This window comes from Microcebus murinus, chromosome 20 (assembly GCF_040939455.1).
Source record: "Microcebus murinus isolate Inina chromosome 20, M.murinus_Inina_mat1.0, whole genome shotgun sequence".
NCBI lineage: Eukaryota > Metazoa > Chordata > Mammalia > Primates > Cheirogaleidae > Microcebus > Microcebus murinus.
This window is the reverse complement of record NC_134123.1, coordinates 7854542-8067050: the sequence shown is the minus strand read 5'-3', so window position 1 is coordinate 8067050 and position 212509 is coordinate 7854542. Positions and strand designations below refer to the sequence as shown.

Sequence of the window (212509 nt, the reverse complement as noted above, 5' to 3'; positions counted from 1 at the left end):
TGCCGATCCACGAGCATGGTAGGGATTTCCATCTGTTTACATCCTCTGCTATTTCCTTCCTCAGTGTTTCATAGTTCTCCCTGTAGAGGGCTTTTACCTCCTTGGTTAAGTCTACTCCTAGGTACTTTAATTTCTTTGTTGCTATTGTGAAGGGAATTGAGTCTTTGATTTGGTTCTCAATTAGATTGTTGTTGGCGTATATGAATGCCTCTGATTTCTGTGTATTGATTTTGTATCCTGAAACTTTACTAAATTCATTTATCAGTTCCAGGAGTTTCTTGGTTGAATCTTTGGGGTTTTCTAGATATAATATCATATCATCAGCAAACAGTGAAAGTTTAATCTCTTCTTCCCCTATTTGGATACCTTTAATTCCACTTTCCTCTCTGATTGCTGTAGCCAGGACTTCCAGCACTATGTTGAATAGAAGTGGAGATAGTGGGCAGCCTTGTCTGGTTCCAGTTCTAAGTGGGAATGCTTTCAATTTTTCCCCATTCAGTATGATGTTGGCTATGGGTCTGTCATATATAGCTTGTATCATTTTTAGGTATGTCCCTTCTATGCCTATTATGTTAAGTGTTTGTATCATGAAAGGGTGTTGAATTTTGTCAAAAGCTTTTTCTGCATCTATTGAAAGAATCATGTGCTCTTTGTTTTTGCTTCTGTTTATGTGGTGAATTGTGTTTATAGATTTACATATGTTGAACCATCCCTGGATCCCTGGGATGAAGCCCACGTGGTCGTGGTGGATTATTTTTTTGATAAGCGTCTGGATTCGGTTAGCTAAGATTTGGTTGAAAATTTTTGCATCTATATTCATTAGGGATATTGGTCTGTAGTTTTCTTTTTTTGTTGCATCCTTTCCTGGTTTTAGTATCAGAGTAATATTCGCTTCATAAAAGGTGTCGGGGAAGTTTCCGTTCTTCTCAATGTTGTGGAATTGTTTCTGCAAGATAGCTACTAGTTCTTCTTTGTACGTGTGATAAAATTCAGGTGTGAAACCATCTGGACCAGGACTTTTCTTTTTAGGAAGATTTTTAATTGCTATTTCTATTTCAGCTCTTGAGATTGGTCTGTTCAGGGAATCTATTTCTTCCTCGTTTCATTAGATTATCTATTTGTGATCTTTTTGACTTTTGGTTATAGGCATTTATGGAGATAAACTTTCCTCTCAGAACTGCTTTACTGTGTCCTAGAGGATTTGATAACTTGTCTCTCCATTGTCATTTTCTTCATAGAATTTTTTTATTTCCATCTTGATTTCTTCATTTATGAAGTAATCATTTAGTAGGAGGTTGTTTAATTTCCACGTTTTTGTGGAGAAATGTGAGTTTCTGTTACGGTTGATTTCTACTTTTATTCCACTGTGATCTGAGAAGATACATGGTATGATTTCTATTTTTTTTTAATTTCTTGAGGTTTATTTTGTGTCCTAGGATGTGGTCAATCTTAGAGAATGTCCCATGAGCTGATGAGAAGAACATATATTCAGTGGATTTTGGGTAGAATGTCCTGTAAATGTCAGTCAGACCCAATTGTTCTAGTTTTGTTTAAGTCCATTATTTCTTTATTAATTTTCTGTTTGGAGGATCTGTCTCATGCCATCAGTGGAGTGTTGAAATCTCCGATGATTATGGAGTTGCTATTAATCAATTTGCTTAGATCCAGTAAGGTTTGCTTTATAAATCTGGGTGCACCTAAGTTGGGTGCATATATATTTAAAATTGTTATCTCTTCTTGTAGAACTGTGCCCTTCACCATTATATAATGACCCTCTTTGTCTTTCACTACTTTTGTTGGTTTAGAAACTAAATTGTCTGAAATTAGAACTGCCACGCCAGCCTTCTTTTGGCTTCCACTTGCCTGGAATACTGGTCTCCACACTTTTACTTTTAGTCTATATGCATCCTTGCAGGTTAGATGTGTTTCCTGAAGACAGCATATACTTGGCCTGTATTTTCTTATCCATTCAGCCAGCCTATGTCTCTTGAGTGGAGAGTTTAAGCCATTCACATTTATTGAGAGAACTGATAGGTAAGGTAAATTACTGTTCATTCTGTTGAGTTGGATGTTGTTGCTTTGATTTCTCTCTTGAGCCATTGTAGTATCTGGCCTTTAATCTTTGGGTTTTGGTTGTTTTTATATTCATGAGTTTTTATTATGGTGTTCCGTGCGTAACACTGTTTTGAGTACTTCTTGTAGGGCTGGTCTTGTCTTGGTGAATTCTCTGAGACTTTGCTTATCTGAGAATGTCTTTATTTCTCCTTCATATACGAAGCTTAGATTTGCAGGGAATAAGATTCTAGGCTGGGCTTTGTTTTGTTTCAAAAGAGTGAGAATGGGGCCCCAGTCTCTCCTTGTTTGTAAAGTCTCATTAGAGAAGTCTGGTGTTATTCGAATTGGCTTTCCCTTGTATGTTACTTGCTTCTTTCATCTTAAGCTCTTAGGCCTCTTTATTTGATATTTCGGTCAGTCTGATGACTGCATGTTGTGACGTCTTCCTGTTTGCATTGAATCTCCCAGGGGTCCTCTGAGCTTCTTGAACTTGTATATCGAGATTTTGAGCAAGGCCTGGGAAATTTTCCTCTATTATACCTTCAAATAGCTTGTCCAACCCGTGAGTGTTGTCTTCTTCCCCTACTGGTAACCCTATGACCCTCACATTAGGTTTCTTCACATAATCCCACATCTCTTGTAGGCTTTGCTCTTTTCTCTTGTTTCTCTGCTCTATCTCTGTGACTGTTTCATTTAGTTGGAAGGTGTTATCTTCAATCTCTGAGATTCTTTCTTCTGTTTGATCTACCCTGTTCTTGAGACTTTCCACTGTATTTTGTAGTTCCTTAAATTGATTCTTCATTTCCAGGAGTTCGGTTAAACTTTTCTTCATTGTGTCTATTTCTTTAGTGAACTTTTATTCTAGGTCCTGGAGGCTTTTTGTGGTTTCTTTGTGTTGATTATTGAGTTGTTCTTGCAGGTCAGTGAGTGTTCTTATGATCCACATACGAAATTCTTCTTCTGTCATTTTGGTTGCCTGATTTTGGTTGGTGTCCATTTCTAGGGGGCTGGCGCTCCTCTTTGGGGGGGGGGTGTTTTCCATTTGGTTCTTCATATTTCCTGAGTTCCTTCGCTGATTTCTTCCCATGTCAATCAGTTGTTGTTTCTTTCCTTTAGGTTTTTGTTTGGGTTTTCACACACCTTGTTTAATTTCTGAGCCATTAGGTGGTGTCTGTGGGTGAGATTCGACCACTCCCTGTATAATGAGTCAGTAGGTGCCATGAAAAGGCTGTGCAGGATGTCCTCCCTGTCAGTAGATGGCGCTTGCTTGGAGGAACAGGCTACACTGTTGTTTTTGTGTCCTGTTATCAGCTCTTGTTCCTGTAGAGAGAACTCTAGTGCCTCAGGTGGTGGGTGGGGCCCTGGGACTTCCAGGTGTGTCCTTTTCTCCCCCTCAGTGAGGGCTGGTCTAGGAGAGAGTCTGGGCGGAGCTGGGTTGGGTAAGCCTGCCCTCAGGCACCACCAATGTCGTTAGCAGGGGTCAAAGTTCTGTTCTCTGCTTCCAGGAAAAGCTGTCAGGTACGAGCTGGAATGGCCTCGCTCCGTCAGAGAGTCTGCGTGTGGGGTGGGGCTGTCTGAGACCCGCAGTCTGGAGCGGGCCTCACTTCTTTCCACTGTCCCCAACTCCCCGGCTACTCCTGGGCCTCTGCCAGAAGGCCAGACCACATGCCACCAGGCCTCCCCAGACTGTGATGCCAGCAGGGAGGTTCCCTGCACAGGAACGCCACCTGGGCTAGGGGCACGGCCTCCTTTTGGGAGGAGGGTTGCCCTCTAGGACGCTGATCTGCCCCTGAAGGCACACACACCTCAGTAGGCTGTTCACGTATATCCCTTTTGTGCCCCAGGCAATGAGAGACGTGGGTGCACGGGATCTGGTCTGCAGGTCTGACCTCTGGGCCCCAGAGTTCAAACTATATCCCTACCAGGGAGAGGAGTGCCAGTCCCAATTCACCCACAGGGAGCCCAAGCTGGGTCTATGTCTCTCAGCCCCAGGGTCTGCCCCGTTATCCTTGGATCACCGTGCCAGCAGCACCTGGGAGGGCTGGCAGGTAGGGAGCTCACCGTCTGAGTTCCCCTTAGTCAGCTGTTGGGCCCCAAAAGAGAAGGTCCTTTTCCCTCGAGGTGGCTCCGGCTGGTGGCTATATTGTCTCTCTGGGCAACCGCGGGTTGGGTCAGTGGAGTGGAGGAGGAGGCAATATGACGCCTGCCACGCAGTTCAGGTCTGTACACATGGAGGTGCCCCAAGGGATTTGGGAGCCTGGTGCTGCGTCCGCTACTGGCTTACCACTCACTGGCGGCAGCCGTCTCTGGGCTGGTGTCCGCAGGTCTCTCCACCCGCTGGGGAGCCCACCAGCAGTCTCAGATGCAGGGGAGAAGAAATGTGACTGATCCACCTACCCTTCCCGCTGGTCTCCGGGCTGCTCCGGCGGTCTCAGCTTTCAGTTCTCCTCCGCAACCTCCTCCCGTGGAGTCTCCCATGGTCTCAGGTATCCCTCCTTTCGACCCTCATCCACTGTATGCTCATCTTCTTGCTTCTTTCTTCTAATTTCTGCTAGAATCTGTCTTTTCTGCAGACACTCTGGCGGTGTTTCTCGTCTGCCATCTTGATCAAGCCCCGGGTAACAGTTTTAATATCAGACAAAATAGTGTTCAAGGTCGAAAACAAGGGATGAGAGAGGACTTTTTTTACTGTTAAAGGAAATAAGAAGTCAAAGATATATGAACTTAAACATATATACATCAAACAGTATAGCCACAAAATACGTTAAGCAACAACTGACAGAACTATGGAAAAATATTGTGGCTACGCCAATTTTAGTAGTAGGTTTTAACTGTCAGAAAGTGATAGATCAAAAAATTTAGAAAAAGCCTAGAAATTTGTTTAACATGATTACTAAACTCGAATATAGAATGCACATGGAACATTCAAAGAAAAATCAACTGTGTATTCAGCCACAAAGAAAGTCTCAATTTCCAAAGAATTGAAACTTACAGACTATGTTTCTCTAAGCAAAATACAATTAAATTACAAATAAATAGCAAAAGGATAGCTAAAATAATCCTATCTAAAAGTTTAAAATGTGTTTTTAAATTTTATTTTCCATTGACAAAAATTACATATAATATTTATAGGTGTTTTATTATTGTTCTGCATTCTAATAGGATAAGAAATAACCTACTCCCACAGCATAAAAAGGAAACAAACTTCTACAAACTTTATGTGTAAGTGGGGCAAATAAATAAACATCAACTCAGAAGTCTACAACAATCAAGGAGCAAGGTAGGGGTTGAGCATAAGACAGAAAAGTGTGGCAAGATTCTAATGGTGATAGAACACAGGTAATATCTACATTTCCCACAGAAGGAGAAGGCCCACCCAGAGTGGGGAAATACTGAAAACAGACCTGAGAGCTAGATCCAGTGGATCAGAGCATTAGCTACTGGGTAAGTGAAAGGAAGGCAGTTTGGGAAAAACAGTTCTAGGAGAGGAGGGGGCATTTTAGAGGGGGCAGGTATCCCTTGGAGACACGACAGTGCAATGAAAGAAGGAACCCGCTGAAAGTATAGGCCCAACTGAAACAAGGTAATACCAGGAAATGGTGTCGATCTCAACAAAAAGAGGCTATTCAGTAAAGTAACTGTCCTTCACTGTAGGCTGAGGCAGGAATATAGCTTGAGCCCAGGAGTTCAAGGCTATAAAGTGTGATGATCATGCCTGTGAATAACCACTGCACTCCAGCCTGGGAAACATAGGGAAACCCTATTTCTAATAATAATTTTTTTTAAATAAAAGAAAAAGGTAATACATGACTATATTTTTACTAAAAAATCAGAATAATATAAATGGTTAAAATCCCCCTGTAAGGATGGTATTATACCATCCTTAATCCAGATCCACTTCCCATTTACCATGTTTATGTATACATACACATACCCACAGAATATGTATAGAATTGTGTGGTTTCTTATTTATGTAAATGTCAAGCAGCAGACATTATTTATACAATTTGCCTTTTTTCACTCAATTTTTTAAACAATGTTTTTGAAGTATACCCATTGTTTCCAGTATCTCACAATTGCTACAAAAAATGAGCTCATAATTCTTCTTAAAAAGAAAGAAAAGTAAAGCAAACCTTTTGAGCAGGTTGGCGCTCTACCCCAGTAATGGTGAATTTGATGGTTTGAACCATACTTCCTGTTGAGAACAACTAGAAAAACTGGAATATATATATATATAAAGTATTTGAAATCATCAAAATGCCCACCAGCTACTTAGGCTGTAAGAAACTGCAAGAACAAGATCTGGAAACAAGGAAAGCCCAGAGGGTTATCGAGGCACTAAGGCTGATCTTCTCCTAGAGGAATCTCTGATCTGAAAGCATGAGTGAGAGAGTCTCAACAGAGCTTTCAAAGACTCATGGGGCTTCAAGGGACAAATTTGGAATTCAGGGCCCACCAAAGACTAAAGACCCCAGAAAATCCCCCAGACTTTGAGTTGGGACCTTGAAAAGCTACATCAAGAGAATAATGGTGACTAGGAAACAGGCTTGCACCCACAGGCACTAAAGCCCTGTTTTGAATCATTTCAGCTCGGTGGATTAAAGTGATCTGAGATTGCTAGAGCCACTAGCCTCACCATCTGTCAGAAGCAAAGGCAAATCTACAGAAGAAAGTATCATCCAGACCCTTGAATCATTCCTACATTTATTTATTTACAATGTTTGGTACACATTTAAAAATAACTATGATATATTTAACTAAGGAGGTAAAAGACCTCTACAGGGAGAACTATGAAACACTGAAGAAGGAAATAGCAGAGGACATAAACAGATGGAAGAATATACCATGTTCATGTGTCGGCAGAATCAACATTGTTAAAATGTCTATACTACCCAAAGTGACCTACAGAGTCAATGCAATCCCTATTAAAATACCATCATCATCTTTCACAGATATAGAAAAAATAATTTTACACTTCATATGGAACAAGAGAAGACCCCGTATAGCAAAATCAATCCTAGGCAATAAAACAAAATAGGAGGTATCAATTTACCAGACTTCAAACTATACTACAAGGCTATAGTCATTAAAACAGCTTGGGACTATCACAAGAACAGGGACATTGACCAGTGGAACAGAACAGAGAACCCAGATATAAAACCATCCTCATATAGCCAACTAATCTTCAACAAAGCACACAAAAACATACACTGTGGAAAAGAATCCTTATTCAATAAATGGTGCTGAGAAAACTGGATAACCATATGTAGAAGACTGAAACAAGACCCACACCTTTCACCTCTCACAAAAATCAACTCATGCTAGGTAACAGACTTGAACCTTAGATGTGAAACTATTAGAATTCTAGAGGAAAATGTTGGAAATACTCTTCTAGACATTGGCCTAGGCAAAGAATTTATGAAGAAGACCCCAAATGCAATCACAGCAGCAACAAAAATAAATAAATGGGACCTGATCAAACTAAAAAGCTTCTGCACAGCCAAACTGTCAAGAGAGCAAACAGACAACCCACAGAATGGGAGAAAATTTTTGCAAGCTACACATCTGATAAAAGGCTGATAACTAGAATCTATTTAGAACTCAGGAAAATCAGCAAGAAAAAATCAAATAACCCTATCAAAAATGGGCAAAGGACATGAGCAGAGACTTCTCAAAAGAAGACAGAATAATGGCCAACAAACATATGAAAAAATGTTCAACATCTCTAATCAGGGAAACGCAAATCAAAACCCCAATGAGATATCACTTATCTCCAGTGAGAATGGCCTTTATGAAAAAGTCCCCAAACAATAAATGCCGGCGTGGATGCAGAGAGAGAGGAACACTTCTACACTGCTGGTGGGACTGCAAACTAGTTCAGCCTCTGTGGAAAGCAATATGGAGATACATCAAAGTGATACAAGTGAATCTACCATTTGATCCAGCAATCCCACTACTGGGCATCTACCCAAAAGATCAAAAGTCACTTTATGAAAAAAACACCTGCACTCGAATGTTTATAGCAGCACAATTCACAATTGCAAAGCTGTGGAAACAACCCAAGTGCCCATCAATTCGTGAGTGGATTAATAAAATGTGGTATATGTATACCATGGAATACTACTCAGCTTTAAGAAACAATGGTGATATAGCACCTCTTATATATTCCTGGATAGAGCTGGAACCCATTCTACTAAGTGAAGTGTCTCAAGAATGGAAAAACAAGCACCACATGTACTCACCAGCAAATTGATATTAACAGATCAACACCTACGTGGACATATAGGAGTAACATTTATCGGGTGTTGGTAGGGTGGGAGGGGGGAGGAGGGGATGAGTATATACAACCAAACGAGTAAGATGTGCAACATTTGGGGGATGGACACGCTTGAAGCTCTTACTTGAGGGCGGAGGGGGGCCATGGGTAATATATATATAACCTTAACACTTGTACCCCCATAATACACTAAAATAAAAAAAATTAAAAATAACCATACACAAAAGGAGACTAGACCACATTACTGAAGAGTGAGACAGCAGACAAGTGAAACGCCCATAAGTAATTCAGATAATGGAGTCATCATCTTTGAATTTCAAAATAACAATACTTGATATGTTTATGAAGTTAAAAGACAATCTTGAGAAATTTGGCATAGAATTAGATATTATTTTTTAAAAAAAAATGATCCAGGTGGAAGTTCTACAAATGAAAATTACAATAACCAAAATTAAGAATTCACTGGATGAGTCTAACACCAGATCATGCAACTGAAGAGAGGTTTAGTGAATTGTGGAGAAGTGTGTGCACGTGTGTGTGTGTCTATCAGAAGAAAACATCCATTCTAACGCATGGAAGGAAAAAGGATGGAGGAGTGTGGGATCATGTGGAAAGTTATATACATAATTAAAGGCCCAGAAGAGGATAAAGAGAATTAGGCAGAATCAATATTCCAAGATACAATAGCTAAGAATTTTCCAAAATATACATAGGCACATATTTAAGAATGACTTAATCCTTCATGCTTAAGTGGGATAAACACACACACAAAAAAAAAATCACTTAAGGAACATCATGGAAAAACTGCTAAAAATCAAAGATGAAAACAAAATCTTAAAAGCAGCCAGAGACAAAAGACATATTATCTTCAAAAGAGCAACACTAAGACTGAGAGCTGACTTCTTAACTGAAACAGCGGAAGCCATTAGAAAATGGCATGAAACACCTCTTGGACCCTACCTCACATCCTCCTTCCTCATCTTTTATCCACGCACAAGGAAGAAAACACCCCAGGACACTCTTGACCGATGGGCCCAGGAGCCGGGTTATGTGCTCCTCCTTTGCAACCCTCTGGTGGACAAGTGAGGTGCATTCTATGTATTAATAGCTATTCAGAGGGTCTAGCAGGATCAAGCCACAACCATCCATAGAGGTGATCAACTTGATAATATAAGTTTGTATTGGCTTTTCCATCTATTCTCTTTTATTCTTCCCTGTCTCTCCTCTCTGGGATCATTTCCCAAATAAACTACCTACATATAAGCCTTTGTTTCAGGGCCTGCTTTCAGGGAACCCAGGGTAAGAGTAAATATCAGGAGGAGCCCTAGAAAGCAGAACATCCAAATAGGATTCTGAAATGAGTCACTCACTAGTCAGTTGACAAAAAAAAGTGACACTCCTTATGGTAGGTGGTATTGAGATAAACCATGCCATACAATAGATTCTTAATGGTGGTAGATTGAGATAAATGCAGGGGGGAAAGTGAAGTATTAGCTTATTAGCTGTTTATGTTTTTGAATTTATATTGTACTTCAGTTTTTCTAAGTTTAAGAAAAATTTTTTGGTAGATGAAAAACACCAGAAGAAATAAAACCAGCCCTGATGCAAAAGAAAATGCAATATAAACTAAATAAGAAATTGCAGACATGAGAAAAACACAGACCAGGAATTTTAAAACTCAAAATAGAAATTGACAAACTAGAACTTAGAAAGTGGGAAACTGTGTTTTGGAAAGACATTGAAGAAAAGGAAATAACTTTGAAATGACTAAATTTTAAGGTACATAAGAGAAAAGTATGACTGAAAGTAGACTAAGGAAGATAGTGGATAGAAATGAAAGAGGCCAAGAAAATGAAATTAAAGAGGTAGAATCAGTGAGAAAATGATATTTAATAGATATAGTCAACAGACATAAGAGTAATTGGAGATGTCAAAGTGAAAAACAAAACAATAAAATAAAACTAATATATAAAACTATAATTCCAGAAAGTTTTCCTGAAATAAAAGACCTGAATCTACATATTGAACAGGCTCACCATGCAGGAAAATTACTTTATGTTCTGAAACATAACCTACTTAAACTACTAGACCTTATAGTTAAAGCAAAAAATAATCCTCTGGTACTCTAATCAAGATATTTGTAAAGAAAATAAAATTAGGTTGACATGAGCTTCCCTAAGAGCAACTTACAAAGCAAGACAGTAGTGAAACAATCTTGTCAAAAAATTCAAAGTGTAAACTAAGGATGTTTCATCCAATTCAACTATCCTTTAAATATCAAGGGTATTAAAAAAAGTTTTATTATGAAATTAATATAACATAAAATTAATTGTTTTAAAGCAAACAATTCAGTTGCATTTAGTTCATTCAAAATGTTGTGCAACCACCAACTCTATCTAGTTCCAAAACATTTCCATCACTTCATAATAAAACCCCATGCACATTAAGAATTTACTTCCTATATGGCCTCTCCCCTGGCCCTTGACAACCACCAACCTACTTTCTGTTTCTATGGCTTTAGCTGTTCTAGATATTTCATACGCGTGGACTCATACAATATATGACCTTTTGTGTATGGCTTCTTTCACTTAGCATAATGTTTTCAAGGTTCACCCACATTGTAGCATGTATTAGTACTTCATTCTTTTTTATGACTGAATAATATTTCATTGTATGGATATACCACAATTTGTTTATTCATATGCTGATGGACATTCGGGTTGTTTCTACCTTTGGGCTGTTGTGAATAGTGTTGCTATGAATATTTTGGCACAAGGATTTGTTTGAGTACCTGTTTTCAGTTCTTTTGAGTATGTATCTAGAAGTGGAATTGCTGGGTCATGTGACAATTTTATCTTTAACTTTTTGAGGAACCACAAAACTGTTTTACATAACAGTTGAACCATTTTACATTCCCACATGTATGAGGGCTCTAATTTCTCCACATCCTTGCAACACTTGTTATTGTCTGTTTGTTTGTTTTAAGTAGCCAGTCCCATGAGTGTGAAGTGGTATCACACGTTTGAATCGTATTTTCCTAATGACTAATGATGTTGAACATCTTTTCATGTTTTTGTTAATAGAAAAAGAATTTTTAAAAATCAATTTTAAACATGAAAAGATTCAGGGTATATTATAATAATAAGTCTTTCCTGAAGAATTTGCTAGAAGATAACCTTCATCCAACTAGCAGATGAATGAGGAAACTGTTAAAAGGACTGGTGGTGAGTATTAACTGTATTTAACTATATATATTAAGCAAACCAAAGGTGGAGATAAGGGTGGAAGAAAAGATTGTAGTTCTGTGCTACAACTGCAAAGTAGAAATAACACAAATTTTTATAATGAGAGGAAAAAGAAAAAAGAATTGGGAAAGTAGAATATATTCATTGCTCTTCACATAGATTATAGGTGATAGTCAAAGGTATCATTTAAAGCAGATAAACCATATAGTAAAAGCCTAAGTAAAGAAAATGTGGGCATTATATAAATATATTAGTGGAAAGATAACTACTAAAACAAAAACACAAATCATTCTAATCGACAACTTTTAATTAATCTTTGCTTTGCTTTTTACCAAAGAAAACAGACTGCAGAGTGAAAAACACATGGTAAATATAAGATACACATTAAATATCCTACAAAATAATAGAACAGAGTTAAGACCAAGCATTTAATTTGTAGCAATAAATGTAAATGTTTTTAACTAACTTATGAGAAGATAAAAGATTTTCAGATAGTCCTACAAGGCAAAATTCAACTCTATACTGTAAAAGACACTCCCAAAACAGGAGTGTCCAGGCAAATGCACATAAAGAAAGCAGAGACTGTGAACTTGATATCTGACAAGATGAAATATTCATGGGTGCAAAAAGTGCTTAATGAGACAAAGATGGACTCTTTATACTACTAAAGGCCATAATTCATAATGAAAACATAAAAGCTATGAATAATCATGCATCAAATAACATAGCAGCAACCTTCACAAATCATAAACACAGGTGATAAGAAGAGAAAAATATGGGCCGAGTGCCTATAATCCTAACACTCTGGGAGGCCGCGGCGAGAGGATCATTTGAGCTCAGGAGTTAGAGACCAGTCTGAGCAAGAACGAGACCCCATCTCTACTAAAAATAGAAAGAAATTATCTAGACAGCTAAAAATATATAGAAAAAAGTAGCCAGGCATGGTAGCGCATGCCTATAGTCCCAGCTACTTGGGAGACTGAGGCAGAAGGATTGCTTGAGTCCAGGAGTTTGAGGTTGCTGTGAGCTAGGCTGACACCATGGCACTCTAGCCCAGGAAACAGAGTGGGACTCTGTCTCAAAAAAAAAAGGAGAAACATATGGAGGTGCATTAATTAGAGGAGATGGTAAGATCCAGTCTCAGTTCAAGACAGGAGAAATGGGCAAAAAAAAAAAATATATATATATATATATATATACACATATATATATACATATATATGTATATGAATATAGAAAACATAATCCCAAGGTAAATCTTAGGAATATATATTGAACTCTTCAGTCTTATCAAAGAATATATCTTCTTTTCAAATACATGAAAATTAACCATATGTGAGGTCACCAAGAAAACTGCAGTAAGTTCTATTAAGTAGAAATAAAGCAAAGAAACAACATTGTTTTATCACAATGCAACAAAACTGGAAATAAATAAAATCAAAAGGTAAGAGGTCTTTTTCACCAGGAAATTTAAAAAATTATTAAACAACTCTTTAGACAAAAGGAAAATATAAATTAAAATTATACAATTTCTTTCAAAAATAATGATTATGAAAGCACTATGTATCAAAATCTTTGGCATACAGTTAAGGCAGAGGTTTAAGTCACACGCAGTGGCATGTATCTATAATCCCAGCTACTCAGGAGGCTGAAGTGGAAGGATTGTTTAAGCCCAGGAATTCAAGACCAGCCTGGACAACATGAGCAAGACCTCATCTCAAAAAAAAAACAAAAAAAACAACCAAATAAATAAAAAATAAAAATGAAAAAGCTAAGGTTAAAGAAAAATACATAAATATTTAGAAAAATAAAAATGGAAATGTGACATGAATGAATTAAATATATAATTAAATATCTGAAATAATAATTAAATATCTGAAAAGTTAGAAAAGGAAGAAAAAGTAAATATGATGAAAGTAGAAGGAAGGAAATAATAAAGATAAAAGCAAAAGTTAAGTTAAAACCAAATAGTAGAAGGAGTAGATAAAAAATAGTTCTTTGAAATAACTAACAAAGTAGATCTAATCATTACAAAAGAAACCAAAACACAAATTAAAACATGAGAATGGGAGAGTAACCTCTGACTCAGGGCATTCTGAAATATCATGTGTCTAAGTTGTATTAATACAATCCCATGCAAATACATTTGAATATCTGGATGAAATGGTTAATGTTCTAGAAAATATAGCTTACCAAAACTGACCGCAGTAGAGAAAGAAAATCTAAAAGACCAAATTTCCATAGAGGATAGAAAGTTATAAACTAATCTCAAAAAAGCACCAGGCCCAGATGGTTTTATAGGAAAACTCTAATGGGCCTTTAAAGATTAGATAATTTTAATATAATTCAAATTGCTCCAGAGATATAAAAAGAAGGAACATTTCTATAATCTTTTATAATAATAAAGTGAATATATCATTGATTTATATACCCAATAAATGCTGCATTCACAAACTCAAAAGAAATTTGTAGACTATCTCACTTATAAATAAAAAATCCTAAATAATATACTAGCAAGCAGAATTGAACACCACATTAAAAATATAATACATCATGATTAAGAAGTGTTTCTTTTAGGAATGTGAACAGTGTGGCCCAGAAAGTCTAGAAACAGACCTAAACACATATAAGAAACTGGAAAGGTAGCATATGAAATTAGTAGGCAGAAGTAGACTCCTCATTAATGGTGTGAGAACCACTAAAAAGACACCTAGAAAAAAATTAATTGGATCCCTACCTCATAACTTAAAGCAAAATAAATTTTATAAAAACTGGCATATAAAAAATGAAACATAAAAACACTAAAAGTAAACAAATAATTATTTGCAGTCTCAAGTGGGGATGGTTTAAGTCTGACATAAAATATAGAGGCTATAAAATAAAATAGTAATATTTGACCACACTAAAATGAAAGCTTCTTAATAGCAAATATGTATATATAAAATCAAAAGACAAATTAAAAATTGCTAAAAATGGGACAAAGGCTAATTTTATTAATACATGAAGAGCTCCTAAAGAAAACAACAATTAGAAAAAGAACGACAACCCACCCACAGAAAAATGGGTAAAGGATTTACAAAACAAAAAATTTACAAAAAGTAAAATTCAGATGACTTGAAGTGAATATGACAATAATATTGAATGTTATGATATTGATTGATGATACTAAATATGGAAAAGATGCTTAACATGCTCATAATAAGAAAAACATAGATTAAATCCACAATAATATATAATTTTCATCTACCTGACTAACAAGATCAAAAAATGGCGTTAGCAACAGCTGTGGGGAAGCAGGCATACTCAGACATTACTGGTGAGAGGGTAATTACCTACAAACACTATGGAAATCAATTTGAAAATTCTATTAAAATAAAAAACAAACTTATCTTTCAATCCAACGATGCTACCTCTAAGAATTTATCCCAAAGACATATTTGAAAATGTATGTCTTGAAAATGTATGTAAGAAATGATATTTGGACAAGGTTATTGTTACAGCATCCTTTGAAAAAGCAAAAATTGGTAACACTTAAATGTTCAATAGGGAAATAATAGTCAAATAAATTATGTAACAGTCATGAAATTGAATACTATGTAGCTATTTAAAAGAAGGAGTCAACCTTAAATTTGCTGATATGGAATAATCTCCAAGGTACATTTTGTCTGCTTGCTTTTGGCTTAAAACAACAGAAATTTATTCTCTCACAGTTCTGGAGGCTAGGAGTCCAAAATTGAGCTGTTGGCAGGGCTACGTTTCCTCTGAAGGACTGGGGAAGGATCTGTTCCATGCCTCCCTTTCAGCTTCTGGAAATTGTTGGTAAGTCCTTTGCATTCCTTGGCTTGGAGACTCAGCACTCCAGTCTACCTCTGTCTTCATAGGGCATTCTCCTATCTGTGTCTCTGTGTCTCCAAGATACATTTTTAAGTAAAAAAAGTAAAGAATAGTGTATGGTATATGCAGTAAATTATGTAAAAACACATGTGCATGTGCTTGAATATATTAATAGATAAAATATCTTTGGAAACATACCAAGTTGGTAAGTGTTAGCATCTGGGAAAAGGAACTGGGTAGATAGGGGAAGAAGTGGAAGAAAAACTTACTTTTTCCTGTATTTCCATTTATACCTTTCCTATAGCTTTTTATTGAAATATATTTCACATACCATGAAAATTATCCATTTAAAGCATACAGTTCAGTGGTTTATAATGTATTTACAGACTTCTGTGACCATCACCAAAATCTAATTTTAGAACATTGTCAACATCCCAAAAATAAACCATAAACACATTAGCAGTCATTCTCCATTCCCAGATCCCTAGCCCCAGCCCCAGGTAATCATTAATCTACTTTCTGTTTCTATGAACTTGCCTACTCTGGACATTTCATGTAAGTAGAATCATATAATATGTGGGTTTGTGACAAAATTCTTTCACTTAGCTTAATGATTTCAAGGTTCGTTCGTGTTGTAGCATACATCAGTATTTCATTTATTATGGCTTAATTTTCCATTATAGGAATATGTCACAATCTGCTTATTCATTCATCAGTTGATAGACATTTAGGTTTTTTCTACTTTGGGGGCATTTTCACAAAGCTGATATGAACACTTGTGTACAAATAATGTGTTTTCATTACTATTGGGTACATAGCTAGGAGTGAAATTTCTGGGATATATTGTAGCTATATGTTTGACTTTTGGGGGAGCTGTCAAACAGTTTTCCAAAGTGGCTGTGTCATTTCCAATTATACATGTTGAATTTTAAACCATGTTCTAGTATTACCTATTCAAGAAAATCAATAAAATATTTTAAATAATAAATTAGAACTATACTCGTTGACTAGGAGTGATTTCCATTGTGTATTATGATCTAAAGCAAGTACTATAAAGAGAAATATATGCAATGATATAATCAATAGTATGGCCATACTTTGTAAATTGAACACCAGAAAACTTGTGCACGTGCATGCATATGCATTTTGTATCTGTTGTAAAGGCTTTTGGATACAAGATAGTAGTAAACCACACTGACAGTGGTATAAACAAATTGGGGTTTATTTTTCCTCCTTGACTGGTGGTCTGAAGATAGTTTCTAGCATTGGTGCAGCATCTCAGTAAGGCCCTGAAGGATTCATATTCTTTTCATATTTCTACTCACCAGCCTTTATGTGTTGGTTTGTCATTTCATGGCCACAAGGTGCCTACAGCACCTATAGGCATTATATATACATTCTAAGCAGGAAGAAGTGCAAAGGGCAAAAGACCCTACTAAATGAATCAGCAAAAGTTTTCTTGGAAGTTTCACTCATCTAACTTCCACTAACATCTCATTGGCCAAAACTGGGTCACAGGGCTACCACTAGCTGCAAAGCAGACTAGGAAATATGGGGAAAGGACTATCATTCTTGCCTTGAACCATTCATGACCCATTGCTAGAATTAAGCACATTGCATTGCAAATAAGAATTCTGTGAGCAAGGAGAATGTATAATGGGTGTCACATGGTTTCTCAAGGGCTAACTATCCTCCAAGGTCTCCTGCTTTGCTTTCCCAGTCTGATCATTGTGTTTCCTCCAAAATCTGAGAGCGAATCAGGGGCAGAGAATCTAAATTTGTTTTGGATAATACAACCCGAGCAGATGTGGGATACATGAGGTGTTTCTAGGGGCCCACCTCCCATCCCCTCTGCCACATCTCAGATTCCAGCTGTGGTTCTGATGGCCAATTCTACAAAGGCTTCAACTCACTTCACTCTAACATCATTTTGCTTCAAGTATATACTGTCTTTCGTGCTTTCTGCTCTTAGACTTCCCTGAATCTGTGCACACCAGTAGGAGTTTACTTAGCCCAAACACATGCTACAGCAAGCTATTACATGATGGAAATGGGACATTCAGGATCCGGTCCAACAGCCCAATCCAGAGAGCAATCCAGAGAACACTAGTAGGATCCACAAACAGATGGCTCACCGCCTGACTGTGTTAGACCAATGCTGTTTCCTCTACTCACACCTATGGTCTCATTTGTTCCCTACACCTAAATATCAAAGGAAGAAAAAAATCTTAGGCTTGGTTTATGGATCAGTAGGCTCACTTTGTTGATGTAAGCTGGAAATGGATTGCTGCCATTCTACAGCCCTACTAAAGGATGGCCCCAAAGAACAGTGGGGGGAGGGGGGCAGGGAGTGGAGACCAGTAGGTAGATCTGTGAGCAGCACACTCGATCATTCACTGTGATGGAGGAAGAAGTGGCCTGGGGTACACAGACTCCTAAATAGTGGCAAATGGGTGGCTGATAGGTCAAGGACCTGGAAGAGACAGAATAGGAAACAAACAGGCATATTGGAAACAGAGTTCTGAAGAAACAGCATGGAATGGGCACAAAGAGTATCTATCTTTGTGTCTGGTGTCAATGCACACCAGAAAGTATCTACAAAGTAGGCCCTCAACAACTTGGTACATGGGAGAACTGGTGCTAGCTGGTCTCTTTCTTGGCCACTCTACTGCTAACCAACAAGCCCATGAATGGAGTGCCTGTGGTAGTAGGGATAGAAGCCATAGATGGGCCCAACATAATGGACTCCCTCTCACCAAGGCTGTTCCTAGCTACTACACTGCTAAATTTTCAGCCTGTCAATAGCACAGACTAACATTAAGTCCTCTATATGGTACCACTCCACAAGGAAACCAGCCAGCCATCTGATGACAAATTAGTTACATTGCACTCCTCCTACTCTGGAGAAGGCAGAAATTTGCTCTTACTGGAATCAGTACCTCCTCTGGATATGTGTTTGTCTTCCCAGTTTACAAAGCCTCTACCAATACCACCATCACCACCATCAGAAGGATAGCAGAATGCCTGATTTACAAAATGTGATCCCACATAACATTGCCTCAGAATAAGGTACCCCTTTTATGGAAGAGTGCATGTGATTGGTTCTACATATACTGTCATGCCCAAAAAGCCATTCTAACAGAATGATGGAATGGCCTATTACAGGCTCAGTTGAAATGCCTGCTCAGATACAACTGAGCAAGTTGAGGCACTGACCTCCAGGATGCAAGTTTTATACTAAATCTATAGCTAATAAGGTGCTTTGTCCCCAAGAGCTTAAAATATGTGGGTCCATAAACCAAAATGTAGAAAGAGTGCCCCCTCCACCACAACTCCCAGAGATGTACTTGCAGAATATGTGCTTTCCATCCCCACAATTGTAGGTTCTGTAAGGTCCTGGTTCCCAAGAGGGGAACCAAGAGGATATTTCATTCATGTAAGGGAGCACAATAATCATAACTGGTGCATGATCATTTCAGACTCCTCATGCCAATGGGCCAATAGGCAAAAAAATTAAAAAGTAAAAAGAGAGTTTCTATAGGCAGTGGATTATGGATGGCCACAAATTACAGGTGGTCACTGCCTCCGCCAAGTTTCCTCCACCCTTCAATCGGGGCTGTGCCTGTGACTGCTTTAAATAAGAGAATACATTGGAGATGATGCTATGTCGGTTCCTTATATGGCCTTCAAGAAGTTCCCCATTTCCTTAGAGTTCCTCTTTAGTTACCTGTCCATCTGAGCTTATTGGCTGACAAACACACAGGCTGTGGTATCTCTTAGACAGGATTGTCAGTCCCGTTTCCCAAAGGCCTCCTGAGATATATTTCATTGGCATCCACCTCCCTGGAGTGTGACTGTCTTGTTCCTATCATTATCATTTCTTCGTATGACACAGCAACTCCTAGCACAAACCCTGATGTTCAACATGTCTTCAGAGTATAGTTATTAGCAGAAGAGGTCTCTGCTACTGAGAACAGTGAAGGAAGGCATTCTCCTATGGGACACCATCACTAGCCTCCCAGGGGACAGAAAAACACCTTTGTTGATAATACCTGACTTTGAGTCAAGCAAGATGTCAGGAGCAGCAGCCCGGGGAGTGGTTACTTACTGTCTGCCAGTCCCAAGTCAGGACTGACATAGGCAGCCTGGCCTGTTTCTGTTGCTGACGTGTCACTTGAAATAGCTATGCTGATGAGCAAGGTAGTTGTGAATATTTATGTTTTCATATTACATACCCTGGGAAATGATTTGCATGAAAGGACCCTTAAATACCAAATAAAAAATTACCATCAAGCTCTAGTTGATACCAAATGACTGCTTTTATGGCAATTAATGTCCCACTTTGGAGCAGTCTTGTTATTGTCATTGTTTTTATTATTAAAACAAAATATACAACAGCAAAGCTGCAATTCATGAAAGAATAATTGATAAGCTGGACTTCATTGAAATTAAAAGCTCCTGTTCTGTGAAAGAAACTGTCAAAAGAATGAGAGGACAAGACACAGACTGGGAGAAAACATTGCAAAAGAGATATCTGTTATATTTTGGACTGTTACGCAAAATATAGAAAACACTCTTAAAACTCAGTAGTAAGAAAATTAACAACCTGATTTAAAAAACAGGCAAAAAAGCTTAACAGACACCTCACCGAAGAAGTTATGCTGATGGTAAATAAGCATGTGAAAACATGTTCAACAATCATATGTAATTAGGGAAACTGCAAATTAAAACAACATACTACTACACACCTATTAGAATGACCAAAATCCAAAACAATGATAACACCAAACCCCGGTGAGGATGTGGAGCACCAGGAACTCTCATCCATTGTTGGTGGGAATACAAAATTGTACAGCCACTTTGGGAGAGAGTTGGGCAATTTCTTACTAAACGAGCCATACTCTTATCATGGGATCCAGCAATCATTGTCCTTGGTATGTACCCAAAGAAGTTGAAAACAATGTCTGTACAAAAACCTGCACATGGATGTTTATAGTAGCTTTATCTATAATTGTCAATACTTGGAAGCAACCAAGATGTCCTTTAGTAGGTGAACAGATATACTCTGCTATATCCAGACATTGGCATATTATTCAGCACTAAAAAGAGTTGAGCTCTCAAGCCATGGAAAGACATGAAGAAACCATGAATGCATATTACTAAGTGAAAGAAGCCAATGTGAAAAGGCTACATGTTAGATGGTTCCAATTACATGACATTCTGTAAAAGGCAAAGCAAGAGTGAAAAGACCAGTGGTTGCCAGGAATTGGGGAAAATGAGGCATTTTTAATGCAGTGAAACTATGATGATACTATAATGATGGATACATGTGCAACATGAGGAGTGAACCCCATTGTAAATTAGGGTGATAATGACGTGTCAGTGTATAATAGATTCACCAACTGTAAAAAATGTACCACTCTGGTGTTGGATATTGATAGTGGGGGAAGCTATGCATGAGTAGGGGCAGGAAGTTTATGGGAACTCTCTGTACTTTCTGCTTAATTTTTCTGTGAACCTAAAACTTCTCTAAAAAATAAAATCCACTTTTAAAAAAACTACAGAAGAGCCTTTGCACTTGTCCTCACACATTTCCTTTGAAGCCCCAAAGCTGTTTGGATGTTTAGAAGGTCTTTCATATGAGATTCTCCGATGACAGTAGAAAAATATAACTTCAAACCATATGAAAGAGTTTGAAACAGCTGAGTCTACTGGTTGAGGTTCACTGGTTCTGCTACTAAGTGCATGTCCATAATTAGGCCAACTTCCTTGCGTCTTGCACCTCAACATGAATATGAGAATATTGGACTAGATGGTTCTAAAACCACCTGCACCTTGAAAATATTCTTTTACTTCCATTTTCCATTTTTTAATTTCCATAGTCATAAAGTGTTAAGCTTTCAGAGCCATTGTCACCCTGGACCTAATTATTCTAGAGGGCACACAGCTTTAGAAGTCAGGTAGTGACTTGTTTTGGATAAATAGGAGGAAATATATTACAGGCCCAGAGACTTGTATAAAAAATGTTTTCAGAATCAGGAGACTTCAGCCAGCAAACTTATCAGTGTTCTGTTCTTCACAGAGCAGAGATACAGAGCGGATAGAAGAACCACTGTGATTCACACAGAAATGTTCCCAAGAACAGATTAGTCCCTAGTATGGAAGAATCAAATGAATGATTCGGTATGCATGTTCTGAAGGAACACAGCTAGAACAGAAGACACATGAAGAAGATTTTTATAACATGAAGAAAAAAGATCTGTGAATATTTACCAGATTTTATATTCTTAAATGGTGACAAGAGGATTATGCTTCTGGCAATGGCAGAATAACAGCTAAAACCTCTGTATAGAATAGGAAAAACAAAATCTGAAGGCACTAGAGAAAGCTCCATGATGGGCATACAGACATAACCTACAGAAAAGGTGAGTTTCCCTCTCTCTCTTTCTCTCTCTCTCTCATATATGTGTGTGTGTGTGTGTGTGTGTGTGTGTGTGTGTGTGTGTGTGTGTGTGTGGGTGTACACACACACATACCTATATAGTTTGTTTATCATTGCTATAAAGGAATACCTGAGACTGAGTAATTAATTTATAAAGAAAAGAGTTTTATTTAGTTCACAGTTCTGCTGGCTGGAAGGTTCAAGATTAGGCATCTGGTAAAGGACTCAGGCTGCTTCTACTCACAGCATCTGGTAAAGGACTCAGGCTGCTTCTACTCACAGCATCTGGTAAAGGACTCAGGCTGCTTCCACTCACAGCAGAAAGTGAAAGGGAGTCAGCTTGTGCAGAGATAACATAGTAAGAGAAGAAACAAAAGAGAGAGAGTGGCCAGAGGTGCCAGGCTTTTTGTAAACAGTCAGCTCTGTTAAGAACTAATGAGAGCGAGAACTCACTCACCCTCCCCCAGGGAGGGCATCAACCTGTTCATGAAGGATCTGTCCCCATGACCCATTAGTTCCCATCTCTAACATTGGAGATCAAATTTCAACATGAGGTTTAGGGGCACAAACACCCAAACTATAGCTTCTGTGAAAGAAGCTTGGAAACTTCTATGACAAGGGAAAATTTCCCTTTCACCCTCTGAAGTTTCACTGAAAAAAACTGATTCAAGGAGAGGGGACCAAGAGCAATATACATAACCTTAACATTTGTACCCCCATAATATGCTGAAAAAAATAAATTTAAAAAACTGAAAAAAGGCAAATTAATAGGAGAAAAGGCATATAGATTTATTAATGGGCATGTGGGAGTATCACAGAGTGATAGTTATACATACAGCCTTCTTCTCAGGGGAAAGGGAGATGGGAAAATGTGCATGATGTTAGAGGGGTAGTAAATTATTTTTAGGAGCATTCAGTAGGATTGAAGATCATACAATAGCCTGGGACAAAATGTGTTCGGCCCACAGAGCAGACAATGGAAGTCTGTCAATATGTGTTGACAGACTTCAGCTCAATCTTTCTTCCTATGACATGATTTCAGTTAATGAAAACTCAGGGAAGGGACTAGAGGTAGTTGTTTTCTTCTTTGACAGGTCTGGACTTTAGGCAGAGAAGAGAATTTCAGAGAACAACTTCATCCTGTTGTTCTCTCTCTTTGGGAGAGATGGAGGATTGAGAGACGGGGGCAGGAGAGGAAAGTCAGAGAGACCTTGAGGCTTCTTCAGTTCAGCAGGTCAACGTGCTGTATTTTGGGGTATCGATTTCGGAGCCTCAACTGCATATATATATATAGACACACACACACATACACATACATACACAGCAGCTCCTTTTGGTTCTGTTTCTCTGGAGAACCAATAGTTTATTATTGTATTAACAATAACACAATAGTTGTTAAGGCCAGAGAAAAGAAAGTGAGGCAAATTGCACACTCTGTCTGATAAAGTTTCTGCCATATTTCATTGACTAATGCAAGTCATGTGGCCACACCCAACCCCAATAAGTGGAATTAGCAATTCTACTATATACCTAAAAGGAGAAAAAACAGAAATATTTGGTGGACAGCAATAATGATTACCTCACATTTCATTACCTCCACTTGGGGAGAAATAGGCCTGTGGTCACCTTTGGTCATAACTCTTCTACATTATTAATGGCAGGTTTAGTGAGTGTTTCCATCTAGTGTAGTCTCTCTTCAGCCTAAAAAACTTTCTTTTCTAAAAAAATTTTTTAGAGACAGATCTTGCTGTGTTGCACAGGGTAGAGTGCAGTGGCATCATCACAGCTCACTGCAGCCTAAAACTTGTGGGCTTAAGCAATCCTCCTGCCCCAGCCTCCCGAGTAACTGGAGCCACAGGTGTGCACTGCTATGCCCAGCTAATTTTTGTAATTTCTGTAGAGACAGGGTCTCACTATGTTGCTCATTCTGGTCTCAGACTCCTGACCTCAAGCAATTCCCCCCACCTCAGCATCCCAGAGTGCTAAGACTACAGGTATGAGCCACCACATCCCTGAAGAACTTTCTTTAGAATTCTTTGCAATGCAGCTCTGTAGTGACAAATCTTATCTTTTATTTATGGAAAATATTTTCATTATGCCTCTCATTTGAAGGGTTTGTGTGTGTGTATGTGTATATGGAATTATGAGTTGACAGGTTTTTTTGCCTCTCAGCATTTTAAAGATGTGTCTCATTGCCTCCTTTTTTCCCAAAAAGTTAAGGTCATTTATAGCATTATTCCCCTATATGAATATATCATTTCTCTTTGGCTGCTTAAGATTTTCTCTTTATCTTTCATTTTCAGCAGTTTGACTGTAACATGTCTAACTATGGTTTACTTTGTACTTAGCGTTTTTGGTTTCTTCAGATATTTTTTTTGGCTTCATTTTATCTCCTATCATTTTAGAATTCCAATTATGTGAACATGCAGACCTTGCCATGTTTTCCCACAGGTCACTCAGGCTCTGTTCATTTTCTCTATGCTCTTTAGATTAGGTAGTTTCCACTGATGCGTCTTTAATTTCACTAACTCTTTTGTTATCTGTGATTAGCTGTGCATTTTTCATTTCATACATTTTATTCTCTGGTTCTAAAATTTTCACTTGGTTCTTTTATTATTATTATTATTTTGAAACAGAGTCTCACTCTGTTGCCCAGGTTTGAGCAACCTCAAACTCATAGCAACCTCAAACTCCTGGGCTCAAGCAATCCTTCTGCCTCAGCCTCCCAAGTAGCTGGGACTACAGGCATGCGCCACCATGCCCAGCTAATTTTTTCTATATGTTTTTAGTTGACCAATTAATTTCTTTCTATTTTTAGTAGAGATGGGGGTCTCTCCCTTGCTCAGGCTGGTCTCAAACTCCTGACCTCAAGTGATCCTCCTGCCTCGGCTTCCCAGAGTGCTAGGATTACAGGTGTGAGCCACCACGCCTGGCCTCACTTGGTTCTTTTTAATCATTTCTATTTCTATGCTGAGATTTCCTGTTTGCTCATTCATTATAAGCATATTTTCTTTACATTATTGACCATACTTATATTGGGTCATTAAATAAGAAATGTCTTATTTCAAATCAAAACTGTAGCTTATTATATCTCAAACAAGAAGCTGTACAATTAATCAAAGTAAGTGCCTAAGAGGATGTAAACAGGTGGAAGAACATACCATGCTCATGAGTCGGCAGAATCAACATCGTTAAAATGTCTATACTACCCAAAGTGACCTACAGAGTCAATGAAATCCCTATTAAAATACCATAATTTTTCACAGATACAGAAAAAGTAATTTTACACTTCATATGGAACAAGAGAAGACCCCGTATAGCAAAATCAATCCTAGGCAATAAAACAAAATAGGAGGTATCAATTTACCAGACTTCAAACTATACTACAAGGCTATAGTCATTAAAACAGCTTGGGAGGTCAGGAGTTCAAAACCAGCCTGAGCAAGAGCGAGACCCCGTCTTTACTATAAATAGAAAGAAATTAATTGGCCAACTGATATATATATATATATATATAAAATTAGCCGGGCATGGTGGCGCATGCCTGTAGTCCCAGCTACTCGGGAGGCTGAGGCAGAAGGATCGCTCGAGCCCAGGAGTTTGAGGTTGCTGTGAGCTAGGCTGACGCCACGGCACTCACTCTAGCCTGGACAACAAAGCGAGACTCTGTCTCAAAAAAAAAAAAAAAAAAAAAAAAAACAGCTTGGGACTGTCACAAGAACAGGGACATTGACCAGTGGAACAGAACAGAGAACCCAGATATAAAACCATCCTCATATAGCCAACTAATCTTCGACAAAGCACACAAAAACATACACTGAGGAAAAGAATCCTTATTCAATAAATGATGCTGGGAAAACTGGATAACCACATGTAGAAGACTGAAACAAGACCCACACCTTTCACCTCTCACAAAAATCAACTCATGCTGGGTAACAAACTTGAACCTTAGGTGTGAAACTATTAGAATTCTAGAGGAAAACGTTGGAAATACTCTTCTAGACATTGGCCTAGGCAAAGAATTTATGAAGAAGACCCCAAAGGCAATCACAGCAGCAACAAAATAAACAAATGGGACCTGATCAAATTAAAAAACTTCTGCACAGCCAAAGAAACTGTCAAGAGAGCAAACAGACAACCCACAGAATGGGAAAAAATTTTTGCAAGCTACACATCTGATAAAGGGCTGATAACTAGAATTTATTTAGAACTCAGGAAAATCAGCAAGAAAAAATCAAACAACCCTATCAAAAAGTGGGCAAAGAACATGAACAGAAATTTTTCAAAAGAAGACAGAATAAAGGCCAACAAACATATGAAAAAATGCTCAACATCTCTGTATCACTTATCTCCAGTAAGAATGGCCTTTATCAAAAAGTCCCCAAACAATAAATGTTGGCATGGATGCGGAGAGATAGGAACACTCCTACACTGCTGGTGGGACTACAAACTAGTTCAGCCTCTGTGGAAAGCAATATGGAGATACCTCAAAGTGATACAAGTAGATCTACCATTTGATCCAGCAATTCCACTACTGGGCATCTACCCAAAAGATCAAATGACACTCTACAAATGGGACACCTGCACTTGAATGTTTATAGCAGCAGAGTTCACAATCGCAAAGGTGTGGAAACAACCCAGCTGCCCTTCAATACATGAGTGGATTAATAAAATGTGATATATGTCTACCATGGAGTACTATTCAGCTTTAAGAAACAATGGTGATATAGCATTATACCTGTTGTATATTCCTGGATAGAGCTGGAACCCATTCTACTAAGTGAAGTATCCTCAAGAATGGAAAAACAAGCACCACAGGTACTCACCAGCAAATTGGTATTAACAGATCAACACCTAAGTGGACATATAGGAATAACATTTATCGGGTGTTGGGCGGGTGGGAGGGGGGAAGAGGGGATGGGTATATACAAACATAATGAATGAGATGTGCAACATTTGGGGGATGGTCACGCTTGAAGCTCTGACTCAAGCGTGGGGGGAGGGGGAGCATGGGCAATATACGTAACCTTAACATTTGTACCCCCATAATATGCTGAAATAAAAAAATGGAAAAAAAATAAAGTATAATTGCATCTTAAAAAAATAAAAGAAATAGACCTCATTCAAATAAATAAATCATTCTTCTTGCTAATATATTTCTTGTTGTAGTTTCCCTGGAAGCTTTGTTATTCATTTTTCTCACCATTAACAAATAAGAACTGTTTGTTACATATGTAACAACTTAGTGTTTTTCTTCTAAACTATTGTATACTGTTTGGTAAGGGACACATATTCTTTATTAAAGGGGAAAAAAAGCCCTTCCACTTGGGTTTATTCAGAGAAAGTTAACATGTGATTTTACATGGAACCCTTTAAAAGAAAAAGAATGACATGGCCTGAAGCACTTCTAGCATAGGGTGTGGAAGTATTTGATGTGCTAGTGCTTGTTCATAAAAGGATGTTGTTTTGAAATGTGCAGTGAAGTCAGGGAAAGAGATCCAAAGAAAGTTATCATTGAGACAAAATCAAATCATCTTGCCGCCCCCCAAACATTTCCCTCTTGGACCAGTGGGCACCTTGGCTCTGTGCCCACCATCTGGGTCCAGAGTCCCAGTGAGGCCCCAGAATCGCTGCCTGCAGTGATGTGTGAAGTTGGGGCTTGTCCCCAGCTGGGGGCGCTAATGGGCAGGAGGAGAGACATTTTTTTTTTTTTTTGTCAGTGGTGATGCAGGGTCTCTGAAGGTATTCTGCAAGGGTGTCTATCACCCAGGTATCTGCCCTTCCCCATGAACCACTGGCTCATGGATCACTCTTTTCTTTCCAGCCAAATAAAGGGTCTCGAGACCTCCCTGCTGGGCCAGGATTAGGGTGAGACAAGTAAGGCACAACATTTCAGGGTGTGCCTCAAAACTCAGCAATCAAGATAAGTTATATTGTTTTAATGCAATATTTTAAAAATAAAAATCAATGCAAAAAATACATAATGAATAAAAGATCAAAATTTTAAAGTATAGCATCTATCACATGGCTCAGCCATCATTGAGATGGTGAGTTTTGTAAGCAGAGAAAGGGTTTATTCACGTGGCAGCCAAGCCAGGAGACAGGAGAACAGGTCTCAAATCTGCCTCCCCAAAGATGGGGTTTGGGGATATTTATGGGATAAAGAAGGGTCTGAGGCATGGGGAAAGGTAATTGGAGATGAGAAAAAGTGAGGTACAATCAGTTATTTGTGCAAGCAAAGTCCATCTTCGTGGCTCTTTGCAGGATTCAGGTTCAAAAACTGGTGTTAATCTGCTCTGAGGGAGGAGCTCGCACCTCTGACGTTGAAAGGTTAACCTGGGCAATTGGCGCAGGCCCCGTTGATGGGTCAGTAGTCTCAGCTGGTTTGAACTGGACAAGCAGCTGACTCTAAGCTCCTAAAAAAACAACTTGGGCAACTGTTACCATCATAACCCACAGCCGGAGATGTTATCTACAGGGAAGCTAATGGGAATCGGGTAGTATATTGCTTAGCGGCATGACATTGGGATGGTTAGCTATTTTTAAGGATTGCTAAAAGCAGGTGAGGCAGGTTAAAGTTTGATGAGCTTGGTCAGATTTGCCCTTGGCTTCAGCAGCAACTGCAGCACCTTTTACCCCAACCCTCCTTTCCCTCCCATCACAAGCAGGATTTAATCACCGGTGCACAGGTCTTGGCGTCACCAATAGTCATGGCTGTGTCTTTTTCATCTCTAGGCTCAGCCCTGAGAGCTGGGCCTGGCACAGAGCGAATGCTGGGTGAAGATGCTCAGAGCCACCACGTACGTCATTGCTAGAGGTAGGTCAGTGGCGGGTCCAGGGGGTGTTAACAGTGGGAAATTATGGACAAACGCACAGCTGTGATGTGGCTCGTTCTGAGTTCTTTGGTTCCAGAGCCCCAAGGGCCTTGCAGGCAGAATCTAGTTCTACCCCCCCTCCCCGAGTACCCTTGAGCCCTACACCCCTCCCCATCTGCCCACTGATACCCCTCCCCAGACGACGCTTAGCTTGTGAGTCCACAAAACAAAACCAAAGTTTGCTTAGGTGGGGAGAGAAGCAAGAAAAGCCTAGGTTGGAATCTCTGCTCCCTTGCGGCACAGCCCTGTGTGTGTTACAGTCTCTCTAAGCCTCAGTTTCTTCCTCTGCAGAACAGGAACGTATGTAATAGTACCTCAAGTGGTTATTGCTATGAGGGTTAAGTGAGATATGACATGCTAAGCACTTAGAAGCATGCGTGACGCGTGATGAGCATTGAGTGGAGGTCAGCCACTCTCAGAACTAGTGGGTGTTGATCTCTCAGGGTAGAGAAGGCAGACAGCTGCTGCTTACGCTGGCTGGGGATGCTGTTTGATTCACCGTTGGTTGCCTTAGGTGTTCTCATTCCCGGTAGCATTAGAGGAAGTGGGAGGCCTTTGGGAAAAGATCCCTTTGCTCCAAAGGAGAAGAATCCTCAAGTGCAAATGACCCTTAAGCTCTAAGCAATGGGCATCAAGTGTGCAAAAACATCACAGGAAACAGCTGTGTGTCTTCAGAGGCAAACCCCAAGCTCCTTTCCCAAAAGCCAGGCCTGGAAGGTGTTAAAATGATATTAATGCAAAGAGGCAGAAAGACTGCCTTCTTAAGTGCTTGCATGAAATTTGGGCTTTAGAGCATTTTTTGTTTCCAGAGAAGGAGGCTTTGTAGGGGGTGCTGGGTCATGAATGCCTTTTCAAAGCATGTCTCACACCCCATATGGAAGAGCTCCCCTAGGGAGGGCCTAAGGTTCATGCAGAACATTTCACAGTGGGAGGGAAAGAAGGAACACTCCCTGTCTGTCGTCCAGGTCAGTGAGAATTCTTTCCCGCAAGGGCTGATGACTAGCGTACACCCTGGAGCCCAGCTCTGGCTGTTAAACCCACTCCGCTCTCCATCCCCAGCTCTACCTCTGTCCCGGCTCTTTACTGGCTTGAAAGATCCTATCAGAGTCCAGCACCTCCACAAGGGCCCCCAAGGGTACTGCTGGGACTCAGCCAGCCAGCACTGTCACCTCCCAGGCAGCAAACAAGACCCCAAGACGCAGTCTGACATAAGCTTTACAAAACTTTCTGGAGCCAGCTGGCCTTACCTACTTCAGAACCAAATGCCAGGAAACTCTAGCTGGCCCGCCAAGTCCCCAGGACTGAAGGGATGGAGGACTTGCTGACATGTGCCTTGGTCCCTCATTGCTCTACTCCCACACCTCCCCTTCCTGTCTGCACGGCGCACCATGTCTCAGCATAGCAGGCTCCATCCATGCTACGCTCAACACGGGCTGGGCAAGCCAGCTGCAGAGGATCAGGGGTTCCCTGCAGGGCCCAGTCTCCGTGTTGCTGGGAAGATGCTGGATGATCCTGGATCCAGGTCCAGGAGGTGGATGAGAGGCAGCCGACCCATGCCCCACTCTTCATCAAGAGTCTACTCTTCCAGCCAAAAGCCACAGTTCATTTCTTAGTGAAAATGGTTCCATAGTCTCCCAGGGGACATTTTGCTTTCGTCTCTCTTCTTCGTGAAGGGCAAGCCATCAGAGTGTCTGCAACCCAACTACGTCTCAGGTGTCAGGCTTCCATCAGCATCACAGTCGGTGAGTATCACGGTACAACCCCCAAGAGCAACTGAGGAGGAGTCTCTGGGAAAACACCCAAACAGCCTTCAGTCTCTTCCTTCCCGTCTCTTCACTCTCAAAACCTCTTAGCCCTCCTTGCCAAAGAGTAGGATCCGCTTCCACCGAGCTAGTCTTTCCTTCCACCTGCAGTATCTTTCCTTTCAGATCTCTCCACTGCAGGCTGCTTCTGCAGCTAACCCTCATGCCCAGGTCAAAAGGCACACACATGAGCCTCGAAGGCAGACAGCAAATTGTCCAGCTCCCCACCCTGCGACTCCCCTCTTGTGCAAAGGATCTCATATGTCTTCACTTGTCACCTCTTAACTTGTCATGTGCATGGTTTCTACTGATGCCGACACCTCAATTCTGGACTCTTACGGAAGGTCAAACGTTTACTCAGCCATTAAAGCTGTCTGTGCAAGAGTCATTTACATTTGTATTTGCAAGGAAAACAGAGTCTACCTGGTAGACAGCATTTAATAGCTTTTCTCCATTAACCCAAGGAGGCCACAGGAAGCACCCAGGCCAGATACAACACATACTCATCGTGGTCTTTTCTCTCCCCGCCAAAGAAAACAAGAGGAAAGCACTTGTGCCATCCCTGTCCCCGCCTCCCAAGCTCAGTCCCGATCTCACTTTGTAGGGTTTTGTGAGCACCAGCCTCTGCAAGGAGGAGGAAACCCCAGACCTGAAAGTTCCCATGGCCCAGACCCTTAGTCAAGGTCGCGCTCCTGTGAGTTTTGACTTGTGCTGAGTTCGGAGCAGGACAAGGGCGGGAACTGTGCTTAAATGCCAGCTGCCAGGAAGGTCTTTTCCACTCTGCAGAGATCAGCCGTGAGCCAGACCATCTCCGGGAGTCAGCTGTAAGCCGAGGTGAGCCTTCCGTGTCTTACATGGAAACTGAAATTGATCAACTAATGCAGCCCAGAATTCCTCCAAAACATTTGTATTGTTTCGAGAAAGGAAGGGAACATGTAAGCCCAGTTGAACATCCTGGGGTTTCTAATCCAAATGAACAAGGCAGGAGAAAAATTCATGCCTGAGATGAAGTCAAAGAGAGATCCCAGTAGGCAACAGAAGGTAGGGCTGTGAGTCCAACAGACATTTAATGAGCACAGTTCAGTGAGGGCGATGGCACGCTGTACCCACGGGAATCCTAAAACTTCCCATTGTTTGATTAGGCGAGAGAGGTTGGTGAACTCCTGAGACATAATTCAAAATCATTTCCCCTGTACTTACTAAGGGATTTGGCATACGAGGTTCACTGTATTCCCCAATCCCCTGCCCCCAGGACAGCCCATCTGTGGATATCAGAAATCCCACTGTGAGAGTCTTTCCCTTGGAATAAACATTGTTAACAACCATGGGCAGAGAACACATTTCTTCCAAATCCCCCAAAGAATAACAGTTACATTTTATTTCCAGCCTGTTCTGCTGCTTCTCCTGGACAGTATGGGGTATAGAGTTTCAGAATAAGTCAGGTAATGTTTTTATTTCTAATTATTAATATAAAAGTGATGCATGTTTACTTAATATTTGTGGATGAAATAATGTGATGTCTTGAATTTGCTTTAGAATAACACGGAAGGTGGGGGAGTAGGTGTGGGTACAGATGAACAGGACCGGCTGTGAGCTGATCATTACTGAAGCTGAGTGTTGGGCACTTGGGAGTTCCCTGGCCCATCCTCTCTGCTTTTATATGTGTTTGAAATTTTCCATACTAGAAAGGAGAACATTTGGTCACTTTCCCAGTTCGCGGTCTTTCTATATTGACCAGCGAGAGACATGAAAGTCAAGCCAGAGTACAAGGGTTTCCCCTCCCAGACAAGAAGTAGATTCCATAGAGCTCTGTGATTAAGGCAGGAAACCAGTGCCCACTTCCTCCATTTGGGGGACTGAAAAGTGCTATTTACCCTCATCGTAGAGATCAAAGTGTGGACTCCTATCCCTGCCACAACCCCCAGGACACATATGAACAGCTCCAGTTGGCAGCTATAGCTACCATGAGCTTGAAGTTTATTGAAACATAAAAGTTTAATTGACGAGGAGAAGCAAATTCCAACCCCGAGTTTCAAGTACCCTTTGCTTGGATGAAGAGGAGCAAAAATGCTTTGGTAAACCTGAAGCTAAACCCTGGTGCCCCATCATACCACCTGGACAGAGCAGCGTCAAATATGCTCATGGATGTTGTGTGTGGCCATACAACCTGGCTTCCTGACAGATCCCAGGGTCTCCAACTGCCAACAGCCACAGGGCAGTCAATCAAGGGGGCAAAGAGCCACTCAGCTCTGTGATGCAAAGGCCATCCCAGAGGTCACCTCATCCCCACCTCACCTCCAGATCACGCCAAAGCCACCCTGGCTACATAGCCTTCTACATACTCCCTTAAGATACAAAAGGAATCAGCTTTCTTCATTCATTCACAATTCTTAACAAGTCATCCTAATAGAAAGTTCTCCAAGACTGACTGACATGCCTTGTAGGTGGACAGAAACAGAAAGGTCAATTCTATAGAGCTTACCTTTCAACATTTTAATCAAAGTTGCCACAAACAGTGGCCTCACTGGCCCTTACCACCTATGTATTAGTTTCCTGTTGCTGCTATAACAAATTAATCTGAACTTAGTGGCTTAAAACAGCCCTAATTTATTATCTTACCATTCTGTAGGCCAGTTTTGGGTGGACTTGCCTGGCTCCTCTGCTCAGGGTCTCCCAATGCCAAAAGCAAGGTATTGACTGGCCTGAGTTCTTATCTGAAGACTTTGGGAAAAACCCACTTACAAGCTTATTCAGGTTGTTGGCAGAACTCATTTCTTTGCCATTGCAGGGTGAGGTCCCACTTCCTTGTCAGCTCCTCCATAAGGCCATCAACATCCCTTGTCACATGGCCAGGTGGACTGAATGGCTTAACAAGCCACTCCCTTGGGAGATACTAGTACGTGGAGGCCACAGACTGGACAAGGCCCATTCCCTGTCCTCGAGCAGCTACAAGAGAAAGAGGAGAGGGACATAGATGGAGAACACACCCACAAAATCAGATGAAAAAGGTGAAATCTTTTTCTTTCAACAAATTAATTTAAAGCACAAGTCCCCCCGCTGCCCCCCCCCCGCCCCATTCCCCTTCTCCCTGGTGGTTCTGAAGAACTTTTTGAGGGGAGGGCGGGCTTGTGAGATGCACACTCTGGGAAAGGGAGTGCAGCTGGTCCCGGTCACTATCTGTCTGTGAGGAAACCAGTGGGGAGAGCTCTGCTCCCACCCTGTCGTCAGTCCCCGTGGGTTCCTGCCACGCCATGCTCTGTTCCTTTCCAAGAGTGTCTTTGAATTTGTATTAGTGTTAGAACACAAGCTAGTTTATTTGGAAGTGATCCCCAAACCGGTAGGGTGTGAGACAGACAAGGGAAGCCAACAGTGTGTTATCAAGCACGTTACCTGCGGGCAGCGGGAGCTTCATCTCCCGGGGGAGGCCTGGAAAACAGTGTTGAACATGCGTGCGTCTCAGAGCTATCCCACATGACGGGCCAGGGAGCTGGGGTGTACAGACACCAGTCGAGTCGCTAGGTTAGGGCTGCTGGGGCATCGGTTTCCCGACACTCTGGCCTGCCACGTGCGTGGGCAGCGCTGGCTTTGGCAACCAGAGAAATCCTCTTGACAAAGAGACCTGGGTGCCGGCAGCTGGTCGTAGACAAAGTATAGCCCAAGGGCCATGGCTGGGGGAGGCTACTGCCTCTGCTACAAGGCTGACACTATGTGTCCCTGAGTCCCTCTGTGCCACCAGGGGAGACTGGAAACTCTGCAAAGCAGTCTAAGGCTTCTTCTACCCAGACCCATCCTGTCACTGCGTTGCCTCTAGACTCTGTTCACGTCTCCAAGCTCTTCCCAGGAAGCACATCTCAGGGGCTCTCTGCTTTCAGATCCAACAACGCTGTTTGAGGATCTGTGGTTTCCCAACCCACTGGGTTAGGTCTATGGGGCACAGGACAGAGCACCTTCTCAAAGACCCACCAGCCCTATACTCTCTGCTTTTCTTCACCTCTCCCTCTGCCCTCTCCCCACCCAGCCTGAGGACCTGCCTTCTCACCTCAGGGAGGGGAAGACATCCTCTTTCACAGCGCGTTGTCACCTACAGCTCTTGTTTTTGCCAGGAACTTCCCCACTGCCCAAAGGGCATGAGGACTCACTCTGGCAGCTCCAGTGCCAGGGAGGAGAACTCTTTGTCCCCGACACATACCCCTCCCTTCTCTTGCAATGGTGTACTAGGAAGAGTGTACTGAATGAATGGGGAAGACCTCAGTGTACAAGAAAGTACATGGAAACCCTTCAGATGGTTATCTGATAACAGACATGCACCCAGGAAACCAGAATCCAAGGTGAATATGGAATGTGCCATTGGAACCACCCTTTATAAAATTAATAAAGGGTCATAAAGTGGGAACTGTGGTAGGGGAAATACACACATATATATAAATATATATGACCAGCCATTATTCCCTAGCTTGCTTTCCTATAATTGCTTCCTACTCAGCAGTAACACAGCTGGTGGTCATAAAGATTCTTAGCTTTCTTCTTTGGTCCCCTAGATGACATGACCCTTGTGAAAACTAGGGCTAGTTTTTGAGATATCTTCCAGGCCCTGTGTTCCTGTGAAATGGCTGATCCACCCAGACCAGTGGCCCATACCAAGGAACTGACTCAACTGGTCTTGCAACCCCCACCCAAGAACAGACTCAGTAAAGAAGACAATTTCTGCACCCCTACCGTTCCACCCTGAACACAGCCAATCAGCAGGCCCAATTGCCTAGCCCTTTGCCTGCCAAACTATCTTTAAAAACCCCTTCTCCCAAATTCTTGGAGAGATGGATTTGAGAACTTCTTCCTGTCTCCTCGCATGGTGCCTGCAATATTAAATTCTTTCTCTGCTGTAACCCCTGCTGTCTCAGTGCGTTGGCTTCCTCTCGATCAGTAAGCAATGAACCTAGTTGGGCTGTAGCACCATCATGAAGTCCTTCCACTGCAGGGAGAAAAAAATTCTCAGTGGAGGCAAGGAAAGAAGTCAGCGTGAGGAAGGTGGGAATGTGACTAGAGGCACGAAGCACTGGGGTAGCCTGTGCTTAGGGCATTCGGGCGGGGGAAGGGACAGGGAGATCTATACCCTTGGAATGTCAGCCCAAGGAAGCTGGACTTCCCCATGAGAGCAGGGAGGGAGTCATGGAATATTTTGGAGGAAAGAGTGACAGGATAAGACATCACACACAGGCCAGTGGGAAGACATGGTGAGATGAATATGGAAATGCTTTTGTCTCAAGACTCTGGCCATGAGGACCTGTGTGTGCGGAGAGAGGGGAGGAGGAGGAGAAGGGGGTAGAAAGGACAGGGGCAAGAAGAGAAGAGAGGAGGGGAAGCTAGAGCTGGGACCTCACAGAAAGGGGGAGAAAGAACAGATGTTCGAGCCCTGGCGTGAAAACCCACCCTGAACTTCCCTCTGGCCCAGGAAGTCAGGTGAGTCCCAGGCTCCTGGCCTGTGAGCCGCTCTTGTGAAAAGAAAGCAAAAAAGAATGCAAAGAAGAGTTGGATTGGGGTCTGATTTTCTAAATGAATTCACCGGCTGAGGCAGGACCAGCAGCCTCAGGATGCCCTCCAGCAGAGAGATTGTCAGAGAAGAAGGTGAGAGGAGGTGATTATTGCTGGGAGAATGAACGCTGGAGCCACCCCAGTGAGTCTCTTGGCTTCCACAGTCCCAGTCAATATCGAGAAAAGAAAAAAGTCTGAGCTTTCTGGTTGTTCACACTCAGAAACTAAAGCCGGAAAACTTCCAAACATCTGGCTTTTACAGCACAAAACCCCCAACGCACACACTGGGATGATATTTAGTAATGTTATGGCTCCATCTACAGCCTAAGGAAGGACCATCGCTGCTAGATTTCTCTGCGAGCAACAGTCCCGCCTCTGAGCTGCACAGGCTCATTGCAATTAATGCTAATAAAGCCCTTTCCTCTATCTGTGCTGTTTATTCAATGCAGACTTGGAACTACGCTAGAAGTTATTTATTTCAGACTGTGTCTACAACAGCAGCTGTTCAGAATATACTAGACCCCTTTTAGCCAAAATTGGTTTGGAATTTCTATTTTAAACCACTGTTTGTTACGAATTGAATTAAATGGGTTTTATTGAACCACATTTTTTTCCCTATTTTAACAATGGAACAAATAAAAGCCCTTAAAATACCAAGATTGCATTTTTCATTCATTCAACAAACATTTAATTAGCACCTACTATGTGTCTGGTATTACTGCGTCTGCATTAAACATATTAAGTTAGGTCTGAATACATCCCATAATTTACTCATTAGGGAGTATTTTTGCTACTTCCTCTTGTCGGCTGGAATATTTCCACGTGGGTAGAGAAAGAGAAAGAACGAAAGACCAAGACAAGACCAGTGAATGCACAGTTTGGGACAATTTAGAAACACAGTGAACATAGAATCCTTTGACTCGTGACAAAATGGAAGTTCCATTAAGGCCAGTAAGATTTTTGTCCTGTTATATTTTTTTCTCAAAAGTGTAATTAGCTTGTTCTTAATTTTAAAATAATAACTATTATAATAGTTAATAGTTACTATTAATAAAATTATTAATTGCTTTCTGCAAAAAAACTTGGTAAACAAGACAAAAACAAAAATATCTAAGTCAGACATAATCTTATCAATCAAAAAGGACCACTGTTAACTGTTTAAGGTGGTCTTGCAGTAATTTTGTCTTCATAAACATGGCACTATAATTTTCATAAACATGGCACTATAATTTTCACAAACACATAGGAGAACATTTTTTCATGTCAATGCGTATTCTTCTATGTAATTTTGAATGACTGCAGAGTATTCTTTTATATGAACATACCATAATTTATTTATGCCACACATGACTACTGATTTTTCACAGTTACAAGCTTTGTGCAGATGACATTTCTTAAGGTCAACCCCTACCTGTGGCCATTCTGGGTCAAAGAGGGCGTGCGCCTTCAATGCCTGCCAGACGGTATCAAGTTGCCATCGCAGAGTCAACCTTAGAATTGCACATCACACCTGAAAACCAAGACTAACTTCAGGAGCCCTGGGTGCTCACCCTTCCAGGAGGAACGAGGCGTTCCTTGCCGATGAGAGCGCCTAGGAGCATCACAGCTGGACGTAGCCGGGCTGTTCCGAATGGTTTTTGATAAATTCTTCACCTTGTGGGTGATTTGGATTGGGATACCTCCAGGAAAACAGGCAGCCAAACATGTTTTTGACCTGGTAAGTGTCTAGTCGATAGAGCATTACCAAGGGCTCGGGAGATTAAGAAAAAGGATAATTTGAATCCACCTTCATCAGCCAAACCCCACCACTTGCCGTGATCAATGTCACTCCTGCTTTGTTTTTCCTCCTCCCACGCCCCGTCCACAGTTTGTCCCCGCAGGCACTTCGCCCTGTCCTTTACGTCTTACAAGGCGGAGCTGGGGTCCTCGGAGGTGACCATGCTCAGGAGGGCTTTGAAAACATCCTGGCCCCTCTCAAATATGACGTGTGATCTAAGGACTCAGCACACTGGCTTAGGGGAGGCTCGAGGACATGTCTTTTCTTTGGAACAGAAACTTTGTCCATGTTATCCCTTCAGTCATTAGGTTCATATAGAGTTGTGGAAATAACTCAAGGGAGAGTGAAAAGCAGATCTTACGAGGTAGGATTGCACAGCGAAAGTCATTTTTGGGCTAATTTTGGAAAGAGAAGTGTGGGAAGTAATGGCTTGAGGTGAAAAGGATAAACTGAATTTTGTTTCTTTGATTTTAGTGTGTGCCTAATTGACCCTCTCGTCGGTCTCTCCCCTGCACCCCACCCAGCCCCCACCCAAGGGAAGACTATAGCAGAGACTCCCAGAACGTCAGCACCAGGAGTAACCAACCTGAGTGGAAGCTGAGGCAGAGACAAGGCCTGCCCAAGGTCATGGTCATGGTGGCAGATGAGGGGGAGATGGGGTGAAAACCGACGGGCCAGTGATCATTCCAAAAGAGGGCAACTTGCCTATGGAAGGAAAGCGTGACTGCCTGCTTGTGGGATGGCAGGAAGACACCCAAGAGGGGTGGACAAGAGGGATCCACAGCAGGTCTCCTTCGAGAGGCTGCCGTTTCCTGTGAAGGAACAATTCCCTGACATGTTTTTCCCTGTGCATTGGACCAGAGCAACATGAAACGTGGTGGGTGAAACAAGACCTCATTCTTTTCTCCGATTCCAACTTTTGCAGGTAAACACTTCTTAGGAGAAGGAGATGATTGGTTGGCTTTTTTATTTTTTTTATTTTTTGAAACGGAGTCTCGCTCTGTAGCCCCAGGTAGAGTGCAGTGGCATCTTCATAGCTCACCGCAACCTCAAACTCCTGGGCTCAAGGGATCCTCCAGCCTCAGCCTCCTGAGTAGCAAGGACTATAGGTGAATGCCACCAAGCCCAGCTAATTTGTTCTATATTTTGGTAGAGATGGGGTCTCACTCTTGCGCAGGCCGGTCTCGAACTCTTGACCTCAAGCAATCCTCCCGCCTTGGCCTCCCACAGTGCTAGGATTACAGGCGTGAGCCACCACGCCTGCGCAATGGTTGACTTTAAACCCACAGTTCCTGCCCTGACAGTAACTGCACAGAGCAGGGGAGGATGGGCATCACCCAAGGGCCTCTCTGTTCTTGTTGAATGTTCTCATCACACTGACATCCTTGCAGTTTCCCTTTACTGCACATGTGGCGTGCTGAGAGAGCAAATGACCATCTTTGGGGTTCCGTGTTTTCCTTCCTGTCCCCCATCTTCCACGAGTCTCTGTGGCCTGAAGGGATGTGGAGGGACAAGGGCTAACACGGCAGCTGGGAGACAGAGCTGCCCACCTTCATAGCACCACCCTCCACACACTTGTCCCTGACAGATGGAACTTCTCACAGGCTTTTGGTCCATCTCACTCCTTTTATTTATTTTTTTTTGTCCCAGTGGTAAAAAACATGGAGAAAGCTTGAGGCCGGAGGTTCTCCTTATTGTAGATGAAAAACCCAAGATGGAGATGATCAGTACCCCATTCTTTAATAGCTCACAGCGGGACCCTTGAGCGTGCCAGACAAAACAGCAAAAATGGTAATTACAGTGATAGAAATAACTCACATGGTCAGTTACCTTCCACCTGTCCTTCTCTAAGCCATACAATGTTTTACTCTCCGCAGCAAATTGAGGCTGACATTTCAGTAGGTCCAAGGTCATGAATACGCTGGAGCACTTTGCTAAGCCATGATTTCCCCAAATGGAAATGAAGGTTAGTGATATTGCCTTACCTCCCAAACTGCAGAGCACCTGCTTCTCAGGAAGGTAGTGACAAGATGGGAGATATTAGCAGTGTTTTCCAAACACTTCCAATGCCAAGAGCCACCCAGGAAACTTGTCAAAATACAGACTCCCAGGTAAAATCCTGAGCTTCCTGAATCGGCCATTGTAGGATGGGCCTGGGCATCTGTAGTTTTTAAAAGTTCCAAGATGATTCTTTTCATTTATTTTTATTTATTTATTTATTTATTTTTGAAGACAAAGTCTTGCTCTGTCACTCAGGCTGGAGCACAGTGGCATGATCATAGCTCACTGTAAATTCAAATTCCTGGGCTCAAGTGATCCTTCCCGCCTTGGCCTCCCTTGACCTACAGGTACACACCACCACACTTGGCTAATTATTTTTTTTTTTTTTAATGAAGAGAGGGTCTTTCTCTGTTGCCTGGGATAGAGTTTAGTGGTGTCATCTTAGCTGACTGCAATTTCAAATTCCTTGGCTCAAGGGATCCTCCAACCTCAGCCTCCCAAGTAACTGGGACTACAGTTACGTGCTGCCACCTTTGACTAATTTTTGGTAGAGATAGGGTCTCACTCTTGTTCAGGCTGGTCTCAAACTCCTGACTTCAATTGATCCTCCCACCTAGGCCTTCCAAAGTGCTAGGATTACAGGTGTGAGCTACCACACCTGGCCTACCTGGCTAATTTTTAAAATTTTTTTGTAGAGACAGGTTCTCTGTTTCCCAGGCTGGCCTCAATCATCCTGCCTTGGCCTCCCCAAAGTGCTGGGATTACAGGCCTGAACCACCACACCCAGCCCAGCCTATTCTTATAATTGGGTGATCTGGCAAGTTTGGAAACATTTAGTTAATTACCATGAAAAGCTCTGAACACTCAAAGGAGCATTTATTATCATCATTATTACAGACCAGGGTTGCCAGTTTAGCAAGTAAAAATATAGGATGTCCACTTAAATTTGAATTTCAGATAAACAAGGAAGGATTTTTAGTATAAGTATATCCCATGCAATATTTGGGATATACTTATACTAAAAAATGATATATTTTTTAAATCTGGCAACCCTATCAGATACTCTGCAGCCCATTTATATTATACTATGGAATAACAAAGAAAAGTCTAATCTTTAGAAAAAGAAAGCATGCCAATGACAGAAGAGAGTCCATTTTATTTTGGAGGGACAAAGTCTTGCTCTGTCTCCTGGATTAGAGTATAGTGGTGTCATCATAGCTCACTGCAACCTCGAACTCCCTCAAGCAATCTTCCGGCCTAAGCCTCCCGAGTAGCTTGGACTACAGGCAGTCGACAGCACGCCCAGCTAATTTTTGTATTTTTTGTAGAGACAGGATCTCACTACGCTGCCCAGGCTGGTCTCAAAATCCTGGCCTCAAATGATCATCCTGCCTTGGCCTCTCAAAGTGCTGGGATCACAGGCATGAGCCACCACCTCCAGCCTATTTTAAATTCCTCTCTATGAGCTTCAAAGCTCCTTGCTCTTCTCACTTGGTCTCGGCCCACCTGCTTGCCAGGAAGAGGAAGCCCAGTAGCTGGCTCTTGGTCATTCTAACGAAAATTTCTGCTGTCACTTAAGAAGACAATGAAACCACTTCTAAAGATAAAACTCAGGTTTTAAAGCAGAACTTAGTGTTCTGCTTGTTCATATCTAATGAAACCATGAGGCAAGTATAAGTGTCGATGCCATTCACTTGTCAGTGTATTTGTTGATTTCAGAATAATTTAATTATTTCTAAGTTATCCACATTTTTTTCCTCTGGCAAAATTTTCTGGGCCACTTGGTCTTAGGGTGTGATTTGCTGCCTCTGTCAGATGCCACCTGGCACCAGGTGGAAGGTTCTTCCAAACACAGAGAGACATATATTCGCCTCTCAGTTGGAAGGGTTTACAGTAATGCCAATTTGGAAATCCCATCGTCGGTTCTAAGGCAGACCTCCCCAAGGTGAGAGGAGAAGACAAATGTAGAGCTGAATATGAAAATCCGAAGGACTGTATGATCTAAGAATGAAATGTTTTCTAAATCAAATTAAGCTACACAGTGAAAATTGAGGAGAAAGTCCTTAAGGTGACTTTTAAATGAAAATGAAATGTCTGTTAGCACGTTGCAGAGGTGCGATGGTACCAAGTGGCAGGCTTGTGTCTCATTAATTTCAAACATAGATTTTTATGTGAGGCTCTTTGATTATAATTTGATTATCTGACCCTGTAATTAAAGTTTATTGCCAATTTGGAAGCTTACATGTAAAATGAACTGGTTTTCTTCAAAGCAATATACAATCTTTTGGACTCATTGACTTCTGGTTTTGCATTTAAATGGAAAAGTCAGTTACAACGTGACAAACAGGTTGGGGTTTTGATCATTAATCCTGCTAAAGCAATATTCATAAATTCAATTCTGAATCAGTTGGAATACTTTTCTTTTATTAGTTTCTGTGTTATTAAATGAGATTGTTTCTGACTAATATATTTCTGGACTCAAACTGTAGCTCCGAGCTGTTATTCAAATCAAATAACATGCCCCTTACTTGTGCCTTGCACTAATAAATGCCAACTTGTGATACATTTGCAAGAGACTGTCAGCAATATTAAAGGAGGCAATAATGCCACGGAGGTCTTGAAGTGAGCTGATTTTTCTAAGGGCTGATATTCGTCATTTTTCTTAAAAACACACACATACACACAAAAAACCAGTCAAACCTTTTCATCTTAAAGCCAAAAGTATGCTTTGACTTATATAAACATAATTTGCTAGCACTTCAACGGCCAAGACATTGGAATTAGAAAACTCATAACTTTAGAATCCTGAGAGAAGAAGGAAGCTAATTTCATACCAAAGTTTTAATCAGAAGGAAAAAAGTGCCGCTTCACTTGGAAAAGCGGATGGGTCTGTCTTTCCAATATTCAGGTGGGAAAGAGAGGCTTTTGAAATTAGAAAAACTATTCACAAATCATCATCAGATTCCCAGAGCAGAAAAGGGTCTCGGAGATCCTTTTTCTTGGTCCTATGTTACAGATGAAGAAATTGAGGCCCAGAGAAATGTCAGGTGTTCGGAGTTACACGGTGAGTTGGGAGCAAATCCCAAACAGAATCCTCATTGTTTTCCCCTGATACTTCCCCCTCCTCCAGCCCACAGAAGGCTCACAGATATTTGCAGAAGCTTCACCGGGGCTGGAGTCGGAGGCTCAGCTGCACACTCTGCCTGTTGGGCCTCCAACAATTCACCTGAGCACCAGGAGCCTCCGCCCCTCCGGCGTGGGTTACACCTGCCCTCCCTCCCTGTTCCTTAAGAAGTAAATGAGAACAGACATGTAGATTACAAGGGGCAGGGCTCTAATAATCTTTCTTTTTTTGACACAAGGTCTTGCTCTGTCGCCCAGGCTAGAATGCAGTGGTGTCATCATAGCTCACTGCACCTCCAACTCCTGGGCTCACGCAATCCTTCTGCCTCCGCCTCCCGAGTAGCTGGGACTACAGGGGTGTGCCACCACACCTGGTCACTGTTTCCATTTTTTTGTAGAGAGGGGGTCTTGCTATGTTCCTCAGGCTGGTCCTGAACTCCTGGCCTCAAGTAATCCTCCTACCTCAGCCTCCCAAAGTGCTAGGATTACAGGCATGAGCCATCAAGCCTGCTCCTAATAATATCTTACTTTTTGAATTTCAAGTGCTTTATGGAGGTATGCGTGTCATACAATAAATTGAATTTTTAAAGCATAACATCTTTCCTAAATAATTATAATAGCATTGAAATGTTCATGTTTTGGGCAGTTTTTCCCTGAATACCTCCTATATACTTGAGTCACATAGATTATCTTCCAGACTTAAATGTTGTTCTTTTCTCTTCCTCTTTATTGAGAGCCCACTCATTTTTCATCAACTCTTTTCTTTTTTTTTTTTTTTTTTTTTGAGACAGAGTCTCGCTTTGTTGCCCAGGCTACAGTGAGTGCCGTGGTGTCAGCCTAGCTCACAGCAACCTCAAACTCCTGGGCTCCAGCGATCCTTCTGCCTCAGCCTCCCGAGTAGCTGGGACTACAGGCATGCGCCACCATGCCCGGCTAATTTTTTACATATATATATCAGTTGGCCAATTAATTTCTTTCTATTTATAGTAGAGACGGGGTCTCGCTCTTGCTCAGGCTGGTTTTGAACTCCTGACCTTGAGCAATCCGCCCGCCTCGGCCTCCCAAGAGCTAGGATTACAGGCGTGAGCCACCGCGCCCGGCCTAACTCTTTTCTTGATGGATTCAGGTGGATATTGCTAGATTTCCTCCTTATGACACAATCATTATGGGCAAGAATTGTCTCTCCTTCTTGAGAAGGAAATCGTTCAAATTCGTTAATAGAATTCCAGAGTCTCTGAGTTACAGGAAAACATAGGATCCACCGTCTGCTCACAGCTCCCCTCTTCCCACGATACCTGCCGAGCACCCTGCTCGGCACCCCCCTCCCAGCTCGCCCGATCAGGGCACGTCCTGCCCTCAGCTCAGATCCGAGGCTTGAGTGCCTGCGAGTCACCCGAGCGGGAAGCACTTCCGGGTGCCGTGCCTAGCAGGTGCTGCCCATTCTTGTCAAGATCATGCAGCACGTGCCACTTCTGAGCATTGATTTAAAGACCGCTGAGCCCTTTCCAAGGTGATCTGCATCACCCGGGCACGGCGTCCCAACTATCTGCCGAAGCCAGTGTCATCCCCTGGTTAGACGTGAGGACGCCGAGGCTGGGAGAGCTGGCCAGTGGCCAGGCTCCCTCCATTCCTTCTGCCCCGCAGGCTTATGCGGCAGGCCCAGGGGGAAGAGGCTTCCTGGGAGACAGCAACACAGAAGCCAGAGGGTACGTGCGAAGGCGGGCAGGGAGTGGGGAGACTATGGACTTGGGGGTGCTGGGGATCCTGTGTCCAGTTCAGCAGGCTCCCCCATGCCCCAGGGGCTTTGTGTTGGATTTTGCCACCAGAAGGTCCAGGCTCATTCTTCCCTTTCCATGTGTAAACTGAACAGCCGGCCCGGCTGGCCCCAGAGCTGCGGCGGGGACAGACCCAGGCAGGAGGTGGCTTGTCCCAGGTCTTTGGATTGTGTCCTTGGAAACAAGTCATCTGACCTTCATGGTTGACACGTCTGTGGCTGCTAATGTTGCTGCCTGGTTCGGGGAAGACCTCAGACTCGGGCTGGCCACCCGCCCAGCCAACTGCGTCTGTGGCAGGTATTGGCTCCACGTGTGGCTGACCAGGCGCGATGCCCTTCACGCTGGGATCACAGGTTCAGGGCAGGTTGGCACAGGCGTGGCGAGATGAGGGGTCCGTGCCGCGTCTTCTCATTTCCCTGAGAGGACAGAGGCGGCTGGGGCTCCCGGGCTCTCAGCCCCGGCTGCTCCCTGACGCCACCAGGGGAGCTCCTGAAAATTCTCTGCACTTGCAGCCGGGCCCTTCTCTGCCGTGGTGGAAAATAGGCCTTGAGTGTGGTGGCCATGACGTTGCAGCTTGGCAAATATGTATATCCTACACGCAGTTGTGTGTCTACATTATGGAAAACCTTTTATGACTGTATTCCCTGCCTTTGTTTTTAATGTGCTGTGAAATTCATCTTTCTAAATTGTATAATGAAGTGGTTTTTAGTATATTCAGAGGTTGTGCAACCATCACCACTATCTAATGCCAGAACATTCCATCAGTCTGAAAATATGCCCTGCCCTTCGCATAGACATCAGAGCCAAGGTAGGCATCACTGTGGGCATGGATGATGATGATGGTGAGAACAGTAGCTATCAGTGAGCACGTACTGTATACCAGCCACTGTGCCGAGTGCTTTACATATTTATGTACGAATATTCATGCAGTGCGAATACACATTTCATTCAGTCTTACAACGCACCACACAGGGGACAGTATTGCCATCCTCGACTTACTGAGGGAACAGAGGTACGGACAGATTGAGAGAGCAGCCACCATCCCCAGGATCTGACCCCAGGTGGCACATGCTCTTCCTCCCCACCGAGCCTAATGCATCTGCTCCCTGTGCCTAGAGAGGCCTGTTGTAGCTGACTTTTTTGTCTCAGTTCATTATGTTTTTTTAAAAAAATTGTAATAAAACAAATATAACAAAATGTACCATTTCAGCCATTTTAAGTGTCCATCCAGTGGCATTAAGTGCAGTTACAATTTCATGCAACCGTCACCACTACCCATTTCCAGAACTTTTTCATCACCCCACACCAAACCTCTGTACCCATTAGACACTGACTGCCATCCCCACCCAGCCCCAGCCCTTGTGACCCATTCATTATTCCTCTGTGAATTTGCTTATTCTGGTATTTCATAGACGTGGAACTGCATGCTATTTGTCCTTTTGTGTTTGGCATGTTTCCCTTAGCATCATGTTTTCAAAGTTCACCCATTTCGTAGTATGTGTCAGAATTGCATTTGCTTTTATGGCTGAATAATATTCCGTTTCTTTTTTTGGCCGAATAGCCGTATGTATATACCACATTTTGTTTATCCATTCATTCATTGATGGGCACAAGTTGTTTCCACCTCTTGGCTGTTGCATGCGTACGTGAGCTGGCTTGAGTCTCTGGTTTCAATTGTTTAGACATACATGAAGGAGAGGAGTTGCAGGGTCGAATGGTTGATTCTGTGCCTCACTTTTTGAGGAACCACCGTGTTTTCGGCCCTGGCCACGCCATTTGGCATTCCCACCAGCAATGCATGGGGTTCCGATTTCTTCACGTCCTTGTGGACTCTTGCTACTCTACATTTTTTGAACATAGCCACTCTACAGAGTGTGAAGTGGAATCTCGTGGTGGTTTTGCTTTGCGTTTCTCTAATGACTCGTGACGTTGAGCACAAAGCTGACTTATTTTCAAAAGTTACAAAATAAAGCAGAAGGGTGTGTTTTGGGGGACGAGGAGTGATCCAGTACAAAGGGGGCTGGTGTGGTAACGAGCAAAGGCATCATCTGGGCTGAATTTAATCTTTATTTGCGAACGTTCTTTTTTTTTTTTTTTTTTTTTTTTTGAGACAGAGTCTCACTTTGTTGTCCAGGCTAGAGTGAGTGCCGTGGCGTCAGCCTAGCTCACAGCAACTTCAAACTCCTGGGCTCACGCGATCCTCCTGCCTCAGCCTCCCGGGTAGCTGGGACTACAGGCATGCGCCACCATGCCCGGCTAATTTTTTCTATATATATTAGTTGGCCAATTAATTTCTTCCTATTTATAGTAGAGACGGGGTCTCGCTCTTGCTCAGGTTGGTCTCAAACTCCTGAACTCAAACGATCCGCCCACCTCGGCCTCCCAGACTCCCAGAAAGCTAGGATTACAGGCATGAGCCACCTCGCCTGGCATTGCGAATGTTCTTATCTGGAGTTCTCAGCCTTGGCCCCCTGTCAGAATCACCTGGGAGCTTTTAAAACTACAGAGGCCAGACGCACCCCCAGGCTCCCAGGGGTTTGTCCCATTACAGGGGAGGCTCAGCGATAATTTTTCATGAAAAAATTTTTTAAACTCTAAACCCTGCTTTTTTTTTTCATTTAAAGAAATATTCTCATGCTCAAGGCAAGACAAGTCAAAAAAAAAAAAAAAAAAGAAATATTCTCCAAAACTTTTACAACTTTTAAGCGTTAGTTCTGTAACTATTGTTCTTACACCCACTTGGTGATTCAAAATGTGTCTGAAAATCATCCTAAAACAGTAGCTGAACTCAGGCCCAAGGCCTCTCTGGTGTGCTCCCTTCTCTTTAGAACTTCAGGCAAAGCTCATTAATCTAGTGACAACGGTAACCGGGGCTAGAATACCAGCCCTTGCTGGTGTTGGTGGCTGTCTTGTTTCACCCCCTTGCTCACCCTTGTCACACCTCCTTAAAGTGTGACCTGTTCCAGACACTGCTAATCCCTTTGAGAGGAGGGAAGTAGGGACAGGGAGAAGGACAGAACCCACATGGTCTCTGGAAGCTCAGTCAAAGGGAGCAAGGGAACCAACTCCTAAATAAATGTATGCCAATTCATTTCTCAAAGTGTAGGCGGTGTACTGGCATATAATGAAAAAAATGGTATCATCTAGCACATAGACAAGGCATTGACTAACATGGAACCACCAAAGGACAAAGTTATTCCCTTTTCAATTATCTTTTAAGCCTTCAGATAAGCAAGCAGAAATTCTGTTTGGTGCTAATGGGTCTTTAACGCCTCTCTTCAATCATACCTACTTTAAAAAGAATTTCTTAAAAAGCAGACATAGACTCAAGTCTCTAGCTGCAATAGTAATGAACCAGAAATTGGCAACACTGCTTTGCTTCCATTGTATTTATTTTTCAGTTGGTTTTTTTTTTCTTTTGAGACAGAGTCTCACTCTGTTGCCCTGGCTAAAGTGCCCTGGTACCAGCCTAGCTTACAGCAACCTCAAACTCCTGGGCTCAAGCGACCTTCTTGCCTCAGCCTCCCAAGTAGCTGGGACTACAGGCATGCGCCACCATGCCCAGCTAATTTTTTTCTATATATTTTTAGTTGGCCAATTAATTTCTTTCTATTTTTAGTAGAGACAGAGGTCTTGCTCTTGCTCAGGCTAGTTTCGAACTGCTGACCTTGAGTGATCTGCCCTCCTCAGTCTCCCAGAGTGCTAGGATTACAGGCGTGAGCCACCACGCCTGTCCCCTCAGTTGGCTTTTAATTGGCTAGTCTCGCTGATCTTTTTTCCATATACCATTGTGATATAAAGTTTAATTTGAAAATAAACACATTTATGTTTTTAAGAAGTGAGTTCATTTGAAGGAAAAGATTGAGTAAACAGTAGAGCAGGTGGCCAGCAGATGTGGTGTAAGTCATGCAGGTAGTATCCAAATGACGCTGGGAGATGCACCTAGATGTGCTTCAGGGACAAGAGGGACCCCCAGCTTGTCACACTAGAAGCAGCATGTCATTAAATCACAGAATAACGACTAATAATTTACAGATGGCACAGATGGAACTTAGAAATGAGGTTGTAGCCACAACATTTGCAGGTTAAGGGAAACTGAGGCTGAGAAGTGTCGAGGGTCACAACAACCCCAGGGTTGAAGCCTGGGGTCACATAGGGGTCAGCAGGAGAACTGGGCTCCGTGGCTGTGTGTCCGCCTAGACGGACACCGGTCAGTGCCACCTCTTTGCGTATCCCAGCTTGTGCTACGTTACAGGGCATTTCTCTTTTCCCAGGTAACCTGATAAAATAGCACAGTTTGCTCCCAGTAACGTGAATAACGAGTACTGAGAATGGCATGGTTCTGTCCCTGTCACTTCACACAGCTCCAAGGACGAGGTTCATTTGTGAAAAATTACAGAACTAATTTTCTCTCCAGAAGTCAGTGACGCAGTTGCATATCCTACAACTGGCTGTTGTGCCGCTAATCAAGTTTTCTTTCCAGATACGTGGTAGAATTGTGCTTTTCCACCCCTGTCAAGTTTGGGGATAATTTTGTTATGCAGCAATAGATGACTCGTGCAAAGTCTGGCTTTTGTCACTTGGCATAATGCATTTAAAATTCACCCATCAGTAGTTCCTTTTTATTGCTGAGTGGTACGCCTTTAAATGGATGTACCCCGGTTTGTTTACCCGGTCACCAGCGGAGGAACACTGGAATTTTTCCCTTTTTTTTTTTTTTTTTAAGAGACAGTCTGACTCTGTGGCGTAGGCTTGGAGCACAGTGGTGAGATCACAGCTCACTGTAACCTCGAGCTCCTGGGGGCAAGCGATCCTCACCTTGGCCTCTCCAGTAACTAGGACTACAGGTGTGCACTACAATACCGGGCCAATTTTTATTTTTTATAGAGATGGGGTCTCACTATGTTGCTCAGGTTGGTCTTGAACTCTTGGACTCAAGCGATCCTCCTGCCTTGGCCTCCCAAAGTGCTGGGATTACAGGTGTGAGCCACCACGCCTGGCCTTAGTAGGTATTATTCAGATGGAATGAAAGAGTGAGTGAGTCAATAAGACTGGGGAAGTAGCTTAGGTTCGGCTTCATGTAAGTCTTCAGTGTCGGGTTACCAAGTTTGCATTGTGCGTAGGCAATGGGAAAATAGTGTGTTCATTCAAAACAAAGTTTGGGTTACAGTGGATCATAAAGCAAGGATTAGTATACATATATCTTGTATTAGACATTGAATATCCTATAATCGTAGTTTTCGATTCTGTTAACATTAGAACACAGGGAAATGGCAGTTGGCATTTAAGATATATCTTACTGATTTTTATCCCTTGAAATTTCATAGAATTTATTCAAAAAATATATAGCCTTGTTGATTTTTTTTTTCTCCCTCAGACCAGTATTCAAAATTAAATAGGGAATGATGTTATTGTTGTTGGTATTCTTGAACAGAAGGGCATAAAATATATTGATGGGTGTGTATCTCACCTTTCCTAGCGGTGATGGTATTTATGTAAAGACACGAAGATCATGTAATACTCTGCCATATCACACTGTGAGCGATACATTTGAGTGATGTGCTCTTAAAATACTCTTCTGGAATACCAACAAGCAAAAGCGATAAAGTTTTATTAAAAGATTAACAGACAAACTAGAAGCCACTTATTTTGTCTCTCAGATTTCTGCCTGTTAGCAAATTCATAAAAGAATGCACAAAAGGTGTCTCGGACTTATTTAATATAGTGACGCAGCATGGTTGGGTACCAACTTTAACGATAGTCACTGGAACACATTACAGAGATACTTTCAAGAAATATAGGAAGGTTGGCACTTTTCCCACGTAAGTTTAAACTCATTTATTCCACGCAACGTTACCAAGTGCCTCAGACGCTCTGCTAGGACTGGGTTTGAACCACGAGTGAAGGACACGCGTGCTCCCTCCCCCTCCTGAAGTGGACGGGCTGGAGGGGAGGGCAGGCGGCAAAGTGATTGTGAGGACGGCCCCAGCCTAGTCCTGGTGGAAGGGACCTCCAAGTCCTTTGATTTGGCTTTTTCACGATTCACATAGATTGCTCATCCAAGCCAAGCGTGGCTCACGTAGGTGCTGGCAAAGGGACAGATAGCGGGGGCTTCTCAGAAGCAGGTCAGCTCAGGGTGCCCGTGCACCCCGAGTGAGGGGGGCCAGCAGAGCAGCCTCTGGGACCATTAGCATGTGAAAGGAGACATCCTTGGAAAAAAATTTTTTTTTCCTTTGGCATTCTGAATGTGATGCTCTCCCTAGTTGGCTGGAGGTAGCAATCTTCCTTGGGGAAGTGGGGGGAGGCACAATCGTCTACAGAAGGAATGCAAGAGAGAGAATTATGCTCAGTTCTTGACATTCAAAATTGGCGTTTGCATGGCAAGCCAGACTTGGAGGTTTTTCTCATTTTTGTAAAAAAATTTCCTTAGCAAGTCAAGAGCCAAGCTTGGAAGCCTCAGTGCTTGGAGATGGCCCAGAGTGGAGGAGACGTCCCTGTGTCCCGTGGGATGAGCGGCTTGTTGCTCTGTGACGGGATGTGATGCAGGGACTGGCTTTCAGGCAGGTTTCTCCACGACCCGCAGTGAGACGTGACACAGAACAAAACGCATACACACAGCAAACTTTAGAAAACAATTCTCAGCCTTGGTATGTGTGGTATTTTCTCAGTTTTAAAATTGTTTTGTTTTTTTATTAACACTGGTCATCACCCAGTGACTTTGTGAACTATCTCAAAGACAGGTCATGACTTGCAGTTTGAGAAACTGAGGCAGAGGAGGTGGCCTTGGCAGACGTGGGAGGAGGAAGGAGCAGGTGCGTGTCTGAACTCCTTGCTCCGTGTCTTGGAGGAAGAGGCGTGATGAAAAGGAATGGGGGAGGCTGGGTCACAGGAAGAGAGATTTCTGCCCCAAAGCCCCTGGAAATAGACCCCCTCCCTCCTCATGCCCCTGGGTTGGCAAAGGCAGAGCCGAGCATGGCTTTCCTGAGCTGCTTTCCCTGGAGGTGTGGATGCAATCTGGTCACCTCCCCCTCCAGGAGCAGATGAGGGAGGCTGACCCAGGCCACCAGGCTGGAAGGGGGTCTACCTGCCAAAGGTGAGGCTGAGCCAGTCAGGGAGAGCAACCAGGCCAAGAGCGACATCTCGAGTTCCAAGTCACCCACTAGTTTAGAGTTCCAGCAAGGTGAGCCGCGGCTGGCGGGTAAGGTGTTACCAAACCAAGCCGGGGTCTGCTCACCTGGCGCAGCAAGGCCAGACGTGGAAGCCGAGCGCTGCAGCGGGAAAGGCATTCTTATTGCATGGCAAGGACTGTGGGCAGTTAGTGTTGAAGACCTGAATGCCCCAGTGGCTCACCAGCCCGGGTTTTTAAAGGCCGGGGTGCATTTCAGGCAGGTAAAATTGTAAATCAATACATGGAGGTTAGACGTTGGCCTGGCACAGAAAGGCCAAATAATCAATAATCCTGAAGTGGGGGCCCTGTGGTCAGAGGTGGGTCAAGGACTCTTGGTAAGATGGGTGTGGCTGTCTCCAGGCCCCTTGGGGAAATTTTTTTTTTCTTTATTTTGGCATATTATGGGGGTACCCTTGGGGAAATTTAGAACAAAGATTGGGGTTCAGAGTTCGATTCCTCAGGTCCCCTTTGTCTGTATTTTTCCACCCAGTGGGAGTTTCTGAAAAACAACTCAAGAACACCTGTTAAGATGTCATCTGTTAGTGTCTGTAGGGCACAAAAACACTTGGTGACCCTGTGACATACTTGGAGGGCTATTGTTCTCAGCAGGTTGCCATTCACTTTTCAAGGCCAGCCAGGTGCCTGCAACTTCCCCTGAAGGGACTCAAGCTTTTCCTTTATTTCCATAAAGGAAATGGGGGCCTGGCTGGCCCCTAAGAGGGATCACTGCTCCATCTCAAAAAGGAACACCTTCAGGGAGGCCCAGGCACTTAAGGCGCACTCCGTACCCCACCCCATTTCCTCGGGCACTACCTCCGAGAGGAGCTGGCTCGGGCGAGAAGACTGAGAAATGAGAGCACCTGAATTCTTCTCCAAAAAGAGGTGGAAAGTTACCTGGAGAAGTCGTTAGAATTATTGTATTAGGTTGGACTTATTCTAGCATTTTTCTCCCCTCTTGTTTTGCACCAAATTGGTGCTCGTGAAGACCCGATCAGTTGTAGGTAAAATAAGAAGCCCTGTTTCTATGCCTTTATGAGGTTATGTCGGTACACACAGCAACCCAGCAACTTGGTAGGAGTGAAATCCCCCCACACGTTGTCTGGGTTGAGCAGTGGAGTGCCAGTAAAACGTTTAAAAACCAACTGGTGTGGGGAGTACTGATTTCTAGCATTTGCCAATTTCCATGGTGTAAATCCCCCCACTATGGCCAGTTTCAAGCTTCCAGTGAGGGCACTGGGTGCAGAGTTATCTTAACCCTGTGACCCATGGTGGCCTCTGGTGAGCCCTTAGGAGCTAGCTCTAGCCACCAGGCTCTCTGTCCACCCACTCTTAGGAGACCAGACTTGGGAACCTGCCCATGTCACCCAGGGTCAGATCAACTTTCCAGCAATAAAAATTCCTTTCTCCCAACACGCTTTATCCGACTCCGTGGAAAGTGCTCCCTGCTCCATGCAGTCAGCCCTTCTCTGTTTTCTTTAAGCTTCTCTCCTGGGAAAATTGTCAGCGTCCACCCATCCAGGACAGACTGACAGAATCAGAGCAAACCACCCCCGAGGGGAGCTCCCGAGGTCATGGCGGCCAGCCCCCTGCCTCCAGGCAGGTCTCCCCGCAACGCAAGTGGTGCTAGGCAGAGCCCTCCTGGAGCTGGGCGCTTGCTCGCAGCGCCCCAGCAGCCAGGAAAGTTTTGTGCTGACTCCGCCTGCTCGCCAGGGAGTCATTAGCGGGACGCTGGGTGTACGAGGGCCCGAAGGCCTGTGGCAATTAATCACCTTTCCCGTGGCAGCGCCAGCTGTCTCAGATGCAGCCATCCTCGAGGTAGCCCTTTAATTGTCCCCGGAGAAGGCAGGTGGGTGCGGGGCCATCTGAGCTCACGTTAGCCAGCCATCCTCCCAAATAACAATAATAATAATAATGAAAAAATTCTTTTTCGAGTATTCAAATATTTCTCACTTACTTCCCAGAGTCTGTTATTGGTATAAAGGTTGAAGCTCAGGCAGCTTAACTGTTATGTGGAATGACCTTTAGTTTTAATATTAATATATTATCGTAAAGTCTGTGTGAATCATGAATGCAATTTTGGTATTCATATAAAATGCCACACGCCGAACCCATTGCAACTTTTTTTTTCCCCCTCTCGTCCTCCAGTCGGCTGCAAACGGGGTGAATTAATATGCGTCGCATTCCTCTCCCCTTTATTTACTTAGAGAGGGTGGCCGGGCAACTTTATCAAGAGTAACATTATCAAGAGCTTTCCTGCAAGCTGCTTTATCATATTCACATCTGCGGCTGCTCGACACTTGTCAGTGTCAATCAAATCGCAATAATACGCAGATGATTTGCTCATTTGGTTTAATAAAATCTTTCTGCTTATTTGCGCTGCCTCCATTACACCACATAATTGCCGAGCGGCGGAGGTGAAAGGCAGCCGATTGCCCGGGGGATGAGAGGAGCCGGTTGCTATATGAAGGATTTGTTCCTTTGCCTCTGTCTCTCCCCAGTCACTCATATTCCTAAAATTAATATTGTATTTGAATCCAGCCCTGCTATTCTTATGCAGGCTAACATTGTTATTACTTATTATTTGGATGTGAAGTCATTTATTTTTAGTTTTATGTCCAAGCTGTCAAGCTAAATTTCATTGTGAACTGCCACATACAATTTTTAACTGCCATTTAAAACGAGATTCAAACTCTAAATTATGGAATAAGCGTGTTCAAAGGACCAGCCTGACAGGAAGTGCAGCAGGGAGCCCCAATTTCCCCTGGAAATCAAAGGGGCTCCCGGTGATCGTCCCTGTGGAAAGGGAAGCGCGTGGCCTTCGCGCTTCACAGTCACCTTGATGGCGGCCGGACACGCAGGGTGGTGCGGCGAGGGTGGCCGCGCAGGTGGCCGCGCAGGTGGCCGCGCAGGTGGCCGCGGCGCCTGGGGCTGCGCTCGGAGCCCGCGTGGCACCTGCGCCGCTGCCCGGGCGAGTCGGCCGCCGCGGGCTGGGAGGGGACACGCGCCAGCCGAGGCGGGCTCGCGGGGGAGGCCAGCCAGCTCGAAGCCTTGGGGTGACTTTCTGGGGGCCAGGGCAGCTCTGGAGTCTGCTGCGGGGGCGGGGCCCTGCCAGGGTGTGGCCGGGCAGAAACCAGGGTTAACCGTAAAGTTGTCCCTGGTTACGCTTTGGGGGAGCACGAACGCGCATCCGGAAGCAGGGAGGGTCCCCGAGCTGCCGTCTCGCCGCGTGGGCAGTGGCGAGCCTGGCGCGTGTACTGTGTCCGCCTCTGGTGGAACATTCAGGTGAGACAAACTTCCCACCGACGGCAGCCCCCCCCCCCCCCAGGACAGCCGCTTCTTAAGCCCGCGGCTAGCGCTGTGCGGGAGCCAGCTCATTAACCATCCGAGAAGACGACCACCCCGTCCCGCTGGCGACAACTGGGGGTGCTGAGCCCCAAGGGGGCCAAGATGATGGAGGCTCTGGAAGCAGCTGGTCTGTCACGCAGGGGGACAAGGGGGGGCTTTGCTAGGGGGCGCCCGCCCCCCCACCCCCAGAGCAGGCCAGGGCCAGGAGAAAGGCAGCTGCCACCACCAGCCCTGGGCCTGTCTCGTCACCAGGTTCTTCACTAAAGGCCTAGGCTTCCTTTGTCCTCCAAGAAGGTCTGGTGTTCAAGGAAGCCAGTGACAGACCATCCCCAAGGAAAACTGGTGTCATCACCCCAGTCAGTAGCATTTTAAGATTGGCAGCCAAGCCCTGGGGCTCCAGAAAGCTTTGTGTGCCGTTTGTTAAACGGTTTCCGTGCTCAGAGAGAGACGCAGAGGAGCCCGGAGTGCCACGCCCCTGCGCCCTGAGGTCTCTACTAAGCTGGACTGTCCCAGACAGACCCACGGCTGCTGTGGCCCCTCTGACTCAGGTCTGCGGGTTTCAAGTCACACTGAGAGGCAAGAGGGAACTTTCAAGTCCCTGCTCCTCTTGGTTGACACCCCTGCCCCCACAATCTCTAGTATTAAAAGGGCCTTAATTCTAAAGGCACAAACTTTGTCTTGGGCGCTGACTTGAGTTTGAGCTATAGTGTGTGGGCTGGGGCTGTGGAGGCTGAGATGGGTTGTCCTGGCTGTTTGGCAGGGACAAGGTGCTGGGGACGTCTCAGTTCCTCTGTCCCTTCCTCGCTTTGGCATAGTCTGTCCCCGGACTGCAGATTTCTGGAATTGGGGTAGCGTGGGGGTACATTCAGAGCCCTGGTCAGGTAAGTGTCGGCCCAGTCTCAGGCTGTGTTTTTTGGTGGGTGGGCCATGGCACCTGGTATATTGTGACTTAGCCTTGGGTGTGCCACAACTTTAAATTTTTAAATAGTTTTATTGAGACATAACTCGCATATCATACAGGTCTCCCATTTTAAAGCCTATGATTCAATGGACTTTCATATATGCAGAGTTGTGTAACCCTCATCACAGATGCTATCAGAACATTTTTATTACCTTGAGAAACCTCATACCTTTAGCTGTCACCTCTTAGCCCCCTCCCAGCCATAAGCAACCACTAAGTTACTTTCTGTTTGTACAGACTTGCCAATTCTGGACATGTCAGAGAAATAGAATCATATAACATGTGCTCTTTTGTGACTGGCTTACTTAGCATGATGTTTTTTCAAGCCTCATCCATGGGTGGCATGTATCAGAATCTCATCCCTTTCTATGCCCGAGTGATATTCCATCGTGGGAACAAAGCACACGCTTCGTCTATCCATTCATTCATTCGCTTTGTCTATCCATTCATTCATGGGCGTTTGGGCTATTCCCACCTTGGGCTGATGTGAATGGCACTGCTATCAATATTCGTGGACAAGTTGTTGTTTGAGCATCTGTTGTTGTCATTTGGATATATACCTAGGAGTGGGATCACCGCCAACTTTGCGTCAATATTTAAAACTACTTGTTGCTGCAGTGACTCATACCTGCTGCCACCCTCCCTCCTCCTTCAAGCCCCCTCTCCCCAAAGATGAGTTCCATGGGCCTGAACATCGAGTCAGCTGCACGTTTTACTCAAGATGTTGTATGAAGACCAAGGGGGCATCAACACTGAGCACCCCACAGTTCTTGGAGAATAAAAATCTTGTTCGACCTGCCTCATTCTCACTCTCTCTTTCCGCCCACCTCCCACTCTTCTCCCCCAGCTTTGCTCCTTTCATGTGCACAAAAACTCAGTCCCGGATCCTCCCAGCTCACTCACCCACGTGGACTCGTGAACACTCTTCTTGAAAGAGAAGGCCACACAATGAAGAGGGTGATCCCGAGCTCCGTGGATGAGATTCCTCCGTTCCTGGGATCCACCTCCCTAGGAAACAATGGGAGAAAAACATATTTTTCCTACTCATATGTAATTCCTATCTGCATCCTGGCCTAGGGACATCTCTCCTTTACCCAGTCGGGGGGATTCAGCTTTCTGCACTGTCGAGGCCTATACAGAGGTCACAAACCAGTGACCCTCAGTGTTTGAGGATTTTTAAATTTTTTTTAGTTTTCTGCTTTTAAAAGTTAGGAGGCCTCCTATTTAAAAAAAAAAATCTGGATTCCCAGTTTCCCTTGAAAAACCAAAAGACCTGACGACAGCGAGTCCCACCCGTGCCTGGCACCTGCTGGCCCTCGCTGAGCAGTGGCGGAACCTCGGGCCTTGCCCCGACCTTCCCGTGCCTGGCCCGCCCCCGCCTCCATGCCCTGCCGGGCCTCCGTGGGCATTCAGACTTTGGGCACTGGTCCCGGGTAACGTCAGAGCGACACCAAAGAAAGAGCAGGCATCGGGGACACGCGGGACTTCAACCGCTGAGTTCGGCCGGGACAGTAGCCACAGACGGGTCTGCAGGGGACGTGGGGTGAGCAGCAGGTGGGTGGCCACGGCCCAGAGCCAGCCTCGCAGGTGACTCATCCAAATGGTTTTTGCGTTTTCCTCATATTGTCATCTGATCTTTGACAAAGCAGACAAACACATACACTGGGGAGAAGAATCCCTATTCAGTAGATGGCGCTGGGAAAACTGGACAGCCACATGTAGAAGACTGAAACAGGATCCGAGCCTCTCCCCAGTCACAAAAATCAACTCACAATGGATGACAGACGTGAAACTATAAGAATTCTAGAAGATGAAATCAGTCCCTATGGATGAAGAAAAAAAAAAAAAAAAAAAAGAATTCTAGAAGAAAATGTTGTAAAAAAGTCTTATAGACATGGCCTAGGCAAGGGATTTATGAAGAAGACCTCAAAATCATTCGGATGCTTGGCGAATGTTCCCAGCGTCCGTTCCCCATGCCGGGGACAGCGTGGGCAGCACAGGCCAGCGTCCTGCCCGCGAGCAGTGCACTTCCCAGTGGGGAAAAGAACAATAAAAATAATAAGTTAGCCTCTGGTTTGCTGGTGGCGAGCTGTGCCGCAGGAAAGCAGGGGAGGGCGGCGTGGCGTGGAGGGAGGGAGGACTGCAGCTGCGGCCAAGGCAGACTCGCTGGGCAAAGGCCTGGGGTAAGCCAGCCACGTGGGCGTCTGGGAGAAGAAATTTCCAGACGGGAGTGGCAGGGGCAGAGGCCCTGTGCTTGGCTGGCCGAGCAACAGCAAGGAGGGAGCTGTGGCTGGGACGTGTGAGGGGGGAGGGGGTGGTAGGATATGGGGACAGGGTGGAGGGAGGTCAGGCGGGACCTCACAAGACACCGTGAGGACTCTGGGTTCTACTCTGAGGTGGGAAACCACGGGAGTTTGGACGGAAGAGTGATAAGGTCCGAGTTGGGCTTTGACGGGATCGCGTTGTCTGTTTGCAAGGCGACCGTGCCGAGGCCAGGCAAGAGCATGTGTTAACGACAACGACCCAGGTGAGCGGTGTAGACCTGGACGACTCGGGGCACAGACCCGAGCCACTAGAAGGGCAGCGTTGCCTGCGGGGACCAGGTGTGCTACTACAGGTGGTCGTGTTGGCTTTGAGACGACCGCGTCCGAGTGAAGACGTAGGGGAGCGGGTGGTGACAGGAGCCTGCCGTTCAGGAGTCGGAAGATCAGGAGAGAGGTCCCCGCTGGAGCCCAGCGTGTGTCACCGAGCAAGTGGGGGGAGACAGAGAAGAGACAAGGTCCCAGGCTGAGCCCTGGAGACCCCGGCAACGGAGAGAGCAGCAGGTCAGTCGTCACCTGGGGTTAGAAGTTGTTCCCCATCGAGTTTGTCTTTCATAGGGAGGAAAGTTGGGTTAAGAAAAAGTTCTGCCTACTGCTGACATGACTAGACGAAAATACAGAATTTGCTGTCTCTCAAGTGCTCTGATGCCAAATCTACAGCAAAAAAATTTTTAATTTGATTTTTTAGATAGGAGATAGTAATATACTCATCTTATGGTTTAATTTCAAAAGGCACAGTGAGCAGTTGTCCTCTCATCCTGTCCCTCAGCCACCTGACTCTTCCCAGAGTCAACCAGGTTCCAGTTTCTTACACATCCTTCCAGAGGTGTCAGTATATACTGTTTATGTTGCTTTTTAAGACATAATGCTATTTATTGCACACTTGATAGACTACAGTATAGTGTGAACAATTTCTATATGCTCTTGGGAAACCAAAACACTGTGTGACTTGCTTTATAGCAATGGTCTGGACCCGAACTCGTGGCATCTCTGAAGCATGCCTGTATAAGCTTGGTGTGTGTGTGTGTGTGTGTGTGTGTGTGTGTGTGTGTGTGTGTGTATTTGTCCATTTTTATATAAATGCTAGCAAACATCTGACCATTTAACAGACCATCCCTCAAAGATTACATGCTAATAGATATGTGAATAACTTCCTCCTCCTTTTCTCCCCATATTTCATTTACTGGGTGTTGCTGTAGTTTGCTTAACCGGCCCCCAGCCAAGAGACTTTTACATCATTTCCAATCTTTTATTGCAGTTAAATCACCTGGCATTTTGGTACCTGTGTGAGTATACATCTGTTGGATAAATCCCTGGAAGTGGAATTGTTAGGTCAAGGGGCGTGTGTTTGTATTTCTGGAAGCTACAGCCAAACGTGGTGTGGCGGAAGCCCCCACAAGCCAGGACAAGAGTGCCAGTTTTGACATGTTGTTCCAACCTAGTCTGCTACCAAATTTTGTCTTTTCCATCTGAGAATTTTAAAAAATGGAGTTTTAGTTTGTACCTCTCTTGTAATAGGTGAGGTTGCCTGTGGTTTTTAATACTGTACCCACGAGTGTCACCGAGCAGGAAGGGCATGGAGCAAAGTTTGCATTTGTGCAGACTTTTCTTCACTGAGCCCCTCCTGTACCTCATTTTCTTTTGCCCCCTTTTGCCCGGGAAGAGATAGAGAAATTTATTCTCTTGGGGGTTTTGGTCACTAAAAATGGGATAGTCTCTGAAATTATTTAAGAAGAGAAATGGATGAGCATTACTCACCTAAAAAGGATGCTTCGTCCATGGTAGCATTTGAAGCTCTGGACTATTCATTCGATGCGGCCACTAGTGACTGACAGCCTGGCATGTACCAGGTATCGGGCTGGGCTTGGGGAGATGAGAAATGTTCTATAATGTTCTAGTAGGGGTTCAGCAACAATGAAGCAAACAAATGAGGATTTTAGAGGGGGATGAGCCTTGTGAAGAAAATACAATTAGATGATGGAACAGTGACTGGAGGAGACAGGGTCAGAAGGCCTCTCTGGGGAGGTGACATTTCAGCTGAGGCCTGAACACAAGGGGAGGACAGTCACACAGAGATCTGGGGAAGGAACATTCCAGGCGGAGGGAACAGGCTGCCCAAGGTGGCATCCAGGGAGCAAAAGCGAGGCTGGCTAGTGAGTTGGTGTGGAGCAGAAGAAGGGGGACAGTCCACCTGACCACAGAGAATTGACACTGAAGGCCACAGTGAATAATCAGGTGTCCTTTGCAGTTTAAAACTCGGAGAAGGTTTTATGCAACGGTGCTGGTGGATGTTCAGCCAGCTGGGGGAGGGGGCATGGACTCTGATTGGCAGCGTTTGTCGATTCCTGTGGTGTAAATACTCCCGTTGTGACGGATTTCATACTAAAGTGAGTTCACTGCACTCGGAGTTAGAAAGAGTTGTGCATAGACACATATCAGTGGGTGAAAATGATGTCTTCTTGCTTTGCCAGATTTATTGAAAGTATTCTGCTTTATATACCGTAAAGGGCATTTTACAAAACAGAACATTACAAGCTGGTAAGCAGTGGCTCCAGTGTACCACTGGTTTAACCTGGAGAGGGGTGTGCTTTGATTCATGTTAAAAAGATCATGTGGCTGCTGTTGTGGACATTTTTGAGTTCTTTCCTTTCCTCCCCATATCCTGCCCGCCTTTTCTGCTGAGGCCCATATCGCAGCCTTCAGTCTTCATTTGATTTCAACAATGGACTTGATCTTTTTTTGAGGCTGTTTGGATTCCAGTGCCAAAAGCTACTTCTCTTTACCTTCTCGTGCGATTGCACAGAGAAAGCCCACAGCACAGAAGAAAACCCCTTGGGACTTCCCAGGTGGCTTCCATTCCCTCCTGCCACTTGCACGGATACTGCTTCTGTGTAGCACAGAACAGGACCTGCCCTTGGGCCCCCTCAATTTTGCCCCTGAAGTCGTCAGACGTCCAGGGAAACTGCGCTTCTCTCGTCAGTCAATTTCTGTGCTTGCAATACCACGAGTGGGGACAGGGGACTGTTTCTTTTCTCATTTCCATGTCTAATTTAAGGAGGGGGTGAACAAAGTAAATACTTTTATGATGTCTCGCCATCCTTAAAATTCTGAAATTACTTTGGTCTTTGTTGGTCAGCAAATAAATTAATTTTCACTTGAAGAAACATCATTTTTAATGCCTTTCATTCTGGCCTGGCCTCATCCCACGGTCCAATTACCGAGGTAACTATCGCCAGGGAGGAGGCGGTGGGAGCCGTAGATCAGAAACTGTTTACCAGACTTGCAGGCATCGATTTATTCAAGCTATCTGACACAGGCGATCATATTTTATTTTCCCAAATCTTCTCTCTCAAATTGATTTTTCAGAAATTTTTTAATACAGGTTTATTCACCTGGCTAATCCATTTATCTTCAGTTCCACCTGTAAAGTCAAGAAAATCTCTGGGATGATCTGCAAAAAGAAAGATGTTCTCTCTGCCTTTCTCCCCCGCCCCCAGCCGCCTGTGCTCACACACGGCACACCCGGGCCCGTGCACCCCCAAAGTGCATCTCATTATCCGCGAGAGCCTCAAAACCTCACTTCATCTTCCTAGGCCTCCGTTTCCCCTGCAAAAGTGGAGAATTGCACTGTTTTGTCTTTAAAGTCCTTTCCAACTTGAGATCTTTAGAATCAGGGCTCAGAGCCAGACAGGAAGGGGAATGAGGCCGGGTCCTGGCCTGTCACAGACTGGGAAGAGGAGGCACTTCCTAAAGGGACTGGACCCAAGTCCCAGCTAATAGCAGCAATGACGGCAGCGCAGTGACTGTGACCGAGTTTCTCGACTATGCCTTCCCCTTCCCTCCAGCCTGGATTCCTTTTCTCTCTGTTTCCCAAGGACAGAAAGATTTTAAGTTGTAGGAGCAGAGGCCTTTCTCTGGGCACTTGCAGCAAGGGGCCAGGTGGGACGGCGTCTTCCTGTCGTTGCTGGAGTGACGGGGTGGGTGGAGGGACCCCGAACGAGAAGAATCTCTTGGAAAATAGTATAAATAATACATGGAGGACGTAGGCGGCTGTGCGTGCGCTCACGAAGGGCATTGCCATAGAGACGCGAAGCAGGACTCCAGCTCGTCCCCGCTTCTGGAGGCGTGGGCGTGCGGGGACCGCATCAGGCGCTGAGAAGACACGTGTGATGGAGCCGCGGTGCGGGCTTAACCCAGGTCTGCATCTCAGAGGCAAACGCCTGCCCTAAGTTCCTGGGCTTCTCTAGGTCCAGGCCGCACCGTGAGTGACATGCTGGCCTGGTCTGAATGATGCAGAAATGGCTGATGGTCCTTCTGCGCGCGGTTCTCTGGGGTCCCGGTGCGTGTCGTCTCTCACGGTCTCATCTCAGCTGGGGCTGCCCCTTTACTGTGTGTGTCTGCCTTTTCCTCCACTGTCAGGTGGGCTTCTTGGGTGTGGAGTTTGCAGAAGGGAGGGGACAAGCAGGAGTATCTGCTGTCACCAGAGACCATTCACATTGTCCCCATAGCTACCAAACCAAACCCGGTGTCACCAAGGGGCTTATAGTTTCACAGACTGCCATGAGCCGAAATCCATCTTTTTGGGGGCGCTCTTTTCACAACACGCAGTGAGATGCGCCATGTGACAGCAGAGATAAGGGCTGGCTCACACGCAGAGACACCCTGGCAGTCGGAGGCTCCACGGTTTTCGTGGCAGCACCACCATACTGCCATTAACTCCCTGTGACACTGGCTCTGAGACGTTCCCTAGGATCAGGCCCAGTGGCAGAACTGTAGCAAAGTGACTCTACACACACACACAGGGTCACAGCTCACCAACAAAGCCTCTTATTCCCCAGCAGGCTATTCTCTCATTTTCACAAGTTGTGTTTAGATGCTGAGAATGGCCCCTTTCCCATGAGTTTGCAAAGTGCTAAATAATGGTAAAATGTGATCCTTCTCCTAAATAAATGGAAGATCATAGGTGCCTTTGGGAGCCACTTATCCAGACTAAAAAGGACTGTAGGGGACAAGGTTCATCATAACCGGAGAGACACCGCTCTTTCCTGGCATGGGTTTCCCTCCAGTGCAAGGTTCACGTGTCCAGTTATTAAAGTGGCGGTCGTGGCCACCTGCCCGTGGCACCTCTAGTACCCTTGACAGAGCCCAGCCTGAGCCCATCTGGGAAGGGACTTTCAATTGCACTTGGCACTTCACTTTGTCTAGACTGCAAGCTTTCTGAAGTCAAAGGCAGCTACATCCTCTCTTCATTTATTTATGCCCCTCCTAAACAGGACATGCTTGCTGGGTCTTTTTTCCTTGGTGCTACTGTCCAACTATGTAGGGATCGGATTGCTGGCTGACAAACTGACCGAAGTCTCTCATAGCAACAACACAGCCAGCCCAGGCAGGCGATATTAGCTGCTTTGCAGGATGCTATGGTTTGGATATTTGGTGCCTCCAGATCTCATGTTGAAATTGATTCCCAATTTTGGAGGTGGGCCTGGTGGAGGGGTTTGGGTCCTAGGCAGGGATCCTTCACAAGTGGCCGGATGCCATCCTGGCAGTAATGGGTGAGTTCTCGCTCTCTTCTTTTCTTTTCTTTTTTTTTTTTTTTTTTGAGACAGAGTCTCACTCTATTGCCCAAGCTAGAGTGAGTGCCATGGCGTCAGCCTAGCTCACAGTCAACCTCAATCTCCTGGGCTCAAGCGATCCTCCTGCCTCAGCCCCCCGAGTAGCTGGGACTACAGACATGTGCCACAATGCCCGGCTAATTTTTTGTATATATATTTTTAGTTGGTCAACTAATTTTTCTATTTTTAGTAGAGACAGGGTCTTGCTCAGGCTGGTTTCGAACTCCTGACCTTGAGCAATCCACCCACCTCGGCCTCCCAGAGTGCTAGGATTACAGGCGTGAGCCCCCACGCCCGGCAGTAGCTCTCTTAATAACTGTGAGGGCTGGCTGTGAACAGCCCGGCACCTTCCCACCGCTTGCTTCCTCTCTCGCCATGTGATCTCTGCACATGCTAATGCTCAGTAGCTTCCTGCCAGAAGTGGAAGCTGCCTGTGGCCCTCACCAGCTGCAGGTGCTGGTGCCATGCTGCTTGTATATAGCCTGCAGAACCATGAGCCAAATAATCCTCTTTTCTTTATAAATTACCCAGCCTTGGGTATTCTTTTATAGCAACACAAATGGACTAAGACACAGGAGCTGAAAGCTGGCAGCCTGGGACTATTTTTGGTTGGTTGGTCTTTGGCCTGTGTTGTTTCAGAAGCAACATAACTAGGCGGCGTTCCGGCCTGGCCCCAACACCAGTAGTTTTAGATCTACGGGCTCATTCATGGCTTCATTCACACATTCACATTCCCGGCTGGCTCCTACACCTGAGCCGGAGCCCACTGCTTAGAGAATTCAGTTAACCCGTCGTTGGCAAAGACGGCTCCCAGAATCAATGGAGATGTTGCGGCCAAGCTGTGGGGCCCATTTTGCCCCCTGGAGAGATTGCGACCATCGAGAACTTTGACCTTCATTCTATTATATCCTATCTCGTTTTGCAGCATCTGTGATAGATGCTAAGTGGTGCGCCGTGTCCTGCCTGCCCCCCCCCCCATAGCTACAGACAGCTGATGTGGAACGGAGGCCTGGCCTGTGCCAGACTGTCAGGTTCCCTGCTCAGTTCCCTGAGACTGGCCAATTGAACGACAGGAAGAACTGAGTCTTGCTGAAGGCAGCACCCAGGGCTGACACTCTCTCGGCTTAGTAGCAGGAGTTTCTTGTTCCCAAGTCTTGTGCCAGAGACCACACTCCAGGATGGAGGCCCTGTAGACTCTTGCGTCCCCGACGGTCCTTGAGCCAGTGGGGAGGGGCGAGGAGGGGAGGAATGGATACCTCTCGCCGGGCAGTCCTGGTGCAGGTGGAATGGGGGCGGATCAGTCCCGTCTGAGCAGCTTGAACAAAGAGCCAGTCAGGGAGAGTGGCTCCCCAAGAAACTGGGCAGTGAGGGTGCTGTTACCTGGAGGAGGAGGAACAGAGTTTGTTGAGAAGGGAAAATAAAAACAAATTCCAGTTCTGCTCCTGTAGCTTGTAGCCGCTGCCTCTGAGCCTCAGTTTCCTCATCTGTATGGTGGTGACAGTGAGCGCTCCTGTCTTGAGGGTCATATTGCAGGGATTCTGCGAGCTAAGATTTATAAAGTGCTTACCACGCTCGACCAGACTAAGAGCGTGATGACTGTTAGCTCCGATAATTGTCATTGCCACTGCTGTGGTTACTGCTGCTGCCACCACCACTGTGACAGTCACCTTTATGGGCCCTTCTGGTTATGGGTTTTCTGACTCAGTGTAGTCAGAGGTGTAGGCAATGGCCGACTCCACTGAAGCCCGTTGGTACAGCCATCCCCCGAGAGCCTGAGAAGTGGCCCTTCTATATTGTGACACAGAGCATGGGGACACCTTCTTAATCACAGGCCGCCTTTTTCTGGGGTCAACAGACTCCTCCAGGAGTGAGGGCTGCACGGTGGGTGCCCATCTTAACACGGGAAGGGGGGAAATGATGAGGCCTGCCACAGCTGCAGAGGAAGCAGCCATTGCCAACCTTCTGAGGTCATTTAGTCAGTCAACAAATATTTACAGGCTGGTTGGGCATGGCGGCATGCACTTGCAGTCCCAGCCACTTGGGAGGCTGAGGTGGGAGGACCTCTTGGAAGTCAAGTTCAGCTTGGGCACCATAGCTAGACCCCATCTCTTAATAAGTAAATAAAAACAAATACCACAGACTGGGTGGCTCACACAACTTAACCTTCATGATCTCTTTAAAGGCCCCATTTCCAAACACAGTCACATTCAGAAGGACAAGGACTTAGGGCTTTCACGTACATATTTGTTAGGGGGAAACACCGTTAACCCATAACATGTGCCTGTGATGTGTCACACCTTCTTTTTCTTAGGTGTTAGGGGCTAAAGAAGTGACCAAAGCAGGTAAAAATATAGATCCCTGCCTTCTCTGGCTTTGTGCGGGTCAGTGGCCGGGCAGATGGGGGAGGTAGACCATAAACAGACACGTGACCATCTAGCAGCCTCAACGGTGATAAACGCTACGGAGTGAAACGGAGCAGGTGCCAGAGGGTGGGGAAGGAATTTCTGTTCTAAATAAGGTGGCCAGGGAAGGCCTCCCTGAGAAGGGGGCATTCGAGCAGAAAACTGAAGGGGTGGAGAGAGTGAGCGCACTGCTATTTGGGTAGAAGTGCAGTCTAGGCAGAAGAAACAGCAAGTGCAAAGGCCCTGAGGCACGAGTATGCCTGGGAAGTTCCAGGAATGGCAGAGCCCATGGAGGCTGGAAAGGAGTGAGGCGGAGAAGTGTGGCAGGTGATGAGGTCAGACAGGGAGCTGGGGCCAGGCGAGCAGGTGCCGGAGCTGGATTACCTGGGACCTCTAAGCCTCTAGTCTGTGTGGAATGGGAAGCCACAGAGGAGAGGTCTGAGCAGACAGTGACATGACCTGGCTGAGGACAGACTGAGAGGAGGAGGAGGAGGAGGCCCCTCCCAGGCCAGAGGGCAGAAGGCGTGGTGGCTTCAACCAGGGTAGGAGCAGTGGAGGCGTAGGAGTGATTTGGGGGTTAGCTGTTTTGCAGGGTGATCCCTTGCCCACCCCGCAATTTGTGGGTGACCTTTCATTTTATTTGCAATAGCGACACACCCTCTAATCAGCCTACATTTCCAGAAGGGCTGCGTCTACACAGGTAGATCAAAGTTTAAGGGACCGTGGTTGATCCAGAAGGGAAGATGAGCTGAGGCCAAACAGGGCCTCCTGCCGCACTGGGCGCCCTGTGACTTAAGGGAGAAAGGTCCAGGAAACGGCAGCACCCATTGTAAAGCTGTGGACGGATGATGGGTTGGGACTGAGGGGTTTCTCCCCAGCCCTCCTGGTAGCTGGGATTGGCCTGCTGGCCCGGAGCCATCGTCACCTGGTTGACACGTTTCCCTGCCTGAGTGTGCTGGGACCTTCCCAGAGCAGCTCTGCTGACCAGAGAGGAAGTGTTTGCCTAGAGAATCTGGGTCACGTGAGCCTTGGGTGCCAGCCTGACTCTTAAATGGCTCGTGTCACCAGGAGTGTCACACCTCCCCGGCAACACCTCCACCTGGCATTTCCACCTAAACACAACCTTGGTCAGAGACACCGAGCCCCAGTTTATAACCCTCATCTTCAGTCACCTTAGTCATCCTTAGGCGGCGGCGACAGGCTCGGGCAGGTGACGCCGCCTCTGTCCCCGCTGCGACCTCTCCCTGTCCCCTCCCGCCCCAGCCCAGCCGTCTGCTCGGAGGAGAGAGTTCCTCACTGTGCTCTGGGCCGGGGCTGGAAGCCGTGAGCGCTTGTCTCTTTGCCTTAGATGTCGTGGAAGGGTTGACGCGTTAGTCACTTACGTTTTAGGGAACGAAGAATCCAAGGTTGGTTTCCAACCGTGGTTGGATGGGGCAGGAAGAGTGTAGTTGTAGATGGGGAGATTCTGGGGGTTCAGGGGTGAAGGGTTCAGGTGGGGCAGCCCTGGGGAATGGCTTCTGAGGCGACGCTTATGGGGCACGTAAGGCATCTTAGGTGACTTAGGGCTCAGTAAAAACGGTTTCCTCAGATCTGCCTCATCTCGGTACTGGGACTTCTGGTGGGCATGCCACCCTGCTTGGACTGTTAAGCACTTTTTTAAAAATAAAATATAAAACTCTCTTGGGCATGAGTGTTTTAGAAATGCCATGTAGACTGAGGATTTTTTTAAGAGCACAGGTTTGTTTAAAACACACTTGGGGAAATGAGTTTCGGCGTTGCTGCCTGCATTCTTCCCGCCGCCCACCAGAGGGCACGCGAGCGCCCGCCGAGGCGGCAGGGCTCCCCTCGGGTCCCCCGTGCCCGCCGCCACCTTCCCGCGCTCCAGCTGGCCTGTTCGGCGTCGCCCGAAAGGGGCCGGCCACGTAAATGGTGCCGAGAAGCCGCTGCCCGTGCGTGCCGGGGAAAGAGCAGGCTATGTTCTCGTGAGCCCAATGGACGTACGCCTGTGAGCGGGTCCCTCCGCCGCCGCCTGTGAGCGGGCCCCTCCGCCGCCGCCTGTGAGCGGGTCCCATCCTCAGAGGAAGCCACTGTGTTCCCGGTTTAATGTCCCTTCAGACGGTCTTTATTTCCTCCTCTTGTCACGTCAGAGAGAGAAAAGCGGCATTCTGAAGGAGTTCGTGGAGTAGCTGGTACCAGGGCCCGAGGGCGCGACGCCGCAGGCGGGAAGCGGCGCCCGCCTGAGTGTGGAGCCGGCTGCCGCCGCCTCGCGCCGCCTCGGTCACCGGCGGGCCGAGCCTCGCCCCGTCCAACTTGGGCGGCACCAAGTGTCCACAGCGGCCGTGGGGACGAGCTACGGACTCGTTGACGGCTCTGGTTACAGCGTCACCCACAGTCGGCCTTGGCCACGACTCCGAAAGCTTCCAGGTTTCCTAATCTGGACGGTTCCAGATCTACTCAAGCAGCTTTCATTAGCACAGAGCATATTTCTGTTTTTGACTATTAATGCATAACTACTGGGATGCAGTTCTACTCCACCAACAGCTCAGAGTCATGGTAAGCTTCTCACCCGCGAAGCGCCACTGCCCCAGTGCCAAGGCCAGCCACACCTTCAGACCCCCCAGTTTACAGGAAGTACAGGGACAGAGGACCGAGCTGAACATCACGAGAAAACTCCCAGCCAAATCCCAAAGGCAGACATCCTGGTCTGTCCAAATCGTTGTGGGGAGAAGGTGAGAGGACTGTTCTAGAACAAAAAGACTAAAGAGACATAACATCCAAATGACAGAATCGTGACTGGATCCCAGTTTAGAAAAACAGTAACTTAGTTCATATCGCTATAGCCAAACACCATAAACTAGGCAGCTTATAAAAAATAAACATTTCTCTCAGTTTTGGCGGCTGAGAAGTGTAAGATCAAGGTGTAGCGGTTGAGGTGCCTGGTGAGGGCTGGCTTCCTCAGACGGCACCGTGTCCTTGCGTGGCAGAGGACAGAAGGCAGCGCTCTCTCTGGGGACCCTTTTGTAAGGACACTGGTCCCATTCACAAGGGCTCCCCTCTTGTGACTGATCCTCACCCAAAGGCTCCACCTCCCAGTACCATGACATTATTAAGTTTTCAACATATGAATCTGGGGGGCCACACGTTCAGTCCGTAACAATAATCATAAAAGCTTTTTTCTTGGTGTGCGACAACTAGGTCAATTTAAGTAGGTCTGGGCATGCAACAAAACTAGGAATTTAGAGTGAAGTTTCTTAGGTGTGACTGTGGCCCTGTAGTTCTGTAAGGGCATGTCCTTGCTCTTAGGAGATACTGATGATTCCAACTTGTTTTTAAATGACTCAGGAAGAAAAATCATAGGAAAAAGGAAATATAGCAAAATGTTAACCATTGTTTAAACTAGGTGGTGAGTATAAGGGGGTTCATTGTACTCTACTTTTCCGTATGACTGACAATTTTCATAATAAAATGTTGGCATAAATGATGGTGACAGTGTCATTTGCTTTGGGTAGGTGACTCTCAAAATCACCGAGACTCCCTATCTTTCAGCAAATCACCATTTACCTATTGCAAGAAAAAAAGGTGTCTATACCTGTAATAGTGCTCTTCCCAAGAATTATTTATCACTGAATATTGCTTTCTCCCTACCTTTGGTTTGGTTTTCTTTTTCTGAGTGTGCCACTCCAGCTAAAACTGACTCTAAGCCTTTATCATCTTTCCAAATGCTTTGAAACCACAGAGTATGGTGGTTTTTTATAGATAATGTCAATCAAAGACAGATTGCTCTTGCGGGTGGTGGTATAGTCATCAGCATGCTAAGAGAGTGGGTGGTTATTTGTAGTGTCATGCCTGTTCAAGATGCTGTTTGATTATAAAAGGAAATCAATTTTCTTCAGCCCCGTTTGAGCAGCAACATTGTATATTGGTTGCCTTTCCTTAAGGCATAAATATTCACAGTGGTCCATCAGCTACTCTGATTTCATTTTGAAATGTTGTCGTCTGTCTGTAAAATTCATGCCTTCATCCATCTCTCCATCTCTCCACCTACTTACTCAAGGGCTGGGAGTTTGGGTGACAGGGCAGGGAGGAAAAAGTGATGCAACTGAGCAGTGGCAGCACACTTTTGATGCACAAGCAAGAGCTGCACTGCTCAGGAAGGATGTGGAAAGCATAATGCATTCTTCTACAGCAGGCTTTCTGAACCTTCAATAGTTGCCCCCAAATTGTGATTTCTGCCATATCTTAGGATGATTATTAACTATAGGACTATTTCTTATTTAATGTCCTACCTTAAATCCATTTACTTATGCCCACTTTGGTCTCATCCTAAACATTACTATCTATAAAATCATGGTTTTAATGTGTTAATTGTATTTTTGCTAAGACATTAATACACATAGCTAGATAATCATTTCATGTCTTGAACAGTATGTGTAATCAGTGATATGCGTATGGGAATGTACCTTTCAGAAAAGGATTTAAGGGCAAATGGATTGAGTTAAAAATACATATTTCAACTCACCTTCATCATTTTGTCCCTTTCCTTCTTTCCGTTTAAGCCTTTGGTAATAAGTCAGTGGTAGAAACTGTTTTGTATAATTAATTTTTCAGAGACCAAAAGAATGGACACAGTGAATATTTCACTGATTAGAACATGACAAGGAGCCCTGAATATTCTTAGAGATCACATATCAAGTCCTAATGCAAAAAGAACCTTTTGATACAAATATAACATCAAATATGCTCCCCAAATTTAGAATAGCCACTGTAATATGAAGTAATTGAAAATGTTTTATAGGTAAGGTTTAGGTTCAGTTGGGATTTTTTCCCAGCACTTTATATTTTAATCTTAAAGAAATGATACTTGAACCTGATTTTCATAAGGAGCTATTTTCTTGGTGCAGAGCTGTGGCAGTGCAGGTTCGTTTTTTCAAGTGTCCTTTCCTTGCTTCTGCCCTTCATTTGCCAAATACTCATTGCATACCTAGTATATCCAGGAGGGGGGCTGGAGAGACAGTGGGGAACAAACCAGACACAGTTCCCGCCTCATGAAGGACAGCGTGGGAGACAGACGCTAATTAAGTCATCTCCCAAGCACACAGGAAATTGCCCTAAGGAGGTGGTGCTGGAGCTGAGTTCTGTGTGGGGGAAAGGAGGGGGGCTGAGCCACACAAAGGAGATGTCCAAGACAAAGGGCCCCTCTTGTGCTAGGGCAGGATGGGCGAGCATCACCCCCCAGGAATTGGAAGAAGGCCAGAGTGGCTGGAACCTGGGGCCAACTGGGGCTAAGGAGTTTGCTCTTTGCCCAATGGGGAACCACTGAAGGGACTGAACTCAACAGAATTGAGGGTCTGTCAGCAAAGAAAAAGGGGGAAATGGGTATCAGGTCCATGAGCAACAGTGCTTACAGAAACACCCCAAACATACCTACCCCAAAAAGAACTCATATTTTCCCCATTTCCCACCCTCTCACCCCAACCTGCTTATGAATGGTCCACTGTTCCTCACTGCAGTGAATGCCCTCATCTAGCTGCCAGCCAGTTCTGTCTGTACTACCTCTTTTTTTGTTGTTTTGTTTTTTCGAGACAGAGTTTCACTCTGTCATCCCGGTAGAGTGCAGTGGTGTCATCATAGCACTGCGACCTCAAACTCCTGGGCTCAAGTGATCCTCCTGGCTCAGCCTCCCAAGTAGCTGGGACTATAAGTGCCAGCTATGATGCCCAGCTAATTTTTTTTTCTACTTTTAGTAGGGACGAAGTCTGTTCTTCAGGCTGGTCTCAAACTCCTGAGCTCAAGCAATCCTCCTACCTCCGCCTCCCAAAGTGCTAGGATTATAGGCATGAGCCACCTCACCTAGCCCATACCACCTCTTAAATCTCTGGAACTCATTCAATTCTCCATCTCCACCATCAAATTCATTCAATCATCTCTTGCCTGAACTACTGCCAGAGTTTCCCAACTGCTGTCTGACTCTTGTGTTCCTTCAATCTGTTCTCCACATAGTGATGTTTTCCAAATGCAAATCTGATCATGTCTCTCTACTGTCTAAAGTCTAGGCATTCAAGGACAATTTCAGTTAGCCCAAGTCAATTATGGCAGACTAGTTTCACTTTACTTTGATTGGCTTTTATGTTGTCGTTTGGGTTTTTTGTAGGGGAGGATTCGGTCTTGCTATATTGCTTAGGCTGGAGTGCAATGGCATCATCATAACTCGCTGAACCTCAAATTCCTGGACTCAAGCAATCCTCCTGCCTTAGCCTCTCAAGTAGCTGGGAGTACAAGCACGTGCCACCACACCAGGCTGATTTTTGTATTTTTTGTAGAGATGGGGTTTTGGGCTATGTTGCTCAGGCTGGTCTCAAACTCTGTCTCAGTCATCCTTCTGCCTTGGCCTCCAAAAGTGTTATGATTACAGGTGCAAGCAGGCATATCCGGCCCTTTGACTGGTTTTGTTGTGGGCAGAGACTCAGTGACTCATAAAATGTGTGTGCATTTCTTCTTGGGAGCTTTTGGGAAAGGTATTCTTGCACTTCGAAAGAGATCACTGGAAGAAAGGGATACTTCTTGCTTTGTTAAGACACTGAATGTGCCTAGATGGCAGTGGCCATCCTGCTACCATCTTGAAAGTGCAAATTCCAGAGGCAGTGAGGAAAGCATGCTGTACCATGTCAAAGAGATTCTTTTGCTATGTGAGTCAGTTTGCGCTGGGTTCTCCAGCGTCTGCAGCTATAAGCACTGGCATTGGTATGGCTCTAGGGCATTCAGTGCCAGGTGGGCAGTTGGATCTGCACATCTGAACCTCAGTGCAGAGACCTGAGCTGCAGAATTACATATGTGAGTCCGTGGTGACAACTGAAGCTAGGGGAGAGGATGCCATCAGAAAAAAGCTTGGGAGAGGATGATGAGCTTGAAAGAAGACTGGGGGAAACTGGGCCAGGGAGGTGCGGAGGGAGACCGCCTGTGGTTTGCCTTCCTTTTTGTATTAAGACTCACATTAAGGGCAGTATAACATTACTAAGTATATCCTAAAGGGACAAAAGGAAGTGGCTTAGGAATGTTTTCAGCTGGGGGAGGAAGTGGGGTTTCAGAACCAACTCTTGGGATTAACATCGGGAGAATTTTTCTTCCTGTTTATTATAATAAGTAAGTCATTTACCAGAATCTCAGAAGCAACCAAACAACCTGGTCAGACTATTTCTCTTGCCAGTGGAAGATATTAAGTTATGTAGTGTCACAGACACGAGTCAGGGCCACTGGTGTCTAGAGAAGGGTAGCAACTTGGTGGGGAAGGGTTATCACGGGTGTTTAGAATTGGGCTGGCAAGACTGGAAGGACATCCCACGGGGAGGCACCATTGTAAGAAAAGGCTTTGGAAAGCCAATGGTAGCGTCCTCGGAATTAGGCTGGAGACAAACCTCCAAGGGAAAAGGAGATGCGAGGTCAAAGGGAGGGCTTGTGGATTAAAACAAAAAAAACAGGAGCTACGCTGCCATGGGAGGCTCTCAAACTTCAGGGTGCACCAGAATCACCGGGGGAACTCGTGACAAACGTAGATTCCCGGTCCCCCCTCGGATCCCACGGGTTGGGGCCGACGTGCATTTTTAAAAAGCTGCTCTGGCTGCGCTAGCGCCAAGGCGTGACTTGGAGTTTAGCTCCCTCCGGCCCTGGCCTTTAGCTCCTCCACTCTTCGAGGCAGAAAACAACGGGCGTTTCTCGGTGCCGCAAAGCGCTCTTCCCACCCGACAGCTGCTGCAGCCCCTCCCGCGCCGGTCGCGGGACCCGAGTGGGCCCGACGTGGCGGCCTCGGGCCGGCCATGCAGCCGACCGGCCCCATCCCCCACGCGAGCCTCCGCTCGGGACACCGGCCCAGAGAACTGGCCCGAGAAGACCCACAGTGCCCGCCTCCCTGACCCGCGGCCGCGGCGGCCTGCCCGCGTAAGCCTCTGGGCGGGTCTCTATGGTGACTGACGGATGCCGTGGCCAATTATGCCCCGGCGCTTGTTTGTTTCCGCCCATCCCTCCCTCCAGGCCCATGCTTCTGTGACTGACAGTTCGTCCCAAGCGATGTTACGTAAGGGGAGGGTCAAGTGCGGCCCCACCCGAAAGGAGATGATTTGATTGGCAGAACGGAGTGTGGCTGTCCCATCGTCCCCGGAAGAACGTCCTTGACAGGCAGGTGTAGGAGCCAGTTGGCGCCGGGAGGCTGAGCGGAAGCGTCCGGGATCAGGGGCGTGGGGCAGGGGGCGGAGCCTGACGCCGAGGGCAGGGCAGGGCAGGGCGGGGCGGGGAGCGGTCAGGGGCCGGGCTGGCGCAGCGGCAGGAGATGCTGTCCGGCTGCGGCGGCGCTCGGCAGCCGGGGGCTCCCTGTTGAAGGCACCGGGCTGAGGCGCACTGCCCGGCAGGCTGGTAGGTACTCGAGGTCTGAGGAGTCCATAAATCCGGGCCGCCAGCCTCTTCGTGCTCAGCATTTGTCTGCCCTGCCAGGCGCTCTCGACTCTGTGCGACGGCGGCCGCGCTGGGACATGGCCAGGCTGGGCCGGGCACCTGTGCGCGTTTGCAGGCACCTGCTGCGCCGGCCGCCTCGGAGCCGCTGTGGAGGCTGCGGTGCTTGCTGGGCCGGGCCGGCCTGAGGCAGGGAGGCGGGCCCGGCTGGCTCCCCGGTCTGGGGCCCGCCCTCCCCGGCTCTGGTCCCCCGCTTCCCGCACAGGCTGAGGGGGGCGTCGCCGAGCCCGAGGCTCTCAGCCCCCCACTCAAGGGGCTCGTGGGGCCGGACCAGTCTTGAGCTACCTCCGAGGCCAAGACATGGCCCCCTCCTTGCATCACCTCGAGACAGGTTTGTCCAGATTACTTGCGTGTTCGGAGACGGGTTTCCGCCCCGGGCGGGGGTGCCAGTCCGAGGCCGGCTGCTGGTCCTGGCTGTCCCCAGCTAGCTGGCCGGAGACTGTTTTCATCTTTTCTCCAGGCCCTGCCCTGTCTCTTCTTAACGTGGAATTTCTTAAGCCTGTGTTCGGGGTGATGTGTTAAGTAGAGGCACCGTGGCACAGAGGGACAGCAGCATCCACGTCTAGTTTTAGCTCTGCCATGTATGGATCCTTTGCACAGGCCAAAGATCAGACTTCTCAGCTGCATGTTATATAGAGGAATGCCATCATGTTTTGTTCTTGGGGCCAAACCGGCAGAAATTCTAAAATTGTTTCCCAGTTACAAGGATGTAGCCTATGCCTTCCTTCCATGTGTGTCATTCTTATTGGAACATGTCATGCTGTGCCTGCCATAGACTGGATGTAATAAATAGTGTAGTTAATGCTTGAAAAGTGTGCTATGGTTTCTCGTGGTTATGTTACTGCTAGGAACATTGGATTAAAAGATCAATCGCAAAGTGAGGCAACAACAGATGATACATCCTGCTTAAATGCAGGAAGAACTGGGGGCAAGTTTTTGTGGATTCCTAAAGGCGAAGACGTAGGATCATAAGGTATTATAGACTTGAAAGGAGGTTACAGGTTTGCTCCACCCCAGTAAATTTCTGTGGTGGTGAGCACCACTGTGTCCCAAGGGGTTGGGGTACCCTGTTATATCAGGTCTGCCATAGAGGACAGTGGGGTGCTGCATATTGCTGCTAGATCCGAAAATCAAAGTTTTCATTTGGGCCAAACAGGAATGTGCGCGCCCCCCCCCCCCCCCCAGTTATTGATGTCCTATTTTCAATGTGTCATAGTCACCTTTAAAGGCAGATTTGCACAGAGCTGTTGCTACTTATTGGTTGTAAGTCAACAGTGTTAGTGGAAGAACCAGGATCCTCATTCCTGTGATTTAATTACTGGGTGGCATTATCTCTCAGAAAGCAAAACAGCAATAATAGGGATGGAAGTCCTAGTACGCACTCATGAGTGTGATAGGCTCCTGAGAGAAAACAAATTATTGCTGATTAGGGCCATCTAGAACATGGTCTGCTAAAGATTTGCTTCTTAAGAATTAAGGAAAATGTTACTAAGTTTTGACCTTTTTCACCTTCAACCTTTTGATTGGTTCAAGTCAGCAGAAGGAGCTCTGCTTTAAAGGTAACAGAGCCTGGGGAACAGAGCAGACACATTGCTGTTCTTACAGCCCAGCTGGGCTGGTTTTCTTTTGCTTCTTCATATTTTTAGTAAATGACCCACTGACTTTGTGACCTTTAAGACATGCTTTCTTAATCCACTACTTGGAGCTCGGGGTGAAAGATGTGTGTTTGTGAAATGTCTCTTTTGCGCTACTCTGTGGCATTTCTATTGCTTGGCAGTTCCCTTAATGCCTAATTTCTGTAATCTTAGTTGAAAAAGGCAGTTTCTTGGGATGGTACTGACAGGACTCACATAACCCCCCATCCCTTTTCTTACTGATGTACATATGCTCTACCTTCTCTGTTTACTCTTATTTCTTTGGTTAATAGCTTTGCTGGAGGAATCATTTTGTTCCTAAATGAATGGAGACAACTCTTGAATCAGCCACGGTGGATCTTTATCATTTGTTCCCATGACCCTGGGAGCAGTGATACAACGTCTGTGTATGTGGGTACAGGGCATTCTGAATCTGGCTTTCCCATTAGTTAAATGCCTAGATACGCTAGTGGCAACTGTTGTCTGTGTCTTCTGAATTGCTGGCACCAAAGCTGATCTGCATGATTGATTATTCTGAATCCTGGCGAGGGACCTGGTGCACAGATTCTTGTAGACTTGCTAAAGGTGTGAAAGAAACTGCAGTTAGAAGGGAGTATAGAAGGAAACTATTTCTGAAGATGCCTGAAGACATTTTCCTAGGTTTTTATAACTATATGTTATATAATATTGTACCTCTCTAGGGTATCAGATTTAGTTATTAACAACTTCAGAAGTCTTATTAAACGGTTGGCGTTGGTATATTTCTGTGTTTTCTCATCTTGTTTGAAGGTAAAGTGAATGGTGAGGACAGAAGAGTTTGATGACACAGACCGCTGAATTTCTTTGTTTGGAGTACAAGTTATGAACCCTTTCTGGAGCATGTCTACAACCTCTGTACGCAAAGTAGGTACAGTCAATAAACTTAGTAAGGAAACCCATTTATTTGCTTCTCAGAAAAGAGGATCAGAATACAGGCCAAAATAATCCATACCTATACCTGTAATCTTATCAAAATTATCTGTATTTCTAGTTGAGGTTTTACTTGAGAGAAATATTTTGTTGGTTAAAGTCAGTTTCTGAGACTATGATTGCATCTCAACTAGAAATTATTCTGGTAATCACAGTTCTTTACATTTATACATGATGAAATTTGTGACATAGTATTATAGTATAGTTTACTATATATAAACTATATTATATATAAAACTATACTATATATAAACTATATTATATATAATAGTTTTATATATAATATAGTTTTTCTATTAAACGTCAAGATTCAATGGTTAGAACAGCTTTGGGAAATGCCAATCTAATATGATCAAGTCAGACTTGGGCACTAATTTAATGTTTCTAAATAAAATGTTATTTAAAAAATATATCTTCAACAGGCCGGGCGTGGTGGCTCACGCTTGTAATCCTAGCACTCTGGGAGGCCAAGGCGGGCGGATTGCTCAAGGTCAGGAGTTCAAAACCAACCTGAGCAAGACCCCGTCTCTACTATAAAAATAGAAAGAAATTAATTGGCCAACTAATATATATATATATATATATATAAAAAAAAATTAGCCGGGCATGGTGGCTCGTGCCTGTAGTCCCAGCTACTTGGGAGGCTGAGGCAGGAGGATCACTTGAGCCCAGGAGTTTGAGGTTGCTGTGAGCTAGGCTGACGCCATGGCACTCACTCTAGCCTAGGCAAGAAAGCGAGACTCTGTCTCAAAAAAAAAAAAATATATTTTCATTTTAGGAAAGCTTAAAATAAACAATAATAAAACAAAAATAACCCATAATCCCACATCTAAGAGAACATCACTTACTTTTTTCTATGCACATGATATACATTTTTTAAATATAGCTAATTAAACAGCCTTTGGTTGTACTTAAGGCAAGGAAGTACCCACAAGGTGGTAGTTTAGTCTGACTCACGTCAACCTTTGTCTTTGACTAAGGATGGCAGTTTATGCTAGTGATATTTCAAATGTGGAAACATATCCATCAGGGACAGGATCAAAATCATACGTGAGAAAACAGCTTCATTCTGTTTCTAACCCAAGTACTAACATCAGGTCGTGACTAATTTGTCATCTATATATATGTTTTTTCTTTATCTTCTTAGCACCTGACCCTTCTATAGCATCTAAGTGCAAGGGAATTTTTCTAGTCTTATATATAATGTATATGTATAATCGCGTAGTAACCCCTTGTCCTCTTTTGGGAGCCACTAGGAGAAACCATTGCTTTCTCTGTTTCAATTAATCCTATGAATATTGACGGTATTGTCCTTATAGGGTATACCTAATTAAAGGGTTTCCCTAATGCTTTAGTCTTGCTTCAGCTTTGTCTGCTCTTTATATGACCAGCCTGCTCAAAGGACTTTCAGGTCATCTTGAACTCAGTGTTGGAATGTCCTTGTAAAAAAGTAACTCCAGCTTTTACATCATGGAGCTAATACTATACTCTTGTGATTTAAGAATCATCATAACAAATATTCTCACAACTCCATCTTGAATAGCGATCTGATGGTGAAGAGAAGACATTGACAGGGGACGTGAAAACCAGTCCTCCACGAACTGCGCCAAAGAAACAGCTGCCTTCTATTCCCAAAAATGCTTTGCCCATAACTAAGCCTACGTCTCCTGCCCCAGCAGCACAGTCAACAAATGGCACGCATGCTTCCTACGGACCCTTCTACCTGGAATACTCTCTTCTTGCAGAATTGTAAGTTCTTGAACTATTTGGTTAAATTATGAATGATCCTTGAAGTGAAGAATCAAATGTATTCTGATGGATTCAGTCATTAATCTTAAAGGTCAAACCCATCCCCCTCCAATATCAGCCTGAACAAATATAGAACTATGGAGGCTACTGCTGGTGATAAAATCTTTCCTGGCCAGGCGTGGTTGCTCACACCTGTAATCCTAGCACTTTGGGAGGCCGAGGTTGGAAGACTGCTTGAGGCCTAGAGTTCGAGACCAGCCTGAGCAAGAGTGTGACCCCATCTCTACAGAAAAGTTAACCGGGCATTGTGGAATGCACCTGTAGTCCCAGCTACTCAGGAGGCTGAGGCAGGATTGCTTGGGCCCAGGAGTTTGGGGTTACAGTGAGCTATCTATGATGACGCCACTGCAGTGTAGCCTGAGCAAAAGAGCAAGACTCTGTCTCAAAAAAAAAACCCAAAACTTTCTTAACCAAGATGTAGGTGATGTTATATAAATATCCTCTCTTATATATGATTCTTATTTGGAGCTTGGGTTAAATAAGGTTTAAAGGCAGATGTGTGCTTCAATTTCCATGTCTGTTTTGGAGTGTAAGAAGATGAAGAAACTGAGATTTGTTAAGAACCTGCAGTAGACCAGGAACTTACTAACTTAAAATTTGGTCTTCCTTTATATGAAGTGAGGCATCTGCCTCCTAAACAGGTTTTAGAGGATATGCCAGTGGGAGGGTGGCAGTCTATCCTTTCTGGGGTCAAACAACTCACTGCCCAACTATAAACACATCTGGATGATTATGCTCGATTTTGGTTATCACCCTATAGGAAGAGAATCCTAGTAGGGAGAGATCAGGAGATCAATAATTGAAGGAAATGGAATGCCATCTTGGAGAAGAGAAATCTTACGTACTTATTAAAGCTGTCTTCATATATTTGAAGGGCTGTCATTAGAAGGGAGTTGACTTATTATGTATGACCCCAAAGGCAGGACTTGGCAATTATAGGGAAGTTACAAAGATTTGGGTTCCATGTAAGAACCTGCCTAATCACAGAAGTCTGCAGTTAAACTGAGGTTGCAGCTATCTATAGAGTGCAAGGAACTGAGCACTTGAGCAGAGATGGTTGTGATGACACAGCCTCTGGCACACACGTAGGAGCTGGGCTCAAATAGCACAGTCAGATGGCATCTGATATGATAATTTATTAAAAGGACAGAAAGTTTGGAGAATTCTCCAAATTTCTATCATTTTAAAATTCCTTTGTATATGAAGTTATTTTAAAAAGCATCCTTGACCCCTCCCTCAGCATACTAATGATGTAATGGTCAGAGGGTCAGAGGCCTCAGTGTAATTGGCTGGGTGTGATTTGGTAGCAATGGTCCCTTTAGCTTTATAATGGAGGGCTTGTGTTTGTAGATGGGCAGTGTGTTGGACAGGCTTCTATTGTAGTGATCAAATCTGCTGTATTAGATCACAGAATTGCCTTTTCTGACAAAACTCACTATAATAGATACATCTGGCAGCCATGCTGCTGTTGACATGCTAAATTTCAGTGACTTAAAAATGGAATTGACAAAATAGAAAATGATTAAGTACCGTGTTTCCCCGAAAATAAGACCTACCCATAAAATAAGCCTTAGCAGGATTTCTAAGCATTTGCACAATAATAAGCCCTACCCCGAAAATAAGACCTAGTGATGGGCGTGGCTACACAGCGTAGCCAACCCTTTCCTCGCAGAGCAGCCCTTCTCCTCTGCCCCAACCCCAACACCCCCCCCCACCTCGTGAGAGCTCTAGTGCTTGACATGAGAGATGGGGGCCAATGGTTCTAAAGGAAATAGAGTCGCCAGAAATTCATGATGGAATTCAGGGTTTGGAGAGTTATGATGATGTTCCAGAAAAAGAGACTTAACTACATTTGAATAAATGTAGATTGTTGTACCGTACTTAAAAAAAAATAACACATCCCTTGAAAATAAGCCCTAGGGTATCTTCTTGAGGAAAAATAAATATAAGACCCTGTCTTATTTTCGGGGAAACATGGTATGATGGCAAATAGATAATAAAAATAATAAACTGAGGCCCAGTAAACTAGTTCTTGATAGAATTCAGGATTGGCAGGTTAGTGTGTTTTTAGGTCCTAGGTAAACGTTTTGTTTCAAGGTCTGGTCACAGCCTGTCTTTTTAGGCTCATAGCTGCAGTTGCAAGGGACACAGCAGAATGGCTATTGGTGGGTAACTAGGTCCCAGAAAAACCAGTTGAGACCTTTGTGTCAGTAGGCTAGGCTTCTTGTTTTTAGCACTCAGTTTCATACTCCCTCACAAGCCCCACAGAGTTGCGGTGTCTGCACTGGGGAGTCACTGAGAGCAGGTTGTGTGAGTGCCTCACTTTGATGCTGCATTCACCAAGAACACTGAACACTGCCCTCTGCTGCGGGATCTGGAGATTCAGACTTAAAATGGTGAAAGATTTATATGATCTGAGGAGAAACCAGAGTATTGGTGATTCACACTTAAGATGGCAACTGAGTGACACCAATTTCATGGAATCTTCATTTATTTGTAATTACGTAAAAATGTGCTGAAAAGCAGTTTTTCAATATGTGTGTAAGACCTATCATCTCTGGTCACAAAAGGAATTAATTTTATAAATACTCTCATTGACCTAAAATTGAATGTCCAGAGCTTACCTCAGGTTGCATTGTACAGAATTACCTACGAGCTGGTTTCCAGGATGATGATTTGGAAGAAAACTTGATTATTTGTATATCCCTGTTTGGTTTTAGTTTCTTAATACAGGGCTTTTTGTTGGCTCACACATCTCTGTGAGCTTCTGTCATGAAGCCAGTCAGTAGGCAGCAGTCGAGGCCGCTGCTCAGAGCTGTGTCAAGAGAGACTGTGGTAACTCGGCTAGTGTGGTTTGAGCGTCAGCTGCACCTTGAGGGACCATTCCTTGTCTCAAACTGAATGTGAGGTGATTTGATCTGTATGTGTCATTTATATCCATACAATTACTCTGCTTTTGTTTTAGTACCTTGGTTGTGAAGCAGAAATTACCAGGCGTCTATGTGCAGCCCTCTTACCGCTCTGCATTAAGTAAGCCAAGGATTCACTCTTAATTTTTAGCATATTGGGTTCCTCTCACACAAATTTAGGCCTTACCTGTTTTTATTTTTTCCTGTAGTGTGGTTTGGAGTGATATTTATACGGCATGGACTTTATCAAGATGGTGTGTTTAAGTTTACAGTTTACATCCCTGATAACTACCCAGACGGCGACTGTCCAGTAAGTTGGAGAGTCCGGCTTGGTTTGTGGGTCAGCAGAGGGGAGGTTAAGGGGCTTAAAAGTTTCTTAGGGTTTTTCCTAATACATTTATGATTTCATTTTCCCCAAATGTTTGTCTACCCACTGTTCTTCCAAGGGCATGCCTGTGCTCTGTTGCAGCTCAGGCATCCCTGCTTTAGCTTTGTTTCTCTGCTCAGGGTGTGCAAGTGAGGCCACAGGCTGCACTGCAGCACGTGCTATGTGAACAGTGATCACTGTGCTGCAATTGAGAATGACTTTTTCCCCTTCATTGAAAAATTTAGCTTTACAGGAAAGTGGTAAAAGTAGTTAAGCATCCCTCTTAAGGCAGATTTTTGACTTTAAACGTGATTGCCTTGTTGTCTGACAACTCCTTTGACTACTGTCTCTATGGGACTCATCTCCACTGCTTCCATTAAAGGCTGTGTCTCTTTAAATACAGCGCTTGGTGTTTGATATTCCCGTCTTTCACCCGCTAGTTGATCCCACGTCAGGTGAACTGGATGTGAAGAGAGCATTTGCAAAGTGGAGGTAAGTAAATAACTGTTTCTTCCAGTGACATAATACAGCAGGAGGAAGCCCCACTAATTATACCATTTCCCTTTAGGCGGAACCATAATCATATTTGGCAAGTATTAATGTATGCAAGGAGAGTTTTCTACAAGATTGATACAGCAAGCCCCCTAAACCCAGAGGCTGCAGTACTGTATGTTACTTTTGCTTTGTTATTTAAGATAAATTTGAAGATGCAACTAAGTAGATTAAGTTGGTAACTTTTTGATTTAAACATTTAACACAGGTATGAAAAAGACATTCAGCTTTTTAAAAGCAAAGTGGTTGACAGTGTTAAGGCATGCACTGCTCGTTTGTTTGACCAACCTAAAATAGAAGACCCCTATGCAATTAGGTAAGTGGTAAATCATCTACATGAACTGTCTCCCCTTCCATTTTCTAGGTGATCTTAGAATGGGAATTAAAAAGGCATGTGCACATGTGCATAAGCTGTTAGCTTATATCCTTTATAACTTGGTGTCAACTCAGTTTCTGATACCATTTAGGCTCTTTGCTTAAACAAAAAACTATACATCTGGCATGCTGTGTCAATAGCAAGTTGCTGTGACTTTGGTTTCCCTAAGGATCTTTGTAATGTGCTCGTTTATTGATGTGTCAGGACTTTTCAGTTTTAGCTGGAGCCCCTCTTAAACTGCCATATCCCCATCAACATTCAGATTTGGTAAAAGGAGGGAAACTGAGTGGTGTGAAAGTGGTAAGCTATTATAGCACTGTGATATTTGATCTTGGGGACCAGTGTCTGGAGGACTATTGACTACTGAAGAATTGGTGATTTTGTCCTTTGGCAACATTGGTACTGCTTGGGGAGGCAGAGGAGGATAGTTGTTAAGAGCTGAGACTCAACAGATGGACTGGTTGACTTTTGTACTTGTTAGATATACTGTGCCTTGATTTCTTAATTTTTAAATAATACTTTAGGAGTGAGGCTTAAATGAGATAATCCACATATGTAGGATAATTATGTGAGAAAATCAATGAGATAATATCTAAGACATACACGTTGACAACTGATTTAAAGATTACGCCTTAAAAGTACCATTCCTTGTTAATCATTGAAAAACAGATGTTATATACATTTAGTAAGCCAAAACAGTTTTTTAAATATTTTTCTCTCCCTTAAGCTTTTCTCCATGGAATCCTTCTGTACATGACGAAGCCAGAGAGAAGATGCTGACTCAGAAAGTAAGTAGGTAACCATTTTGAAATGGCTAACTCACTGTTTCTTTTCTATAATGTCTTTATTGAGAATGCTCATCACAGAATAACTTTTTGGGAAACAAGTTTGTACAGTACTGAAATCTCCTCATCAGTCATTTTTGTTTTTTTTTAATGTCTGTTTTTGATTGTGCCTAGAAGAAGCCTGAAGAACAGCACAATAAAAGTGTTCATGTTGCTGGCCTGTCATGGGTAAAGCCTGGCTCAGTACAGCCTTTCAGTAAAGAAGAGAAAACAGTAGCAACTTAAGAGATGGTGAATCTGGTGCACCGTGCACTTTCCTGCTGGACTCTGGCCTAGTTCAAGTTGACCAATGGCAAAGGACTGCCGGAAGAGTAAAACTGTGTGAAGAGTGACTGATGATCAGTGTTTTCCATGTATGCATAGGTTCTAACAGCAGGTTTTGGAAACCTCTTTCTAAGTAATACATTACTTCTGTCAGAAGTGTCTTAGGGTGGTTATCTAGTTCAGTACTCCAAATTATTGGGGACCTTGAGGCTTAAGTATTTTTCTGAATATAATGCTAAAGGTAAGTGGCAGTCATTTAAACTAATAGAGCAGACAGACTTCAACACTATTTAATAGTTTTTAAATCAGTGATTTCACTTGTACATACATATGTTAGGAAGCGGAGAAGAGAGGTATGGAGAAAGCAGGTTCCATAACTCAGCACTTTTAAGTGGAAGATGTTTGAATCTCAGTCTTCAGCCTGCTGTCTTACTGATTTATAAACTGTTATCACCGAGAAAGACATTAGTCAAGTGAGAAGAAACCAGATCGCTTGTTCATAGTTTTTTTTTTTTTAAGCAAATTACTTACTGTATTTTTATGTCAGGAGGGAGAAAAAGTGTTAAAACGGTTTCTAATGAAGTCAGATATTTAAATGATGAATGACTAATGTGTTTAGTAGAGACAAAATAAACCAATAAATGATTGTTCTTTGTCATTTATACAGGAAATTAAATGCCCTTTTCTCGATATAACTAAACAAAGACTACTTTATAAATGCTTTATTGAAAAATACACTTATCTTCATATAAAATTACAGTAGCAGTAAGTATTTTGAGAGGTTTTATAAATATTTTTGCAGAACACTATTCCAATTGAACAGTGTAAGTTCCATATTTCTTTCAGAGCAATATGAAGTTACCCAGTAACTTTGTTTATACTGATTCAATTTATAATTGAATTTTCTCCCTAATAAGATTATTTATTCAACTTTAAAACTGCTGGAGCAATAGTGATTAATAAAGGTATATAGATATTTCAATGACTGTTAAATAACATCTTCTAATTGTATAAATGGTACTATGTACTAATAAAAACCTAAATTCTCCAACCTATTTTTTAAACTGCCAGGAATACATCCAAAAATATATATCACCTTAATAGACTCATGTCTTTTAGATAACTGCCTCCTAAAGGAAGAAGTCATAATTTTTCATATTAATCCCCTCAATTCAACTTGATTGAAATCTTTACTTAGCCAGCTGATTCCTATATAACAAAAAACTGGAGAATTTAAAACACATACCCCAAAGATGGCTATGGGGACTTTAACAGTTTAAAAAAAGTACAAAAGCATTAAATAAAATATTGGATGTTTAGCCTGGAAGTTTTGTACTTAATAAAATTCACATTGTAGAAAGTGCTATCACAAATATACAACAAAATCTGGGTTACAAAATCATGCGTTTTACAGCCCTAAAGTGCCACCACTTATACAGGTTCATTCAGACATTGCACAACCAAACAATCAAGCACTGCATCACACCTAATGGGGAAAGGGAAGAAGTGAACAAAGAGAACAGGAGACCTGGGACATCCAAATCTGGGTATGCTCTCCTTTGTTCCGTTTTAGGACAAAATACCTAATTTTTGTTTTGCTTTTCATGAGGACTGGAGCTGACCAGAAAACAGGTAGGAATGAATTTGAAATATAGTCCCTCTGTTGGAGCATGTCAGCAGAGACTTCTGACACTCATATTTGAGAACACTTTATCCTCTGTAGTACTTGTAAAAGCTTTGCCAAAGAGATAAAAATCCACGTTTGGATTCTAAGCAGCCTTGATGGTAAGCACTGAATTGGCAGGGAAAAAGGCAGTTGGGATGAATGATGATATCCTATGGATACTGGAAGGAGTCAATCCAATTTCTCATAAAAATGTCCCTTCATGTTACTAACAGGCTGTAATTGCTGGATTAAGGAAAAGAGCTCCATAATCTAGATGCATTAAGTGATGCTGCTAAACAGTTTGTAGAAAGACAGTTTCAACACAAGAGACTAACCTCAGTGGGAACCTCGGTCATTAGCTACATCTTGGAGACGGCGTAATAAGGCAGAATGATTTTCCGGGCAAATTCTTTTTGCAGGTGATTCACTTCCATCTTCCAAAAGAATCCCTCTCTTTTTAGTTGGAGTTTCTCCTGTCCGTATCATACTGTTAATTTCTCTCAGTCTCTGTGGTGGGGGAAAAAATAGATAATATAAAAACTTGAAAATGCTAATGCACATAGCTCAGTATTAAGTCAAAAAATCTCAAATGAGTTAAGCAGTTTATCTGGAAGTATTTGAACAACACTTTTAAAAGAGAAAAGAAACTATATATCTTGCCAATTTCACTTAGCTGGCTGAGACTGATGACTATATGGGTAAGAGCTGAGTATTTCTATTTTTAACAAGCTCCTCCAATAGGTGTTTTGCTATATACATTTCTATAATGTATGAGTTCACAAATCTGATTTTTTGTAGAATATTACATTGCTATGTCACATTTAGTCACACATCCATTTTTCTTTTTAAAAAACTATGATTTTGGCTGGATGCAGTGGCTCACACCTGTAATCCTAGCACTTTGGGAGGCCAGGAATTTGAGATCAGCCTGAGCAAGATCCCATCTCCACAAAAAAATAGAAACATTAATCAGATGTGGTGGCATATGCTTGTAGTCTCAGCTACTTGGGAGGCTTAAGGCAGGAGGATCGCTAGAGCCCAGAAGTTTAAGGTGACAGTGAGCTATGATTATACCACTGCACTCTAGCCCAGATGACAGAGCAAGCCTCTGTCTGAAAACAGGAATTTTACATAATATTCCCTCTTTTTCAATCTAATGTTACTCAGTTTTTAGTAGACATTCTCAATCAGGATTTAACTAGAGAAGTAAGCCTTAATTTCCTAAAGTACCCATTGTAGGTTATAAATTAGTAAGATCTAGAATGGTAATAGTTATATATGAATGTTACCCTTGAGAGAACTGGGAAAAGTTATTCAAATTATTTTCTATGCAGTGGCTCAGATGAGGACCCATGACTGAGAATGGCGTTGTCAGAAAGACTGGATCTCTTTACAGTGCCCTTAGTACTGAGTTTCCTCAAAGCCCCTAAAAGTCTTTTATCACAATATTTTCTGATAGTTTGTTGGTTAAAATTTTTTTCATATGCTGCTTCATTATCCATGTTTCCTTATAGAAAGCATACTGAACAAATTCACATACGTTTATTTATTTTTTTTTTTTTGAGACAGGGCTTTGTTGCCCAGGCTAGAGTGAGTGCTGTGGCGTCAGCCTAGCTTACAGCAACCTCAAACTCCTGGGCTCAAGTAATCCTGCTGCCTTAGCCTCCCGAGTAGCTGGGACTACAGGCATGCGCCACCATGCCCAGCTAATTTTTTATATATATATATATTAGTTGGCCAATTTCTTTCTATTTTTATAGTAGAGATGGGGGTCTCTCTCTTGCTCAGGCTGGTTTCGAACTACTGACCTCGGGCAATCCACCCACCTCGGCCTCCCAGAGTGCTAGGATTACAGGCGTGAGCCACCACGCCCGGCCCACATACGTTTATTATAGGAAATTGCAAACATCCAAAAGTAGAGAAAAAAGTATTATGAATCCTCACGTGCCCATCACCTACCTAAACAATTTCAGCCAGTCTTATTAGATGTTGTCCCCATCATCCAGATTATTTTTAAGCAAATCCTAGATATATTTTATTTATAACATTTGTTACTTTTTATTCTTTGAAATAATAAACTTTTTTGAGGTAAATAAAATCACCCATGTTCGTTATCAGCATATACACTGTCACAAACCTTAACTGTCTTAAGAAAACTTTCCTTCGACCCCTTCTCTACCCATTTGCCTTCCTAAAAGTCTGGTCTGCTATCTCTACAGTTTCCCATTTACTTGAATAGTTCTCATATTGTTCATTGTATACATTGTTAGCTATATATCAAATATACATTATACACTGTATATATTATGTATAATTGTATAACTTAACATACATAGCACATGCATATACATTCTATTATGTACATAAAATTTATTAATATAAAATCTTATACACCATTATTTATACAAATATACACAATAGTTTAAACACAAATTCTTATTCCAAAAAAATTCATATAAAATATACCTAGATTCCTTATCTTCACCCAATCCACAGAGTTACCTATTACTATTCATCCACTGAACAAATCAGGCTGATATACTCTTTTTCTAGGAATCACTTATACTTAGAAATATAATACTGTGTTATTAGTAGGGTTTTTTTTTAATAAATGATATATTGTATGCTGTTTGGAATATTTTTACCATCAACACTGTCTTATGTCATCCTGTATGAGTAGATATAAATCCATCACATCTCTTTAACTGCTATCTAGTATTCTACAGCACATCTTTATCACAGGCTATTCCCCTATTGATTGTTACTATAGCAATGCTACTGTAAATTATTCAAGCTGTACCAATGCACTGAAATTACCCTGACAAGTGTCACTAATGATCAATCGTCATCTTAAGTGAGCTTGTGTAATATTTGATCATTCTTTTCTCCTGGTAGTGTAAATGTTAATATAGTACAGTTTGGTTCTTTGTAATAGTCACCGTTGGTCTCAGTTATCATCTATTAAGTCATGATGACAAAGCTGTCTCCAACCAACCATCTAATAACTGCTGTCATTTACTGGAGAAGCTCCCAATTCTGTGCTAGAATTTGTTTTGAAACCTCCCCAAATGGTGATAATGTAGAGGCAGGATCCAAACCCACTGATCTGGATGCTTAACCTTTTTTTTTTTTAAAAAAAAAACACAAAATATCTTTTTCCCCTTTTGTAAAAGTAAAATTCACTCTTTCAAGGGTGTACTTCTGCATGTTTTGACAAATACTAAAAGTCATATAAAACAGTTCCTTAACTCCAAAAGATTCCCACATGCCCCCTTGTAGTCATCCTGCCTACAAACCACCACTGATATTTCCTGTCCCTATGATTTTGCCTTTTCCCAGAATGTCACAGAAGTAGAATATAAAGTAAGTAGCCTACTGAATCTAGTGTCTTTCACTTAAGCATTAATACAGTCACATGCATCTACATGAGTGGATCAGTAGTTCTTTTTATTGCAAAGTAGCAGCCTGGATATACATTATAGGTTTGTTTATCCATTAACCAGCTGAAGGACATTTAGATTGTTTCTAACTTTTTGGCAGTTAGGAATAAAGTCACTGTAAATGTTCATGTACGTGTTTTTGTATAAACATAGGTTTTCATTTCACTTGCATAAATACCTAGGAAAGGCGCTGCTGGTTACATGGTAAGGCTACACCATTTTACAGTCTCACCAGCAATAGACAAATGTTCCAGTTGCTCCACATTGTTGCCAGAACTTGTCAATGTCATTATCCAGATTCCAGCCTTTCTAACAGGCATGTGATGGGTGTGTTCAAATAGTGCCCACTCTGACACTGGTGGTTTTCCTACTGAATTTTGAGAATTCTTTGTATGTTGTAGATATACAAAATCCTTTATCAGATATGGAACTTGTAAAGATTTTCACAGTCTGGCTGTTTTTTTGATTTCCTTAAAGTGTCTTTCAAAGAGCAGAAATTCTTAATTTTGAGGAAATCCATTTTATCAATGTTTTATAGATTTTGCTTTTGACGTATCTAAAATTGTTCCATAATACATGTTCGCCAAGATTTTCTATGTTTTCTTCTAGAAGTTTTGTAGTTTTAGGCTTTATGTCTATGGTTAATTTGGGGTTAGTTTTTGTCCATGATTCAGGGTATGGATGCAACTTCTATTTGGTATATGGATATCCAATTGTTCCAGGACCATCTGTTGAAAAGACTATCCTTTCTTCACCAAACTGCCTTTGCATTTTTGTTGAAAATCAGTTGACTATCTACACATGGTCTATTTCTAGACTGTTCTGTTCTATTGATCTGTTTCTACACATGCTTTTTTTTTTTAATTGCAATAGATCTAGGGGGCACAAGGGGTATTTGTTACATGGATGTATTGTGGTGAAATCTGGGCTTTTAAGTGTACCCATCACCAGAAAAGTGTATGTTATACCCAATAGGTAATTTTTCATCCCTCATTCTCCTCTCCCCTCCCCCCTTCAGTCTGCAATGTCCTTTATATCCCTCTGACCACGCATACCTATAGCTTAGCTCCCACTTATAAGTGAGAACATGCAGTATTTGGTTTTCCATTCAGAGTTACTTAAGATAATAGCCTCCAATTCCACTCAAGTTGCTGCAAATGACATTATTTCATTCTTTTTGTATGGCTGGGTACTATTCCATGGTGTGTGTGTGTATATATATATATATATACACACCAAATTTTCTTTTTCCATTCATCAGTTGACAGTGACTTAGGTTGATTCTGTATCATTGCAATTGTGAATTGTGCTGCAGTAAACATATGAGTGTAGGTGTCTTTAATAATGTTCTCACTGGGATAAGGTGGTATCATTGTGGTTTTGATTTGTATTTCCCTGATGATTAGTGATGTTGGGCATTTTTTCATGTTTATTGGCTGTTTGTGTATCTTCTTTTGAAAAATGTCTGTTCATGTTGTTTGCCCACTTTTTAATGGAGTTGTTTTGTTGATTTGAGTTCCTTGTAGATTCTGGATATTAGCCCTTTGTTGGATGCATAGTTTGCAAATATTTTCTCCCATTCTGTAGGTTGTTTACCCTGTTGATGTGCTGTGCAGAAGCCTTTTAGTTTAATTAAGCCCCATTTATTTTAGTTTTTGTTGCATTTGCTTTTGGGGTCTTAAGTCATAAATTCATTGCCTAAGCCAATGTCCAGAAGAGTTTTTCCTAAATTTTCTTCCAGAGTTTTTATGGTTTCAAGTCTTACATTTATGTCTTTAATCCATCTTGAGATAATTTTTGTGTGTAGTGAGAGATAGGGATCCAGCCTTATTCTTCTGCATACAGTTATACAATTTTCCCAGCACCATTTACTGAAAAGGGTGTCCTTTCTCCAGTGTATGTTTTTATCTGCTTTGTCAAAGATCTGTTGATTGTAGGTGTATGGCTTTTTTTCTGGGTTCTCTATTCTGTTCCATTGATCTATGTGTCTACTTTTATATCATGCTCTTTTGGTCACTGTAGCGGGGTAGTATAATTTGTAGTCAGGTAATCTGCTGCCTCCAGATTTTTTCTTTTTGCTTAGGATTGCTTTGGCTATCTGCACTCTTTTGGTTCCGTATGAATTTTAGGATTATTTTTTCTAATTCTGTGAAAAATGACATTGGTATTTTGATAGGAATTGTGTGGAATCTGTAGATTGCTTTGGGCAGTATGGTCATTTTAACCATATTGATTTCTGTCAATCCATAAGCATGGGATGTTTTCCCATTTGTTTGTGTCATCTATGATTTCTTTCATTGGTATTTTGTAGTTTTCCTTGCAGAGAGCTTTTACCTCCTTAGCTAAATATATTCCTAGGTATTGTGTATATTTTGCAGCTATTGTAAATGAGATTGAGTTCTTGATTTGATTATTAGCTTGTTATTGGTGTACAGAAATGCTAATTTGCCTATGTTGATTTTGTAACCTGAGACTTTACAAATTCCTTTGTCTAGTCACCAATGCTATACTATCTTGATTACGCAGCTTTATAAGTCCTGAAATCAGATAGTGTGGGTCCCCCAACTTTTCCAGAATTGTTTTAGCTATTTAGTTCCTTTGCCTTTTGATAAAAATTTTACAATCAGTTTTTTTTTTTTTTTTTGAGACAATGTCTCGCTTTGTTGCCTGGGTTAGAGTACAGTGGCAGTGGCATCATCATAGCTCAGTGCAACCTCAATTTCCTAGGCTCAAGTGTTTCTCCTGCCTTGGCCTTCCAAGTAGTTAGGACTACAGGCACACCCATGGCCAGCTTGTTTTTTTATTTTTTGTAGAGATAGGATCTTGCTCTCTTCTGTTGCCCAGGCTGATCTTGAACTTCTGGCCTCAAGTGATGCTTCCATCTTGGCTCCACAGTGCTGAGATTACAGGCGGGAGCCACTGTGTCCGGCCCAATTTGTTAATTTATATAAAGAATTCTGCTTGGATTTTGATTGAAATTGGATTGAATTTATAGATCAGTTGGGAGAAAATTGATATCTTGTTTTCCAGTTCATGAATATGGTATTTCTTTATTTTCTTAGGCTTTAGTTTCTCTTTTTTTGTTTTTTAGAGATAGAGTCTCAACTCTGTCACCCAGGCTGGAGTGCCGTGGCACAATCATAGCTCACTGCAGCCTTGAAATTCTGGGCTCAAGCGATCCTCCTGCCTCAGCCTCCTAAGTAGCTGGAACTATAGGCCCATGCTACCACGGCTAATTTTTTTCTTTCTTGTAGAAATGGAGTCTCACTATGTTGCCTAGGCTGGTCTCAAACTCCTGGCCTCAAGTGATCCTCCTTCAACCTCCCAAGGTACTAGGATTACAGGTGTAAGCCACTACATCTGGCCTTGCACATCTTTTATGTATCCCTACATATTTAATTTTTTAATGCTATTTATGGTGTTTTTTAAATGTTTTACTTCTCGTTCATTGCTAGAATATAGAAATGTGTTTGAATTTTATACATTGAGCATGTAACCTTTCTTATATTGGTTTCAGTAACTTTTTGTAGATTGTGATTTTTCTGTGTAGACTATCAAATCTGTATACCTTCTTTTTCTTGACATTCTTGGTAGAATTTACCAGAGAAGTCATCTGAGTCTATGGTTTTATTTACATGGCAGTTTTTAAACTGTAAATTCAATTTCTTTAATAGATATCAGGCTATTGAGATTACTACTTCTTGAGTTTTATTAATGTCTTTCAAGGAATTTGTCCATTTGATCTGCATTGTCTCATTTATTGGCATTAAGCTCTTTATCCCTCAATGATACTTTTAATGTATATTGGTAATGTGTCATTTCTTCTTTTTCCTGATTAGTCTGCACAGAGATATATTTTCTTTTTAATATTCTTCAAAAAACTAGCCTTGTGATTGCCTTGATTTTTCTCTATTTTTCAGTTCTCTATTTCAGTGGGTCCTGTTCTTTTTCTAATTTGAGACTTTTCTTTTCTAATATAGATGTTTAGTACTATAAAATTCCCCCTGAGCACTGTTTTAACTGCATCCCACAGAGTTTAATATTTCGGTTTTCAGTTTTTTTTTAATTCAAAATACTTTCCGGTTTCTCTTGTGATTTCTTCTCGAGCCACTGAAATATGTGATTTCATTTCCAAAAATTGGGGGATTTTCTAGATACCTTTTCTGTTATTGATGTCTGATTTAATGCCATTAGCATCAGTGAACGTACATTTTTTGAACCCTCTAAAATTTATTGAGACTTGTTTATGATCCAGAATGTGGTCTATCTTGGTAAATATTCTGTCTGCACTTGATACTGTTGGAGTCTTTTTAAAATGTCAATTAGTTTGTCAATGTCAATGTTTATGTCTTCTGTGTCCTTACCAATTTTCTCTCTATGTTCTATCAATTATGTTGAAATCTGACTCTAATTTTTTTTTCTATTAAGATTGTGTCCCCTCTATCATTAGGAAATGATCTTCTTTATCACTGGTAATAATTTTTGCTCTGAAATCTACTTTGTTTGATATTAATACGCTTCAGCTTTTGATTAGTGATAGCATGTATAACTTTTCCCATCCTTTCAGCTTGATTGAGAAAAAATTCACACACCATATAATTCACCCAGTTAAAGGACAGAACTCCATGAGTTGTGCAACCATCACCACACCACATTCAATTTTAGAACTGTTTCATCACCCAGGAAAGAAACTTCTTGCCAATTAGCAAGAAATTCTATATTCCCCCAAACCCTAGGCAACCATTAATCTACTTTCTGCCTCTATATATTTGCACATTTGGGACATTTCATATAAATGGAATCATATAATGTATAGTCTTATGACTGGGTTCTTTCACTTAACATTTTCAAGGTCTATCCATATTGTAGCCTGTATCAGTACTTTAGTCCTTTTTATTGCCAAGTAATTTTCCATTTATCAGTAAATGGACAGGACATCGCCATCCTTTTTAAACTTATTTATATATAAAGTAGGTTACTTATAAGCTGCATATAGTTTGGTCTCACCTTTTTGTCCAGTTAGACAATTTCTGCTTTTTAATTGGTATATTTAACCATTTAAATTTAATTGCTCTTTGTCTACTATTTTCTCATATGTTCTTCCTTTTTTCACCTTTTCAACTGAGCATGATGATTCTAATTCATCTTCTTTGTCTATTACCTATATATTATTCTATTTAGAAAGTCTTAACTGTATGATCAGACAAGCTACAGTGTATATTTACCTAATACTTTTATGATTTTTTTTTCCATTTAACTCTTTAATCCATTTAGAATTTATTTGGTTATAGGATGAGAGTCTAATTTTAGAGAACTTGTCAGAATCATTTCCTCCAACTCAAATTGCCTTTTGGGGCTACCTTTGCTAATTTGTTTCTAGGTTTCACAAACAATCCTACTAGAACTATCATTGAAATTAGGCTAAACTTAAACTATGTAGCAGTTGGAAGAAATTATATCTTTTTAAGATTTGGTCTTCCAATTCAGAAAGATTAGTATATCTTCATTTATTCCAAATTCCAGTAACTTTTCAAACAAGTTATAAATTTATTCCAAGGCATATGATACCTTTTTTTACTATGATAGGAAAAGTTTCCCCATTATTACATTTTCTAATAGATTTTTGCTGCTCTTTTTTGTTTTCCTCAACTTTTTAAAAGATGTCAAGCCCACAGAAGCATTGAAAGAATAGTACATTGAACACCCATTTATCAGTCATTAACATTTCACCATATTTTACTCTGTCATATCTATCCACTGTAATGGACCTATTTGAAAGTAAGTTGCTAACACTGGGACATTTCACTCTGAATACTTTAAGCATAGTCTCTTACATGATGTAGCATCAATACCAGAGAAATAAAAAAACAAATAATACATCAGAGGACACATTAAAATTTTTCTAATTGTCCCTTATAGCACTTTTTCTATGCAGGATCCAATCAAAAGTTAGACATTGCATTTGGTTGTCATGTCTTTAGTTGCCTTTAGTAATACTCTCCTCACCCTCTACCATTTTTTTCATGATACTGACTTTTGTTTTTAAGAGTCCAGGCCATTTGTCATGTATATGTGTTTATTTCTAAGCACTCTATATAAATATGAAAGAGTATTTCGTATTTAGGCCTTCCAGATCCAGTTTCCCTCCCTAACAACATGATGCCCAGTGATCTGGCTGTGGGTCACTTCATCTGCCTCAAGAACATTGTTTCCTTCCCTTATCTGCTTCTTCCTGAATGCCCTGCCACACCTCTCAGCAGCTTTCTAATGTCTCAAACTGAGGCAGATGCTACCACATAAACCTGTGCTAATAAGACTATCACACTGCACTGTCCAAAATGTCCATTTCTCCCCTTAGTCAGAAAGTCCAGAGGACAGAAATAGACCCTTGGCAAGGAGTTCAAGACCAGCCTGGGCAACATCATGGGACACCCCCCCCCCCCCAAATCTCTACAAAACTTTTTAAAAGATTGGACAAAGGGTATGAACTCCTCAGAAATAGGCCCTTGGTAATCAGTTTAGGGATCCAAAGTTTCTTTCCCTAACAGATTTCAGAAATTAAAACTTCACAAATGGAATAAACACAAACTTCCGGCAGAATGTACAAAAAGGAAAGAAGGAATAAAAATAAATCCAAGTCCCTTACCTATTTCTAATCCTAATATTCTTGGGGGGGAAAAAAAAAAAAAAAAAACCAAAAACCAAAACAAACCTTGGGTTTTGCTCCTTTGGGACTTACTGGTCACTGTTCCCTGGCAGTTCCCATCACTCTAGTGAATGCCTAGGCTTGACATTAACCCTGGTTCTAATATCCTAAGTATTTAGCGTTTAGTAAAGGCCAAGATTTATGTTAGGCTCACCTTTGAAGGGCTATTGCTGAAATAGTAGAAAATCTTTTCTCGAGGAGAAAGCATTGTTTCATTTTTATGTGGGGAAATGTAGACAGGATGATTTTGAGACAACTGTATTCGGCGAGGGGAGCCCGTTCTTACAAATGGGTACGGAGAGAGTGGAGGAGCATCCATCTGTTTAAAAAACAAAAAATTAGTACTTCTAAGAAAAAAAATTTCTAAACAGGTATTCTTGAGTAAAGAGGTACAATGTAAACCTATAGTTTTATGAATGATAAACAGTGATGTATTAGCAACAATTAAACCTAAAGAAAATCATTCTAGTAAACATTTTTAAGTGCTTAGTTTGTGCCAGTCACTGTTACAAGCATTTTTTATACATTATGTCATTTCATCTTCACAAGAACCCTATAAGCTGAGAACTACTTTTGTTCTCATTTTGCATGAAGAAACAAGAGACAGAAAGTCAAATGACTTGCAAGGTCACCACCACTGTTAAATTTTGGACAATTTGAACATATGTAGCCTGTCTCTTATGCTACTATACTTTGCGGGGAATCTAAATACCATCTTTCCCTTGTTTAATGCTTAACAACATAGAAATTATTGGTTAGGCAAATTACTTCTGTTAGAGACTTCCTCAGTTTTACTTCGATGGATTATTTGCAAAACTAGTTTATATATGGAACAGGTAACATAAATGATTCCCCATCCCTCACAAATGAAAAAAGAATGAAGTAATCCCTGTCAGACTTACCATGTTTGCCTGTGAGTACTTCATGGCAAACGTTTTAATTTGTTTTATGTAGATGTTGTTGTAGAACTGAATGAGGTCTCCCCTCTCTTCTTCTTCCATGTCACTGTTGGCACCTGTGAGGCGAGTAGGTGTAGGAGGAGCACTGCTAGGTTGGGGCACTGGCAAGGTGCTGTTTGACCTCATGACAGGACTGGAGTCTCTACTTGCTGCACAAGGTAGAACAAAGGCTGTTAACCACAAAGGCTGCTAGTAGTGCAGATAGCTATTCATTTTTCCTACTAGATTTTCTTTAAAACAAGCTCTATTTGTTAATGACAGTAAATGAGAACTCTATACTAACGAACAAAGCTTCGATAGGATATTAATAACTTTACCCCTATACTGAGTAGTTTCCATTAATTAGTTACACTAAGTTTTCTAGGAACTGAGCCCTACAGTAAGCAGCACAAACCAACGATTAGGGATGGCATTTCCTTAGCATGGCTCCAATTGACAATAATGGAACTCAGGCAAGCAGATTCTACCTGAAACATTATGCACTGACAACTTTGCCACTAAATTTAGAACTGGTATATTGTTCCAACAAACACTTTGCCAATAAAACACTTTGATAGTTTCTATAGTATTTATTTCATTTAGTAATCCTTAGTCTTCTAGGACTAAAAAATAAAAGCTCCTAATTTTATTTTGTAGAGTACATAAAGATAGATCCAACTTACTTCTATCTTTGTTTAGTTCTGTTGGAGAATTCTGATGGCTTCTGCTATCACTGCTGCCAGAATTTCTTCTTTTTCTTTTCCCTTTTATCAAAACACTTCTATACACCTTTACAGAGATAGTGAAAAGGGGACATAAAACTAGTATTTGAGTGTACCCTAGATGATAGGACCTTGACATATGTTCCTTGCTTCTCGCAACAACCCCATGTAGTAAGTTATCTTCTTCAGAAGAGGTTAAGAAATACAGCCAAGGTCATGTAGTTATTAAATAACTGATCCAAGATTTATATTGGAGCCTGTCTTCAAATTCCAAGTACTGCCTACTGTACTACACAGCAATAGTACCCAACTATAAAATAAAGTCATTTTAAGTCAAATACTATGATCTGACATACTTGCCTCTCAGAGACGAACAAATGGTATTAAAGGTAAAGTGAGTTTTAAATTTTCTAATCTAGACTGAAAGGTGATATAGAAACCAAATAACTTAATTCACATCTATTAATATCTTGTTATACTCTGAATTAAGAAAGCAATCAGATTTCATGTTGTTGCCTTCTGAGGAAAAGAGGACTTAAAATAATCAACATGTGAAGTTGTCTGTCAATGACAAGATTAAAGCAGACTCTTAGTTGTTTATCTTGGAAAAAAGGCCACAGAATCAATTATGGTTAATTTTTTATATTTATCACAGATTTTAAGCTTTACTTTCAGCCCTGAAAGAAAATGTAGTTACCTGGCTCCGGGCTTGTGGCTGAGTCCTATAACAACGCATAATATTCTGGAAGGACTTGTCTTCTTTTGTGACCTGGCAAAGAATAAGAGTGCTCTGAGAGAGAGATCAACTTCTGGCATGACAGTGTAAGGAGTTCCATGAACACAATCCCTAATGAAAAGTGGTGAAAATGATATAAAAATAGCCATTAAAATCTCTGGAAGTGGTCCTAAGGACATATAGCAAATGAGATATCTAATCAAGGAAATCTCCTAAAATTAAGAATAGTGGGAGTCCAGTATGTGAACCAAGACCTGGAGCAGAAAACTTACAATAACCGAAATGAAGAATTTACTGGAAGCTAGGAAAACAGATTTGATAACTAGCAAAGAAAAAAGAATTAGCAAACATGAAGGACATTGTGTGATCTGTGGAACAAAGAGAAAAAAGAAGAAAAATAAAGCCTCAGAGAAACGTAGCACACCGTTAAGCACACATATGTGTAAATGGGAGAACCAGAAGGAGACGTGAGAAAGAGAGATGCAGAAAAAAATGTTCAAAGAAATAAAGACTGAAAGCTTCCCGAATGTATTCAAAAACATTATACATCCGGGAAGTTCAATGAACTCCAATAGGATAAACTTAGAGATCCATGTCCAGACATATCATAGAGAAAATACTGAAAGTATCAAGAGAAAAATAACTTCATTTACAAGGAAACCCCAATAAAATAACATCTGACTTCTCAATCAGAAACTAGAGGCCAAGAAACAGTGGGATAACATACACAAAGTGGTCAATATGTACAAAAAAGTTACACAGGATCTGTAAAATACCAATTTTCAAAATTGAGTTATCTTTCAAAAAAGAAGGTGAAATAAATACATTCTCAAATGAACAAACGCAGAATTTACTGCTTGCAGATCACTTACAAGGATTCTACAGAAATTTCTTCAAGCTACAAACAAATGCCTCTACACAGTAATTTAAATATACATGAAAAAAGCCAAGAACACTGGTAAAGATAATTGTGGTAATTGAAAATACAGTATAAATGCATATTCCTTCTCAATTAAAAAATAACTGTATTAAACAATAGGTATTGTTGGACCAATAACATACAGAAATGTAATGTATTTGCCAAAAAGAGTACAAAACAAAGGAGGTGGGCAGGAGCAAAGCTGTACTGGGCAACGGAAATGACTCCAGATGGCAACTCAAATACACAGGAATGAGTAAGAGAACCAGAAATGATAAATAATGTTAATATAACAAAAGCTTTAACTAAATACTTACACTCCTTCTCTCAGCTTCTTTAAAAGTCATAAAATCATATTAAGTAATAATAATGGACTGTTGGATTTGTAACATTTATGGATGGGGGAGGGGAGGCATGGGCACTATATGTAACCTTACATTTGTACTCCCATAATATGCTGAAATAAAAAAAAAAATTTATGGATGTAATATGTATAACACAAAGGATTAAAAGGAAAACAGAGGGAAAAAGTATACTTCTATATCCCACTGGAATTTAGTATGAATATGAAGTTGATTTTTGATGAATTAAGATATATATGTAAGCCCAAGAACAACCACTATACACACACTCACACAGTGAAAAAAAATCATCACTGAAATTAAAATGCTACACTGGAGGCCGGGCGCTGTGGCTCACGCCTGTAATCCTAGCTCTTGGGAGGCCGAGGTGGGCGGATTGCTCAAGGTCAGGAGTTCAAAACCAGCCTGAGCAAGAGCGAGACGCCGTCTCTACTATAAACAGAAAGAAATTAAGGCCGGGCGCTGTGGCTCACGCCTGTAATCCTAGCTCTTGGGAGGCCGAGGCGGGCGGATTGCTCAAGGTCAGGAGTTCAAAACCAGCCTGAGCAAGAGCGAGACCCCGTCTCTACTATAAATAGAAAGAAATTAATTGGCCAACTGATATATATATAAAAAAAAAATTAGCCGGGCATGGTGGCGCATGCCTGTAGTCCCAGCTACTCGGGAGGCTGAGGCAGAAGGATCACTCGAGCCCAGGAGTTTGAGGTTGCTGTGAGCTAGGCTGACGCCACGGCACTCACTCTAGCCTGTGCGACAAAGCGAGACTCTGTCTCAAAAAAAAAAAAAAAAAAAAAAAAAAGAAAGAAATTAATTGGCCAACTGATATATATATATATATATATATATATAAAATTAGCCGGGCATAGTGGCACATGCCTGTAGTCCCAGCTACTCGGGAGGCTGAGGCAGAAGGATCACTCGAGCCCAGGAGTTTGAGGTTGCTGTGAGCTAGGCTGACGCCACGGCACTCACTCTAGCCTGGACACAACAAAGTGAGACTCTGTCTCCAAAAAAAAAAAAAAAATGCTACACTGGAAAATATTCACCTAATACAAAAGGAAAGCAATAAAGGCAAAACAAAGGAACAAAAACGCATTAGAGGCCGGGCGCGGTGGCTCACGCCTGTAATCCTAGCTCTCTGGGAGGCCGAGGCGGGCGGATTGCTCGAGGTCAGGAGTTCAAAACCAGCCTGAGCAAGAGCGAGACCCCGTCTCTACTATAAATAGAAAAAAACTAATTGGCCAACTAATATATAGGGAAAAAATTAGCCGGGCATGGTGGCACATGCCTGTAGTTCCAGCTACTCGGGAGGCTGAGACAGAAGGATCGCTTGAGCCCAGGAGATTGAGGTTGCTGTGAGCTAGGCTGACGCCACGGCACTCACTCTAGCCTGGGCAACAAAGCGAGACTCTGTCTCAAAAAAAAAAAAAAAAAAAAAAAAAACGCATTAGATATACAGAAAAAAAGTAAAATGGTAGATATGAATACCATTATAAAGAGATCCAACTATATTGTATCTACAGGAGACACTTTAGATTGAAAACTAAAAATACTTTATAAAGTAAAAGTATGGAAAGAAATACATTATGTAGACAGCAACCACAAGAAAGCTGGGTGATTATATAAATATCACACTATAAAATAGATTTTAAAACCAAAAAAGTTATTAAAGAGGAACATTTCATATCGATTAAAGGGTCAATCCCTCAAGAAGCTGTCACAGTTATAAACATGCATGTCCCTAATAACAGAGCACCAAAATATATGAAGCAAAACTGAAAGAAAGGAAAAACTGACACTTGATACATGGAGATTTCAATATCTCACTTTCAGTAATGGATAGAAAATGTAGGCAGAAGATCAAGGAAACAAGACTTTAACAGTACTATAAAACAAGTAGGCCTAATGGACATTTATAGAACACTCTACCCAAGAGCAACAGCATACATAGTCTCCTCAAATGTACTTCGAAATTCTTCAGGACAGACCATATACTAGAGTATAAAGCAATCCTTGATAAATTTAAAAGAACTGAAATAATACAAAGTGTTTTCAACCACAATGAAATGAAACTAGAAATCAATAGAAAGAAAATATGGAAAACACAAATATGTAGAAAATTAACAATATACTGCTAAATAACCAATGAATCAAATCAAAATCAAAAGACAAATCAGAAAATACTTTGGGATGAAGACACAACATACCAACACTTATAATATGCAGCTAAATCAGTGCCTAGAGGAAATTTATAGTTGTTAATAATGCTTATATTTAAAAAGAAAGACATTAAGATATTAGATATCTTTTAAAAGATATAGATATCAAATCAATTACCTAACCATCCATATTAATAGAAAATAACCAAAAACTAAGCCTAAATACACAGAAAGAAAATAAAGATTAAAATATATATTATTGAAATAGAGAATAGAAAAATAGAGAAATAAACCCAAAATACTGATTCTTTGAAAAAAATCAGCAAAATTACCAAACCTTCAGGTAGACTGACCAAGAAGAAAGGGAGAAGACTCAAAAATGAAAGAGGAAATTACTAGTGACCTTACAGAATATAAGGAAATATTATAAACAATTATATGCCAACAAATTAGCCCAGAGGAAACAAATTCTTAGAAAGGCATACACTACAAAAACTAGTTCTAGAAGAAATAGACGATCTGAATAGACTTACAACAAGACACTGAATTATTCATCAATTAACTGCCCACAAGGAAAAGCCCAGGCACCAGTGGCTTTACCAAACTTTTAAAGAATTAATACTGGCCAGGCACGGTGGCTCACGCCTGTAATCCTAGCACTCTGAGAGGTTAAGGCGGGCAGATAGCTCAAGATCAGGAGTTCGAAACCAGTCTAAGCCCAAGAGTGAGACCCTGTCTCTATATAGAAAAAATCAGCCCGGCATGGTGGTGCATGCCTATAGTCCCAGCTACTCCAGAGGCTGAGGCAGGAAGACTGCTTGAGCCCAGGAGTTTGAGGTTGCTGTGACCTAGACTGACGCCACAGCACTCTACCCGGGGCAACAGAGTGAGACTCTGTCTCAAAAAAAACAACAAAAAAACCCCACCAAAATATAGAAGAGGAGGTAAATTTCCCTACTCATTCTATGAGGCATGAATAATGAATAATAAAACCAGACAATGAATAATAAAACCAGACAAAGCTGTAACAAGAAAATTACAGACCAACCTCTCTTTTGAATAAGGCCAACATTCCTCAACAAACTACTAGCAAACCAAACCCAGCAACATATAAAAAGAATTATACACCATGACGAAAAGGGATTTACACTAGGAATGCAAAGTTGGTTTACCATATGAACATCAATTTGTGTAATATACTATATTAGTAGAAAACAACCCATGATCTCAATGGACACAGAAAAAAGCATTTGACAAAATCTAAAATCCTTTCATGATAAAAGCACTCAACAAATTAGAGAAGGGAGGCCAGGTGTGGCAACTCACACCTGTAATCCTAGCACTCTGGGAGGCCAAGGCAGGAGGATCACTTGAGGCCAGTACTTCAAGACCAGCCTGGACAAAAGCAAGATCCTGTCTCTACAAAAAAATAGAAAAATAAGCCAGACATGGTGGCGCATGCCTGTAGTCCCAACTACTTGGGAGGCTGAGGCAGAGGATCGCTTAAGCCCAGGAGTTTGAGGTTATACTGAGCTTAATAAAAGCAAGATCCTGTCTCTACAAAAAAATAGAAAAATAAGCCAGACATGGTGGTGCATGCCTGTAGTCCCAACTACTTGGGAGGCTGAGGCAGAGGATCGCTTAAGCCCAGGAGTTTGAGGTTATAGTGAGCTTAATAAAAGCAAGATCCTATGTCAAAAAAGAAGGGAACTTCCTCAACCTAATAAAGGGCATCCATGGAAAAAACCATAGCTAATATCATACTTTAATGGTGAAAGACTAGATGCCTTCCCCCTAAGATTAGGAACATAACAAGGATTTCTGTTTTCAATACTTCTACTATTCAATATTTTTCTGGAGGTTCTAGCCAGGGTAATTGGAAAGGAAAAGGGGGAAAAAAGGCATCCAGTTTGGACCAGAAGAAGTAAAATTACAAGCAGATTACATAATATTGTATATAAATATCCTAAGAAATCCACTAAAAAACTATTAGGACTAATAAATAATTTCAGCCACAAAAAACAATGGTGATCGAGCACCTCTTGTATTATCCTGGATAGAGCTGGAACCCATTCTACTAAGTGAAGTATCTCAAGAAAGGAAAAACAAGCACCACATGTACTCATTATAGAATTGGTTTTAACTGGCCAACAACTTAAATGCACATATAGTAATAACATTCATCAGGTGTTGGGCAGATGGGGGGGGGATGGGGATATTCACACCTAATGGGTGCGGTGTGCACTGCCAGGGGGATGGACATACTTGAAGCTCTGACTCGGGTGGGGCAAAGGCAATATATGTAACCTAAACATTTGTACCCCCATAATATGCTGAAATTTAAAAAAAAATTTGTTTTAAATCTTATGGCTAACACCATAATTAATGGTGAGCAACTAGAAGCTTTCTTACTAATATCAGGAACAAGGCAAGTTTCTCTTCTTTCACCACTCCTTTTCACCATCATACTGGAAGCCCTAGCTAATGCGATAAGAGAAAGAAATAAAAGTTATACAGATTATGAAGAAAGAAAGAAAACTGTCTTTGTTTGCAAATGATATGATCTATATGGAAAATCCATAAGAATTTACCAAAGAACTCCTGGACTTCATAAGTAATTACAGCAACATTGCAGCATTCAAAGTAACATATAAAAGTCAAACACTTTCCTCTATATCTGCAATAAACAAATGGAATGTTAAAAATTAAAAACACATTATCGGCTGGGCATGGTGGCTCACACCTGTAATCCTAACGCTCTGGGAAGCCGAGGGAGGCATATTGCTCAAGGTCAGGAGTTCAAAACCAGCCTGAGCAAGAGCGAGACCCCATCTCTACTAAAAATAGAAAGAAATTATTTGGCCAACTAAAAACATATAAAAAAAATTAGCCAGGCATGGTGGCACATGCCAGTAGTCCCAGCTACTTGGGAGGCTAAGACAGAAGGATCGCATGAGCTCAGGAGTTTGAGGTTGCTGTGAGCTAGGCTGACACCATGGCACTCTAGCCCAGGCAACAGAGCAACAGAGTGAGACTGTCTTAAAAAACAAAAACAAAACCCACATCATCATTTATAATAGCATCTTCCCCTAGTGAAATATTTAAATATAAACCTAACTAAATATATACAAGATCTATCTAAGAAAAATGACATTTTGATGAAAATATCAAAGAATAAATAAATGGAGAGATATTACATGTTCATAGATAGGAAGACTCATTATTATTGGGATGTCAGTTCTTCCTAAATTGATCTATAAATACAATATAATCCCAATAAAAATCCCAGAAAGTTATCTTGTGGATATTGACAAACTGATTCTAAAGTTTATGTGGGGAAGCAAAAGATTCAGAATAGCCATTTCTATACTGCAGAGGAAGAACAAAGTTGGAGGACTCTATCCTATTTCAAGACTTATTATAAAATGACAGTACTCAAGGCAGTGTGGTATTGGCAAATGAAGGACAAATAGATCTCTTCTTTTAGATAGATTTATGGATAGAGAGCCCAGAAATTGACCCACATAAATAAAGTCAACTAATTTTTGACAAAGGAGCAATGGCAATACAATGGAGCAAAGACAGTCTTTTCAACAAGTGGTTGTAGAACAACTGAGTATCACAGACAAAAAAAAAAAATTAACCTAGATACAGATCTTACACTTTTAATAAAAATTAATTCAAAATAGAATATAGACATAAAATGTAAAATTATAAAAGTCCTAAATAACAACATAGTAGAAACTCTAGATGACCTTGAGTGTGGCAATGATTTTTTAGATACAATGCCAAGGGCATGACCCATGAAAGAAATAATTGATATTCTGAACTTCAATAAAACCAAAACTTCTACTCCACAAAAGACACTGTCAAGAGAATGGGAAAACAAATCCCAGACTGGGAGAAAATATTTGCAAAACATATATCAGATAAAGGACTGTTATCCAAAATATACAAAGAACTCTTAAAACTCAAAAATAAGAAAGCAAACAACACAGTTAAAAAATGAGTCAGGCTGGGCACAGTGGCTCACGCCTGTAACCCTAACACTCTGGGAGACGGAGGTGGGTGGATCGTTTGAGCTCAGAAGTTGTAGACCAGCCTGAGCAAGAGTGAGACCCTGTCTCTACTAAAAATAGAAAAAAATTAATTGGCCAACTAAAAATAGAAATAAATAAATATTTTTTTAAAAAAAGAGTCAAAGACCTGGGTAGATACATCTTCAAAGATGATATAAGATGGCAAATAAACACATGACAAAATTCTCCACAACTTATGTCATCCAGAGAAATGCAAATTAAAACAAAAATGAAGCTGGGCGTGGTGGCTCACACCTATAATCCCAAAACTTTGGGAGGCCAAGGCAGGAGGATTGCTTGAGGCCAGCCTGGGCAACATAGTAAGACCCTATTTCTACAAAAATTTTTTTTAAAAAATTAGCCAGGCATGGTGGCACATGCGTGTAGTCCTAGTTGCTTCAAGGCTGATGTGGGAGAATTGCTTGAGCCCAGGAGGTCAAGGTTACAGTGAGCTATAATTGCAATACTGCACTCCAGCCTAGGTAACAGAGTGAGACTCTATCTCTTAAAAAAATATGCACTACTATATACCTATTAATATACTATATACCAAAATCCAGAACACTGTCAACACCAAATGCTGGTGAGGAGGTAGAACAACAGGAACTTTCATTCACTGCTGGCGATAATGCAAAAATGGTACAGCCACAGTGGAGGATAGCTTGGCAGTTTCTTACAAAAGTAAATACACTCCAGCAGCCGTGCACCTTGGTATTTGCCAAAGTGAGTGGAAAATATAAGTCCACACAAAAGCTGCCTACAGATGTTTTCAGCAACTTTATTGTTAATTTCAAAAACTTGGAAGTAACCAAAATGTACTTCAGAAGGTGAATAGATAAATCATGGTATATCCAGTCAAGGGAGTATTATTCATAGGTATAAGAGAATGAGGCACCATCTATGAAAATACATGGAGGAATTTTAAATGCATATTAATAAGTGAAAGAAGCATATCTGAAAAGACTACATATTGTAGAATTCCGAAAATATGGCATTCTGGAAAAGGCAAAACTATGGAGACAGTAAAAGTAGTAGTGGTCGCCAGGGGTTGAGGAGTGTGGATGAAAAAACCAAGCACAGAGGATCTTTAGGGCAGTGAAATTATTCTGTATGATACCACAACAGTGGATACAGGTCATCATACATTTTTCAAAACCCATCGAATGTGCAACACCAAGAATGAACTCTAATGGAAGCTATGGACTTTGAGTAATAATGATGTGTAATTGCAGGTTTGTTGATTGTAACAACTGTACCACTCTGGTGGGGGATGCCCATAGTAAAGGAGGTACATGAGGTTGCACATGTGTAGGTACAGGAGGTATATGCACTTTCTGCTCAGTTTTGCTGTGACCCTACAGTGTTCTAAAAACAAACTTTATTCACATAAAAAATAAATTAATTATTTAATAATAAGTTCAGCAAGGTTACTAGACATTAGATCAATATACAAAAATGAATTGTATTTCTATACACTTGGAATGAACATATCAACAAAGAAACAACTGCATTTATAATAGCATCAAAAGGAATGTGCAGGCTGGGCATAATGGCACATGCCTGTAGTCCCAGCTACTTGGAAGGCTGAAGTGGGAGGCTCACTTGAGCCCAGAAATTTGAAGTCAGCCTGGGCAACATAGCAAGACTCTGTCTCTAAAAACAAAAAAAAAAGTAGGAATAAATTTAACAAAAAATGCAAAATGTATACTCTGAAAAGCACGAAATAATCTATTTCTTTGTTGAAAGAAATAGAAGCGCTAAATAAATGGAAAAACATTCTATGTTCATGGATCAGAAAAGTTAAAAATTTTAAGATGGCAATAGTCCCCAAATTGATCTATAGATTCAATGCCAACCTATCAGAATCCCAGCTGACTCCTTAGTGAAACTGACAATCTGATTCTAAAATTCATTTCTCAAGGGACTTACAATAGCCAAAATAATATTAAAGGAAAAAGTAGGAGGCCTCACATTTCGCAGTTTCAAAACTTACAAAACAGTAGACATATAGTCCAATGGAATAGAATTTAGAGTCCAGAAATAAACTCAAGTGTCTATGATCACCAGATTTTTGACGAAAATGCCAAGACCATTCAGTGGGGGAAAAACAGTCTTTTCAACAATAGTGCTGGGACAACTGCACAGCCACATATGAAAGAATAAAGTTGTACTTCTACCTCATACAAAAATTATTCAAGGCCGGGCGCTGTGGCTCACGCCTGTAATCCTAGCTCTTGGGAGGCCGAGGCGGGTGGATTGCTCAAGGTCAGGAGTTCGAAACCAGCCTGAGCAAGAGCGAGACCCCGTCTCTACTATAAATAGAAAGAAATTAATTGGCCAACTGATATATATATAAAAAAAAAATTAGCCGGGCATGGTGGCACATGCCTGTAGTCCCAGCTACCTGGGAGGCTGAGGCAGAAGGATCACTCGAGCCCAGGAGTTTGAGGTTGCTGTGAGCTAGGCTGACGCCAGGGCACTCACTCTAGCCTGGGCAACAAAGCGAGACTCTGTCTCAAAAAAAAAAAAAATTATTCAAAATGGATGAAAGACCTAACTTGTAACTATAAACCTCAAAAGAAAACATACGGATAAATCTTCATGATCTTGGATTTGGTAATGGATTCTTAGACATGACACCCAAAGCACAAGCAACAAACTAAAACATAGGTTATTAGGCTTCACCAAAATTTAAAACTTTTATGCTTCAAACAATACTGTCAAGTAAGTGGGAGAAAATACTTGCAAATCACATACTGACAAGGTAGATGTACCCAGCATATATAAAGAATCCCTCCGGGCGCGGTGGCTCACGCCTGTAATCCTAGCACTTTGGGAGGCCGAGGCGGGCGGATTGCTCAAGGTCAGGAGTTCGAAACCAGCCTGAGCGAGACCCCGTCTCTACCAAAAATAGAAAGAAATTAATTGGCCAACTAAAAATATATATATACAAAAAATTAGCCGGGCATGGTGGCGCATGCCTGTAGTCCCAGCTACTCGGGAGGCTGAGGCAGTAGGATTGCTGAGCCCAGGAGTTTGAGGTTACTGTGAGCCAGGCTGATGCCACGGCACTCACTCTAGCCTGGGCAACAAAGTAAGACTCTGTCTCAATCAATCAATCAATCAATCAATCAATAAATAAATAAATAAGAATCCCAACAACTCAATAATAAATAACCCAATTAAAAAATGGGGAAAATATTTAAACAGATAATTCTCCAAAGAAGATATAATAATACAAATGACTAGTAAGTACATGAAAAGATGCTTGACATCATTAGTCATCAGGCAAATGGAAACAAAACCACAATGAGATAGCATTTCACACCCACTAGAATGGCTAGAATCAAGAACTCAGATAATAATGGCCAACAAAGTACAATAAAAGATGCTCAGCATCATTAGTCATTTGGGAAATACAAATCAAAACCACAATGAGATACCATTCAATAACCACTGGGATGGCTATAATTTTAAAAACTTAAAATAACAAAGTTGGCAAGGATGTAGAGAAATTAGAACTCTCGTATATTACAGGTAGCAATGTAAAATGATGCAGCTACTCTGGAAAACAGTATAATGATTCCTCAAATGACCCTGCAATTCCACTCCTAGGTATAAACCTAAAAGAATTGAAAACAGGCACTGAAACAAGTGCATGTGTATACACATTCACCACAGCACTGCTGCCCTATAGCCAAAGGGTAGAAACAGCCCAAATATCCATCAAGGGATGAATGGATAAACAAATTGTGGTACATCCATACAGCAGAATATCATTCAGCCATAGAAAAGAATGAAGTATATATACATACTATGACATGGATAAACCTCAAAAACATTATTCCAAGAAGCCATACACAAAAGTCGCATATTATATCATTCCATTTATATAAACTATCAAGAACAGATGAATCCAGAGCCAGAATGCAAATTGCTAGTTGCCAGGTGCTGTGCAAAGGAGAAACTACTTAACAGGTAAGGAGTTGTAGTTTGCAGGCCTGGAAACGTTCTGAAACCAGACAGAGGTGGTAAGTATGCAACATGGTGAATGTACTAGATGCCACTGAATTGTTCACTTTAAAATGGTTAATTTTGTACTATGTAAATTTCACCTCAATAAGTTATTTAAACAAAGTAATTTAATGAAAGGTGCTGAAATTAAAACCTTTATATATTGCTGATGGGAATGTAAATTGTATAGTGCTCTGGAAATCAGTCTGGCAGTTCCTCAAATCGTTAAAACATAGAGTTAATATATGACCCAGCAATCCATTCCTAAGTATACACCCTAGAGAAATGAAAACATATGTCTACACAAAAAGTTGCACACAAATGCTAACAGCAGTGTTATGCATAATAGCCACAAAGTAGAAACAACCTAGATGTCCATCAACTGATAACTGGATAATACTGCCAAATATCTATACAATGGAATAGTATGTTCTAAAATTGTGATGATGATTGCACATATCTGTGAATATACTAAGACCTGTTAAGTTGTACATTTCAAATGGGTGAATGATATGATATATAAATTGTCTCAATAAAGCTGTTAAAAATGTTCTGAGTAATGAAGCAGTATCTTTGCTTTTTCAGTTCCAAATGGCACTCACCTTTGCCATCACATAAATGGCACACATTAATAACTGGTCCAGATGTCTGTCCATCATAAGTTCAGGACACTGAATTATGGAGAATTCAAAGCAAGTCCAGATTTTTTTCCGCAGTTCATCTGAAATATCTAGTTTAGCACAAAGATCCCGAAGGCGGACACCTGCTAAGTGGTAAACCTAGTAGATAAACAAAACCATTTCAAACTTTGTTTAATACTTTTATTTCCCAAGCTCATGCTCTGGGTAAGGATACATGAAAAATTACCTTTCTAAAGAAAAGCGATAAAGAGCTGGTCTTCCTGGGTCTAATATTGCTGCTGGTTAAAGGTTGGCCTTGTTTCTGCTGTGGGCCACCTGGGGAAATCTGTTGAATGGCCACTTGACCAGGGACTTGCAAAGTTGTTCCTGCCACCTGTTGAGAGCTCAGACTTCCAGCCAGGGCCTGCGCACTGAGGGGCTGGATGGAGCCAGTCACAGCTTGTGCCTGTCCCCCAACATTGACTTGGACTGGGAAGAATGTAATCCCTCCATTTTCATTGGCAATACCTGCAGTTTGTTATAGAGGAAAAAGCATGAATAAAATATTGATAGTACAAGGTTCTCCAGGCAGAGGTTTCCAGTTTCTTGCCTCCCAATCTCCCTCTCCCCATCACTCTTCTGTCCCATATGGTGTCACTCCAGCCAAATCTCAGGTAACTTTGCAATAAATGCCACCGGGAAAGAACTTAATATCCATCTCTGCTTTCCTTACCTTGTACAGGAATGGTTACTGTTTGTCCATTGTTGGCTGTGACAGTGGCAGTTGCCATGGTGACCAAAGTCTGTCCAGGAACTGGTGTGACAGAAACGGCTTCCCCAGATACATTCTGCACAGGGACAGCATTGACTAGGGGCTGTGGGGGAATGCGCCCAGGTGTCCCTCCATCAGAGGGGCTATCATTCTCAACAAAGAGCCGCCTTCTGGTGGTGCTGGCTGTTGGGGAGCTGTACCTGTCATATAGTGTGGTTGGAGAGGTTATGCCTAGGGTTAAAACAAATCAAACAAATCATTTAACTCAAGGAGACTGAGATATGGCTTCCACTCAAGCTGTTACATTAAAAAAATAACTACAGCGTTTGAAATATTTCATAATTTAAAAGGAAATAAAAATTACAGCAGTGATATCATACCTACATTCCACTAATGAAAATTTAACACTATAGAGAGTAAAATTTTAAAAAGGAATTTTCTATCTTGCAGTACTCCCATTTCCACGAATCTCCCTTCCCCTAAATCAAATTAGACTCTGTCCTCCACTATTACAGGGCCTTCATGATTTAGGGGCAATTTAAGGGCTTATTCTAATTTTCAATAATATTTTTGACCATATTTAATTTCTACCTAACACTCATGTAAGATGTGATGTCACTATAAGCCACTACTTGATAAGGGGATATGACGGTAGTATGTTATGTCATCTAGCAGCATCCCCACCTCCAGTTTTGTAAATTTTCATCTTTTTCCACATGCAGAAAATTATTAAAACTCAGTAATATTCTTCAGCAAGGTGAACATAACATGGTTTAGACTTTTTTTTTTAAATAGTGCTATTGAGATATAATTCACATACTATACATTTTGCCCATTTAAACTATAGAATTCAATGGCTTTGGCATGTTATCAATTTTTTAAATTATAGTAAAATACATAACAAAATTTGCCATTTTAACCATTTTAAAGTGTACCATTCTGTGGCATTAAACACATTCACAATGTTGGGCAACAGTCACCAGTATTTCTAAAATTTTTTCATCACCCCAAACAGAAACTCTGTAACAATTATGAATCAGTCTGTTTTAAAGTATTCACACCAATGTCTGAATTTGTGATAAGCACTCATTTCTCTCTTCTATGTCTAACTATGAAAACGACATCTGTGTGTTTTAAAATTTAAAAATCTATGTAGGGAAGTCATAAGAGGCACTGACAGAAGTACATCCTAATAGCCATACATCCTATGGCTTAGCATTTCTTAATTATACAAAAGAAAATAAACTTACTAGATTTGTATTTGGTACAAAGCTGCAGAATCAGAAAGAATACATTAAGATCATTTTCTTATAAAATACCAAGAGACCTCAGGAAAATGGAAAAGTGGTAATTACAGATTAAAGTCCTAATCTGTAGATTAGGAAAGGTTAAAACGCCATAGAAATAGACCGAGAAAAACCACACAATACATCTGTGAATGGGTCTAAGTGGATAATAAGCAGAAAATAGTTAAGCCATTATGACACCTCTCTCAAAAATGAGGACATTTTCATCTATATCATTCATATTTATGGAGTATACACTGACTGAGAGTGATTCTTGACTTTAAAACTGATCTTCTATCATCAGTGCCTATCAATTACATTATAAAAATTGATCTAGAAACAATGTTTTAATGGCATCCAAAGATTCAGAACTCTCTGGATTTACAGAATCGCTCTTTTAAAAAAGTTATATCTCACATATGTAAACTTAAACCTTTCACCTGGCAGATGCAAGGAGCTGCCTAAAATGTAAACCAGATGCAGAGCAAAACTGTGCTTTTCTATACTTCTTGGGCCAGCAACAGTGTCACATGAGCCAGCGTAGCACATCTCAACTGAGAGAGTCACAGCTGAACATGCTCAGTCCTCTTAACTCACCGGCTTGTCTGTACCTAACTGGATCATGCAGCTCTATCTTTAAGAAGACTTTTCTACTTCTGCTGATTTTAAAAGTAATAACATACTTGCCTAAAAAAATTGACAGAAATTACTGGGAATTCTATCACCCAACAATAATCATTCCTAATAGTTTAATTTTTCCATTTCTACCCGTTTGTGTGCTTATAGATAAACATATACTTTAAAATAAATTTATGGTATTCTACCCATTTCTTTGAGACAGGGTCTCACTCTGTCTCCCGGGCTAGAGTGCAGTGGCATCATCATAGCTCACCACAACCTTAAACTCCTAGGCTCAAGCAATCCTCCCGCTTCAGCTTCCCAAGTAGTTGGGACTACAGGTGTGCCACCACGCCTGGCTAATTGTTCTAGTTTTTGTAGAGATCAGGTCTCGCTCTTGCGCAGGCTGGTCTTGAACTCCTGGCCTCAAGGGATCCAGCTCAGCTTCCCAGAGTGCTAGGATTACATGCATGAACCACTGAGCCCAGCCTGCAATCTATCCTTTTTAAAAGATACTTGTTACATCATGTATTTTCCTGTGTTCTTAAATATGCTTTGAAATCATTTCTTTTAGGTGACCCATGTGGTGCTAAAATGCATACTGTATTTTCTTCTATCTATACCCTATTAACTACACTTGTAGGTTTACATGAAATTTAAATCTCCAGATATTAGGCCCCAAAATATTCCCTTTATTATTTTAAACTTACTCCTTCCAAGTCCACCAGCATCAGCACGAACTTCACTCACCCTTCTGGGAGTCAAAGGGGAGCCACCAATACAAATTTCATCTGTTCTTTCCAGGTTCTGAGGTGGCATGACCTACAAAGAATTGTTTACCCAGAATGGTAATATCCAAAAAAACATTTTGATTAAAAATAGAATCATCATCTAAGACAAAAGAAAAAAACTATCTTGACTCATCAATTATTCCACTAAATAAAATCAGCTGTCTTTCCCATTTTCATACTAAAGTTAAAAAAAAAATGTGGCAGTCTTTAAAAATTCAAAACCTGGTAATTGGATATTAAATATGGATCAACCTTCATTGCTGATTTGGACAGATAGAATATCAACCATTCTAAGGGACAGAAACTTGATCACAAAATCAAGAAAGAACACTGAAATTTAACTCTGTCACTGAAATCCTGGGGCAATTACAAATTATTTCGATTGTTTCTTCTTTGATATGAGGTCATTTTTGTTTTGTTTTGTTTTGTTTTGTTTTGAGACAGAGTCTCATTTTGTTGCCCAGGCTAGAGTGAGTGGTGTGGCGTCAGCCTAGCTCAACAGCAACCTCAAACTCCTGGGCTCAAGTGATCCTACTGCCTCAGCCTCCCGAGTAGCTGGGACTACAAGCATGCACCACCATGTCCAGCTAATTTTTTCTATATATATTAGTTGGCCAATTAATTTCTTTCTATTTATAGTAGAGACGGGATGTCGCTCTTGCTCAGGCTGATTTCGAACTCCTGACCTCGAGCAATCCTCCCGCCTCAGCCTCCCAGAGTGCTAGGATTACAGGTGTGAGCCACCGCGCCCAGCCTGATATGAGGTCATTGTACCACTTTAAACCCAACTGCGACCCTTCCACCTCCCAATAGGAAGACACTACATTTACTTGCTCTCTATGAAAGGATATTATACATAGACTAGATATTGATGTACTTTTCTTATAAAAAGACGTTAAGATACTTTCACAAACCTCTTCACATGTAGGAACTCTGTTTTCATTGTCTCTAATTCTTTCCCAGAGTGGGGACTCTGGTTTCCATGCCAAATGATCTAAGATCTGTTCTTCAATCTGATTAAGGTGTTTTACTACCTCTCTACAAAGGCCATCTTCTGCTCTAATAAATACTTCTATCACCTGAAATAAAGAAAAATGCCCTGGTTCATTTAATAATTAGTAAATATTTAGACAAATAATTATCAAAAATTACAAGCTGAAGTATTATTTTGAAACAGCCACTCTTCCTTCACTGTCTTTGTAAATAATTATTATTTAAACTACATGTATGAATTATATAAAATCTTTTTTATAGTGATACATTTCAAAAATTTTAAATGAAAAAACATACCTTTTTCTGTTGGTTAAAAAACATCATTCTTTTTTTTTTTGAGACAGAGTCTCGCTTTGTTGCCCAGGCTAGAGTGAGTGCCATGGCATCAGCCTAGCTCACAGCAACCTCAAACTCCTGGGCTCAAGTGATCCTTCTGCCTTAGCCTCCCAAGTAGCTGGGACTACAGGCATGTGCTACCATGCCCGGCTAATTTTTTCTATATATATTAGTTGGCCAATTAATTTCTTTCTATTTATAGTAGAGACGGGGTCTCGCTGTTGCTCAGGCTGGTTTTGAACTCCTGACCTTGAGCAATCCGCCCGCCTTGGCCTCCCAGAGTGCTAGGATTACAGGCTTGAGCCACCGCGCCCGGCCTAAAAAACATCATTCTTAAAATATCAAATAAAAAATCTGTAAACATTCAACCTATGCCACTCTAAAAATTAGTTTTGATTATCATATGAAAGTTAAGATAAACTCATAAGCTAAGTCAATATCAAGAAGGAAACAGCTACCAAATCAATGATTTAACTTTGTGCCTCTATGAAACATGTGAAATAGAACTTTTATTTTTTTATGGAAGACTCTTTCAATGTTATTTAATTTTTATAAATTAAAAAAAGAAGGCTGCTATATAAGATTAGCTAGTGATATGTGCTACTTTTTTTTTTTTTAACACCTTTTGTACCGCTCACGAGTTTTCTCGTGTTTCGCGTGCCATCTGTTATGGACCTTAGATGTCAACACACTGTCTTGTCCATTAGGGAGAGTAGAGGTTTATCACCAAATTTGAAAATGAAAACATCAAGAATGAAGAAAGGTGACATAATATTTTCCAGAAAAGGCGATATTCTTCTCCTAGCATGGAGAGACAAGCAGGTTGTCCAAATGATATCAATGACCCATGACACTTCTGTCTTGACAATAGGAAAAAAAAATAGAAAACGGGAGAGAATACTGTAAAACCTGCCTGCACCAAGGAATACAATGCCCACAGGAAAGGCGTTGACTGTGAGGATCAATTCCTTTTGTGTTGTTCCATTCTAAGGAAAATAATGAAATGGACAAAAAAAGGAGTGCTGTACCTTATAAACTGTGGACTTTTCAATTCATTGAGAGTGTACAACGTCCTCAATCCACAAGCAAAAATAAGTATAAACAGTTTCTGCTATAGGTGGCGAGAGACTGGATAACGGATGACAATAACGAAGGCTCTCCAGAACCAGAGACAAATCTGTGCAGCCCTTCCCTGGGGTGCAAGGAGAGCACCTCGCAAAGATCCACCCAAAAGGTTGTCAGGTGATATGAAACAGCATGAGCCTACATGTATTCCAGCAAGTGGAAAGAAAAAATTTCCTACGAGAGCCTGCAGAGTTTGTGCCACCCATGGAAAAAGGTGCGAATCTAGATATTTATGTAAATTTTGTTTGGTCCCTCTTCATAGAGGAAAATGTTTTCCACAGTACCATGAGTTAAAAAAGTACTAGGAACTTTAATTGTCTAATTAGTTGTTTAATTGTTTACTTGTTTTGGTAAATAAAAATGTTATAATTATTGAAAAACAACACCTAAAGTGCATTATGATCTGTAGTTATGATGATTTAAATAACGTGCAGTTTGCCCAAAAACGTGCGGTCCCTGGCGTATGTCTTAGAGATTTCTATGCGGTATGAAATGTGTTAAGCCTTCTTAGCTCATAAAATCACAGTATTTTAAAAGCCTTTATTAGATAAAGGTGGGATTCAAATGAAACTTTTACCCAAAATAGAGCTTTCACATAATATGAAAATAATTTACGTGTCTAATATTCTATTTCTTCTCTGCTCCCCAAATAGAAATTATTAAATATGTAATTAAAAATGATAAATGTATTTAGATGTTAACTTGAACTAAATGACTAACAACAGGAAGTTGGTGACATCTATAGTTTCCTCATTATATTTTTTAAAATACCTTATAAAAATGATAAAGTGGCACATCAAATATTTCAGTAATAAATGGAAAATTCCCAGGAGGCTTATAAGAAAAAGAGACGACCTCAAGGCAGCAGGCCAAGAGTGATCTGTGGAATGCATCTTGTTCCAGAATACCCTGTAAAATAAAGTTATTAGCATTTAGAAACATTAGCCTATTCTTAAAAAACATTTCATATCCAGTCAAGTTAAATGAAAATACCAAAGAAAATCTTATTTTCTGAGTGAAATGTGCTTATTTTCTTAACAAAACTTCTCTTACTGTATAAATAAGCCCATTTTCTCGTAAATAAAAAATATTTTTAAAAAGTATAAAACTTAAAAACCTTACATATTATGAAATATATCTAATAAAAGAAATTACATCCCTAATCAAAACAAACACAACACCCTGATGCTTAAAGAATAATGATGTGGAAAGATGTTTCAAAACAGTATTTACAGTAAGAGCCCACTGTCGTAAAAAGATAGATTAAAGGGATGCAGGCAGGTGGCTGATTAGATGACCACGTACCCAAAGTCAACATGTTTATCACAGGGTGACATAATCACAGATCATTTTTATTTTCTTCTTTTTGCTTATAATTTTCCAAAGTTATATATAAACATTAATTATTCTTTAATTAAAAAGTTAATGAGGTACCAAAAGCATAGGCTCAAAAGAAAAGAAAGATAAATTGGATTTCATAAAAATTTAGAAATTTTGTGCATGAAAGGAGACTGAACAGAGTAAAATGATAACCCACTGAATGGAGAATACATTGTCAAATAGTATATCTGATAAAAGATTAGCATCCAAATGCATAAAGAACTCCTACAACTTGTCAACAAAAAAAGCAAATAGCCCAAATAAAAAAGGACCTGAATAGACATTTCTTTAAAGATATACAAAGGGCCAACAAACACATGAAAAGATATTCAACATCATAGTTATTAGGAAAATGCAAATCAAAAGCATCTGAAGATACCAACGTGATACCCATTAGGATAGATATTATTAAAAAAATGGAAAATAATAAATGTTTTGAGGGTGTGGAGAAATTGAAAAAATTATGCATTGCTGGTGAGAATGTAAAATGGTATGGCAGTTCCTCAAAAAATTAAACACAAAATTGCTGTATGTTCCAGCAATTCCACTTCTAGATATAAAGAAGTTGAAAGAACTAAAAGCAGGGACTCAGATACTTGTACACCAATGTTAAAAGCAGCATTATCCACAGTAGCCAAATGGCAGAAACAACCCAAATGTCCATCAACAGATGAATGAATAAAGAAAATGTAGTATGGAATATCATTGGAATATTATTCGGCCATAAAAAGGAATGAAATTCTCATACATGCTGCAGCATGGATGAACCCTGAAAACATTATGCTAAATGAAGTAAGCCAGACACAACAGGACAAATATTGTATGATTCTAGTATATGAGCTACCTACAGCAGGTAAATTCATAGAGACTAGAATAGAGGGTACCAGGGGCTACAGAGAGGGGTGAATGGGGAGTTAGTGTTTAACGAGTATAGTCTTCCAGTTTTAGACGGTGAAAAAGCTCTGGAGATGGATATATTAATAGTTGTGATTACACAACCCTGTGACTGTACTTCATTAATGCCACTAAATTATAAACTTAAAAGTGACTACACAACCCTGTGACTGTACTTCATTAATGCCACTAAACTATAAACTTAAAAGTGACTAAAGGGTAACTGTTATGAATATTTTACCACAATTTAAAAAAGGGCTTTTTTTCATTTCAGCATATTATGGGGGTACAAATTTTAAGATTTCAAATAATACCCTTGCCTCCCTCCCCCTACAAATCTGAGCTTCAAGCGTGACCATTCCCCAGACGGTGCATATCTCACTCATTATGTATGTATATACCCGCCCCCTCCTACCTCCTCCCACCTGCCCAATAACCAATAAATGTAATTCCTATGTGTCCACTTAGGTGCTGATCAGTTAATACCAATTTGCTGGTGAGTATATGTGGTCCTTGTTTTTCCATTCTTGGGATACTTCACTTAGTAGTATGGATTCCAGCTGCATCCAGGAATATACAAGAGGTGCTATTATATCACCATTGTTTACATAATAATGGCTAACAAACACGAAAAATGCTCAACATCTCTAATCATCAGGGAAATGCAAATCAAAACCACAATGAGATATCCCTTATCTCCAGTAAGAATGGCCTTTATCAAAAAGTCCCAAAACAATAGATGTTGGTGTGGATGCGGAGAGATAGTAACACTCCTACACTGCTGGTGGGACTGCAAACTAGTTCCACCTCTGTGGAAAGCAATATGGAGATACCTTAAAGGGATACAAGTAGATCTACCATTTGATCCAGCAATCCCACTACTGGGCATCTACCCAAAAGAACAAATGACAATCTATAAAAAAGACACCTGCACTCGAATGTCTATAGCAGCACAATTCACAATTGCAAAGCTGTGGAAACAACCCAAGTGCCCATCAATACATGAGTGTATTAATAAAATGTGGTATATGTATACCATGGAGTACTATTCAGCTCTAAAAAAGGGTTTTAAATTAAGTTACTTAGATGAGTATACAGCTAGCCACTTAATATTAGTCCCTAAACTGTATTTTTTATACTCTTCTGTATGTGTTCACACACAAAATAAATTAAGTCATTAAACAGTTCTTTAAGTTGATACAGCCATAGCCATTTTTAAATATATATAATATATATATATATAATGTAAACAGTTACAAGAAATTAAAATATTGGTCGGTTTTATAATTTTCTTTGAAATGTTATTTTAAAAATTACCTTTTTAAAAAATTACTTTTATTGATGTTATTAAACATAAAATATCATTTATAGAAAAATCAATTCACATTTCTTAACCAGTAAAATCTAAGAAAAATAATTTCTTAGCCAAAAAGGAATGGTTGAATATTTACGTTAAAATACTATCCAAGCTGAGCACAGTGGCTCATGCCTATAAGTCCGGCACTTTGGGAGGCCGAGGTAGGAGGATCACTTGAGACTAGGAATTTGAGACCAATTTGGGCAACATTATCAAGACCTCATCTCTAATAAAAGTTTTTAAAATTAGCAAGGCCTGGTGGCACACACCTGTAGTCCTAGCTGCTTGGGAGGCTGAGGTGGGAGGACGGCTTGAGCCCAGGAGTTGGAGGTTACAGTGAGCTATGATCACACCACTACACTCCAGCTTGGGCAACAGAGTGAAACCCCATCTCTTAAAATAAAAAAATAAGGCTGGGCGTGGTGTCTCATGCCTGTAATCCTAGCACTCTGGGAGGCCAAGGTTGGCGGATTGCTCCAGGGCAGGAGTTCAAAACCAGCCTGAGCGAGACTCTGTCTCTAGTAAAAATAGAAAAAATTTAATTGACCAACTAAAAATATAAATACAAAAATTAGCCGGGCATAATGGCACAGGTCTGTAGTCCCAGCTACTCGGGAGGCTGAAGCAGGAGGATCGCTTAAGCCCAGGAGCTTGAGGTTGCTGTGAGCTAGGCTGACGCCATGGCACTCACTCTAGCCTGGGCAACACAGTGAGACTCTGTCTCAAAAAAAATAAAAAATAAAAAGATAATGTCCTAACCAGTCAATACTCTATTTATTCTGGCTATACACGGCTTCAATAAAAATTCTATGTTATTTAGCAACATAAGGTGAAACCTGAATCTTTGTATCCTTGACTATAGAGTCTCCCCACCCTCAGAAGTTATACATGATCACCCACAGCCTTCTGACTTAGGGGACTGAAGGTGAGAGGGCTCAGATCACAAGTTTCCTTAGGTGCCAATCTTATTCCCTGAAAGCCATATATTATTTCTTCAATAAAGCCTTTTTCGGTGGGTGGGGCAGGAAATCGGTGGGTGGGGCAGGAAAGAAACTATGTTTTATTGTACTGATCAATACAGTGGATATTTTACTCACAGATAAATCCATGTCTCCCAGTCTTTTTTGTTCCTGCTCAATAACAGATTCTAATACTTTATAGTAAAGCATCTCTGCAAAACGAAAATGTTTGCTGGTAACTTCTGTAGAAATAATTAGAAAACACAAAAAGGACACAAAAAAGAAAATAAACACTGTGGAAAATGAAGGCCCATCCCCCCCTCCATCCACAAAATAAAATTTAAAAACCAACCCACACTTCAGACATATACATTTCTTACAGTTGGTGTTTTAATTATCCCTAGGATACCTTAATTTTCTTCATGACAACATACAAATTTTTCTAAAACTGTGAAATGAAATTTGCATATAAAGAACTGTAATACCATTAAGAGTCACACCTAAAAAGAAAAAAAAAATTAAAAAAAAAAAATATCTGGTCTCTATGGGATAAAAAGAAAAAAAAAAAAAGAGTCACACCTCCTCCCCTTTTTTCTATATATTTGAACAAAACAGCTCTATACTAAGAAGTATGCAATTGGTTTACTATTCCACACCCACTTAGTTCCAGTTCATGAGATCAAACAACTACTAGACCAGGTTTGGGCATATAATAGCTGTATCTTCTGTTCCTGTTTTTAATATGTTGAAGCATCACTATACTTCTATTTAATTTTCCAGTTTTCAAATGAAAACTAAAGATCTGAAAATAAAAACACATCAGAAGTCCAACATGATAAAGATATCATCCTAAAATTTCTCTCTTACTGAGAAGGGCTCAGAAATCACTTGATTGGCAGAAAAATTAGGCAGCCATATTGTAGCCTTCAGTCTAAAGGCATAAATCCTTTCCTCTTCTGACTCAGTTAACAGGAAAGGACTCCATATAGTTAAACTTGAAAGATGAGAGCAGTATAGACAATATTAAACTTTACCTTTAGCACAATTACTGAAATCATCATCTGGCTGGTAATGCTGAGAATATATCTCATACATCTCTTTCAATCTGTTAGCAATAGCCTGAGTTGGATCTCTGGAACATGTCCTAAAAAAATAAAAAGAAATTATCTAATTTAAAGGTCTTGCTGATACCAGGCATGCTGGCTCGTGCCTATAATCATAGCACTCTGGGAGGCTGAGGCAGGAGAATCACTTGAGGTCACGAGTCTCAGACTAGCCTGAGCAAGAGCAAGACCCTGTCTCTACAAAAAAAAAACCAGAAAAATTAGCTGGACACAGTTGTGTGTGCCTATAGTCCCAGTTACTTGGGAGGCTGAGGCAGGAGGATCGCTCGAGCCAAGGAGTATGAGGTTGCAGTGAGCTATGATGACACCACTGAACTCTAGCCCAAGCAACAGAGCAAGACCCTATCTTAAAAAAAACCTTGAACAGAAACTATACACTTCCCAAATTAATCCAAGAGGTCCCATACTTCCGTATCAAAGGTGGTGGTATTTACCAGTTTGAGTAAAAAAAAAAATTTCTTGTATGGGATTGTACCTTTTGCTGCACCAAGTTTAGTAACCTTGATCTGGGCCAATTTGATGTCTGTGACTGGCCTCCACTCACCCTCTACATCCCCAATTACTGATGATAACCAAACTTGCCCTCACTTATTTCCTAGAGGGCAGTACAATTCCCATTAAGACCTTCTGGAAGAAAACAGAATGAAGGGGTCTATAACCTACACTATGAACTAATATAAACTGTTACTGACATTCTACATTTTTCCCCCCAAAACAAGGTTTATTTCATTAATTTCCTTTATTAGAAAACAATATATGTTCAATGCAGAAGCATTATACAAATTATTACCATATGGCCTTTTTTGTAACAATTATGGTTTTTGTTTTTTGGGTTTTTTTTGAGACAGAGTCTCACTCTGTTGCCTGGGCTAGAGTGCCGTGGCGTCAGCCTAGCTCATAGCAACCTCAAACTCCTGGGCTCAAGCAATCCTTCTGCCTCGGCCTCCCAAGTAGCTGGGACTACAGGCATGCGCCACCATGCCCGGCGAATTTTTTCTATATATATATTAGTTGGCCAATTAATTTCTTTCTATTTTTAGTAGAGACGGGGTCTCCCTCTTGCTCAGGCTGGTTTCAAACTCCTGACCTTGAGCGATCTTCCCGCCTCGGCTCCCAGAGTGCTAGGATTACAGGAGTGAGCCACCACGCCCAGCCACAATTATGCTTTTATCTTGATCACAAATACATATATTCCTTGTAAAAATGAAGCAACTTTAGAAAATTATAAAGAAAATAAAAATTAGTTATAATCCTGTTAGAGGACTAACTATTCAGTAGTCTGAATATAATATATAGGCAGAGTCTTATTTATGAACATACACACCCTTTTACACATCTTTGCTTTTACCTAGTATCTACTGGTAATATTTAACCTCACTAATGGTACTTAAGATTAGAGAAGCTGTTATGCCTGGTTAGAAATTGTAAAGAGATCTGGAAGATATAGAGATTAAGATAGGCTTCTAAATGTATTTATAAAATGCATCTAAATTCAAGGCAAACAAGAGCCATCTGAAAAACATGAGTTAAGAAGAGGACATATAGACTTAGTTTGTTGAGAGTAAATCACAATCAAGTTCATGAATAAAGTAGACTTCATGAAAATTTAAAGGAAAAGTTGTCAGCCTTGGCATTTAATAAGCCCAACTATGAGTGGAAAATTACTTATGTGTGTATATAGGGATTTCTTGATGCCAAGCCACCAGAAATTAAATGGGGTCCTATAGGGTCTATGTCATAAAATTATATAGTTTTAGAACCAGGAGGGACCTTGGAGGTAATTTTTCAAATCAGCTGACCACAAAGGTTATGCACGAGATAAGATTCATTCTATTCTGCTTTTCACTAAAACTGACTGATACTATTACCAGTCTCAGACAGATCAAAGGAACTAAAGGCAGTTAACTTCTTTTCAGGCTAAGGATGTCTCACAGAGCTTACAAAAGTCACAGTGGTTTTGTCTTGCTTTATGAACATGTGGAATGCTGCCAATCTTTTCAAATCAGACCCACTCTTCAGAACTTTACTCAGGTTCAATCCTTTTCACAAAGACCGTTGACAACTACTATCTTCATTGCCCCCTGGCCACGCTAAAATCTTAACGTAGAACAGTTGGCAACAAGACAGTTTGCGGCTTTATTTTACAGCAGCAATCCCCAACCTTTCTGGCACCAGGGACCAGTTTCATGGAAGATCACTTTTCCATGGATAGGGAGGGACGGAGTTCAGGAGGTGATGCGAGTGAAGTGGAACAGAGACTGTAAATACAGATGAAGCTTTGCTGGCTCGCCCACCACTCTCCTGCTCTGTGGCCCCCCCAGTTCCTAAGTTTCATTGAAGACAATTTTTCCATGGACTGGGGGTAGAGGGTGGGGTGGGCGGAGCTCAGGCGGTGATGCATAAGCTCATGGACTGGTACTGGTCATGGCCCAGGATTTAGAGACTGTAGTTCTATAGTATCTACTGTTGTTAGTTAATATCTCCTATATTACATTAAAGAAATCTGAAGAAACATGGTCTTCTATTTATACATCTTATATTGCTAGGTCGTCTAAGGACTAATAACCAGACTAAGCATGCAATTGATATACAATTATTAATGGGTGAATTAAGGCACTAATAGTGAAAAATTAAAATATGAAATTGAAAAACAATCAACAACCAAATATTGGCAAGCAGACAGGGATCAAACTAACCTGAGAATCTGTTCCAGTTTCTCACTTGGTGCATTCCTAAGGCCCGTCAGCATGGTGTGAAGACGACTCAAGCTATGTGTAGCTGTAGAAACCGGGGTCACACAAGGGCTATTCTCCTTAATGTACCTTACACCAGTAAGTGGTGTGGAGATTCTAAGTGCTTTAGACTTAAAGAAAAAAAATTAAGTAGAATTTAAAAAAGAGAAACATTATTTTAGGTCAGAAAGACTTTAAATCACTTCACAAATGGGAATTTAAGCCAATCAATTTTATCAATACAATGTCAATAAACTTTAGTGACTCAAATGTCACCATTCCTGGAATTTAAACATAACACAACTAAGAGCCACCAGCATCGATGTGAAGATGTGTGAAAGAACAATTGTTTTTAGTTAACTAAAAGTTTGTCCCTTAAAAGTTAAACCTTTAAGATAAGGCATAGCTCCTTATTATTTCCCCTTTAAAACTTAAGGTTGAAGGCAAAGATAAGCATTATACTTACTTAAAAAAATTAAGAATATCATTCTCATCTAAGAAATGGAATTTCACAGCTCTCATCTAGTGCTATTTTTGCAAACACTCAAAGATTTTTTTTTTTTTTTTTGAGACAGAGTCTCACTTTGTTGCCCAGGCTACAGTGAGTGCCATGGCGTCAGCCTAGCTCACAGCAACCTCAAATTCCTGGGCTCAAGCGATCCTCCTGCCTCAGCCTCCTGAATAGCTGGGACTACAGGCATGCGCCACCATGCCCGGCTAATTTTTTCTATATATATTAGTTGGCCAATTAATTTCTTTCTATTTATAGTAGAGACGGGGTCTTGCTCTTGCTCAGGCTGGTTTCGAACTGACCTCGAGCAATCCGCCCGCCTCGGCCTCCCAGAGTGCTAGGATTACAGGCATGAGCCACCGCGCCCGGCCAACACTCAAAGATTGATACAAGAAAACTGTGAATTACATCTGGCCCAAATAAAATCCATGATTTAACAAAAGCCCGTCTACATCCTCAAATTTGCTTCAAAGAGAGAGAGCATAAAACAAATATTCCTGAAAAAGGCAACCTGAACAGCCTTCATCAGTCTTCTTGCCCCTCCTCTATGTTTATTTTCTAGAATCTGCCAGTTTTTTCCCCTTAAAGTGGACAGATATAAGAAATAAGTTAAAATCAACATTCCTGAATATAAATATGAAAAAGATATGATTTAGTGTCAAAGAATGTAAGCATGAGTACATATGCTAGTAAAACATCTTTTCTCATTTTTCAAATAAACTCTAAAAGGTTAAGATAGCTTAATGTTTTAATACTCAAGATAAACCAAATTTCCCTGTGTATTAAAAGGTACTTATCCTAGAAATAGTTTTAAAAACACCTAGCAAAATTTTCACCTGGCAACAGAACTATTCAAGTTTGATACGATACAGAAAAGCACAGAAATTCATTATATAGAAAAATAAATCCATGTTTTCTTTATGTTCTAAACAGCAATAGAGCTCAGACTTTTGTTTCATAGAAATCCATTCTACAATTTTTTTAAGTCAATAAAATGATCTGTGTAGATTAACGACATTCAAAAGGTGCTCCCTGACTTAAAGGTTTCTTACAGCCAACTTCTTCACCGTATATGAAGCCGCACCTACATTGGGAGGGAAAGACATCTTGTGCACATACAGGAGAATCAACAGCAGCCAGCAGCATGTCACCACATCGCCCACAGGTAGCAGTGGTTTCAGAAGAAACTACATGTGACAACCACAAACAGCTTCCTGCCCAGAGTCCTCAGAGTCAGCATGGTGCTTCTTGGTAGCACTGTTCAAGTGCTTAGTGTAACGCTTCCTGCGCATTCTGATCAAGAGGAGTCTGTCTTTAACTCAGGTATAAATGTTGATATTTTTAAAATATTAGGATGTTCCTTTTCCAAGCAAAGACTATAAAATTTGGAGTGTCTCAGAGCTCTGTCCTTAGACTTCTTTTAACTCTCTATCAATTCATACTGCTGGTAATCTCTATTCATTCCATAGCTTTAAAAGCCTTCTGTATCCTGACCCCGGAACACACACAACCCTAGCCTCTGCTGTGATAAAAGTCTTGAATACCTACACTGCCAACTCAGCTTCGCTACTAGCATGCCTAAAAGACATCTCAAATTTAATATGCTGATAACCCTAACAGTTGATTTCTCTATAGACTTGCTCTTCTCTCTCAATAAATTTCAACAGTAAATATTCTTGGAATGCCTACTATGTGCTGAGTACAGCATACAACACTGGTCACAGCCTTCATGAAGCTTATCTTCTAATGTAGAGAGAAGGATAATAAAGAATTCTTTCTACTTACCTACCTCCCCCCTATCACATAGTGATAAATAAAAGAGGAACACTAGCAGCAGAGTAAGGGGGAAAGGAAATCCTAAGGGCTGGGGAGAATACTGTGGTCATTATTTTATATAGTAATCAGATTATCAGGATCCAGAATGAAGTGAGGAAGTAAGGAAGTAAGCCACATGAATATCTTAAAGAAACATGTTCTAGGCAGAGGAAACAGCAAGGTGACATTTGAGGAGGTTAATGTGGCATAAGTAGAATGGGTGAGGAAAGGAAGGTGAGTGTCATCTCCAAAATACAGTCCCAATACAACCATTTCTCCATTAGCAGAATCATTGTAATAGCCTCTTACCTCCCTACTTCCACCCTTGCCCCTCACCCGCTTCCCCACAAGACCTTTAAAAATGCAAATGAGATCATGTGGGAGTCACTCTTCTCAATAACACCCTCTTTCACTGCTTTCATCTCCACCAACCCACAAGCAAAGTCCTTACAATGGCTTCCAAAGCCTGCACATCTGCCCAGTTCTCTCGCTCCCTCCTCCCCTCAATTCTTACCACTCTTCCCCTCGCTCATTCTATTCCCACCACACTAGTGTTCTCACTGTTCCTCCAAAAAGTTAATCATGTTCCTAATTCATGGCTTTGCACCTGCTGTGGTCTTAGCTTCAAACACATTTCTCCAGCTATTCACATGGCTTGCTCCCCCACTTACTTCAGGGTTAACACTTCCCAGTTCATGTCACCTCCTCGAGATACTTCCCAGCCACCTTATCTACAAGAATCTAAAGCCTACCCACTCTCCCCAATATCTTTTATTATTACTCTATTTTATTTTTCTTCATCTGTCACCATCCACATAATATATATTTACTTCTTTGGTTATCTATTGTCCAATTCCCACACTAGAATACCAGCTTCTTTAGAACAAGGTATTCGTGGCTATTTGTTCACGGCTGTATCCCCAGTGTCCAGGACACAATCTGGCACCTAAAATACTTTAGAATATTTGCTGAATGAGTGAGCAGACCCGTGTCAAGCCTGAAGCAGCTCACTTACAGGTGAGTTGCCCCTTGGATTATCCACACTGCCTCTGGAGACACTTGTCAAAAACTTTATGTTTTCATTGAATACCACATAATAGAAGGGAAACTCAGTCTCCATGATGCTAAGTGTTTGCCTGAAATATCACCACATGGTTCTGAAACTCAGTTTAACAGAATTTTCTTAAAGACTGTAGATTCTCAGTTTCTCCAGTTTCTTAAATGAAGGCCCCAGTTCAGGTCAATTAACATTTTCTAAATGCCTACTCTGTTCGTTATATATATGGCTGTATATTACTGGCTGATGTTTTCAAAACCAATTATTAGCATGATACATTTGTTTAAATTTATATTAATTTCTCTTTTTCTCAGACCTAACTAAAACCTTTGAAATTACATTAACACAAAGTAAATCAATAGACATAACTCTTTCAATTAAAAGAATGATGGAATTTTCTTTTTCACATTAGAAGCAAGTAAAATATGCACACAGAATTACCAAAATAAAACAGGACCCCTAGCGTACCTGCTCCTGCGTTTCCACAATTCCAGCATGGCTTGACTCACCTTGTCAAAATGCTGCTGTAAGATGTTTTTCATCTGTACCCTTTCGGCAGTCTCTGTTCCTGAACCAGTGTTCAGACACCTTGAGAAAGTCCCAATTTCCTCCTCCGCATCCTCTCCAAGAAATATCCGTTCATCTAAATTCCCAACAGATAAAACATACTCCTCATAGGCTTTATTGATGGCTTTACTATAAGAAAAAAAAATACAGACAAAATGTACTGTCTCACAGAACTGCCATTTCAATTAATGTTTCAGGCCACTTCAATTATTTCATTTTGTTGTTAAAAGTTCTAATAATTTTTTGAAAGTTAAATTTTAGTGGGATCACTGTTAATTATAAAACCTGAACAGTATAAAACGTAAGCTTGCTATGCTATGCTCATCCATTACCCCATGTGTATATTTTGCTGACAGTCTTTTTTTTTTTTTTTTCTTGAGACAGAGTCTTACTTAGTTGCCCAGACTACAGTGAGTGCCATGGCATCAGCCTGGCTCACAGCAACCTCAAACTCCTGGGCTCAAGCAATCCTTTTGCCTCAGCCTCCTGAGTAGCTGGGACTACAGACATGCGCCACCATGCCCAGCTAATTTTTTCTATATATATTAGTTGGCCAATTAATTTCTTTGTATTTGTAGTACAGACGGGGGTCTCACTCTTGCTCAGGCTGGTTTCGAACTCCTGACCTCGAGCAATCCGCCTGCCTCGGCCTCCCAGAGTGCTAGGATTACAGGCGTGAGCCACCGCGCCCGGCCTTGCGACAGTCTTTCACCTGCCTGGTAGCTGCAGCTTCTGGAGAGAAGCTTAACTCTCTGTCCTGGCTGCTCCAGACACCTCTGAACAACTCCTACACATCATCATTTTTCACCTGTATGGTTCCAAAAGAATTCTTTATTTCAAAATTTATAGTCCAGAAGCTTAATTAATAAAACTTTAAACAGTCATACATTTTCGATAAATTTAAAAACATATGCTTATAAGTAATAGTCAACAGAATTGTTATTGCTTCTCTATATTCTCCCATAAAACACACTCTAAATTTCCATAGTACAAACAATCAAAGCACTAAACTCTGAGGTTTCCTAAGTATACAATTTAAAACATTAAAAGTTTCATAATGGAAGTACTCACAAACTCTCTCCAAAGTTCCCAGGTTCTAGAAACCCAGTAAGATTTTCTTCTTTTCCCTTAAGGAGCTATGATGAAAGAAGAGATCCTTAAGTCATCATATTAAATCAAATTTTTCTTTCTCCAGAAAACATTTTCACATTTTTACAAACCTTTTTTTCATAAAGTTTCCTAATGTAGGGTTTCCAGAAATGTTCCTTTATTCCCTTTGCTTCCAAAACTAGGCCATCATGTAAGGAACAAAGTTTCTCAATGACACAGGGTGGGTCAGAGGAAGGTTTGGTCTCCTTACCATGAAAATCTTCAGATAGGCCTATGATATATAGAATCACAAAATAGAGATATCAGTCAGCATTCAATAAACCAAATTATATATTACTAAACTATAATAAACTAAAATATAAGTGATATATTATAATCAGCATAAGTTAACATATGAATATATAGGAAATAGTGTAAATTGGCCTAATTTGACTCTATTTAAATATACTTCAAAAAATGGCAAACACTCTTGGGAGGCCGAGGCGGGCGGATTGCTCAAGGTCAGGAGTTCAAAACCAGCCTGAGCAAGAGCAAGACCCCGTCTCTACTATAAATAGAAAGAAATTAATTGGCCAACTGATATATATATAAAAAATTAGCCGGGCATGGTGGCACATGCCTGTAGTCCCAGCTACTCGGGAGGCCGAGGCAGAAGGATCGCTTGAGCCCAGGAGTTTGAGGTTGCTGTGAGCTAGGCTGACGCCACGGCACTCACTCTAGCCTGGACAACAAAGCGAGACTCTGTCTCAAAAAAAAAAAAAAAAATGGCAAACAGAGGTAAAGTGTATCATTACTCAAAAGATTTCAGTTATTCAGTGTTCTATCTGGAGATGGTTAAAAGGGAAACTAAAAAATTAAATTTTAGTATATTGCTCTAAGATCTAAAAATCACAAACAAAAAGAAAATAACTTTGCTAATAGGACTTACATTCAAACAAAAACACCACTTTTAAAAAATTGTGCTGTTGAAAGATTATATACTTTAATTTATAGTAGATATATTTATCATATTAATTTATAGTTTATTATTGCCCTAGTCTCCGCACAAGAGAAAAAGAAATCAAAGAAAAATAAAAGAGAGTATACATGAACGGAAGCAGCTGTATGGAAATATAAAAGGGAGTTGGGAAAGAAATGAGAAAAAGCACAGAACAGAAAAACGAGGAACATTAAATTTGCCAAACTAGGAGCAAACTGAAGTAACTAACTCAACTTTAAAAATCTACCTTTTAATGCCTGTAAAAATATAGTTAAATAGAATGAACAATATTTGATAGCACAACAAAGTGACTAGAATCAACAATAAGTTAGGGTCTACTTTAAAATAACTGGAAGGGTAGAAATGGAATGCTCCTAACATAAAGTAATGAAAATGCCTGACACGATGGATACCCCAATTACCCTGATTTAATTCACATTGTATACCTATATCAAAACATCATATGTAGCCTATAAAGATATGCAACTATTATGTACCTATAATAATTAAAAATAAAAAAGAAGAAAAGAAATTACCTTGATAGTCAAACTGAAATTCTAATTGGAACCACCCCCAAATTGACAATTACCTAGAGTCCTATGATGGTTATTATTCAAATAGCAACAGTATTATATATTAGCTCTGTAAATACTTTTTACTATTTGCTTTATAAATCATAATTTGGGTGCTTAACTGTATTATCATTCATAGAAATTAGATACCTGAAGGCCTATAATGCCAAAATAATTATCATTTCCATATATATGTTAGTTTAGAAGATGAAAGTTCACTTTACTTATTTTAGAGCATAACTACTCTTTTGTAGCAAACATTTGAAATGAAGATTCTTTCAGTAAATCCTTTTAGACCCCCTGCAGCATGTCAGGCACAAAGCTTGCCAATACAGAAAACTACTATCAGCTTTAATGTCATCTTTGCTACTTTGAGTTTCTAAATGCTATTTCCTTTTTGAGTATATATTTCAGAAAGTTGTAAAGTTGTCATCTAAGACATTAAACTTTGTGATATCTGCAACTGCAGATGTTTTTTCCAAAAATATTTTTATAGATAGCTTGACTCCTAGTTATAAGAACCCTGGATAACTACAGTGATTGAAGCTTTCAAAATACTTATGTTCTATGTACTATGTATACAACTCCCAAGAGTAAACATAAGATAGAAATGTGGCCAGTCCAAATATCTTTGATTCACAAACTTACCTTTAAAATTAGGGTTCACAAGTTCTTTACGATTGGAACATTGAAGGGCATTTCCATAAACTAAGTCCAAAGCACATAGCAGAAGATGGTAAGAATTGACCAAATCATCACTAATCATGGGGAAATTACCTACAGGATTACAAACAATTATAAAGTTAAATTAGAATCAACTTTACAGTATTTTAAAAATAATTTCTTCCTTTAATTAGAATGACATTACACAACATTATACAAAGTTGACTCAAGAGTTACATTGCTTTGACAAATTTATGTTTTGAGATATTACTATTAATAAATTTCTAAGAGTTTAATGAAAACAAAAAATTTACTAAAATGCCATTTATTTGTTCAATAGTCATTAAGTATTTATTAAATACCTAGTAGCTGACTAAAACTATCATCATTGTGTTCTTTGAAAATTCTGAACACAAAATCTTCATAAATTACCTCAAACTATACGAAATTGTTTTGTATGAAAATATTTTTCTGTCATGAAAACTACTAGAAATACTTAGAGGAGGACAGCTGAAAAAATGATTCATATAATTATTAATCTCATATATGTACTTTAACAAGACCAGAACCTTTAATCAGACGCCTAACAGTAACATTTTCAATACTTTCCTATATTACAAGCTCAGACAAATTAATGCAACAGGAACACCATTAAGATATTTAAATGCTAGAGCTAGTATCCCAAGAATAACTGCTGATACTTGGTAACAAAGAAATAAGAAACAAAACCTGAACCTATAGAAACGTCCTTTCTGCAGTGCGGCTAAAGTCTAACACTGGAAGCATGTTTACACACAGTTAAACAGTTTTATTATTGTCTAAGTTTCCTACAAATTAAGAATTATTTATAGTTTCTTTTTTATAAATTTAAGCCTAACCCCTTTTTGGTTAAACACTGCACAAAGCTGGGCACAGTGGTTTATGCTTGTAAGCCCAGAACTTTAGGCCAAAGTGGAAGAATTGCTTGAGCCCAGGAGTTCAAGACCGGCCTGGGCAACATAGTAAGACCCCATCTCTACAAAAAATAATTTAAAAAAAATTAGCTGGGTGTGGTGGCACAAGCCTGTAGTCCTACCTACTTGGGAGGCTGAGGCAGGAGGATCACTAGAGCCTAGGAGTTGAAGGCTGCAGTGAGCTATGGTGGTACCACTGCATTCTAGCCTGGGCAAAAGAGCAAGACACTGTCTCTAAAACAAACAAAATAAAGCAAAACAAAAACTGCACATATATGCTTCATATTGAACTTTACATTCCTGAAACATCAGATAAATTTGATTTAAATATCTAACATACACCTTTAGAAATAGAAATATTTCTTAGCATTTTTACACTTAAGGTTTACCTAAATTTGTATGTGTGTACACACACACACACACACACACACACACAGATTTGTTTCAGGTTTTTTTCTCACCTTTCCTCCAAAGAAAGTTACCACTTACCTTAGCATATCAGGATAAGCAATTATTTTTGTATAGATGGAAACATTCAACAAATAAACTTAAATGAATTAAAGAGGAAAAAGTATTTTTCTGTTGCCAAAAAGGCAAACGATAATAGAGTAAATTCTGCATTGATATAACCAAACAAATATGGTTGGTTCTACAATAGAGGTTTAATACTAAAATATACTCAGCTTTTCATATGTAAAACAGGAAGTAGCACCTACTGGTTTCAAGCTACAAAGATCATCACACTGACAAGCCTAACTTGTCACTAGCATGTACTTGCGGCAGAAAGCAAAAAAAAAAAAAAACAAAAACAGAAGCACTGTAACTTCCAACAAAAAGCTGCAATGTCCCTAAAGATCAGAATCTAATTTAAATCCCATGAATGTCCCAGTATGACATACTTTCCATTTCAAATCCTGACCTTCAAAATAAATCTGACTTTGTGAGATATTTTATTTTTTAATCAACAAAGATAATAAGTAAATGGAAATCTGTTTAATCTCCATAGTTGGCATATTTATCAGGACTGAGAAGATCTGGGATTTCATATAAAATGGGAAATGGCACCTATTGGTTTTCTGGCCACAAAGCCTTTCATGTGACAAGGCCAAACTTGTGACTGGTGTGTACCTGTCATGAGACATCAACAAAGACAGCAGGCAAAGAGTTGGCTTATTTATCAGGAAGGAGATAATCTGGGGTGCCCATATGCTACAGACAATGTTATGAGAAAAGTGGCTATAAAAGAATATACCTTCCCTCAAAATAAATAAATCAAGAACTGAATAAAAGCCAATTAAACTATGCTATATTAGAAGATTCTTGGCTAGACGCAGTGGCTCATGGCTGTAATCCCAGCATTTTGGGGGGGGTGAGACAAGACTACCGCTTAAAGCCAGGAATTCCAAACCAACCTGGGCAACATGACAAGACCCTGTCTCTACAAAAAATAAAAAAATTAGCCAGAGGCCAGGCATGGTGGCTCATGCCTGTAATCCTAGAACTCTGGGAAGCTAAGGCAAGAGGACTGCTTGAGCTCAGGATATCAAGACCAGACTGAGCAAGAGCAAGACCCCAGTCTCTACTAGAAATATAAAAATTAGCTGGGTGTCCTGCCACATTCCTATAGTCTCAGCTACTCAAGAGGCTGAGGCAAGAGGATCGCTTGAGCTCAGGAGTTTGAGGTTGCAGCGAACTATGATGACACCATTGTACTCTACCTGGGCTGACAGAGTAGACTCTGTCTCAAAAAAAAAAAAAAAAAAGATGTATTAGCCAGGTGTGGTGGTGCACAACTGCAGTTCTAGCTACTTGGAAGGGTAAGACAGGAGGATCCCTTGAACTCAGGAGTTCAAGGTTATAGGGACCTATCATCTGCCATGGTACTCCAGCCTTGGTAAAAGAGTTAGATGCTGTCTCAAAAAAGGGGAGGTCAGGGGAGGGAAGGGAGGGAGAGAGAGAAAGAGATGAAAGGGGAAATGGGAAAGGGAAAAGGGAAGGGGAAGGGAAGGAGAAGAGAAGGAAGGGAAGGAGAAAGGGGAAAGGAGGGAGGGAGGGAGAGAGGGAGGGAAAGATAAAAGGATCCTAGTGCATCATAAAAGATCATAGTAGTTGATTGCGAGGGGACAAAGTTTCTTCAGATAAAATTATTATAGACTGAACTAATAAGATTAAATTCAAACACTAAGTTAATTGCAGAGATAAAAAAAATATGCCACCCCAATTAGTCAAGTGAGAGCAAAATAAGGACAATAAAATTATTTTTTGTAGTTTATATAGAACTAAATATATTTACTCCTAAACACAAATATACCATAAAAGATAAACAACACAGATAAAAATCCTACGAGTCAGACATACCAGCCCAATACAATCATATGAAAAGATTACTATCACATATAATACCAGCCACACAGTCTAAAACTTGTTGCAGCCGCTATGAAAACAGTTTATCTACCCTAAGCCTTTATTTTGTATCACTGATATGTCACCTTTATCTCTACTAAAGAGACATGCCTGTGTGACAGAAGACAGACTTTTCTCTTGAATCAAGCATGCAGCTCAGGGAAGGAAGGATGACTCTTACCTTACTAGCTAGAGAGGACTATTAGACAAATCAAACCTGGAGACCTATGGTGTGACACCTCCTTGCCAAAGGCCTTCACATCTAGCAGGAAACCAGAAACCAAGAGATCTGGGTTCAAATCCCAGCTCTGTTCCTAGCAGCTAGTTTCTGGACATCAGCTGACTACTTTTTAAAGTGAGTAAGTTGAGCTAGTTGATCAAATAATGAGAATTTCTTATATTTATGAAACTCTTTCCAGCTCCATGATTTTTTGTTTTTAACTTTGCACTTTATTGGGCTATCTTAGTGGCAAAGGCATTCCACATAGACTATAGAAAAAAGCTACGTAATTAATGTAACTGTACTTTCTTTTCCTTAGATTCTTAAGAAATATTTCTACATAGAAATATAAAAAGGACAAAAAATAACAGGGATGTTTCTCACTGAATGACGATCTTGGATAGATTAAATAAGAAGAAAGGGAGAGAAAATAAATAGTATCTAATGACATATGATTAAATATATTTGTCTGAAAAATATGCAAAAAAAAATCTGAATTACTCTGAGGTTGATCAGTTCCATTCAATTTAATAAACATGTCTCATGAAAAGTATAGCTCAAAATACAAGCATATACAGAAAGAATAAGGTGTTCTCAGTTCCTAATTCAGAGGAATAGCTTTTGGTAGAAAAGATGTTGTATAAGAACAAAACTGATGGATTTTCCATTTAAAAAGAGAAAAAACTGGATGTTATAAAGAAATTAAAAATATCCTCTTAATAAAAGGTGATACTTAAACAATCTGGGATTAAAACACTTCAGAAAATTTTCAATCAGAAATTTTTCCTGGTACATATTATAGGTTGATAAAATTAATACCTGAAAACTTAAATAATTAATATCTAGATAAATATTATTCTTTTCTTACCTTTTGCATATATAAAAAGCACCCAACAAAAATGGAAAATTTCTGACACAGTACAGGGCTGTCGCCTTTAGGAGAGAAAAAAAAGTCATGAGACAACGGAAGAATTAAAAAAAGACATCCCAAGTGATTGTAAATTAGGTGTGAAATAAAACCCACAGTTAGAGGGAGTGATACTATAATAGATTCAGCTTCCCACGGAAAATGTGCAAGAAGTTCTGCACTGCACCAACCAAATATTGGTAGGAAGTAGCAGGGAGTCAGAGAAAGAGCTTATCTCCAAAAAAAAGAAAATCTGGAAGTTTTTAAAAGTTTATTAAGGTCAAGATAGGTAAGGTGAAAACTAAAAGAATAACAATAGTTCTTTTGATATTTGCAAGGCCATGTGCTTTGGGACTCCTATACACAATCAGATATTTCCCATGTTTAGTGGTCTATACCCATGGTAACTAATTGATGAAGGTCCCTAATGTGACTTGTGCAGTCACATTTTTGTTTGCTTAAGTGAACAGGGAAAGTTTATGTAAACAAAGATCCCATATATTTTGCAATATGAAAGCCAACCTCTTCACACAATGAAAACCAAAAAAAATAAAAATAAAAAATTAAAAGAAAACTATTGGTGAAAAAGATTATTTATGAGATCACACTTCTTTTTTAAGACTAGCAAAATAAACTGAGGGATCAAAACTGTAGCACAGACAAATGGGTATTCCCAAGTAACAAATAAAAACATACCGCTGTTTTCTTCCTCTTTGTTGACGAGGTTGCTCCTCTTGAGGATATTTAAAGATATCCTGAAAAATGGGTTCATATTTCTTAAAAATTACAGCAGAAACAGTGAAGTTTCTTTCTAATCTCTCAGTACGTTCTCTGAAATGTGGGGGTAGATTTGCCATGTCTTCCCACTTCTTCATCTTATTAAAAAATTCAATTAAGCTAATATTAAAAATAAAAAATGAGATATTTTCTTAAGTAACATAAAGGTAAAGTATATAAATAACTAAAAGTAAATCAGAATTATCTCATTAAATTATATTACTTTTAGACAGTGAAATAAAACCACAATTATGTCTCTGAATAAATTAATCTCTTACAGGTTGGTTTATTCCTCTGATCCTCCAATCTACTTTTTTTCTTAGACTAAGGTTTTTAAAAAATTATGACATAATTTAAAATACAAGCAAAATCAGCAATAACATAATCGACACTGATATGTCCAACTGTCAGATATAACAAACATTAACATATTGAATAAATTTCATAATATTTGCTTCAGATTTCTTTAAAAACTAAAAACACTACAGAAACAGCCAAAATTTCCATTTGTACTCTTCCCTAATCCCATTTTCCACCCTTCTTCCCCAGATAACCACATTCCAAAGCTAGTCTTAATCCAGCCTGTTTTCATACATATTAGACATATATATGTATCCATAAGCAGTAAGTAGTATCTTTTGCATATATTTTTACATTTTACATAAATGGTATCATACGGTAACATTCTGCAACTTGTTTTTTTCTCTCAATGTTTTTGAGATTCATTAATGTTGATACATAAGATCTAATTAATTCATTTTAAACTGCTAAAACATTCCTTCTTGAATTATACCTTGATTATACCAAGACTTTTTGCATTCACTCCCCAACCAACAGAAATTTAGGCTGTTTCTAATTTTTCATAGTAACAAAAACTGCTATAATCAACACACCCTTGTACATGTGGCAGAAGTTTCCTTAGGAACTACCCCAGGAAGCAGAGTCAGAGAATGTACACCTTCAATTTTACTAGGTATTGCCAAATTTCCCACTAAAGTAGTTACGCCAATTTATATCCTCACAAATGTATGCCAGCAATATAGAGTTCCTATTTCCCTGCATAAAGACCTAACTTGGTACTATCAGATTCCAAATTTCCCCACTCTGATAAGAATGAAACATTGTCTTTTTACTTTGAAGTTCCTTGAGTACTAATAAGATTAAACATCTTTCCCTGTTATCTATTAGCTACATGAGTTTTGACCTTTGTGAAATGATATTGGTTACTCATTTTTGTTGATTAACTATTTGTTGGTAGTTCTTTATATAATTCTGGATACTGATCCTTGGTCAATTTTATGCATTGTAATTATCTTCTTCCAATCTGCTCCCATAATCCACTTAGTTCAATATGGCTAAAAAAGTAAATAATCTGAACGCACAAGTAAAAATCTAAAGATAAGAAATGAGTTTTTGAAAAAACCAAAATGCAGGACTGTATCACTTGCATTAAAATGTTAGGTAAGTTTAGTTTACTATAGTTTATTTATTTATTTTTTTTTGAGACAGAGTCTCACTTTGTTGCCCAGGCGTCAGCCTGGCTCACAGCAACCTCAATCTCCGGGGCTCAGCGATCCTCCTGCCTCAGCCTCCCGAGTAGCTGGGACTCCAGGCATGCGCCACCATGCCCGGCTAATTTTTTGTATATATATTTTTAGTTGGCCAATTAATTTATTTCTATTTTTGGTAGAGACGGGGTCTCGCTCAGGCTGGTTTCGAACTCCTGACCTCGAGCAATCCGCCCGCCTCGGCCTCCCAAAGTGCTAGGATTACAGGCGTGAGCCACCGCGCCCGGCAAGTTTACTATAGTTTATTATGAAGATTCCATAATTTGACCTTTAGTTCTAAAGTTCTTTGACACTTTACCAGGTCACTCTGCCTCTACTTTTCCTCTTAGTAATAATTGCACTTTTGCATCCTATTTATTAATAAGTCTATTTCTACATGTTCATAGTCAAGGTGTTCAACTGACTATGCAATGCCTTTTGTTCTTAGGCCTAAATACAACTCAGGATGGAGTTAAGGTTAACAAATCGGCCAGGCAAGGTAGCTCAGGCCTGTAATCCTAGCACTCCAGGAGGCCCAGGCCAGCGAATCGATCAAGGTCAGGAGTTCAAAATCAGCCTGAGGAAGAGTGAGACCCCGTCTCTACTATAAATAGAAAGAAATTAATTGGCCAACTACAAATATATATATATAAAGAAAAAATTAGCCAGGCATGGTGGTGCATGCCTATAGTCCCACCTACTCGGGAGGCTGAGGCAGAAGGATAGCTTGGCCTCAGGAGTTTGAGGTTGCTGTGAGCTAGGCTGACGCCATGGCACTCTAGCCCAGGAAACAGAGTGAGACTCTGTCTCAAAAAAAAAAAAAAGTTAACAAATCAACTATAGGTAAAATATTACATTTCCTATTATTTTAATAGCAAGTGATTTTTTAACCATTAGGTCCAAAAATTTTGACAGTGTTAATTCCCCTCAAAATGCCAACCATCCTTTTTCCATTAATCTGTAATAAGCCATAAAAGAAAATTCATCCAGAAGATACAAATAAGTGTAATCAATTCGAGTATACAGAGAAAGCAATTTCTGCCTCTTCTTTTAAACATTTGACTCTTTCTGATTGATTGTAATAGTGCCCGCAAACAGGAAACGAAGAAATATTTACACATTCTGTATATATTATGACACGAGTCACTCTAGGTTGAAAGGGTAAATAAAATAGTATGTATTATATAATACATACTATTTTAGTATAATACTATAGTATGTATAGTATAAATAGTATGTATTATATAATACATACTATTTTATTTACCCTTTCAACCTAGAGTGTCTCCTAAAGTTTCTCAATAGACTTATTTAAATTTCTCCCAATATTACACTATGAGTCAGAACCTTTAGAAGTAAACACTTCCATACAAGTGCTTAATACATTAAAATTTAAATATTTTAACCAAAGAAGTGAAATAAAATGGATACGAACTTTGATGTAATAAAGGAAAGCCATGACTCAGCTTCTAAATTCAGCATTCCACAGATACATATGCTCAGAAAATGATGAACAAAGAGAATTCTTACTATCACTATGATTTATGAGCAATTATATCAGTCATACTGTACTTTTCAAACTCTAACATAGTTACCTTTGCTCTGAACATCGCAATATTCTAGTTAAAGATACAAAGTTTCCTTCAACTGTCCCTTTGCTCACTGTTGGAACAGATTTTCTGCAAGCCACATATAAGGCACATGCTAACCAATGAAGATCATTTCCCTGTAAAAGAAAATTGATTTTTAGTTAATGAGCTACATAAATGTTGATCCAAAAATGCTTATGTTTAAATTCAATGTGTGGTTTCTATGTTTGTAGGAAGCTCTTTTCCAATGATGGCCCTATCCCATGTGTTCTTCTTATGTGACCCTGACATTCTTCCACTGAGAGGTAGGGATTTGTGTACCCTCACCTTGAACCTGGGCAAGGATCTGTGTTCCCTCACATGGATTAACTGGCTCAACCATAGCACAAGTAGATGTGATGCTATGTAATATCAAAGATAATAAAAGACAATACAGAATCCACCTGGCACTCTCTCAGGACATGTGTCTTGAAAGTCCTGAACCAATATATAAAAAGCCTAGATTGTTGGGAAAATATGATTGAGGAATTAATGAAATGTGGCTCATAAGACCATTATTTTATTGTATAACCCTATATTACTATATTAAAGACAGAAACAGGAGTTTGCAGGTTTTGCCCTGAAAGAATGTGTGGACTCGATGGTTCACTTATTAGAGGCTGCTATCATGGGAGAGCTCTCAAATCTCTGGTAGGGATGTTTTCCAGGAAGGCTTCCCAGTATCTCAAAATCTGTGAGCTTTGCTGTGTCTTGAAAGACAAGACAAGGCAAGTATGGCCCACAGGATGGGAGCTGGAGACAATGAGTGCACTATGCCCAGAGAAGCACCCCGATGGTTAAAAACAACCTGTTTTATAGAGATGGGCTTCCTGCTCTCTCCTGTCTACCTTTAAGTCCACCATAACTAATCAAAGAAATATTGAGTCAATATACCTTTTTTGTTTTACCTCTGTTAATTGACAACTATCTCTTAGAACTTAGAAGCTAGCCCCTGAAAGACTCTGTACCTGTTTGTTCACCTAGATAGATTTGAAGCCCCTTGAGAGGACTTTTGACCCTAACCCACTACCTGTATCCCCTAGCAACTGCATTCCCTGATATGCAAATATGTTACCCTAACAACTGGTAATTCATGTCTGTGATTATGAAAAACCTGTATGAATCTAACCATATTGCTGGCGTTTGTGGAGATACACCAGTCTCCTAGGTGCCCCCCGCTGTGTTATATCTGATATATATATATATATAGATATATATATGTAACTATAAACTAGACCTTAGTCTTGTGTATTCTTTTATTTCTCTCTGTTGCCTATCAATTTACTTATCCTCTGTGGCGACCCCTATCTTAGGGACTTGGCTCCATGGGGAGAAGTAGCTAATCTCACGGGCCTTCCTCAAATACTACTCTCACCCCACACCAGATACCCTGAAACACCATATTGGAGAAACCTCATGCAGTAGTCATATATAGAGAGAAACACCCAAGAAGGCCCAGCTGTGCCAGTCCCTAGCTGCTCAAGTCTTCCAGGTGAGGCACCAGTCACTCTGAAGCAGAAACATGACATCCAGACTATGCCCTGTGTGAATTCTAGACCCACAAAATCTGTAAGCAATCTAAATTGTTGTTATATGACACTAAATTTTTGGGTAATTTGTTATATAGCCATAGTAACTGAAACAATATTATTGTTTAAGTATTTTTAATCTTGCTCAGAATCTAGAAGAGAGAAATAACTGCAAAATTAAGCTTGACTATACATCCTGATCCTAATTTTATACATAATCAAAACATTTACAACAATATTCTAGAAAAAATAAGAAAAGAAAATAAAAAATATAAAAAAACATATACATAAATAAAACTTATTTTTGTAACCTTATGGACTATTGTGGATCCATTATCATGGCAGTACCCAACGTTTTCGGCACCATGGACTGGTTTCATCAAAAGACAAATTTCAAAAGACAAATTTTGCACAGATGGGGGAGAGGGAATGAGGGATGGTTTGGGGATGACTGAAGTGCATTATATTTGTTATGTACTTTATTTCTATTATTATTGCATTGTATTATATAATGAAATAATTATACAACTCACCATAACACAGAATCAGCGGGAGCTCTGAACTTGTTTTCCTGCAACTAGACAGCCCCATCTGGGGGTAACGGGAGAAAGTGACACCTGAAGTGTGTTGCTTAAGTCCAGCCTACTCTGTAACTTCGTTTTGGTTGCTGTCACTGCAGAAAACCCTGCTTCACACAGACAGGATGTTAGAAATGGAAACAGGCTTTTCAGTGCTTCTGTGGCAATCTCAGGATATTCCGCCTTGACTTTAATCCAGAACGTATGGAGATGTGAAGTTGCCTCGTATTTTTAAGGCCACCGTCATTTGCTATCTCAAGCAGTCGATCCTCTTCTCACACAGACTAAGTCTATTCACCTGGCTTATTCACAAATGGGTCATGGATCCATTCCTTCCAGGTTAAGAGGTATTGTGGTTGGGAAGTAATGCTCAAAATCTTTTGAAAGCCGAGACAGACGATCATCATTGTTGGGAGAAAGCAAGCCCTGGCTCAGCCTCTTTCAAAATTTCTGATAATGTTTGAAACATGTAAAAAAAAAAAAATCGTTCAATCGTCACTCCAATAATTTCAGTTTGGTTTTGAATGCAGCCACTTTATCTGCTGACTTGAACACGGTTGTCATTCTCCTCTGAAGTGACAGATTGAGTTTGTTGAACAGATTGAATATGTCACACAAGTAAACAAGTTTGGGGACCCATTCTGTGTCACTGAAACGTGCTGCCAGTGGTGACTGTTTTTCTAAAAGATATCTCTGGAGTGGCTCTTGTAACTCAAAAACTCTGGCTAGTGATCTACCATTAGAAGCCATCTCACTTCTGTGTGTGAAAGTAGATGTGTGCTCTGTGTCCACCTCCTCACAGAGCTACATGACCAGACATAAGTTAAGGACATGTACTTTAACATAGTTGATAATTTAAATCACATCCTCCAAAACATTATTAAGTTCAGGTGACATTTTTTGGCTAGCCAGCATTTCTCTATGCATGATATAGTGCGTAGACTCACATTCAGAAGCGACCTCCTTGACCCAAGTAGTGAAACCAGAAAGCCGTCCAGTCATGGCAGCTGCTCCATCCATGTATATATTGACACAAAATGACCCATTCAGATTTCCTGATATGTAATCATTCAAAGACTTGAATAGTTCCGCAGCTGTGGTGTTGGTTGGCAACAAAAGTGCATATAACATGTCCTCATGCACATCCTCCTGAAAAACATACTGCACAAAAACAAGCTTTGTCGCCTTGTCAACGGTGGCAGACTCATCAACCTGGATTGTGTACCACTGTGACTCATTAATCCTCTCTAACAACTGTACCTCAATATCCTCTGCTATTTCATCAATTCATCTAGTTACGGTGCTAGCCGAAAGAACAACATGTGCCACCTTTTGAACTGTACCCCTTCCTAAAAGTTCATGGCAAATGACCTTAGCAGCAGGAAGGATCAACTCTCCACCAACAGTAAAGGGCTTCACAGCTTTAGCAATGTAGTTAGCCAGTAATAATCACGCTCTCAGTGCAGACACATTTGATGAAGTGGTGGCCTTCAATAAGTGCTTCTGTTCTCTGTGTTCATGTTTTTTTCGTTTGAAAAACTCCCAAGGCTTTTCTTCTAAAGCAGGGTGCTTGGTCTCCATGTGGCAAAGCAGTTTTGAAGGTTTCATGGCTTCCTTAGATAGCCAGTTGCCACATATTATACAAAGCGGGCTCAGAAAATGTGAATCACCTGTTGCAATTAACGTGTAATTTAAGTAGAACTCTTGGTATTTTCTTTTAAATGCACCTTTCATTTTGTTGGCAGTCTTAGAGTCTTCTGCTGTCTCATCATTGGTTTTTTGTTTTGTTTTGTTTTGTTTTTCATTTTTGCTAGGGTTAGTTTGTGGGCTTACCAAAACTATGACTCAGACAAGTGCAAAGTGCGGGGAAAGAGGCACATATGGAAGTAGTAAATAAAATAATGGGTGGGCCACACACAGACTAAAATAAGTGTCAGATTCTGACGTAAAGCCTGCCACCAGATGCAGCTTATTGTCACTTGCCACTCACTGATAGGGTTTGATATGAGTCTGCAAGCAATTGATTTATTATGGTCTCTGTACAGTCAACCCTCTCTGCTAGTGATAATCTGTATTTGCAGCTGCTCCCCAGCGCTAGCATCACCGCCTCAGCTCCACCTCAGAGCATCAGGCATCAGATTCTCATAAGGAGTGCACAGCCTGGATCCCTCACATGCACAGTCTACAGTAGGGTTGGCGCTCCTATGAGAATCTAATGCCGCTGCTGATCTGACAGCAGGTGGAGCTTATGCAGTGATGTGAGCAATGGGGAGCAGCTGTAAACACAGAGGAAGCTTTGCTTGGTCACTCTCCCTCTGCTCACCTCCCACTGTGTGCCCCCCCCCCACTGTGCCCTGGCCCAGGAGTTGGGGATCACAGCATTACCAGATATAATTCAAACAAAATAATTTTTAAGATATTATTTCCAAAAATCATCTTCATAATTCTTTTTTTTCCCCAAGAAGTGATACAACTTTTCTTTCCCTACAAAGGGCTGAACTGGAAGATGTCTTTTAGTTTCATTGTATCCAATGCTAATCTAAATGGAAATAAGACAAACTGGAAATTCTCTTATTTTTCACATTTATATATAGACTAGCTTAAAAACCCAATTATACTTATTGTAGCATAGATGTTCTATTTTCAAAAAAAACAACAAAGGTTTGTGTATTAAACACATCTCTGGAAAATGGTTTCATTAAAGTCTTGATCTACAAAGTCTCAAAGTAAATTTAGTTTTATAACTACCAAGTTTCTCTACTACATGAAGATCTCTTAGAAAGTATTAGCATAAAGTTAAATCAGTCACAGCATTCTCCTGTGTTTTAATAAAGGGTTTAAAGAAAATAATCTGTAATGGTCTATTTTGGTTCTAGAGAATTCAGAACTACATCATTCTTAAAAACAAGAAAAGAATTAGTCTTACACATGAGAATTTTATGCTTCTTAAAATGACAAAATGGATGGGGGAGCTTTTTGTAATCTATGCCCAGTAGTCCACAGAAAACAGAAGAGCAGACTCTATGCTTGGTTTACCTTTGGTCCTACAAAATATTTGCTGAAACAGTCCCTAATACTAAAAAGTAGTAATCATCAAAATTAACAATTCATAGCCATATACTTATAGTGTCAAGTAGACCTGGTTTCCAATTCTGACTCTGCCATATATTAGCTATAACATAATGGGCAAATCACTTTTAACAGTCTTATTTTTTTTGTTGTTTTGTTTTTTTTCTTTTAACATATGTTAAGAGCTGTACACTTTTAACAGTCTTAGAGTCTCTGTTTTCTTAGCTGAGGACTGAGAGAATTAAATGAGTTACAAGTACAAAGCAGGGAAAATCAAAAATTAAAAGATAAAAATCTATAACCAGTATTCTGTATTCAATATCACACGAGCTTTATTTTCGTATACTTTTATGAGCCTGACATCACACATTATCTTGCACCATACCTGACTTAAGCCCCTCAAGGGCAGGGATTTTTAGGCTTTGTTCACTGCTCTATACCCAGCACACAGAACAGTGTGTGGCAAATAGATGCTTAAGAAATACTTGATAAATGAATATTTATCATTCATTTATTGGATAAACTAGGCTAAGAAGCTGAGACTAAAATCAGTAATAAAAAAATAGAATAATCAAACATTATTTTCAAAAATAATTTACTAACCATCTTCTGTGTTACTTGCTTATATTAACTTTATACGACTTAACCTCTATGAGTTCAAATATCTCACCTGTATGGTGATAATGCTTGTTCTGTCTTATTTACAAGATTATCCTGAGTAAGAGCTTGTTTGGAGGCACTTACGCCCTTCACGGAAAAAGAGTCCTTCTCTTTCCCTGACTACAGGAAAGCACTGAGAGATGAATAGGAACATGGCCTATTCAGCTGGATCATGTAAGTATACGAAAGAGCTTAGCAACCTTGAAAGCACTGTCCATTGGAGTTCTTCCTGTGCCCAGAACAACAAATTGCCTTATTTAACCTTCAGAACAGCTCTGTAAGGTTGGTACAAATATCTCCAGCTTACATATCGCAAAACTGAGTTTTCCACTGGTTCAGTAAATTGTTTAAAGTCACCCACGCCTGTCAGGTTCCAAAGCCACCATACACTACCTTTTCTCTGCAGATATAACAATTCGGAGAGAGATCTAGTAATTGAATTAAAATTCTATGAAAGCAACTATAAGTTACAAAAACCTTAGCAGGATGCCACACAGGCAAAAACGCCATATTATATTTAAACAATACCTTGGTTAAGGCTTCATGTCCTGAGCCTGTTCTACAAACTTAATATTTACATAAAACTACTTGAGAAAATCAAACGGCCTCAAGTTTAAAAGCCACACACAGGCAAACCGCTGGTAAACAATCCGGACTTCCGCGTCACTTCCCATTGGCCCGCGAAGGGGCGGCGCCTACACAGTTGACACTCACTGGCTGAATGGCCATTTTTCTCATTTGCAAACCCGTCAGAAGAAAGGGACATAACATTCTCGGATCGCGGCAACAACAGGAGAGCTGTGCAACGTCTAGGGTGACCCGAAGGTCCTCGAGGCAGTTACAGCCCTGACTCCTAGGGCGTCTATGTCCCCGTAGGCAGAGAGCGCATTTCATTTGGCCTGGGAAGATTAGTCCTAATTTGTGAACGCACACACGGACGCAGCCAAAACCCAACAACGCGTTTACTCAAACCGACTGGATACCTGGGCAGAGGCAATCTGGTGCGGTGGGGAAAGAACACGGAAGCCGGAGACCCAGGCGCTAACATCCGGTTAATCGCTGCGCAGAAATGGGCGGGTTCCCTCCCCCGCTCCCTACGGTCTTGACAACTACACCTGTCCATTCCACTACCCAGGCGGGTGGGGAAGCTAATGAGTCACGAAGGCCCATTTTCTAATCGTGACCCCAGCTCGACCTCAAGCCTGGCTGTGCTACTTTAGGGCAAGAGGTGTTGTTCCCCATTCTGCACCCGAGACGGAAGAGCGGCGAGACCGGCTCGCCTTCCGCGCTGCTAACGGCCCGGCAGACGCTGGTTTCCAGACCGCGGGGCGCAGGGAGGATCCCCAGCCTCCCCGGGCTGGGACCCCGGAGCCCGCTCGAGGGTCCCCGGGGCGCCCCGCCCGGGCGCGAAGGCGCCCCACTCCCGCGGCCGGCACGCCGACTAGGCCCGGACGCCCCTCGCTCCTCCTCCCGCGCACCTCCAGCGTGTAGCTGTCGCGGATGCTCCGGTAGCTGTCCCAGGCCTCGGCCCGCGCCGCCTCGTCCATGTTGAGGCGGCTGCACAGCTCGTCGAACCGCTGCTGGATCTGAGGCGTCGGCGACTCGGCAGCCTGCGCGGCGTCCTCCGCCTCGCCGTCGTCCTCCTCCTCCTCATCCGAAGCTGCGGCCGGCGGAGGGGGAGGCGGGGGCGGCGGCGACTGGTCACCTCCGGACGCCATAGCGCAGCCGGGGCAGCGGGTTCTCAGGTGAAGTGTGGGCCCGGGCCCGCAGCCATTCAAACCGCGAAGGGCCCGCCCGTCTGCCCCCAGCACCGCGACTGCGCCGCCGCCAACGCACCGGCCTCATGCAGGCACCCGTAGTTCTGAGCACGGCCTGCTGGGAAATGTAGTCCATGCCAGCTGCCCGCGGTTTCAAAAGTCATATTTTAAAAAAAGAGAGAGAGAGAGAGAAAGAAAGATCTTGTAGTGTCACTACCGCTGAAATAAAAGGCCTTCTGTCCATTTTAAGTACATACCTCCCTTGGCCGAGCGTGGTGGCTCACGCCTGTAATCCTAGCATTCTGAGAGGCAGAGGCAGGAGGGAGGATCGCTGGAGATCTAGAGTTCGAGACCAGCCTTAGCAAGAGGGAGACCCCCGTCTCCACTAAAAACTGAAAGAAATTAGCTGGACAACTAAAATTATATATAAAAAATGAGCCGGGCATTGTGGCGCATGCCCGTAGTCCCAGCTACTTGGGAGGCTGAGGCAGGAGGATCGCTTGAGCCCAGGAGATTGAGGTTGCTGTGAGCTGGGCTGACGCCATGGCACTCACTCTAGCCTGGGCAACAGAGTGAGACTCTGTCTCAAAATGAATGAATGAACGAATAAAAAATACACACATACATACATACCTCCCCATCGTGAGACCATTCAACAAGGAAGTACTGAGGAGAAAACGTCCAAGAAACATTGACGTGTGAACATTCAGTAGACAAGCTGTTTCCAGAAACACTTCCTCATCACCTGGAAGTACTTATCTAGCAAATAAGGATAATAGCAAGGGCCTGTCTGCCTAAGTGCAAATCTCCTAACTTCTAGTTCTTTCCTACATTTTAATTTTACGTGAGCCTTTCAAATAAGTATGGGATTTTTTTAATTCAGTAATTTTTTTTCCTATGCGGCAAGTGTACATTCACTGTGACGTATTTGTACTCTCCTCAAGCAACCACGTGGGTTAACTTTATTCCTTTTTTTAAATTTTTATTTTCCATTCTCTTTTTATGTCTCTAGTAGAATTGAATCACTTTATTTCCAATTCTTTTTTTATTTTAATTTTTTTAAATTGCCAATCTTCTTGACTTATAAATGGGTATAGTAGGAAATACTTTCAAGCATGAGGAGCTGTTTTGCTATCTGCCTTTTGCTCAGTGGGGTATGTAAACTGAGGCGGGGAAGAGGACTGGGACAAAAGTAGGAGTTTATGGGAGCTATAATGGCAATGAGGCAGATAGGAGAGAAGCAGCTAGAGACAGGTAACAGGATATCTCAGGAACAATTATGAGGCAATGAAAACCTCTCCAAGAAACTTTCAGCAAAATTCACAGGAATTAGCAATGCTTTTGGAGTTGGATTTGCTTTCTAAGAGCTGAGTCTAATGGTGACTATGAGGTCAACATGAATGGTTTATAACTATTTTTAATTAATAAGTTTATTAAAAACCCTAGTACTTTTGATATATTTAGGCTGGGGATATTAATTTTAAAATAATTATATTTCTTCTTTTGGATACCATTACCAACACTTTACTGTGTTAAAGCAAATAAGGAGGCTGTTAGCATTAGCATGAGGTTGTCTCTGTAGTTGGAGCTCCCACCTCAGCAAACCAAAACTGAAATTAATGTAAACAGTAACAGAAAACTTAATCTTAACCAAGAAGAAACTTCCAGCTAACCTCTAATCAGGAACTTTCCACCAGGCCATAACCAAATAAGGCAAACACCTGGCTGTAATCAATCAAATAATTTCTCTACTTTGCTTCTGTGTTCTCTTTATAAAAGCTCTCTGTTGAAGCTCTCTCTGAACCTCTTCTGATTCTGAGTGTTGCCCAATTCATGAATTATTCTTTGCTCAAAAAGTCATTTAATTTGTGTAAAGTTTTTAACAACTAAGAATAAAACCTTGTTTATTGAGGTAAATGATCTTTTTTTTTTTTTGAGACAGAGTCTCGCTTTGTTGCCCAGGATAGAGTGCCGTGCCATCATTTAATAATTGAATATTTTTCTTGGTAATTTTTTATGCTTCCTCTAATCTCACAAGAGTTTCCATTTTTTAACCTTAAAAAGCTAACATAATGTAATATTTGACATTAGAGATAGGTTTTTAAGTCACAGCCACTTTTTTTTTTTTTTTTTTTGAGAAAGAGTCTCACTCTGTTACCCAGGCTAGAGTGTTGTGGCATCAGCAACCTCAAACTCCTGGGCTCAAGCAATCCTTCTGCCTCAGCCTCCTAAGTAGCCGGGACTATAGGCATGTGCCACCATGCCTGGCTAATTTTTTCTATATATATCTTAGTTGGCCAATTAATTTATTTCTATTTTTAGTAGAGACAGGGTCTTGCTCTTGCTCAGGCTGGTCTCAAACTCCTGAACTCAAACGATCCACCTGCCTCGGCCTCCCAGAGTGCTAGGATTACAGGAGTGAGCCACCGCGCCCAGCCCACAGCCACTTTTGATGATGGAGGTTAACTGACTTGGTCATAATCTTTCAACAAGTTGCTAAGAGTTGAAACTAGATTCCTAGATTAGTCTTATCAAACATTTCTTTTCCTTATCTTACCTTCTCCTCCCAGAAGCTGGAATGGCAATCTGTAAACACAAATCCGATCCCATCTTCCCCTACTTAACTGGTTTCCTGCTACTCTTAGCACAAAGTCTACACTTTCCACACCTACAGGTTCTCTCCCTCCTGCCCCTTCATCCTCATTTAAAATTACTCTCCCACACTTTCCCACTCTAAAATGTCCATTGAATATTCTCATGACACTTATAACCATAATGAATTATTTACATATTTGACTGATTCATACCTGTTTTCCTCTCTATCTTTAAGTGCTATGAGAATATGAGACGTGTCTGTTGGGTTCTGGGCTGTAACCTCAGTGCCTACTATGCTGTCAAGCATTGAGTTGATTAGAATCTTGTGGGTTGAGGGGAAAAAAAAAGAAAGAACAAAAATAAAGAAAAAAATATAAAATTTTTTTAAAAAGCATTGAGTTGACTCTCCATAATATTTGTCAAAGGAATGACTGATTATGATCATTGAGACATATCTTTAGATATTTTAGATGTAAAATCCTTACTCTTGTTATGATCTGATAGTCCAATCATCTAAAAATAATTTTTCCTTTGCATTATACAGTTGTCCTTAATATCTATAGGGAATTGGTTCCAGGACCCCATCAATACGAAAATCCATGGAAGCTCAAGTCCTTTATATAAATGGCATAGTATTTGCATATTACCTATGCACATCCTCCCATATATTTTAAATCATTTCTATATTACTTACAGTATCTAATGGTATTGATCGATAGTTGTTATACTGTATTTTTATTGTTTTGGGGTTTTTTAGTATTTTTTTATCCACAGTTGCTTAAATCCAAGGATGTAGAATCCACGGATATGGAGAGATTACTGTATATATCATCTTAAAAACATATGACTTAACTGTGAAGCTTTGTACAAATCTTTTATACAACAAAACACAGTGTTCTTTAAACTTTTTGGTCTGTCTCCCTAAAGGAATTACCTCCTGACATATTTTAAAGTTGACATGTAAAATTTTTCATTATAGGTTTGATTAGGTACAGAGAATGTAATATCTAGCATTATAACTATAATTCTTTTAAAACAAAACTGCGACTAAACTTTATATCTAATGGACTGTCATTATCATAGCAATATGAAAAAATTTTCTTTAATAAGTTGAAATTTTGTCATTCCTTTTTCTCCTTTAACTCATATTTCCATTCTACTATTCAACAAAAATTATGTCCTAATATAGTTTAACAGTCCTTTATTATCTCTTTCATATTTCCCTTCAGCAAAAATGTACATTCAAATTAAATTTTTCAAGTCTCCTAATTGATTGATTGATTGATTGGCAGGATCTCACTCTGTCACCTAGACAAGCTGGAGTGGAATGGTGCCATCATAGCTCATGGCAACCTTGAACTCCTGGGCTGTAGCAATCCTCCTGCCTCAGCCTCCCTAGTAGCTGGGACTATAGGCATGTGCCACCATGCCTGGCTAATTTTTTTCTATATATTTTTAGCTGTCCAAGTAATTTCTTTCTATTTTTAGTAGATACGGGGTCTTGCTCTTGCTCAGGTTGGTCTCAAATTCCTGACCTTGAGGGATCCTCCCACCTCAGCCTCCCAGAGTGCTAGGATTATAGGGGTGAGCCACGGGGCCTGGCCAACAAGAATTTTTAATACATGAATAGGGTGAAAGTTTCCATCCTCTCTTCTTTCAGGAATAGTTACATGATCTGCAAGGAAGGGAGGGTATGTCACAGTCTTATACGTGAATGTTTGAGTAGCACTTTCCGTAATAGCCAAGAAGTAAAAATAATTTATATATGTACCAATTTGTGATTGAATAAACAAAATGAGTATATCCATACAATGAAATACAACAGTGATAAGAACTATAGATACATGCTATTTTAAATGGATACCTTAAAAAACTCTGCTAAGTGAAAGAAGCCAAACACTAAAGAGTACATATTTTATGATCCTATTTACACAAAATTTCAGGAAGGCAAATCTTTGAAGACTGTTTTGGTATAAATTACATCTCAATGAAGATTTTTTACAAGACAAAAAAACTGAATATTTCAAAAGGAAAATAAGGCCGGGTGCAGTGCCTCATGCCTGTAATCCTAGCTCTCTGGGAGGCCGAGGCGGGCAGATCCTTTGAGCTCAGGAGTTCGAAACCAGCCTGAGCAAGAGCGAGACCCCGTCTCTACTATAAATAGAAAGAAATTAATTGGCCAACTAATATATATATAGAAAAAAAAAACAAAAGGAAAATAACAACATAGGTTTGAGAAGAGGCAAATATACACTTTAAAAGTAGTCAAATATAAATTTTAAAAATAAAAGAAGGGCCGGGCGCGATGGCTCATGCCTGTAATCCTAGCACTCTGGGAGGCTGAGGCGGGAGGATTGCTTGAGGTCAGGAGTTCGAAACCAGCCTGAGCAAGAGTGACGCCCAGTCTCTACTATAAATAGAAAGAAATTAATTAGCCAACTAATATATATAGAAAAAATTAGCCAGGCATGGTGGCGCATGCCTGTAGTCCCAGCTACTTAGGAGGCTGAGGCAAGAGGATTGCTTGAGCCCTGGAGTTTGAGGTTGCTGTGAGCTAGGCTGACGCCACTCACTCTAGCCTGGGCAACAAAGTGAGACTCTGTCTCAAAAAAGTAAATAAATAAAATAAAATAAAGTAAGTCACAGTAATTATTCAGTTGATCAGAGTGTAAAATGGCATTGAAGATCTCTAAGGCTTATGGTATTTGAGAGTAAGATATTAAATATCCTTTCATTAGTTTTTGAATACATGACATGAATTCTTGTGATTATAGCAAGACTAAATTGTTCCATATAATTTTCTCGAATAAGAAAAGTACGCAAAGGCATACTATTATTCTCATAATGAAGCCTTTCTAAGGATTTTACTTCTTATAAGGATTTTCACTTTCACTCAATTTTAGAAGGGTTTTCACTTTCACTTACAAGGATTGAAATTATTCCCATGACTGTCAGAGAACCTTGATTGGAGTTAGCGGTTTGTGGAAAGGGGGGGCTGTCCTGGTGGTCTGCAGCAAATGAGGACTGCATGCTAAGTGAAGACCGTTAGGAATCTTGCAGCTCATATTAGCCCAGGGGTTTCCCAGTTCATCCTTGAAGTCCTACGGTTAAACTGTGCTCTTTCTATGGAGTGATGTGTGGTTTCATTGTGATTTTCCCTCAGTTAATTGTAGATGCCACAGGGTACCCTACTTTATCCCTTTAGACTAAGATCATCATAGGGTTCTAAAATCCTAGGTGTTTTCTTCTCAGGTTTTACATCTTGAGTAATAATGTTACCAAAAGGTCAGCCACTTGTCCATGAGGTCAAAGAAGGACAAGCAGTTTGAGGAGGAAGGAGAGTTTACTTTGTCGGCAAAAGAGGAAAAATGGTAGACCTCGTCTTCTCAAAATCCAGATTTTTTCCTGCACATTCGCAGAAATACAGAGCATTTTTTTTTTTTTTTTTTTTTTGAGACAGAGTCCCACTCTGTTGCCTGGGCTAGAGTGTGGTAGTGTCAGCCTAGTTCACAGCAACCTCAAACTCCTGGGCTCAACTGATCCTCCTGCCTCAGCCTCCCGAGTAGCTGAGACTATAGGCAGGCTCCACTGTGCCCAGCTAATTTTTTGTATTTTTAGTTGTTTGGCTAATTTCTTTCTATTTATAGTAGAGACAAGGTCTCACTCTTGCTCAGGCTGGTCTGGAACTCCTGAGCTCAAGCAATCCTCCTGCCTCGGCCTCCCAAAGTGCTAGGATTACAGGCGTGAGCCACCATGCCAGGCTGAAGTACAGAGCTTTTAAAAGATGGTTTCTCAGCTGTAGGCAATTACTGTTGGACTACAATTGATAATTCTAATCATCCCATCTCCCCTGAAGATAATCTGATGACCTCTGCCCAGGATCTCCCTTTACCAGGCTGGGCTGGCCCATATCGTGTTGCACAAATCAACAAAAGATTTACCCTGCCCCTCCCAACCACTGGCCTGAGGCAGGGAGGCAGGCTTTAGTTCTCCAAGCGCAGTGGAGGATATTGTAAAGAGACAGAAAATATTTGTGCCATTTTTTTTCCAGGCTTTTCCCTCTGTTACAATAACTTGGAGATTTTTCAAGCTTATCATCTATGTTTATTATTAACTATAAACACAATTCTTTCCAAACCTGTGTCTTAGTTCAATATTTAAAGTACGTTTGGGTCTGTTTCGGTTGTGTACTGTTTCTCCGTTTCTCACTGCTGGTGTACGCTTTCCTTGTGTATTTGGTTAGCTTTGCCTGTGCTTATTGCCCTTGAAAATTATGTGTAATGATGCTCAAGTCCTGGAGTTCAGGTGCCTTCCTTTAGAGAGGATTTGCATTTATTTCAGCCTGGTGCCTTAAGTCAAATCCAAAGCTTGATGTTCTTTGGAATCCCAACCCCCTTCTCATAAATCCCCACTCCTCCCCAGGCTGAAAATCAAAGTGAAGACTGATTTTTCCCCTCTTTTTCTTTTATTCAACTCAGTACCAAGGCAACCCTGTCTGTAATACCCTGAGGGTAGGCGTGGGAAAGGGGTTTTGTTTTGGTTAATATCTGAGGATGTAGATCTTCTAGTTTAATGTGGGGGGAAGTTTTCCATAAGGCTTTACACCTTTATTGATCCCTGGGCTCTTACTAGCTGAGGTTTCTTGGATCTTGTGTTGACTTTCATGGGGTTGATAACAAGTACTCACCTCCTAGGGTTTCTGTGAAGATTACTTGATGTAATATGGAAAGTATTTTAAAATGAAAACATAATAGATGTTCAATAACATTTAATTACTATTATGATTATCGTTATAGAGTTTAAAGTACAGTCAACAGATGATCAAAGGCTGATGTCCACTTCTATGTGTAAAGATCCATCTGGCTGGTCATCTCTCAGTCGATCCATACAGTCCCACTGCCAAGCACCTGTTGGGGAACCACAAACGTGAATCTAACCTTGGTCCTGACCTCAAAAAGCCCACAGTCTCACAGGAAAGCCTCTAGTTACATCTGGCCTGAGGGCTGTAGCTTGCTGGTCTCTGCTGTATAGTGCCACCCATTCTCTCTGAACCAAAGGAAAAAATACACTGTTTTTCCACCTCACTGAGGCTCTGGGTGGGATCTCTGCGAGGCTGCCTCAGACAGGATGAGCAGCTGTGGTGTGAAGGTTCTGCACTGGGGCCCTGGTAAACTTTCTCATGGGTTGAACCTTCTGCTGGCACAAGGGGAGGAAGCACTTTTTTAAATCGGCTTTCCAGATGTGGGGCAAGAGGGGATAAAAGAGGGGTGAGGCTTAAGAAGTATCAGCAAACATCAAAAAGTGGAGACAGACTCCCCATGATACAGTGTTTAGTGGGGTCTTGGTTTTTCTTTGATCTGATCTGACAATCTCTTTAAATTGGTGTGTTTAAATCATTTTCATTTAATGTAACTATTGACATGATTAGATTAAAATCTGTCATTTTACTGATGCTTTTTAAATTTCTTCTTAGGTTTTTTTTTTCCTTTTATGCTGTTTGTTTGCTTTAGGATTATTTTTTATGATTCTATTTTATCTCCAATATTGGTTCCTTATTCATATCTTTTTTTCAAAATCTTTAGTGGTTGTCCTTCATATGTGATATGTTAATACATCTTTGACTAATCACATTATACCTTCAAATAATACCAATTATAAGAGGCTTACATCAGCATAGTTTAAATTCTTCTCATTTTTGTGTTATTTTGTTATTATTTTGCTCTTAAATGTGCTTGTTTTAAACGCACAGTTCATTGGTACTATTTTTGCTAAAGACAGTGACTTAATGCAAGGAAAAAAATATCTAACCTTTATTTTAAAGATTTTTGTAGTGTTTACTTTGTTGGTATAGATCCAATTTTTCCCTTGTATCATCTACCTTCTGCATGAAGAAGTTCCTTACGTATCTCTTGTAGCACAGGTATAAAGTGAGCTGAAGCGAGCCATCCCTGGGTCAGATTGGCTGAGACCCAAAGTCAGCAGAACGGGAGCCCATTGCTTGTTCCCACAATTAGCAGGACGTGGCTTGTTGACCGGCTGAAGGAACCATTTCTCCAGGCAAATGGCCAAGGACCTATGGTCTTGCATGCGAGCCAAGGTTGTCTGGTACCCTGCATGCGGTGCCAGGCATTGCAAGATGACCAAGGACTTGTGGTTTGCACTCGAGCTGAGGCTGTTTGTTATCTGCAAACAGTATCAGGCATCAAAGGGCCATGTCTTGTGGAAGGCTCTGATGCTTTGACTGGAGAAGCAGGTATTGTTGGCCATGAAAAGTCACGTACCAAAAAGTGGCTGGAAAAGTAGCTGGCATGAGAAAATAGCTGCGGGACACTTGCCCAATTAAACAGTATAAAAATAAAACGACTGGCACCTTACAGTGCTGCAGTCTCCAACCGTGTCCTGTCTCTGTGTACTTTATTTTCTGGGACTGCAGCCGACTCTTGTCTGTCTGCGTCTTCTGTCTATGTCCTATGTGTTCATCCTGCATCCTGTAATGCTAATAATAAATTGTCTTGTTTGTCTGAAAAGTCTCTTTTTCTCTGTTTTCGAATAATATGTTTGCTGGATATAGAATTTTGAGTTGCAAGTTCTTTCTTTCAGCACTTGATTCACCTTCATGTTTTTTTTTTTTTTTTTTTTTTTGTCTTGCATAGTTTCCAGTAAGAAGCCTTCTGTAATTCATTTTTCTGTATGTAATGTCTTTTCTCTGTGGCTGCCTTCCATAATTTCTCATTATGTGGTCAAACATGTACGCTAATGTTGTTGTTTAATCCTATATGGGGTTCTCTGAGATTTTTAGATCCATGCTTTGATGTCTTTCATTATTTTTTGAAAATTCTTGGCATTATCTTTTCAAATCTTTTTTTCTGTCTGTCCTTTTTCTCTTCTTTCTGGTATTGCAGTTATACATATGTTGGACCATTAGATACTATTCCATGATTCTTGGATGTTATGTGCTGTTTGATTTTTTTCTCCACTCCTTTTTCTAAGTTGAGTAATTTATACTGACCTATCTTCAAGTTCACCCATTTCTTCCTCAACTGTGTTAGGTCTACCGCTGAATTCATTAGAGGCATTCTTCATTTCTCTTAGTTGTTTTTTCCTCCGTTTCTAACATTTCCATTTGCTTCTCTCTTATAGTTTCTACCTCTCTATTGAAATTCCCATCTGTCTTTGTATGTTTTCCATACAGTTATTTCAAATTTTCAGTCTGTTAGTTCTAAAATCTAGGTTATCTCAGAATCTGGTTCTGTAGATTGCTTTGTCTCTTGTAAATGGGTTTTTTCAATTAATTTTTTTTGTGTTTGCAATTTTGAATTCAATGCTCGACATCATGTGTAAGAGACTACAAACTGAAGTAAGTAGCATTTATGACTGGAAATGGGCATGCTTTATCTTCTAGACTGTGTTCCCAAGCCCCAATCCATGGCCCAGTACCAGTGCATGGCCTGTTAGGAAATGGGCCACCCCTCACCGCCTTAGCACCACAAATGACACCACACCACCACCACCACCCCATCTGTGAAAAATTGTCTTCAGTGAAATTCCTCCCTAGTGCCAAAAAGATTGGCAACTGCTGTTTTACAAGACTGATTCTGCACATGAGCATGCGCGTTTGTGTGTGCATGTGTATGTTTGTGGAATTAAGTTGTTGTAGTCAGGAGATGAGTAGGGCTTGGGTTGTATTGTTGCTATTGTTATTTTAAGCGCACCATTGGCTTCAAATTCTTTTAATGTTACCTTGTGCTTGTGCTTCCTCTGGTGTGCTTATGTAAGGGTGGGGTTTATGAAGGGCTTTGTTAATGCCTTGTTCTACTCCTCAGGTTCAGGCCTTCCCTGTGCACCTGTTGGTACTTGCTAATTCTGGTGACAACCAGGAGTAGTTTCTCTTACCTTGGTCTAGCCCAGGCGTCCTCAAACTATGGTCTGTGGGCCACATGCAGCCCGACGAGGACATTTATCCAGCCTGTCGGGTCTTTTTGCCGCCGCTGCCTGTCCTGCTTAGCAGCCGACTGGTCCCGGGCACATGGTGGGCATGTGTGGAATGTGTGCTGCACTCTCCAACGGCCCTCCAACGGTCTGAGGGACAGTGAACTGGCCCCTGTTTAAAAAGTTTGAGGACCCCTGGTCTAGCCTCAATCTTAGGCAGGCCCTGTGTTCCTCAGTCTTGGAGATGGAACTTTCTCAGTAATCCTTCCCCTCACCAGCAGTAAGACAAATGAACTGGACCCAGGATGCTTTGCTATCCATCACCCAGGGGTTTCTCAATTTTCCTTATCCTAAGCCTCAGTAGGTCTCCACAAGTACCTTGCGGGAGATAAGGTTTGCTGGTCTCTCCCCAATAGTTGAAGAATTTTACTCTTTTGAGGAGTATGGTCAGAGCGGGACTCATGCCTGCACCCCTGGAGGCGGGCTTTCTGGTGTCTTTCTCAGAGCACCTGAGAGAGGTCCATGAAGAGTGAGTGTGGGTTTAAACTCCTCCTTAGGTCTATGGTTCCCAGGGATTTTATACTCTCATACTAGGCTGCACTTGGCCTTTAACACTTGATTAAAATTTTGAGAGGTTCTACTGATTCTAGCAACCTTTTCTTCAGCCTGCAGGTAGAATTGAAGCCAGTGTTCACATCACACACATACTTCAAAGAGACTGTGTTCCCTTACATTACACGTAATCATTTACCTTGCCATTTCAGCTCTTTTCTGTAGGAAAAGTAATCATTTTTAAAAGAATCTAGCTTTTTCTTGCTGTCAGGGTAGGACTGACAGCCCTTAGAATGCTTTATAACCCAGCGGATTAAAAAATCACCCCTGAGATTCTGAAAGAGACAGTTTTAGGATAACACTTAAGGGTCTTATTCCAAGGTCTTCACTGCCTGGACTTGAAATGGTTACAGAGTGGTTAAGGCCAGTTGTTGGAAGAGATAGCCTCACAGAGGCCACTGTGTATACTGAGGAAGGTACTGCAGACGTGTGTGGGGGTCAGTGAAGGCCACGCAACACTGCCACAGGATCCCCACGGCACCTCTCCCTCTACTGATCCAGGTTCATGCTCAGTCTGTGCCACCTCCATCTTCACAGGTAACTCCAATTGAGGGAGGGATGCTGCACTCTGGCCATCCCAAATCCTACTACTGGAAGCTGTTGAGGGCTCAGAGACATGGAGCATGTCCAGAGTCCCCTTAGCATCTCCCAGGGCCCAGCCTGGTGGGTGCCGCTTGTCTAGAGGCCAAGCCATCCGCAGCAGGGGCACCTTCCTAATGCTGGTGCCTCTCTCTGTACCCTCTCTCTCTGAGGAGGAAGCACGAATCTCTAGCCAGAGACACAAACACTGATTTGGCTTTCAAAAGAACATTTATTCCCATAATTGAGGCCCCAAGTGCAACAAATGCCCCTCCCTGGCCTGTGGCCACTCCCAGCAGACAAATCTCCCGCCCCCACAAAGCAATGCTCTCTGACCCACGATCACCTTCTGTAGAATAGCCCTGTCTTGGCTCCTCCAGGCTCCAGAGGCTGGCGGGGCCTCCCGTTCAGAGCTCAGTGTGTCCTTTCTGTGGTGCCTTCTCTGCTGCATCTGTGTCCAGGAGCTTGGTCCAGAAATCCACTTCCTTGTCCTTCAGCTTCTGGGCTTCCTGGATGGGGACATCAATCTGCAGGTACCCTTCCTTCTTGTCGTATTCTGGCCAATGGGGCAGCCCCTCCCCATTGGGGTTCCTGGGAACAGAATCACATAGGATCTCCTTAAAGCCACTACATAGTCCCAGCAATCCTCTGAGATTTGCAGGAATCTACTGACTCATGTCTTCCAAGAGGCTCGTGCACCTCCAGAGAGGGGAGCTCACCATCCTGGGGCAGCCCATCCATTTTCAGAGAACTCTCATTGTCAGAGCACTGTGCTCACGGGGTGGGGAGTTTGATCACTCAAACTGTAGAAGCTGTCCTTCCCCATAGAGCCACCTGCCCCCATCAACCCTGCCCCACCTTTGCCACCAGCCTCACCCATTCCGAGCAAAGTTGGCCCAGAATTTCATCACCGTCTTGCTAAGTTGGATCTCCTCGTCTGAAGCACCCTCTGTGGGAATAAGAAAAAAACTTTTGCTACTCAAACTTGATTCATGGTTCAGCAGTGTTAGCGTCACTTGGGAGCTTGTTACAGAGTCTTGGTGAATACTCCACACACCCTGAGTCGCAGTCTGCATTTCAAGAAGATCCTGGTTAATCCCCGTGCACTGTAAGATGGGAATGACTGATCTAGAACTCAGTAATGGGCTTGCAGCCAACCCATGTGCTGGCTGCCTTTGTCTTCTGTGACCCCCCCACCTGCCTCCTCCCCACTCAGGGTCTCAATGCCGTACCCCAGTCTTTCCACTCCAGCAACCCCACCTCCCAGGGTTGCTGCTCTTGGGACTTTTCTCAATTTCCTATGCACAGTCACATTTTCATAGTCTGAAAAATAACAGAGCTACAAAGGTCCTAAGGAATCACCAGACTGGGAGATGCCCAGAGGCACTGGTGTGTCATGAACAGCCATGAGGTGGGTCACAGTCATCTGTTACTGCTGAGAGTTAAGGTGTTGAAGACATTTGTGAGAATTTTTCTTTAAAATAAGTTATTAAATATTTTAAGTTAAAGATATAAGTTTTTATCAAGTAGAGAGACAGACACAATGACAGATGGCAGACATTGCACCTAATTGAAGGTTAACACCAATTCTAACCTTTTCCTCATTCACATTCTGATATGCTCTTGTGAGACAGAAATGGAGTAGTGACATTCTGGCCCTCCAGGTGACCCACCACCTGCCTTACTGATGGCACAGGCCTGGGTTCTGAGAGTGACCCTGGCTGAGGGCACATGAGTGCACATCCTCCTTCATGCGTGTTAGAGCAGGAGGAAGGGTGGGGGCTGCACAATGTCATTCAACCCTGTTAGAGTGAATCAGGAAACTAGGTCCAGGAGAGAAAGAGAAACTTGCTCAAGGCCTCCAAACCAAGGCTGGAACCCACGTCTCCTAACTCCAGGCTCACAGCCTGTAAAGAGCCGTTACCTTTTAAAAATGGGGCTCCGAAGACAGAGAAGATCTCATCCGCGTGGTCCCCTCTCACTGTCTCAGGTTTCATGTCTGATGAGAAGCTCGGGCGATACCGAAACTCATACATGTAGGTGGGGGCTCCGGAATCTGAGAAGACATGGATTCATGCACAGTTCATGTTACCGGACGCACCCCTGCATGGTGTCAAGGCCCTCCAAGAAACCCCTGGTGATCAGCACGGTAGAGAAACTGAGTTTTAAGAAAGCTCAGTGACTTGCTGAGGGTTGCATAGCTGGTTGAGGTGGAATTGGGATTTGAGCCAGGTATTTGTTGAATGAGTGAATGAAATTAATTAAGGAATATTGAATGAATAAATGTTAAATCCCTGGGTCAGTCCATTTATAAGAACTATCATTATAAGGACACTGGCTCCTTTTGCCACCGGATGCATTCACACACATGAAAATCTGTGCACATCCAGTTCACACTACTATATTTCATTGATAACAGACTAGTGCTCACTCAATTGGAGAATATCTACAACTTGATAGATATCTTCTATTCAGCCTTATTTTGGCCATTTCCAGTGTTTTTCTCACCCATTCTGAGAAGAGTGAAGCAATCCTAGTTGCTTGCCTGAAAGTGAGGTTATTGAAAAACAAAACTATGCAGAGAGAGAAGACTCTGGCTCTCGTCTCTCAAGGGTCCACAGCACTCAGCACCTCGTATTTCACTGTCCCTCCACACACCTGCTTCCTGCTTGGCCCAGCGAGCGTTAAGGTGCTGAGGTGGTGGAGATGAGAAGAGGCCATGGAAGTGTGTGACCTTGCTTCTCTCCTGTCCTCTCTCCTCCTCCCTCCTCTCTCCCCACCAAATCCACTTGTCCAGGCCCCAAGGAGATTCCGGTTTCCCTACTGACTGGCTCACTGGAGTCACCAATCTCTGCTCCTCCAGGAATAACTCATGGGCCACCCAGCTCTGGAGCTCAGCACTTTGCATTGGTCACAATGTCCACAGAGGAGTGTCCCTAAGAGGGAAGGAGTCAGGCCCCAAGTCAGGCTGGTGGAGAAACCTGACAACTTTTCCCCCCTTGGTTATAGTAAGAAATTTGTAAAAGGCAAAAAAAGAAAATGAACAAAACTGTCACTCATAATTCCACCACTCAGAGAAAGCTTCTTTTAATATTTTAGCATATCTCCCTTTTATGTAGATAAAATTCAGATGATACTGTATATGTTATTTTGTAACATATGAAATCATATCTTACATCTTTAAATATTCATCCACAAAAGGACCTAACGATGTATGTTACCACATTGTGAGGATGAAGAATAACTTATTTAACCATCTCCCTCTGCCTCCATCACTGCACCCTTGGTTTAACAGGAATTGTTTGGGAAAAGCCATCCTTCTGAGGTCTGAAGTGCACTGGTTAAATGGCTACTTCAAGATCAAGTAGAACATGCTAAAAGTAAGGTTTGACCTTACTTTTTCACCCAAATGTTTTATAATTGAACTCAGAGCCCAACCATGGAGGAAAGACTTTTTGTGAATGACAGAACTTATTTTAGGAAGCATGTTTCTCAAAAGATATTTTTTAAAACTTTTAACTTTTTGCCAAAAACAACTGAGATTTATAAAATTCCTACAATTATAACACAAGTTTTCGAAGGAAAGTAGGGCACAGATCTGGGCAAACACAATTAGGAAAAATAGAAACAGAGACAATAAAGAGAGAGCTGGTAATCAAATATATGAAAATTAAAATGTAGTGTGATGATCCTTTTTCTTTGGTGGGGATAATTTATATAATTGGCCGCATTATTTTAATTTTTAATTTTAATTTTAATGTCTCAGCTGACTAGGCACAGGTAGTAAGTACCTGCTCTATGGAGAGGAACAAGAACAGTAACCATATTCTCACATTTCAAACAGATCATCTAGGAGACAACGCTAGGATTCATCAGGACAGTGATGGGAAACACAACAGGTGGGTTAGGAGAGGGTTCAGGGCAACTTGCCCAGCCCGGGATTGGCTAGTAGCTGAGAGAAGTTCCAGGATATGGGGACACAGTAAGAGAGAACCCTCCTGGGCTCCATTTGCAGAGACACAGCATTACAATCTTGGCTACAAGAGAAGCCCTGACCCACACAGGTCTTGGGCCCAGCACAGGAGCTGCCTGGAGATTGCACAGAGGAGTCGCTCCAGAAAGGGAACTCACACAGACCCCCACAGGCGTCTGAGCCTACAGCAGCACGAGCCAGGAGCCGTTCTGAGAGTTCAATACTGGCCAACTGTGGGCACACCTCTAACCACCGCACCGCTCCGAGGAGGACACGGGAGCCCAGGAACTCCCAGGCACCCCTTGGAAGGCCCCACCACACTCCCGTGGGCTGCTGTTGAGACTGAGACATGAGCAAACAGCATTTTCTCTATTTTCCTGCCCACACTGCCTGCCTGGGTGGGGCCCCTGCATTTCCAGTCGCAGGTTCAAGGTGCCACTTTGAGAGTGTGATGCTGGGACACACCCTAGCCTTGGGCTGCGTATGGGCTCAAAGCAGCTGCAGCCCCCACCTGGCTGGGGACTGGCAGGGAAACCAGGCCTTCCAGCGTGCATCTGGGGCAGAGCTCCCATTCTGCAGCTGGCTGCTGTGGGACAATCTTGTGCAAATGACACTACTTAGTTTCTTGCCAGCTCAGCCTACCTGAGAAGCCCCCCCCCCCAACTTTGGTGATAGGCTCAGGGCACAATTGTGGGAGTTTGAAACCAGGTATTGCCCCACCCTTGGTCCAAAATTGGGCTGAGACTACCACAACCCTGCGCTCTGAGGAGGGACAAGGAAGCCCATGCTCTCCTATGTACACGTCTAGGACCTTCCCACCACCCTGCTCTGGGCTGCTGTGGGATAGAAGTTAGCAGAAAAGAAATAACAGAGATCAGAGCAGAACTAAATGAAAAAGAGACCAAAAATAATACAAAGGATCAATGAAACAAAAAGTTGGTTCTTTGAAATGATAAACAAAATTAATAAAACACTAAACTAACTAAGAAAAAATAGAGAGGAGCCAAATAAACATCACAAATGAAAAAGGAGACATTACAACTGATACTACAGAAATACAAATGATCATCACAGACTATTATGAACAACTAAAGGCTCATAAACTGGAAAACCTAGAGGAAACAGATGAAATCCTGAAAACATACAACCTCATGGGATTGAACCAGGAAGAAACAGAACTCCTGAACAGACCAATCATGAGTAGCAAGTTGAATGAGTAATGAAAACAAACAAACAAAAACTCTCCTTCAAAATAAGCTCAAAACTAGAGGGATTCATAGCTGAATTCTGCCACATGTACAAAGAACTGTTGCCAATCCTACTGAAACTGTTCCAAAAGATGGATAAGACGGGAATATTCCCTATCTTATTCTGGTAAGCTAGTGTCATATAAATACCAAATCCAGGAAGGGATGTTTGGAAACTGCAGACCAATAATTTTGATGAACACAGATGTAAAAATCTTCAACAAAATACAAGCCAGCTGAATCCAAGAACACATGAAAAGGATAATTTACCATGATCAAATGGGTTTTATACTTAGGATGCAAGGATAATCCAACATACACAAGTCAATAAATGTAATTCACCATATAAACAGAATTAAAAACATAAACTACATGATCATGTCAATAGATACAGAAAAAGCATTTGATAAACTCAGCATTCCTTCATGAGAAAAACATTCAGCATACAGGAAACATACCTTAATAAAAGCCATATATGACAAACTCACAGCAAACATCATACTGAATGGGAAAAAGTTGAAGGCATGTCCCTTGAGAACTAGAAAAATTCAAGAATGACCACTTTCACCAGTTTTAGTCAACATAATACTGGAAGTCTTAGGCAGAGTATCAGGCAAGAGAAACAAATAAAGGGCATCCAAATTGGAAAAGAGGAAGTCAAATGATCTCTGCTGATTATGTGATCTTATACTTAGAAAACCCTAAGGATTCCTCCAAAGGACTCCTAGATTTGATAAATGAATTAAGAAAAGGTTCAGGTTACAAAATCAATGTACAAAACTCAATAACATTTTAATGCACCTATAATGAACAAGCCGAGAAACAAATTAAGAACAAAATTCCATTTATAATAGCTGCAAATGAAGTAAAATATTTAGGAATAAACTTAACCAAGGAGTTGAAAGATCTCTACAAGGGGAACTACAAAACACCGATGAAAGAAATTGTAGATGACACAGACAAATAGGAAAGCATCCCACACTCATGGACTGGAAGAATCAATATTGTTATAATGGCCATACAGCCCAAAGCAATCTACAGAGGCAGTGTAATTTCTAGCAAAATGGTAATATTAACCTCATTTTCACAGAATTAGAAAAAACAAATCTAACATTTATATGGAACTGAAAAAGAGCCTGAATAGTGATAGCAATCCTAAGTGAAACGAACAAAGATAGCGGCATCACATTGCCTGTCTTCAAATAATACGATAAGGTTATAGTAATCAAAACAGTATGGTACTCGTATAAAAATAGACACAGAGATCACTGGAAAAGAACAGAAAACCCAGAAATAAAGCCACATACTTACAGGCTAACTGATCTTTGACAAAGTTGTCAAGAATATTCACTGGAGGCCGGGCGCGGTGGCTTATGCCTATAATCCTAGCACTCTGGGAGGCCGAGACAGGCAGATCGCTCAAGGTCAGGAGTTCGAAACCAGCCTGAGCAAGAGCGAGACCCCATCTCTACTAAAAATAGAAAGAAATTAATTGGCCAACTAAAAATATATCTAGAAAAACTTAGCTGGGCTTGGGGGCACATGCCTGTAGTCCCAGCTACTTGGGAGGCTGAGACAGTAGGATTGCTTGAGCCCAGGAATTTGAGGTTGCTGTGAGCTAGGCTGATGCCATGGCACTCTAGCCAGGGCAACAGAGTGAGACTCTGTCTCAGAAAAAAAAAAAAAGAATATTCACTGGAAAAATGACACCCTTTACAATAAATGGTGCTGGGCAAATTGGATAGCCTTATGTAGAATAATGAAACGAGAGCCTTATCCCTCATGATATTCAAAAATTAATAAAAATCCTAGAAGAAAACCTAGGAAAATCTCTTCTGGACATTCGCCAAGGAAAAGAATTCATGACTAAGATCCCAAAAGCAAATGCAACAAGAAGAAAATAAAAATATAGGACTCAATTAAACCAAAAAAACTCAGCACAGCAAAAGAAACAGTCAATAGAGTAAATACAAAAGCTACAGGCTGGGCGAGGTGGCTCACGCCTATAATTCTAGCACTCTAGGAGGCCGGGGCGGGCAGCTCGATCAAGGTCAGGAGTTTGAAACCAGCCTGAGCAAGAGCGAGACGCCGTCTCTACTAAAAAATAGAAAGAAATTAATTGGCCAACTAAAAATATATAGAAAATATTAGCTGGGCATGGTGGCGCATGCCTGTAGTCCCAGCTACTTAGAAGGCTGAAGCAGAAGGATTGCTTGAGCCCAGGAGTTTGAGGTTGCTGCGAGCTAGGCTGATGCCACGGCACTCTAGCCCGGGCAACAGAGTGAGACTCTGTCTCCAAAAAAAAAAAAGATATGGAATTAACGTAAATGCCCATAAACTGATTTGCAGATTTAAAAAATGTGGTATATATACACCATGGAGTACTACTCGGGAAAAATAAACAATAAAATAATGTCTTTTGCAGCAACTTGGATGGAACTAGAGGCCATTTAACCCAAGTAATTCAGGAACAGGAAAATAAATGCCACATGTCACCTGTAAGTGGGAGCTAAACTATGGCTACACAAGGACACACAGTGGTGTGAAGGACACCAGATACTTGAAAGGGGGGTGGGTGGGAAGGGACAAAGGATGAAAAATTATCTGTGGGGTATCATGTGCACTACTTGGGTATACCAAAAGCCCAGACTCTGCCACTATAAAATATTATATATACATGTAACTGAATTCAACTTATAGCCCTTAAATTTATTAAAATAAAATGAAAAATATTCCAGGGACAAAAAAATAAATCTATACCCTTATACACTGGAAAGAAAATTTGCAATATGTATGAAGAGCTTTATCATGTTCCTATTGTCAAATCTAGTAATATTACTTTTATAAAATATCCTAAGAAAATGATTAAACATGTAGCTAGAGATTTGTGCACATAAGGCTAAACATAATGTTATTTGTAGCCTCATAATATGAGCAGCTGACTGAAATATCCAATAGAAATATTAAAGTAAATTCGGCCGGGTGCAGTGGCTCATGCCTGTAATCCTAGCACTCCGGGAGGCCGAGGCAGGGGGATTGCTTGAGCTCAAGAGTTCAACACCAGCCTGAGCAAGAGCCAGACCCCGTCTTTACTATAAATAGAAAGAAATTAGCCAAACAACTAAAAATAGAAAAAATTAGCTGGGCATGGTTGGTGTATGCCTGTAGTCCCAGTTACTCGGGAGGCTGAGGCAGGAGGATCACTTAAGCCCAGGAGTTTGAGGTTGCTGTGACATACACTGACTCCACAGCAAGCTAGCCTGGGTAAGAGAGTGAGACTGTCTCAAAAAAATAAATAAATAAATAAATAAATGGTAATATCCATTCAATGGAAATGAATGTTTTTGACGAATTTTTATTGATGTTAAAAAAATCATCACAATATAGGTTTCTATTAACAAAAACACAATTTAAAATTGATTTTAAAATAATATATGACATGTAAAAATTACTGGAAGAGAATACATAAAAACTTTATAGCAGATAGCTCTAGGTGGAGGAATTCTGAGTGGTATCTAGTTTCTTCTTTACATGTTTATATTCTTGAAACTTTCTATAACATTAACTTCATATCCAGAAAAGTTATTTTCACCAAAAAGAGACAAATAAAAAAACCCTGAAAATTGATAAAATCTGTATAGTCTAGCAGAAAGACTGGACCCAAAGTAATGAAAACTTACATAAAAAGCACAAGTTCAGTACAACCAGAACCAGCAGGCGCAGAGGGGAGCTTCATAGATCAGAAACAAAGCAGGAGGCAAAATAAAGTTTACTAAAGAACAGGTTGAACCCAGGCAGCTTCTGGCTAAAGGGTTTCATTCATCAAGGCCTCTGGGAGGAAGAAACAGTAATCAACACCTGCACCTTCCTGTACAGAGGCGTCCCTGGACACAAACTAGGTTGGCTGAAACTGCTTTCATTATGCTTGTAATGTCCTGAATTGTATTAATAAAACCGCTCAAACGTGGTAAAAGAGAGAGGTCTGGACCAGAGGACCCTTTCCTGGGATGCAGACTATGCGAATGAGAACTGGTAGAAAAAGAAAGGTGCTGTGAGCCTCTCCCGATGGCACCCAAGGGAGGACACCTCCCCTCTAGGTGAGCTCATGCTCACCCAAGCTCACACCCCACCCACACAGCCTCAGGTCAGCGTCAGAAAGTCCCATGGTAGACGCCACCCTTGCCCTCTGCTTGTCCATCCTGGCACACACTGAGACGGACAAAGCCAGTCCCAGACATTGTCATTCTCCAGACCACCCAAATCTACTACCGCTCCCTCTATTTGGCCTCTTGGTCAGCCTTGGACAACCCTCTTCATCCTGTACTTGTCTCTGCTCTGCCCCCAGCCCCACCAGTTAGGAAACTAGTTTGCAGCCAGCTCTGACCTTGGAAACCTTCCATGACCTGTCTTCCAGTATCTGTCCTCTAGCCCCACATGCCACCATGACCCCAGGTAGGAAGCCCTGGTAGCAGACGCTGTTGGTGCCTCACCCACAGCACCCACATGTCCTAGTTCTGGACCTGCCAGCCTGACGTCCACCACCGGCATCCAGCTCTTTGCCTGAGGCCTTTGTTGGGGCACCAGAGACGACTCTGCCCATGTGTGCAGCAGGTCACAGTACCAGGGAATTAACAACTCCTTGGAACAGCCTTGAACCAATGACAACTGAGAGCCGATGGATGAATACCCCAGCTTCCCCTGCTCAGGAGGGACAACCCTGAGCCGTGTCCTCTGCTTGTTTCCCAGAGCTCCCAGCTCCAGCTCTGCACAGCGGACACGTGCTTGGCAATGCATCATGATTGTCTTCCCCACCTCCCTGCTGGTGTTTTCTACCATTACCTCACAAATAAACTAAGTGCACCTGATCATTTGCTCAGCGTCTGCTACAGGCAGAAACAAAAATAGGACAGCACAGCACCCATGCCATATGGAACCTGCCTGTGAGCTGACCCCTGGCAGTGTCCACATCTGTCTACGCTGGGAGGCGGGCAGGTCAGACACTGGAGCTGGTGGAGTCAGTGTTCCTTTCCTGTCTAGCCTCTGGGACTCACCTCTGTGTTGCCGGGCCACGACCACAGATGGGACACCAAACATGACATCTGCCATCAAGTCCAGGAACCGGTCTTTCTTTTTGACAGGGTCATCTGTTCCTCCTAAATATTCCTTGATAGCTACCGAAGTCAGCTCCTCAGGGATGCTCTGAAATAGACCAAGACAGTGCCCATGTCCCCTGGTGAGCAGTGCAGCTCCTCTGGCCCGTGGGCGAGGCTGGCACTGATGGAGAACCTCTCCCGCCCTGGGCAGCTCCCCCACCCACCTGCAGGATGATCAAGTGAGGAAGGTAGAAAAATGGGGGCACAACCCTCAAGCCCCAGCCTCCATTCTATAATTTAATTTATCTGTGATTTGGGACAAGTCCCTGCCCCCTCTTTGGGTCTCATCCAATTCCCATGATTCCTAGACTCTTACAGTAACGGGGTAGGACTTCCACAAGAGTGACGTGGCCGTCCTCTGGTCCAATTTGCCTTCAGAAAGCGGATAGCCCATCAACTGTTAAAAAAAAAAATGATTAAGTATTTGTGAATCACTGGGAATGAACAACAGCCAACCTCACCAACCAACCAATCCGACACAGACTGAAGGTCCTCTGATTTTCTTGGGCCTTGAAAAGCATGAGACTTTAATGAATTGGGCAAAGTCAATGAATCAAATGGACTTCCATCCAGAAACTCAAGGATTGCAAAGAGGGTTAAAATAAGTTTGGCAGAAGCTGTGCCAGTTTTTTGTTCTGTTTGTGTGTGTGTGTGTGCTATATTTGTGTGTGTGTATTTGTGTGTGGGGGTGGGTGGGTGTGTGTGTTGTATGTGTGGTGTGTGTGTGGATAAGGCTAGAACCCCCACAGTGGTCAGCGAGGCAGAGAGGGAAGCTGTAGCCGGGCAAGTGTTGAACTCAAGGGCTCTGGGGCAGGTGACACAGACCTCTCAAATACCCCACCTGTCACAGATGACATAGGAAGTCCCCAATTCTGCCATCACAGCTTTGGTCTTTGGCATAACCTCTGATATCCTTTTGGAGGGAGAACTGCAGAACTCTCAGCACATAACAAGTCTGTCCAAATCTCTGCACCCAGAGACTTCCTTGAGCCCTAGCAGGTCTCCTAGCAGCTTAAGGTCAATGGCCCCTACAGTGGCCCCAGCCCCCTTACAATGTCTACCTGAAAAAGCTCGACCTGCCAGAAGAACTTACTTTTTGCTGCAGCCAAAACCTGGTGACAGGCAGAGGCCCTGAGCCCCTCCCTAGCAGTTACTTTAGAAAGCTTCCAATTATAAGGCCTTTTTCTGCCCTTCGGGATGCAAATCTACCACCCTAACTCTTTCGTCAAGGACCTGAGAGGTGTCTCTACTAAGTGCAAACCTTCAGGGAGGTCACCCTGAGTCTCCCTCCCAGTCCTGTGCAGAGATTACAGCCTCACTTCAGGGAGGGACTCACTTCATCTACACCACTGCCTCCTGTCTCTCCTCCAGGTAAGGGTGGACTCACACGCCCAGGTGGTCTGGCCTCACAGACTGACCACCCAACTCTGCATCCCATGGTGATTTCCCTCAGCACAGCTCGGGCTTTAGGACATCTCCAGCCTATTTTTCTTTTTTAATGTTTTATTCTTTTTAAAATCATTTTATTTTAATTTCTTTATTTCCAGATAATAAGGAGGCAGAGATCTCCAGCCTCTGTTTCAGGGATTTGGGGCCCGTCCACACTGGACAGTTCCCTATAGCAATGGTGTTACTGAATCAAACCTGCCCCACTGCTCTAACTGGGGTTGGCTTTGTCTGTCTTGGATAGGAAGGAAAGTCTTTCTGCACATTTAGAGTCAATCTTAACTCAAGGAGGACCAACTTGCTCTGAGTCTCTCCAGACAGATGACTGAGCGCATGTACAGAGATTTATGGGAAACTGCGCACCAGGCCCAAGGTGAGAAGCCACTGGCCCAGGCCTGACTCGCCTCAACGTCCAAACTCCTTCCCTGTTCCAGGCTCCTGCGTTTCCCATCTGCATAACTGTTACCTCCACAAGCCCTCCCGGCAGGGACACTGCAGGATTCTTTCATTGGAAGATAATCAAAGAGTGTTAGGGAGAGGGATTCTTGGGCCATCCCATCCCAGTCACAGCTGGGACATGGTGGAGGTTTCCATGGAAATGATAACTCTTGAGGAAGGGGACAGCTGCCCTGAACTCATGGCAAGGCTTGCAAAGGGAAGGACATCTGCGACCAGAGCTGGGAGGGCGGATGGGGAGAGCGGAGAATCTGCCTAAGAGGCAGCACGTGCTCACCGTTGGAAGGATCCAGCCAAACTCTTGCTTGTTGATGCCAACAATGTAGGGGACAGTGTTGAAACTCTTCTCAGCCAGGATCTCCTCAGGGGATTTGGGCAGCACGACTCCATCCACCACGGTGGGCAGGAAGGGGTGACCCTGGGGAAGAGAGCAGGGCAGTGTGTGAGCCTCCCCCTTCCCGACAACAGCCCCGTCCCCCTCTGCCTGTCTGAGGGCCAGGGCAGCACGTGGACCTGCGTGACCCCGGGCAGTGGCCACAGAAGCTCAGGGTCCTGATAAAGGCGGCAAAGTCTGTGTGTCCCCAGAGGGTAGAACTTTAGCCAGGGGCCGGCAGTGGGAAGGTGATGGGAGTTGGGGGGCTGATCTTAACGCAAATCGAAATCCGTGTATTATGTTCCTACATCATATGTACTTCAATTTGAAGTGTGCGTCTCTGTCTGCAGGTGACTCTTGCTACATGGTAGCGATGTTCTATGACATTGGTCCGGATGCTGAGTTAGCGAATACTGAGTCGTTACTTGCAGGGAAGTGTAGGCGTGGGTTCCTCAGAGCCTCTGCTCGCATCACTTGGTCAAACTTACTTTACGTGTGGATTTCTATTTAAAGGTATTTTATGTAATCAATATTTCTTACAAGGACTTCATTATACTTAGTATTTATTTGTGCTAAAACACCAGCTGGGACAGGCTTCACTGTGGCCTGGCCCAGGGTAATGTGACTGCGAGTTTCTCTGGCTTTCAGCCTCATGCGTGCTGTCCACTGTGCTCTTTACGAACGCCTTTGTCGCCTCATGAATGCGTTAATTTAGCTGCTTTTCCATCCTTCCCATAGCTTCATCACACACTACAGGTGTTACTTCAGTACTTTCTAGAATGGCCTCATGTATGGATCGAAAACTTCCCCTTCCTTTTTCTGGATGCGCCCATGCTGTCGCCCTGTCGCCCCTGAACTCGCAGCAGCGCTCACTGCCTCTCGTCCTTCGGCACCGCTCCCCAGGCACAGCCAGGCTCCCGGGCATGGCTCCCCAGGCACAGCCGCGCTCCCCCAGCATGGCCCGCTCCCGCTGCACCGCTCCCCCAGCAAGGCGGGGCTCCCCCGTAAGGCTCCCCCAGCACAGCCAGGCTCCCGCAGCATCGCACAGCCTCCCCGCGGGCGGCGCAATCTTGGGGCCGCCTGGGACGGTGGACTCACTAACACGAAGCACCGAAACGCAGAAACTAAGGCGCTGAGCGAGCGGAAAGGACCCCTGTCAGCACGAGAGAGGGAGAGGGCAGACAGCGCTGTCTCCTCTCATCTCAGACGGGAACACGGGAACACGCACGTCACCCGAGCCAAACTTCCTGCCACTCTGCACGCATCTGTGAATGACACAGAAGTGCTGCGGGTATTCACTTGGGGGTTAAAAATAAATCTTAGCACGTAGGTGAATTTACAAATACAGGATCATGATTAATGAGGACCAACGGTATCCACCTATCTACATTTAAACGCTTTGCTTTCAAGAGGTGTTGAGCTCTCACCTCTCAGTGTGCCCAGACTGGGACTCGACGCCCGGTTAGGGATGAACACTGTGGGTAAAGGATCAGGTGCAGGGGTGTGGCTCACGCCTGTAACCCCCGCAGTTTGGGAGGCGCAGGGCAGAAGACTGCTTGAGGCCGAGAGTTAGAGACTGGCCTGGGCAACATAGTGGGGCCTTATCTCTACAAAGAATTAAAAAAATTCACTGGGCATGGTGGTGCCCACCTGTGGTCCCAGCTGCTCAGAAGGCTGAGGCAGGAGGGTCACTGGAGCCCGGGAGTTCGAGGCTGCAGTGAGCTATGATCGTGCCACTGCAGGGCAGCCTTCGAAACGGTGAGACTTTGTCTCAGAATAATAATAATAATAATAATAATAACAATAATAACAATAATAATAATCAGGGGTGGGCTCACATTACATTGATGAGTGTTTCAATTTTAGCTTCTACCTTTGATGCAAGATTGTATACGGTCACAGATCAAGCGGCGCCCGACTCCTGTGCCACTGCCGGGGAGCTGGTTCCGCTCGGTCACGTTTCAATGCGGTCGCGGCCTCACGACCACTCAGCACTCGAGGAACCAGACTCCTACCTGGACTGGAACCTGCCTGCTGCTACCTAGCCAGTCGCCTGGGAAAGTAGTTTCCCCTGTTCGTGCCTCCGTTTTCTCGTCTATGAGATGGGTTGCTGTGAGGTAAACGGCTGAACACGCACAAACTATTACACTCAGCACAGCGCCTGGGACCTGGGAAAGTCTCAACGAGTATTAGATTTTTACCAATTCGCAGTGTCACAACAGACCCCTCACACAGACGCCGGCCTAGGCGCGATTTCCAGCTCTAGTCCACGGGCACAGCCCCGTGCCTGGACATCACACGGAACCGGGCGACTCCTAGGTGCAGAGACCCTGTGGTGTCCTGCTCTGCCAGGGCCAGTGAGGGACAGGCCAGTCCGGCTGCCCAAAGGGGAATTCTGCAAAGTGAACCAGACCCAGCGGCACGAGGCCCGAATCCTAATCCCACACGGCTGACACCAGAGACCAGGGGCAGGGTGCAACTAGGGCTGCCGGGAGAGGCCACGCGGAGCAGAGAGGGCTGCGTGGGAAGCTGGCAAGGGAGCACCGTGTCTGGAAGGACGGAACAGGGCAGGCCACGCGGGAGGGGTGCTTACCACCTGCGGTGGGCTCTGGGTGAGGAATGAGAATGAGAGGGGAGGATGGGCTGAGAATTTCCAAACAGTGGGAATGGCATGAGCAAAGGGACAGAGGCGTCCCTGTGCAGGGCTAATACCAGGAGCTGCAGTGAGTCCTGGGCTTGCAGGGATGGCCGCGGGGCAGGGACCAGAGAGAGGGTCAGGTGGCGGAGCTCACTTTTTGCACGACGTCCAGCACACAGCAGGCTCTCAGCTCGGTTTGGAAGGATTAACTCCATGGGGGTGGGGGGCAGCTCTGGTCAGGAAGGTCAGGCTTTTAAGAAGAAGGGGAGACACGTGCTAGTGTGTGTTTAGGAGGGTAAGTCTGGCAGCACCGTGGGACTCGGCACTGGAAGGAAAGTGGGGGCGGAAGATAGTAAAGTCCAGGAGAGAGACAATGAAGGCCTGAGTGGGGCAGCACCCACGGGGGAAGACTGGCATCAGCAGCAGTGACAGTGACAGCGATTATACCATCCACTGGGTGGCAGCACATGGCAACCCGTGTGGGCCACGTGTATGACCTTGCTTGGGCAGGGAGCTCGGGGCATCCTTCACTCCCATCTTTCTCACCCCTCACATGCTGTCCGTCAGCACCTCCTGTCAGCCAGTCCTTCATGTTGTCCAGATTCCAGCCACCCCCACCCCACTCCTGTGGCCTCGTCTCAGATGCCGGGACCCCTGGCCTGGATGGTTCCAGCACAGCGGCTTCCCAGCTGGTCTCCCTGCACCTTCCAGGCCCTTCCCGACAGACTATTTACAATGCAGCAGACAGAGACCTTTGTAAAACCCAAGATCATGTCTCTCCTCTGTTCAAACCCTCCAGAGCCTCCCCTCTCACTCCAAATCCAAGTCCTTCAAGTGACCACCCCCACCCCACCCCAACCTCCCCTGACTTCTTGAGCCCCCAGCCCGTCTGTGCCCTGACTCCTTCCTCTCCAGCCCTGCAGACCCGCCTCCTGCCTCAGCGAGGACCAGCGCAGCAGCCAACCCTCTGCCCGGACGGCTCCTCCAGTTTCCCTCACAGCTGCCTTCCCTCCTCCGAGCCTAGTCAGATGCCACCTTCCCATCAGCCCTTCCCTGACCCTGCCACGTGCGTTCCAACCGCTGGTGAACGCCGCCCATCACCAACACACTACGTATTTTGTACACCACCCCCACTGGACTGGACGACTGTAAGGGGCAGGAACCTTGTGTGTTTCACTGCTGTGTCCCCAGCTCCCGAGTCAGGGCCTGGCACGTGGCAGTGCTTACAAAGCCTGAGCTGATTGGCTGCGTGACTCTCATTCAGTCCTCACAAAACCTGTTAAGGGGAAAGTGCTGTGATCTCCGGGGGGATCAGAGAGGCCAGGACTGTAAGATGCTACACAGGTGATGTCACCAGACCTCGGCAACTTGTTAGGGAGACAACAGAAGATGGGGAAGATACTACTGGGGTGTCTTGTGTGCTGGGAGGAGAGGGGTCCTCAGGCCTGAGATTACAGGCTCCCCTTGTATAGATGAACCTGTGGCCTCCCAGGGGATCTGCACCCCTCAGGGAAGGCTCCTGTGACCTCTGACCCCTCACAGTGGGAGGCTCTGGTCCAGCCTCCTCCCTCAGAGCCATCTTGGGCAGAGGAAAAGTGAATAAGAAGGGGGGTGGGGGAGCCCAGGGACTCTGACTTGATTCCTGGGAGCACTGGACTGTGAGTTGGGGAACAGGTTCCAGTCCTGCCTCTGGTCCCCTGCTGTGTTACCCCAGGGAAGTCACTGCCCCTATCTGGGCCTCAGCACCATATAGGTGAGGAGTTATAGGGATTCCACAAGGGACAATTCTTTCATTCAGAGTTAACTAGAGCTTAAAGATGTTAAGACTCAAAACCTTTAATCAAGAAACCAAGGGTCCTTACCTTTCTGGGGTCTCCAAGGAAATCAATAGTAAAAAATTTCTGTGAAGACAAAGGCAGAGGATGTGGTGAGAAGCTTCCCAGGAGAAAGCTGATCTCTGTGGCTGCGCAGCAGAGGTGTCAGGTTCTCCCTCCTGGTGCCACCCTGGCAGGTGGGAGAGGAAGTGGGCAGGACACCAGTGTCACGGGTGTGAGCACAGGCTGTGGGCGTCTGTGGGGGAGGGCCAGGCACCAGCAAGGGAAGGACAGGCCCCAGGGACCCTGGCCAAGGTGGCTGAAGCTCTGGAGAGAAAGTCTGCCATTGGTGACTGCACTGCCTGCCACCCTTTTCCCCCTTCTTGTTCCCCTGGCAACAACACCCCAATTTTCCTTTGGAGGACCTCCCACTTATCCTCTCTCACTCCATAGATTCAGGCATTTCTATTCAACCTTGGGTGTTCTATCTCCCTGGACACAGATGTCATTTCAGGGATGGGCACTTACCCATGTTAGTCCAACAGAGTGTACCCCAAAACTTTTGCTAGAACTATTGGGAAAGAGGGTTTCTAAGCAGGTAGGGTATAAGTCCAGAGTGCTGTTGTCTTAAATCTTCCCAGGGGGGAAATCTGCCTGAGAGTGAAGCCAACACAGAGGAGTGCAAAATGGAGGGATAGAGACAGGTAGATTCTCAATAATATCCCATGAGCATCTGGATCCAGCCATGCCTGAAGCTATCTGCTCTTGGACTTTTCAGTAACCCAAGGATTCTGTTATAACACATTCCTTTTTCTGCTCAAGGCAATTTGAGAGGGGCTTTCTCATCTTGCACTAGAAAGTCCTGACTCCTACAAGCTCCGTGATGCTTCTCTTTGGTGTGTGTTCACCAAGCTTGCAGTGACTGTAATGTTACACTATAGCTAACAGGTCTGACCTGTATGCAGGAAGTGACCAGAAAGGGTTCCTCCATTATGGGTTTGTACCCCCACCAGTGAGGAGTGTGTGTGTATATGTGTGTGTAAGTGTGAGTGTGAGACAGAGAGAGCGAGCAAGCGAGCGTGTGTGTGTTTGAGTTGTGTGTGTGCGTGAGTTGTGTGTGTGTGTGCGAGTTGGGGGCAGTGGATCATCATGGAAACACTTCCATAAGATCTCAGAAAAACTCAAAAGACTGTCTTGGGATTGTAGGTCTGAATTTTCACAAAGTCACCAGCTATTTCCTTATAAGCTGGGTCCTCTTATGCTACATGAAGAATTGCTGAAATATTTGCCTATTCCCAGACATTAGAACCAGTTGTGTTTTAATTGTTCAAACATTTTTGTTCTCCATATTAGTCTGATGAACCTGGACCCAAGCCCACAGACACGCAGGCAGAGCCCAGTGCTAGGGTCGTGCCCTGGGGTCCAGGAGTATCCCCAGGTGCCCAGGGTCCAGGCCTCAGGCTACTCCTGACCTCACGACTCACACCCCCCACCACCAAGAGAATAGTTCCCGTTGGCTCTAGATGCTATATTCTCCGGGCGTTTGTCCTGCCAAGCTTCCGTGATGACAGGTGACTGCCACAGCCATCCATCAATCCTCAAATGTCACCTTCTCTGTGACGCATCCCTGCTGGCTATAAGGAATGTTTTCCCTCTCTGTACTCTCACCGTACTCAACCCACTAACTATATGCAAGCATCACCTCCCCAACACTCCCCCAATATAGTGAGCATGGATGGATGGACGGACGGATGGACGGGCGGACGGATGGAGTCGGTCAATACATGGAGTACAGGAGAACTGGATGGCTACATGCATAGATGGATGACAATGACCAGGCAGATGATGGATGGATCATTGATTTTGGAGGGATGGTTGATTCAGTGAAGATATGAGGTGGATGCATAATGTTTGCAAGATGGATAGATTGAAAATAGATAAATGGAAAGTTATGAATGGGTTTATTTAGACTGATAAAAAGACATTGATGAGAAATGGATATATTAGTGGACGGATAGATGAATAATAAGATGTGTGGATGGATGGATGGGTAAATGAATAAGTGGATGAATGGCTACCTATATTCACAACTAAGTCACAGTCTCAGAAAATCTATAAAACTGGGCCACCATTGGGTTATAATTTAGATAGTTTCTACATCAACAAAGACAAATTGTGACATCATTTTGAAAATCTTTGTGATTAATATCCTCATCCCAAAATTTAGGATTTTGGTTCTCCCTGAGAATATGTAATATTTAATTTCTTTAAAGTACATCTAAAACAAGAATGGCAAAATATTAAGTTTTCATAAAGCTGGAGGATTATCACACAATTTGTATTCATGTATTTTTGGACTTCTTTTGATATTTGAGTTATGCTTTAATAAGAAAAGAAAAAGGAAATTCCCTATTTAGTTCCAGATGCTGCCGAGAGGTAAAAAACCGTCCCAGGGAATTTTTCAGGGTAAGAGGACAACTGAAAAGATGAGGCCTGGGGCCATGACTACAGGCTGGGGGCCTAGAACGGACCCACGTACCATTTTCAGTGTGGCCTCCAAGAGCTCCTCCTCTGTCTTCTGGCGCAGGCAGTGAACCATGACAGCCGAGGTGGTGGTTTTACACCCAGCAGAGACAGCAACTTGCTGCAAAGACCACAGGCAACAAGAGATTAAGAGCAATGTCCCTTCCCTCCCTCAAGGTAGAAAGAGGTGTTCTGTCCCCAGCCCAGTTTGTGAGGCAGCAGGGGGAGCAGAAAGTACTCTAGGCCAGACGTGTGGGTTCTGGGGTCCACAGAGTGCTGCCTCTGTGCCTAATCTGAACTGTGACGTGAGTGATCAGCCCATACTCCCTCTGTCTGTTACCTTAGCTCTGCTAAAATGGGCATAATGATCTCAAAGGTGAGTGTCTCAAGAGAGGAGTTAAGGGTATGAAACCCCGAAACCCACCATCTGGTTTCCAAGTCTGACTTTTGCAGGTACTAGCCATTTGGCCTTGGTTTCTCCACCCTTAGGTGGGCATAATGATTACACCTACCTTATAAGATGAGCTAATACATGGGAAGAGCATAGGAGGCTACCATGTCTCCTACACACTGAACACGTGAGGAACTGCAGGAGGCTAGATAAGGTGATTCACACCAAGGAACTTCAGAAAGTACCGAATGTGACTTAAATGGGAGCTCTAAGAAAAGATCTTGTGTCCGTCCTGAGGTGTGGATGGAGCTTCTCAGCGAGTGAGGCGGTGCGGCACAGCTAAGAGTTTCCACCTGCACAGTCACGTGCTGGAGTCCTCAGCGACAACCACACGTGACTGTGCAGGGCAGGGGGCAGACATTGTCATCAAAGGGACAAACAGTCACATCTGAGGCTTGGTGGGCCATGTGACTCTGCTACACCTTCTCCACTCTGCTACTAAAGAAAATTAAATGTGTTTCTCTCTGTTCCAGTGAAACTTTCATTATGGACGCTGAAATGTGAATTTCATATAATTGTCACAGGTCTTGAAATATTCTTGTTTTTAATTATTTAAACATAAAAAAAGTCATTCTTAGCCCAAGGCTCAGATGTGTCCTCCCCTGTCCTTAGCAAGTCGCTGAGGAGCACCCGTTAATGCATGGAGAACCCCTGACCCCAACCTAGAACCTCTTCTCATCTTAATAAAAAGCAGGAAGAAAACCCTCCTGGAGGGTCTTGGGCACCGGGGGAGGTCTGCCCCACACATCAGCACCCGGGCTTTTCTGACAGGCCGCGTTTGATGCACCAAGGGAGGATCTCAGCAAAGCTGGGGCTGTGACCCTCTCTCCTAAGTGATCTGGGATGGGGTAGAGAGCTGCAAGTGTAGACAGAAGAAAACCTGACTACTTTCTGGAAGCACAGGGAAGTCCCCAAGCCCAGGGCCAGGTGGGCTGGTCACAGGAACTGACAGCAAAGCTCGGCCAGAGAGGAAGGCGCAGATGGACCCAAGACGGGCTCCATGGCGGCAGGGCCGTGGGGAGTGCGCAGGGTCCCAGAGCCTGGACAGTGTCTACTGCGGAGTTCCTGCTCAGAACTCACTTGGTGAATAAACCAACAGGAGGAAGGAGAAGGGGAGAAAAGGGAGGGAGGGGGAGAGAGAGCAAGAGTCAGAGAGACCTGGATTCCCCTCACTTTGCAATTTCTGGCTCCCAAAGCCCAGCCTCACCCCTACTGCCTCTGCTTCCTTGAAATAAATTCCCCTTCTTGACTCAAGCCTGCCCAGTGGCCATCTGTTATAACCAATGGATTCTGAAAAAATTCTAAAAAAATCCTTGGCGTTTCCATTTCCTCCCCACCCGCTAATCAGCCCCTGAAGTCTGAGCTGCCCCAAACCAGCTCCCACAGCCCCACCCAGACCCTGCACCCCTCTGGCTCCAGTGGGCCCTGCTCAGCAGCGCCACCCTGTGGTCACCTCTTCCTGTCTTCCCACCACTCTCCAGATAAACAGGAAATCCTCCCCAGGGTCCTGTGCAGCAAGGCCCCTGCCAAAGTCCCCACCTTCAGCGTACCCCAAGCTCTCCCTGCTCTCTGCTCTGGCCACACCAGCCTTCTCTCACTTTCAAGATGCTTCTCCTGCCACAGGATATTCGCACATGCTGTATCCTCTCCCTGGAATATTCTTTACTCTGTAAGCAAATTATTATCCATCTTTCTTATCCTGACTTACTGATCACTTTTTCAGGAAGCCTTGCTGTGTGGTCATGGGGAGTGCACATGGTCACAATCCAGAGTTGCAAGCCTGACTCCCACCTCTGCCCAGATCCCTTGCAGACCCTGGCACTTGGCTTCCATGCCCTGCTCCAGTTTGCTTGGCTGTACAACTGGGAGGTTGAGTAGGGTCTCCCCGCCCTTTCCACTAAGCCACTGTCACTTCGTTGACTCTTTGAGAATATCTGCTGGATCCCAGGGCAGGAATGACCCCTGAGTGTGTCAGGAGCACAGAGCCAGGGTGTGGGAGCATTCCGTGAGAGACCTACCTCTGCCAGGAGCTTGATGTTGTCCTTCTTGAGCAGAGCATAAGTGAGGGCCACACCACTCTCAGAAATGGCCTGGTGGAAGAGGTTCTTGGCCAGAGGAGATAAAACCTGGGAGGGGAGAGGACAGACAGTTCATACGCAGGGGAGGGTCTGCCACCTACAGCTCTGCCCTGGGGCTCAGAGTGCAGGAGGGCTCTTCACCTGGCCTGGCCTGTTTCCCAGCCTCACCCTGGGCCCTGCCTCCCCCAGAGAACCTCAGTGGGATGGAGCCGGAGCACAGAGCCACAGAGCCGGGACGGAACAGGAGAGTGTGGCCCACACAGATCACAGCAGTCAAAAGCACCAGAAAGACAGCATGGCAATGCCCGGGCACATGGTCTGGTTCAGCAATTTCCACTATGCAGAAGAAAAGTGACCAGGGAGGCACATGAAGACTTCTGAGGGTGCCCTTGCTGGTTATAGAATTGGAAATAACCTGAGGATCCCATACTATGAGATTGGGTAAATCAGTGATTTTTATTTTTTTGAAAGCTCTGTCACCCTGCCTGGAGTACAGTGGCACCATTACCGCTCACCACAGCCTCCAACGCCTGCACTCATTATCCTCCCACCCCAGCCTCCAAGTAGCTGGGACTACAGGTGCACGTCACCACACCCCGCTAATTATTTTGCTTTTTGTAGAGATGGGGCCTCACTCAGCTCCTCTTGAACGCTGGGCCTCAAGTGATCCTCCCACCTCTGCCTCCCAGAGTGACAGGACAGCCACTGTACCTGGCCAGATGCTTCATTCTTACCATGGAATACTATGCAATTTTAATATGTCATAGGGTTTAATGTTTAGGGAAACATTTTTGTTATGCTATAATATTAAGGAAAACTTTTTTATAGAAAAAGAGATATATGATAGATAGATGGATAGAGTCATGACAAAAGACTACAAAAAACTACACATCAAAATAGCCACAGTGACAACCCTGGGCAGTAGGATTGAGGATGGCTTTTTTCTTCTTTGGGATAATCTGCATTTTTCCTTTCTCTTTACATGAAAAAACATAAAAGCATTTTCCTCTGAGTTCTCAAGTAGGAAACCGACACATGATTAAAAAACATAGCAATGGGGTGACCCTCGGCTCAACTCTGAGGCTCCTGGAGGCTCCTCACACCTCCCAGCACCTTCCAACCGGGTTTCCCATCCCAGCTGCCCTCAGCCACCCCAGCCCCAGCCCCACACTGGCAGGACATCTCTCACCCCCAGGCTGTGTCTGTGCCCCACATCCCGTCCCCTCCCTCCCCGTCCTGTGCTCCATCCCTCCTACTGTCCTCCTAGTATCCTAGTGTCCTCCCCCAGCCCTCCTGGTCCATCAGACACAGACATGGCTGCCTCCCTCTTGGGTGTGGGGGGTCATCAGACCACCTCAGTGGAGGCTCCTGCCTGATCTTAGTGCTCATGTCTCCTCGACACGTAACCTGCCTTTGAAACAATGACCTCTGCCCAACTCTTGTCCTTGCCTCCAGTTTTGTTTGTAATTTACACCCACCCCTACCTCCCAAAAGAAGTGAGTTGAGTCCTAGTGTTAAAATGAACAGGAAAGGAAGAGACAGCTCAATCAAGTAAGAGGAGGAGGATGGCCACCAGTGCAGGCTGGGGCCAGAGATGCTTATGGCCTCAGGACAAAAGCTCATCTTCGTGTTTCCCTCCTTCTCTCTCCACTAGTTCCCAGCGGTCCCCTCCGCACTGTCAGAGCCCCGTGGTTTGGCCCCCTCTCCTTTAATCCCAGACACCCTTCACCACCTCCCTCCTCTGTCCCACGGGCTGTCTGAGGCCCCTCGCTCTTCACATGGACACACTGAGCCACGACTCCCACGACCTCCCCAGGCAGAGATACCCTGCTTCTGGGATGAGCTTCCTGGGAGCCAAGGAGAATTTGGATGTTAGCTCTCCACAACCTAATGCTGGGAAATGAGTAGGGTTTGTCCCCAATCCAGGTCCCCGAAGCAAAGGTGCCTGTGACTGGCCAGGCTGGTCCCTAAGTGGTCCCTTCAGCTGCCACATCAGTATGGGGGTGGGGCCTGGTGCCAGGAACACTTACAAGAACAGAGACACTTTCGCCTCCCGCTGACTCTCCAAAGATGGTCACAGAGCCTGGGTTCCCTCCAAAGTTGGCGATGTTGTCCTGGACCCAGCGCAGTGCGGCCACCTGGTCCAAGTGACCCCAGTTCCCGCGGCTGTGTTCGTCCCCTGTGCTGTGAGAGAACAGGCTGGGGTGGGCAGCACAGACGCCATGGCAGGGGTCTCGGGACTAGAGATGGGCGGGGGGCTCTCGGTGATCCTTCCAGAATAGGCTGGGCTTCCACACCCCTGACACAGGGTCTTCCCCTGCCTGCCATTGCCAGCATGTGCCGTTGTAGGGCTCCACATTCACTCATCTCGACATGATTTACTGAGCATCTACTACATGTGAGTCTCAGGGAAGGTGATAGCTCAGGGACTGGCCCAGGATGACCCATTGGTAGGCACAGCAGTACCCCGCACGGTCCTAGGAGCTAGAGCACAACTGAGAACAAAATAGGGAAAATCTCTGACTATAGTAAGCTCCCAGTACACCCTACAAACAAACAGATAAACACAGAATAAAATATCAGGTAGTGAAAGTGCTCTGAGGAAACATAAAATGGGGTGAGGGGAAAGGCAGGGGTGGGCAGTGGGTGCTACTTCAGATCACATGAGCAGGGAAGGCCTCTCGGATGCTGTGACATTTGAGGAGGAGCCTGAATTAAATGATCACGTGAGCCTTGCAAATATCCAAAGAAGATGATTCCAGGAGAAGAAACAGCAAGTGCAAAGGCCCTGGGGCCCAGCGAGCACAGTGTGCACATAGGAGGGGCAGCTGGGGAGGGCGCTGTGGCCTGGGGAAGCGTGTTGCATGTCACCCCAGGTGACGTGGGAGCCGGTGCAGGTCTGTGCAGAGGAATGACGTGACTCACTCTCTGCCTTATCTCTACATGTGGAATGTGGATCAGCTGCAGCACAGAAGTCGCAGAGCGACACAGTGAGTGGCCGTGATGACAATCCAGGCCAGAGCCAGGTAGGCTGACCAGGGTGAAGCAAGGGAGGGTGAGAAGCAGCGGGACTCTGAGCACATCTCATAGGTGGAGGCGGGAGGATCGGCAGCCACCTGTGCGTGGGGTGTGGGGAGAGAGAAGGGTCCAGGCTGCCCTCGAGGCCTGTGTCCCAGGCAACTGGGAGGACGGAGCCTCGGCAGCTGAGCGGGGGCGCTGGGACAAGCAGGGTGTCTCTGCCTGGGGAGGGCGTGGGAGTCGTGGCTCAGTGTGTCCATGAGAAGAGCGAGGGGCCTCAGGCAGCCCGGGGGACAGAGGAGGCAGCTTGTGATGGCGTCTGGGATTAAAGGACAGGAGGGCAAACCACAAGGCTCTGACAGTGCCACAGGGATCACTGGGAACTAGTGGAGAGGGAGGGGGAGGGAGACACACAGAGTCCCAAGGACAGGTGCGTGGAGGGACCCACCAAGGGGCTGAGAAGCAGCAGCCTGTGGGGTGGGATGAGGCACCAAGGGCAGGGAGCCTGTCACGGAGGCGTCAGTGGCCCTGTGTGGCTGCGACTGAGAGCTCAGGGAAGGCTGGGCCGAGGATAGGTGAGGTCATGGGTGCCCATGACGGGAACAGCCTGGCGGCGTGGTCAGGGGAAACTGGCTGGTGTGAGTAGAGGACAGACAGGGAGGAGGGGAACACAGACAGGACATGGAGCAGTTTTCCTGTAACGGGCAGCAGGGACGCAGGCTGTGGGTGACAAGGATGTGGAGTCTCGAGGAAGGCGAAACCTCGGTGACTGGCCCGGGACGCCCACTGGAAGGCCCGGCAGAGCCGTCCTCCTGCTCCCTGGGTCTTCCCAGGAGTGAGTGGGTCCTCCACACCCGCCCGTCACACCTGGGGTCAGATGTTCTGGGTCAGGTGCACTGAGGAAAGGCTCACGGTCACGTGCCTGGAAGGAAACCTGCTTCCTGTGCCCACAGAGAAGCCTCTAGTCTTAACTGCTGCATGTGCCAGATTTCTAGCAAGATATGGGGTGAATGCGCCCCGACACTCCTCCAGGGAGGGTGGCTCCCTGGGCTCAGATGCCCTGACGACCTCCCGTCTCCAGCCACCCATGCCTTCCCCCACAAGCATTTGCTGAGCACCCTCTGCGAGTCTGCCCCTCCCTTCCTTTTGCAAGAGAAGGGAAATGTGTGAACCTTTCACTGCTGTGAAAGGCTTGGTGGCAGAATGTGTAGGATGCTAGGGTAGCACAGGTGAAAAGGAGATGAGTACTTCGCAGGGGGCAACAGGTGGGCTGGGCCTTGCAGGGTGAATAGGAGTTTGTCAAGTAGAGTAGGCATTCCTGGCAGAGGTCACAGCATGTACAAAAGTTCAGAAGCAAGTAGATTTATGTCACTGAGGAATGAGAGTTAGGTGGGATCCAATTAGGAAGGAACTTAAATGCCTCATTAAGGAACTTAGCAAAGGTCCCCTGAGGGCTGACCTGATCAAAGCAGGGTCCTAGCATGCTAGCATGGGGGACAGCATTGAAGTGAGGACAGTCAAATATCTTACCTGAAGAATCCCCAGATGCCCAGACGGTACTGAATGGTCACCACCACCACGTTCTCACGGGCAGAGAGGGCCAGGCCATCATAGGTTGAGGCCCCGCCCAGCACCAGACCACCTCCGTAGATCCACACCATCACCTGGACGGGGAGGGACACCCACACTGGTTATAGGAAACAGAGCTGGGAAGACTAAGAGGTTGTCTGGTTTGATCGCTTACTTCTTGGCCATGACTCAAGCAGGCCGTTACCCATAGTCCACCAGTGCCCAGCAAGGTTCCAAAGGAAACGTCTCTTCTCCATGACCCTCCCAACTAGAGCCCAGGCCGCCACCAGACTCCTCACAGCCTGGCTGCCCCTGCCTTTCTCCCCAGGCCCAGTGCCATCTCCCACCCCCTCAGGGTATTTTCTCTGAGCACATGGCCATAGGGATAATAGCAAAGGCTAAGGATCCCCTGGTCTCCCTGACACTCCTGTCACCCTCATGCTGGACCTTTCATCCTCCTCTACGTAAACATGGAGCAGCCCTTGCATTGCAGCTTCATCTCGGTTAACTCTTTTGTGGTGAATTGTTCTTCTCTGAGCATGAGCGGTTATCTTAAGATGCACACATGCCCCGATGGTATCTCTTCCTAATATGCCTCCTTCCTGCCTCCCCCAATCCTAGCCACCCTGCAAAGCCCAGCCTGGAATCCAACCCCTCCAGGAAGTCTTCAATCACTTGACTAACATCTGGGAACCTGCTATGTGCCAGGGGCTGTGATAGGATGACAGTGGACAATTCATAGTTCATGGTTCTCACATCTAAAGAGCTCACATAACAGGGAAGCAGGGGGAGAGGCTAAAATAATTATGTTGTCTTAATGACAACACTGTTAATAAAAGAACTGATAATATAAACTATGCTCCCAGTACTGTCTAAGCACTTTAAAATAAACTATCTATGAGGTAGGTACTAATACTGTCCCATTTGACAGATTGGAAAACTGAGGCACCTAACCTGCCCAAGGACACACAGCCCAGTGGTAGAAGCAGGACTGGGACCCCTTCCATGTCCAGGTGCTGAGCTGCCCAGCACACTGCAGCCAGTGGCCACAGCACAGCAGGTCTGCTGTCAGGTGGGGTAAGATCCCCCCTTCCCCTCTGAGGTGTCACAAGCGCTTGCTTTTCACGTTTAGCCAGGGGTGGAGACAAAGCTGGGCAGGGAGCACGGAGCACTCACACCTGCTGCCTCCCATTTCCAGGAAACAGAGGATCAGAGAAGTTAAGAAATCGATGACATCTCTCAGCTAGTCAAAGCAGAAGCAGGATTCAAACCCAGACCCTGCAGTTCTGGAACCCGTGTCCGTACTAGAGGTTCTTCTGTCTGCAGCTCCCAGAGTCCCTGTTTGTCTGATCCCTGCCTCCTGGGGACGGGCTGAAGTTACCGTCATCTTTGAGTGATGGCTGAGCCCACGGGCTGGGCTGCGGTAACATGCTGAAGTCAGCGTGTGTCTGTGCAGCCCGAGCGCAGGATCCCTGAGGGTGGGGCTGCTGGAAGTGGTTTCATGTTCCTCCTTCCCGAACCCCAAGTCTAACCTTGCATTGCGGACACTGAGTACAAAGTAGAAGAATGAATGAATGAGGGAGGGAGGGAGGGAGTGAGCCTGTGTCCCCACTTCCTTGTGCCTTACAAAGCACATGTGGGCCAACGTCTAGTCCCAAGTTCACAGACCTCCTCCCCCACTCTCAGTACCGTGCCAGGGTGCTCCTGGGACACTGGCTGGGTGCTGACACTCTCCCCTGTCCACCCCTGCCATCACCTCCTTTTCCAGCAGAACTTCCCCTCCCCCATGACCCAGCCTGCAGCCGGCAGCCTGCCCATCTCTGGCCCTTCACTTATTTGGGAAATGCTGACTCACTGAGTCACCAGCCTGTGCCAAAGACTATTAGGGAGGGAAATTAGCTACAATATAATCCCAGAGAATTGGCCAAAGATAAAAGAAAGTGGCTCTGGGATTGTCCCAGGTTCTGCCCTCATGCATTTGTCATGGGACATTGAAGGTTTTCAAAGATGTATCTTGGTGTGCTGGGCCACCCACACACATGCTTGATGTCCTACTCCATGTCAAAGAACACTGGTTTGAAGATCAAAAGACCTGAGCCAACTCTAGCCTACTGTGTGACTTCCCCTTCCTACATCTGGGCCTCAGTTTCTCTATCTATAATGCAAGAGTTGGGTTATTGGCTTTTCTTTAAGACCCCTTCCAGCTCTAACACTATTGGAAATTATGTCTCAACTGCTCTGGGTATCAGATTCTTAAACCACCAACTAAGAGTAATCACTTGTCTTTCAGTTAACATGCAAGAACTTGGGACAATGAAGATGTGAGTTACAGATGTACAGCAAACCCTTCCAGTGGTTCCATGTCACTAGAGTAAACTGACACGTGGAAACTTGTGTTTCCTGTGCGGGCTCTGCAGACCCTGGGCAGTCCTGGCCTGTGCTTCACCCCTTCCCATGTGCATCAGAAGACCCCGAAGACCCCATGGTGGTAGAACCAGCACGTCTGGGCCAGGGGTTCCCACGGCTTACCGGCAGCCTGCTGTTCTCCCTCAAGTCAGCAGGAGTGTAAATATTCAGGTAAAGACAGTCTTCGGAAAACGTGAGAGGAATGTTCTCCTTTCTGTTGGTAATGAGCTCGGAGACCACCTGCCCTCCCACTGGGTCTTGGGGGCACCTGGAGAGGGGAGAAAGAGGAACGCCTGAGGTTCAACCAGACCTAAGCAAGGTGTCTCCTGGTGCTGGGCTAGGCCTTGATCTGGGAGGTTTCAGCCTGTAATTGGACTTGCCGTTGCCAGACTCGAGATGCTGGAAGCGGGAGGAGGCATCTGGGGTCCAGGTGGGACCCTGGGAACTTCTAAGGCCTCTCAAGGGCAACCAGAGTGAGATGGCCGTGGCACGTCTTCCCTTCCTAGGGCCTTTCGAATGCCCTGGCTCAAGGACAGGAGGCTGTAGAAATGCTGATCCACCCTGGGAGGTGACATTTCCTGCTATCGACAGGACCAGATGGGGGGATGCAGGATAACCCTGCTTCTCCACCAGGTAAACATGTTTCAGTCCATGGGAGACTTCTGCACACCAGGAGAAGTCACTCAAGTGGCAGACATTTAGGGCCTACAACAGGTCAGGGGTGCAATCTTTGTGGGACATCTGCAATCTAGTCCTACCTCAGCCACTCATTTGCTGAGTAACCTTGGGTGAATTCCTTTCCTGCTCTAGAACCTAATCTGCTGGGTATCAGTGAGGGGAGTGATTTCTAGAAGGGTCTTGCAGCTCTGACATGCCAAGCTTCTACCATCAACTCATTCTCAGCGAGTTCTGTTGGTTGTCCTAATGAAAAGTCTCAAAGATCCAACATAGATAAAAACTGGTAATATTTATTGAGTCTTCCATATGTACCAGGCACTGTTTTTAGTACTCTTTCTGTCCTAACTCGTTTAAGCCTCAGATCAGCCCCATGACAGTGGTTCTATTATGATCTGCACTTTACAGATGAGAAAACCGAGGCACAGAGAGGTTACAGAACCTGCCCCAGGTCACTTAACGAAAAGACCCATGCTATGTAGTGCTTATATTTCTATGTAAATTATAAGTAACATTCCCAGATCTCAATGTACCCAGAAGGCAGGCATTGCAGCCGCCACTGTATGTACGAGGACTGAGGCACTCAGATGCCAGGAATGATACATCTGTCAAATGGCAAAACCAGTGTCAGCAAAGATGACTTCCTGATTTCCACCTGGGGAAATTTTTCCCCAGGTCACCAAGAGCAAGAGGTAGGATACTCATAAAAAAGAAATTCAAATGCCAAAGAACAGAAAAAGAGTTCAACTTCATTAGTATTCAGATAAATGCAAAATGAAGAATAAAATAATATTTATCATTATTATTTTGCATATCAAATAGCCAAAAAAACTAACCTTAAACTGTGGCACGAACCTGGTAAATGGAGATTTTCATATATCAATGGAAGGAGTATAGTTGGAACATTTCTGGAGTAAAATTGCTACTTTTGACTCAGAAATGTAATTTCTTCTAAAACATTCATGAATGTGCATAACGATTTAGATACAGAATGTTCATCACAGTACCACTAATATAATAGAAAATATCAAAAACTAAATGACCCCAAATAAGAGACTGGGTAAATTAATTACGGTTCAATATCCAACGTAATGCAGCAATTAAATGTCACATTATGGGCCGGGCGCGGTGGCTCACGCCTGTAATCCTAGCACTCTGGGAGGCCGAGGCGGGTGGATTGCTCAAGGTCAGGAGTTCAAAACCAGCCTGAGCGAGACCCCGTCTCTACCATAAAAATAGAAAGAAATTAATTGGCCAACTAATATATATATATATAAAAATCAGCCGGGCATGGTGGCTTGTGCCTGTAGTCCCAGCTACTTGGGAGGCTGAGGCAGGAGGATGGCTTGAGCCCAGGAGTTTGAGGTTGCTGTGAGCTAGGCTGACGCCACGGCACTCACTCTAGCCTAGACAAGAAAGCGAGACTCTGTCTCAAAAAAAAAAAAAAAAAAAAAAAAAAAGTCACATTATGCAATTTAATCCCATACAATGATATTTATGATATACTCATCAATGAGCAAAGCAGGCTTCCAAGCTATCTGTATAGATGCCATTTTCCAGGGAGAAATTATACAACACGTAAAGGACTGGGAAAACATCACCTAAAGTATAGCAATTCTCTCTGAGTGGTGGAATTATACATGGTATTAATTTTCTTACTTTTCCTTCTCTGTATTTCCTAAATTTTCTGTGAGAAATATGTTGAATTTGCAATGAGAAAATAAAACAGGGAATTTTTTTTTTCTTGAGACAGAATTTTAAAGAGAAAGAAAGAGAGGCCGGGCGCAGTGGCTCTCGTCTGTAATCCCAGCACTCTCAGAGGCCTAGGTGGGTGGATCGTTTGAGCTCAGGCATTTAAGACCAGCATGAGCAAGAGCCAGATCCCACCTCTACTAAAAAAAATAGAAAGAAATTAGCTGGACAACTAAAAACTTATATAGAAAAAATTAGCCGGGTATGGTGGCGAATGCCTGCACTCCCAGCTACTTGAAAGGCTGAGGCAGAAGGATCGCTTGAGCCCAGGAGGTTGAGGTTGCTGTGAGCTAGGCTGACGCCATTGCACTCTAACAGGGGCAACGAAGTGAGACCTAGTCTCGAAAAAAAAAAAAAAAGAGAGAGAGAGAGAGAAAGGAAAGGAAAGAAGGCAGTCAGAGTTAGGATCCAGGAAATTGTCAGAAACGCCTTGCTGAGGACATAAATAATGCCGGGTTTGATGCACACAGGTGTCCGAGGTGCCCAGGCTGGGGAGCTGTGAGGCCAGCTGGAAGCTTGGGCTGTTTGCCCAGCTTGGCCAGGCAGGCAGGGCATAGCCACCATTGCTCTGCTCGAGAATAAGTAACTAGACACACTTGGGAGAGCTCCGCAAGTCAACACCCCACTTACACACTTCTCCTCACGCACCCCACCCCCAACTGTGTCAAAGTGCAAGTCAGAAGAATGAATAGGATTATTACTTTTGATCGTCTGTTCAACTGCTTTTTTTTCCCAAAGCATTTATCACCTTGTAACAGCATATTATTCATTTCATAATTTGCATATTATTCATAATCTGTTTCCCTCTGCTAGATCACAAGCTCCATGAAGCTAGGAATCTTTGTTTTGTTCACCAATGGATCCCAAGACCTGGAACATACATGCCTGGCACCAGTAGGTGTTCAATAAATATGTGTTGAATAAAGGGCTCTAGAAACTTGTGAGAGTTCTGGAATGTTCTTAAGGATTCCAGAACAAAGTACAAGCCGATCAGGGAGTTGCCAGGACTCCGCCCTGCATCACTTTGGGGCAAACCTCCCCACTGAAAGGTGCCAACGCCAACCCCACGGGCTTACATGGGCGGGTAGGAGGTGGTGTTCTTCACAAAGTGCCACGGCTCTGCAGGCTGCGGCGGAGCAAACCTCAGGGATCCGAGCGGGGGCTTGGCAAAGGGCACTCCCAGGAACACGGCCACAGGCTGTGCGAATCCTTCCAGGTGGACGTGCTTCCCCCGGACTTTGCCATGCATGGTGGCCACCACAGGCGGCGAGGACGGGCGACCTGCTGGACAGTGAGAGGAAATGAGGACACGTCGCAGCTGCAAGGCTTGACCTGGATTCCAGGGGGGGGTTGCCACTTTCTAGGCGTGTGACATTGAATAAGTCACCTAAGCCCTCAGGCCTCAGTTTCTCCCAATGTGAAAAAGGGGTGAGGGTCACTGTCCTTCCTAACTCACAGAGCTGTTTTAAGGAGCAAATTGGAATAGGAGGCGGAAAAGCACCCAGTCAAAAACAAATGTAAGAAGGAGAGCTGCTGAGAAGAACAAGTCACTTGGTCTCCCTCTGAGAAGCCTCTGGAACATTTATCTATTACATCCTGCACTGGGCCGTATGCAGGGTGACAGGTGAACAGGAGGTGGCCCCTGTTCCCAGGACCACTGAACCTCACAGGGAGAATGAGCCATGTACACGCTTGACCTTAAATCTGGAAGAAAGTGGTGGTGTCCTGGGAGAGGGACCTGTCAGCTGCTTCAGAAGGCAGAAGAGGGGTGAGGCCATCTGACTGGTGGCACGTGGAGTGGCTGGGACCTGCCCCAGGAGGGGCTGAATGAGGAGAGATGAAGGCAGGGGGTGGTGTGAAGCAGAGAGGAGAGAATGTGCTGAGGCTCAGAGACAGCAAGATGCAGAGCCTGCCCGGGCAGGGCGAGTGGCCCAAGGGCACCAGGTGGAGGCTACGGGGAGAGGAAAATGACCCTGGGATGAAAGAATAAGGTCACAGAGGGCCCAGAATGCCAGGCTAAGGGCTGGGGTTTTATTTCATAGAAAAGTAAGCAGCGGGAGGTGTTCTGGAGGAAGGCACATAAGCTTGAGGAGGACTCTGCCGTGGCTCAGAGCAGGACATGCAGAGGAGAGAGACGGGGGCAGAGTCTCGGCTGCTCCTCTCTGCAGAGCAGACGATTCTTCCCCCTGAGCTGACATCCATGTCCCTGCAGCTTCCAAATCAGTCCTGGTTCCACCTGCCAGGGGACCAAGCTAATGTGATCTTCCGGGGCAGGTGGCCTTTCAGATACTTGATATGCCACCCCCCTCCCAGCCCTGTCTGGCCTCAAGTGACCTCGATTTCTCTAAGCATCCTTCCCAGGATATTGTTTCTAACCTTTTGTCCTCCCTGTTGAGATGCTTTGATTACAGACAAACATTCAACTTGTTTTTCAGTGTGTGTGGCCAGAAGAGAAAAGAATAATCCAGAGGTTTGGTCTCATAGGAGAATATCCAATGGCTTTAGAAACTCCTTATGTGAAACTTGGTTAGAAAACAGTGCCCACGTCTCATGCTATAATAGCCAATCCTATACTGTGAACATTTAGGTTGTTTTCTTTTGTCGTTGTTGCTAATTATTACAAATAACACTGAGATGAACTTTCTTGGAATGTTGTTCATTGATGTGGTAATAGGGGTGGCCCTGCAGGTGACACTTGTTTTCTTTGCGATTTCCAAGTTTTCTGCACTGAACATAGATCCTTTTTATAATTAGAAGACAACTGTTATGAAGAAACATAGCAATGTTTGTAAGGAATTTTGAAGGACTTGGTCCCTGACCAGATGTAGGGGACGTGGAAGGGAAGGAAATAAAAGAGCTGGCTTGTGAGGCTGGGTCCCAATGCAGACATTTTCAGTGCAGGTGTCAGTGAGACATCCTGCCAGAGATGCCACAGGACACAGGCACTTCAAGATTGGAAGGAGGTCGGGTGAGTGGCAGGGTAGGACCATCCACCAGAGGGTGAGGTGAGCATCATGGAAGCAGGTGACCTCATCGAAGAGGCCAGTGTGAGAGAGAAGAGAAAAAACAAAAGAGAAAGCTCAGGGACAACTACAGCTGACACTGGGAATATGCATCAGAGCAGGACCAGGAGAATGTCAGGGCATCGTGGAAGCCCAGGAGAGAGGAGGAGGGTAAAAGCAGAGAGGACAGCACTGGGCCTGGGTTTGCGAGCTGTGTGACAACCTTCAGCATGGATGAAGTGGCCAGAAGCCAGAATGCCAAGGGTGAAGAAGTGGGTGCGTGTGTGGGAGGCACAAGCAAGGACGGGAACAAGAGCAGTTTCACTTGATGTTACATGTAGTGTGTACGTAGTGGGCACTTGCTACATGCCAGGCATACATTCCAGTTCCTTTAAATTAACCCTAGAAAGCCTTGCTAGGTAGGCATCGACATGCCCATTTTACAGATGAGGAAACCAAGGAATTGGAGTAGCCTGCAAGGACTTGCTAAAGATGGAAATGGATGGCGTTACCAGGGGTAACCAGAGGTGAAGGAATATTCCAGTCCACATTTGGTTCCTTTCACACTGCCCTTACACGCAGTTCCAGGCCTCTCTCTCACAGAGTCTCCCTGCCAAAAAGAAGACAGAACCCAGACAGGGCCTGGGCTGTCAGGGCTGATGGGGGACCCCCGGCTCTGGACGCAGGAGCCAGACATAGACCAGGGCATGGTTACCCAGGAGACCTTGGCCAAGTGCATTCTGCTTTGGGAGTCTCAGCGTCTCCATCTACAAAATGGCACAGATGTAGCTCAAAGTCCCTCGCTGCCCCCTGCATTTCCCACATCTGCCACTGTCTTTACTCTCAGCGTTGCCACTGAGGCCTTTTTTGGTTCTGGAGGCACTGTCCCTCCCGGGTCCAACCGTCCCAGAGCCCACACGCCAACCACCTCCTTGATCAGGTTTCCATGCCCTGGGCCACCATCCACCTGCCCTAGTCACCCCAGAGCCAGTGCCAGACAACTAGGGACAGCCCTGTGCCCCCAAGCCCCCTGAAATTACTCAGTAGCCAGTGCTAAGCCTGCTCTCTCTTCCAGGGAAACCACAATAAAAGCCCTTGCCCACCTCCCAACCCTCTTGACTGTTCTGGTGCTTCCCCTTGTACCCCGCCCCAGCCCTCCCCAGTGTGCGCCCCTCCTCCTGGGAACTGTGACATACTATCTTTTCTGTGGCAACTGGCTTCTGATACATTGCCCTGACCAAACCTCAAATACTCTATTTATCCGCCACATTTATAAACAACTACTTCATTTATCCAACCCTTCCCTGCACTTCTTTTATGCCAGGCACTGTCCTAAGTGCTCTAGAAACAACCCATGCCATCCCCACAATGGCCCGATGCAGTAGGAGTGTCAGCACCCCTGTTTCAGAGATGGGGTAACCGAAGCACAGGAAAGCTAAGCACCTTGCCCAGAGACACGCAGCTAGGAAGTGCTGAGCCACGATTCAAACCCAGGCACTCTGGCTGCGGAGTCCTTGCTTTCAATATTCTGCTGTGCTACTCTCCGTGATCCAGCCTGGATCTAGAATAGTAATCAAGGGAAATGAAGCTGAGCTCCAAATTCCTCATTAGCCACCAGCCCCCTGCCTGTGGCACATGCGGTGCAGCTGCGGGCTCAGGGTGACTCTCCTCCTCTGCCTCTCAGCACTGGCCGGGGCTGGCTGGTCTCCACCGCTCCGAGTCTAAGTCCAGGTCCAGAGGCGCGCACCTCCGCACACCCAGCCCTGTAGTGCCTTTTCCTTGTACGCACCTCTGCTCACCTCGCCCCAGGACAGGGATTCCCAAATGCACCCCTGGTATTTGTATTAAAGAGGAACTCACCCCAAGCCTTGGAAGTGGCAAGAGTTGCCAGGAACAGAGCATAGAGCCACATCGTGGAACTGCAGCAGCTCCCAGGATCTGTGAGCTGTCCGCGTCTAGGTGCTGCGCCGAGAGGATGCGCCTTCCCGCCCCAGAGCCTAGCCTGGCCCTGGAGTTGCCTCCGCCCAGCCCAAGGATCTAAGCAGGGATAAGAGAGAAGCTCTCTCCACTACCAAATATCTCCCTGGACTTCTGATGGAACCTCCAAGTCATGCCGACTCAGTTCAGCCCTTTTATATAAACAGTCCAGACTGAACTCTCAGATTACAGTTAGCCACAAACTTGCCAAACAACTTGTTACATAAGGGTTTCTTCTTTGTGGGTCTCTAACCTTCCTGGGCTGGGAGCTTCCCAAAGGCCAGGCACAAGCAGGCAGATGCCTTTAGGCAAGGGGGAGCAGGGTCCCCAGAACAGGCTCAGAAATATTCACAGCAACTCACAGCCCCACAACTGCTCAGCTGGGCAACTTAGGACACATCTCTTAGCTTCCCTGGGCTTGTAATTTCATAGAGTTCTAGGCTCTCGACTTTAGAAGCGATTTTAAATTCCATCCAGTCTCCTAATACCTAAAGTTGCTTTACAATTTTCCTGCCAACTGATCCAGGCTCCTGTCACACACCTCCAGGGTCAGGGAATTTGCTACCTTTCAAAGAAGGGATTTTTGGACAGAAGGTAAAAATGAACTTTATTTCTCCATAGTGCCCGGCTATAACCATCCATACATCCATTCGTTCTTTGAACATTTATCACAATGCCCGGTACTTGGCTGGGTGTTACGGATACACAGGTAAACTCAAGACATGGTTCATCTTATCAAGCAGCTCACCATTAGTAGTAAGACAGATTGGGGGGGGGGGTTGCAATGCATGTGAAAGCACCAAATTAGGGGGATACAAAGTGCTCTGGGTATACCTGGGAAAGTGCCATTTACAAACTGCTGGGGACAAAAGAGAAATCCTCAAAGCGTCTTCCAAAGAATCATCAAATATTCTTCGATAGCGAATTTGTTAAATACACTCTGGTACCTGGCCAAGGAAATATTACGTACTCACTCAAATTAGTGATGCACATGTCTATATATTATGACAAGGAAAGACAGTCATGATCTAATGCAAAAAGGGCCAAAAACAGGTGATAAAACTGTTGTGCCTGCTTTGGGAAACAGTTTCACGGTTCCTGGAAGTTAAGCACAGAGTTACTGTATTACCTGGCAATTCTACTCCTAGGTAGATTCTCAAGAAACTTGAAAATGTGTTCATACAAAAACTTATACTCAAATAGTACTACCATTCATAATATCCAAAAGAGGAAACAACCCAAATGCTTATCAACTGATGAATGCATAAATAAAATGAGGTGTTTCCACAGCGTGAAACATCATTCAGTCATAAAAAGAACATGCCACAATGTGGATAAAAATTATAAACATTATGCTAAGTGAAAGAAGCCAGGCACAAAAGATACATATTGCATGATCATTTTTATTTTATAAGACATTTCCAGAATAAACAAGTCCATACAGACAAAGAGTAGATTAGTGGCTGCCAGGGGCTAGGGAAGAGGGAAATGAGGGGGACGCAGAGTGGCTGCTAATGGGCATCAGGTTTCTTTTTGGGGTGGTAAAAATGTTCTGGGATTAGATTGTGGTGATATTTGCACAACTTTGTGAATATACTAAAAGCCACCGAACTCTACACTTTAAAAAGCTGAATTTTTGGCAGAATCTGGGGAAGGGGAGGCAGTGTTATATCTGGCCATGAAGGTGGCAAGAGGCAGCCCCTACAACAGCCCATGAAGCAGGCCAGGAAGATGCACAAGGAAACAAGGTGTTCAAGCAGAAGTAAAAAGAGGAGCAGAAGAAACTGGAGGAGGTAAAGTGAAGTCTATGTGGAAGGACGCCCTGGCCAGGAGAAGAATTAAAAAATCTGGTGTAAAGTAAGCCATTCCTTGTGCCAGAGGCTCTGGCGACCTTTGATTCCTAAACATCTGTGTTCCCTGCCATGACACCTTCTGCCACCTATAGCTAAAATGAAGTGTTGTCTTGGAGCCTATTGTACATTAAAGAATAAACTTCTGTAAAAAAAAAAAAAAGGTGAATTTTATGGCATGTGAATTATATTTCACTAAAGAAACATTTTTTAAAGTCCAGTTATGTATAATATGACCCCATTTTAGTAGTAACATATTTTTATTTGCATAGGAAAACTTCATAAGGTTATATGTCTAATCAGCATCACAATAACCATTTCTTGGCTGTAACACTGTGAGTGTTTTTACTTATTTGTGTTTTCCATATTTATTCATTCATACATTCACTTGACAAATACTGCGAGCTTACTGTGCAGCAGACACGGGGCTGAGTGTTTTGTATGCAGGGTCTCAGTTCTCAAAACTACCCTGTGAAATTAATACTAGCATCTCCTGAAGCTCAGTGTGGTTAAGGACCTGGCCCAAGATCGCACATGAAATAAGAGGAAGAGCTGAGGACTGGACCCAGCCTTCGTGGCTGCACAGCCCATACTCTTAAGCACTCTGCTTCTGTGTCAAAAATTTTTGAGAAATCAATTTTGTTGTTGCCCCAAGCACATGCTTGATGGCCTGGGGGGATGCCATGGAGCCTCTCTCTTCTGGTTTTTCCTCTGCCTCCCTGCTGCCTTCCTGTTGAGCCCTCTGGATCCTCCAGGCTGCCAGGAAGGATGGCAACATGGAGCTACTCAGAGGGCAACAGATAGTTGGAAACAGGAGCGCTAGGGTTCTTGGGACATAAATACCTTAGCTCCCTCACAACCCACTTGTGGAGTGACTTTGCAATCTGCATTCTGTTCCCACAGTTTCCTCTTAGGACTAAGCTCCGGGCACCCAGAGTGGGAACTGACCTCATAAAGGACCCTTGACTGGCTATTTTCCCTTCCCTACCTCAACTTCCTTCTCCTGTCCCTGTCTCCTGCTTGTGCTTCAATCCCTATCTCAGGTTTGCTTCTGGGGAAAGACAAAGGGTCCTGAGCCCCTTAGCCAAATGACCTATGTGGTCTGTTATGGGTTGAACTGGGTCCAGCCAAAATTCATATGGGGAAGCCCTAAACCTCGGTACCTAAGAATGAGACCATAGTTGGAGACAGGGACTTTAAAGAGGTGATCACATTAAAATAAGATCACTAGAGTGGACCCTAATCCAGTCTGACTGGTGTCCTAACATGAAGAGGAAATTTGTATCCAGACAGATGCCAGGGGCACATGAGCACAGAGGGGTGACCATGTGAACACTCAGCAAGAGGGTGGCCTCCTGCAAGCCAGGGAGGAAGGGCTCAGAAGAACCTAACCCTGCCAGCACCTTGAACTTGGACTCTCAGCCTCCAGAACTATGAGAAAACTAATTTCTCTTGTTTAAATAACTCAGTCTGTGATATTTTGCTCTGGCAGGCTGAGCCAACTAATCCGTAGTCTTAACCTAGTTCCTTCCTTCATGTCCAGAGGAGACCAAGGCCCAGAGCTGGGAAGGGCTGCCTCAGCTCACACAGCAACTCGATGGCAAAGTCAGGACCAGAAAGGAGGCTTTGACTTCTGCCACGTCGTGGATGAAATGGACGGCAGCCATTTCTCTTGCTTCGACACATCGGGGCAGTGTTCTAACTGCCAACCTTATCACGGGGCAAAACACCTTGATCTTGTCCACAGTGGCAGTGCCAGTTCATTGGTTCAGGGTGAGGGTGGTAGGGCGGAGGGGTTAGAAAAGGCCAGAGGAGGTGGCGGGTGCCTGGAGAGGTGTGTTCTGTTTCCGTATGTCATTTGGTAACCTCAGGCAGACCAATACTGATATCAGGAAGGAGGGCAACCAGCAGCCATAAATCCCAGACAATCCCAGAGATGTTCATGGGTTATTGCTCAGAGCTGTAGGTTGTAGCTAAAATGAAGCTTCTAGAGATCTGCATTCAAAAGGGGACAGTCATCAGCACTCAATCTAGTCATGTGGCAGGTTGGTGAGGGGCCCTGTGGTGGGGGTAGGGACTTGGTGACAGCATTGAATCAGTACCCACAGGTGACTAACTCTACAAAGCTTGACCTGGGCTAGGGTTCCTTCCTCCCTTACTTTTATGCAAAAGAGAAATAAAGATAATAAACAGCACCCTAATGAAAATTACTCCATTCTATCCACATGGGACAGTCTGGGTGGTCCTCCTCATTAGACACCAAGTTTCCATTTACGTGGCACAATGCACACACGCACACCTATTAACCACCCTGCCTTGTGCCCTAGCCAGCTGGCCTTCATAACCTGGGAAACAGCCCTAGCCCTTGGCCTATGAAGACTTTAAGGTGCTGTGCTAGCAAAATATTGAAGATAAGGAGGAATTATTTTCCCAATCCACTGTTTAATCACATACCTACCTGTGACACCAGGCAATTCTGCATAGAGATGGCCACTCCTAGTCCTTGCCTGCACTTGGGTGTAGCCTCTATATCCCATTCCTGCTCAAAATGACTCTGCAGATGTGATGGCTTGCGTCTATTAAGCCTCACGCCACAACTCATTTTTTAAAAGTATATAATTTCCCTTCATTACTTTAACAGTAAGCAGTACATCTCTTGTTTAAGTGGCAGTTGATTGGGGTTATTGCCCTTTCCTAAGGGCAGGAAGTGAATGATGTGGAGAGTAAAACCCTGGGAACTGGCCTTAACTCCTAAGCAACTCGGTAGGACCTGGGAGAGTGGCGCTTTTGGGGCTCCAAATTGACCCTCAAAAACATCTCCACCTCCATCAATTTACTAAGCAGATACATGCAGAGCACGTACTAGAGCAGGCATGGGGCAGAGCAAGCCCACCACGTCCATCTGGGCCCTTCACTCAGCTTTGCCAAGTCATCACGGCATTAGTCAGGTGTAGACTTCATGGTGGAGAAGCTGCACTGGGAGACCAGCAGTCTGGGAACCCACTGGGTGACATTTAGGGATCATTCTGGAGAGAGAGGGGTTAGGAGAGAGGGGTGGCTCTGGGTGAGGTGCTCTCTCACGCACCATTCACCATGGACCCCACTCTATGAATCTGGAATTCTATGACACTTTCCAATGCAGCCTAGACATACACAGTGTTTCTGTTTTTCTGTAACAGTGTTTCTGTTATTCTCATACTGTTATCACCTTTTTGTTATAGCAGCTCACCAACTGTACTATTAGCAGTTTTCTTTAAATGGATTAATTGTTTTTACTTTAACACACTCACTCAAAACAGAGATTTTATATCATTTCCATAAATGGAAGACTTGTAGAACTTGCCATGAAATAAAGCATGAAAAATGTGTCATTGTATTTATTAAAATTAAAATGATAGTTAAAAAAAAAGTAACCAATGAATTATAAGTAATAACATATCTGGTTTACAAAAGTGTATGACCAAAAAGAAGTCACTCAATGAGAAACATGAACCTTTGATGGTCAATTACTGATAAAAAGGCAGTGACAACCTTGACCACCATCATGACCACAAGTTAGGTTACAAGACACTGGCTTTGACAATGATCATCATCACTGCAGCCCTTTTCATGAGCTTCAGAGAACATCTTCCTTTCAACATTCAGATCATGGGGCAGAAATTACCTTATGCTGACACCTTCCAAGGCTCTTGATGCTGTGTAGTAATTAGGGGGTCAGGCTCCCTGGGGTCAGTCCGATCCCAGGATTGACCGAATCCGAGCATCTGGGGGAAATGTTGGTCTATAGGTGTGTCCCAGAGGGAAGAGCTGTATTCCCCAGGGACATTAAGTGATTATCTTCAATGTACAAACAATTGACATTCAGGTCATCTACATTAGTTAATCATTCTGGGATAGCTGAGTAAGAATGTATGAGTGAGAATAAACAAATAGGATCTGGATTTCAATCGCTTGTTTTTTTTTAATATCAAGCACCAGAGTGTTGTTGAGATCAACAGGTGGCTGTCCCTCATACGGTCATTTGGAGATCTAGACGAGGGTGTTGGCAAAATTTTTTCTATAGAGGACCATGTAGTAAATATTTGAGGTTTTGCAGACCATATGGTATCTGTGGCAACTACTCAACTCTGTTGTAGTGATGGCAGCCACAGATAATACATAAGCAAACGGGCATGGCTGTGTTTCAATAAAACTTTATTTGTAAAAAGAGACTATGGGCCAGATTTCACCCTTTGGGCTGTACTTTGCTGACCCCTGATCTAGACTATGATGGCTTTACCTTCCTTAAGTCATAGTTTCTAAAGTTGCCATGGGTATTGATTGTAGTTACTGGGATGGGGGAGGGGTGGGGAGGAGGGGCCATGGCAGTCTCCATGGGCCAGGCCTGGAGGTGGCTCTCCTGACTCCCACCCAGGGTCCATTCCTGAGAACTTAATCATGTGATCACTGTGATTGCAATGAAAGTTGAGAGGAGGGTGGGGCAGATTTTATCAGACTGCCAGCACCCTCTGCCACAAATATCCATTAACTAATGGATTTAATGTTAGGTATTTTTTTCCTATTATGAAGCAGAATAAATACATAACCCTTATATAAATGCTTTAAAGTTTGAACACTATTTAATATGATCTTGGTTAACTCCAGGAATAAGTGCACTACACTTTGACAAACTTTGAACTTTGCTGTTGCTTTGATTGAAATCACAAGAACCTGATTGTAAATCCAGTCCCTGTTTGCTAGGTATACTCTACAAAAGCCTTCCTTTGTAACTTTTAAGAATGAAAAAGGAAAAAGGACGATTCAGAAAGACGTAAAAATTTACATCCAAAAAAGTTAAGATTTAATTATGATCTAGAAAGGGCTCAGAAATATCAAACTATAAACTATAGTATGAACATCTGGGGGAATAAAGTAGCCTCAGTATAGAGAGGTGTTTTGTGTTTTCTTGCCCTGAGAATTATTGGTGTTCATATGCATTAATGCCCAGAACTGACTGTGGTATCTCCTAAATGGTATTGGGCATTATAAGATGGGCAGGATTTGGAGAAGCAGAGAAGACATTAGCAGTGGTGCAAGACATTAGGTTTGGGGGATTCCTGGTGAGCCCATTTTACTGGGAGTGTGAATAGAGGACAGAGAGGGTGAAAGCAATCTAAAGGGAACAGACTTCATCCCAGAACAATGGAGAGCCATCGACAGACTTTAATCCTGGGAATGACAGATGATGAGGGCGTTTCCGAAAGTAGAAGCTGGCAGAAGCAGACAAGCTATTTGGAGGGACCAGGGGTTAGTTGAATAGAAAGTTCCTTAACACTCATTGGCAGGGTGGAGGGTGAGGTCTCCTTTCTAAAGGGAGTTAAGTTCCTCTGCGTGTGAAAGCTTGGCCCTTTGTGTTCACACAGGACTCAGCAAAAATAAATTGCATAAGCTTCTCCAAAAAGCTGGACTGCACTAAGCATTGCCCAAATCCCAGGACCTACTGATGCTGGCCTTGTCTTCTCACTTTAGAAGGTCGCCGGAGGGATGAAATCTGTAGAATGACTCAAGAGCTGGTGGGCAGCTGAGAGGAAGCTGTAGCCCTTCTGAGACACTCACAAGCATTGTCTGGTCCTTCCCTATTTTTCCTTCTTTGGGCAGAGGTCAAGACCACATCAAGGTAGCTACAGGGGTCAGGGAGGACGAGCCAGTCCTCAGTCCCCCTCCATGCTCCTCCAGGCTCCAAGGGCTATTCATGCTATACACACACAAATGTCATTTTTGAAGACCAACAGCATGCACACCAAGACATGCAAATTCAAGCCAGATATTCACAGTGCACCTATTGGATTGACAAGAATTTTTAGCACTACTCTTTTAGTGGTAGTGCCAAGGAGTGGGAAGAGTATGGGAAACTAGGAATCTTTACCACTGATGTGAGAGATAACTTAGTTCAGGCTTTCTTAGCATCAATTTGGCAAAATCGATCATAACACTTAAAAGGAGCATATCCTCTGTCCTAGCTGTTTGTATGAACCATGTTCTTTATTTTCTCTATTCTGATGCTTTGACATCTGGGGCCTTGCTAACCCTAGAGGGACTGACCCTCCCAGGCTTAGATAACTTCCAGAGACAGTAAGCCACTTGCCCGATAGCGTGCCTTTCGTATACAAACTGACCCATCCAGAGCCCGCACCCCCAACCGCCTCCTGCGGGGCTCTCGTAGGCCGGACCACACCTGCCCGCCCTGATCACCCCGTGCAGGTGTCAGATGGAACAGCCTCTGTGCCCCGGAGCCCAGTGAAATTATTCAAACTGGCCAATCTTAACCCTGCGTGCCCTGTCTCACCTCCTCCTTCCCATGGAAACCACAGAAAGGGCTCTCACCCTCACTGCACGCCCACCACCTTCTGACTGAACCCAGTGTGTCTCCATGTGGCCCCTCACCATGGCATGGAGTGTCCCCTTGTCCTGGATCTCTGAGTAATAAACTATGTTTTCAATGACAGTTGTCTCCTGATCTGTTGGCCTTGCTATACCTTAATAATAATGGAAACTATATTTTAAAACACTGCTTTCTAGAAATAATTCTGAATGTGCCCAAAGATATACGTATCAGACGCTCACCTCACTGCAGCTGACAACAGCAAAAAATGTGATATAATTTGATTGACAAACAATAGTAAATGGTTAAATAATTTATTCAGTATTCGTACCATGGGATGCAATGTAGCTGTCAACAATGTAGAAAAATACTGTTGTTAAATTTTTATGTAAAAATAGCAGTTCACTGAGCATTGACTGAGTCGGTCAATGTTCATTTCCTCCCCAAATTGTTCAAAATGACAGAAAAATCAAGTTTTTAAAGATACAAAACCAGGTGAACACACAGTGAAGAGGAGATGACAGCATTTTGGAAGCTGGAAATTCAACAGAGCAATGAGAACTGCTTTTAGAGCAGGGAACCTGAAAGTCAATGCACACAGTGGAGGACTCACCCAAGCAAACACAAATGCAGAATGGAGACAGAAAAGACTCTCTGACTTAGAGGTACTAGGTACCTGTGAAAGTGGGGGTACAGGTGTCCCCCATTTATGCCCATGGGGAGTGCAGTTCTCCCCTTTGAGATCCACTCCCAGGATAAAGTGTCCACAGGCTCTCTGCCAGTCCTAGCACTGGACTGCCCCTGGATCTCTGACCATCTAATTACAACAGTGCATCAGAAAGACCTTGGCAGGTGTCAACATTATGTGATTTCTGTCCAGAGATCTGAGTGACAAAAGGAGGCAGCTTCCTGAAGCTCAGGGAAGTGACTGCAGTAACAATGACTCTTGATGAAGTCAATGACTAGACACAAAACTAGGGGTCATGATGACAGACAGGATTGTCCCCGCCCTCATACTACCAACTGACCATCAATGGTCCATTTTTCCCATTGAAGAACTTGTTTTCAGAAATGTACTTTTGCAAATCCATTGTTGCATACAAAACTAATCAAAGAATTCAATTAAGCTAATATTAAAAATAAAAAATGAGATATTTTCTTAAGTAACATAAAGGTAAAGTATATAAATATAAATAACTAAAATAAATTAGAATTATCTCATTAAATTATATTACTTTTAGACAGTGAAATAAAACTATATTTATGTCTCTGAATAGACTAATCTCTTACAGATTGGTTTATTCCTCTGATCCTCCTAATCTACTGTTTTTAAGATTACCTAAGGTTTTTAAAAAAATTATGAAATATTTTAAAATACAAGCAAAATTGCCAAGAATAACAATCGACATTCATATGTCCAACTGCCAGATTTAACAAACATTAACATATTGAATAAATTTCATATTTGCTTCAGATTTCTTTAAAACCTAAAAGCACTACAGAAACAGTCAAAATTCTCATTTTTACTCTTCCCTAATCCCATTTCCCACCCTTCTTCCCCAGACAAGTACCATTCCAAAGCTAGTCTTAATCCTGCCTATGTTTTCATACTTACCACACACACACACACATATATGTACCCATAAGCAGTTACGTAGTATCTTTTGCATACATTTTCACATTTTACATAAATGGTATCATACTATAAGTAACATTCTACAACTTGCTTTTTTCACTCAATGTTTTTGAGATTCATTAATGTTGATACATAAGATCTAATTAATTCATTTTAAACTACTAAAATATTCCTTCACATGACTATACCATGACTGTTTGCATTCACTCTCCAAGCAACGGAAATTTAGGCTGTTTCTAACTTTTTATAGTAACAAAAAATGTTATAATGAACACATCCTTGTTCATGTGGCAGAAGTTTCTTTAGGAACTACCCCAGGAAGTGGAGTCAGAGAATGTACACCTTCAATTTTACTAGGTACTGCCAAACTTCCCACTAAAGTAGTTACGCCAATTTATATTCTCACAAATGTATGCCAGCAATATAGAGTTCGTATTTTCCTGCATAGAGACCTAACTTGGTACTATCAGATTCCAAATTTCCCCAATCTGATGAAAATGAAACACTGTCTTGTTTTTACGTAGAACTACCCTGAGTACTAGTAAGATTGAACATCTTTCCCTATATCTATTACCTATGTGACAGAGTGTCACTGAAATGTGCTGCCAGTGGTGACTGTTTTTCTAAAAGATATCTCTGGAGTAGCTCTTGTAACTCAAAAACTCTGGCTAGTGATCTACCTTTAGAAGCCATCTCACTTCCGTGTGTGAGAGTATATGTGTGTGTTCTTTTTTTTTTTTTTTTTTTTTTTTTTTTTTTTTTTTTTGAGACAGAGTCTCGCTTTGTTGTCCAGGCTAGAGTGAGTGCCGTGGCGTCAGCCTAGCTCACAGCAACCTCAAACTCCTGGGCTCCAGCGATCCTTCTGCCTCAGCCTCCCGAGTAGCTGGGACTACAGGCATGCGCCACCATGCCCGGCTAATTTTTTTTTTTATATATATATCAGTTGGCCAATTAATTTCTTTCTATTTATAGTAGAGACGGGGTCTCGCTCTTGCTCAGGCTGGTTTTGAACTCCTGACCTTGAGCAATCCGCCCGCCTCGGCCTCCCAAGAGCTAGGATTACAGGCGTGAGCCACAGCGCCCGGCCTATGTGTGTGTTCTGTGTCCACCTCCTCACAGAGCTACATGAACAGACATAAGTTAAGGGCATGTACTTTAATGTAGTTGATAATTTTAATCACATCCTACAAAACATTATTTAGTTGAGGTGACATCTGTCAGCTAGCCAGCATTTTTCTATAGATGCTACAGTGTGTAGACTCACATTCAGAAGTGACCTCCTTAACTCAAGTAGTGAAACCAGAAAGTCGTCCAGTCATGGTAATGGCTCCATCTGTGCATATATTGACACAAAGTGACCCATTCAGTGATCCTGATATGTAATCATTCAAAGACTTGAATAGTTCTGCAGCTGTGGTGTTGGTTGGCAACAAAAGGGCACATAACATGTCCTCATGCACATCCTCCTGAAAGACATATTGCACAAAAACAAGCTTTGTCGCCTTGTCAACAGTGGTAACCTTGTCAACCTGGATAGTTCACCATGGTGACTCATTAATCCTAACAACTGTGCCTCAATATCCTCTCCTATTTCATGAAGTTATGGTGCTAGCCGAAAGAGGAACACAAGCCACCTTTTGAACTGCGTCCTTTTTTTTTTTTTTTTTTTTTTTTTTTTTTTTTTTGAGACAGAGTCTCGCTTTGTTGTCCAGGCTAGAGTGAGTGCCATGGCGTCAGCCTAGCTCACAGCAACCTCAAACTCCTGGGCTCAAGTGATCCTTCTGCCTCAGCCTCCCGAGGAGTAGCTGGGACTACAGGCATGCGCCACCATGCCCGGCTAATTTTTTTTATATATATATATCAGTTGGCCAATTAATTTCTTTCTATTTATAGTAGAGACGGGGTCTCGCTCTTGCTCAGGCTGGTTTTGAACTCCTGACCTTGAGCAATCCGCCCGCCTCGGCCTCCCAAGAGCTAGGATTACAGGCGTGAGCCACAGCGCCCGGCCATGAACTGCGTCCTTTTCTAAAAGTTCACGGCAAATGTCCTTAGCAGCAGGCAGGATCAACTCTTCACCAGCAGTCAAGGGCTTCTTGGCTTTAGCCATGTGCTTAGCCACTAAGGATCACGCTCTCAGTGCAGACACATTTGATGAAGTGGTGGCCTTCAATAATTGCTTCTGTTCTCTGTGTTCATGTTTTTTTCTTTTGAAAAACTCCCAAGGCTTTTCTTCTAAAGCAGGGTGCTTGGTCTCCATGTGGCAAAGCAGTTTTGAAGTTTTCCTGGCTTCACTGAATAGTCAGTTGATATTATACAAAGTGGGCTTGGAGAATGTGAATCACCTATTGCAACGAACCTGCAATTTAAATGTGACTTTTAGCATTTTCTTTTTAATATAACTTTCATTTTGTTGGCAGTCTTACAGTCTGCTGCTGTCTCATCATTGGGTCTTTCCCCCTTTTCAAAGAAGCTCTCCAGCATCATTTGTTTTTCACTCATTTTTGCTAGGGTTAGCTTGTGGGCTTACCAAAACCATGACTGAGACAAGTGCGTAGTACAGAGCAGGGAAAGAGGCACAGGTGGAAGTAGTAAATACGTGGTGGGCCACACAAGGACTTAAGTGTCAGATTCAGACTTAAATCCTACCACAGATGCACCTGTACAATTGAAGTACATCAACTCACTTGCCACTATAAAGCCTGCCACGAGATACAGCTTAATTGTCACTTGCCACTCACTGATACGGTTTTGATATGATTCTGCAAGCAATTGATTTATTATGGTCTCTGTGCAGTTAAACCTCTCTGCTAATGATAATCTGTATTTGCAGCCGCTCACTGACGCTAGTTCACACCCTCAGCTCCACCTCAGATCATCGAGCCCTTTATGGGGTGAACTGGGCTAAAAAGCTGAGACTAAAGTAAGCAATCAAAAAAATGGAACAACCAAACATATTTTCAAAAATAATTTACTAACCATTTACTGTATGTCACTTGCTTACATAACACTAGACTTTACACGGCTTAACCTCTATGAGATGAAATATCTCACCTGTATGCTGATAATACTTGTTCTGTCTTATTTACAAGATTATCCTGAGTAGAGTAAGAGCTTGCTTGGAGGCACTTATGCCCTTCACGGAAAAAGAGTCCTTCTCTTTCCCTGACTACAGGAAAGCACTGAGAGATGAATAGAAACATGGCCTAGTCAGCTGGATCATGTAAGTATATGAAAGAGCTTAGCAACCTTGAAAGCACTGTCCATTGGAGTGGCTCCTGTGCCCAGAACAACAAATTACCTTATCTAACCTTCAGAACAGCTCTGTAAGATTGGTACAAATATCTCCAGCTAACATATCACAAAACTGAGTTTTCCACTGGTTAAGTAAATTGTTTAAAGTCACCCAGGTCTGTCACATTCTAAAGCCACCATACACTACCTTTTCTCTGCAGATATAACAACTGGGAGAGAGAAGTAGTAATTGAATTGAAATTCTATGAAAGCAACTATAAATTTAAAAAACCTTAGCAAGATGACACACAGGCAAAAACTCTACGTATGTATGTATGTATGTATGTATGTATGTATGTATGTATGTATCTATCTATCTATCTATCTATCTATCTATCTATCTATCTACCTACCTACCTACAGAGTCTCACTCTGCCTGGGTTAGAGTGCCCTGGCGTCAGCCTAGCTCACAGCAACCTCAAACTTCTGGGCTCAAGCAATCCTCCTGCCTCAGCCTCCCGAGTAGCTGGGACTACAGGCATGTGCCACCATGCCCGGCTAATTTTTTCTATATATTTTTAGTTGGCCAATAAATTTCCTTCTATTTATAGTAGAGACGGGATCTCGCTCTTGCTCAGGCTGGTCTCAAACTCCTGAGCTCAAAGGATCCTCCGGCCTCGGCGTCCCAGAGTGCTAGGATTACAGGCGTGACCAACCACGCCCGGCCCATATTATATTTAAACAATACACAAACTATTAATATTTACATAAAACTACTTGAGAAAATCAAACGGCCTCAAGTTTAAAAGCCACACACAGGCAAACCGCTGGTAAACAATCCGGACTTCCGCGTCACTTCCCATTGGCCCGCGAAGGGGCGGCGCCTACACAGTTGACACTCACTGGCTGAATGGCCATTTTTCTCATTTGCAAACCCGTCAGAAGAAAGGGACATAACATTCTCGGATCGCGGCAACAACACGAGAGCTGTGCAACGTCTAGGGTGACCCGAAGGTCCTCGAGGCAGTTACAGCCCTGACTCCTAGGGCGTCTATGTCCCCGTAGGCAGAGAGCGCACTTCATTTGGCCTGGGAAGATTAGTCCTAATTTGTGAACGCACACACGGACGCAGCCAAAACCCAACAACGCGTTCACTCAAACCGACTCGACACCTGGGCAGAGGCAATCTGGTGCGGTGGGAAAAGAACACGGAAGCCGGAGACCCAGGCGCTAACATCCGGTTAATCGCTGCGCAGAAATGGGCGGGTTCCCTCCCCCGCTACCTACGGTCTTGACAACTACACCTGTCCATTCCACTACCCGGGCGGGTGGGGAAGCTAATGAGTCACGAAGGCCCATTTTCTAATCGTGACCCCAACTCGACCTCAAGCCTGGCTGTGCTACTTTAGGGCAAGAGGTGTTGTTCCCCATTCTGCACCCGAGACGGAAGAGCGGCGAGACCGGCTCGCCTTCCGCGCTGCTAACGGCCCGGCAGACGCCGGTTTCCAGACCGCGGGGCGCAGGGAGGATCCCCACCCTCCCCGGGGCGCCCCGCCCGGGCGCGAAGGGGCCCCACTCCCGCGGCCGGCACGCCGACTAGGCCCGGACGCCCCTCGCTCCTCCTCCCGCGCACCTCCAGCGTGTAGCTGTCGCGGATGCTCCGGTAGCTGTCCCAGGCCTCGGCCCGCGCCGCCTCGTCCATGTTGAGGCGGCTGCACAGCTCGTCGAACCGCTGCTGGATCTGAGGCGTCGGCGACTCGGCAGCCTGCGCGGCGTCCTCCGCCTCGCCGTCGTCCTCCTCCTCCTCATCCGAAGCTGCCGCCGGCGGAGGGGGAGGCGGGGGCGGCGGCGACTGGTCACCTCCGGACGCCATAGCGCAGCCGGGGCAGCGGGTCCTCAGGTGAAGTGTGGGCCCGAGCCCGCAGCCATTCAAACCGCGAAGGGCCCGCCCGTCTGCCGCCAGCACCGCGACTGCGCCGCCGCCAACGCGCCGGCCTCATGCAGGCACCCGTAGTTCTGAGCACGGCCTTCTGGGAAATGTAGTCCATCCCGGCGGCCCACGGGGCCAAAAGTCATTAAAAAAAAAAGAAAAGAAAAAATTAGATCTTTTAGTCCTCACTTGGGCTGAAATAAAGGGCCTTCTCCACGTTTTAAGTACCTACCTCCCTATCGTGAGACCATTCAGCAAGGCAGTACAGAAAACATCCAGTAAACATCGACTTGTGAACCTTTAGTCCAAAGCTGTTCCCAGAAATAACACTTCCTCATCGCCTAGAAGTTCTTATCTAAAAAATAATAGCAAGGGCCTGTCTGCCTAAGTGCAAATCTCCTAATTTCTAGTTCTTTCCTACATTTTAATTTTATGTG

The 212509-nt window shown here is 42.9% G+C and overlaps 3 protein-coding genes across 13 annotated transcripts; 1 reads left to right on the top strand and 2 right to left on the bottom strand.

Annotated features, from left to right (window-relative positions):
* The first annotated feature begins 74610 nt into the window (after nucleotides 1–74610).
* On the top strand, nucleotides 74611–85980 carry AKTIP (AKT interacting protein). Of its 5 annotated transcripts, none has more exons than XM_012772625.3 (10): nucleotides 74611–74713; nucleotides 77467–77580; nucleotides 79190–79395; nucleotides 82421–82485; nucleotides 82574–82674; nucleotides 83135–83223; nucleotides 83300–83398; nucleotides 83492–83599; nucleotides 84387–84447; nucleotides 84619–85980. In XM_012772625.3, the coding sequence occupies exons 2-10, from the start codon at nucleotides 77539–77541 to the stop codon at nucleotides 84727–84729; spliced, it is 882 nt and encodes a 293-aa protein (XP_012628079.1). In that variant the 5' UTR covers nucleotides 74611–74713; nucleotides 77467–77538; the 3' UTR covers nucleotides 84730–85980. The 5 variants fall into 5 exon arrangements, with proteins under 5 accessions (XP_012628079.1, XP_020138460.1, XP_012628078.1 ...); XM_020282871.2 differs by lacking the exon at nucleotides 74611–74713 and adding an exon at nucleotides 74801–74947 and having other exon boundaries at nucleotides 84622–85980; XM_012772624.3 differs by lacking the exon at nucleotides 74611–74713 and adding an exon at nucleotides 74801–74947.
* Nucleotides 77022–148876, bottom strand: RBL2 (RB transcriptional corepressor like 2). Of its 4 annotated transcripts, XM_012772617.3 has the most exons (23): nucleotides 148520–148875; nucleotides 141173–141303; nucleotides 137950–138150; nucleotides 137215–137279; nucleotides 132756–132884; nucleotides 130667–130827; nucleotides 130518–130582; nucleotides 129389–129575; nucleotides 125461–125627; nucleotides 122675–122784; nucleotides 121779–121882; nucleotides 117822–117959; nucleotides 115511–115675; nucleotides 114516–114627; nucleotides 111863–112132; nucleotides 111377–111657; nucleotides 111112–111288; nucleotides 98938–99009; nucleotides 98202–98307; nucleotides 97483–97688; nucleotides 96735–96899; nucleotides 86770–86941; nucleotides 77022–77256 (listed from the first exon to the last, which is right to left on the bottom strand). In XM_012772617.3, the coding sequence occupies exons 1-22, from the start codon at nucleotides 148757–148759 to the stop codon at nucleotides 86771–86773; spliced, it is 3423 nt and encodes a 1140-aa protein (XP_012628071.2). In that variant the 5' UTR covers nucleotides 148760–148875; the 3' UTR covers nucleotides 77022–77256; nucleotide 86770. The 4 variants fall into 4 exon arrangements, with proteins under 4 accessions (XP_012628071.2, XP_075851758.1, XP_012628072.2 ...); XM_075995643.1 differs by lacking the exon at nucleotides 77022–77256 and having other exon boundaries at nucleotides 85476–86941; nucleotides 137950–138008; nucleotides 148520–148654; XM_012772618.3 differs by lacking the exons at nucleotides 77022–77256; nucleotides 117822–117959 and having other exon boundaries at nucleotides 85476–86941; nucleotides 148520–148876.
* An 11849-nt stretch (nucleotides 148877–160725) lies between these two features.
* On the bottom strand, nucleotides 160726–212167 carry LOC105875531 (liver carboxylesterase 1-like). 4 transcript variants are annotated; one of them, XM_075995641.1, is made up of 14 exons: nucleotides 211776–211944; nucleotides 193162–193366; nucleotides 189782–189926; nucleotides 187214–187347; nucleotides 184696–184849; nucleotides 182606–182713; nucleotides 180153–180257; nucleotides 177662–177700; nucleotides 173066–173206; nucleotides 171203–171283; nucleotides 170785–170932; nucleotides 162438–162569; nucleotides 161390–161462; nucleotides 160726–161104 (listed from the first exon to the last, which is right to left on the bottom strand). In XM_075995641.1, the coding sequence occupies exons 2-14, from the start codon at nucleotides 193332–193334 to the stop codon at nucleotides 160921–160923; spliced, it is 1617 nt and encodes a 538-aa protein (XP_075851756.1). In that variant the 5' UTR covers nucleotides 193335–193366; nucleotides 211776–211944; the 3' UTR covers nucleotides 160726–160920. The 4 variants fall into 4 exon arrangements, with proteins under 4 accessions (XP_075851756.1, XP_075851753.1, XP_075851754.1 ...); XM_075995638.1 differs by lacking the exon at nucleotides 211776–211944 and adding an exon at nucleotides 196948–197209; XM_075995639.1 differs by lacking the exon at nucleotides 193162–193366 and having other exon boundaries at nucleotides 211776–212166.
* Between the last annotated feature and the right edge of the window lie 342 nt (nucleotides 212168–212509).

What these genes read in the sequence shown, in the direction of transcription:
- AKTIP (XM_012772625.3), top strand. Translation starts at nt 77,539, where the DNA reads ATGAACCCTTTCTGGAGCATGTCTACAACCTCTGTACGCAAA. An exon ending in CTCTTACCGCTCTGCATTAA is followed by an intron (nt 82,486 to 82,573) that starts GTAAGCCAAGGA and finishes TTTTTCCTGTAG; the next exon opens with TGTGGTTTGGAGTGATATTT. An exon ending in AGAAGATGCTGACTCAGAAA is followed by an intron (nt 84,448 to 84,618) that starts GTAAGTAGGTAA and finishes GATTGTGCCTAG; the next exon opens with AAGAAGCCTGAAGAACAGCA.
- RBL2 (XM_012772617.3), bottom strand. Translation starts at nt 148,759, where the DNA reads ATGGCGTCCGGAGGTGACCAGTCGCCGCCGCCCCCGCCTCCCCCTCCG. An exon ending in AGTAACCATTCCTGTACAAG is followed by an intron (nt 111,658 to 111,862) that starts GTAAGGAAAGCA and finishes AACAAACTGCAG; the next exon opens with GTATTGCCAATGAAAATGGA. An exon ending in AGAACTAAACAAAGATAGAA is followed by an intron (nt 97,689 to 98,201) that starts GTAAGTTGGATC and finishes TACCTTGTGCAG; the next exon opens with CAAGTAGAGACTCCAGTCCT.
- LOC105875531 (XM_075995638.1), bottom strand. Translation starts at nt 196,999, where the DNA reads ATGTGGCTCTATGCTCTGTTCCTGGCAACTCTTGCCACTTCCAAGGCT. An exon ending in ACCACCTCCTACCCGCCCAT is followed by an intron (nt 189,927 to 193,161) that starts GTAAGCCCGTGG and finishes TCCCCTCTCCAG; the next exon opens with GTGCCCCCAAGACCCAGTGG. An exon ending in TTGGCTGGATCCTTCCAACG is followed by an intron (nt 171,284 to 173,065) that starts GTGAGCACGTGC and finishes TTTTTTTAACAG; the next exon opens with TTGATGGGCTATCCGCTTTC.